General features: G+C 38.9%; 1 long non-coding RNA gene across 1 annotated transcript; it reads left to right on the forward strand.

Annotated features, from left to right (window-relative positions):
• Positions 1 to 36,776: 36,776 nt before the first annotated feature.
• Positions 36,777 to 221,347, forward strand: LOC120532131. The gene is made up of 3 exons (XR_005634212.1): positions 36,777 to 37,110; positions 165,770 to 165,817; positions 221,287 to 221,347. It is a non-coding gene; the product is annotated as an uncharacterized LOC120532131 (long non-coding RNA).
• The last annotated feature ends 67,011 nt before the right edge of the window (positions 221,348 to 288,358 follow it).

Genomic DNA, 288,358 nt, shown 5'->3' on the forward strand with positions numbered 1-288,358 from the left:
ATTTTTTGTTCTATTGCCTTTAAAAAAATATCTGGACTGCCTAAATCCACATCAGCTTCAGAGAAACTATCAATGTAATATTCTTCTTCTTTGTCGTTTAAACAACAAAGTTCAACAGATTCAGCTGTACTGCTACCTTGAACTACACCAGATTTAAAATCCACCAATGAATGTGGGCTGTGTTTGTGACTTTTATGAGACCTAAAAGAAGTGTATGATTTATATTCACAACCTTTGAACATACAGGTCACAGTCTCATTGTTTTTTAGGTGATTACCTACGTGCACAAAATAATCATGTTCTGTTGCAAGTTCACTGAAAGCACACAATTGACAGGAAAATGAAATCAATTTGCCAGATTGCTTTCCACTATTGGCATCAAAAATGAGTTCCAGGTTTTTGAAGTACCAGGACAATCAGGATAAACACATTTCAGGTGATGGCCATGCCCAAAATGACTATGCTTTAGTTTGTAATGCTTGAGGAGTTCTGATCGCCTAGATGTTTCAAAACCACAATCTTTACAATGCCACATTCCTGACAAAGAGACAGAAACATACAAACAGACAAAAAAATAAACAAAAGAGAAAACAAATGTAAATGTGAGCAGCAATGTTATAAAAGAAACCCTACAGGAGGAATTATTGTTTAAACTTCATGAATGTTGGTTTAAAAGGTACATTGAGTACCTTTCAATTTATATACATATTAAAAAAATGGCAAATGTCCATCATAAACCCCCTCTCAGTGACAGTATGTGCAAATGCCAAGGCTTTCAAGAAGTCTGGGACCTATCTGGGGGTATACAAATCGCCTTGGGTGTAAGGAAAGCAAAGAAATGCTCTGCATTGAAAAACAAATAAATTAGTGTTTCATACCAAAAAATATGGCACAATTTGCTAACCCTAATTAATAATGTATTTAGAATATTCTGACACAAATACATGTATGGAAGAATAGATACCGGCAGACACAGATGGCCTTATGACAAGTATGTAAGTTATAAGAAATAAACAAAAGTCCCTATTATTTTGGTCAAAAGGGAAACACCAAGGACATTTTAAAGCAACATGTTTCAGATTAAATCTTAACTCATTAGTGGCTATGAAAAACAGTAGTAGACTCTCAATCAATCTAACAGTCAAGAATTTAGACTGATGAACTTACCAGAGATGTATGTTGTTTCACAAGGAAATGAGTCCTGTTCCACACCAAAGTGAAAACTATTAAAACCTAAAAGATAAAATGGATTTCAGTGGCAGGGCAAGTGGATGGACTGGTAGCAAGCACCAGCTATGTTTTTGTTTGGTAATCTATAAGGTTTCTAACTATAAAATATATTTGTCTCTTTATCTAAACTTTAAGTGATTATGGCCTTCCAAACAGAAATTGCATATAATGAAAATTAAAGTAAGGTTAAAACTGCACAGTATTTGTATTTTAAACTAGAGCAGCTTTACGTTGGAGTTACACACGCGAAAATAAAATATCGTATATATTATCAAACTTTTAATAATGAAATTACAGTATTTTTAAAGGAAACGAACATGTGTGCAACAACGAATGTATTACATGATATATGTCTTCTCAATAAAGCAAAGTCTAATAAAGTAATACAAAGATTTACTCACCAAAGACAAAGTAAAGCGAAAATGGCGAATGCGTTTTAGATGGGTGCACAGGTCAAAATACGTTACTTCACGGCAGTTACAACACGCATGCGTGAGATGTCAATTATTTAAAGATAATATTAAATAAGTTAAATAAGTTTGATGAAAACGTAAAAAAAATCATTTGAAACAACCTATTACTGTTAATTAGAATCAAAAAACGCATTAAATTAATCAAATCTGCCAAATTAAATTATGTTGTATTTACTAGGGACCAAAATCATTTTTTTCAGTGTACAAAAATTGAGGAGTCCTTCATGTGCTGTGAAGTAAATTACATCCATCCCCTTTTTCCATCAAAACCTTAGTCACCAAAGATTAGAGGTGCGGGGTATGAACATTGGCCAATGTCCCACCCAATCATGTTTTTCAAAATAATATCTATAGCAAAACAGTGAATTCAGATTAATGAGATACTTTATTGATATGTTTCTGTTACTGCAGTGGATGCTGCACACTCTTTTGTGCTTTGTTTTGACATTGTCTCCAACAAAGGAGTGGCATATACTGTCCACCATGTTTGCTCTTTGCCTTATAGCCAGTATTGCTGTAATAGTCACTGGCTCCCTGTTACCCTAAACTGGGATGATTAAGTTTACCCCTTAGCACATGTAGGATTAAATGTATATGCCTATGATATCTGTTCTGTTCTTGTCACTTGCTATGCATGTACTTAATTGTTTTCTTTCATCAACTATCAATAACGACTAGTGTATGCATATGCACGATGACGCTGACTTCAGCAGGCAATATCTTTGCGAAATAATGTAATACTTCTGAGAAGTAATGGAATACTTGCAAAAAACAAAATTCTTTTGCTATGAAATAACCAATTTCTATTGTGAAATAATATAATTATTCAGACATAACACAATACTTTTGTGAAGTGACACTTCACAGTTTTTTTTGAGTGGCGGGATTAAGATGATTTGATTCATTTAAACTGTTTTATTTGAATAAATGCTTTTTTTGTTTCTCTTTCCTATGTCAATTTTAGTTTCAAATGTGTAACTTAAATACATTTATTCTTTCATGCATTTCTAACTAGGTTTTTCCATTAAAAGCCTCCAAGTAAATTGGTGACTATTCTAGCAGCACCAAGTGCAAGGCAGAAATTACCCACAATGAAATGTTAATCCATCCCACTACATAAACATCCATGTCATTGATACCAGAGTATTCAGAGGAAACCCATGCAAATGTAACAAGAACATGCAAACTTCAGACCAGGGTTCTTAGAACTGTGAGACAACAGGCCCCAGCTACTGCACCAATTATATTTACATGACAAAATAAAATACAGTTACATAAATTCACCGTCAACTCTGCATTAACCTTCAGCACCGAACATTATCACTTGTTTTCACTTTAATGTTTTTGCAGAGGCAGAATTTCACAGTGGCTGACATCTGAAACTCTTTGAGTGCTGTATTATATTTTGGCATTGAAATGATCAGGAAGAAAAAAATGTGATTCATCACAATATTTTTCAGCTGTGGCTGCAGGATGATACATTAATCCCTAAAGCCCAGGCCAGCACATGCGACAGATTATATCTTTTTGATATGGATGACATTTGTATTAGTTTCTGTCAGAAGAGGCTCATATAATATCAGCTCCTTACAAAAGGTCAAGGAGAAGATAACATGGCTGGGGTGTGCAGATGGAAGACATTACCAAAGTGATAAGATAATCACTGCACATATCAAAAACACATTTATTTTGTTTCTTTTTTAATACCAAATATGGGCAGTGTATGACGTTTGCATAATGCTGATAATGGGACTGGAAATGCATTTTGTACTGCTTACAAAAATATATATATTTGCCTATTTCACAGTTTTTCTCTCTATAAGCAAAATTACAATTGACAGGAAAAAAGAGAATAGTAATTACTTACAGAAGCAGGGAAATAAAAGTGACTATCAGAGTAGGAAATTTTTATATTAATGAAATTCTAAAGTTAAAAACACCTTGGGTAACAGTTCTGAAATACTCCTCAAAGGGCTATTTGGTAAAGCTGAGCTATTTTTCTGTGAAAATTTATGAAAATTAAGCAACCATCACAGTTAACCTCAAAACTGGTCGTATGTGGAATTCCCTAAACAAGCACCTTTGAAAACATTGTTAACTTAAGTTGCTGTTCTAATATCTTACAATATATCCTTTATAAGGTGTTAAAGTCACACGCTATCCATTCAAAAGCACTTAAATTACTTACAGTGGGTCATATGACAGGATGCCAACGTCACGTAAGTAAGTAGGGTGTGGACACTGCTAACCAGGTGCAGGATACAGAGATTTCACCTGGTCTTGTAAATGCTTCTTATATTTGCCTTTGGAAGAAAAACACCTTTTGAAATCAAGAAACATCTTTCACATCCATTATGTCCCATTGAATGACGTGACATCTTTTTGTCTAACAGGAAGCCCCACCCACTGGGTGGTACCAGTCTCTGTGTAAAAGGAAGTGTGTCACTATTGGGTTATGATGTTTTAACTCTGCCTACCTCCACATTGCTGTTTTACATCAGTCACCTGGTTTCTGTGTTGCAATGTAGACAGTGAAACCATTCACTTTTGAAAACACAGACTATAATTGTGCTCTTATTTATTTCCGCTTATTATGTAGCTTTTCCATGACTGGATGCTGCTGTTTACAACGTCTCATTCCCTGATTGGTCTCCCTTCACAGAAGAAAAACATGTCAACTTAGTGGACATACAAGAGCTGCTTTTCATGGTGCTGGTTGTGTTGCTTACCTACATGCATCTAAATTGCATTTCACACAGTTTGAATGCTGCATACATGCACAAAAGGAAAAAAATAAAATGGTCGCTATAGTTTTGTGATAAATCCTGTGGCTGGCAGCGTTTCTGCAGATGTGTATGCACAGTGTTGGTGAATGTCTACATCATATGTGTTTTTTCTTGTTTTTATGCAGAAGGAGATACTTTCTTAACAATGTGAAAATACTAGTGTGGATGGATTTGTTTAAAAATGCAGTTTTTAAAAGAAAATGTAGTAGTGAGGGTGTAGCCTGAGTCATTGCTGTTGTCTAAAGTCCTTGTGCTTGATAGATAGATAGAGATACAAAGGTAACACTTTATTTATCTCCAATGTCTGTTCTTGTGTTTCAAGAGCTCCTATTTTTGCTTTGTTTGCTGTGTGCTTTTTTCATTTTCAGTACTCCAAAATGCTTTTATTGGCAGTCAACTATGGCTGCATGATGCCTGAGTATTCTCCTGATATCTTCATTTTGACATATGTTTTTACTTTTTCTTTATTATTATTTTTAGCATTTTTGTGAAATCTTTTATGGTTTATGTTATTGATTATGCTCTGGTTTTCTTTGTTTGTATTTTATGATTCTTTAAACAGCATTGCCTTATCTAATAATCACTGTGTATTATTATTCCTGTTGATTGTATTCAGTGGTTTCTTTGCTCTCATTATCTTGAACCTAAGGGTATGGAGTTCTTTAAAACTGCTTGTACAGGTTAACCACCCTCTGAGATGTGTGACCACCAGGGGGCATTGCAGCATCCCAAACTTCAGACACAAACACACAGACACGAGTCTGAAGGAAAACAAAAGTTTTTAATCGTACGTTTATCTATTCGAAGGGCACAAGTAAGCACAAACCACCCTTCAAACTCCTTTTCAGCTCTTTCGCTCCTCCCGGCAAACTTTGTCAGCTTTGTCCTGACTCTTACTCATTGCACTGTAGCAGGGCTTCTTCTTTTATACCAAACCTGGGAGTATTTCTGGTGTTGTGTAAGTGTCCCTCAGAAGCACTTCCGAGTAAGGACGAAGCTCCTAAAAGTAGTGATTGCCGATCCCCGCAACTCCTTTATGTGGGCCCCATATAACCCAACAAAACTGCTCTACAGGACTACAGCACCCAGCATGCCCTGGGAATCCTAGACTGGGTAGGCGGCCACACAGTGTTTTGTGGAAGAAACCAGTCCAAATAAATCTTTTTCCCCTCACCTTCCATTATAATGTCCTTATAATGGCCTAGTAAGGATGCCAGTCCCGGCAAGCTGTCCATCACAAGTGTCACAGTGCTATTGGTCTCACTGCAGTGTTGGCGTTGTGAATTCTGATTCATGGGATCAACTTTAGATTTCCTGACTGTTGATCAGTTGGTTTTAGGTTTGCCTTAATGTCAAGCTATTTGTGCTCTATTTTAGATTTTACTTTATGTTTGGCATTTTTTAAAATTTTTTTCTAATACAGTAATCCCTTGCTATATCGCGCTTCGACTTTCGCGGCTTCACTCTATCGTGGATTTTATATGTAAGCATAACTAAATATATAACGCAGATTTTTCGCTGCTTCGCGGGTTCTGTGGACAATGTGTCTTTTTACTTCCTGTACATGCTTCCTCAGTTGGTTTGCCCAGTTGATTTCATGCAAGGGATGCTATTGGTGGATGACTGAGAAGCTAACCAATCAGAGCACGCAGTTAAGTTCCTGTGTGCTGAATGCAGTGTTAACCAGGAAGTCTCGTCTCGCTCATTCAGCTGGTTGTTAGTATCTGGGAAGAGTTGCATGGCTGGAAAAACAACAGTTAAGCTTTGTATGATGGATTGACAAGTGTTGAACGGTGCCCTTCCGAGATACAATGGTCAGCACAAGCCAGCGCAGTGAACTGTGCCTGATCTTCTGAACGTCCCAAACATGTTAGGTGACATGGTGGCCTACGAAAGGTGGCTGAGATCTTATGGGCAATTCCAAGGAGATTGCAGCTGTTTGTGAATGGATAACATCATACAAAAAAAACGGAAACCAGGAGACATGTGAGGAAAGGCTGAATGATGGGTGGTAAGATCTTCTTGACCTACTGTATATTGTGTGGACAAAGCAGCAGGGAGAATCAGCTGTTGTTGGTCAATAACACCAAGTGGCACCTAAAGCCCTTCTAGTGTGTCACTACATACTGTAGTTGTTACCATCTACAAATGAGAACTAGGTCTGGGCATTCAATAACATCAGGAAGATGCTAACAAAAGAACAAAATGAATAACAAACTCAAAAACCAAAAGTGAAATGCAAAATCCTCCTCACGAGAGGCAAGTGTACCTTAAAACCCGAGTCACAACTTCCAGATTTTTTTTTTTTACACCAGCATTACAAATGTAAAATGCTCTTATTTTATGCATGCAGTTACTCATTCAGTTATCGGACAAGTCATCGTGTCATTGTTGGTGAGTAACCATAATTAATTTTCTACTTACAGTACTTAGTACATGTACGTACATTTAGTGTCACTGTATACACATTTACTGTATACTATTTTTCTTGTATTGTACGTATTTATTGCTGGTGGCCCGTCTATCGTAATGGCTGTAACATGTGATATCGGAGCCACTCGATATCTTTAAAATAATATTTAGGTTTTACTGTATATAAACAGTGTGCTTATATACATAATTTCAATGAATCTTACCTAATATCTAAGAGAATACAAAGGGATTATGCTGTATAACTCTGCGGGGAATATTTATAAACAGTGTGGGAGAGTTTATAAGGGCTTGAAATATATAAAAATAACCATACAAACATATGGTTTCTACTTTGCGGATTTTCACCTATCGTGGTTTTCTCGAACACAACCCCCAGGATCGAGGAAGCATTACTGTACATATTTATATATTAAAGGAACTTTGTTTTATTTTTGGGTTGGGAGTTTTTGAAGAGTTTTCCTTTTCTCCATTTTTGTGAACATTTACAACATACTGCTGCTGCTCTCATGCAGCTACTCCCCAGTGAAATGGTATTATTTTACGGTATTACTACTGGTTTCATTGTTATTTGATCTCATTTCTTTTTAACTGTATTTTATATATAACTGTTTTTTTCCTTTCTTGTTTATTGTGTTGTAGCATTGGATGCATTTCAAGAAAAGTACTGTCATTTTTGCTTTTTGTGCCCAGTTGGAGAGGTAGTCGTAACTTCGTTGTAATTATTTTACAGTGATAATAAAAGCTTTCAATTCAATGCAATTCAATTCTGAGCGTTTATTTTTTAAGTGCTATAGAACCATTTTGGGTCAGTGTGTAGGGTGGAAAGCCTTCCTGTTGAAACTGGAATTAGTCTGCTTGGGGTGAGGCCAATCTAGTAGGCCCAGACATGGAATAAGTGTAGGTCTGTCCTGTCGTGTGAGCTTTGTTTGAGCTTCCCCTTTTTGTGCTCCTTGGTGACTGAAGCGTTCTGACCTGCTTCAGTCACCTTCATGTTTAGACTATACAGTAACTCTCTTTTCATTGTTAAGCAATATTAATAGGTTGAGAATGCTTTTACCTGAGTCTTGCTCAGGGTTGGCACAAAAACAGGTTTTACAGAGGAGCTTTGAATTTTCACAGGGGTCAATGCAATATAGAGAAAGATCTACTGTATGTTACCCTTGATTCTGATACTCTTGATACAGTATATATCTCTCTATTATAAAAGAAAACCTTGAGACGAGACTATTGCTAAGAGTTTTTTTCAAGTCCTGCACTCCTTTCAACCATTTCCAGTTAACAGCCCACGCCCACGGTCCTCTCACCTCTCATTTGTGTGAATACTTTTGTCAGACACAGTTCCTGCACCCTCAGCTCTTATAAATTTTTATGTTTGCCTCATTTTAAGTTCCCAATAACAGAAGACTTATTATGTCCAAATCTCTCTATTATAAAAGGAAATCCTGGGATGAGACTTTCACAGAGATAATTTCAACTCCCACGAGAGATAATTTCAGGTCACGCGAAATGAGACTTTTTGCCAAGAGATTTTGAGAAGGCCCGCAGTCCTCTCAAACATTTACACCCACGCCCATGGTCCAATCACTTCTCATTGGTGTGAGTGCTATTGTCAGACACAGTTCCTGCGCTCTCAGCTCCAAGTGGGCTCGGAAATAAAAGACAAAGAGTAGAAGACAGGAGCTCAGTGATGCCCTGGTCCAGATCTGGGAGAAGATCTACCAGGACACCATCCGTCATCTAATTAGGAGCATGCCCCGATGTTGTCAGGCATGCATACAAGCACATTGGGGCCATACAAACTACTGAATACGATTTTGAGTTGCTGCAATAAAATTTCGGCAAAATGAACTAGCCTGCCACATCATTTTTTCACTTAGATTTTTGGGGTGGCTTTGAATTCAGCCCTCTGTAGGTTGATAATTTTCATTTCCATCAAAAGATGTGGCATCTTTTCATTCCTAACACATTACCCAGTCCATATCAGTATAGATATCCAACATGATTTTTTCCCATTGAGATCTGATGTGCTTTCAAAATGTTCCTTTAATTTTTGAGCAGTTTATATTAATATATATCCATAAAATATCCATAAACCAAAAATCACAACATTGTGCTCAACTAAACATCTTGCAGAATTTAACAATGTTCACTGGAAATCTTCACTGGACCTCTTGTCGCTCACGTCTGTCTGGCCACATATGTTCATTGACTTCACACCTTATATTTTCTCTTGCAATGCAATGTGGGAAAAAGCTTTTTGAATGGCGTACCCACCCTCTACAAGATTCTGCTGTTAAGTCCTCACAAGCTGCTTCCATTGCGCCTAGCAAGGACATGTGGTGATTAGGCTCATTTGGTCATTAGGTCATTATCCGTACTAACCCCTACTCTCTCTTCTGCTCTTTTTTCGGTTTTCTGTGGTGGCGACCTGTGCCACCATCACCTAATCCAGGTGTCCTCAATCACAGACCTGGAGGGCCACAGTGGCTGCAGGTTTTCGTTCTAACCCGGCTGCTTAATTAGAAAGCAATTCTTGCCAATAATTTAATCTCATGGGTTGGTAGTGCTTTAATTCTGCTATGTCAGGTAATTCTCATATCCTAGATTGTCTTCCCTTTTCTAAGGATATCATCCAAATGATCTGAAGGCTAAAATGGATGAGTAATTCTCAGTCCTTCACTTTTTTCTCTTCACTTTCCTTCCAGGTATTTTATTAAACCCAATAGTGCATGATAAATACACACAAGTGTGTAAATGATAACAAGCTAAATGTAGAAACACTGGTGTCTTTTTGTGATTTGCATGCTATTGGTAATTATGAGCAATTAAAAACCAAGAATACAACTGTTTAAGACTAAAATAAGCAATAAGGGTTCAAAATCTTAATGAGCAAAACAACTAAAGTGAAGCAGAAGTGTTACTTGAGCAATAAGTGCTTCTTATTAAGCAGTTGGGTTGGAGCAAAAACCTGCAGCCACTGTGGCCCTCCAGGACCGTGATTGAGGATCCCTGACCTAATCAAAGCACCATGATGTCTCTGCATTGATGGATTAAAGGCCAGAAGTCCACGTGACCGTCACCACACAAGTCCTTCCATGGGAACCCTGAATACAATGAGGACTGATCATTTATGTTAGGTAGAGTGCCCAGAGGGGACTGGGCGGTCTCATGGTCTGGAACCCCTGCAGATTTAATTTTTTCTCCAGCTGTCTGGAGTTTTTTTGTTTTTTCTGTCCTCCCTGGCCATCGGACCTTACTTTTATTCTATGTTAATTAGTGTTCTCTTATTTTAATTCTTACTTTGTCTTTTTTTTCTCTTTTTTCATCATGTAAAGCACTTTGAGCTACATTATTTGTATGAAAATGTGCTATATAAATAAATGTGGTTGTTGTTGTAGGCTAATGCTCATATTTTCCAACCCGCGTGAGGCGTCCCTCTTCTTTATGCTGCCTCCCAAACACACCACTGCCTAGAAGAGGGCACTCGCCACAACCGTCTGGTAGAACATCTGCAGCATCTTACTGCAGATGTTGAAGGATGCCAACCCTACATTGAAAAGAACACCTTGATTGGATTCAAGAATGGAGAATGGGGGGAACACCATTTGTGTTCTTGAGTGAGCACAGAACCATTTGTGGTTGGCATTGGTTCTGTGAAAGCTGACATTGTCCCACACTGTTACATAATTTGGCAAGTATTTGCTGAACAAACCTTTCTCATTTTCTGGAATGAGATTTGTGTACATAATGTCCAGGAAGATAAGAAGTTGTTGAGTGTTGTAAGGCCCAAGAATGGCTCTATGGGTGACCACACCATTCTCTGATATGGCTGCACACATTATAATATTGCCTCCTCACTGGCCTGGGACATCAACCATTGCTTGCTGATCTATTACATTTCGGTGATGTCTTCAGCTCCTAATCAAGTTAAAACCAGCTTCATCAACAAACACAGACTTGTGAGGGATTTCACTTTCATGACTGTCTGCAACCAAGAATAAATAAAATGATTAGTGGAGATGGAAATCATATAGCTACATCAAAATATTATTGTTCCATATTCTCTATAGCAGCCACAGTATATCTTGTAGTAAAGATGAGAAATGGCATGTTAAAGTAAAGGAGCCAATGTTGTCTTGTGTAAGAAGACATAACACACACCATATGAAAACGGGATGTGGCGCCTTCTCAGTCGGCTAATGCCTTTCAGCACAGCAAGTATGATGGAGTGAAGCTTGGCTGAGACATTCCTGACCTGTCGGCCAATTCCTTGAGAAGTGATAACAGGTAGCTGATTTAAACTAACAAAAAAAACTAAAAGTTCTTCAGTAAAAATGAATTAAGAAAAGTAAAGAAAAAAGGCAGTAAAATACAGTCTGTATGTCATATTCATCACTTTTGTAGTTTAATGTTGTGGCAAATAAACACACTTGAATATCAAGAAAAACACTTGCTTTGAACTGGTAATGTTGCAAATGCAGGTTTATATAAAAGTACATTTTATCTGCACAGTACAAATTACAATTCACAAATCAACTTTATCTTGTTGAAAGTTCATACCAATCACATTCTCACTCTCAAATGAATTACAGTTACTAATATATCTAATATATTTCTTTATTCATATTAATTTTTGTCCTGATACTGGGACGCATACACCAGGAGGCATTAGTTAGTGGAATGGTGGCAGAAAAACTGAACCTCCTCTTCAACTTAAACAGACACTCTCTTATTACCAAAAGTTACAAAAAAAACAAAACACAACAAAGCTAAACATTAAAGAAATTATAATGAAGTCTAATTTTAGATGCATTGCAACCTGGGATGTCAAAACTGTCGGTCACCACAATATGTTTGTCACATTAACACACATTATAATAACGGCTCAGTAATATGAATTATTATGATTCATATCACCGAGCCCTTATTATAATTTGTTATAATTGTAATAATGCGTGTTTTGGCTTCATTTCCCTGCTTGATCAAGAGGTGTCCTCGTTTCTCAGTTTCTTTGAAATGTTTTGTACTGTACTTAAGGGTTTAGAGTTAGATAGATAGATAGATAGATAGATAGATAGATAGATAGATAGATAGATAGATAGATACTTTATTAATCCCAAGGGGAAATTCACATAATCAAGCAGCAGTATACTGATATAAAAAAACAATATTAAATTAAATAGAAATAAAAATGCATGTAAAAGCAGACAATAACTTTGAATAATGTTAGCATTTACTCCCCCGGGTGGAATTGAAGAGTCGCATAGTGTGGGGGAGATACAATCTCCTCAGTCTGTCAGTGGAGCAAGACAGTGACAAAAGTCTGTCAGTGAAGCTACTCCTCTGCCTGGAGATGACACTGTTCAGTGGATGCAGTGGATTCTTCATGATTGACAGGAGTTTGCTTAATGCCCGTCGCTCTGCCACAGATGTTAAACTGTCCAAATTTATTCCTACAATAGAGCCTGCCTTCTTAACAAGTTTGTCCAGGCGTGAGGCATCCCTCTTCTTTATGCTGCCACCCCAGCACACCACCACGTAGAAGAGGGCACTCGCCACAACCGTCTGGTAGAACATCTGCAGCATCTTACTGCAGATGTTGAAGGACACCAACCTTCTAAGAAAGTATAGTCGGCTCTGACCTTTCTTACACAGAGCATCAGTATTGGCAGTCCAGTCCAATTTGTCATCCAGCTGCACTCCCAGATATTTATAGTTTATTTATTTTATTTATATATTTATTTACTATTTTAAAGTTGCTGTAAATATATAAATGTTAACCCAAAGTTTTGCTTTATAAATCCCAATATTTGTGTGGGAAGTTGCGTACGCATATTTCAAGCCTCTTTTTGTGCACATGTAAGCTTTATAAAGGAGGCCCCAGGATTTGTACAGTGGTCAGGCCATGATGCAGTGGTTAGTGCTGCTTGAACTCACACCTTTAACATACTTCGCCTTTCTTCCCACATCCTGAAGACCTGAGTGTTGAGTCCACATTGGTGCCATGCTGGTGTGTGCTTGTTTGGACCCTGTGATAGACTGGTGCCCCATGCAGGACCAGCGGCTCCTTATAACCATGAATTGAATTAAGCAGGTATGAGAGAACGATGTTATAGATTTGTAGAGTTACTTTGAACACTTGCTGTGTAATTGGTGAGATATTTGCTGTATTGTAGGTGCGTTTCTCCTTTCTGGTACGTATATCTGTGCTTACTCAAAAATTGTACTCTTCAGTTGTTTAAATCAGGTATCATTTGATAAAAATCTGGTCAGCTCTGGAAGGTAACTTGTGAAAGTGCATGCTCTTAATCGTACATAATAAAATAAAGATTGAACTTGTCGTATCATCTCTTGGTTGACTTTTTCTCACAAAAGCTCAATTGTGTTTCTGTTAAATTTATGGTTCCTAATGTCAAGCCCTAACAACCATTGATATAAAATGTGTTTGGACTTTTTTGCAAGACATTGTGCTTTTTTTATTTTGTACTGTTTTATATTGGTAAATCAATACATTGAATTGAATTAAACTTGAATGCTACACTCCATTTATAACATTTTATGTCTGGGTTAGTTAAATGGGGGCTTTTCAGAGACTAAATTTTGCTCCTGCCTGGATGATTTAAAAGTGCCGTCCAGCTATCTTATATAGTTAAAGAAGCCGTGGGACCCTTGAAGCCCTTTCCTGTGCTCATCTTTGGTTACTCAAGGTTTAGACTTATTACATTTACTTATTTATTTCATCCCCAAATTGAAAAACAAAGCTTTCGACTTGTTAACAACCTTTGTCAAGCTTACAGCTCATTTTAAAGCCGTCTACCTTCCACTGAAACCTACACTTTGCTAACTTATGTATAATACTTTCAATCTAATTAGTTATGCAAACTATTTAAAAATAACAAATCAAAGTCACCAAAGTTATGTTCACTGCAAGGTGAAAGTGGGATTCTTTATTGCTGTTTATAAAAAGTAACAGGTTTGAATTTAGTAGTTGGCGCTGCTCTTCTAAAGTAGAATATTTAATAATAATTGACATGGCAAATATATGCCGAGGTCGACATTGTATGATGGTGCTGTATTTGTCATCTGTATTTTAAAATTGGCTTCCCATTGTTGCAAACACCCTGAGATGGAATGACAGCAATTAAAACCTACAGTAGACAGTAATTTTCTGAAGATTTCTGTTTTATTCATTGCAGGCATGCGTTCTGGCAAACGTTTGAATTGCTTGTCAGCTAACAGAGATAATTAGTCCTGGTATGTACAGCTGAAAGAGGATGAAGCCCCCTCCTAAAATGACATTTGGCAGCTACTATGTTTCTGAAAATGTGCGCTAATAAGGAGCTCTATATTTACTTGTGCCTCACTTGCTTCTTAGACACTGGCTTGTGGCTAAAGAGCGAGATCTAAAGCTACAAAGTCAAAGGCTAATCCTTGCTCCGACTCCCTGGGCGAGCCCCTGCAAGTCATTTACATTTCCATGCTTTCTAAAAGTACCAAGATAGTGGTGTTGTACTGTTAATGTCAAATACGTTGGGATGCCACGAAACGCCATGAAACGCTCTGCTTGATCAGTTTTCAAGCAGAGATGAAACATTTCCACTTAAAGTAAGGTTTTTTATTTTATTCCAATACTGCTGCCTGTCTTCCATGACCAAATGGCAAAACAAAACCACTGAAGAAGGTCAGTCACTTAGCCGCTAATACACAAGCAATGTGAGCACGTCAGCAACACAAAACCTCCTAGGAGAGAGACGCCCAGAGTAGTTCCTTTCAATTACCTGACATCTGTGCAGTTCAGTTTTTTTTCTGACAATTTCAATAGTTTCTAGGACACCACGCTTTTTACAGCACAGACTTACACAGCTTGTATCCTATTAGCAATAACTAAGAATGGACTACATGTGAACAATTTCATACAATTTCAAGAGATCCTAGGTTTTTATTATCTCCTCCAATAAGGGTTAAATGTAATCTCTGCTTTAAGCTCCATATTTAACCGTCTTTCCGATGAACAGCATATCTTAGTCATTCAGTTAGTACTGATCCATCCATCTCTCCCTTTTCTAAACTTACTCCTCCAAAGCAGAGCTGCAGGGAAACTGACGGCTATCCCAGTAAGCACCAGGTACAAGGCAGGAACTATCCCTGGACAGGCCGCCTGGCTATCACAGGGTGTGAGTGCTGACAAATGTGCAAATTAAGCAATTGAGAATGTTCATAGTCATGCTGTAGCTTTCCAGTTTTTTTGCATGAAAATAATTATGTACATGTTTGCCTTTTTTATGCATATATTTTAATAAAAATACACAGGAGGTGTAAATGATTTGGTGTTACACCATTTTACTTCATCATATGGTAATGCGGTTCGTAATCATATAGCACAAATACTAGGCATACACTATTCGATTCTGGTGCAATTTTAAGCTCCATTTGCAGTCAGTGAATGATTTTCTGAGTCGACCCAAATTCCAGCTGTTTCACGTGCAGTATGAGAGAGGCTGCGATGCCCCATTGCATTCTATGATTGGGATGTTGTATGATTAGAAGAATTTCTGTCATGTCAGATATTTCAGTCGGCTGTCTTGTAGTATGAGCAGCCTCATGTACACTCGGGAAGTGTTAGCACTGGCACTGGTGTGGGAGGTCAGTCACTACCACAGACTAGACGAGTGTCCGTGTTAGAATTGCACAAATAATGTCTCATGTTGTTTTAGTATATTTTGAGTTTTCTCTTTACACATGTCACCAGTTTGTTTTTTTTGTTTTTCATGAGAGCTGCCATTTTGGGATATCTGACCATTATGACCAGCTTCAGTGTTTTTGCTTGCTTTGATCCTTAGGGTTCTCTGTTTAGTTTTCTCACCATTGTATACTTTATTTAATGCAATCAAGGTTATTTTGATATGTTGTGTTCCAACTGAGCATAGCAATCCATATTTGTCTCCCTTTGCATACTTGAACCTGTGACTTTAATTTGGTCAGTACACACTTGTCCTTCTGCCTTTAAAGCTTCACTTCTTTCTTATGATTGCTTTTTTGTTTCATTGTTTTGTGTGTTATAAAGAAATATTTGGTATTGAAATATTTGTTATACAAAGTACTGTATATATCTTTTCCGGATTGTTCTAACCCAAGGAATTTGGTTCAAATGTTTGTTTGCTAAAAGTCTTGCTTTAAAAGATATCATTCTTTGTGCTATTCCATGCTGCCATTTTAGATTTATCTGTCGCTATAGTAATATATAGTGACATGTCTTCTCTGGGATATATAGTAATACAGTGATATGTTGTTTTCATTTTTTTCGAAACTGAGGAATTTGTTACGGACATTTGTTGCTTGCTAGAAGTCTTGATTAAAACAATATAATTTCTAAAGATTTTTTAAGATTTAACTTAGTTACAAGAAACTTTGATTTTTGGATCAGTGTTTTGAGTTTGATGACAGATCGGCTAAACCTTTGGTTATGAACTTGGCACAAATCTTTCTGTTCTCCCTCTTTTTTCTCATTAAAGAATTGCGCAATCTTGCTGAAAGACAGTACAACCTTTCCCATTCCCCAAATGTGCTCTTCTTTGTTTCTTCTCTCTCTTTGACCCTAAACCCCAACCTCACTCAGCATTTGAACTAGAATCCCGTGCCTAGTCACCATTTATTTGTTGTTTGTATGTTCTCCACATGTCAGCATTTGTTTTGTTTTGAAATGTCCTCCAGATTTAATTGCACGTCTTAAACACATACATGTAAAGTTCATTGGTTATTCTACACTCTTTAAAATCAAGGTGCCAGTATGGATCTTCAGAGCGTTGCCATAGGGGAACCATTTTTTTCCTAAAAGACTGGTCCACATGAAAGTTCCAGAAAAAAACCTTATTTATTTAGATCAGTAACAGTTTTAGAGTGAATAGCCATAAGCAGACTGTAACAGATTTGTGAAATGTCAATGGCTCATGATTTTAAAAGGACTCATGCTGCACACAGTCACACGGGCCAAGTCCAGGATTTCTTAATCTGTTAGTGTCCTGCAGCAGTGCAGCCTTCCACACTTTAAAGAGTTCAGTTTTGTCTACATATTAGGAAGTTTTTCAAAGCACAAAGAACCAAAATCATATGCAAAGAACCCGTCCCAGAATTAAATGGTGTCTTGCCAAGCAATTGTTCTACGAAGAACCACACAACCCAGTAAAGAGCCATAAAATGCCATTGAAGAGGCAGTATTTTTAGGAGTGTGCGAGGTCTGCCATTGCTAATATAACAAGAATGGTGTGCACAGCATTGATGTAACATGGCAGCCAAGGAGAGTGGACTGGAATGTGCATGCATGAACAATGACGACTTCACTGGACTAGTCCGTGGGGGTGCAAGACACCATAGGGTGAGCATGTGTACTGTGTGGCTGTTGCATTCAAAATAACTGAGTGAGTAGAGCAAAGAATCTGCATCAAATTTTGCTTTAATCTTGAACATTCATCTACAGAAACTATTCAGATGATTCAGATGGTTTTTGGGGCGATGCAATAAATGCAGCGCAAATAAAAGTGTGGCACAAACGCTTCAAAGATGCCCCCCTACAGCCCAGATTTGGTGCCATACAACTTCTGGCTCTTCCAAAAATTATAATCACCTTTGAAAAGGGAAGTGATTTCAGACTGTTGATGAGATTCAGGAAAATACGACGAGGCATCTAATGGCGATTCCAACAAAGGATTTTGCAGAGTGTTTTGAACAGTGGAAGAGATGCCAGGAGAATTGTGTGAGGTCCCAAGGTGCCTACTTTGTAGAAGACTGAGGCGTCATTGTCCTTGTACAATGTGTCTTGCATCTTGTATCTTCTTCTATAAATGTATCTATTTTTCATATTACTGGATATGGCTGGATACTTTCCGGACAGACCTTGTATACTGGCCACAGGTATTTGTGTGTCAGTGGGGCCTGTGAAGGGCTGGTGTCCCATGTAGAGTTGGATCCTGCGTTGATGGGCTCCAGCCTGCCAACATCCCACAATTAAATCTTGCAGCATTGAGAATCTTATATCATCTTTTCTAAGTTTATTCTGTTGGTCTCTTTTTAAATCATCCACTTAGTTAATTTTGTGTTAGTCAGGTTTATCCGTTCACTATTTGTCAGTACAACGTATTCTTTACAGTATATCTTTTATTATATTTAGGCTGTTCTATTTTGCAATAGTTAAAGCAGATTGTTAGGATGATATATGTTCCGTCTGTTTGCACTTGCACCTACTAATTTATGCCTAATGCCCGTAAGCTTGTTAGTACTCAGTTAATAAATCTTCCAGTGCTGAACTTTTGATCCCATTTGTAAGCTGCTGCTCAAAAATGATCTTTATTTGGTCAGAACTGCTCTTGTGAGTCACTTAAGCTGTTTGTGTTTTTACATGATGCAACAGTCTTATTAAATGAGACAGAATATATCATTTGCCCATCTTCTTCTGGCATCTCAAAACAGGATAGCTTTGTTTATTGCTAGAAATTAATTTTTGAATCTTTAACAATTTTGCTTAGTATCACTACTCAAACACCAGTGATTTTGCAGGCACATTTTATTTTGATATAGTAATGAGGTTAAGGTTTTTTTAATATATTTAATGACACAACTTTGATTTTTTTTAACAGACACATAGACTTTTCTTCTAAATGCCGAGGCAAAATCATTTCTATATTCTATCAGTTTGCTAAATAAGAGCTGCAGCTTCTAATTGCCTAAGCACACAGTCAGATTCAACATTTTGTCAAAAATTTCAAGTGCCCAAGATACTGAAAGAAAGTATTTTGCAAGCTGTGCGGCCTAAGTAATTTATTATTGAGATTTTCATCTTTCTCTGTCAAGATGTGAAGTCACTGGGCATAATCCTGATATCCAAGTTATCATCTACTGTATATAAGCAGTAATCATATCTTTTTCGTTATGTACAGGAGTAGGGGCTGTACACTCTTAAAAATAAATCTGCCAGAGGGATGCTATAGGGAAATCACTTTTGGTTCCCAAAAGACCAATCCACGCGAAGGATTAGAAAGAACTCTTTATTTATTTAGATCTGTAACTGGCCGCATACATTACATGTACTTATTAGGCGCCTCTGACTCCTTTATCTAAGGCAACTTACAACATTTATGATACAATTGGTTACTTCACTTTTTGGTTTTCCAGTTGGAGCACAGGCAGATGAAGTGACTTGCTCAGGCTCACACAGTGTCAGTAGTGGGGTTTGTGAATACAGTGAATAATCATGACTAGACGATAACAGTTTTGTGAAATACCAGTAAATCATGAACTTTAATGGACTCCTAATGCATACGTCCAGTAACATAGGCAACGTCTACCATACATTAAAGAATTTGGTTTATTTTTCTGTACACTTTTAAAGACACTGGTTCTTTAATGGCACTATTGTTATAAGATTAAGTTTAATGTCACGGTCTCTATGCACACTGGTATGTATTTATTGATACAGGCAGACCAAGTATGGTACACAGGGCCTCAGCATTTCGAATTGCCAACCAAGCATTGGATTAGATAGCCAAAGACAACTGGAGGATTGTATAGTCAGCCTAAACACTGAATAGTATATTTCTGTCTTCTGTCAGCACAAAATCTTCTTTCCTTGTTGGGAGAATGAGAACTGCAGTGTGAGCATTGTACTATTCTTGTTGGAGGTGAGGTTACGTCTTTACTGTCCTTGTATGGAGACCAGAGAAGACCAGCACGTGAAGCAGACAGTATAAAAGGCTTGGACAACAGCCAAACCCTTTGAAGCTGTTCGGACCTCCGTCCAAAAATCCTCTCAGCGTGGTAACGAAAAATGGCTGCCTACGTAGATCAAGACTCCCACCTTGATAAGTCTGTCATCAGCTTCCCATTTGTAACTGCGTAAACCGTCAGTAAATGTAAGCTAAAGTATATTTTTCTCATGTGATTCTTATACCGCCGTAATCATTATGGGAGGGATATCGCCTTTTCTGTCATATCAGTATATTGTTTAGTTACTTAATATGCCGCAATTTCAAAAGAACACATTTATTTCCGGAGAGCTAATGCCTCCAAAGGAAACAACTATGTGGTTCTTTTCTGGGTTGTGCAGTTCCTCATAGAGCCATTGCATGGTTGAGGTCTGTTTAAAATTCTGTAATTGTTATTATTTAATTTCAAGATGTTTCCCTTTTCATTGAAACAACTTGTGTCTCCTAGCATACACTCTTAAAAATAATATTTCTTTAAAGGCATTTTATTGTTCTTTACTTTGTTGTGTGGTTCCTTGTAGAACCTTCACTTGACAAAGCGCCATTTCATTCTGGGATGGGTTCTTTGCATATAAGGGTGGATCTTTGTACTGTGAAAACCTTGCTGATATTTACAAAAAACCCGAAATCTTTAAAGTATGGTAGGCTGCACAGCTGCAGGACATTATCAGATTAAGAGAACCCGGGCTAAGCCTGTGTTAATGTATGAGGAGTCCTTTTAAATCAACACCCATTGGTATTTCACAAATCTATTTGTGGTTATTTACTATATGGAGTCTGTTATAGATCTAAATAACTAAAAGTTTCATCTGGAAACTTCATGTGGTTGGGTCTTTTTGGGCCCAAAATTGATTTTCTTATCAAGAAGAAACACTTTGGCACTTTTACTTTTAAAATTTTGTATATTAGGAAGTTTTGCAAAGCATGAAAAACCAACTTAATATGCAGAGACCTCTTTACATAATGGGATGGTGCTTCATCAAGCAATGGCTGTATCATTCTTAAAGATAAAGCTGCCACAGTGGTTCTTTAGAGCGAAGCTATAGGGGAACCATTTTTGGTTCCTAAAAGACCCATCTGCATGAAGATTCTTGAAAGAACCATTTATTTAGATCTGTAACAGATTTATGAAATTCCAATGGGTCAGGATTTTCAAAGGACTTTTGCTGCATATAATAACACAGGCTAAGTTCAGGTTTTCTTAATCTGTTCATGTCTTTCTAGGTAGCCAACCATACAATAAAGTGTCAGGGATGCCAGGGGCAACGACCCGGCCGGGACGCCGTGAGGGACCGGATGTGGGTCTGCGCCCACCCTGGATCACGTGGGGGCCGCCTTCCTGGTTGCTTTGGGGGCCACGGGTTGAGGGCATGGAAGCCCTACCCTGTAAGGGCCCGTGGTTGCCGCCAGGAGGCACCCCAATGCCTTGGGGACCTGTTACCTCAGCAATTCTGCCACATCAGGAAGTGCTGGGGGGAAGAATTAAAAGGGCGCTCGGAGAGCTGCCGGGAGAACAGCCGACACTTCCGCCACGCTGGGGCGTGGCCAACGGGGGAGTGTCAGGAACCACCTGGAGCTCATCCGGGAGCATATAAAAGGGGCCATCTCCCTTCATTCAAGGCTGGAGTCGGGTGGAAGCAGGACGAGGCAGAAGAGGTGTGGAGGTGGCCTGAGAAGAAGGCATTTGTGGCCAGGACTGTGTGTTGGGGTTTGTGCACTTTATTGAACTGGGTCTGAGTGACCAAATCATTGTAAATAGTTGTAAATAAACGTGTGGTGGTTTGATAAACAACATGTCCGCCTGTCTGTGTCCGGGTTGGCTCCACAAAAGATTTCATTTTTTTTGTTTATTTCCACATATTAGGAAGTTTTTCAAAGCACAAAGAACTAACTTAATGGGTAAAGAACCCTTCCCAGAATTAAATGGTTATTTGTCAAGTAAAGGTGTTATGAGGGACCACACAACAAAGTAAAGAACCAGCAAATGCCATTAAAGAACCTGGGAGACACCAGTAGTTTGAATGAAAAGGTAAACATAGGAAACATGTTCTAAAATCAATACATCAAACTTACATGAGTTAAAGCCAGTCTTAATATATTATTTAATAACAATTACAGAATTTTGAATAGACCTACTCACCTCATAATAATAATAAAATGAGTTTTGCAAAAGAAATAAGAATTAAAGCAATACATGAGACAGAAATAGTGTCAGTGATGGTGTCACACCCCAAACCTTCCCCCTATTTTCAGACACACCCATGAGACGCTCCCTAGGCCTGCATGTGTGATCCTCAGGGTTCAAAGTACCCGCAGCTCTCCGTTTTTAACACTTACGTACTGGCAGTGCTTGGTCCATGCCGACGTGTTTTCAGGTTTAACCCCCAATCTTTGACAGAGTGTTATTATATCGTGGTACTTGAAACACCAAAGGGAAACCCCCCAGCGCGTCAATCCACTAGCCCTTCAATTGCTTAAACAGACAGTACCAGCACTTATGTAAATCCACTTCAGACGCTAGTGACATTAGCTTATAATTTTGTAAGCTGCATTATCTTATGCCTTGTTTTGATTTATTTTAGCCATAATGGTTATCATTATTTTGTCATAAAATTCAGGATGAAAGGCTGCTTATTAATTAAAGATGCATTGCTTGATTGACAGATTTTAGAATGGTGAATGTAAATGGTTCAGTGGCACTCCTAAAATTAAACATTCATTATACTGAAGTGTTTGTTTCAAAGCACACAATAAAAATCCTATCAGTCAGGTAACATCCAGAAATATTTGTAATATAAAGTATTCTTTGTCCCTCATGCACAATTCCACACTGATTTTTTTTTATTTTACGTTAAACTTCCATTCATTGATAAAACTGCACAGCAGAAACAAAATTTGTGTCTCTCAGTCTCACATTTCCTACAGTCTACCATTTTGCTGTTCTTGAGCAATGATGTCTCCTCACCATTCCTGCTGATCACATTCCAAATTGTTGCCTGTTTTAATAAAAATGTAATGAGAGAGTATCTCAATATGTCAGGCTTTCTACTTCCTTCATTAGACAAAATGAGATTAATTTCTATCTGCATTCTCTTCATGATGACGATTCCTCAAGCTATTTGAACTGTTATATATCATAAAGAAAGGCAGTTATAAACTTTTTACAAAAAGGATTTGTTTTTACTAAATATGGCATTGATCTGACATTTCAGAATATTTTACATGTACACCTAAACTATTTAAAAGGACACACGCATACCTGAGCCATGCATAACCAGTAATCTTTCCTGGCCACAAAAAACATTTCAGAATTTATTCCATTAATTATTTCAAAAATATTCTAATGACCAGCACGGTTGTATGGCTAATCTTTAATGAATACTAGCTGAAATACCCAGCATTGCCCAGGAGGAAAATAAAGTGCTCTTTTTTGTTTATTGTTTGAGAAAAATATGATGAAAAAAAACCACAACTTTAAAAATAAAAATAAATTAACAAACAATGAAGACTCACTGATGTGCTTGTCTTGCGGTCTTGTATGAATGTTATTATCCAGTCGACGCCCTGAACTGGTCAACTCAATTTAATTTGAAAAGGAACAGGGGCGCGGTGGCGCTCAAACATACAGAATGCTGGCAGTCACCTCCAGTTCGCCCTCTGGTGGTCGTTCCGAGTGTCAACTGGATGATAATATGCATACAAGAACGTAAGATCACCCCCACCCTATCCAGAAGGGGGTGGGTTACGGCTGATTTCACCCTACAGTATTTTTAATTGACCAATGAGAAACATGTGTACCAAGTTTCATGAAAATCGCTCCAGCTGTTCGGAAGTGATGCTGGAACATACAGTACATACAGTACATACATACATACATACATACATTGTATTGTATACATACATATTTTTATATATATATAGATAGACATAAATAATAGGAGACAAATAGTCCTAATTTGTAGGCCACAGAATGTGGTTTGTTGTAGCCAAATGGATTATTTAAAAAAAAGACCCCCGTGACCTTGTAGTTAGGATGTAGCGGGTTGGATAATGGATGGATGGATGAAACCAAAAAAAGATAACAGAAAGATTGCTGTTGCTGATAAAGTAACTAAAACTAAAATAAAAGGCATTATGATTTCCCTTATAAAATGCTGCAATATTCCTTGACATACACTGTCTACTTTAAATATGTTTGTTCTATCTTCTATTATTATTATATGCTTTAAAGTTATGGCTGTTTTATCTTTATTGGTGTCCATAATTTCTTTGCTAAGGCCATTGTGTTCCATATTGTATGATACTTTTCGTGGTACCACTATATTGAGTAAATTGAACATAATATTTTTTTACAGAAGATATCCTGTTGCCAGTCATATTTTATCCCACTTGCCCTTACAGTGTGTGTCTTAAAATGAGTATACTTCGGTTGCCATCAATGTTATGTTTTCAATATGTACATTTCATGACAGTGTGTGTTTGTTTGCCGTTATTGTGTTTGGAGTCAGATGGAGAGTTTTGGAGGGATTGGGGATTCCAAAATAAACACCTCTGTGAGACAAACTGAACCTGTATACTCCTGTCTTGTATGAAACAATCAAATAAATGTGATGGCCTGGAACCCTGCTTTACAGGGAAATGCATGGAAAGCAACCAAACTGACTCATCAATTACTGTAAACAGAGTCACTTCTGGCATTTATGAGATTCAAACCAGTAACCTTCTGATTGCTGGTGCAGATCCCTAGCCCCAGAGCTACCACGCCACCAGATTATAGAGGAGACTAGAGATCTCTACATAAAACACTCAGGGGCATACAGAAGGAGTGCAAACTCTGTGCCAGGCTGATTCCTGAAGCTTAGAGAGAGCAGCAACACAAACTGAAGTGAAACTCTTTGCTCTGCTCATTTCAGACTTTGAATAAAATTGTTTGGGCCTAACAGAATTTCAATTTTCAAATGAATTGCTTAAAAGCACAGTACAAAAGCAAAAACTCAGCTGCAGCCACATTTTGTTGGTTTCTAAATTTATGGATATAAAAGTCAATGTTGTATATTTAAAACTCAACAATAATAATAAACAGTATGTTTAATCTTTCAAAAGTGAACTGAGGAATATATTCTCAATTGTGTGTGTGTGTATATCTCTCTCTATATCTATATATATAAAATCCAATGTCTGTATGTCCATCAGCTTTTCATAAGAGAACTACTTAACGAATTTAGTTTGGGTTTTTTTCTATAATTTGCGACTTCTCTTATTTGTGCAAATCCGAGAGACATGCACTGGACCAAAGCGGGGCCCTTCTCACTCACGCACCAGCCTCGGGGCATACATTACCTCTGCTTAGCTAGTGAATGAGAGAACTGCTTAATGAATTTAGATCAGGTTTTTTTCTATAATTTGCTTGAATATTGATTTTGCGATTTCATCACACTAAGAATCATAGTTCGCTTGCAGGAGCGATATATTCACGCTAATTTGAGACAGAGGCTGTGGGGTTAGGGAAAGGGGGAAGTTTGACGTCAGGAGTGGGGAGCCAGGCAGGGCCCTCCTCACTGTCCTGTTTCACTACTACGCGGACAGAGCCACAGGGAATAGCTAGTGTGTGTGTATATATATATATACCTTGAGATACGAGTTTAATTAATTCCGTGACCGAGCTCGTAAGTTAAAATGCTCGTATCTCAAATTAGTTTTCCCCAATGAAATTAATTGAAATGAGATTAATTTGTGTCAGCCCCCAAAAACCCACCCCAATTTTTTGTTAAATGTTTTCAACATAAGAAAAATGTATTCACTGTATAATGAACAAATATTGTATACAAACAAAATAAAACCTAATACATAAAAGAGAATCTAAAGAAATAAACAGATGTTGGCAGAGCCAATTAGCGTAGTGTATTAATTTTGTTTTTAAATTCACTATTGCTTACCTTAATTTTCTTCTTCACTTTTTTCTTTTTTGCCACACTTTTGTCACTTTCATTCGCAAGCGTTTCAATTGAAACCTGTCTAAGGAGATTTGTTTCTTCCTCCCCTTTAGAATGTTTCTGAAATGAGTTAGGCAAGCGTCATTAAATAGCGCCGCTGCACGACCAGTTGCAACTTTTTCAGGGTGTTTCTTTTCAATAAAGTCTGAAACTTTTTCCCACATTGCCAACACTTCCTTTATCTCACTTGAAGAGATAACCTCCTCCACCTCTGGCTCCTCTGCGATACTGGTCTCCTGCAGAACCTCCATATGTTGCTGCATCTGTAGTTCTGTCAACTCCTCCGTTGTCAGTTCCTTGGAATGTGCGGCAACAAGCTCTTTGATGTCTCTCTCATCCTCCTCCAAGCTCATGGACTTTCCGAGGGACACAATCTCCTCCAGCACTTCCTGTTCAGGTCTAAATCCTTTAAAGTCCCTTTCAGCCACAGCCACAGCCACAGGCCACAGCTTTTTCTACGCAGAGGTCAAGGTCCTTTTTGTAACACCCTGCCAGGTCATATCAATAATTTTGAGGTATATGACAGTGTTGTAGTGGTCATTCCGGAACTCACGAAGAGTGAGGTTTGTGCTCTCCGTAACCTCAAAGCAGCATCATAGCATGTGTTTAGTACCTGGGGCCTGCTGCAGCAAATCTGCGTAAATGGCTTGTGCCTTCTCACAAATGATAGTCTCCGTCACAGTGTCTCCTGCGAGCTGCTTTTCTGTCAACCACAAAAACAGCAGGTTCTCCATCTTTTTGTGGACAGAGTAGTGTAGCTTTGAAATAATTTTAACTCCGTTAGCTGGAGTTATAGCCTTTATCGTGTCCTTCTGCTTCAGAATAGTACATATCGTAGAAGTAGTGCGATCATACTGCGTTGCCAAGTCTATTACTCTTACGCCTTGCTCATGTTTGTCTATTATCTCACGCTTTAATTCCATGGATATCACCTTTTCCCTTTTCTCACCACTGTTCTTTACACTCACCTACTTAGGACTCATGGTTATACGAAAAAAAAAAATAGCTAAATAACTGTACCAAAAAAAAAACCCACAAAATGAAAACTCAACACGACAGAAATGCTTCTCCGGCGAAGTAAACATGTGAACTGAATGCGCAAGACTTGTAAATCAACGCTAACTGGCTGTGGCGTCACCGAAGCTGGTTTGTATCTTGAATTTCAAGGTAAAAAAAATCAACCTAGTGACGGCTCGTATCTCAAAAAACTTGTATGTTGGGACACTCGTATCTCAAGGTACCACTATATATATATATATATATATATATATATATATATATATATATATATATATATATATATATATATATATATATATATATATATAGTCACACACGTGCGTATGGGAGGCAACTAAAGGGCTTGAGTGAAGGCAGTTCAGAGGCATGCCGGGATGTGGCAGAGTGCACTGACTCTTTTTCTCTCTTGCCTGTAGACCATTCCCGGGAGATTCCACCTGGCTCTCTTGACGTCACTTCTGGGACCGAGCCAATGGAAGCAGACCTTGCCAGCTCCGGCCCCTCTGATGTCACATCCGGGTGTGATCCAGTGATCCAATGATTGAAGACCACGTGCCCGATTCTTATGACCTCACTTCCTGTTTTCCCCTGTAAAAGCCTGCCCCTTTTCCCTTTTCCCTTAGTCTTGTTTTGGACTCAGTGGTATTCACATTAGTGCTGTTTTTGTAAGAGATAACGACTTTTGCAGCTAGGATACCAAAATATACGGGTGGCTGCCCCAAACCTTCATCTGAGTATGTCTCATCTTTGTGACAATATATATATATTGTGACAAATAGAGGGGGCTATCGTCCTCTTGAACCCTCAGACAATATTTCAGACACCAGGTAAAAGTCCAACAAGTTGACTTTTTTATTAATAACAGTGTACAAAGCACCCTCTTCTCCACAATCCTCATACAATTCTCAATAATACAAAATAAACCAATCTTCCACTCCCAGACGCGTTACCATGTTTCCACCCAGCTCAGCTCAACCGTGGGATTTCCCACAGCCCTTTAAATAGTCCTTGACCTGGAAGTGCTTCTGACCCCTCAGTCCATGTGACTATCCAGCACTTCCGGGTCAGATGAAAACTCCTTTTCTTCATCAGCCCGGAAGCACTTTATTTCTTCCAACCATGTGACCAGGATGTACTTCCAGGCGGTATGGGAAATAAAAGTCTCTGTGCCTTCCCGCAGCGTCCCCTGACGGCCCCGATGTTATCCAGCAGGGCTGTGTATTAAAACTCCAAAGTCCATGATGCCCTGCTGGAATTCGGTGCATCTCCACATTGCAGGGAGGGCTCCATCTGGCGGCTTGGGGGTCTTGGCCAGGATAAACTGCCGGCCATAGTCCACAATATATACAGTGGAACCTTGGTTCACGACCATAATACATTCCAAAACTCTAGTCATAAACCGATTTGGTCGTGAACCGAAGTAATTTCCCCCATAGGATTGAATGTAAATACAATTAATCCATTCCAGACCATACGAACTGTAAGTAAATATATTTTTTTAAAGATTTTTAAGCACAAATATAATTAATTATACCATAGAATGCACAGCGTAATAGTAAACTAAATGTATAAACATTGAATAACACTGAGAAAACCTTGAACAACAGAGAAAAATAACACTGCAAGAGTTTGTGCTATAGCGAAAAATGAACATTTGAAAAATCCGTAATTTAATAAACCACCAAGAAAAGTAACATTGCAACAATGCACGCTATGAACCGATCGCTGTAAACAAAAGTGAAGTGGAGGTAAAAATTCAATGGAAAAAAGTCTTCATTAAATACAACGAGGTTAAAACAATGCTCGAATCTGTCTCTTTAAAAACAAGCTTGGTGCATTCTTTAACTGCCTTCTCGGCCTTATGCGTCCAGCCGTCTCTCTCTATTGCTCACTCGCACGCGTGTATGTGTGTCTTTCTCTCAATCTTGTTCACACGTGCGTGTGTGTGTGTGTCTCTCTGTCGCTCGCTCGCTCACATGTGCATGTCTATGTGTGTCTCTCTCTCGTGTGTGTGTGTGTGTGTGTGTGTGTGTGTGTCTCTCTCTCTCTCTCTCGCTCGCTGCACAGGGAATGCAGAGGGAGAGACTGAACATGTGCGGAAATCATTGGCACGCACAAACCGAAAGGAAAACTGGTTTGTTCGTATACCGAGTGTGTGGTCGTGAACAGATGCAAACATTTAGCGAACTTTTTGGTCGTAAACCGATATATATATATATGGGTGGGACGGTGGTGCAGTGGGTATTGCTGCTGTCTCGCAGTTAGGAGACCTGGGTTTGCTTCCCGGGTCCTCCCTGCTTGGAGTTTGCATGTTCTCCCTGTGTCTGCGTGGGTTTCCTCTGGGTACTCCAGTTTCCTCTCACAGTCCAAACACATGCTGGTTAGGTGCATTGGCGATTTTAAATTGTCCCTAGTGTGTGCTTGGTGTGTGGGTGTGTCTGTGTGCGTGTGCCCTGCGATGGGCTGGTGCCCTGCCTGGGGTTTGTTTCCTGTCTTGCGCCCTGTGTTGGGTGGGATTGGCTCCAGCAGACCCCCGTGACCCTGTAATGAAGATATAGCGGGTTGGATAATGGATGCATTGATATATATGAAGTGAAGAATAATAACACATTTCACACACCAATTTTTTTTTCTTTCTCCATGCTTCTACCTGTTCACAATACAGGATTCAAGAAATTATGACTTTAAAGAAGGGGGTTTGGTACATAAATCATTTAAGACACTGCCTTTGTTACATTATTAATCTATTGATGTTGGTGAATTTCTGTTCTGTCATGTAATCAGTATGTATGGTAGGTAATGTGAGTGATATGGCTACTCCTAATTTTTAAACAGAGCTTCACAGTGATTTGTAGCGAAAAGTTGACACTACAAGATGAAAGCAGTCAGTCCTTTTCCTTTCTATAAATACACAGTCCCACTTTATTTCTTCTCTAGTAGCCACAGTAATTTCAATCATTCATTCATCAGTTTTCAATACTGAAGGTGTCTTGACCTCTGCAGTAATATTTAAGATATAAAAAGGACGTATTACTGTTCTTCCATCCATCCATCCATCTTTCCATCCCTCTGTTTTTATGAACTGATTATTTATTGCATGGGCTGCATTGATATGGGACTTGTAAGGGCACCCGAAGGCTTCCAGTGTTTACTGTTCAAGTCCAGGTAGTTTCTCAGCTTTGTAACATTTGATTCAATCAATTCTGGTTTCATCTTTGAAGGTAACAGATGGTTGTGCTTCCACAATTATTTAAACCTTGCTTATTCAGGAATAGGTTAATGTGTAATATGCAAACAAATTTTTTTTTAAAAAGTCTCTGTTTTTTTCATTCAAATATAATGATTATTACAGCGGTTAATAAGAAGAAAATACTTAACTATTTACCATGTGACTGTTATATATTATAAAAAAGTATAGTCTCAAGAATACATTTGCATAAAAAGTTGTACTGCAATGTCAATTATTACTGTTTTAAAAAGTTGTACAGTTCTTCTTCTTGAAGCCAAATAAAACCTGTAACTTTAATACTGACATTTGATAATACTTGCTAGGGCTTATGCTCATACCTCAAACTCTTATAAATATATTGCTTGGACAAAACAATATAACATAACAAGCTTCAACAAATCTTGCACACTTTTTTACTGTGAATATTTTTTACCCCATCAGTTATTTCAGCAGTTACAACTGTTTTCTGCTTTTTACATTATGAAATGTTAAAAGTAATAATATATCAATGTATGATTTACAGTGTAGACCTGTCAAGCGGACATAAAGAGCCTAGCAATGTGCTTCTTTCTTCCGGTCCTGAAGGCCAACATTAAAAGACACGGCTTCATCCTGCCTCTGGGGAGCATAAAAGAGGATGGCTAAAGAAGTGCTGGGGAAAGGTGGGTTTTTGACATTTTTGAACCCTTGATTTTTTAAAAATACTGCCTTAAATGAAATATATTGTCATGTGATACACTTTTAAAAACAAAGTAAAACAATGAGCATATTAGCTAACTTTAAAAACAAGCAACTTAGAGAACATAACAGCATGATTTTAACTACAGTCTTTTTCTTGCCCGTCAATATCCCAAATCAGAAATTTAAATCTATGATTGAGTAAGGATGTGTCTGTGTGTTGTAGGTGCCAAGGTGGTTGGAAAGGCATCCTGGCCAGGTTGACTGGTTGTGCCTTTCCTGGCTGGGATGCCATAGTGGATGGACAGGGGGAGTTTGTCTATCCAGAACAATTTCCTTCACAGTACAATAGATAGCAGTGCTCCTTTGGCATGAACCCAGTATGGAGTGTCCTTGGGTGCCACCAGGTGGTGCTGCAGAGAAAAGAACTCACTGTTTCGTGGGGCTTCAATGTGACTTTGCAGTGCTTCTGCCATTCAATGCTATGATAGCAGAATTACTCCCGAGTCCAACATAAAAGGAAGCGGTCCATCCTCCTCCAGTTCATTCAGAGTCGGGGGCAGAAAGTAACACTCATCTGGAAGAGTGGAAGGAGGGAAATATGACTGTAGAAGTGGGACTTTTTCATTTGTAAAAGCACTGTCTTTAATTAGCAAAAAAACCTTTATTTGACCCTGGGACTTCGCTGGTTCTGTTGGTGCCCAGCATTTGGGGCTCAGTGGCACCCCCTTCTGGTTACAGCATGCATGAGTGCTCCCTGTAAAGAACTGGCACTCTGTCCAGTGTTAGCATCCTTTGGTACGCCCTCCTTGTGACCCAAACTGTTTACAACAACAACATCTATTTATATAGCACATTTTCATACAAACAATGTAGCTCAAAGTGCTTTACAAGATGTCAAAGAGAAAGTAACAAGAAAAGAAAAACAAATAAATTTAGGTAATAATATAAAAAAAATGAATTTAAACAAACTGAAAACAGATAAATATCAAGTAGAGGAGTAGTGTCTTTTTAAACTCATATACAGTATGTGATTTTGGTGATAAGGTCACATGGCCCGGAGGACAGAAAAAAAACAAACAAAAAAACTCCAGATTGGCTAAAGAGACAAAACAAAATCTGCAGGGGTTCTAATGTCAAAAGAACTTCCAGCCCCCACTGGACATTCTACCTAACATACCAGTTTCTTAATTCATTCCTCTTTGTTTTCAGGCTTCATGAGATAGGATTGGATGCCGTTGGTTTCGTCGACAGTTGGGGCACCCACCTTCATTCTATCATCTCAGGGGGCTGCATGGTGCCTCTGAGTTTTCATGGTTAGGCAAATTAAGAAAGAAGAGATGAGCAGTATTGGCTAAAGTTGTTGCAAATGCTATAACAGCCACATTAAATTGTGGAATTACTGTTTAAAATAGAGTTAATTATTCAGTTGCTGTATAAAGGAGCTAGGAGGCCAGTTTCAAATCCCAGCCTGGCCATTGACTGACCTTTGCATATTCTCCCTATGTCCACATTGGTTTTCCTCTCAGCTGTAATGTATTACATTCTGTATGGTCCAAATTGGTCTACTAAGAGTGTGTGTGTGTGTGTGTGTGTGTGTGCACATTGTGGTTCCTTGCAGTGGAATTTTGTCCAACCCATGCTTTGTCCCCATTTTTGAACTCAGTCTTCTGGGATCAAGGCCCTTTACTGAGTAAAGCAATTTTAAAATTGGATGGATGGAAGCAAGAATACTAGCGTTTAATTGACCACATTCTTATATTTCGATACATTCTTTTTTATACAGAAAACCAGACTGATATTTTTTAATGGCCAATGAATTATTATTTATTTCATGTATACTGTTTCAGATTGATAATTTAATGTATTTTCCTTCACATCAAATATACATTTTTGCATTTATGTTTGTTCTAATGCCACAGATATGCATGGCAAGAATAAAATTCTATCTGTAAAAAAACTAATATATAACAATTAAAACCTGAACATATAAGGTAAGAAAACATTTGTACTTGAGTATCTTTAATACATAAATGGGTAAAATAATGGAAGCATTTATTAAGGAAAAGAACAAGCAACATGTGGTGCGAACTAGAGTTTTGCTGAACAGTCCACATGTGTTTACATGGTGGCAGGGGGCTGGGGGGTGTCGTTTTTATAATATGCCAGAATTCTATGAGGAAGCAACAAAAACATACAATAAGAGACATGCAAGTGATATTATTTATTTTTACTCAGAGAAGATGTTTTATATCTTGAGGAGCTAGCAATAAAACTGAAAGAACTGGGAGTTCAGGACAGAATTTGTAGATGGGTACAAAATTGGCTAAAACACAGAATGCAAAGGATGATGGCACGAGAAACCTTATCAGAATTCAGTGATATTAAAAGTTGTGTCCGTCAGAAGTCAGTGATTGGGATGCTGCTATTTTTAATATTAATAAACTCTTTAGATAGGAATATAAGCAACAAGCTGGCTGGTGGGACATCATGTAATCTACAGTATCTGTGAATCATCTGAATCATTAGAGGGACATGGACAGCATACAGGCTTGGGCAGATTTGTGGCAGATAACATTTAATGTAAGTAGGAAGTAGAAATGTTAGATATGAATACACAATGAGAGGTCTGAAGCATGAAAGTACTCCTTATGAAAAGGATTTAGGGGTCATCATTAACTTGTCCCTTTCAACATCCAGACAGAGTTCAGAAGCCATTCAGAAGACTAACAGAATGTTAAGATGTTTTAATGCCATAGTGAGGCCTCACCTGGAGTACTGCAGGCAGTTTTGGTCTCTGAGTTACAAAAAGACATAGAACCTTTCAAAAAAGTCCAGGGGAGAGCAACTAGGCTGATTCCAGGACTGCAGGGTTTGAGTTTTGAGAAAAAAAGTCAAGGAGATTAACCTTTTAAGTTTAAACGAACAGAGATTAAGAGGTGATATGACTGAAGTTTTTAAAATTATAAAAGTACAGTGGATCCAGGCTGTTACTTTAAAATGTGTTCAACAAGAACTTGAGCCAGAAACTTGTTGAGGGTACATTTCACACAAACATTATATATGTTTTTTTTTATCTTCACACAGAGAATCATAGAAACATGGAATAAGTTACCAAGTAGTATGGTAGATAGTAGAACTTTAGGGACCTTCAAAACTCAACTTAATGTTATTGTGGAGAAATCAGGTGCAGAGGATTGGTGAGCATGGAGCTAAATGGCGTGTTCTCTCCAAACATTTTCTAATGTTCTATTATTTATGTGTATAATATATAAAAATATTGTAAGAAACAAGACAGAAACAGCATAATCTGTTGGGGCACCCAAAAGCAGACCCCATATAGTTAGTGGAGAAAAAAAAAGAAAGCAAGCATTGAGAACGTCTTTTCAGATGGGAGTCTAATTGCGACTGTTTAAGATGATGGATCTTCTGGTTTTAGACATTTCCAGGAGGAACTGGCGGGTCCAGGTGGACAGACACTAGAAGTGATGTCAGTGGCATTAAAGCCATCAATCTTCCAGTCTGCAGATGGAGAAGAAAAAAGGCATTAATTACACAGCGTCAACACCTGGAGTGACAAGAAATTGGCATCACCAGAGCCCTCAAGATTCACGATTCTTTATTTGTCACATGCATAGTTATAAAGGAAAACATGCAATGAAATGCATCCTGCTCCGCTTAACAAAAAAACTGTGTAAAGCTGTCCCCTACGCACACGTGTGACTATTTACACACATTACTCCAAGGGTGGCCCTCTGCCACCTTTAAATGACATCTCTACAGCAGGAAGTGGACATCATTCAGACTCAGATAATCAGCACACCTGCTTGGAGCGAATTTATTAGCAATCACTCTTTGTGTATGTAACTATAATATGATAAAAAATACACAGAAAACAGCTTAGAGGTACAATATTTCAGCTATATAAACTTCATAAGGTGTGCGACTAAAAAGGAAAAAATGGGCTACATATGCAGTATAGGAAGAGAACAAAGCAAGAGGAAATTAAAGAAGTGAAAGCAGAGATTAGGTATGAAAAGCATGACATTAGAGAAACTGAAGGGAGAAATTAAAAAGTTAGTTTATACAGTATCTATACATATAAAGGAGATTTGGGATCCGAGAGACTGTGTTTGTGTGTTTGTGGAGGGATAGAGAGTTAAGGCGGATGGGGGAGCCACGTGATCATCTCCCCTCCCATTCACCTCATTTCATTCACTTCGTTTCGCTCCTAGCTGAGCTCCGCAGATGACGCGGTCTTGCCGTTCTTTTTCCTTAGTGTTTAGTTCTCTCTCCTTTACTGATTTACTGTTTACTAGACGCAGTACTTACTGCATAGTATTTTTTTTCCTTTAGTGTTTCTACTTAGTGTTTCTTAGTGTTTAGTAGATGCGGTGTGCCCGGCGGTGTTGCGGTTTACTGTTACTTTCTACTTCGTTTTTTGTACTTTAGTATTTAGTAGACTTTTACTTTATCTCATTTACTGTTGTTTTTTATTGTTGTTCATGACGCTGTTGCCCTTTTTTACTTTACCTTATTTAGTGTTTGGTAGACTTTTACTTTATCTCATTTACTGTTGTTCCCGGCGGTGTTGCCGTTTTTCCCGTTTCTATTTTTGATGTAGCATGTTCACGAATTAGTCATAGAGAAAATGTATATATTTTGGCTCCAGGAGGACAAACTGTTTCCCTAATAGGCATTAGCTCTTCGGAAATGTATTCATTTGAAATTGCGGCACATTAAGTAACTAAACAATATAGTAATATGACAGAAAAGGCAATATCCCTCCCATCGTGATTACGGCGGTATAAGAATCACATGAGAAAAATATACTTTAGCTTACATTTACTGACGGTTGACGCGGTTACAGACGGGAAGCATATGACAAAGACTTTTATCCTGGTGGGAATCTGGATCTATGCAGTCTGCCATTTTTCGTCTCCACGCTGAGAGGGTTTTCGGACGGAACCGACACTTGCTTCAAAGGGTTTGGCTGTTGTCCAAGCCTTTTAATACTGTCTGCTTTACTTGCTGGTCTTCTCTGGTCTCCAAACAAGGGCAGGTAGGGACCAAACTCCTCTTCCACAAATTTCAGAAATATCATAATGCTTACATGCCGGTTCTCATTCTCCCAACAAGGAAAGAAGATTTTGTACTGACAGAGGCCAGAAATACTGTACTGTGTTTAAGCTGACTATACAATCCTCCAGTTGTCTTTGGCTATCTAGTCTATGCTTGGTTGGCAATTCTAAATGCTGAGCCCCTGTGTGCCAAACTTAGCATACACATGTGAATGGAGACTTTAACAGTGTTGTTCAGGACAGTGACATAAAATATTAAAGAAAAATGTATTATAACACAAACCAAAAATGTTGTATATAAAGAAGCTCTATAAGTCGCATATAGATACATAATTATTCCAACTACAGCGACTGCAGCGCTTATATACTGTATATAAGATTCACAAAAAATTTTAAAGTGATAAAATTGGATGTGCTGTATTATAGTCTGTCAAGTGCATCAACTAATATTATATCCTACCTTAATATTCAGTACCACTGCCTCCATGATAATTTCCTTCCAGTGATATGTGTCACTGCTGTCACTTTTAGTCTGCTAAAGCTCTTCCTATTCCTATGTAGTATGATATTTCAATTTGCTATTTCAGAAGCTTACTGGACTAAGGTGCCCAGAAACTTGCTAAAAAGTCATCATCACACTGTCACGAATAATATAATAATGAATAAGTGTATACTATAGCAAGTCAAAAGAATACAGATGAAGGAAACCCCTTTTTCTGAAATGCATTTTATTTTTATTATACGTGATCCAGGGAAAAAAAGTACTTTGTAAAAATATTATACAGCTGCTTTTAAAAATAAGACAGGAAACACAATGAAAAATACAGATATTTTGCCAGACATATGATTTAGTCAGATATAATTCTAATTCAGATAAGAAAGATAAAATACAGAATGGTCACAAAAGCAATTCAATAAATATACTCTTTAAAAGCTTTTGGATCTCTTTAATCTGAAGCCCAGTGCTAATTGGCTACTACATCAATTCCTGAGGAAAGCATTAAAATCACATCTCTGCTGTTGTCCGTCTTGCCACCCCTTGCAGGGGTCCCTTTTGTACACTTCAGTATTAGTACCATTCAGTGAGAAAGGCTTGGAGGAAATACTCAAAGCAGAGAAATTGTGCTGGTCATTTATTATTGTTTTAGGAACTGGGAGGGAACTGAAGCAGCAGCACCTTGCTTTCTGACCATTTAGAGATGCTCAGGAAACAGTCATGCAGACAGGATTTGCTAAACAGACAAAGGGATTACTACAAGACACATCTTTAAAAAGAGGGAATCTCTGACTGTCAGTCCTTTTGCAGAGGAATACAATTTGGGTTTTTGCAGGTCTAACAAGGGGATATCTCATCATTTTGTATATGGCAAAGTTTCTTGCAGAGCTTTTGGGTTGCACTTTGCCAGAGAAGGGCTCGTCTCCTGTGTTTGAGGTAAGGTACTAAAGAATAAAGTGTGTGGGGGAGAACATCAAAATGGTCATGCAGAAAAAAAAATAGTTTGTGGCTGTAAAGTTAGCAATAATAATAGTGTTCAAAATAATTGTCATTTTTCTGCTTGTTTGAGAACCACTGAACTTTTTGTGTCACTTTTATTTCTGACACCTTATAATCTTTTTCACTACATGATATGTGCATTTGCAAATTCCTGTTGTTTTACGGGGGACGCTTTAGAAAGAAAGACAAATTAACAGAACAGATGTGTATGTAACATGGATGAGGAAAAGCCTGCTTTGCATTTATTTTGGCTAAATATTTGAAGTCTTGATTTTGTGATAAAATTATTATGAGCTGGCAAATAATATTTTTGAATCGGAAGAGACACAGTAGAATGTTAAAGATGATGAAATGCCTTGTGAATAAATTGCCAATGTGATTAAGCTTAGTTTGTAGGCTGCAGATATCATGTTCATATATATTACTGGAGTGTATGTAAATGCAGTCACTTCAGGAAGGGTGTTTAATGGCTTCAGTAGCATCCACAATAAACAGATGATGTTGCCAAGACAACTACTGAGGCTAAAGACTTAGGTACTCCTTGCAAATCAGGAGAACTGCATGGAAATTCTTGCTGCACTTTGAATGTGTTTGCCAAATGTGGAAAAGAGGCTGCAGATTTTTATCCAATTGAATTAAATAATATACTTGTATATGATTTGAATGTTACTTTGCAATTTTAGCTAAAATGAGAAAACAATAAAAATAGATTTGTTAAATAGAAATTAATTCATTTTATTGTTAGAGTGCCTTCAGCATACTTAAAGTACTTTACAAGTACACATTCATAGTACATATTTGATAAATGTGTTTACCAGCATTTTCGAGGTGGAGCACAGGCAGGTGATTCACTTAGGGGGAGATAGTGGCTCAGAGGTTGAAATGAATTAGCATCCTGCTGTTTTATTGTCCAGTTTTGAAGCTGATACAACAAACTGGATAGATAGATAGATAGATAGATAGATAGATAGATAGATAGATAGATAGATAGATAGATAGATAGATCAAGAAATCACCCAAGAATGTTTGCATCATCATGTGGCATGACGCAGAAGAGTGATATACTTGAAATACAAATTTCAGCTCACCTACTTCAAGATCGTGCCTGACACTTCTCTCCTGGTCACACCCTTTTGCAGCGTATTTATCAGTTATCACGCCTTCTGATGTTGTTATGCTACAACTGCATTAACCTGACACGTCAACCTGGAAAAGAATCTGTTAAGGCATTATTAATGATGGGCTTCCACTAAGTGGCTCCCTCAAATGGCTTCAGCTACACGTTGCCTGATGATTCAGATAGCAGGTTAAAATTTCAGTATCTATAACATGGGGCACACCAGGGTGACCAAAATGAACTTACTATCTGTGTTGCATATTCAGATTATGTCCTAATGTTTTGTGCTACAGTATGGTATTCATTCTGATGTGTATGTTCATATCTTTAAAACTTCAGCAGTCTTTTTATTTTACTCACTGTCTTCCTCTCAGATGTGATTTTGTTTTGTTCTCTTAAACCTGCAAATGATGAAAAATCAAATTTTGTTGATTGTGTTGTGAGCTGGTTTTGTTATTACATTTATATAATTTTATTTAGTTTTCCCTCTGGTTCTTTTTTCTTCTCTTTTGGAGCGTGAAACCTGTAGAATCTCTTTTTAAATAGCATTTCGAAATGTTGAAAATCATTCATGTCTTTTTTTTTCTATCCCATTTCGTTTTTCTTGGGTGTTTTCATTTTATGGAGTCATTAATACACAGTAGCTATGGAAAGTAATCTCAAGTGTATGGCATGTAACAGCTTTACTGCAGTGGTATATCATCTAAGATTACGGATTAAAAAAACTCCATTTGTCGTGATTTTCATAGTCTTTCCCGTGTATTTCTGTTAATAAATAAGAACAGAACATTGTAAAGGGTTGGGAACCAGGCAGGCACCCCGTTTAGCTCAAAGGCATGAAATGAAATGAAGAGGTTCAAAATAAAACAGATGCCTCACCTCGAGCTTCTCCATCGAGGAGTTCCATGTGCTTAGCAGGTGTGGGCCAAAAGGGTAGTGACTTCTGGTGCCTTCACTCTCAAAGCAGATCCCACAGGACCTCCAGGGTAATAGCAGATGTGATGTCATGACCCGTTCTGGGACTCATCTTCTGGTCTGCAGAGAAGAGAGAAGAGGTGGTTAGTGATTGCTTTCACCCTGACACTATGGTTGGTTTTCTAACCTCAACAGAGCTGACTAGACGCCCCCATATCATTTGTGTGTGACACCTGGCTAAAAGAATCTTTACTTTAATTTTTCCGTCACAATTTCTGGTTATGATTTCTACCTTTGACAAAAGATAGAATGGGATTTTGGTTTAAGAATTACACTTAGACTATGTTTCATAGTTAAGCTCAACTATGCTTCATCTTCTGGTTGTGTTATTAAATCTCTGCTTTTCTCATTGAAGCGCAGCTTGGGCTAATGGGTTTGGGTCTGTGCTGACCGCAGGGTTATGAACTGAATCGGTGACAAAGGGCAGCCCTGGCAGAGTCCAACTCTCACTGGAAATGGGTTCGACTTACTGCCGGGAATGCGCACCAAGCTCTGACATCGATCGTACAGGGACTGAACAGCCCTTATCAGGGGGTTCAGTACTCTTGGAGTACCCCCCACAGGATTCCCTTAGGGACTGGTTGGGCAAACTCTCATGCACCCTCCAGGTCCCTGCTAAGGGTGTAGAGCTGGTCCACTGTTCTGTGCCCAGGATAAAAGCCACACTGTTCCACCTGAATCCGAGGTTCGACTATCTGATGGACCCCCGAATAGACTTTTCCAGGGAGGCTGAGGAGTGTGATCCCTCTGTAGTTGGAACACACCCTCCAGTCCCCCTTATTAAAGAGGGGGACCACCACCCACGTCTGCCAATCCAGAGGCACTGTCTCTGATGTCCATGCGATGTTGCAGAGGCGTGTCCACCAAGACAGTCCTACAACATCCAAAGCCTTGAGGAACTCCAGGCGTATTTCATCCACTCCCGGGGCCCTGCCACCAAGGAGTTTTTTGACCACCTCAGTGACCTCAGTCCCAGAGATGTGGGAGCCCACCTCTGAGTCCCCAGGCTCTGCTTCCTCATTGGAAGGCATGTTAGTGGGATTGAGGAGGTCTTCGAAGTACTCCCCCCACCGACCCACAACGTCCCAAGTCAAGGTCAGCAGCGCACCATCCCCACCATATACAGTGTTGACACTGCACTGTTTCCCCCTCCTGAGACACTGGATGGTGGACCAGAATCTCCTCAAAGCCGTCCGAAAGTCGCTCTCCATGGCCTCCCCAAACTCCTCCCACACCTGAGTTTTTTGCCTCAGCAACCACTGAAGCTGCATTCCGCTTGAACTGCTGGTACCTATCAGCTGCCTCCAGAGTCCCACAGGACAAAAGGGTCCTGTGGGACTCCTTCTTCTGCTTGATGGCATCCCTCACCGTCAGTGTCCACCAACGGGTTCGAGGATTGCCGCCACGACAGCCACCGACCACCTTATGGCCACAGCTCATCCAAACTTTGGATGGTGTTTTTCTTCTCCTGGATGCGGGTCACCGGGACCCCCCTCTGCAGCCAGGCCTGGAGGTGGGGTTCGATGGCGAGCACCTGGTGGCCAGGCCTGCACCCTTGAGGCTCGGCCAGGCACATCCCGAAGAGGCAACGTGGGTCCCCCTTCCCATGGGCTCACTACCTATGGGAGGGGCCAAGGAGGTTGGGTGCAGTGTGAGTTGAGTGGTGGCTGAAGACAGGGACCTTGGCGGTCTGATCCTCGGCTACAGAAGCTGGTCTTTGGGACGTGGAATGTCACCTCTCTGAAGGGGAAGGAGCCTGAGCTAGTGTGCGAGTTCGAGAGGTTCTGGCTAGATATAGTCGGGCTCACCTTGACGCACAGCTTGGACTCTGGAACCAATCTCCTTGAGAAGGGCTAGATTCTCTACCACTCTGGAGTTGCCCCCGGTGAGAAGCGCTGAGCGGGTGTGGGCATACTTATTGTCCCCTGACTTGGAACCTGTTCATTGGGGTTTACCCCGGTGGATGAGAGGGTAGCCTCCCTCCGCCTTCAGGTGGGGAAACGGGTCCTAACTGTTGTTAGCGTGTATGCGCCGAACAGCAGTTTGGAGTACCCACCCTTTATGGAGTCCCTGGAGGGGGTGGTTGAGGGCATACCTTCTGGGGGCTCCCTCGTTCTACTGGGAGATGTCAATGATCACGTGGGCATTGACAGAAAGACCTGGAAGGGCGTGATTAGGAGGAATAACCCCGATCTGAACCCAAGCGATGTTTTGTTATTGGACTTCTGTGCTCGTCATGGATTGTCCATAACGAACACCATGTTCAAGCATTGGGGTGTCCATATGTGCACTTGGCACCAGGACACCCTAGGCCTCAGTTTGATGATCGACTTTGTGGTTGTGTCGTCAGACTTGTGGTCACATGTCTTGGACACTTGGGTGATGACAGGGGCGGAGCTGTCAACTGATCACCACCTGGTGGTGAGTAGGCTTTGATGGTGGGGGAGGATGCCGGTCAGGCCTGGTACTCCCAAACGTGTTGTGAGGGTCTGCTGGGAACGTCTGGCAGAGTTCCCTGTCAGAAGTACCTTCAACTCCCACCTTCAGCAGAACTTTGACCACGTCCCGGGGGAGGTGGGGGACATTGAGTCTGAATGGGCCTAGTTCAATGCCTCTATTGTTGAGACGACTAACCGGAGGTGTGGCCGTAAGGTGGTCAAACAGACTTCAACAGGAAAATGTTGTGACTTGCAGCATTTTCTTAGCACAATGCTGTGCTACATTCAAGCTCCAAAACTCATCACTCTGGATTTAAAGATAGCACTTTGGAGATGCCATAGTTTGTGTTATGAACAACTTTCGTGATCATAAAAGAAAAGTTGTATTGTTGTAAAAACATTTAAATTATAAATGCTTATGATTAAAGGACTGCAGTGGGCTGGCGCCTGTGGTTTTATGGGTCCACAGCTCGTGGAGAAAAGGCCATTGATTTTAAATAAATAATCACCGCACCCGAGGCGGCTTCGTGAGGGGGCGTTGTTAGCGAGCAGCGGGCAGTCGTCGATGTGGGCGTTTCTCACCGTGTGCACAGGTGAGGAACTGCCCACATTCGTGATTGCTCCCGTGGCTAATGCTGCAGCTGTGATGGCCCCTCACGTTTTAAAAAGAAGCGCAAGTCGGTTGGGGAAAAAGAGAGAATCGATCGGAGAGAAAGGAAAGGAGAGGACGGAGGTTACAGGGAGCGTGGAAGCAAGCGGTGCAGGAGAGAGACGGACACGCGAGCGTGTGGTGAGCGCGCGATCGGCGCCGTGGGCAGCTGCGAGGAAGCTGGGTGTTAGGCCGACACCCAGGTGTTTGTGTAGATGTCGCTCCCGCTGAGCGATCTGGTAGCGGGAGTGACAAGGTGAAAGCGACGAGCCGCAGAAGGCCGCGGAAAGGCAGCGGAAGTCGAGAGGCTTGGTGGTGGAATCCCCAACGTGGGCGACCTGGCCGTTGTGGGTAATCAAGTCTCGGGGACTGGGATGAGTGCCAGACCGGAGCCAGGGATCGGGAGGTCTCCAGTCTCGAGCGTGTGATGTAGGAGGGCAGCTGCAGAGAGCGTCTTGCCTGCTGCTAAGCCCGTACGGGATAAGCAGGTGAGACGCATACAGAAAATAGGCATCGGATTTGTTATTGTTTTAAAGACTGCTTCCAGGAGAAGATTTTAACCTCCGATTTTAAAGGATTGTTGTGTTTCTATTTATTGGTTTTACCCCACGTTCTTTTTATGGATTATTTATTTAATGAAGAAAGGACTGCACTATTTATTGGAACACTGTTTTTGTTGACTGTTTTAAATAAAAGCACTTTTGCACTTTTTACCTTCCCCTTGCTCAGATGCTTAATTTGCCTCCATTGACTAGCTCACTCGGCAACATTATCGACGGTGTTGGGTTCAAGGGTTCCCAACAGCAAAGGGAGTGTGGAGCCAGAACCCACATCGTCACAGCGCCCTGCCCAGGGTTTGTTTCCTACCTTGCACCCTGTGTTGACTGGGATTGGCTCCAGCAGACCCCCATGACCCTGTAGTTAGGATATAGTGGGTTGGATAATGGATGGATGGATTTTTAAAGGATAGCGTTAAAAGCTTTAGAAGCTGATTTAAATGGAAGTGGATATACTTATTTTTGTATATGGGATTGGTCGATTTTGATGACATTAAAGATGTTACCTTGGTAATTGTCTTGATAACTTAATTGAAACATTTGTTCGTAAAGCAATTGCTACTGCTAGTTATTGCTTTTCCCCACCAATTAACAGTACCACTGTTTGATTTATGCACATCAATGCACTTATATAATCATGAAAATCATATAAATTTTAATCAAAGATTGAATATGTATTCATGTTGATTAAATCATTTCAAAGAGTAGTGTTCCTTGTTGCTCATTAAATCAGCTGTAGACACGTCTAGTGAACAGTTCAGTCCAGCATCATTCTTGTCAACGTCAATTACTGGTTCCTTTTATGTTGACTACTACTGACAGTAACACTTTGAGTAATACATCTTTAATTATCTACGAGGTTGATGAAAATATAATGACTGTTAAATTTTAAAAAGTAATTACTGCAAACAACCACCAAGTAATGATTAAAGTTCAGACTTTGCATGAATACGTTGTTGGTCCTTTTACAAAGTGAAATACTATTTCTGTTACCGTATTCTACTTGGAATAAAAGCAAGTTCCTTTTCCATTGAATTGCTTAAATAGCCATTTGCTTATGGAATAAAAAGACATGCTTGTCTGGCTTTCTATAGCAATCTTGCTGAGTCATACGATGGTAAGAATGATTGGTAAATGTGGTTGTAGAGTCCTGTCGACAGGAAGGGGGAGGAGTCTAAGGTAGGGAAAGGGCGGGGTTGGAAAGGAAACAGAAAGTTATATGAGTACCTGTGCATCCTGAAACCTTTCCCTGGTATAATACTTAATTCTACTCCTGTAAGACCTGAAATGTTATATTCACTAAATATTGAGTATTGATTTATGGTGATTGTAAAAGGATACAAAAATTATAAAGAAATGAAGAGATCAAAAATTGTCCGGCAGAGCCGGAAAATAGGCTGGGGGTCAAAAAACCAAAATAAGCAAAGGAACCAGAACTCTAAACCAAAATTTTAGTCAAAATATTCACAAAACTAGATATTTGTTCCCCTAAATGATCAGACTGACTGTAGCTGCGGACCTCCAGAGCTCCATTCCACTGAGGAGGTTGTCGCTTTATGCTACACCTCAATGGTAACACCCAGTTACACTGTGGTTAAGATTAGGGTTATCTGACTCAAGTGAGAAAAACCTGCAATCCAATTGGCTGTCCAGCAGAGCTCTGAATCGCAGAACTGCGGTGGTCTGCACCTGGACTCATCTCAAACTACCACTCTAACATTGTTGGCCTGCCTTTTGTAATTTAATCTAAATTTCATTCCCACCTTATATAGGCAGATAATGATGACTCATTACAATATGACAGCCACAAAATGGTGGCCACTATAAAAATACAAAAAAACAATAATGCAAAATGAATGGCCCTGCAGAGATTCCAATGTAATACTGAAAAAATAAAGAGTACAAAAATGAATGCAAAAATGAAACAAAATTAGATCTAGAACTGCCAAAATGAAGATTCATCATGTGAGAAGTGTTCACAACTTCAATAGGTGCTACCAATAGTTGCACGAACAAAGTCTCCAAATTAATTCATATGGGGGTGAAATCTATACGAGTAGCTGAACTAAAGCTTGAGGTCTGCTTTATTTGCAAGCATCATAGTGGTTAGTGCTGGTTAGTGATGATCAAACCAATGTACAGTGTCATGAAATTGCCCCTAATGTTTACTCCTTACATGATTTCGCAGTTGTGAAAAGCAGAACTCACTGAAAGCAGATTTTGTGGATTTGTCCAAGTTGTAAGGGTTATTCTGTGGTCAAAACGGCTCCCGCTTTCTCTGACCACCCAGAGTTCTATGACTCCTTCCATGCAGCTCCATACAGTTTTATCAAAAATGCCTTCCTGTACATTCATGGGGCCAGTTCTGCCTGTCAACATTCGTTTAGGCAGGGAAGTAGCACCGTGAGTAACACCATCTGCACTCAGTTTCCCCAACTCTGGAAGTCAATACATACCCAGGCCAATGGTGCCAGCAGGTATTTACTCTCTAGCTGTGCACCCTTTCCACACTCTCAACCGTAATAAACTGCGCCATGCTTTTACATGTGGAGAAATAAGCTGCAGATGAGTTGAAAAAAATATGAACTAAAGGTGCAGATTTTACTTATTGTAAAACTCAATTTGTATTGTGATGTTTTTTTTTTGCAAAGTGAAACTCTTATGTTTCAGAATGAATTCAGTTTTGCCCATGTCATTTCTCTCATAGGCTAAGCTGATGATTCACGGCTCAAATCCTAGCCTTGTCAATATTTCGGTGGACTTTTGAATACGTATTTTCACAATACGTCTTCTGTCTTTCCACATTTCAATGACAGAGACATTAGAATAACTGATAGTATGAGTAACGGTATCTTAGGATGAACCATCGTCACATTCAAGGTTGGCTCCTAGCTCAGGTACGATAATTCCATAATAGGCCTAGGCCAAAATGTTTCAGGAAATGCATTAATGAATGGAACTTTTAATTGCAGTACTTATATTACTGGTAGTAATAAATGTTATGCCAATGTTTTTGGTAATAATAATAATAATTCTTTGCATTTATATAGCGCTTTTCTCACTACTCAAAGCGCTTAGCAGTTGCAGGTTAAGGGCCTTGCTCAAGGGCCCAACAGAGCAGAGTACCTATTGGCATTTACGGGATTCGAACCGGCAACCTTCCGATTGCCAGTGCAGATCCCTACCGTCAGAGCCACCACTCCGCCTGTAAGAAAAAATCTTCATTGGGAACAAGTCCATTTGATCCAACTCTTTTCCAAAACTGAAATCAATGTTGACCTACGCAACACAATCAAATGCAGAACGTTTACAAGAAAATGCAACAAAGTGGTTTGTTGGGTATCTAAACCTTGTCAGTAGGGTCGGATATTACTCAGTGAATAAGAAAGACAGATCTGTGTTCCCCTCACTGATTATAGGGCTCACCATAAAATGGCATAAAATATAAAAAATTCATATCTTCCACTTTTTGAGTCTGAGATTTTCTTGTAATTGGTATTTGCAAATACTTTACTATTCATAAGGGAACATCTGAAAAGTCGACAGCTCTTATAATACAGCTTAAAGGCATTATGGATATTTTCCCTGCTCCTGCTGTTTTTAATCAATTGAGAGTGATATTTTTCATGATGCCCGATGTATTCTTAGTGTTGCATATGCCGGTTAGTTATCTTTCTAATACTGAAATTCTGGCGAACCTGTTAAGTATATTTGAAAATTTATATTACATTCACATATAAATATATCAGCTAAAAGCAAAAATTCTCAGAAGGTCAACAATAATAGGAAAGTGAATATTTATATGTGTATTCGCTGTAAATTCATATGCATGTAAAAGTTTGATTTATAGTTTATTCCATTTGAGCCTGCAAAAGGTCAAAATCAGGAATTCACTCCAAAAGGAAAATTCAAATGCAGCACAGTAAAAAGAAGTGCAACTGTTTTGGTACAAATAAAGCGAACTGCACATTTTGGGAACGCAGGCAGGAACCCTGATGAACATTTTGTAGTAAAATATCACATTGAGCTGAAGTGTTTGTTTTCTAGCCATGCCATCCATTCGTGATTGTACTGAAAAGACGCACCCTTGGCATTCGCAGAGCTGTCTCAGCTAATGCTGGAAATGACTGTATGCCTGCAGGATGGCCTCTCATTCTTTCTAATTCATTTATTCTGCATTCTCTTTCTAAATATTTCTTCTAGACAGCTCACAGTAGTTCTTTAGAGATCAGAGTAGAAATTCATATGTTTCCACTCACTGAGAACATATGCTATTCATACAGTATAATCCTTTATGAAATGATTTTGATTGATAAGCAACAAGTTTAAGAAGCAATTTAAAATCTGTTCACCCATCATTACATGAAATTTATACTGTCTTCCGGTGTCTGTGAGTCCTCCTTATGTACTTTATTTGTTCTCCAAATCTCAAAGACACGAATGTTACATGAATTTTGATTTTAAGTTGAGCTGGGAAAGTGAATGTGTCTTTCTGTCCAGGGCTGCATCTTACTGCACACCCAGCAGACCTCATCTATTTATGATCTGTGATAAAATAAAGTAGAAGATGGATTAATGGTGGGGTAGATTGTCATTACATAATTTTATTGAAAGACATCCAAATGTCCTTTTTCTACTAGTTTCTCAACATTGTAATTTCTAGGTTTTTGATTTTTACAAAAAACTGTTTTTCAGTAGTCGTTCAGCGTGCTGGTCATTTCCCATGTTTCTCCTCAAAGAAATTATATTACTAATATAGCCATTGTCACTAAGTGATCTCTTCATTTCAAGCCTATACAGTATGGGAATTCGATCTAAATTATCATATGGAGTAAAAGTAAAACAAAAATATGATAAACAGTGTTTCTGATGTTATTCTTAAATTTACAAAATAATGATAAAAGAAACAGATAAAAAACACAAAGGCACAACGGAACAAACAGAAGTGGAATGTCAGGCTATGTCAATGTCAATTTATTTATATAGCACATTTAAAACAACATAGTAATGCTGTGGCCAAAGTGCTTTACAATAATAGAATAAAAGAAAAAACAAAACAATTAACATGAAAACATCAATAGAAATTAAATATATGAACATAAAATAAGATACATAATAAATAGAAATAATGTTATATAATCACAATGAGGAAACCATCAGTATTACTGAAGGTCACAGAATGCAAGTGAATAGAAATGAGTTTTTAATCTTGTTTTGAACAGTTCAATTGTAGACGACTCCTTTATGTGATGAGGTAAAGAGTTCCACAGGCGAGGCGCAGCAGCTGCAAAGGCCCTGTCCCCCTTAGTTTTACATTTGGTACGAGGGGCAGCAAGAGACAACTGACCAGAAGATCTAAGCACTCTGGATGGCTGGTGTAAAACACACAATTCAGCTAGATAGGCAGGAGCAAGCCCATGTAAAGATTTAAAAACTAGCAGCAATATTTTAAAATCAATTCGAAAACTGACAGGCAGCCAGTGTAAAGAAGCTAAAATAGGAGAAACAGATTCCTACTTTCTTGCCCCAACCAGAAAGTGAGCGGCACCATTTTGGACTAGCTGTATCCTGTGTATCAGAGATTTGTTAATCCCAGAATACAGCGAGTTGCAGTAACCGAGGCAAGAAAATAAAGGCTACCTGGTATTTAGAGTCAGAAGTTTTCTTTCTTTTTAATTTTCTTCTTTGTACAGACCAAAGTTTGTGTGTGTTTATTTATGCATTTATTTATTTAATTACCTATCTACTATTCATGAATTTATTTATTTGAAGATTTTCTGTAAAAAGCCAAATTTCCCCCTTGGGACAAATAAAGTTCTATCTATCTAAAACAATTTATTATTTACAAAATGACACACTTTTAAAAGTGAAAAAAATAATGTGTTATTTGTATTATTTTAGTTTTATAAATATTTTTCCTTCTTTGAAGGCATGGAGGGAACAGGCAGTTCAGTCCAGTATGCATTATGTAAATGGCAGAGGGAAAATGACAGCTTCAGCAGCGGGCAGCATTCTAGCAGCGGGCAGTCTGGGATTTTGTCAGGCAGGGCATGTAATGAAGTCATAAGCAATATCCTAATATCTACAGCAGCTGGACATAACCTATTTACTCAAAAAATAATCTAAGAGATTACATGTCTACTCTATGTAAGCTACTGATCTCTTAGTAAATTCAGGAAAAATCCCTCTAAACAGTTAAACAGGTTGGTGGAGTCTGTGATAAAAAGTGACACTGGTTCAATTTACTGAAACACTGATGTGAAAGATCAGCATGGGCAGGGATACAAATGATTAGATGTGCTTGTTCTTCATGATTTTATCCTCTAGAGGGCACTGCATTGGCTGCATCACAAACTGGACACACAATCCGCTTACTTTGGCCTTCTCTTTTTCCTTGAACTCCAGCAGTCTTTCCAGGACAGTCATTTACATTCATCCATTTATCCTCTGACATCTTAAAAGAGGAACTGCATGCATAAAATAAGAGCATTTTACATTTGTAATGCTGGTGTAAAAAAAAAAATCTGGAAGTTGTGACTCGGGTTTTAAGGTACACTTGCCTCTCGTGAGGAGGATTTTGCATTTCACTTTTGGTTTTTGAGTTTGTTATTCATTTTGTTCTTTTGTTAGCATCTTCCTGATGTTATTGAATGCCCAGACCTAGTTCTCATTTGTAGATGGTAACAACTACAGTATGTAGTGACACACTAGAAGGGCTTTAGGTGCCACTTGGTGTTATTGACCAACAACAGCTGATTCTCCCTGCTGCTTTGTCCACACAATGTACAGTAGGTCAAGAAGATCTTACCACCCATCATTCAGCCTTTCCTCACATGTCTCCTGGTTCCGTTTTTTTTGTATGATGTTATCCATTCACAAACAGCTGCAATCTCCTTGGAATTGCCCATAAGATCTCAGCCACCTTTCGTAGGCCACCATGTCACCTAACATGTTTGGGACATTCAGAAGATCAGGCACAGTTCACTGCGCTGGCTTGTGCTGACCATTGTATCTCGGAAGGGCACCGTTCAACACTTGTCAATCCATCATACAAAGCTTAACTGTTTGTTTTTCCAGCCATGCAACTCTTCCCAGATACTAACAACCAGCTTACAAAATTGCATTTTGGAACAATAAATCATTCCTCTGGTTTTGGGATCATTTTTCACTCATATGTCACCAGTTCTGCACACCAGTTATTGACTTTTTAAAACTGATTAAATATTAATATAAACATTTCATGCCCCAATGGTTTAGTGGAGAAGCAGGTCATAAAACTGAATGGCTTGTGTTTGGCTGTGACCAGGTCTATAAAAATAAATGTTTTCATTTCGTTGTGACTGTGCACTGTCTTGTACTATTTTGTAACAGTTTCTATTGTTAACAAATCATGAAACATACATACTCAAGTGCTACATTAGGAACAGTACTGTTCATTTATATTGTTGCAAAGATTAAATAATTTTTACCATTGTCAGGCTACAAATGATAGTTCAATTAACTTTGCCCATTGGTTATTTCAAAGACTAGCAGCAAGTGTTTTCCACATTCCTGTAAAGCATTTGCTACTTCTGTGAAAATCTAATATTAAAGGGATTTGAAGTTTCCATAAAGCGGCAAATGAAGAAGCATCCTATTTATTATAAAGAGATTATTTTTTTTTAATTTGTTCTTCATGGAAAAGCTGCACATCTTGCTTAATTAAACTCTAAGCAATTCTAAGAGACTATAAAGATTTATTATTGGAAAACATTATCTGGTGCTTGGATAAAGATAATGCAGGATGTGTATTTTGCATTAGGATAAAGCCGACTCAGACAATGGAGGTGCATATTTAATTAGCTGCAGAAAAATAAGGCTGGAAAAAAGAACATATTGTGTGGATCACATACAAAGCCCCCCTAACTATATCCCAGGTGTAATTCTGTCTGTATAGAAAATGCAAACATATCAATGTGCTGCTACATGACAGTGCACCTTGAGAGTAGGCTTAGCCTGCCAATAGTGTTTAATCGTCAAGCATTAGAACAATAGAAACCTTAGAAGAACTGTTAGAGGAGCAGGCCATTTAGACCAACAAGCTTCTCCATCCTATTTGCCATAATGCATGTCATAATTTGAAGGCCCCTAAACACTTAGACTCCACCACACACCTTGGTAATTTGTTCCATGTATCGATTTGTTTTATGGGTGAAAAAAAAACTTCCTAAAATTTGTGTTAAATCTACTCTTTTCTAGTTTCCAACCTTGTCCCCATGTCCTTGTTGCAGAATTATTTTAAAGGGAGAGTCGGATCTACTGTACTAATTCCCTTCATAATTTTAAACACTTCAATCACGTCTCCTCTTAATCTCTGCTTGCTTAAACTGAACAGGTCAGCGGAACTCTGCAAACATGAAAACAAGAAGGTTTTTAACTGCTGACTTGAATTGGGACAAATTACCATGTACAGTGGAACCTCGGGTCACGAACGTTTCGGAACACGTGCAAATCGGGTCATGACCAAAAATTTCGGCAAACTTTTGCATCTGTTCACGACCACACACTCGGGTGATGAACATGCCAGTTTCCCTTCCCTTCGTACGCACTGAAGATTTCCACACATGTTCAGTCTCTCCCTGTACATCGTTCTCGGTCAGACGTGCGTGCATGCACGGTTAGTTTTCTTGGTTGTTTATGGTTAGTTTTTGTGTAATTAAAGATTTTTCAAATTTTCATTTCTTTCCCTGTGCTTAAAACTCATTAAAAAAAAAGTGTTTACAGCGAGCGATTCATAAGGCTGTAGTGTGAACTCTTGCAATGTTAGTTTTCTCTGTTCAAGGTTTTCTCAGTGTTATTCAATGTTTTTACATTTAGTTTACTATTACACTGTGGATTCTATGGTGTAATTGACTATTTTTGTGCTTAAAAATCTGTAAAAAAATATATTTACATGCAGTTCGTACGGTCTGGAACAGATCAATTGTATTTACATACAATCCTATGGGGGAAATTAGTTCGGGTCACGACCAAATCGGGTTGCGACCAGAGTTTTGGAATGAATTACGGTCGTGACCGGAGGTTCCACTGTATAAGGAGCCTGTGACAACCAGTAAGTCAGAGCAGAAGCTAAAGAAAAATCTGAATAAATGTGTTTCCTTCATTGTAGATGTCATTCAGTGTCTTCTCCTATTTGGTGCTGACAGTGCAAAGAGAAGACGTGTAGTAGAAAGCATAACAAAAGTAAAATTTGCTTCCTTCTTGAATTCTTGAATGTCTTAGTCCTGTAATCAGCAGAGCTTCTTTCCTCTGGAATTTCTCTAGCAATGCTATGCCTTTTTTGTAATATGGAGACCAAAACTGTACTCGAGTCAGTACCCAGGTAAGGCCTCACTTGTGTGCTATATAACTTAATCATAACCTCCCTTGAGTTGTGTTCCACACCTTATGATATATAACCTAACATCCAGTTAGCCTTCTTGATCCCTTCTGCACACTGTCTTATTTAAGATAACAATAAGTCCACTGGGAATTCTAGATCCTTCTCATAAGGTGTACTTTCAAGTTTCTAGCCCCTCATTGTGCATTCACATCTAACATTTCTACTTTCTGTCTGTAACATCTTACATCTGTTTCCATTATATCTCATCTGCCCAAGTCCGTATGCTGTTCAAGTCCCTCTGTAACAATTTAACTGATTCTGCATTATCTGCCCTTCCACATAGTTTGGTATCATTTGCATACTTAACCAGCCTGTTGATTTATATTCTTGTCCAGATTGTTTATGTGTATTAAAAACAGAAGAAGCCCAAGCACAGATCGCTGAGGGACACCATTTTTAACATCTCATAATACTGAAAAAGTTCCTCTCACTGTAACCCTTTGCTTCCTGTGTTTGAGACAATTTTGTAACCCACTCACACACTGGGTCTTGAATTTGTATTTCCTTTAGTTTGTTTCACTTTCTTGTGGTACCTTGTCAAAGTTTTTCTGAAAATCAAGATAAATAATATCATACAGTAGTCACCTCTCATTGTATGCTTTTGCTGCTTCCTCATAGAATTCCAGTATATGAGTGAAACTTGACTTCCCCCATCTAAACCCATGTTGGCTAATTGGTAATACGTCTTCTAGATATATACTGCTGGATCGCTTCCTTAATAAATGCTTCCATTAATGGACCTGTAATGCATGTTAAGCTTATTGGCCTGAAGTTGCTTGGATTTTCCTGATCTCCCTTTTTATACAATGGAATAGTATTTGCTGACCTCCATATTTTGTGAATATCCCTAGTGTGCAGCGATTTTCAAAAGATATATGCCAAGGGCTTATTTCACTGTGTTCTCACAGTGCAGGTGACAAAAAAAGATCTCTGATCAATCCACTACAACACACAAGTGCTTTAAGCATAGCTAATGTGCGCTCGCAGCCTTAAGAATATTCAGGGAAAACATCCCCACCTTTTTGGGTGGACTTTTTAGTTTTCAGTCTGGCACTAGAAGCAGAGATGTTAAGATGCCAGCAGATGTGGAGATTGTACAGATCTCAAGAAGAGCAGCAAAATGACAGGCACTGGGCTTATCATTTAAGGCTACAATGCCATTCCTTCCAGCCTGCAGCTGCTTCTCCATTATTAATTTTATTATTTGCTCCATAGTGCCATCTATTTTCTTACAATCCCCTCTGGTGAAATAATTATACAGTACCTGAAATGCCCAAGGAAAACACTGTTTCATAAATCAGCACAATTAAATTCAGGTTTGGTGAAAAAGCAAAACTAATTATACAGTAAATATATACCAAAACAGACTTTATGTTTGATAAATATGAAAACAAATTGGTTGATAAAAACACCTAAACAAGGCAGGACAAAATCTAAAGACAAGATGTGAAATCAAGAAAAGAAAAATGATTCACTTTATTTGTACAAGTCTAATGGTTTATACTATGTGTAAGGGTAGGTGTTCATGATGGCTTTGAATTAGTTTTAAAATCCCTGACACAGACGTAAATAACTATGAAAGTCCATCTATAGTATTGAAAATATCTATCTATCTATCTATCTATCTATCTATCTATCTATCTATCTATCTATCTATCTATCTATCTATTATATAGTGCCTTTCCTATCTATCTATCTATCTATCTATCTATCTATCTATCTATCTATCTATCTATCTATCTATCTATTATATAGTGCCTTTCCTATCTATCTATCTATCTATCTATCTATCTATCTATCTATCTATCTATCTATCTATCTATCTATCTATCTATCTATTTTCTAAACTCATTTATGAATTAGCATACAGTTGGGGCCAAACTCGGACAATGGACACAGGACAGGAGCCAGTCTTGCTTATAATGGCAGACTCTAACAGGACACACACATGCAGTTGCACTTGTACATTGGTACATGATAATTTAAAGGTATCAATTAATCCAATAAAGATGTCCTTAGGGAGAGAGGATAGCTGATAGCTGTATGCTGTCCCTTCAGACAATAACTGTGCTGCTTTTCAAAACCTTATCACTGGAGTTGGTGGCACCAACTACTGAGAAAGCACATATTGTTCATTTTCAAAAGGCACACTCCAAAATTGTAAATTATTAAGCCTTTGCCACTTTTTTGACAAAAAAGTATAAAATAAAATGACAGTCTTATGTCAATATTAATCAGAGATACAATGATCAGACCCTCTGGTTCATCTCATCTGAGACACATTATTCAGATCTGAAAATAAAAGTCGGGAGTCAAAACGTTAGACTTATAAATAAATAAATGAAGAAAGGGAGAACCATCAAAGCTTTCGGCACTGAAATGTGCCTGAGTTGTTACAGGCAGGATTTCCCCGGCAATTCATTCAGGGGATTACAGAGAGCTTGGAAGGATTGCTTCCTGGCAGGGCTAATCTGGATCTTATCACTTCTAATATCCAGACCTAAACGAAGGACTGAAAGGAAAATGCCCTGCCTGTTTTATGGGTCACTGCAGATTTTAACAACAATTACCAGGGCCATTTCTTCCTTCAAAATTCAGCTGATTGAAGTGCTTTATGGCTAAAATAGAACAGCAATAGCACTACACTGATCCATTAAATTATGGCAATCTAATGCAAAACTTTCATTCCAAAATGCACTTCCTAGATCTCATTTTCTGCACTTTTATGGTTCTTCATTTGCTGATTTCAAAGAAGTTGGGAAGATGTGTTCTCTGTTTTCTTTGGCTGCTGCTTTGAGAATCAGAAGGCACAGTGCAAAACACGGCTCACTTCCACAGGGATTACCGAAGAGCAGCAGTGGATGACATAGTTACTGGATTTGGCACCTTTGGGAAGGTTGCTTTCTTTTAATGTTGTGCCCTGAAGAATGATACTTTGAGATATTATACTCCATCCAAGTGGGCATCTACTGTACACTTTAAACAAAAATGATATAATTTGCACACTTATATAATAAACAGGAAAAAGAAATAAAAAAAGATTTTTGATGGCAGTCACTTGAAAAATGCCAGATTTTGGCTTTACTTTTTTGCAATGGGTATTAGTATGTAGGATTGTCCAGGATATGTATGGGGGTGTGAGGACTCGACTTAAAAACCGTGTTGGGGGTAACAGACAAGATCCCAGTTAGAAAGGTCTGCCCAGGGATCTTCACAAAGTCCTTACCACATTGATCAGGTTATGGATGTGTTGAAGGCGTTTTACTGCTGACATTGTGTTGTGTAGCACAAGAAAAGAGAAAATGGAAAGGAAGGTGGAAGGAGAAGGGCTTTGGAAGATACAGGGTTGAAGATAAATAGGAAGAAGACAGAATACTGTATATGGGGCTTAAAGATTATCAGGATACAGAAGTTAGCCTGCAGGTAGAACCATTAAGAAAGTGGATACATTTAAGTATCTAGATCAGTGGTAGCCCAAGATGGAAAACTAGATGGAGAGATAACCCATAGAGTGCAGTGTGGATGGAAAGACTGGAAGAATGTATCAGGAGTATTGTGTAACCAAAGAGTGAATGTTAAAATTAAAGGTAAGATTTTTAAGACAGTGGTAAGGACAGCAATGATGTATGGAGCTGAGACTTGGGCAGTTAAGGGGGCGCAGGAGAAGAAGTTACATGTTGCAGAAATGAGAATGTTAAGATGGATGTATAGCATTACCAAAAAGGACAGAATAAGAAATGAGACAATCAGAGATGCAACAAAAGTGGGAGAGATATCTAAGAAAGTGGTATGGACACGAGGATGAGGACAAACAATAAATGGACAAAAGAGTGATGGGAGTGGAATTACAGGGGAAGAGAAAATGAGGGAGGTCAAAATGGACTTGGATGGATAAAAAGAAGATCTGAAGGGCTTGACTGGCGAGGTGGTGCAGGACCGAACTGTTTGGAGAAGGTTGATCAAGTACATCGACCCCATGTAGAAGTGGGAAAAGATGAAGAGGAAGAAAAAGATTATTATGTCATTTGTTTATCAACAATATTTTGTTTTATAAATAAAACAGATGAGAAATAATTTCAGTCAGATAATTTTGGATGGGCTGGCGCCCTGCCCGAGGTTTGTTTCCTGCCTTGCGCCCTGTGTTGGCTGGTATTCGCTCCAGCAGACCCCCGTGACCCTGTGTTGGGATATAGCGAGTTGGATAATGGATGGATGGATAATTTTGGACATTAGTAAAAAACTGATAAAAATAATATTTATTTATTAATATTTTGTATTTAAAGACCTCATGAATATCATATTTCAAATGAACCTGCAGTCTCATGACGTACAATATGCAAGGACAGTCAACCTGGCATTACTGAGCCTGTAACTTCCTTTCTAACAAATTCCTTACTCGCTGACATCTGCTCTTTGACTTGCATTGCAGTAAATAGTAGAGTGTCACAAGGAACTGAGCTTGTCCCAGATACAAGGAAAGAAGCAACCGTGAATGGAAGTCAAATCCTTTGTAGAACCCATTACTTCACACACACCCTCGTGCAACACACCATATTAATATGACAATATTAAAAATTTTCTATGTGTTATTGGACATTATACATCCATAATCAAACCTGCTTAATGGGCTGTGAACACACCTACATGTAGTTAAATGGGGTAATTTAGAATCACACCTTAACTTAACTTGAATGTCTTTTGAGCTTTCAGAGGGATTAGTTATGGGGTCATTGTCTTTTTAATTTACATAAAGTATCTAATGTGCCAGGGAGGAAGAACCGGCATCCTGGCCGGGATAAATGATTGAGTATTACTCAGCTAGGAGGCCATAATGAATGAACTGGGTGAATGGGCATACTGGGAACAATTTATTCCCCTACATGACAGGTGGCAGTGTTTCTCAGAGCTGAACCTGATTAGGATACCCGCAAGGTGGCTTGGGAGTTGGAGTCTGAAAATGGGGCCCTATTGGGGTCTGTGGGTACCGCCAAAGGGCACTGCTGGGGTAGGACTGCCTTGGTTTCTGCAGGACCCAGAAGTGCTCCAGACATCTTGAGCATGACACCAGAAGTAGTTCCTGGGTCAGATTTAAAAGAAAGTATGAGGCTTCACTTATTGGAGTCAGAGTCAGGAGGCAGCAGGCAACAACCAACACTCTAGGAGGTGGAACGAGAGGATTTTGTACTGCTGCATTTTGAATAGAGTTTGTTCCTTTATTTAAACCCAGAATTGTGCTTGGGCGTTATTGTGTCTGTGATTTGGGGTTCAGTGGCGCCCTCTTGTGGTTACACTAACAAACAGGATTAGGTAAAGCTGCATTTGACAAACATAGACAGATTGCAAAATGCAATAAAGGCAGCTAAATCCCCAAGAAAGATCTGAATAAAATGTAGTGATGAGGAAATATTCCATACCAGTAACGGCGCACTGCAAGATAACGTGCAGTAAATACACTTGACTTGAGCATTCATAGTTTTCATACTCTTTCTTTCTCTGTACATTTAGCATTCGTTTGCTCAGAGGTTGATGCGCTTGCTGTTTCCTGAGCAGCTCTTCTTTTCTCCTTCCTAGCGACCCGCTTCTTCTTTTCTTTCGTCTGCAGCTTTTCGTGTTAAAACTGATTAAGTCAGTGTTTGTGTTGCAATTACTTAGTACGTTTTCTTTAATTTTTTTCATTTAAGCTGTCACTTAAGTTTTCAATCTGCCTCAAGAATGATTTAAGATATGAAAAGGTAGGGATAGTGATGGCGAAGGTGGTAGGGAATGAGAACGGTGCCCGTATGCATGTGCCCCACGGCTGCCCTGCTGGTCACTGCCATGATTTGATTCTACAATAAGATATAAATAAAAAGATGAATAACCTTGGAGGTCAATCATCACCCCGAAAGCGGATAGTAGATGTCACTTAGTACATGGGTACCAAATTTCAGGTCAATAGGTCAAACGGTTTGCATGCTACAGGTGATTTAAAATCCTGGACTGACAAACGGACAGCCACAGTAGCGTTTTATGTATAAAGATCGGGAGTGTAGATTATTAGAGTTATCATAATATACAGTGGTGTGAAAAACTATTTACCCCCTTCCTGATTTCTTATTCTTTTGCATGTTTGTCACACAAAATGTTTCTGATCATCAAACACATTTAACCATTAGTCAAATATAACACAAGTAAACAAAAAATGCAGTTTTTAAATGATGGTTTTTATTATTTAGGGAGAAAAAAATCCAAACCTACATGGACCTGTGTGAAAAAGTAATTGCCCCCTAACCCTAATAACTGGTTGGGCCACCCTTAGCAGCAATAACTGCAATCAAGCGTTTGCGATAACTTGCAATGAGTCTTTTACAGCGCTCTGGAGGAATTTTGGCCCACTCATCTTTGCAGAATTGTTGTAATTCAGCTTTATTTGAGGGTTTTCTAGCATGAACCGCCTTTTTAAGGTCATGCCATAGCATCTGTTTTATCTTGGTAGAGTAATATATGTATTGCTCTACTTTCCCCTACTGTATTTTTAATATGTAGCCTTAGAATGCCTAATCTCACAGACTTACCACTGTTTATAAGGTATTATTTTATATAACTTATCCCCACCTTCCCTTCTATATCTATAACCTCAGGCAATTAGATGTAGTAAAAAGACAAGCAGGAGTTAAGTTAAACATAAAATATTGTATTACTGGTAATATTCATAAATAATAACAAAATGCAAAGTACATTTGAATATTGGCAACCATACAACCTGATAAAATGGTGATGTGTAATTCAGGTGGCACACAGACTTGTAGTTACTCAAAATGTCTCTAGTTAAGGCATCGTTGGTGCTCAGCTTTCAGCCACATGTCTGTTCAATATGGCTGCTGAGCTGTGCTCTTCAATGTGTTGTCTTCATCATCACAGGTTAGCAAGAGAGATGCTTCTTCCATCATATGTTGGTTAGAGAGAGAGATGCTTCTTCATCATATGTGGGTCAGTCAGATAGAATGTGGTTGAGCAAGCAGATTTATAGGCTTTCTGTCCAACTCCCTACAGCGAATAGGATATCATGGTACTTGAAGGCCTCTGAGACAAGCCAATTCCAAACAGCCATACCTCAGACCAATGGGTGAAATAGAACATCTTATCTCCTGCCCCCCCAAGACCATATATTACACTAACCTGGCTTTGTGTGGGGGATGTGGGAAAAGACTTTAGCAAAGAAATGCTCATCAAACTGGTTTAAGACACATCCCCCAAATCCTGTCGTAAAATTACAAAGAAAAGTCGTAAACATGGGGGGGATAAACAAGAATGCCTCTCACCAAGGTACCACTAAATTACATTGGTTTGCCTAAATTATAAATAAAGACATACAAAACATTTATCAAGTTATATGCAAAATCTTACATCACAACAGCATCTCAATTGGATTCAGGTCAGGACTTTGACTAGGCCACTCCAAAGTCTTCATTTTGTTTTTCTTCAGCCATTCAGCGGTGGATTTGCTGGTGTGTTTTGGGTCATTGTCCTGTTGCAGCACCCAAGATCGCTTCAGCTTGAGTTGACGAACAGATGGCCGGACATTCTCCTTCAGGGTTTTTTGGTAGACAGTAGAATTCATGGTTCCATCTATCACAGCAAGCCTTCCAAGTCCTGAAGCAGCAAAACAACCCCAGACCATCACACTACCACCACCATATTTTACTGTTGGTATGATGTTCTTTTTCTGAAATGCTGTGTACCTTTTACGCCAGATGTAACGGGACATTTGCCTTCCAAAAAGTTCAACTTTTTTCTCATCAGTCCACAAGGTATTTTCCCCAAAGTCTTGGCAATCATTGAGATGTTTCTTAGCAAAATTGAGACGAGCCCTAATGTTCTTATTGCTTAGCAGTGGTTTGCGTCTTGGAAACCTGCCATGCAGGCCGTTTTTGCCCAGTCTCTTTCTTATGGTGGAGTCGTGAACACTAACCTTAATTGAGGTAAGTGAGGCCTGCAGTTCTTTAGACGTTGTCCTGGGGTCTTTTGTGACCTCTCGGATGAGTCGTCTCTGCGCTCTTGGGGTAATTTTGGTCGGCCGGCCACTCCTGGGAAGGTTCCATGTATTTGCCATTTGTGGATAATGGCTCTCACTGTGGTTTGCTGGAGTCCCAAAGCTTTAGAAATGGCTTTATAACCTTTACCAGACTGATAGATCTCAGTTACTTCTGTTCTCATTTGTTCCTGAATTTCTTTGGATCTTGGCATGATGTCTAGCTTTTGAGGTGCTTTTGGTCTACTTCTCTGTGTCAGGCAGCTCCTATTTAAGTGATTTCTTGATTGAAACAGGTGTGGCAGTAATCAGGCCTGGGGGTGGCTATGAAAATTGAACTCCACAGTTAGGTTATTTTTTAACAAGGGGGCAATTACTTTTTCACACAGGGCCATGTAGGTTTGGATTTTTTTTCTCCCTAAATAATAAAAACCATCATTTAAAAAATGGATTTTGTGTTTACTTGTGTTATATTTGACTAATGGTTAAATGTGTTTGATGATCAGAAACATTTTGTGTGACAAACACGCAAAAGAATAAGAAATCAGCAAGGGGGCAAATAGTTTTTCACACCACTGTACATTGTTATACGGGTAGTCTGGGTTTATTTTGTGTTCTCCCTGATCTCACCAGGGATCAGTTCCTGTTGTTTATTATTAAATGCCAGTAACGGCGCATTGCACAATAACGTGCAGTGAATACACTTCACTTGACCATTCCTAGTTTTCATTCCCTTTCTCTGTACGTTTAGCATTAGTTTGCTCAGAAGTTGATGCGCTTGCTGCTTCCTGAGCAGCTCTTCTTGTCTCCACCCTAGCATACCACTGCTTCTCTTCTTTTCGTGTTAAAACCGATTAAGTTAGTTTTTGTGTTGCAATTACTTAGTACGTTTTTCTTAATTTTTCACTTAAGCTGGCACTTAAGTCTTCAGTCTGCCTCAAGAATGATTTAAGATATGAAGAGGTAGGGGAAGTGACAGAGAAGGTGGTAGGGATTGAGAACTGTGCCGATATGCATGTGCCGCATGGCCGCTCTGCTGCGCGCTGCCAAGATTTGATTCTACAATAAAATAAACTTAAAATAAAAAGAGAAATAAAAATCATCACCAAGAAAGCAGATAGTAGATATCACATAGTATATGTGTACCAAATGTCAGATCAATAGGTGAAATAGTTTGCGAGCTACAGGTGATTTAAAATCCTGGACAGACAAACAAACAGCCACGGCAGCGTATAATATAAGAAGACAATAAATTTTAAGAAATTTTTGTTAAATTCTTGTTTTCTTTAATCGTGTGATGGTGGAAGTCACAGTCTTCATATCACCAGTCATTATGTAGAAACTGCATAGTCGTCGTCCTTCATCCCTTAGTGGATAAAACAACTTTGTAATTTCTCGTACTGGTAGTTAGATTTTCTGTCAAGTAGCCCCTAGCAGTAGGATTGTTATTCTCGCTCTGACTTCATTGTGACTTCAGCGCTCAAGTAACATCTGGCACCATTTGTTCCTTTTGACCTGATTTTTTTTTTAACTCACAGTTGTGACCGTTGCTTGTTTCAGAGCATATAGGACACTGCAGTATGTCCTTAATAATAGTTTTAATAAAAACTGGTAAAGTTTGAAAAATAGGGAGTTACAATATTCAATACATTACATCATGGTGGGTCTGGAGCTAGAAAATACACCTTAGGAGAAAAAGTCCTGGTAGAATTACAGGGCAATATTCACCAGCAAATATATTTGGGTTATAGAAGGCTGGCACAGTGTGGAGTACTGTATAACATTTCTGGACTGTGCAGACACTTTTTGGAATATCATATTTATACTTTGTTTTTTTTCCAAACGTGTCACAGGCTAATTAGGCTTGTTAGCAATTCCAAATTTTACTGATGTGAGTGAGAGTGCATGAACGTGTGTTAATGTGCCCCTCCAAGAGATTGGCATCCCACCCAGAGCTGGTTCAAGTTTTGTGCTCAATGCTGTTAAGATTCACTCATCAAAAATGAGAACTAAACCGATAAAGAGCCTGCTTATTAAGCAGAAAAGCAGTGATGTGCATACCTAATTTAAAAACACTAAGGCTGCCAAATGAATGCATATAGAATAAAACATAAAGCCCCTCATTTGATTTAATCCTGTGTCATGTGGGTAATCCAGCACGGCCTGAAAGCATTGTCTCTGAACAGATTTATTACACATCAGGGGAATGAAAATCACTGAAGTGATACCTCTCAGCCAGCAGAAGATCTTTCTCATGTTTTTCACAGTACAATAGCGTGCTGTTCAATGTCTCTCATTCTTAGCTCTTACGTATGTTAACAATGTTCTGTTTACTGGCCTTTAACAAAGAAGTGCAGAAAATATTATTAAACTGATTCCTAATGCAAGGCACAATCAGCATGATAAAGCTGTTTGTGTTTATTGTAGAGAAAACGTCTCCGGCATCCCGAGTCCAGCTACTTCTGCTGGTCTAGGTGACTTTTCTTCCAGGAAAGCTAATTAAACTTTTCACGTTGCTTTCTCAAGCTGCTTAACACTTTGCATCCTTCATCTCTTTGTGAGGACGGATGAGTGACACCTCATAATTTTTCCTTGTATTGGTCCACCTGGACTACACTGAAACCTGTTTTTAGTGATAAGAATATACACACAGTAGGTGTTAGAAAAGACTGCACATAAAGTAACATAAAATAACAATGTAATAAAACATTCTTAAACTGGTATAATCCATTTTTTTTTAGATGATGCTTTTTTCAAAGTCACCTGTAAAAACCAACAGGGGGTCTATGGAAGCTCCGCACAGGCTGCTCTGAGAGGAATTTGAACCCAGAATTTTAAAATAGAATTAAGCAATCTACTTCCATTATGAATAAAGGGCATCACGTTTATTGACAACTGTTTTACAATCTCTTAAAATGGGTATTATTGCCATGTGCATTTTTATGCAAATTGGCACATAAACAGAGTGCTTACTTTGGTCTGTGCATTCATTTTAGATTAACATCTGCCAATGTTATGCGATTACAACTAAAACGGCAGTGTTAATTACCCTTAATTTATCAAAGGGCATTGGTCTGGGTTTATGCCATTAAACAAACTGTTGCAGCATGTGCGATCATTTACGCTTTTCTTGCTAAGGCATTGAAATACTTTTTTATTTGTACTCATAAATTTGGCTGATAATATAAGAAAATCTGGCTTTGCATGCCTTTGGAGACAAAATATGAAGTTCTTAGAGAAAATGCAATCAAAGATGAGCAAGATGGCAACAGGTCTGGATGAAATACCAGCAGAAGTATGGAAGAGTTCAAGAGAAGAGGGAGCAGATGTGTTGTGGGATCTAATGTGCAATATATATGAGCACGAGAGAATACCAGTGGAGTGGAGGAACAGTGTGGTTGTACCCATTTATAAGGAGAAGGGCAATATTCAGGAATGTAGAAACTATGGAGTGATATTATAGCGAGATAAAGCTGATGTCACACAGAATGAAAATTTGGGAAAGGGTTATAGAGAGAAGACCTAGGGTACCATAAGATAGGAGCAGTTTGGTTTTATTCCAGGGAGAGGAACAACGGATGCAGTCTTTGCATTGTGACAGCTCATAGAAGCATTGAGGAAAAACAAAGCAATGTGTTTATTAATTTGGAAAAGACTTATGATAGAGTGCTATGCTAAGAGGTCTGGAGGTGCATGAGAGAGAAAGGAGGACCAGAGAAGTATGTGAGGATTGTCCAAGATATGTATGAGGACTTGAGTTTAAAAGCAGTGTTGGGATAACAGACAAGATCCCAGTTACAGCAGGTCTGCACCAGGGATCTTCTTTAAGTCCTCACCTCTTTGATCAGGTTATGGATGTGTTGAGTCATGGGATCATGCAGGCATTTTGCTGATGACATTATGTTGTGTAGCACCAGAAAATAGGAAGTGGAGAAGAAGCTGGAAGAATGGAGAAGGGCTTTGGAATATAAAGGGTTGAAGATAAAAAGGCAGAAGTCAGAATATATGAAGTTTAATGATGATCAGGGTAAAGGAGTTATCTTGCAAAGAGAACTATTGAAAAGAGTAGATAAATGTAAATATCTAGGATCAGTGGTATCCCAAGATGGAAAAGTAAATGGAGAGATAACCCATAGAGTACAGTGTGGATGGAAAGATTGGAAGAAGGTATCAGGAGTGTTGTGTGATCGAAGAATTAAGGCAAAGTTTAATAGTAAGATATTTAAGCTTGTGGTAAGACCAGCAGTGATTTATGGAGCTGAAACAAGAGCAGTAAAGGGAACATAGAAGAAGTTAGATGTGGCTAAAATGAGAATGTTGAGATGGATGTGCTGAGTTACAAAAAAGGACTGACTAAGAAATTCGACTATCAGAGGTAGAGCAAAAGGAGGAGAGATACCTAGGTAAGCACAGGAAGATAGCTATGGACATGTGATGAGGAGAGACAATGAATATGTGGGTAAAAGAGTGATGGGAATGGAAGTACAGAGGAAGAGAAAGTGGGGGATGCTAAAGTGGAGGTGGATGCAGGGGTGGTCCTAGCCTGTTTAATGCCCTGGACGAACACCCGCTCTGGTGCCCCCCCGGTGCCCCCACCCCCCCAGCGTTCTAATAAACAATGAAAAAATACAGCGCAATAAAACAAACTATTGGAAATGTAATGTCTAACAGAGGCAAAATCAAATTTTACATTTATACAGCACCAAAATATTTCATTATAGTGTAAAGAATTTTCACTTCAGTACCATCTCCTGTCATCAGTTCACCAGGTCACTAACAACTACATAAACCTTTTCTCTCAGAGCTGCAGTCAGTTTATTATTTCGAGTTAACTTTCCCCGCCTACCACTCTCCACTACGCGAGTCATTTGCATTAGTAAGTTAACACACAAACATATATATCCATACAAAAAAAACACTTACTAACTCAAATCGTTTTATCAACATGTTCAAAATCTCATTGACGATATTTTACCATTTTAAAGCCTGTAATGTGCACTCCAATTAAGGCGAATTTACTAACCTGTGATAAAGGATAGAGAGAGCATGGGCATTGAGCTGGAGTCAGCTTCACACAGGACGATTTATTCCTTCGGTTTGCTGTACTCTGCTCTATGCTGCTTGCGCAAGGTGCGCCCATCTAATGATTTCTGTGATTTCTCACAACCCAGGAAAAATCAATTGTGACATAATAGGCTTGGATTGACAATATTATGAATGAAATGTGCTTTATTTGGAAGCACCCCCTCCCCTTTCGACAGGTTGTGGGTGAGACTTCAGCACAGCAGCAGCAGCAAGCAGGCGCACCGAGGGCCCTCGCGCTCACTTCCCGCATATATGGGTGTGATAGAATTTAGAAAACACATCGATGCAAATTATAAGTCTATATCATAATGTCTGGTGCTTTTGTGTTTATTTGTTTGTTTGTTTGTGGAGAGAGCAACATACAATTGTCCATGAGTGAAAACAGGTTTTGGCAGATACAGGCATATTTTTTGAATGTTTGTCCTTGTGCCTTATTAATAATCATTGCAAACACCAATCTAACAGGAAATTGTCTGCGTGTAAAAGTAACAGGCAAATTAGAATCTGATGGGATCAGGGAAATCCGGGGAATAAGGACAGTTTGTGAGGTAGCAGATGTGATAGTCTTACACTCCTCTAACAGAAAGTCTGGTGCCATTACAGAGACCTTTTGCTGGCATGAGGTTCCTGAGAAGCATGACGACTGAACCAATTTTAATTTTGAGTTTATGCGGAGGCATGCCAGTGGGAGTAAGACTATTAAGAAATTCTTCGGGGAATGCAAGTTGATCTGCAGGATCGTCTGTGATGATGGAGTCAACGCTGGTGAAAGTTACTTCATCGTTAGGGATACGTTTCAACACCTGTTTATTAAAGTGTAGTGAGTCTCCAGGCGTATTCATGTACTCAGCGTATTGTTGAGCAGACTGTATGACTATGCTTCCGTGACTAAGAACAACGGACAGCACTTCCGCGAAGTTATCCCAATTTTTGCAAATCAAGGTTGCAGCCATGTTGCGAAGTTCGAGAGCAACACTTTTGTTGATGACATTTTTCTAGAAATATCCGACTGCCAGAAACAAACAGTTACCGGAAGCAGGAATTTGCATAACATTGAATGAAGTGTTGTTTTCATGAAATACATTTGAGGCGTTGGCCATGGTAGGCAAATGAACAGTCAACATGGCTCACAGCTGTATGTGGACTGTAGCACAGACCAAAGCGAGTGAGGACGCGTTTGTTAACGTTTTGGGGGCGGGCACATGAGCAAGCAGTGCGCATGCCTCGAGAGCGATGTTGGAAGCCTGCGGAGGGTGAGAGTTGGCGGGCGGGGCCTTGTCGTGCGTTCCCCATGATGTGGGAGGAGGGTTAGAGTGAGCATTCGTGGCTCTTTCGTGCGTAACCCATGTGCAGGGCTCTGTTAGAGTTGGCGGGCGGGGCTCTGTGAGTTGGCGGTCGTGGTTCTCTGTCTTGCATGCGGTGAAAAGTTAATGTGGCTCAGAGGTGTATGTGGACTTTTGCACAGACAAAAGCGACTGAGGCAGTGTTTGGTGAGTTGTTGGGTGCGGGCACATGAGTTGGCAGTGCACATGCCTCGAGAGCGACGCTGGACGCAGTAGGATGGTTACAGTTGGTGTACATGGCTCTGTCATGTGTATCCCATGATGCGGTAGGAGGGTTAGAGTTGGCGGGCGGGGCTCTGTCGAGCGTATCCCATGGTCTTAGAGTTGGCGGGCTGGGCTCTGTGAGTTGGTGGGCGTGGCTCTCTGTCTTGCGTGCCCTTAGTGAATTATATATATAGATAAGTGCACACAACCTCAAACTCCCCCAAAAGTCCAGGCCTCACAATGCCTTTTGTCTCTCTATCTTCAGGCCGCCTCCTTTCCTCTCCTCCAAGACCTTGTTTTGTCCTCCTGACTCCAGCCGTTGAATGGAGGGAGGCGGCCCCTTTTATCTCCACCCTGATGTGCTCCAGATGCCTTCCGATTAGCTTCCCAAGGCCCTCCCCAGTGTGGTGGAAGTACCAGCTGCGCACCCGGAAGCACTCCGGGTGTCCCTGGTCTCCTTCCCCCCAGCACTTCTGGGTGTGGTAGAAATGCTGAGGCCCAGGGCTCCAAAGGCACTGGGGTACCCCCTGGTGGTGACCATGGGCCCCTATAGGGTTGAGCTTCCAATTTCAGTTCCCGTGGTCCCCAAAGCCACCAGGGCGGTCGCCCCCATGTGACCTGGGGGAGGCATAAGCCCTCCTCTGCTTCTCCAGGGCGTCCCGGCTGGGTACCACCTTCAGCCACCTGTGACACCAGATTAATGCACATATCTCTGATGGAGGAAAACCACAGTATCAAGAGGAAATCCTATGAGGACATGAGGAGAATATGAAATCACTTGTCAAGGTCCTATGATTTAGTAGGAAAAATTTAAATATTTACTGTAATTGTCTCCCCATTATTTAAATCTGCCTGGCCAATTACACAACACTGGAATTGTTCATCCATTCATTTTCAAACATGCTGTGTTCACATTGGAGTCGTGTTCACTCTTACTGTGCCAGTAGGTTCTGGCAAAAAGCAGAAACCAATCCTAGACGAGGCATTTGTCGATCAGCTGAGCACAAATGTACGCAGGGCTACTTTAGAGTCACTAAATAATGTAACACACAAAAACCAAAACAAAAAGGGGCAAGATGTACATAATAAAAAGAATAATAATACTGAAAGGAAATTAACAGAGAGTAAATCTGAAATCACAATCCAAAACCATAATAAAATAGTCAGGAAACCAAAAACAAGAAACATTACTTACAAAGAGACTCCTACTAAACTTCAGTGCAGCACTTTTGAGATCTTTTTCTCTAGGACTTAAACAGATAGAGGGTGGTCTCAACAGCGGTGACATCAGGGTGGCCCTGTGCATAAATGGAACAATATTACTAAAAATACATAATTACAATAAGCAGCACAAAATTGGAATATAAACAGTTTTAATTTCACAAATCCAAAATGTAACCCTTAAGCAAGCATAAATCCCCAACAAAACAGAGGATCAAAGGAAAGCTCTTCCAAAGGTGGAAAAAAACAAAACAAGCAAGTGTGAGCAGAAAGAGTGAAGTAGTAAACTACAGTAATGCCACAGCAGCCATCTTATAGTCGTCAAAACTTTGCTTTGTTCAGCTCCGTCTGCACTTGGCTGTCGGGACTAAAAATAATTCTTTAGCAGCGCTGCAGAATGAGAAGAAACATTTGCTGACAAAGTGGAGGTCCAGCTCTCTTTGCATTACTGCCAGCAGATATAATACTGGCAATGTACATGTCAAGAGTGTCCCCATTGATCTTATAACTGGGCTTCAAACTCATAATATCAAGGCTAGTGTTCAATATAGGAGGCTTAATGTGAAAAGAGGAGGACATCGTGCTCTCATTTGTCTTATTTTTACACTGGAGACCTTTTTCTAAAGACTTTGAAAAATGAGAAGGTAACAATTTCAGATAAATAATTCAGTGGAGCAGGATACTTCATATTCAGTGGTTGCTTTATAATACATAAGATTCGTTCATTTATTTCCCAATTTAGGTTTTCCTTTTACAGGCTGCAGGAATCTATTCCTTTAGCCCCATAAATAAGGCAAAACTTAACTGTGAGAAATTACTAATCCATCAAATGGCACATTCAGTTTCATTATTTCAATTTAGAGTCGTTAATTCAATCAACATTCACTACTTTAGAATGTAGATGAAAAAAAGAGCAGCTGGAAAAAAGGCACCAATGTTCTGAGGGACTGTGGCAAATTTACACAACAATCGGGACTTAAATCCAGATCCTTAGAACCGGGGAGCTGCTACGCTAGCTACAATACAGTTCAACTGTCATTATAAATCACTGTATATAAAAATACCTTGCATTATGAGGCCCCATCCAGAAAGATGTCTAGGCATGAAAACTTGTAAAACAGGTGCATTAGTTAAAGGAAAAGGACACAAGGGAGGGAAGGTCATGAAAGCGATGAAAGTATCAAAGGTAATTGAAGCTACACTGATGTGGGGTGGCTTTCCTGCATGCCCGTCGTTATTATCTGGGTCTTTTTGAAAATTTTTTTTTTTGACAACACAAGGTGCATGGCAAATGATCATACCAACCTGACAGTATAAATGTCAGTGCTGTGCACTTTTTGGTTGTGGATTCTGAAGACTGTGCACATGTTAATGTGTAAAAGAGTTCCAGGTTAACCAGCTTTTGCTTTTGAACTTTTGTACCTGGTTATGTGTTATAGATTTATTTAATCTACTTCTTTGTCTTCTTCTTCTTCTTCTTCCTTTTCATCTTTCCCACTTCTATGTGTGGTCAATGTGCTTGATCAATCTTCTTCAAACACTTGGTTGTGCACCTCCTTTCCAGTCAAGCCCTTTTCCTTCAGATCTTCTTTTACTTCATCCATCCATCTCCACTTTAGCCTCCCTTTCTTCTTCCCCTGTACTTCCATTCCCATTACTCTTTTCCCCATGTATTCTTTGCATATCCTCATCACATGTCCATAACACTTAAGCCTACTTTCCTGTACTTTCTTAGATATCTCTGCCACTTTTTGTACCTCTGATTGTCTCATTTCTTATTCTGTCCTTTTTTGTAATTCCAAACATCCATCTCAACATTTTCATTTCTGACACATCTAACGTTTCCTCCTGCGCCCCCTTTATTGCTCATGTCTCAGTTCCATACATTGCTGGTATTACCGCTGTCTTAAAAATATTACTTTTAAGCTTTGCCTTCATTCTTTGATCACACAATACTCCTGATACCTTCTTATCTCTGCATCTAGTTTTCCAGCTCAGGCAACCACTGATCTAAAAAGATATTTAAATGTATCCACTCTTTTCAAGATATCTCCCTGCAGACTAACTTTGGACCCCTGATCATCATTAAACTTCATATATTCTGTCTATTTTTTATGTTCAACCCTCTATATTCCAATGCCCTTGTCCATTCTTCCAACTTCCTTTCCACCTTCTCTTTTCTGGTGTTAAACAGATAGCCATCAGCCAAAAGCATGTGCAAGGGTGATTGTCCTTTTATTCCATGACTCAACACATCCATAACCAGATCAAAGAGGTAAGGATCTAAAGAAGATCCACTTCTTTGTCTACATGTTTCAAACATTGGTTATGTGGTTCTTCAACAACATGTCATCTTCCAGTCTCTTAAAACAAATAATCTCTTAGCAGGCAGTATGCCAATTTCAAAAATACCACAAACTTCCTTTCATACCTTCTCCCTCTTTCTTTCATGACACCATCCACTGAGGGTTCACCAAAACTCTACTCTTGACTCCAGACTAAATATCATCTCATCTTTATCAAGATTCAGTTGGTACAAAAAAACAATTGAACTATTTTCCCAACAGTACAAAATCAGTTGAATTTGCTAGTGTTTATTGTTACAGGATGACTTAACATATAGTGTTTCTTCAGAGCGATGCAATAGGAAAACCATTTTTGGTTCCCAAAAGGCCCATCTACGTGAAGGTTCCAGTAATAACGTTTAAATATCTAGATGCATAACAGGCTCCATACAGTAAGTAATCTTGAACAGATGGTAACAGATTTGTGAAATACCAATGGGTCATAATTTCAAAATAACGCTTGAAGTAAGCCTAAGCCCAAGTTTTCTTAATCTGTTAGCGTCCTGATAGGTTTCCTACCAAACATTACTGATTTCATTTTTTTCCGCATATTAGGAAGTTTTTCAAAGCAGAACAAACCAACATCACAGGCAAAGAACCCTTCTCAAAATGAAATAGCACTTTGTCAAGCAATAATTCTACAAGGAACCGCACAACCCAGTAAACAACCATGACATGCAATTAAAGAACCAGTATTGTTAAGAGTGCAAAAGCAGCATGTGGCATATAAATAAACACAACACAGTGCAAAATGTAGTCGAGAGAAGAGTATCAACACATGCTATGATCAGGAAAGTTTTATATTTCTGTAGAAAGAGAATGGAAAATGTGTGGTTGATTGTGATCCATAATTATGCCACCTGAGTTCCAAACCAATAACTGCAAAAAACTGAAAATCTGACTACAGAAAAGTCACAACCTGATAATTTTTGCTGGCATAAACATGACCCATGCATCCATTCTTGCAAATGCAAATGCAAGAATCCCCACTTCATCATATTCAGGGCAGAAGTAAATGTTGGGATGGGCCAGTACTGCTCACAGGGCATATGACGACAAGTACTCATTGGTTGAGTGAATGGTCAGTCCATAACAACAACAACAACAATATTTCTTTCTATAGCACATTTTCATACAAATGATGTAGCTCAAAGTGCTTTACAGGATGAAGAAAGAGAAAAAGACAAAATATAAGAATAAAATTTGGCAATACTTATTAACATAGAATAAAAGTAAGGTCCAATGGCTGGGAGGACATAAAAAACAAAACAAAAAAAACTCCAGATGGCTTAAGGAAAAAAAAACAAAATCTGCAGGGGTTCCAAGGTCACATGACCACCCAGCCCCCTCTAGGCATTCTACCTAACATAAATTATCTTAATCAGTCCTCATGGTTTTCAGGCTCCACATGGAAGAATTAGATGATGATGGTCATGTGAACCTCTGGCCTTTAGTCCATCAATGTAGGGACTGCACGGTGCCTTAATCAGGTGGTGGTGGCACAGATTGCCACCACAGAAAACCGGAAAAAGAACAGCAGAGAAAGTAGGGGTTAGTACGGATTTGGGAGTCATTAAAAATATAATAATTAAATGCATATACAGAGTATCAGGGCTAAACTAAAATGAAGCTATGAGAGAGTCATGCTAAAATAACACACTCACATCTTTGTAATCTGGGAAAAAGTCAGAACACACAGTGAAAATGCACTTGGATCCAACACAGACAGACATTAAGCCATCTGGGAATTATCTTAGACATCTGGTGGTAACCACTGCACCTTCATTTTACTACCTGCCCCAAGCGTACTGATTTAAAAAAAGAAATCTTTGTGTGTGATATTTGGATTTATTTCAGATCCCTGGTCAAGTCAACAGTACTATGAAAATGTTTAAAACAGAAAAATAAATGTTCTGTATCTATATATTGTGATGGACACCCAGGCGTCAACCTTCCCAAACCCCAACATGATCAGAGAAGCACAGTTCCAATTCCAAATAAATGAAGCTTTTATTTAAAATACCTCCAAAAGTATTACAAAAAACACAAAACTCTAGTCTCTCTTTCTCTTTCCACAATATACTCTCTCACCACCGCAATGCCCTCCTCCAGTCAAGTGTTGCCTCTCTACTACCCAGCTCCGACTCGCTTGAATAAGGGAGTGTGGACCCTTTTATTACAGACCTGGGAGTACTTCCGGTGCCAGGGTAACTGCCCGATGGAAGTACTTCCGGGTCACACACAAGTTCATTATCAGAGTAGGGAGCTTGTTTCCCTGCAACACCCTCTTGCAGCACCCCATTACCCCAGCAGGGCTGCCCTGCCAGACTACATTTCCTGGCATGCCTTGCTAGCTTCCCACTGGGTGTGGATATCCGGCACTGCTGCCATCTGGCGTGCTGGGGGAATAACAATTCCCTAGTGATATCTCTAGTTTTATAGGGGCTGCCCATCCATCTCTTCATTCCGGGTCTGCTTCCTATCCTGGCCGGGATGTCCGTCCAGCCCATGTGGCATCTCCAATAATGAAAGTCAATGTACAGTATGTTCCAGCATCACTTCCAAAAGTTGGAGCGATTTTCATGAAAACTTGGTACACATGTTTCTCATTGGTCAAATAAAAATACTTGAGGTGACTGCCAGCATTCTTTATGTTTGAGCAGCACCGCTCCCCTGTTGCTTTTGAAATTAAATTGAGTTGGCTGGTTCTGAGCATCAACTGGATGATAACATACATACAAGACCGCAAGACAAGCACATTAGTGAGTCTTCATTGTTTGTTAATTTATTTTTATTTTTAAAGTTGTGATTTTTTTTAATTATATTTTTCACAAACAATTAAAAAAAACACTTTATTTTCCTCCCGGGCAACGCTGGGTATTTCAGCTAGTAAACAATAAACAATAATATAATCATATTATGAAACACAATGTAGTAAACAGTAACATCTGCAATGAAGATCAAATTCCATTTAATGCACAAAAGAGAGAACAAAATAATCTGTAGTAAAGAAAAACGAAACAGACAAGGGATGAATCGAGGAAGAATTAAAACCATTAAAATAAATCACTGAAAAAAAATGCTGTCATTGTGGAACTTACCAACATCTGCACCTCTCATATATTTAGCAGAAATGTCTCCCTGGGAATGAGTCCTTTAACCCATATCCCCACTGTACTTTCAATGTTCCACTGGTAGAGAATGTTCTTTAAACGAATCAAGTGTTCACTTCTGGAACAAACCTCACAGTTAAATCTGAACTGCTTGCTACCTTTCTTGTCCCAAATTAGAAAACTCCTCATGCCACCTGGCTGATCAATTGACAATCTTCTGGGGATTCAGTCTCTCAGTAAACTGGTTAGGCATCCATATCATGAGCTGGGTTATCGGTCCTCTTGTATCCTCTGGAAGAATTGTAGACTTCTTTCAAGGTTACCATTTGTTACAATGACCCCTCTATTTTATGGGTAGCTGACAAAAATTTAATTCATCACAATTAAAGGACTGACAAGACCTACCATAACCTAGTGGAGCTGTGTGGCCACAGTAACATATAAAGGTGATCTACATCTGCAGTTTTATTTTGCTTTTCTCTTCCTGGATTTTGGCTGGCCCTACCCATATGTTATGCCACTTATGGTTCTGCCTGAACAATTAGCAATTCCTTGTTAGTCAGGAAATCATTACAATGGCAATAAAATAAAAAAAAACATAACTGTTAGCAGTTACATAATAATTCTCATCTGATGTAACTAATGTGACCACTGACAGAAATGGTTAGGATTCCTTACTAGAAATCCAGACCACATCACTTGGCAACTTTCAGTCTGGCTAAGCAGTGGTTGTAACTGAAGATCATGTATAATTGTTGAACTACTCAGGCCAAGGAAGTGTGCCTGCCAACCCTGTGCAGGAACCTTATTTCCATCTCTTGTACTTGTGACCTGTGATTTATTTGATCACAATGGAAAACGTATGGCTACAGGTGAGGATGGGGTTATAAATTGATCGCTAAACCAAAACTCCAACTTTGTCACTATAGACAGGTACAGCACTAGTAGTATTCCTACTGATCTCTTCTTCAGTCTTTCAAACACTTTTATTCTCATCTTGTGGCTTTTTTGTCATGAAAATTTTGGTAGGGCCACACCAACCAGGGCAAGAGACAGTCCAAAGGTATCCAAGAACTGTTGGTTGGGGCAGAGTCATTCTAAAATGATGGCCGTAAATGGAGCTCGTGCAGAGGGCGTGTTTTTGTGTGTGCGTGTGAGAAAAGCAGTGTGAGAGAGAGATGATCAAGCACTTGAAGAGCATTACTTACAAGACTCACTCATCTGCCTAAATCCATTAGCCTTTGTATATGGCTGCCATCAATTTTAAGGAAGGATCCAAAATTGGATCAGCTTAAAAAACTGGGTTAACTAAATGAAAATGATGTTGTGTCTGACCCAGAAAGAACTGTGTAAAATGGAGCTGGCAGTGTGAGTGTGGATGTCATAGACTCACAAGACGTAAGATCTTTGGAGCTGCATGTAAGGAGCCCTGATCTTAACTGTGAGTGGCTGTAGCAGGACTAGCAGATGATTGAGGAAAGAGACAGCCTCTAGTAAATATCATCTGAGGGAGTTTGAGAGAGACAATGCATTTCACAATGCATGTTTCACCAAATTCAATCAATGCGTTGCTTAAAAATGTTCTTATCTTCAAGCCTCAAGGCAGAACTGAAATGTTGCTGCATCTGTGTACACAGGAGCAAAGGTGTGCTGAGAACTCTGCAGGGTTCCAAGCACAAGAAAGTTTCACATACTCCAAAAAGTTATATTTTTCTTGGTAAGAAATACCATGGAACATATCATGGAAAATTGGACAAAAAATGATTATGACAGCTAAATTCAATTTTCTTGAAATATTTTTACAGTTTGTTAAAGTTCTGAGGTGAATTCAAATATATTTGTTCATAAGAAATACAATACTCACGAATGCTTTGAAATCACTTCACTACTTTTTGTCTGGTATTTCTTGCCTCACAGGTACAAGAAAACTCCCACATATGTATACATACCATTGGACTTCTCTTGATGTCTAGTTGATGTCGGACTTTTGATGCCTCCCCCCTACGTTTGGCCCTCTAGTCCTGAAAACTCCTCATTTTTAGTCCATTTTCTGCCACTTCCAGGTGTGTAAGAATGACATATTTTAAATATAAGCACATGGGGTATCATTTTAGACTAATTCAAGGTCAGTGATTATGAATTAGATGTTATTTTTGATTTTTGATCCTTTACTAGGGATCTAGCCCTCTGTGGACCTCTATCAGACGGTGAACAATGACAAATGTCTATTACAGTCTATAATATTGGGACTTTAAATGTTTAAATCAAAGCACACGTTATTATTTCAAATATTTGGAGCAACCATTCTTGTTTATTATGTACTTAACCGTCATGAAGTAAATCGTTACATTTCTTATGAACTCCATTAATTAGGGCAGCCTACTTTTATTTAGACTTTTTAAACAACTGTGCCATCTGCTGGGTGATGGAGGGCCAGTGGTCTACTTACCTGCCCTTAATGAGGAGACACCACTGTTCTCATCTATGAACAAAACTCCTATACAGACTTTGTGCTATGAGGACTCTTTGTGTCACCTATACCCTCTCTTCATAACTGGTACATTCATTCTTATGTTTTGCAGTCACCCTACTGTATTTTTCATTCTTTCTGGTATAAATACATGGGTGCTTGGTGGAGCTATTGCCCACCTTTTTTCCCAACAGACAGTATGCAGGACACCAGGTAAAATCACCCAGAAGTTGATTTTTAATTATTTTCTTAAATACAGTGCACCAAGCACCACACTCACCACAATTAACAAATCAATAATCACAAATACTAAATCCTCCTCTCCTCCCAGCAGCTCTGTCACACTCCCTCCCAACTCCGGCTCAGCTTGCTGGGTTTCAACCTGTCCATTAAATAGTCCTTGACCCGGAAGTGCTCCTGTTCTTCTGTCCATGTGATTTCATAGCACTTCCAGGTCAGATGAAGACTTGTGTTTTTCTTCAGCCCGGAAGTACTTCTGTTTCTCTGTCCTCGTGACTGAGGAGTACTTCCGGGCTACCGGGAAAATAGAAATCCCCACGTCTCCCTGCAGCATCCCACAATGGCGCACACGGCACCCAGCAGGGCTGTGAAGCCGAACTTCATCCTCCACGCATCTAGCGTCTTGGATGTGTCGGCTGGGATAAGCTGCCAGTCCATCACACTGGTCATTCATGGTCAATGTAATTTGGAGATTCCATTTTTACCCATGTTTTACTTCTACTGGATTCGTTCAATATTCCCTTCTCACTGTTGAAACCCTTCTTTGTTATGGGTAATACTTCTGTCAGAATTCTCCTTCTGTCCAAGAGGAAACACCTTCAACAGGAAAACCAGTGATGTTCCTTTATGACTGAATTCACCTGAGCTATCAAAAGCCATTGAAGAAAGTATGCAAGTTGGGTTTGTTTTACTTGCTCATTTATTTTTCTGTCATTCTTATTTTACTTACTTTATGTTAAACTGCTTACACCCTGTAGCATTCCAGGGCATGTTGTATTCCTCCTTCCTTCTCTTGAGGAACTTTCTTAATCCTTACATGAAGAGAGAAAGAGAGACACTTTTTAGGGCAGAACTAAATTATAATGTCATATTTATAGATCAGGTCTCTCCTCTTCACTGTGTTTAATTTGACTGAAAAGCACTCCAGTGTATACAAGGGATTGCAATTTGACTAAGCAAAGAGAACAGAACGATCAGTGAATAACAAAGATGCAGCTACAGTTCTCCACCTGAATACTGCATAAGCCTTGACCTTACTTATATATCCTATCCATTAAAATTACAAGCATGTGAGGATAAAATACAACTACGGATGGAGGCTTATGCCTTCTTTAATATTGCCAATTGTGTTGGGCAAATACAGGGACAAATGCAAGTTGAAGTGACCCTGATACCATATCTTGCAGAACCTTGAACAAGAAACCAGGGCATATACTACTATAAGTTTACTCCAAGTCCACAAAACAAGTGTAGAGAAGACTGAGAAACTCCCAGTACCCTCAAATATCTCATCAAGAACCTAGAATTGATCCAATGTTCCATGACCAGGATGGATCCTGAAGTATGTGAGGTTTGATTATCAGATTGAATCTTTCTATCAGTGTCTGAACATAAGCTTTCCTAGTGAAGTTGAGGATTATAATCCCTTGGTTCACTGACACAGGTCTCAAGCAATACTAAAGAGTTCTGTTAACCTCGACTTCTCCACAATATACAGTACAGTGATTTGTACACTGCTGCATGAATCCTTTCTACCTTCAAGGCCTTCTAAGAAGCTTTTTATCAACTGCAATAACATTTACAGTACAGTAACATACATTAGGACACACATTGACCAAAAACTTTTGTCATTAAATTTCTTAAGGAAGATGTTCACATCTGGTTTTCTCAAATCATTCCTTTCAAAAATGAATGGTTTTCCCAATCGATGTTAATGCTTCCTCTCAGTGCCGTTCTCCTTGCCTGTCCAGACTTTTCTGACATACAAGACTTTGCTTGAATTACTGTTACAGATGCTGCCCTCTTGGCCTGACAATGCCTTTCACTATGATAGTCCTTTGAGCTCTGTGAAGACAGTCTTTTTATTTTATCTGAATGAGTACAACGGTTGTTGCTATGACAGGCAACAACTACCTCTTTGCAGTTGCTTCCAGTACTAATGTCTTTAACAGTGCCATGACAAGCACAAAAAAACAGAAATAATTTAGCAGTCAGATCAGCCACTCCTTTCCTCCAAATCCTGCTTTTCAACTTTCTCTGTCATTCTGCACATGAACCTTGAAGTCTCCTGATAGAAGAGCAGAATGAGTAGGCAGTGCCTTTCGTGACACCCAACTCACTGCTTCCAAAAAGGCTAAACACTCATGCAAATAAAAGTAAGTTTGCTAGTATAAAAATACAGAACTAAAATTTCAAAGTAGACATTTGCTGAAATAAATAAAACGGAGACATGTGCATGTCTTGCTCCCCTTGATTAGGACTCACAATCCTAAGTATTAGATTGACGACTGCAGGGATTAAATAATATGGTGTCATTTACATGATATACACGAGGGTGTTATTTTATAGGAGTTTAATTGCATTATGTCAATTTTTTATCTCAATAGACTGCTCTCAAAAAAGCATCCATTTCCATTTTTACCTTATTACAAATATTTAAGTATGCTTTGTCACAAAACGAGACAAAGACAGAAAAAGGTTTGGGGCAGCCACCCATGTAATTTGGTATCCTGGCTGCAACGTCGTTTTCTTTTTCAAATACCAGCACTGAAGTGCTTACAACAGAGTCCAAAACAAGACTGTCAGAGAAGGGAAAAGGGAAGGCTTTTAAAGGGGGAGGCAGGAAGTGAGGTCATAAGGATCGGGCACGTGTTCATCTTTCATTGGTTTAGTCCCGGATGTGACATCAGGGGGGCCGGAGCTGGCAAGGTCTGTCTCCATTGGCTCGGTCCCAGAAGTGACGTCCAGAGAGACAGGTGGAACCTCCCGGGTTAGGTCTACAGGGAAGTGAGAAAGAGAGTTAGTGCGCTCTGCCACATCCCGGCATGGCTCAGAACTGCCTTCACTCGAGCCCTTTAGCTGCCTCCCATGCGGCGTGTGTGACAAGGCCCCCCCCTCAGCCCAGACCCGTCGGGTCGGGCGACCCTAACCGAGAGGTCGTGAACCCGAGAGAGCATCAGCGTTGGCATGGAGAGCACCCGGCGATGAACGGCGAAAACTTGTACGGCTGCAGGTCAAGAAACCACCGGGTGACCCGCGGATTCGACTCCTTGTGCAGGGCCATCCACTGTAGAGGTGCATGGTCCGTGACAAGGGTGAACTCACGGCCCAACAGGTAGTACCTCAGCTGAGTGATCGCCCATTTAATCGCCAGAGCCTCCCTCTCCACCGCCGCATACCTGGTCTCCGGTCCAACAGTTTCCGGCTCAGGAACATGACGGGTGTTCACACCATCGACACTTTGGCTCAGCACGGCTCCCAGGCCTGTGTCCGAAGCGTCCGTCTGGAGGATGAAAGGCAAAGAAAAGTTAGGTGCCATCAAAATAGGTGCGGACGTAAGGGCCTTCTTCAAGTCACCAAATGCAGTGTCTGTTTTGCAGTCCATACCACAATGTTCGGGCCCTCTTCTTTGTTAAATCAGTCAAGGCGCGCTTTCTCCAAAACCGGGTACAAACCGGCGGTAGTACCCGCTAACCGAAAGGCTTGGACCTGCCGCTTGGTTCATGGACGGGCCATTTCAGAATGGCATCAATTTTGGAGCACTGTGGCCTTACGGTACCCCGACCCACCAGGTAGCCTAAATATTTGGCCTCGCTTAATCCAAAGAAACATTTCTTGGGATTAATCCGGAGCCCGGCCTCACCAAGTGTCCGTAATACCGCTTGGACATGCTGTAGGTGTTCCTTCCATGTGCTGGAATAGATGACCACGTCATCTAGGTAGGCAGCACTGTATGAGTTATGAGGCCGAAGCACTTTGTCCACCAGACGCTGAAAGGTTGCTGGAGCCCGTGTAACCCAAATGGAAGGACACGATACTGCCAGTGTCCGCTAGGGGTACTAAACGCGTTTTTCCTTCGGAGTCCGTTAAAGGAACCTGCCAGTACCCTTTGTCATTTCAAGTGTGGTCAGGTATTGAGCCTGTCCAAGCCTCTCGAGGAGGTCGTCCACGCGTGGCATTGGATAGGCATCAAATTGGGAGACCTGGTTAAGCCGACGGAAGTCATTGCAGAACCTCCAACTCCCGTCAGGCTTACCGACGAGCACAATGGGGCTGGACCAGGGACTATAACTTTCCTCAATTACACCTAGTTCCAGCATGCGCTTGATCTCAAGCTCCACTTCAGCCTTTTTGCCTCGGGAAGGCGTGCAGGCGTTCTCGGACAACAACCCGGGCTCTGTCACAATGTTGTGCTCAATCAGAGAGGTCCTTCCGGGTGTTCACTGACTACCTCTCGAGCGGTCCGGATAACTGTTTCCAGCTCCTGCCGTTGCCTGGGTCTCAAGTCTGTGCCAAAGTTAAGGTCGTGTGTGTGAGCGAAGAGTGGCGGGCTGGCGGAGGAGGGATCGGGTCCCTGTCCTTCCACGGTTTCAGCAGGTTCACATGATAAACCGCTCCTTTGGCCGGCGATTGGGTTGACTCACCAAATAGTCGACCAGTCCCTTCCTCTCCTTAACTTCAGAGGGGCCCTGCCAGTGGGCAAGCAACTTAGAGTGGGAGGTAGGCACTAGGACCATGACCCGATCTCCGGGTGGAACTCCCGAAGAGGCGTGCAGCGGTTGTAGTAGCGAACCTGTGCTGCTTGAGCCTCCTCCATGTGACTTTTAAGGACAGGCCGAATCTTTCCAAATCTATCGCGTAACTGCGCGATATACTCCAGTATGTTAGTGGTGGGAAGAGCCTCTTCTTCCCAGCCTTCTTTCAAAATATCCAATATGCCCGAGGTTGTCGCCCATACAGTAGTTCAAAGGGGAGAACCCGTGGAGGCTTGTGGGACTTCCGATAGGCAAAAGGACGAGGGGGAGGAGCTGATCCCAGTTCCTTCCATCCTCGCTGACCACCTTACGCAGCATTTGCTTGAGAGTTTGATTAAACCTCTCTACTAATCCGTCGGTTTGAGGATGATACACGAGGTTTTAAATGCTTTATTTTCAGTAATCTGGCAGTCTCCTTGAACGTCTCCGAGGTGAAGGGGTCCCCTGGTCTGTCAAGACTTCTTTGGGGATCCCCACGCCAATACCCCTAGTAATTCCCTGCGATGGCTTTAGAGGTAGCTGGCGCAACGGAACAGCTTCGGGTATCGTGTAGCATAATCCACGAGGACTAAAATGTACTTGTGTCCTCGGGCTGAGGGCTCTAGAGGTCCCACCAGGTCGACCCCGATTCTGTGGAAGGGAACGTCAATCAATGGAATAGGAACAAGAGGAGCACGGTCCCTCCTAGGAATCTGTCGCAGTTGACACTCCGGGCAGGAAGCGCAAAAGCGGCGAACCTCCTCATTAATTCCTGGCCAGTAAAACCGGCTTGATCCGCTCCAGAGTTTTTTCGGTGCCCAGGTGGCCACCTAGGAGGTGGGCGTGTGCTAGCTCGCAGACCTGCCGCCGGAAGGTACGCGGCACTAGCAGCAGCCTCGTCTCCTGCCCGTCATGCATTGCTACACGGTAAAGGAGGTCATTATCTAGCACAAAGTAGGGGCCCTGTGGCATCGACTGACTAGTGCGCTGGCCATTGACAAGGACCACTGCATTTTTTACAAACTTCAGGGAGTCGTCATTCCATTGCTCCCTTTTGAAAGAAGCCGGCGTCTTTTTAAATTGAAACCGCAACACGGAGAGAGGGTCAGCGCCGACCTCAATGGGCGTGGTTTCCTCCCGCTCCGCCGCGGCGTTGGTGGATGGCGTGTCAGCCTGCGGCGGCCGGGAGTTGCCACGTCAGCCAGGGCGGCTGCTTCACTCTCTCTGCCGGCTGATTACACGGCGTGGAGGCAGCTTGAGACGGTTCATCTCCGTCCATAACGAGGCCCAACTTAACCCGGGAGTGGTATGTGTCTCACCGCTTTTAATTCAGACCAGTCCGCCCTAGTATCACCGGTGTGGAGGATCAGGAAGGATTGCCACGGTTACTTTCTGGACTGACCCTCCGTAGCTAATGACACAGCGGCGGTCCTGTACCAGCGGGTTTCCCGTGGACACAGGTTATACTGGTCTTGAATTTTAGCCATTGTCGCGGTAGCACAAAGCGGCGGGCAACAATGGAAATGTTGCTGCGGAATCGAGCAGAGCGGAAGTTTTAAACCGTTAACGATCACCACGTCTGTATGCGGGACCGTCAGCGGGTTTGTCAGAGCACACCAAGCCCTCCTCCCCTCCACCTGCATTCCTCCTCGCCTCCAAGCGGTTTGCGTGCCCGCGGCGCCGCGGACGCCGATACAAGCTCCGGGCTGTACAGGGAGGGGCTAGGTCTTGGGACGTACCCCGGCTGAGTTTGACAGAAGGGCGGTTCTGCTCTCCCAGAGTGTGAGGCCGCCCTCTGTGTTTCCAGAAGCTCTATGAGCCCTGACATGTTCAGAAACTGCGCCCCAGACCGGCTGGGTGAAGCCCTGGGGAAGTGCTTTCAGGAGCAGATAGCAAGCTACCTGCTCAATGACCTGGTAGGGCTTGTTTTCCAAGGGCCGTAGCCACTGCCATACTTTTGCCCATAAGGACCAGGCTTGTTTACTGGTCGGCCTCTCAGTGTCCAACCTCCACTTTGTTATTTTACTCACCTGCCAGTCTGGGGCACCCCTAGGTGGTAAATGGGGCTGTGGTTTCACTGGGGGGCAGGCACTCTCCCCCAAGAGAGCATACTGAGTCCCTCTCGTCTCCCCCCTCCAGGGCAGCCCAATTCGGTGAGCCCCACCCGCACACTCGCTGGCCTCTCTAGATGGCCTAGTTCTGCGTGCCGGGAGCGGAGCCCGCACCGGGTCTCGCCGAACCACGGGGCACCCTCCCGCCTGAATACTCGGCCCCGGTACGCTCCCACCTGGGTGTTTTGCAGGTCCTGTCCCCTTCTCTTCTGGGACTTCTCCATCCTGCCGACTACGCCACTGTCACAAAACGAGACAAAGACAGAAAAAGGTTTGGGGCAGCCACCCATGTAATTTGGTATCCTGGCTGCAACGTCGTTTTCTTTTTCAAATACCAGCACTGAAGTGCTTACAACAGAGTCCAAAACAAGACTGTCAGAGAAGGGAAAAGGGAAGGCTTTTAAAGGGGGAGGCAGGAAGTGAGGTCATAAGGATCGGGCACGTGTTCATCTTTCATTGGTTTAGTCCCGGATGTGACATCAGGGGGGCCGGAGCTGGCAAGGTCTGTCTCCATTGGCTCGGTCCCAGAAGTGACGTCCAGAGAGACAGGTGGAACCTCCCGGGTTAGGTCTACAGGGAAGTGAGAAAGAGAGTTAGTGCGCTCTGCCACATCCCGGCATGGCTCAGAACTGCCTTCACTCGAGCCCTTTAGCTGCCTCCCATGCGCGCGTGTGTGACAGCTTTTAAATCTGTCCCAATAAGGATTTTTTTTTTAAAACTAGTGGGGAAGCAGATGTACAATTTAAACAGAATGTTAATTTAATGGGAACTGTTACATACTGTATGCATAATAGAACTAACTATTTCACATTACAGTGAGTAATTAACCATAGTAAAAAATAGTAAAACGTAATAAATTGGAAGAATTTATATTTCATGTTGCGTTAGAGGTATTCGTTGAGTTATATGTTTTGCTCTGTTTGGCTTTGAAATTAACATGCAAATACTTTTTAAACTTACACTTTTACTGTAAAGCTTCAGTAAAAACTATATTTAGAATTAACTTTTCTTCAATATAGCACTGAATTTTGATTCCGTGTTCGGACATACATTATGACAACGCAGTGTATAACTGCCCGTGAGTGAATATCATTTCTTTCTTTCTTTTAAATAAGCCCACTTTTTGGAATGTTTGTCCCTGTGATTTGTTAATTGTCACAGCAAAAGCTATTCTAACGGGAAACTGTATTAATGTTTTAATACAAATGGCTTATCAATATCTCCTTTGGTGTCTAATGTTATCCGCAAAATATGTACTATATTACCTTTCTTGTCACCTGTTAAAATTTTACATGTCAGAATTGTTCGATCAATTTTCAATACAACTAATCTTGTCCCATTGCATAGCTCATCACTCATACATAAATTACACAATAACATTACGATACATCCTTGTTTCAACAGTAATTCAGCCGGTGGAAGACCAGACGGTGTTAACGCTTGTAAATATTCTACGGGATATTGTAAGTTGATGTTTTCATCTTCTGCACTATCACCACCAACTGCTTCAGCATATTCTATTGATACGCATTTAATCAATCGACATTTTTCACATTAATTCATTTGACTTTATCATTTCTTGCTGCTAGGATTGCTCGGGTACTCATTTCTTCTGTTGATAACCCTTCGGGATGAAATTCTTCAATAAGATTTGGACATAATAAGTCTTCTTTTATTGGAAACTTAAAGTGAGAAAAGATTTATAAGAGCTGAGAATGCAGGAAATGTGTCTGACAAAAACATTCACATGAATGAGAAGTGAGAGGACCGTGGGCGTGGGCCATTAACCGTAAATGGCTGAGAGTAGAGTGGGACTTAAAAAAATATCTTGGCAATAACAACAACAGCAATATTTATTTATATAGCATATTTTCATACAAATAATGTAGCTCAAAGTGCTTTACTTGATGAAGAAAAGAGAAATAAAAGACAAAGTAAGAATCAGAATAAGACAACACTAATTAACATAGAGGGCGGCACGGTGGCGCTGCTGCCTCGCAGTTAGGAGACCCGGGTTCGCTTCCCGGGTCCTCCCTGCGTGGAGTTTGCATGTTCTCCCGTGTCTGCGTGGGTTTCCTCCGGGCGCTCCGGTTTCCTCCCACAATCCAAAGACATGCAGGTTAGGTGGATTGGCGATTCTAAATTGGCCCTAGTGTGTGCTTGGTGTGTGGGTGTGTTTGTGTGTGTCCTGCGGTGGGTTGGCACCCTGCCCAGGATTGGTTCCTGCCTTGTGCCCTGTGTTGGCTGGGATTGGCTCCAGCAGACCCCCGTGACCCTATTCGGATTCAGCGGGTTAGAAAATGGATGGATAGATAATTAACATAGAATAAGAGTAAGGGCCGATGGCCAGGGAGGACAGAAAAAACAACAAAAAAAAAAACTCCAGATGGCTGGAGACAAAAAAACAATCTGCAGGGGTTCAAGACCACGGGAAAAATAGTCTCATCTCAAGATTTTCTTTTATAATAGAGAGATAACTCACTAATGAAGCTTCTATTAGATTTAAAGTGATTTCAAAAGTAAAAATATGGTACTATTAATAACCTTGAGTTTTTGCATCCTGCCTCCAGTAGTTCATGAGGGGTTATCAGTTCACAGTTGGGCCATTTTTTGTGTACTGTTAGGGCTTGCCCTTAAATATGTTGCATCAAAGTCGCACTTAATGAGGCTTATAAAAATAAATGCAAAGTAATATAATGTAAGCTTGTGAGCAGTGAAAGAATTGGCGCTTCTTAGAACAATTGTGAAATGACCAGTATTATACAATTCATAAGGCACATCTTTACTGGAGACCCGTTTTATTGTGGAAAGGCTTCTAGGGACCCTTCTCCTTAAAACATGACCTTATTTTCCAAATGTGCAGATTCTTTTCATTGTGGACCCACGGTTATATACAGTATCACATTTCTGTTGTTTCTCTTATTTGCCTATTCTTACACTTGCCAACCTTCAGAGATGTACAGTTCACAGTTGTAAATGCACCTGCACCCAGGACTGCGTTCCACTCATTTCTACACCTTCATCCACATAAGTTTTCTGACATAGCTTCTCTTGGGAGTGTACGTCATCCCTGATTAACCCATACTAGCTGAGAAAGGAACTTGGTTCTCAGTCCCTAGCAGTAGACTGGAGCAAACAGGCAAGCAAAGAAGCAGGCTTTTTAATCTTTAAACATTATTCAAATATATAGGGCCATAAATGAAAGCAAAATAAAGTGGGTTAATCCACACCATACGACCTGGTAATACTAGATGTTCAGACTTTTCAGGCAGCTTTCTTCTTGCATTGTCTTGCTATGTACTTAGAACAGAAACTTAGATTTGATTTCTCCTCTTCTCTTGCTTTCTTCTCCCCGATGCTAACTTCATAAAGGTAATCTCAGTATCATGTGGTCATCTTGTCTCCTAGACAAATTTGCCTCTTTAAAATGAAATTTCCTGTCTCTGAAAAGTGCTTTAAGTGCTCATAAACTAACTTACATTTCTGCCATTAGAGTTTATAGTGAGGCATTGTTGTGTAAATTAGAAAGGGGAGATTTAAGAAGCATTTCTAAGATTCTACACTTGGATTTCTGCAGAGCTTTTTACACTTTCTAATCAAACTAATTATCAAATATTCAGGTAACTGTTAAGCAAACACAAATGCATTAACAGACATTTTGCAGTAGCAAAGCAATGTAAAACGCTGTTTTAGCATAGAAAGGGAATAAAGTGTCTTTAAATTGTACAATTAATGAACATTACTGTTATGAAAGGGATTATTGTGATAATTTTTGCTGCTTTTTAAGGGCAAGTCTATATATATATAATTTACTAAGGGCACGCAAGACAGTGAGCGCAAGCAAGACACTGAGGGCACGTAAGACAGTGAGTGCAAGCAAGACAGAGCCCCGCACACCAACTCTAAAACCATAGGATACGCTCGACAGAGCCCCGTCCGCCAACTCTAACCCTCCTACCGCCTCATGGGATACACACGACAGAGCCACGCATGCCAGCTGTAACTGTCCTCCCGAGTCCAGCGTCACTCTCGAGGCATGCAACAACTCATCAAACACAGCCTCAGTCGCTTTCACATGTGCAAAAGTCCACATGCACCTCTGAGCCACGTTGGCTTTACACCACACGCAAGACAGAGAGCCACGATCACCAACTCACAGAGCCCCGCCTGCCAACTCTAACTAAGGGCAAGCAAGACAGAAAGCGCACGCAAGACAGAGAGCCACGCCTGCCAACTCACAGAGCCCCGCCCACCAACTCTAAGACCATGAGATATACACGCATTTAGTGTATAAATGGATATAAATAATTGCATGTAAACGATTCGCCAAAATCTGTTGTATGTAAACAATACTGTTTAAAACGTTATTGTTTTTTCATCAGAAAACCCAGTTTCCACGTCTACCTGTATTACTTTAAACGGCACTTTTACCACTCACAATAGGGTGGACACGCTGACTTATCGTGTCAACTGGGCAACACAGTGAATGCGGCATCTATCTATATATGTCTATGTTTTCCGTAGCCTGCTACAGGAAGGTACTCTCTCGACCACTGGCATTGGTTTCGCTCCATGCTATTTTCGTTATATTGAGACGGTGGTTTCCTAAGCCTTTGTTATACTGAATTCCTTTCTCACCGTTTTCCATTCCTATCCTTACACTGCCGTATGCTATGGCGGGCTTCAGCTAGTATCTATATATTAGACACCCTTTACATGCATTTTTGAAGTCAGAACTTTCATATGAAGCCAACTTTCATATTTGAGTTCCATATATTTCTGTGCCTTGTTTAGATTTTGTAATTTTATTTTAAACTGTTTGTTTGGTTATCACAGGTGATGCTGTTTTTTTCTTCCTGTCTCTAGAGACACTATGCGGTTGGTGACAGGATTACAGAGGTCGTAGACTGAAAACTAAATTATGCCTGGCTTAAAGTTCGTCTGATGCTGCACTCCGCTATCCAAGTTCAATTCATATGCATTTATTCTGTGATACTTATTCTTTTTGCATACTTTTGGTTATGGCTGTGTTTTTGAACATTCTGAGTATGCTTTTTTGCTAACAACTTGGTTTTGTCGCCTATACTCATTACGTATTTGACTTTTATAATGCATCCTGATCACGTCTGTTCTCCTTATCAGTGTCATTAAAGTCTCTGATCTTACTAAAAACAGAATAAATAACAAGAATAGCTCTGCTTCTTCCTCTTACAAGGCCATTCAGGGGCTGTTCCTTCCTTGCAGCCAGTGCTCCTGGGAAATGAATAAGAAGTGGACGAATGAATTGATCTGTCAAACACAGAGAATTAAGAATTAGAAAAACCAAAAAACTCTAAATTAGTCCAGACTAGTTCTCACAGAAAGAGAAATAAGTGGGAGTTCCTTATTCATCGACAATATCTGTTAGAAAGCCAGTACGAATGGAAGACATTCACTGTACCAGTTCAAAATCAATTATACCAGCCTACATTGTAGTGCATTTTAGAAGGAAGCGATTAAATAGCCAGATCAAAACCAAATATGGACCTACGGCATGACCTGTTTTTTGGTTAGTGGAACCCGTAATATGTTAACAAGCAGGTGCTGGAGGACCGTATGCCTTAGGTTATGGGAAAGGGACAGAAGTCTGGGAAAATGCTCCCAACAACCAGATGGCACCACAGAGCTCCCATATGCAGTAGACAGGGCCTTGTACCCTCTTATACAGAACAGCAGTGTTCCCTGGCACTGTACCTAAGATGGCTGGTAAAGCTATACAACCATGCCCCTGTGACAGCCCACACACACAAAGGACACACTCCATGATACTGCTGTCTTAGCACTCAGACTTCCAATTTAAAGCATTTGATTATGTTAGAAGTGTGTGACTTCAGGCAAAAATACATTCCATATATATTTTTTAATTCCTGACATAATAATAAATTTCTAAAACATTAAAACATAATCTATTCACTCATTCATTTATACTCTAACTCCACGTGCTAAATACAGAGTTGCAGGGAGTCGGATCATAACTCAGCAGAACTAAACCCAAGGCAGGAACCCTGGATGGGACAATCAAAAAAAACAGACGTACTGCATGCCATGAGTATGTAACTGTGTATAAACCATTCGCTTGGCAACAGCCACAAAGGTCGGCGTGGGTGCATTAAATAACGCTGCACTGGGCAAGACACATTTTTATTGCCCCTCAAAAATATCCTAATTAGGAATGAGTCGATGCACTTAACACACTTACTATACGTATTGCAGCATAGGCTTTATAATACAGTACTCCTGTGATACACATCCTCAGAACAATGGGCAAAATAATAAATAACTAATATTACTTTTGGAGAAAATGTGTAAAAATAAAAAAGGTTAGCCTATAATCAATAAAATACACAAAATAGGCTTTAAAAAAACAAGAAAAAGGTATAAATTCTACAATGCCGTGTTTGACCCAATATTTTTATTGAGTTTTATGATTGTGAAACTGATTGACCCTCAGTTGTTTTGTTCAACCTGCACTCTAATAAAAACTTGGTCCTGCACGCCAAAAGACACCTGCCATTTTTAACTAAACACACGTGCTGCAAACTTAAGAAACACTTAACATTGTATCTGTGACTGATGCCTAAATAACATTCCTGAAAGTAACACAATTGTACAAAATGACAATCGATATATACACAGTATGATATGTGAAAAAAAATGTGGAATATCAGTGATGTAGCTTTATAATGCACATGTGCCGTTGTCTTGCTCGGACGTTCATGGTGCAGTAAAGCAGTCCAAATTGCAGTTCTGAGATATTTGAAACTTTTAAAATTAAAATATTTCTGACAATTTTTATTGAAATTGTTCTGGTTCATGCTTAAGTTTCATTTTTTAAATTATTATTTTGTAATGTAAAAAAAAAGGAAAAACTAAAACAAACTCTTGTATAAAAAGGCCACCCCATGTGTCAGCCCTGATGAAAAAAATGATAAATGTGTACATTTACTTGGGTAGATTCAATGAATTTGAAAAATCTGAACAATCTGGCAGATACTGAATAGGCAGGATTTCCTAACTTTTGAAGGGGCCATGCGATACATCAAGAACAAAGGCTTTAATGAAGTTATCTCAGGATCCTTCTGCCATAACATAAAATGTACAAATATCACGGCATTCCATTCTGAAAAAGAAACATTAAGCAGGGTTAGGAGACACATAACCAAGCAACAAAAACCCCGGCCTTACTGCTCTACTAGATTTTCAGTAGTTTCCGTCAAGTGAGGAGCCTGTTCCTGCTTCACCATATATCTCACTGTCTCTTCCTTTTATTACCTCCTCCTAGCCTTTGGCTGTCCTTCTCACCACTTGGTAATTTGTATGCCTACCTCCTTCTTGTGTTGGTATTGCCCTACAGTAACAGGAAAATGCCATTTATTCTTCTTTCTGGAGCCATTGCATTCCAGATACACACATTTCATAAACTCCTATTCATAGCACAGCCCTTCCCATAAATGAGACATTTAGGCATTCACCGTTGGGCGATGACTATCTTATTTCCATGGCTACTTTGGCAGTCTGCACCTTGGACTCACCCAAGTCCCATCTTCATGCGCTTTTCTGTTTGAGTGGTTCACCGCATGACGAGTCCTCCAACACATTAAATGTGTGGCAAAGGGAAACTCTGAATTTTGCCTTTTTCATCGTCCTCTAGGGGACCTTTACTAATCTGAACATCATACTCCTGTTTCCTTCGTCTTTGATCAATTCTGATCATCTTGTGTGATAAATCCAGAAAATTGTACAGAGGCTTGCATGTGAAGGTCGGGTATCAGGGACAACTACATTTTAAAATGCAGAATACGTAGAAAAGGGGCAGGCCGCCGGCTGCTTCTGTGAACCTCTTATTGTTCCATGAAGGTAAACCTATTACAGAAGTGTTTAAAGAGAGAAGAATAGAATCTAAACCGGCATGATTTATCATACAGAAACTTGAACAATGGCCCGAACGGCAGCATTACTAGCACAAGGACACTCCACCAAAGAAGCCTGCACAATTCAAGGACGTTCTTTCACTTGACATGAATGTGTCAGCTCCTTTAAATGGTGAACATGGATGGCCCTTTCTGTGAATGCCATGCTATTCCCACAGTAGCTCAGTAAGTACTCCTGCTGTTTTTCTGGCATATATTTGCATATATTTACCTCACATTTTAATACAGTAGACAAAGGACAGGTTTGATTATACCTGCATTCTCAACATTTAATGTGCTTGTTAAGTGAGAAAAGAGGGTGAATTAGTGTGCATAATTTTATCAGGAATAGTAATAAACCACTCATGTAGTGCTGCAAGACCCCCTGCTGATAAAACAGCTGTACTTAGCAATGCCAGGCTTTTCTATCAGTAAAAACTCCTGTGGAATGACTATAAAATTAAATTGTATATGAACACATTTGTTGGAAACCATCCAAAAAATTGCCAATTTTATTTTTCCTCTTCAGTCTTATTATCAAGCATTCATAAACTACGACTAGCTCCAATTTTCTGATAATTATCATTCACTGCTGGCAGTAACAGCTGTCTTTTTGCGCACAGTATTGAAACCAGTTTGAAAAATAGTTTTATTTTTTGTGAAAATTTTATAAATCTGATGCAAATACAGTTTACTGAAGAAGTCAATGGCTAATTAATTCTGCTCTGACCTACAGGCACCTGTTCATTCTGCTTCCCATAGCCACTACTGAACTCTTTGTGTTTCCCTCAAGATGTTTCTGCTCTTATTCATTCTGCCAAGTATTATTGTTTATTATTTGGTAGATGCTTCAATCCATGGTGACAAAATTCAGCATACATACAGGACACTTGAGTTATGAGAAAGTGCAAAATTAACATAATCATATGAAAGCTGTTTCTCTCTTGTGGAATGAGACTTTTGTGAACTTTTGAAGCTCTCAATCTGCTGCCCAGGCAAGAAAATGGACGGTTGAACCATCTTTTTGATCTTTTTTCTAAAAATCCTAACTTGCCCATGCCTCCGATGGAAAAAATACCTACCGAGCCGCAAGCAAACAAAGGACAGTGGAATTAAAAGGAAAGTGCATTTGAAAGTGAAGCCAGGAAGCACTTCTTTATGCAAAGAGTTGTGGGACTCTAGAAAAAACTACTGAGACACATGTAGTTGAAGCAGAAACCTTGATGACCTTGTAGATATTGGGAAAGATTAGCTATTAGCTAAACAAACTGAGCTGACCGAGTGGTCTGCTCTCATTTGTCAATTTTTTTACTGTATGTTCTTATGTTCTGCTGGTTTTCAGAAGCTTCCTATACATCAACCATTTTATAAAGAACCATGGGTCTCCTTAAGTTCTGGATATCTAAAGATCATTTCCATTTTGTCAACCATCGGCTAGATGTGTTTTTGTAATTTCAATTATTTATCATCTTGTCCTATAAATAGCTGTAGTATATAGTAAGCTTCTTGGGATCAACCTTAAATTTCATTGTCAATTGCTTGCTAATTTGAGCTTGCATAAATATATTAAAAAAAATCAAAATGCAGTTAATGAGACCATGACTTCTTTTATGTCATCCTTGTTTTTCTTTTATGACATTCTTCTTGCCATCCTCTCTGACAATGGCATCCCTGGGACTGCTCTCAGATGGTTTTGAGTTCTACATTTTGGGCAAATCCTATAGCGTGTCCTGGTGAGGAGAGCTGTCAAAAGCACACCAAACATGCATTGGTGCTGGGTCCTCTACTCTTCTCTCTGTACACCACCTTGCTGGGCTCCATCATTCAATCCCATGGGTTCTCTTCTCAGTGCTATGCAGATGATGCTCATCTATACTTGTTGTTCCCTCCCGAGGACAATACGATATCAGCTAGAATCTCTGCATGTCTTACTGATATCTCAACCTGGATGAAGGACAACCATCTACAGCTCAACCTGGCTAAAACTGATGTTCTTGTGATTCTGGCCAGCCAGTCTGTTTATCTCCCCATCTCTGTACAGCTTGGCTCACTGTTACTAATACCTGCCAAGTCAGTATGCAACCTAGGAGTGGTGATTGATGAGCAGGTATTTTTTTCTGACCACATTTCTACTTTTTCTAGTTCACGCATGTTCACGCTGTACAAAATTGACAAGATCAGACCTTATTTAAAAGATTATGCAGCACAACATCTGGTCCAGGCTTTGGTCTTGTCGGGTCTGTTAGTCAGTCATCATTTAGCCACTATATCCGAACATAGGGTCAATGAGGGTCTGCTGGAGCCAGTCCCAGCCAACACAGGGTGTAAGGCAGGAACAAATCCCGGGCAGGGCGCCAGCCCACTGCAGGACACACACACACACGACAATTTAGGATTGCCAATGCACCTAACCTGCATGTGTTTGGACTGTGGGAGGAAACCAGAGCACTCGGATGAAACCCACATGGGGAGAACACGCAAACTCCATGCAGGGAGGACCCAGGAAGCGAACCCATGTCTCCTTACTGCACGGCAACAGTGCTACCACTGCGCCACTGTGCCACCCCTTGTCGGTCTGGATTACTGCAACTTGTTCCTGGCAAGAGTACCCGCATATGCTATCAAGCTGCTGCAGATGATCCAGAATGTAGCAGCCTGTCTTGTATTTAACCAGCTGAGATGGGCACATGCCACTTCAGGTCGCTACATTGGCTTTCTGTAGCAGCACGCATTAAGTTCATATCCCTGATGCTGGCCTACACAGTAGTCAACGGGTCAGCATCAGTATATGTAGACACTAGTGAAGTGCAATGCTCCTTCTCACCCACTCAGGTCTGCCAGGGAACAGTGTCTGGTGATGCCACTTCTATGAGGCTTCAAGTCTTAATCCAGACATTTTCCTATGTAGTTCCTAGTTGATGGAACAGGCTACACACCTCCATCCATAAGGCTGACTCCTTTAATGTATTTCAGAAGCAATTGAAGACCCATCTCTTCTGTGAATATCTGTCTAATTGATGTAGGAAAAAAAAATTGCTCTGTAATATTTTATTTTGTTGGATAATGTGTTTAAGTTTAATTGCTTTGGTGATTGTAATCTATGATTGTAAATGTTTGAGTTATTAAATAGTTTCACTTGTGGCATTCAACGTTTATTACCTGTCCTATTACATTTACTGAACAAACAGGCCCTAACCTAATGTTACTCGATTATTTACCTCTTTTGTGCGTCGCTTTGGATAAAAGCATCTGCTAAGCAAATAAATGTAACTGTTAATATAAATGTCTCATGACAATCATAGAAAATCAACTTACTAAAATGCAGTGGCATTTTTGGCATGAGAATATTGACGGGGCCCAATCAAAATTTTTCAATATGTGTGTAAAGAACATGTAAGGTAAAAACAGGTGGTCCTCATTGCTAAACTGTGAGGGTCGGGGTTGGAAAGGCAGACATGTCCAAAGACGCAGAGAACTCTGCAGGATCTGCTGGTCCAGCGTCTCCCCTGGCTTGCAATTCCCTGCACAAAGATGATTTTTCAAAGTAGAAGAAGCATCATTTTTCACAATAACAAATTACATTGAGCATATGATGAAGAATTGGGGAAAAATAACTGGGGGATATTATAAGCATAGGTGGCACGGTGGTGCAGTGGGTTGCGCTGCTGCTGCCTCGCAGTTAGGAGACCTGGGTTCGCTTCCCGGGTCCTCCCTGTGTGGAGTTTGCATGTTCTCCCCATGTCTGCGTGGGTTTCCTCCGGGTGCTCCGGTTTCCCCCCACAGTACAAAGACATGCAGGTTAGGTGCATTGGCAATCCGAAATTGTCCCTAGTGTGTGCTTGGTGTGTGTGTGTGTGCACACCCTGTGGTGGGCTGGCACCTTTCCCGGGGTTTGTTACCTGCCTTGCGCCCTGTGTTGGCTGGGATTGGCTCCAGCAGACCCCCGTGACTCTGTAGTTAGGATATAGCGGGTTGGATAATGGATGGATGAATGTTATAAGCATTTAAATAATATGTTAAATTACTGAGGGATGTTTATTACTTGTTTTGCACAATACTTACTGGTGCTGTGCCCCAGTGACCCTTAATATGGAAACAGCACTGCTAAATGTTCTGTGAATTAGTATAAATTATCTGTTCACTATATTTGTATGTCTGTTTAGGTAAAGCATTGTGCCATCTTAACATGCTAAGTAAGGAGTATGGCTGAACTAAAATAATCTTTAAATGAACCTACAGCACATTTTTTAGGCCTGTTCACACATGAAAATGTACCTACCACAGTCACCATGTCTGCCAGTTTTGATATTTCAAAAATGAAAACATTCCCAAATTTGTGAATTTGAGAATCTTCAAACAGAGAAAACGTTGTGTGTGACTTCACTACAGATTCATTTGAGAGAGGTCAGTTCAGCTTGTATATTTTCAATATTGTGATGCCATCTGTCATTCATCACACAGCTGCTTGTGATGGCAAAATGGATCCCCAATACAAGTTGGTCAAGTGTTACTCACACACCAGCTTATTTCTCTTCATATATGAGGTAAAGGGTGAAGGTAAAAACACTTAAAAAGAGGAAGGCATCATCAGTGCTGGGCGGCACGGTAGTGTAGTGGGTAGCGAGGTTTGTTTTTTGCTCCACCAAACCCCCATGACCCTGTAGTTAAGATAAATCGGGTTGGATAATGGACGGACGGATCATCAGTGCTTTTATATATTTTATGGATTAAGGATTCAGAGTATTCCATCAGTTTTTATAATTTAACACTTTTTTGAAAGCTCATTATTGATTTTTTGATTTTTGTGATGCCATCTTGGATCAAGAGAGGTGCTGCTAATTTGCATTGTTCACATTTCCTGTACCTATGAAAACAATCCCAGCATTGCCTAGGAGACCCAACTGGCAACGGGTTTAAAGAGTGTCCAAAATGATGCTATGGCATCCAACTTTTGGTTCCCTAAACACTTCCTGCGCCTTGTCCTTATTAGGGCTAATCATAACAAGAATGAGGCCCCGTCTAATAAGCACAATAACAGAAAATACAATGCTGGGCCTTAAAATAAAAAGGTGAGAGTCTTGACATCAGTCAGTTTGGCATGGCCTGAAAATTGTCTTTCACTGTTACTATATACTCAAGTGTTACAGCTAGAGAAATTTTCTGATGTGAGCATGGACAGTTTCTTCAAAAGATAGAAAAATATTTGGGGCACCTTTGAAGGTTTTTTCAGCACAAAAAGGAAACAAATAAAAGGAAAGTGGCGGTAATAATGAACATAAAGCAATTTCTGGCCAGGCAGGCTGCTAAGCAACTAATCACAAAAACACAGTATCACCAGTGGAAGCTCCATCCACATTGCTGAGGGGTTCCAAATGAGCTGTCATCATCCGGGTTCTGCGTGTTCTTATTGCTTCCCAACCGGTACGTAGGGGGGTTTAGTCAACATGGGGCTGATTCATCCTCTAGGAGCTGCAGGTGAAAAAAGAAGATGGTATTAGCAGCAGCAGCCCTTCTCATCACGGGGTGGCACAACTAACCCATGCATGACAATGGCAACATACTGCTTCATCTTTATGTGTGAAGTGTTCCGGGACTTATCAAAAAAGATTGCAAGTCTCAGAATTTAAAAATAGCCTGGTGTTTAAGGTTATTTTTTAATTATTTTTCCATTTTTAAATCAGTGCCATTTTGTGTGCAGGTTACTATTATACTACGCACTGATAAGCATATGACCAACATGCTGCTTGACATGTAAAGTGATGGCAGTGAAATTAATTAATACAGCCATGTGTTGAAGGACTCTTCAGCTTTGTTTTTATAAAGACCTTGCAGAAAGCTATTTCATAAGTAAAAACGTTTTGTGGGAATATTCGTGAATGAATTTGATTCTTTTAATGACTTCAAGTTTTTTTTTTTTTGTCCTATGATTTTTCTTTGCCGATCTCAGATATTTTAGGGTTTGCCACCTATGAGATCTGTCAATCAGTTCCTCTTCTCAATTTTTTTTTTTAAGATTGAGATGGTCAAGATAATTGTCTATTATGGCTGCCAGAGGTGATTAAACAAAGTTAAAAGATAGTAATTGAATGGCCGGCAGAAAATTTAATTTCAATCTTGCACTTATGTTATTATTGCGGAAGAAAATTTCTTCTGTATTCAAATAAATCATTCTCAGAGACCAGATGAAAATGCAGAATGGTATTTTATTTACACATAGATATGCACAAATGTCACAGTCCATGGTGTGAGCAATGAATAAAACAATTCATTTCCTTTTATACTTTCCTATTACCATTACCTTATCTAATACGTCACATCATCTGACTCTTAATATGCAGAATACTACCATCTTAGCCAATCAACTACAGCCACCAGTAACTTCGTATACACGTTGATTATTCTAAACATCTCTTTGTTAATAGAGGTGTCCTACAGGTTTTCCAATTGATGTTATCACCACTAAATAAGAGTTTTTCGGCTTTCTCACTAATTTGTTCTCTCTTTTTAAAGGGGTGTTTATTACTCATCTAACTTCATTTTAACCTTTATCGACTACCTTGGAGGCTCCTCATGTGCCCAAGCTTTACGCTGCATTTAGTTTACTCTTTAGTTACCTTCAGTCCATTTTCGTATGTTTTTATTAATCCATTGTTACAACTTCATTTAAGTATATGCTTACATTAATTTGTAAAAATGTTCATGTATTGATTAAAAATATTTGATTCAAATTTTATACTGTTTAACTTGTTGAGAAGAAATGAAGTTTGTTTCACACAAATCATTTGCTAAAATGTGTTATAACACACTGCCTCTGAATTGGTTTAAACTTTTTTGTAAGTAAAAGTCTATAGTTTATGTAAGCTAAAGTCTATAATTTATGTTAAAAAATGGTAAATGATACTTTCAATATTTGGATACAAGTTTAGTGTTTTAATATGTTTGTTAATGAGCTCTCAAGAGATTCACACCACTTACAAATCAACTTTACTCTCATTTCTGTTGAATTAGGTTTTAGCTGATAAAAATGCAAATGTAGTTAGCGTAATGACTATTTAAAAACACAAAAATTTGCTGATCTTGATTCTGTCAACTGAAACTTTATAACTTAACAAAACATAGCATAAACATAAGCATAATGTATTAATTATTAAGGATTATCGTTATACAGTATAATGTTGAATTGTTGATAGTGAAGAATTGTTAATAAAATGTTAAGAGCTACTACAGTATATACAAGAAGCTGTACATTTTTGTGGATCTCGTTTGTTCTTTCAGAAATTTTAACATCCTGTGTAACTATCTATATATTAATAAATGCTGGATTTTTTATCCCAGAAGGGCTCTTTTAGAACATACAAGAGAACTAAGAGGTCTTAGAATCTCAAATGTGTGTTACTGAGTACTTTTAAACTCTTAAAGAAAGACAAAGTAACGTACGTACTGATTATACTGTATACACCCATTTTTAAAGCTATTCAGAAAATTCAAGGTTGCCTACCACAGCAGCATTATATACAAGGCAGGAAACGCTCTGTACAGGTGGCCAGTTCACTGCAGGCCACACTTGTGTACACACCCTGTGGACCAATTTACAATTTGTAATCAGCCCTGTATGCACATCTTTTGAACTGTGTTAATAAAATCAGAGCACCCAGAGAAACCCCACAGATACCAATGCAGTGCAAACTCCACAAAGTCCATCACCAGTCTGAATTCTGCAGTTGTGAAGATGTACCTCAAACTACTGAGTCACTGGTCTTTCTGCTAAGATTTATGAGAATTCAGTTTTCTCGTTTACAGTTTCAAGTGCCTGGCAGGATTATCTGGCAACTCGCCTGGGAGAAAAGGGGGACACTTGCTGAGAAGGGAAGCTGGAATGAAAGGACAGCAAAGGAATTGGCATCCTGTCTGGGATGAATAGGGGAGACTCCTATTCCAGAATATGTTTATCCCCAATGCTCTAGGTGGCAGCATCCCAGGACCTCGATAACCACAGAGGCACCAGCAGGTCATGATGGGAGATGTATTGCTGTCAATCAGTCCTGCTGGGTCTCATGGCTTCCACAAGGCGGTGCTGCGGGGATTTATGATCTCTGTTTTTCGGGCCAGGTTATGCCTTGGCAGCAGAAGTACTCCCATGTTCAACATAAAAGGAAGCTGCCCAGCCTCCTCCAGTGGAGTCAAGAGTTGGGAGGAAGGAAGAAAACAACACTCACTGGAGAGAAGTGGATGGGGAGGGGAGAGAAGAAAAGAGAAGGAAGTAAGAAGAATTTGTTTGTAATTGTGATAGTGCAAACTTTTGGAAAATCTTTTATGAGGTATCTTTATAATAAAAATCTCTGCATTGAACCCAAGTCGGTATTTGTGTTGGTTGTATCCAGGGTTGGGGCTAGGTGGTGCCCCCCATCTGTCACACAGTATACACAGTATACTGCATCCATATTGGGAATATTGGCACAAGATTTAAATTAGTGAAGTCTGAAATGTCATCTGTGTGCCATCCATAGAATAATGGAGTGTAAAATTACACTTCAAGTTGCTCTTGGTTTGACTCTTGATTTGATCTTTTGTAATGTCTTGTTTTGTTCTCAGAGAGTCAAACACACTGTTTCCTTATATTTTCACTGTCTGTACTTTCAGCAGATAAAAAAAGCCTTCAACTTTAAAAATTAAATTTGAACCACTGAACATACATCACATTTTAAGAACTGGAATCCTATTGAAACTGATACCCAAATATTAATTCCTATTCAAACTATGATATATGACTATACCAGTATTAAAATAACTATTCACATTGTGTTCTCTTAATCTGTAGGAATGCAGTAGATTGGGGTGTACTTTGCTGGTATTTTCACAGCTATTCTAATATTGTTACATATTTTTAAAGAACAAAAATTAAAACCATGCACAAAATTCTGTGTCCATACTACTACCTGTATATAGTAGTTTTGTCCGTAATGTCCTTTAATTTACATTCCTCAGTTTTAGATGTTGAAAATTTTTATTAGCCTTTTCTAATACTTTCTGCACCTTGCCTAGAGGAGGAAACTGCTGAGTAAAGATAAACCTGTAAATCCTTTGCTTCTTTAATTCAGTGTCTCCTGTGTTATGATTTATTTTCTTGTTACCTGCATGTACGGCAGCAATTTCGTCTTATCTGCACTGAATATGACCTACACCTGATGAAGCTCATCTTCCGTCTGTTTTTATGTGGCTGTGTCTTAAATGCCTCGTTTTATGACATGGATTAGATTGCTTGCTCAAGCCCTTATGAGAGTAATTTATAAGGAATTTTCAAAGCCTTGTGAGTGAAAAGCAGAGTAGCAATGATTCTCCTCTGTTACTATGGAAGCAAAGTTAGTTATTTTGATGTGATTACTTGAATTAAATCATAAAAGCGAAGCCATTGTCATATTTTACAGTTGCAGGGTATAAGCCAGTCTGCAATGCCATTTAAATTTAACTCAGTGGAGAGTGAGATAATTTGGATCTGTTTAATTGTATGGTAATACTGGAAGGAAAATGGTACTTTTTGCTAAAATATCGTTAAAGAGATATTTTAAAATATCACCAAAACAGGAACGATAATTTGTGTGGCATTCAGTTTTTTCAAATGAAGATCTGCCTTCCCGCTCATTCATTGGTTAAGAGTCCTGTCTGCAATTCAGAAACTAAGTCTCTTGTCAAATGATCTCCATGTTTACTTTTCCAAAAGTGTCTCACAAAATTTTTGCATGTCGTGAACAAAAGGCCTGACAACTGATGTATATTTTACAAGGGAAAGTAGTGTGAGACTTTTTCCCCATAGACGTTTTTCACATCATCTGCTGTTGTAGCATTGGTCACCATTGGATTGTATTATATTGTAAACTTTTTCCATCTCTGTTAATTTAAAACTTTTTCTTGATCATAACTATAACACACATGTGTAGCGGTCAGAAGCCACTAAGATTCCCACCGTCGTGCGTGACGGTGATTTATTTATTTTAATCGAGGATTACCAGGGACAACCCCAGCCTTGGCACGACACACACACACTACAGAGACAACAAAGAAAACACGCTGGGAACTTAAACGATAAAAAAGTATAATGAAATTAAATTAACTAATTGAAACAACAATACCACCCCTGATCCCTTCGGCGATATTACATTTAACAAATAAACACGACAAACACGCAGTAAAGTCCATGTATGAAATGATCAGCGGTGAAGTTATGTCCAGTGATTTGTATGAAGTGAGGGAAATGGAAAAACACAGTCCTACCGGTAGTTGCGGAAGTAGGTTGACAGATGAATGTTTCAGGAGCGCTCCTTCTTCCGTGTTAGCCAATGAATCCAGACAATGTCCTCAGTAACAGTAAACAGGTAGACAAATGATATCCAGACCCCAACAAACAATACAATCCAGGACACGATGATATATGGCAGACAACGACAGGCAGTTCAACGGTTAAATACCAGCACAAAACGACCAAAACAAACTTCTTCTTCTCTTCGACCCCTGCCCTCCTTTTAAACCCCTCTGGCCACCTTTGACCCCAACAGCCCCTGCAAGGACTGCTGGGAGATGCAGTTCTAACTAATGGTAGCACTGCTACACATAGAACAGTGGAACCTCGGGTTACGACCGTAATTCGTTCCAAAACTCTGGTCATAACCCGATTTGGTCATGACACGAAGTAATTTCCCACCTAGGATTGTATGTAAATACAATTAATCCATTCCAGACCGTACAAACTGTATGTAAATATCCATGTAAATATCCATCCATTATCCAACCCGCTATATCCTAACTACAGGGTCACGGGGGTCTGCTGGAGCCAATCCCAGCCAGCACAGGGCAAGGCAGGAAACAAACCCTGGGCAGGGCGCCAGCCCACCGCAGGGCACACACACACACACACCAACCACACACTAGGGACAATTTAGGATCGCCAGTGCACCTAACCTGCATGTCTTTGGACTGTGGGAGGAAACTGGAGCACCCGGAGGAAACCCACAATAGACACGGGGAGAACATGCAAACTCTATGCAGGGAGGACCTGGGAAGTGAACCTAGGTCTCCTAACTGCGAGGGCAGCAGTGCTGCCCACTGTGCCACCGTGCCGGCCAGTAAGTAAATATATATTTTTTAAAGATTTTTAAACACAAATATAGTTAATTAAACCATAGCATAATAGTAAACTAAATGTAAAAACATTGAATAACACTGAGAAAACCTTGAACAACAGAAAACTAACACTGCAAGAGTTTGCGCTATAGTGCTATGAACCGCTCACTAAAAACACTTTTTTTTTAATGAGTTTAAAGCACAGGGAAAAAAATGAACATTTGAAAAATCCGTAATTTAATAAACCACCAAGAAAAGTAACATTGCAACAATGCACGCTACGAACCGATCGCTGTAAACAAAAGTGAATTGGAAGTTAAAATCTAATAGAAAAAAGTCTTCTTTAAATACAACGAGGTTAAAACAATGCTCGAATCTATCTCTTTACAAACAAGCCCGGTGCATTCTTTAACTGCCTTCTTTCTCTCTCTCTCTCTCGCTCAATGCACAGGGAGAGACTGAAAACGTGCGGAAATCATCGGCGCGCACAAACTGAAAGGGAAACTGGCTTGTTCGTATAACAAATGTGTGGTCGTGAACAGATGCAAAAGTTTGGTGAACTTTTTGGTCGTAACCCGATTTGTACGTGTTCATAGACGTTCATGAACCGAGGTTCCACTGTATAAGTAGTATATAAAAATATCATTTTAGGTGGATTATTTCTTTAAAGAATCAACGGTTTTGCGGAGTAATGTAATAATATGACCACTGTGCACTAAAGAAATGAACCTTGGTTTCCCATTCATTATCAACATTCCAATAATTCAGCAGACTAAATAGCTCATTATGGCTGATCTGTATAAAGCTGTAAGTTTTTACAAAACACTTTTTCAAAGGTTCTTCACAAGCAACTCTCCCCCTTCTTTATTAATTCTTTCTTGTCTTCCTTCCCTTTTTCTTCCACTTCTCCCAGGTGAGTTTTGCCTGACTAATCCCAACTCTGGCTCACCAGGGGAGGCAGAGCAGCTCCTCTTCAACCTGAACCCGGGGGTTGTTGCACTGAAATAGCACTTTTGGATCAGGCAGAACTTCCCTAGGACTGAAGGAGGTTTAGGATCACACGCTGATAGAGCGCATTGCCACACCCACCACCTGGGGAGTGTATTTTTCTGGTAGCTGTCCAAGGCGGCACCCATTTCTCTAACAGGTTCTCATCAGGACTACAATTCCCATGCAGTCTTGAAGGGTCAGAAATGGGAGCTTCATGCACAGGGGAAAGACATGTCTCTGGGTGGCTGTCTCCCACTGTCTTTCTGTTATAAAGGCCCCTGGTTGGATAAGGAATCATCATACATCTTGGGCAGGACAGCAGCCTGACCTTGCCTTCTGTGGTAATACTAATGCACAATCTTCAAACTGTGCATTTGTATGATATGCCAATTTTACTGTAAAGAAAATGCAACAGAACATAACAGACAGGTTCCCAAAGGTGAACTCTGTCATCACACACTGGCCAAACTAGGTAATTTGTTTTGGGACTATCCTACAATAGGATAATTTCAGGGAAAGTATTTATATATTTGTCAAATAGTGTTAGATTCACACTTGCTCCTGATCATCCATCCATCCATCCATCCATTATCCAACCCGCTATATCCTAACTACAGGGTCACGGGGTCTGCTGGAGCCAATTCCCGATCACCTAAAAATATTACTTGAAGAAACACTAGAATGATTTGATTATGATCTACACTTTTCATTCACTGACTTAGTGTATTTTGCTTAGCTGGATTGTAACTCACCCTCTACAATTCAAGTGGAAAGTAATGCCTTATATTATTTAAAACTAGAAAAAAGAAGGAACAGTTTAAACCTACTTCAAAATTTTTGGAAAGAATTAATGCTGTTTTTAAAATGGCTTGCTGAGCCTCTGCCTGTTTTCTATTGATGTTTTAATATACATGACAAAGTATCTGACATAGCTCTAAGAACTGGGTAGCGGTGGGGATTTACTGAAAGTGTAGACTATGAGTTAATGCATCTAAATATTCTGGAGTATTTTACTGATTGTGTTTCTCACTGACCTGTGTTTACTTATTGTAATGGGATTTTAAACACAATAAAACTCAATTAAAAAAGTAATTAAAAAAAGAAACTGGCTATCGCCTTCTACTTTAATATTATCAGTTTTGATTGTAAACAACTTAGAAAAATGGTGTCTTTTTACCAGTATTCATTTTCATGATAATTTTCTGTACTAAAAAAACATTTTTGAAGGTCATCAGTCATTCTGTTCTTTAACAATAGTTTGAGCACCTAATCAAATCCTGTTATGCTCAAGGCAGTATAAATTGCATTATTTTTGTCCATATTCATGCAGCCAGTCAATTTCCCATCTGTCATGAGAAATTAATGCACTTGGTAATAATTGGCTCTGAAATAAGCTGTGATATAAAATGCTTATTATGGAAAAACTACTTTGAAAAATTATTGAATAAGCACCAAAGTGTCACATTTATTTAATTCACTAATGTTACCAAAGCGTACAACTTGAGTGCCCCATGTTAACAAATCAATACCTAAGATTAGTGTGTAGTTTTGAGGGTGAAAAAGCAAACATTACAAATATGAAAAAAGTGCAAAGAATTTTAGTATGCATTGTGTAGTAAATAAGTGTATAAATATGTACACTAAGAAAATGATTGAATGTAGCTACTGAATTAACAAAAGGCTAAGAAGCAAAAAAAAAAAATTTGTATATACTTATACAGTATCTATAAACATAAAAGTCAATGTATGTGTGTGTATGTATGTACTGTATGTTCCAGCATCACTTCCAAACGGCTGGAGCGATTTTCATGAAACTTGGTACACATGTTTCTCATTGGTCAACTAAAAATACTGTAGGGTGAAATCAGCCATAACCCACCCCCTTCTGGGTAGGGAGGGTGGTGATCTTGCGGTCTTGTATGCAGGTTATCATCCAGTTGACACTTGGAACGACCACCAGAGGGTGAACTGGAGGTGACTGTCAGCATTCTTTATGTTTGAGCCCACCGTGGCCATGTTGCTTTTGAAATTAAATAAGAGTTTCCCGGGTTGGCATCCCAACTATTTTTGGGACTCATTCAGTCTTTGTGACTCGAGCAGACTGCAACAATGTATGCATGTATGTTATCAACTAGTTGGTGCTCAGAATGTTTCTGGTGTGCTCTGTAAAAAAATCCATAGTATTATTTGTATGTCCTTTAATGTTTATTTTTGTTAACTATATTTTCATCTTGCATTATTCTTATTGTAACAATGCTGTAGTGGTAATAGAATTAAATCAACCTAATAATAATCTATACTGTATATATAATTCACTAAGGCAAGACAACCATGGAAAGCACGCCGGAAGGGGCGTAGATTCACTAAGCCGCCGACAAGTGAGACACCAATGTCGCACGCAGGAAGGAGCCACGCCCACCAACTCCAAGACCATTGGATATGACGACAACTCACAGAGCCACACCCACCAACTCGGACGCGCGACGACACAGAAAAACCGCCGTCATTTATATTCGTCTGTCATAGAGGTCACATGCAGTTCCGACCCACGTTGACTGTTAATAGAGACATGTTTCTCGCGGAGGTGAATCGCCATATGCGGCATGTAAAACTGTTTGCGAGGGGTATCCCATGGGATCCTTAAAACGTTCCTTTACAACTGAGGTTAAAACACAATGAAGTGAGCAGTCTTTAAAAAACAAGTTTTCGGTTACGACGCACGACCGCGTGCACCATAGCAAACTGTTTTACACGCCACATACAGCAATTCGCATCCCCGACAAACATGCCTCTTCTTAGATACTCCAGCACTTTGTACACACCCCCCTCCCACCATGGTCGGGTGTCTTGGTGGATTATATATAGAAAGGCAGCCAAAACCGCACAGAGCAATGAAAAGTCTACGTGAGTCACAGGTGCATCTGGACTGTACAAAGACGACAACGACTCAAGTGACGAGTTGGAGGTGGGCACATGAGCAGGCTGTGTATACTGAACGAGAAATCAGCAGACTAGCATGACGGAGGGAGCGGAGTGGATGTCCTTCTCCTCTCCTCCCGTTCCACCCTGAGCGCTGCACGGACGATTGTGTGTTGGTTCATTCCGTGCATTGGTTAAAACCCAATGAAGGAAGCAGTCTTTAAAAACCAATAAGCCCTGTGCCTCTGTTTCATTACCGTCTCACCTGCTTCACCAATGCAGGCCCCGCAACAGGCGATCCGGCGGCGTCATTCCCATGACCCGTTCGGCAGCCAACTGGGTAACCAAAGTCTTTGGGTTCAGGGGGGAGTATGGTTACAAAGCTGAAACTTAAAGGAATTGACGGAAGGGCACCACCAGGTGTAGAGCCTTTCGCTTCATTTGACTCAACACAGGAAACCTCACCCGGCCTGGACACGGACAGGATTGACAGATTGATAGCTCTTTCTCGATTCTGTGGGTGGTGGTGCATGGCAGTTCTTAGTTGGTGGAGCGATTTGACTGGTTATTTCAGTAAAACAAAGGAGACTCCCGCCTGCTAAATAGTTACACGACCCTACAGCGGTCGGCGTCCAGATTCTTAGAGGGACAAGTGGCTTTCAGCCACGTGAGATTGAGCATTAACAGGTCTGTGATGCACTTGTATGTCCGGTACTGCACGCGCTACACTGAATGGATCAACGTGTGTCTACCCGGCGTGGGTAAGCCGTTGAATCCCATTCGTGATGGAGACCGTGGCTTCCAATTGTTCCCCACGAGAAATTCCCAGTATGTGCGGGTCATACGCTCGCACTGATTACGTCCCTGCCCTTTGTAAAGCCCCCCCTGGTCGGGTGACTTGGTGGATTATATATAGAAAAAAAGCAGCCGGAACCGCAAAGAACAATGAAAAATCAATGTGGAAACCGACTGAGGCGGTGTTTGGAAAATTAACAGTCAACGTAACTCACAGGTGCGTGTGGACTGTACATAGACGAAAGCGAGTCAGATAGAGAGTTGGGGGCGGGCATATAAGCGGGCAGTGCGTACTGAACGAGCGCCGTTCAACCCCGTCCTTCGCTTTGGAAGGAGAAAGCGTGACGCCGCTCCTCCGGTTTTCAGTCACGGACAATTGTATGTTGGTTCGTAGCGTGCATTGTTGCAATGTTACTTTTCTTGGTGGTTTATTAAATTATGGATTTTTCCAATTTTTACTTTTTCCTCTGTGCTTAAAAATCATTTTAAAAGCGGCCTGATTATGCGGCTTATGCTACGCCGTGGGTTGGCTAGTATTAATGTAATTGACATTTTTTTACGTTGTAAAAAATTTTACATGTAAAAACTTATTACTACACCACAAAACAAAAATTAATCTGTGGAAAAGCTTCACTTTTCCCATCATTTTTACACTATTTTGAACATATTCCACAATTATATTTTGATTAAAATAGGCTATCTATTATATAATATTGTAGCGACCCGTGGAGGAGTCTTTTAAGATTTCGAGCCGAACTCTGCCGTGCACCTCTCCGAAGCTGTCGGCTAGCGGCTTGCCAGCGTCATGCACGCAACTGCACCCAGCTCTTTAAGAAAGAGAACACTCGTGCCCCATACACCGCACGACTCCGAGTGTCTCGGTAGTTTGCTTAGATAACATCTTAGCAAATAAACAGCTCTGTCCTGTTGTATCTTTTTATTACAGAAGATAGTCAGAAACAAAAGCTCAACATTATTGCGCGGCCATTGCCAAGGTCAAGCACGAAGACACATTTCAATAAATTGGTACTTTTTACAAAATAAATAACCCCCGGACGGCGATAACCCAAACCCACCCAACCAATTAAATACAAACACACCATTATTTACAACACAAATGACAATACGTAAATTCCGACATACAATAAGCTTTTTATAAATTACCCATAATTTCCCCGCAAACTATTTACATAAATTACCCATGAGGCGTCACTCCGCCAGCGCTTGCTGCCGGGTTGTTACACAGCCCCCTCCTAAGAGGGTTAGTGTCCCCACAACCCTACTCATCACAGATAAAATCACGTAAATGTCCTGGCCGTCGACGGACACGCTTTGTCCTGCCGGAGGTGCCATCACTGGTGTCGGGCTCAGTCCTGTCACTGTCTGACTCGGTGCGGGGGTGGAGGTTGGAGAACCGCTTATATTTTCGAGTTGTTGTTGCTCTGGGGCCAGTGGGTGGTATGGTGCTAAACGGTCCTTGTGCAGCACCACCCGTCTGCCTCGTCCAGGCATTGGACTCGGAAAACTACCTCCGATATTTTGTCCAATATTTCTCCCGGTCCTTGCCAATGGTGGGCTAGTTTTGGGGACAATCCCCGTTTCCGTTGCGGGCAAATACCCACACTTTGTCCCTGGCTTCAGCGTCGGGCCATGAGCCCGCGAGTCATAAGCCCGTTTTTGGCGTGCTCCAGCTCCCTCCAGGGCCTCCCTGGCCAGTCGATGAACGGTGTCCAGCCGCTCTTTTAGCCGTCTAAAATAATCCATTTCGGGCCCACCAATAATCTCAGGCTCAGGGGGTGAGCCAAACACTAAATCCACCGGCGTGCGAAGTTCCCTTCCAAACATCAGCCCCGCTGGCGTGCATTGGCTCGACTCCTGCACTGCTGTCCGATATGCCCATAGGACCAAAGGCAGATGTTGGTCCCAGTCCCGCTGGTGTTGACTGGTCAGAATTGCCAGTTGAGTGGCCAGGGTGCGATTAAATCGCCGACCAATCCATCACTTTGTGGGTGAAGGGGTGGTCGGGTCTTTTCACCCCAGTCGCTGACACACCTCTCTGAACAAACGGCTCTCAAAGTTCCGCCCCTGATCGCTGTGGAGCTCGTCCGGAACTCCAAATCGAGTGAACATTTCATCCACGAGTTTTGGGCAGCTGTGGGGCACTCTGATCCGAACTGCATACGCCTCTGGCCATTTGGTAAAGTAGTCCATTGCTACCAAAGCGTAGCGATTTCCGGCTTCCGTTACAGGAAAAGGACCCAGTATGTCCACGCCAATTCTCTCCATGGGTGCCCGACCAGGTATCGTTGCAATGGCGCGAGAACGTTGACCAGGTCCTTTTGTGCAGTGCAGACGTCACAGCAGTGGGCGTGTAGCTCTGCGTCTTGCCGACACCGGGCCAATAAAACCGCTGCCGTAGTCGGCGCACTGTCTTAGCGTTCCGTAATGTCGGATCCAGCCGCTCCGTGGACCCATCGGAGGACCTCGGCGCAAAGCCTGGGGAACCAGTAGTTGTAGCCGGTCAATTCCTCCCGGTGCGTGCCACCGCCTGTAGATTACGCCATCGTGCAACTCCAAGTTGCCCAACTGAGAGTGGAGTATTTTGAGTTCAGGCCCCTGTGGCGACACGGTTTGCCAGTCGGGACGTTCTTGTGTCTCCAACCAGCCCTTTACCTTTTCTAGTGCTTGATCGTTCGCCTGTAACTGCCTCAATTGGTCAATAGTGTACGGCTCCCCTACTCCAACAGTGTCATCTATCCTTGCGGATGCGGGCGATGGCCCCAGCCCCTTTCTTCCTGTCGGCGGCAATATCGACATTCATTGCTGAGGCATGGGCGCCTGGAGAGGGCATCAGCGTTGGCATGCTGCCGTCCCGGTCGGTGCTGTATCTCAAAGTCATATTCTTGTAGAATCTCCATCCACCTTGCCACCTGGCCCTCTGGTTGCCTGAAATTCAACATCCAGGTGAGGCTAGCATGGTCAGTCCGCAGTGTGAACCTAGTGCCCAATAGGTAGGGCCCGAAAGTGCGGTGCCGCTAGGATCACTGCCAACAGTTCCCGCCGAGTGACACAGTAATTCCTCTCCGGTCGACTGAGGCTGCAGCTGTAATAAGCTATCACTCTTTCTCCAGCCTCCCCCTTCTGTGAGAGCACGGCCCCAATCCCCACATTGCTAGCGTCAGTGTCCACCACAAAAGGTTGGTTGGGGTCAGGGTGCGCCAGGACCGGCGCTGACGAGGGCATCCTTTAACTGTTGGAAGGCGGCTGTGCAATCCTCCGTCCACCCAAACTGTTGGCCCTTACTCGTTAGTCGGTGCAAAGGGCTGGCAATGGTCGCAAAGTTTTTTCGAATCTTGGTAGTAGGAGGCTAAACCCAAAAGCTCCGCAGTTCAGTGATATTGGCTGGTGGGGCCAGTTGCTCACGGCAGTCACCTTCGGGGTCTGTAGCCACCCCACTCTCGCTGATTACGTGCCCTAGAAACTGAGTCTGTCGGGCGAGAAGATTGCATTTCTCAGGGTTTAACCGCAACCCGGCGCTACTGAATGGCGGTCAGGACCTCCCTTAAATTGTGCACCGCCTGGTCAAAGTCTCTGGCATGAATCAGCAGGTCATCTAAATAGACCACACAGCGGGTTCGGGAATGTCTTTTAGGACCCGCTCCATTAGTCTTTCAAGCGTGGCGGCGCATTACAAAGTCCAAGCGGCATTACCTTAAACTGCCACAGCCCTTGTCCGATGGTGAATGCAGTTTTGGGTCGGTCCTCTGCTGCCAGTTCTACCTGCCAATATCCACTGCGCAAGTCCAAAGTGCTGAACCAACGGGATCCAGCCACATAGTCCAATGCATCATCGATGCGAGGCAATGGGTAAGAGTCTTTTCGGTGACTGCATTTAATTTACGAAAGTCCACACAAGGCGCCAACCCCGTTTTCTTCCGCACCATGACCATGGGTGCGGCCCAGGACTGTCAGAAGGCTCAATGATGTCGTTGGTTACCATCTCGCGAATCAATTCTTCGGCAGCTTGGCGTTTTGCAAGAGGCAATCTGTGGGGGCGCAACCGAATGGGGGCGGCGTGGCCAGTGTCAATGTGGTGTTTGACTAACGAGGTTCTGGTGCAGTCCTCTTCTCGAGCCGCAAAATGTCCACAAAGTCGTTCAATACTTTCTGGAGTTGCTCCTGCTGTGGCGTGCTCAGCTGTTCACCACTTCGATGGCCCAATTCTTCCACAGCAGCAACCGTCTCAGTGGATGGGTGGTCGTGTGAGGAAAACCGTTGGGGAGCACTGGTCTGAGCTGCAATACTCTCCTGGGGTCTTCTTCAGTCCCTGCATCTTCCGAACAACGGTCGGGAGCGGTGAGCCGTGGTGTCCAGGCAAATCCAAGCTAACAGCCCTTCCAGGATGATTCCAGCCCGATTGGGCGACACAGTCTCATTACCTACGCGAGGATGGCCCTGGACACATCAACACATGCTCCCCAGTGGGCCAGCAAGTCTAACCCAATTATGCATTTGTCTTTAATGTCCATGAGCCAGAATTCGTGGCTGGTCTGGCTCGTCCCTACTACTACAGTCAATAGTTTCTTTCCGGGCATTTTTGTCCGTTCACCCGTAACCGTGCGCAGTTCGATGTTAGAAGGAGTCCAGTCTTTTGGAAGAGGACCAGCTGTTTGGGCAACACTCCTCTCTGTAATAGACAAATAGTGGACCCGTGTCCACTAAGGCACTACATGGCCGTCCGTCTATAATGCAGTCTAGGTACAGTCCACCTGAAAACCCACAGCGCCCACTTTAGGGCAGTCATTGCGGAGGGATGATGATGGCTGGGCGACTGACCTCCACACCCTCAGGTTGGTCCCTTTCTACCACTCGCTCAACTGCTCTCGTTAGCCGGCTTGGGCGTGATGATTGACGTGCCGGAGACCCAAGCTGTAGTACCTCTTCAGCCCGTTCAGCCTCCCGTAGTGCCTCACTCAAATGTCTGGGCGACAGCAGACAGACGTGCTGACGGAGACGCTCTGGTGTAAGGCCCCGCAGGAAAGCATGAACACTGAGTTCTTCCCTTGCTGCTGTCGAGAAAGTAGGGTAACCTTTCCGTACATAGACCCTGATGTCAGCTGCAAATGCTCCCACACTCTCACCTTCACGCCGATGTCGGTTTGTCAGCTCCTCCCTGTTGTGTTCCGCTGAGGTTCTCTGTCCAAAGCGACGGGTGAGAGCATCGGTGAGGGCCTGAAGATCACGACACTCCTCAGGCGGCAGGTCGATGAGTACCTGAAGTGCGGGACCCTCCAAGGCAAGGGCCAAGTGTGTTGCAGCTTCCTCGCAGCTCCAACCATTGTGAAGAGCAGCCAGATCCACTTGTGCAAGGTATGGCTCTAGGGGCGTCAACCCGCTGTATCGTGGCAGCTTAGCGGGTGACCGTGTGGGAGGACCGGCCGACTGGTGATTTGGGGTGTCGTTGCGGCAGCTACAGGTTCATTCGGCCGTGCCTAGAAGATCGCAACACTGTCCGGGGAATACTGGCACCCTCAGGCCAGTTTGTCCTTATTCTCCGTGCAGTTCTGCTGATCAGGCGCTCCAACATAACGCTATTTTCCGAGATGGCACGCTCTATTTCTTCAAGACTCTGTTCCATGACGGCGTCTTCTTAACAGCCTGGTCTCCCACTTCTGACACCAATGTAGCGACCCGTGGAGGAGTCTTTTAAGATTTCGAGCGAACTCTGCCGTGCACCTCTCCGAAGCTGTCGGCTAGCGGCTTGCCAGCGTCATGCACGCAACTGCACCCAGCTCTTTAAGAAAGAGAACACTCGTGCCCCATACACCGCACGACTCCGAGTGTCTCGGTAGTTTGCTTAGATAACATCTTAGCAAATAAACAGCTCTGTCCTGTTGTATCTTTTTATTACAGAAGATAGTCAGAAACAAAAGCTCAACATTATTGCGCGGCCATTGCCAAGGTCAAGCACGAAGACACATTTCAATAAATTGGTACTTTTTACAAAATAAATAACCCCCGGACGGCGATAACCCAAACCCACCCAACCAATTAAATACAAACACACCATTATTTACAACACAAATGACAATACGTAAATTCCGACATACAATAAGCTTTTTATAAATTACCCATAATTTCCCAAAACTATTTACATAAATTACCCATGAGGCGTCACTCCGCCAGCGCTTGCTGCCGGGTTGTTACAATATATAAGATAAGTAAACAATTGTTTTTTTATCTACCGTAAACATCCTATTTTTATTTTGTGGATTCACCGGCTCTCTTTGCGATTTTTGTTTATTCATTAATGAACTAAATGTTATTTGTTTCACAACATCGTAGCTAACGTTTTGGTGTTGCAATTTTCTTGTATAAAAGAAATAGGAATTTTTGAATACGTTCATAATCAAAAAACTAATTTAATTAACTTATCAAAATCGAAGGTAAAGTATAAACAATTTATAGCTATTATATGTAGAGAAAAGCCAAGCAAAATGACACCTTTTACTGGTTAACTAAAAAGATTACAATTTGTAATCTTTTTAGTTAACCAGTAAAAGGTGTCATTTTGCTTGGCTTTTCTCTACATTCAAAATGGCTAACACGGTACAACACCCTAGTACTATAGCTATTATATTTAACTGATATTTATTTATACTGTATAGGTAAAATATTTAGCGTTTTATTGATTGTAAAAGAATTTCAATTGGAAGAGGCTAATTAAAGAGTCGGTCTCTTATATGTCAGTTATCATCCACTTGACGTTCGGAGCGTTTGGCCAATCATTGACAATTGCTGGAATCAATTTGGACACAGCCTGTTTCTCACATTATGTGGCATGTTCAAAGGTAGGAAGTCATAAGAACCTTTATATATTGGCTAAAGATCGAAAAACTAAAAACATTGTATATAACAAAGCACTTCAGCAAACAATACAAGCACATTAGTGAGTCTTCATTGTTTGTTAATTTATTTTTGTTTTTAAAGTTGCATTTTTTATTTTATATTTTTTATAACAATATATTTTTTTGCATAAAAGTTAACTTGCCTGCTTTTTAATATTGCTCCAAGTTATCTGTACAAAAGCAACACTTCATTAAAATGAGACAGAACAAGTAATAATAATAATAATAATAATAACACATTGTATTTGTATGGTAGTCCTGATAATTGTTCCTTTGCAGAACAAAGTGACTTGTATTCATACCCTTTGTTCAAAATTAGTCATCCATTTACAAACAATATGCACAGAAACAGAGTGCTCAAGAAGAAGATTGAAGATTTACAAATGAAATGCCTAGATGTCAGCTCTAGTAGCCCGAATTTCTGTACGAATAATAAATTGACATGTAAAAAGTGAAACTGAAAAAAATTCAAAAATTTGGCACAGCGTGTAGCCATAATGATGCTCCATAAACTGTGCAGATCAAGAGCTATTAATTCATTTGCACATATGTATATTATAACTATCAATTTCAAATATTAAAATCTGTTGTAAATCAAAATATTTGGGCATGACAAAACAAAAAATGTCAAATTTAAGGGTTAAGAAATAAAAAGCAGAAACCAGATTGGGAGCTATACATATCAAAGAAACATGAAAAGATTATTCATATTACAGAAATTTAACTTAACAAAATCATTTTATGATACACATTCGTATGTATAATAAGTAGGTACACCCTCTTTAAACTCTATGGTTTTGTATATAAGATATATCTAACAACAATGTTGCGCTCGCCAAGTCTTGAAAATTAGATTGATCTCACTTTGTATGGCAAACAACATATAACAGGTTTTAATTTGCCATGATGTATTCAAGAAATGCAGCAGCCATACAATAAACATGATTCAGTTGGTCGTAGAACACCTTTGCTGAAGCAATCATTGACTGTACAAGTTTATCAGTCTTAGACTTTTGAAGGAATTGTGTCCTCTTCTCCTACAATACTGTGACAGCTATCTGTGGTCATTTGTGTGTGCTGAACATCTCAACAGAACTGACATCTGTGCCCATATTTATCAAGCATCTCAAACTTATTCCTAGGAATTGCACTAAACATCTGACTAGGATTAGAATTTGTCCTACCTTAGTGTTAGGACATGAGAAGTATTTTTGACGTGTCCTACACTTACTTCAAGCAAGGAGTACGAATTCACGTCTGAGAATAATGATGTCAAAATTTAACAGCACCCGTGTCGCAAAGTTGTACTCACAATGATGTTTCATAGTTTTCTTGGAAATCATGATGTTGCTTTGTAGGAAATGTTAATGAAAGATAGGGAAAAAAAAAAAAAAAACAGATCATAACAACTATAGATTTCATAGAACATCAGAGTTTATAAGATAATAAAACAAATCCAGGTACAGCAACTTCAAAAAGCAAGGAGACAAAAAAGTGAATTTACAAACATTTAGGGACAGAGTCATTGAGTAAGAACTGTGTGGTTTAGGGCAACGACCCTGGACTTCAGGGTGTGATCCTGCGTAGGCCACATAACCTGCCTGAGCTCATTAAAAGAATATACTGTATATATTTGGAAAGGATTTAAAAATTGCCTGTTCAACTTGGATAAATGCACCAACCAAATGCCAAACATTAGACATGAAAAATTAAACAAGGAAATGGAAAAAGCACTAATGTAGTCAGGAAACTGGCTTGTGTCGGGCAACCATAGAATGCAAACCAAAACCCAATACGCCACACAAAAAGCCGAAGGAAAGTTATAACAAGAAAAGATCCCTAAAATAACTAAGAGTTTTGGCTTGTAACAATCACTAATGTTCAGTGAAAGTTTTTATTTTCTGTTTAGAATTTATCCAGTGCTTGGATAGCATATTCTGTGCGCCGCAGATTGAAATGGAGTGGTACAATGATGTGCTGTGACTGTCAACGAACACTGACGCTATAATCAATAGGGCCTTCTACCACTGAAATCATCGAAAACCCAATCTACATGGCACTGTGGTATATCACAGGACACACGTATATCACAGAACCTTCACTGAGATTTCCATAGTTGGGCTTTGGGATAGAAAAAAAGATTGGCATCGGTCCTTCTTTTTTGTGAATGAAAAATATGAACAGTAGCTCTTAAATTGGATAACATTCTAGTCAATTCTGACAGAAAATAAATCTGGAACATAAAGGAATTCCTGCATGAAACGAATATGTTATTTAAACAGAATTCATCATTTTTCAGCAGTTATGATTGCATATCTAGTAAATGTATGGAGCATAAATACCCTATTGTCCTTGCTAGAAAAGTACTTGTCTGTTACCTTTATATATTCAAAAATCATCCAGTATTACCTAATATTTTCAAAATTTCCTTAATATCTATTTTATGTGACTTTAACTAGTTAAATATACACAGCATACAAAAGGTTTACGCTATGTACCTTCAAACTTCATTTCATGCATAATGCATTTCACTTTAAGAATTGTCTTGATAGACCACATTTGACTTTATATACAGTATCCACACTTCACTTGATGTATTTTAGATTTAACATTATCTATTCTGAAATTAATTCCATAAATGTTAAAATTACTTCCATATATTCTGTTAGGCACCCCACAATATATATAAATAAATACAGTATATATGCAAACACACTTCCAGCTGAGTTTCTTTTGCATATGTAAAATGTTGAATACCCTGAGGTTTCCCTTACTTTTTACACATTTGCATCTTATGTTAGATCAATTTTTCTCTTTTACCACTTTGATCTTAAATTGACTTTTCAGAGGCAAGGATTTTATGGCAGCTAAGCAAATGTGCTGAATCTGACATCCTCTGCAGATTTTAATGTGCTTCATAATAGCTGCTTTAGGAGGCTGCTTTTTAGAGCCAAGTGCTAGGCTTTACTTTGGTGTGTTAAATTTACTTTAATCATTAAAACCGGTCAGATCAGTAGATTGAAACTAAAGTTGTAAAAAACTGCTTCAACGCACATCAATCAGCTGAATTAAAAGCAGATGCTATATAGAAGGCACAAGGAATATTAGTCTTAAAGGAAAAAGTAATTTGTTGCATGAGTGAGAATAGATTTTGTGAGAGGCTGGGAACCTTTAAAAGAAGCTGAGACCTGCCAGAATGCACTGTTAGAAATGCCCACAGGCAAGAAATGGCAAATTTAAAACCCCTCTTCTTTGTATCATGTGCAGTACCTTGGCAGGATTGTGGCACAATGAGCAAAAGCTCTTCAGACCTGATTTCAGTGAGTTTCAAAGTTCGTCCCGTGTCCTTGAAGATTTCTTGCTATATTTCACATCGAAAGAAAGGTGCCTGCTATGTTTACAATGCCAGACAAAAAGACCATTCTGATTTTAATTTTCATTCTGATCTTTTGTTTAGCTTATACACATCGCTATTTTTGTGTGATTACACAAGCAACACTCCAAAGCAAGTGAAAGGCAGCTTAGACCAGTGGTATCATGTTTACCTCAACTCTGTGTTAGCCAAGATGACACCACTGAAGTATTCTAGTTTTAAAGTTTGGTTGTGTCTGCAGGTATAATTAGTTACTGATCTTCACAGACATACCAAAAATATTTATTCATCTGAACCTCTACAGGTATTTAAGGAGAAGCCGTAGTAGTACTATGAAGTACTCCCAACTTACCACAAATAGTGAGCCCAGCAACCTTGTGCAGGAACCTCATTTTGACTGCTTGCATTCATGTTCTCATTCTATTGGTCACCACCCAATGCGTATGACCATACAGTATGTTTTAAACTGATTGTTAAATGAGAAGCTTCACCTGAGGACATAAGTCCCAGTTCACCTCCATTGTCTGGTGTGGTATGTTATCTACAAGCCTGCTGCTGCTGCGCTGATTTGTCAGTTAATTTCAATGTCCTCATACGTGACAGAAGTACTAATACTACTAACAGTTAGTCGTAAATTATTTGGGCAGCTGCTCACCCCTTATATGTAGGGAACAAGCCTCTCTTTTCTGAGAGAGAAACATGACCTTAGATTTGTAGGTGATACTTTTCACTCTGACCACATAAAACTCAACTGCACACCATCATAATCAACACTGGAAATCAAAGTCTGATAAGCTCAAGAGAACAATATCATCTGTAAACACTAGAAATTCAACCATTAAATCCTTCAAACAGATAGTGTCAAAGGCTCACTTGTGCCTTGATGTTCTGTTCAAGAAAATCATGAAGAAGAGCGAAGACAAGATGAACCCTTGTTGGAGAATAATGCCCATGCAAAACAAGATAAACTTAATGCCAAATGCAAAACACAGCTCAGTCCATCTGTCTTCCAACGTATCCAGCTCAGGGTTGCTAGGAGTGAGTACAACAGGCACACATGCATGTCTCACTCAAACACAGAGAATGAAAGGCAGCAGCACCTTTCATAAAATACCATAGCTTTTTTTTCAAGACCTCAAAGTACATGTAGGCAGGATAAGCAAACTCAAATATTTGTGCAAGGAAGAAGAGTTCATTCAGTCTTCCACAGCCTAGGTAGCATCTATTGTTCCTTAATCTGAGGTTCAGCTGTCAGATGGAATCCGTCTTCTAAAGCCTTCATACCTTGGTATGCCTGTCTCAAGGCGCTGATCCCTCCTACTACACGATACTGATGAGGTGTATTAACCAAAGCACTGCTTTAATATTCAGCGGTTTTAGTCTTTGTGGTCAGACTCACCCATACCTTCTTCCTTTTCGTTGTATAGTCAGGGTCTTCTAAGCATCCTTACGTCTTCAAGAGGGCCTCGCCTCTGGGGCACAGATCCTAGTTAAGAGAGAGATCGTCATTGATTAAGAAGTCTAGCTCCAGAGACAATATTGTGCATAGAGACTAACCCAGATATATTTATTAGGTACTTTTTAACTTAACGCACAAGCTCTGGCTCCTTTCCTGACAGAAACGTTATACTTCATGTCCCAACAGACTAGCTTTAATTGCTAAGGTCTAATATGCTTGGATCTGTCCCATTTTTTCTTATAATCTGATTGGCATTGCAGCCAACACTCACACCTTTGCCTTGTGGGTGCTAAGCCCACATGGTGACTGCAAACAGCTTTTAGTCTATCTGGACCAAATGGGTTGTTTGTTCAACAGGGCTTTGCCACTGAACACCACCCTCAGACCTGACTCAAAAAGTCCTAATGTCCCTTTTCTGGGCAAAGTCCTCATAGAATTTCTTAAAATGCTCATTAAAATTGTGTTTTTAAATAGTTTTTGTCTAGTTCCCACAACAGATCATTTTGTCAGTGTAAGCCTTTCATGATCATATATAGATAGATAGATAGATAGATAGATAGATAGATAGATAGATAGATAGATAGATAGATAGATACTTTATTATTCCAAAGGGGAACTGAACTGAACTTGTGAATTTCATATGCTAAAGCTTTGTTTCATTGTGATTTCCAGAGGAGTAAAGGAAGATTTTTTTATTTTGATGTGGATGGGATATGAAATGCCTTATTGATATTGATGGTCTTTAGAAATTGTGTTTTAGAAGCACTGAGAGATCAATAAGGCATCAGTTGTGCCTTATTGAGCCATTTAATTAGATGTGCTCCATTTCTTAATACATTTTGATAGAATACCGAGTAAACAAATATTGCTAAAGTCAATTTGAACATAAATTAAACTTGAATAAATACCTAATTAATTGCATGATTTAATTAGGCACAAAAACAAAAATATAAATTTAATGGAAAAAAGAATACTATTATTATTCTTTTTAAATGACTATTATAAAGTGTGATTATCCGAAAATCTGTAATATGCCTGTGTCTCTTCCTTTTGTTTAAATATTTTTTTTTTCCTTTTAATTTTCTTGATTTTATAGAAATATGACAGGTCATATTAAATGTGAGACATGAAAGCAACGCAGATCAGAATTTTCCATGTATTTAATGTGAGATAGATCAGGTCAGGAGATTATGAGTTCTTCATGAGTGACAAATTTTATGTTGTGTCAAATCAACTGAGACAGTCTAGACCTCAGAGCGGAAACAGAAATGTGACGAGAATGATATATGCTAGCTGTGACACTGTGTCCAAATGATAAAATAATGAAAAGCAGATCAATCTTACAAAAAGATGTCTGTCTTTACATTGCCCTCTTGTTAATATTGTAATCATTGAATGTTACTAGGCAGGTATGACTTGTATCAGTGTAACCGCTGGGGAAATTCAGTAAGTTACTGCACTTGCATCATCGTGTTTTTCAAGCTCAAGTTACCCATAAGAGTTTTAGCTCCTTGTCTATTCACATTGAAAATGATATTGTCTCCTATGTGATTATTTGCTTGGTCACATTTAACCTTAGGAATACATTTTCACAATTAAGGAAACAAATAATTTAAACCAAATGAATTCATCTTACACGTCATGTTCATTGCTGAACTTTGTTACTGTGATTGCTGTTTTTTGCAGGTGCATTGAAAACCTTCAAAAAGCTGAAAAACGAGCAGGTATTGTAACCTGAGACAATGGAAATTAAATTGTTAAATTATTACATTAAAAAGAACATTTGTGAATTCAATCAAGTTAATCACCTGTCATACTTTGAAAGGCTAAAGGCCCTTCAGTCAGTCTCCCCACTCCTTATAAAAGAAACTTTAAGTAGGTTCAAGGAGATGTTTCCAAAGCTTAAAACATTAGAACAAGAGAACACACAGAACCCTAAAAAATAACACCAGTAAATACGAACAGCTTGGTTAAAAATTGAATATATCTGATATGAGTTTTAAAGATTTTTACAGGTTACTTGAACAAATCCTATGGTCAGGTCAGGTCAGGTTGGGGAGCATGCACTGGTACTTCACCCACCACACGACGAAACAGTTTGGGATCCCAGTTTACAACCTCCCAGGCACACACACTCCAGTCCCACACTCCAGAAATGACCATCTTTTTGCCACAGCCTGGTGTTACATGGGTGTCCCCTTGGCCTGGTCCAGGCGCTCGGGTCCTCAGTAATGACGATCCTGTGAGCCAAATCACCCTCAGGGAATCAAGCCACATAGCCGTTGTGTTGTAACTGACACTCCACATGTGACTCTTGGGAATACATCTGGTGCTAGGACATGGTCCATTGGAAGCATTCCCTGGCAGCACCCACAGAATGCCACAGGGCTGCCCCACAGGGCTACAGTTCCCAGCATACCTGGCAGGTGTCCAAATGGGTACCAAAGCCCAGGGATGCTGACATTTAGCTTTTTGGGTAAGAATGAAGCCTTGACTGTTTCCCTTGGCCACTATTACGAAAACCTCCCAGCCAGGTAAGGATCCAGAACCTATCCCAACAGGGTTGCCAGCCCATGCGTGCTGTCCTTACTATATATATAAACAGTGAATGAAATACAACAAACAAAGAAAAAGGTTTGGGGATCCACCCCGTATATTAACATTAGTATCTCAAAAGATGCAATGAAAATAAAGAGTAGTCAAATGACTCAAATGAGTCTCAGTGAAAGAAAAATGTGATCCCAACCTGATTTCAAAAGAAGCTGAGAACAGAAGCCTTAAGATTGATGCACATTAGCAAGATTGACAGTTGAAAGACAGGTGGATATGAACAAGTAGCAAGCAATAACACAAAAACAAGAACAAGAGGTAAAAAAACAGCAAGTTATACTAGTTAAAAATGTAATATTCAAATTAGAAAAAAGGTAGTATAGAATTAAGGAAGATCCCAAAATGTGAAAGGCTCATTGACGGAGAAAGAGTGCAAGTTAGAAGTCGTATTAAATAATTCACATCATAAGTGAACTAGAGTCAAGGAACTGCCACATAATCAAAGTTAGCATGACATTGACAAAAGCAAACAGCACATAAATTCATAAGTCCAGTCATCCTTTTCCTTTAAACTCACTTATTCCAAGTGTAGGGCTCTGATGGTAGCTAGGGTTTATTTTCATGTCACCAGGCAGGAACCATCAGAGGACAGAACACCAGTTTATCACAAGCATTACTTACACAGAAACCCACAGCCACTCATACAGGGTCTGTTTAGGTTCCCAAAACAAACTAATTTGCAGAGGGCCCTGGAGAAAGACCCACACAGACACAAGAAAACAATGCAAACTCTACACAAAGCAGACTTGGCTGGGATGGAGACCCAGGATTATGGAGGTGTGAGGTAGCAGCACAGTCCATAGGTGGTTTTTAAGGGGGAGGTCTAAACATGATACTATGTAGACAATTTATAGTACTGAAGAAAATACATTTTGTTTTCATCAGTAGGTTTTCAGCTGTCTTTCTCATTCTTCCCTCCTCAAATTTTAATGGACAGATTTTCACAGCACAGCTGGGTCTTAGAGAATTTCCAGATAAAGGACCAACAATGTTTTCATCTTTGCAAACTATAAGCCCCCTTTCACACTGGAGTAGTCATATGTAGTACTGGTTGGATAAGAATTGGCACTTTCCAAAAAGAGGTTGTGGTCTTCTCTCAGAAGAGAGTGCTTTGTGCTTTGCAGATAAGGTGGGGGGTGAGTAGCTGCCTCAAATGGAGAAATTAAACATCTTTGGAACTTGTTCATTAGTAAAGGTAAAGGGTATTGAGAGGTCCAAATGAATAGGAAGAGCCAGGGACACTGAGCTGTCAGTGCTTGGCTAGGAGATGGTTTGGATTATTGCTAACCCTTCATGGTTGTTCCCTTGCGCTTTCTCATCTAGTTCATCTAGTACAAATGGAGACACTTCAGATAGATAGATAGATATGTAAGGCACTCTATGATAGATACACGATACTGATGAGGTGTATTAACCAAAGCACTGCTTTAATATTCAGCGGTTTTAGTCTTTGTGGTCAGACTCACCCATACCTTCTTCCTTTTCATTGTATAGTCAGGGTCTTCTAAGCATCCTTACGTCTTCAAGAGGGCCTCGCCTCTGGGGCACAGATCCTAGTTAAGAGAGAGATCGTCATTGATTAAGAAGTCTAGCTCCAGAGACAATATTGTGCATAGAGACTAACCCAGATATATTTATTAGGTACTTTTTAACTTAACGCACAAGCTCTGGCTCCTTTCCTGACAGAAACGTTATACTTCATGTCCCAACAGACTAGCTTTAATTGCTAAGGTCTAATATGCTTGGATCTGTCCCATTTTTTCTTATAATCTGATTGGCATTGCAGCCAACACTCACACCTTTGCCTTGTGGGTGCTAAGCCCACATGGTGACTGCAAACAGCTTTTAGTCTATCTGGACCAAATGGGTTGTTTGTTCAACAGGGCTTTGCCACTGAACACCACCCTCAGACCTGACTCAAAAAGTCCTAATGTCCCTTTTCTGGGCAAAGTCCTCATAGAATTTCTTAAAATGCTCATTAAAATTGTGTTTTTAAATAGTTTTTGTCTAGTTCCCACAACAGATCAGTTTGTCAGTGTAAGCCTTTCATGATCATAGATATAGATAGATAGATAGATAGATAGATAGATAGATAGATAGATAGATAGATAGATAGATAGATATGTACGGCAAATCAATGATTGATAGATAGATAAACAGACAGACAGAAATTGTACTGACCTCAAATTTAAAAGTTACGATAGCATGTACTTATAACACAAGTCAAAATACTCTTATGTCCAAGCAATTGCATGCATAAATATATCCATAATCAACTGTATTTGAAACTAACACATGAAATGAGAAAATGTTGCATAATTACCAGTAAAACTGTTATTTATTTCTGAGCATTGTGCCCATTGGACTTCTGGGATTCCACAGCGTGGTGAGATATTCCATCCTTTTAGAGGTCATTGCCTTGAAACAATGGCATGCCAAGTTTCTCTCCCCATGCTAATGTGGGTATTTCATCTCATTTTTAATCCCCACCGAATTTAATTCTTGGTTATAAAAAAATCTGAAATCTTGCAGTGCTGGCCACAACGCAGGAAACAGCCAATTCATCACACACATACACACATTCACAGTGGGGCCAATTAGGGCTGTCAGTTAACTTGTAAATCTGTGAGAAATTAGGAGAAAACTGAAGTACCTGGAGGAGCACCCTCAATGGCATGGGGAGATATGCAGCTGACACCTGGAAAACATCCAGGAATGGGGATCAAATTCAATATATTGGTTCTTTAAGGCAGCAGTGCTGTTTACTTCACCACTATGAGTTGGTGTCTTCCTCTGCTGATTCTATAACCCTAATGGTGCCTTTAGCTCTTTTGCCAGCCTTTCTTCACACATGATACATAAAATGCAATATGCTGATCAGCTTCACAGGCTTTGTTCCTGTTTTACTTCATTGCTTTTCTGAACACTTCCCAAAGTGACCAATTGTAAGTTAATATCATTCATACAGTTAATTCAATATTGTGTTTTGAGGCATTGCAATAAAAATGTTTTGCCTCAACCGCCTAGTCTAGAACATAACTATTAATTATATCTTTCTTTTACTTTGATCAATATGACTTAGAATACCTTTTGCTGGAATGCAACATGCTGTAGAATAATTGTGTGACGCACACTGCAACTTAATGAAAATGAGGGTTATTAGTAGTCAGTCCTGCCAGTCAGTGCCTGCAGTGGTACAAGTGGTGTTTTCTATCCTTTATAGTTATTTTTTTTATCTTCACAAGCAAAATAATACAATGCTGTTCAGACCAATGGCTCTAACATCATCATCCATTATGTTGTTCACTGGAGCAGCTTGCCACAATTCAATTCAAAAATAATATTTTTTCAGTGCAAATGCATATCCATACATTTTTCTGAACCAATTCCTTTCAGGAGAGGATTCCATAGCACTTGAATTTGCCCTGGCAACCCTAGAGAGAATACCTGTCAATCATTGGACACACTCTTGTACTCATCCATTTTCACGAGATCAGTTTATAATTAACGTAGCAGTCTATCTTTGTACTTCATGAGATTCCCAGTGGAAAAAGCCTGCCAACTCCACACAGAAGACATCCCAGGGTCCAAATGCCTTCTACATTGAACCTTGTCCTTTATTGTTATTGCTTTCTCTTTGAATCTTAACTGAACAGTATATTAGTTTAAATAATAATAATACAATGGTGCATGGCTGAGACATTGAGTGCTGTGTCATCATGATTACCAATATCGATATACTGTATGAAGTTGAAACATGCACAGACATCCCACTTTTTTGGAGGGCTACATGGAATGTGTTAAAGAAGAATACATATTTTACATTTTTTAACCAGAATTCAGACTTATGAGTGTGGAGGCTGTGGCATCACATTTATGTCGGAGGTTGCTTATGGATGCAAAAAATAATTAATCTTGTCATCAAATATGATAAAGTCACCTCCTGCGGTGACTTCATTCTAATCGCTCTGATTGTGAATTGAAGTGGCTTGAGTTTGTTTTCATGCTCGACTGTGTAGAATAATTCAGAATGTGCAAATATTAAGAACAAGAAATAAATTGAATTGCTTCATATAACTGAGCTTTTGCACTTAGAATAGATTAACGGACACAGGTGGAGGTACAGTATGAACCTAATGAAAAATTACACAGCAATTAAATTAGCAGTAGAATTAAAATGAAATTTCACTCCTAGCTCCCTGACTGGCCTGTAATATGTTACCTTCAGGGCCTCACTTTTGATTCCACCTTTCGCTCCTTCTTTCATGTGCTATTTGCTTCACATCACATCTTCCACCTGCCTTCTTCCTGCTTAGTTAATCAACAGAGTACAACGTGATAGGACAGCTGCATTCATTTAAGGTGAGTTCATATAATCTTAAAGAGGTCTAAATTCATACTCTTTTGCCACTGTGAAAGCTGATCAAATTGAACCAGCTACTCTTTTGATTATACATTCTAATTGTACATCTAAAATGATAATCAGCAACGTAACTCTAAACATTTTCTTTTTAGATTTTTTTAAAATGCTTTGATGGATTATTGTCTGAGACACATTGGCGTAGTAGGTAGGATTTGCTGTATTAATTTTGGTCTTTTTTCACTCCATTATATATACCATATATACTCACATTTAAGTCAGTCTTGAAACCCGAAAAATCAATCATAAAATCAGACCCGACTTATATGCCTGTTCAAAAATACGACACTTAATTTTTTTTTAACATCTTCTTGCCTGCTCCAATCTTGCATCAGTTTCTTAGACACATCGACTTTTGTTGCAGCATGCTAGTTACCAATTTCTTTCGCCACTTCAACAACGTTTAATTTAAAACCAGCTTCATGTTTTCTACTGATCGAATGCTTTATCATAGATAAGGGATGCACTTACAATAATGGTGTAGGAGGGTGTGATATACATAAAACACAAGTCAGTGCAAACGTTGCTTTGGAATAGTTTGGGTATTAGCGTGTGGTCACGTAGGCACAATACATAGAAAAAAAAGGCAGTGTGGTCGGTGGTTACTCTTTCAGGTGGGTGTTAGCATATCATCATCTCTCAGACCAATAGCATCGGTTTTCCGCATTTGACTTATATGACCGAAATTATAAAATATCAGAAATTACACAGTAAAATCATGCCCCGACTTCTCCGTGGGAGAACTTAAATGTGAGTAAATTAAAAATGAGGTGACAAAGTTGAATCTGTTTTGATGATTTTTATGCAAAAATCAATGCATATATAGAGCATTTGCAAAAAAAATCTGCACAATTTAAAGGCACACTCATCACAATATTTGTTGTCTTTTTGTTGACATTGCTTTTCAGAGCTGTAGTGTGGATTGCACAGTGATGTTGCTGTTCCAGCAGAATGTAACAAAGAGATGTAAGCTATTTGTTTAGCTTTGGCTTTATTTCAGGGAAACCCATATGCAAATTGTGTACAAAATAAGCTAATTTTCTCTAAATGAAGAAGACCTGAAAGCTTTTTCCATTTCCCTTCCTATTATTCTCCTTCTGCTCTAAGTGTATCACTCTGTGGTGTTTGTAAGCTGCTTCCCAAGAAAAATAATCTCTACCGACCCTCAATTATATTATTGGAAAGGGGGTTTAAAAGGTATACATACATGCACAGATGCTAAATAAAAGGTCAAATAAGATTTGGAGTCACATGCTTAACATGCAGGTTCGGAGTTTTTTCATTTGAAGGCCGTATTAATTCTAGCATGTACATCTGAAGCTAAATAAAATTACATTCTGCATTTCTCTTAGGAAATTCCATACCCTGACTCAGACTGAATAAAGGAGTGTGTCACAGTTCATTAATCTAAGTCACAGTTTCAGTTTTGATATAGTGCAACCTTGCACTTTACACCTTAATTCGCACCCCTAGAGAAAATGAATAGGAATCTGACTCATCAAGGACACCTCCAGAAAAGAACTGGAATAGAAAACATTTTTTTTTTCTATTTCTAGTCATGAAATGAGCATTTAAAACATGCAAGGTTTTTTATTGTAGCTTTGAGGTACTAGGGTGTTGTACCATGTTAGCCATTATGGATGTAATGAGAAGTCAAGCAAAATGACACCTTTTATTGGCTCACTGCAAAGCTTTGAAAAACTACATAACAAAACATATTATAATAATATTCATTTTCAATAAAAAGATAGTGTTGTGTTTTGTTGAAAGAAATCAAGGTGGGTGAGTCACAGTTAAACATTGTGACAGATAGGGGGCGCTATTGCCCCCTTGAACCCTTGTCCACGACTCCAGACACCAGGAAAAAGTCCAAAGGTTGACTTTATTTAAATGCAACAGTGCACAAAGCACTCTCTCCTCCACTATACTCATACAAATAACCAAATACAATAACAATAAATTCTCCACAACTTCCGGGGTGAGAAGAAGGACTTGTACCTGACCCGGAAGTGATAAAGAATCACATGGACTGGGGATTGGGAACACTTCCGGGTCAGGGAGGATAAAAGGACTGTGGGAGCTCCCAGACGGCGAGCTGAGCTGGGTGGTCGGAGGGCAATGCGTCTGGGAGCTCCCACAGTCCTTTTATCCTCCCTGACCCGGAAGTGTTCCCAATCCCCAGTCCATGTGATTCTTTATCACTTCCGGGTCAGGTACAAGTCCTTCTTCTCATCCCGGAAGCACGTCGCTCTTCCTATGATGCACTTCCGGGTTGTAGGGCACGAATGATTCTTCGGACCTCCCTGCAGCTCCCTCTTGCAGCCCCTGTGGTATCCAGCAGGGTCGTGTATAAAAACTACATAGTCCATGGTCTTCGGGGCACCTCCATCCTGCAGGGAGAGCTCTATCTGGCGGCCTGGGGGTATTGGCCGGGTTGACAAGCCGGCCAAAGACCACAACATATAACATAAAAAATTATGACTTTCATCATTACTTTTAGGCTAAGGGTAGCAAAATCCTAAAATAGGTAATCCTTTCTACTTATTTGTGCACTGCATGAAAAAATATTTGCTAGTTTGTCATTAATTGGACAATGTAAATTCCAGGGTTGACTTTGAACTTTCATAGGAAATTCTCTGTAGAACAACACTTGTCCATGTATGATTTGTAGTTCTCCACTAACAGCTGATAATGGCACACATCAGCTATTCATCACCATATACGTGGATCAGTACAATTTTGAAACCTTGTCCTGAACATGAGCTTTGACATATCCACAAACAGTGGAAGCTTTCATATTGTTGTAATTGTAAGCTGCAAGATACATGTTTCTAAAGTATAGTTTTAAAAAATTTAATTCATTCCTTTTGCAAACAATAAATGAAAGGCTGCCATGCAGTTCAAATCAAAAAAATCTGCATATGGTAACTGAAAAATGTATTTAGTGTTAAAATATTGTATGCAAGCTAAACCTTATTATTTGAACTGGAACCGCTATAAATGTAAAATGATCCACCATCTTTTTTTTCATTGTGGTTATGAGGCCATAGTAATATTTGTAATTCATTATGAACAATCCTGTGTCACACTCGTGTGCATGGGAAGCAGCTAGAGGGCTTAAATTATAGTAATACCACGCCAGACCAGAGGGTGGCGAACTGCACTAACTCTCTCTGTCCATCCTCTGCTGACTATCCTCGGGAAATCCCACTAGGTGCTGGCGCTTTTGATGATGTCACTTCTGGTACTGGCACCATCGATTACATCACTTCCTGCCATGGCCTTTAAATCCGCCATTTTGTCAAACCGAAATGGGTTCTGTTTTAGACACAACTCAACTAAAAATCAACCTTTTGCAGCCAGGGCATAATATATGAGTGGCTGCCCCAAACCTTTTTGATGTATCTGTGTCATTCTTATCACACCTGATACTGGTTTGCTTTGCTTATGTGAAATATCACAGGCAAAGCCTTGTGCAAGCAAAAGGACTTCTGCGGATGACTGAACTACGGATTCAGGATATACAGTGCATGTAACATCCTGGCCACGGAGCAGTGTGCCAACTCCTTCCAGTTCTATGACTATGCAAGGTTTAATAGAAGAATACCAATCAAGTTTAAGGCTGTGTTTGAAACTGTCACTAGCGGTCTTGAAGTAAATGTAAAACTTTGTGACTGCGATTTGGTCCATGTGTGCACCTAATGAGCGTTGTGTGTGCATTCTTTCCATTACGTTTAATTTATACAAGATATCAGACACCATCACGGATGGCACACTCTTTGTGGGGATTCCCATGGACAGAATATCTTAGTGTTGTGGCTCTTTAGAGAGTACCATCCAAAAATTAGGTGCCAAAATACAATGCTGTTCTTGTGTATGGCGATTATGACTGAATTAAAACACAGTATCTCCATATTTAAAGTACAAGAAAAGATTTGTTGCTCACGTTTGAAGAAGGTGGGTAAAAAATGCATTTAGTAGAGCGGTACAAATGGTCCTATTATCAAAAGACTGACAAGAGAATCAGTGCAATGTTGATGGTTTGTTCAGTAGATGCTACATGTGACAATACTAGTACAATTATAATGCAGAAATTTATGTTGATGAAATAGAAGTTGAGTTTTCAGACAATGCTTATGATTTACAGCAGGGCTATTCAATTACAAATTCACATGGGCCAGATTTTCAAACCAAGAAATTTAGTTGGGTCAGACATTTTCAGCAAGAAGCAGGTAATAAATTTTAAACCAACACAAATGAATGTATTGAAGAGCAAGAACTGTTTATTCATTGTTTCCATTTTAAATTTGACCACATCTGACACAGGCACATCAATCACATCTAATGACAAAGTTTTATATTCAGTAATTAATTCAGAAATAAGTTATTGTCATGTTTTGGATTAATCAACCTTTTTGTTCTCTTATAATAGTAAGGATAATATGCTGGGGTATGCAATGGGTATTCCAGTAAAAAAAAATGAACAAATTAAGCTGACCAAGACCAAGGATCTTGGCTGAATTTCACAAATTTTTAAAAATCAAACTAAATTAAAGATGCCTGCTCACGTCTTTAAGGTCACTTGAGTAATGCTGATGTTGTGGTATTTGTTTCCTCCTTGTTAAAAATTCAAGGAATCTCTGAAGGAGTCATTTAACTACTGCAGGAGCTGGCTGTTTAGTTTGAATTCCACCAACAGACACCTCTAATTACTGAACTAAATGGTGGAGTTATTAACTTGTTGTGTTAGACATTTAATTATAGGTGTCACCAAAAACATTGTTCATTTACTGTAATTATAAGAAATCTACATTATCACAAAACATAAAAAGTAACTTCAAATCATTCTAAAAAATATGTCCAACATGTTACACATCTTTATGCACTCTGTTCACTGGAGAATGTGAGATAATAACACGATAAATCTGTGATTAGTCTGTGGAACATTCTGACAAGCGCCTACACTATTTGGTCTGAAGTTGATGGACACCTGACCATTACACCTAGATGAGCCTTTTGGACATCCCATTCCAAACCCATGGGTATTAATATGGAGTTTCCATTCTGGGCAAGATTGTGTGTGTGTAGCAATGGGAATCTGTGCCCATTCAGCAAAAAGAGCTTTAGTGAGTTCAGGTACTGATGTTGGACACGAAGACTTGGTTCACAGTTGGCTTTCCAGTTCATCCCAAAGGTGTTCAGTAGAGGTCAAAGCTCTGTACAGACTACTTGAGTTCCTCCATACCAGATTCCTCAAACCAAGTCTTTATGTACCTGGCATTGTGCACGGGGGCTCAGTCATGCTGGAATGGAAAATGTCTTCCCCAGACTGTTATCACAAAACTGGAAGTGCACAGGTATATAAAATGTCTTTGTATGCTGTACTGTAGCGTTGACAGTACCCTTCATTGGAACCAAAGATCCAAACCCAAACCCTGAAAAACAACCCCAGACCATTACCCCTTCTACACCTAATTTTAGAATAGGCTCTTTGCCGTTCTGAAGTTAGCACAGTCCTGGCATGTTGTAAACCCAGACTCACCCATCAGTCTGTCAGGTAGCGAAGTGTGATTTGTCACTCCAGAGAACACATTTCAACTGCTTCAGAGACAATGGCGGCATGCTTTACACCACTCCAGCTGACACTTGGCATTGCGCATTGTGGATAGGTTTGTGTGCAGTTGCTTGGTAATATAAGATCATTATATGAAGCTCCAGTTCTTGTGCCTATATTGCTTCCAGATGCAGTTTGGATGTCTGTTGTGAGTGATGCTAGGCAGATTAGACCATTTTTACATGCTATGTGCTTTAGCACTCAGCAGGCCTGCTCTGTGAGTTTACGGTCCACCGCTTCATTTCTGAGCAGTATTTGCTCCAAGATGCTTCCACTTCTCAGTAATAGCACTTCCAGTTGACTGGGGTAGATCTAGCATAGCCTAAAGTTCACATACTGACTGGCAAAAGTGGCATCCTATGACAGTGCCATGTTTAAAGTCACTGAGCTCTTCAGTACGGCCCATTCTACTGTCAGTATTTGTTGATAAAGATTACATGGCTATGTGATGATTTTATGCCCATTTTAACAATGAGTTTGGCTGAAACATTCTATATTTGAAGTGGTGCCCACATGCTTTTGGCAATATAGTGTACCGTATGCAGTGTCATCATGTAGAACGTTTTAAACAGAAAATACAGAACAGGTGGATAGGGGTGACAATTACAATTGTCATTTTTGATAGTGTGATTGATGTAAGAATGAAAGCCCACTGCAGAGACTTTGCAAAATGTCTCATGAGCTTACATAAATCCAACACACATGCAGCATACGGCAATGTATGCTTTTTATGCCAAATCTAAAATGAAATATATGCTTTTGTAATTTAAATATAAGTTATAGATTAAAGTTGTCTGAATAATAGAATGATTTGAATTAATAAGCAACTTTAGACCAAAACAGTTTCAAATACAACATTTAAATGTACATATTTAGCCAAGGCAACTTACAACATTTATGATACAACTGGTTACTTTTTCTTTTGCTTTTCCAGTTGGAGCCCAGGCAGGTCACACAATGTCAGTAGCAGAGTTTGAACCCACAGCCTCAGGGTTTGAGGTCCAAAGCCTTAACCACGTTGCCTGTCTAAAAAATATGAAAATATATGTGACCATCTTTAAAATAATAACAAGTTTAAAGGTGAGCTAAGTAAATAGATAACAAAACAAAAATGATAACTGTAATAATTATATAAAGTCTAAACATTTATATTTGATATCTGGATGAAGTAAATCATGCAAATCAAAGTTGTGGAGAAGGTAATGGTAAAACTCTTTTAATAAATTAACCACAATCATCCATTTTCTGATTCTGTTCCTTCTGCTACAGGGTTGTGGGGAGCCAGAGCCAATTCTTGTAGCAACAGGTGCAAGGCAGGACCTAAGGGGTGACAGCTGATTACATGGCTCCCTTATTCACGCACATCCACTCTCACTTTGTGATATGGCAGTTTGAAGTCATTAATCAAACTGCCATGCATATTTTTTTATTATTGCATGTTTAGAATACACTTTTATCCAAAGTGACTTAAATTAGAAGATTTTCTTTACAATTGCAGCCTGGGCAGGTTAAGTGACATATTCAATATCACAAAGTGAGGCAGTAGGGAAAATTAAATTTTGTTATTTAAAGTCTACTGTGTTAGCCACTACTCCACAATACCTACATGTTAATTGGATGTTGGAGGAAAGCCATTCAGGTGTGAATTGAAGGTGAGTGAGCTGGAATTCAAACACAGGGCCCTGGTGCCTGTGAGACATCAGTGCTAACCAGTGAGCTATTGAGACTGCGCCCTGACAAATTTGTTTCTAATCTGTATAACTTATCTTAAAATCCTCATTGTAGCATATAAACATTACATTTCTTTGTGTTCTTTTTCACGACAGAACTCTTTTGCACTGTGCGCTTATTGGAGCTGCTCATTGCACTGCCTCGGAACCTCGGTTCATGACCATAATTTGTTCCAAAACTCTGGTTGTAAACCGATTTGGTCGTGAACTGAAGCAATTTCCACCAGAGAATTGTATGTAAATACAATTAATCCGTTCCAGACCATACAAACTGTATGTAAATATATATTTTTTTAGTTTTTAAGCAAAAATATAGTTAATTAAACCATAGAATGCACAGCGTAATAGTAAACTAAATGTAAAAACATTGAATAACACTGAAAAAACCTTGAACAACAGACAAAACTAACACTGCAATAGTCTGCGCTATAGTGCTAGGAACACTCACTAAAAACACTTTTTTTTTAAATGAGTTTTAAGCACAGGGTAAAAATGAACATTTGAAAAATCCGTAATTTAATAAACCACCAAGAAAAGTAACATTGCCACAATGCACACTATGAACCGATCGCTGTAAACAGAAATGAGAACAAAACAAGCCTTTTCTACCTTATGTGTCCAGCCCTCGCTCTCTCGCTTGCTCGCTCTCTCTTTCGTGTGTGTGTGTGTCTCTTTCGCAGGCCTGGAGCGCCTGTGTGTGTGCCTCTGTCTCGCGCGCCTGTGTGTGTGTGTGTGTGTGTGTGTGTGTGTGTGCCTCTGTCTCGCGCTTCTGTGTGTGTGTGTGTGTCTCTGTCTCGTGTGCCTGAGTGTATGTGTGTGTGTGTGTGTGTGTGCCTCTGTCTCACGCGCCTGTGTATGTGTGTGTGTGTGTGTGTGTGTGCCTCTGACTTGCGTGCTTCTCTGTGTGTGTGTCTCTCTCGTGCGCCTGTGTGTGTGTGTGTGTGTCTGTCTCTTTCGCGAGCCTGGAGCGCCTGTGTGTGTGTCACGCTCTCTCCCTCTTGCTCGCTCGCTGCACAGGAAATGCACAGGGAGAGACTGAACATGTACAAACCGAAAGGGAAACTGGCTTGTTTGTATACCGAGTGTGTGTTCGTGAACCGAGGCAAAAGTTTGGCAAACTTTTTGATCGTAAACGGATTTGTACGTGTACTGAGACGTTCGTGAACCGAGGTTCCACTGTAGTATATTTTAATTATTCCCTCTAAAAAACAAGATATGGTGATCACCAAGCACTGTTATTGGCCCTTTCCAATTTCATTTGTCACCTTGGTATCTTTCTGGCTGGGAATTTGAGGCTCAGGCATTACTTACTCTGCCACAGGTTATCATTTAGCTACACTTAATGAACTTTTACATAGATAGAAAAACCTTTGGGGATGGCCACCCCGTATACTGAAAAATGAAAATATAAATCAAAAACATCTTTTCAAGGCAGTTCAAAACAAAACTGACTAACAGGACGAGTCTGGGCTATTAATATGGTGGATAACAGGAAGAAGTGGAGTCAGGGAGGCCAGAACAGGAACTGATTTGGCAGGTAAATGGGTTCTGGGCAACAGAAGTGATATCATTAAGTGGTGCTGGAAAGGATGTCATCAGTGGGTGGGCCGGTGGTGATGTCTCTGAGAGGCACAGTCATTGGCCTCAAGAGAGGAAAGGATCAGTTCAGAGTGCCAACCCCTGGTCTGGCTGACAAATAACATTATTTGAGCCTGTAAACCGTCCCTCATTTACATGTGTATGGGAGCAGTAAATACTTTATGATGTACAGAGAAAGGAGGATCACCTTTTGACCCAGGTCAACCATGCTACAAATACTACCCTATAATACATTAAGTTAAGAATCTTATAACATTTGGTGGCGCAGTGGGTAGCGTTGCTGCCTCGCAGTTAGGTGACTTGGGTTTGCTTCCCGGATCCTCCCTGCGTGGAGTTTGCATGTTCTCCCCGTGTCTGCGTGGGTTTCCTCCGGGTACTCTGGTTTGCTACCACAGTCCAAAGACATGCAGGTTAGGTGCATTGGAGAATCTAAAATTGTCCCGTGCGTGCCCTGCCTGGGTTTTCTTTCCTGCCTTGCGCCCTGTGTTGGCTGGGATTGGCTCCAGCAGACCCCCGTGACCCTATAGTTAGGATATAGCGGGTTGGATAATGGATAATGGATGGATGGGTATTATAACGGTCAATAGATTCCAAATTATACAAGGTGAGACAGAAAAATAACCAGACTGGGCTTGGGGCTTTCCTGGAAAACCATCTGGAGGTCGGCTGAATGTGAATCATAGAACTATATCCCCTCCTACACGCGCTCTCAAACTGCTGACCAGCTAGGTATATCCTGTAAATAGCCCAGTCAGTATTTGCCCAACAATCACTACACATGTTGCCGCGATAATGTCAGGTGAAAAAAATCAAACAGCGAAACAATACCAAATTTCTAGCAAATTTTCTATTTTTCCGTAAAGCAGATTTTGACTGACTCAGACATTCCTGTCCTTGATCATCCTCCCTATTTGCCGATTTAGCTCCCTGTGATTTTTACTTGTTCTTGAAGGGAACACATTTTCCCTCAATTATTGACTTCTTATTGACAGGTTAAATATGGTGGATTATAAAGCTAGTTGACTATGCACAGTATACTGCTAGAATAAAACTGTACTAGAAGAAGAAGAAAGAAGAGGGAGAAAATCCAAAAGAAACATTTGTGAAAAGTTTATCTGAGCATTCAATGTTTCTTAGATTTAAACATAACTAAAACATCTTATAAGCAACCATAAACATCCACATCAAAAACGTTTTCTGGGATGATGTGCTGAAGACAGTCAGTTTGACACAGTCTGATTTTTCTGCCAAAGCTGAACTCTATTAAATCATTAAACTTATAAAAAAGGTTGAACGCACACAGTAGCCTACTGCTACAGCACATTTAAAATGATTTTGTGGGAGCAGCTTACTGTGTCATAAAGCAATCAATTGTACACACTATTGCATAGTCTTTAATGATATAAAAATACTCGAAGAATTCACTGGGAGAAATGTGGTCATTGTTTCAAGTTTAGAGACATTAATAAATTAGTTTAATGAATTGATATCTAATTACACTATCACTTTACAGAATTATTAAAGGCTAAATTCAGTGCAAGCAAAACCTCTTCTGTCAACAAAAATTTCCCATCATAACTTTTCGTCCCAGTCCACTGTTCATACTTTTTGTATCATTTCTTGTGTTCTGCTTTGTGCCTTTGATTCTGCTGAAATCAGAAGAAGTAGAATGGAAACCTTGAATGAAATGTTATCCTTTCACAGGATGGGTAAAGACAAGTAAAAGGGCAGTCTAGCATTGAAAATCAACTTTAAAACATGTCTTTAGTGAATGGGTCAGTAAATGAATTTTGTAAAAATTACAGAATATTGTTAAAAAAGTTGCAGTACAAGTCATACTATATTATACCCCAATTGTACAGTAAACTAGTGAAATTACATTTGGATTACTGAGTGCCATGGAGGAGAAGTTTTCCAAAATTGCTTCCCGTTTTGGCATGAGATGATACTAGATACCTGTAAATGCTTATAAATACAAAACAGACATAAAAATCATCAAGTCCATATTTAAATACTGACTTACTTACCTGGCTGACAAGAGATTGTTAGAGACAAGGGCAAAAATCAGAGTGGCAGTGATCCTACAAAATGTCTCACAGAAAAGCTGTTCGTTAACAGTGAGGTTTTCTCTTTCAGATTATAATTTACGGAGATGGTTCTGATTTCAGATTGAAGCAAACATATTCTCAGACTCGCCTAATGTACTTCAGGATTTTGGGGATGGTGTTTGATCTGCACTGGGAGGACTCACACTGGACCATTTTGGAATTGTCATTTAAGTGAATCTTCAGGAAGTGGGAGGAAATCCTAGTGTTACTAGGAGAAAACCAACCAGGATAGACATGTTCTCAGCTAGGATTTGAACAAAAGACTGTAGATCCATTAGGCAATGGTATGAACCACTGTGCCTTATATTTCAGGTTATGCCAGGGCAGATTCTAAACATTTGCAAACTGTTAATAATTAGAAATAGATGATGCCTTACTGCTAGGACTCGAGGAAGTAATTATTTCAGGAGGATTATACATAGTGGGTGCTAAATTGTGAATTTTCTTGTTTCTTTCTCTGTATCTCTTTGGTAACAACATGACACAGCAGCTGGATTAGTCCAATTACACAGCATCTCTGTGTCTCAAGCCGCTGTCTGTCTCAGTTCAGCTAGCAGCTGCCTTCTAATTCTCTCGATTCCTTTTAGGCTACAATATCAAGCTGGAAATTCACTACTCTAATATTAAGCATACAATTTCTCAAATTTTCAGTAAGGAAGCAAATACAAAGTATTAGAAGAAGAATATAATATATTCATCATATAATACATTATAAAATAAAAATCAATAGATCGATTTGTTTTGTTTCCAGTAAACCACCCATATTAGCAGCAGTCACTTATATATAAAATACTCAACTTTTACTTAAACTATGAGCAATTAAATAAAATAAATCACGCAAATACATAAATAACAATAAAGGAACCATAAAAATATATGTTTTGACATTGCAGAAAACATAGTGTAACAATCTTATATACTGTAAAATCTAATGGCTGCTAGAAAAAGGACATTCAGTAACGTTCCATGATGCGCTGTGGTAGAACGAGCCCTGTGCTGACCACAATGTCATGTAGGCTTTGTAAGAAACTGCTTGTGATACTCAGTAGTTTAACTGACAAGATGGTAATGCATCAAGTTGGTCTTCACAAGGCATGGACCCCACTTCACTTTCTGCCTAGGGGTAGTGGAGTTTCTGTCTTCCCCACATTGAAGTTCTAGCTTCTCTCTACAGTCTAAAGCATTGTACTGAATGTTACATTTTTAATTGACTTATTGTGTGGATATGACCTGTGGTAGATTATCGTACTATCAAAGCCTGGGTCACGTCTGATGCAGCCAGAACAGGCTCCAATTTCCTGAAGCCTTTTAATGGAAAGGATAATTTAGAAGATGGATGACATTTAGAACAACACATGGCCTACTTTATAAAAATGTTCCAGCATAACTTATTTTGTATATACCTGAAGGCTAGTGTTAATGTGCAGCATGTAGCATTTATCTGCAGTAGGAACACCATGCATGTATCATAGTAAATTATGTGTCATGTAAAGGGATACAGAATGGCGTAGCTGAATTAGTCAGTCAGTCAATTTCCAACATGCTATATCCTAACAAAGGGTCACGGGGGTCTGCTGGAGCCAATCCCAGCCAACACAGGGCTCAAGGCAGGAAACAAATCCCTGGGCAGGGTGCCACAATTATTTGTGATTTGTAAATTACAGTAGATTAATCATAGACAATAAAGAATACTATGTGTTGTTATTTTGTGGCCCAAAAGTTAAACTGTGAAATGGAGTTTATACAAAGAGTTGGTAAATATGCAGTCTATTAAAGGGCTGGAGTCACAAAGCATACCAAAAAACATTTTTTTTTTGTTATCTCTGGAGATAAAAAAGCTTAGATGGACTTTACATCCCAAAGAAGAGCATGTTAGGTTGATTACTATTTTAAATTGCTCCAATTATATGTGTGTTATTGGACAGGCACCCTCTCCAGAGTTAATGCTTCTTGTGCGCACAGTGTGACCCTGAAATGAGTTAAATGGCTTTGAGAAAGTTCTGTTATGTTACAAATAAGCAAGGGAAGGCATTTTTAATTCAAGTGAAACTTATGGCTATAGTGGCATATTTCAAATTTTGACTCTTCCATGGAGCTCTTCATGGCAGCCAATGACATTTTTAAAGGCTAGAATTTCTTTCTTAACTGTCCATATTAGTAGCAAATTTATGTATCTTACTAAAGAATATAGTTATACCAGCAGCACCTAGTCGAGCAGACATAAGCAAAATTTACAATAGCATTGTTAGCGCAGAACAAACACACATTGGTTACAGCAAAGAAATGTCAAATTTAGTAATGAAAGGAACGTGAGGGTGAAATATAACTGGAAATACTGTGTCTTTGAGGCAGAGATATGTAGGAACAACTTGCAATTTAGTGAATTTCCTAGAAGTGCTGCATGATAAATGAGTGTGGTATATGTTGTTGGTTGGTTGGTTGGTTGGGAGCATGCTCTGATACCACCTAAGAAAAATTCACAAAGAGCTTTTGATTGACATATATTTCAAGAAAGTTTTCTAAAATGTACTGGCGATTAACCTTTTACTTAAAATCTCAAAAGACCTCACACACAAACTCACCTTGCAAACACAGTCAGTGCAGAAAGCGTACAAGCTCATTATTAATTCAACTCATGTGCTGGAAAACTGCTCTTGGTTCTTATGAATTGCAAAAAGAGTTAACAAAAGAATGCTTTTATTATCATAACTTGTGTTAAAACTCTGCAAATGCCATTCGCAATTGTTCATCATCATCAACGACTTTATAATTATACTCTAAACAAGTGTTTTTCAGCTGGTGTGCAATCACAAGTACCCTGGTGTGCCATATAGGACTGCCTGTACGAGCAGGCAAAGGGATGAAGCAGCTGGGAAAATGCGTTCGAAGTGCTGTGTCTGCGAACGCCAACCTCCAAGCTGCTTCTTCTTTTTCTCTGATAGTCCTTTCCCTTCAGACAGTTTAATGCTTTTGTGGTTGGTAGAACCGTGGTGTGCCTTTGGATTCTTTTGGATTACAACAAGTGTGCCACCACAGAAAAATGATTGGAAAACACTGCTCTACCTACACCTTTGCTCCTGGCATGCTACAAAAGTTCTTTGTGGCTGCTATCTCACTTAAAAACTGACACCGTTCATTACTGGCCCATTTGGGTCTCTCGTAGGCACGAGACTGGCATTCCTTGGTCCCGCCTCCATCCAATCATCGGCGGGCACACAAGACACACCGGCCAATCCCGTGCCTGTCAGCGGGCGGGACATCCGTCCCGCGGCCATTTTGTCTTCCCCACTCTGGGTGCGGTGACGTGCCTCCTTACAGCTACGCAGCTGCTGTGGGTTTTCGAGCTGCAGTGGCTCTGACCTCGCAGCCTCCGCTGCTGCCGCCACCGTGCTGCCGACAGCCCTTGGACCGGCACGCTCCTGCCACCGGCGCGGATCCGGACCGTCCCTGCCTGCGGAAAACAAGGTACAGTCTACCCTGAAGGGCCGATTACTGCAGGGCAGGGCACTCACCTCGCGGATCCTGTCATGCCGAGGCCCTTGCCTCGGTTTTGCCTCCTGTGTAGCAACGCCGGTTGGGCCGCCCTTCATGACAGCACGGCTCTCGGAGCCCGCTACACTCTGGCGACGTCTGGCTCTCCTTCCCCGCACCCGGGGATGGCCATCCGCGGACTGGCGGCGGTCCCCTGGGCGAGTGCTCCCTGGCACTCCTCCGCAGACACGCCCCAGTGTGGCGGAAGTGCCGGCTGCGCACCCGGAAGCCCTCCGGGTGTCCCCTGTCTTCTTCCCCCCAGCATTTCCTGGTGTGGCGGAAGTGCTGGGCTCCAGGGTTGTTCAGGCCACAGTGCCCCACAGCCAGCGAAGACATGTCGGTCCGAGCGGCACTTCCCGAGAGAGCAGCACGTCCTCGGAGTGGGTCCTAGTATGCACCCAGGTCCATCACGGCACCCTGGGACACCCTACTTCGGTACCCCCTCCGACACCAAAGCGCCCCTCTTGTCTGCACCGCTCTCGCCTCCACTGTCCCCGCCAGCCGGGGCACCTTCCGCTCTCCGGTGGGGAGTCCTCCTGTTGGAGCGGCCTGTTTCAGGAGGGCAGGTTGCTAACGGCGTCGGTCCCAGCGCGCATTGAGGCTTCGGTCTTGTAGAAAGAGAAAAGGGAGGGCTAGAAGCACTGCCTGGGCACTCGCCCCAAGCGTCCCACCGGTCTCCGTACTGGCAGTGCTCTCCCCCTGTACCGACAGCCCGCAACTTGCCTGTTTGGCCCCTCCGCCGCAGGTTCCATGCCCGTCCGGTTGTCGTAGGTTGGACCGCTCTCACAGACGGCTCCTCCAGCCGCCCAGGGGTTTCCCTCTGCCTCCGCAGAGGACAGCCCTTCACTGGACACGCGTACCCAGTGCCACGTCCCCTCCTATCAGAGGAACCGGCACTCAGCCTTCAATCCCTCCTTCTCCTCTTGGACGCCCTGACGGTCTGGGTCTGAGCATGGTGAAAGCTCAAATCCAGCCCCGGAGTGCTCCTGCCACGGATGCGGATCGTCCCTTCCTGTGGGAAATAAGGTAAACCCGACCCCGAAGGGCCGTTTACTGCAGGGCAGGGCACTCACCTCCCAGATCCTGTCACTCCGAGGCCCCTGCCTCGGTGTGGCCTTCTGCATTGCAACGCCTGCCTGGCCGTCCTTCCAGACAGCGCGACTCTCGGAGCCCGCTGCACTCTGGCACCCGGGGAACATGGCCATTCTGTGGTCTGCTGCTGCACCAGGTCGTCCACAGAATAATTTGTTTTGTACACAGGTCCCCACCTCGACCCAGGTGGAGCATCCTGCCGGCTACGCAACTGTGAACTTGAACCCGGACACAGACAGACGGACATCGTTGTTTCACCCAACACACACGTTTATTTATAATATTTACAGTTAGTGCACTTCCCAGTGCCTCCAGCACTGTTCCCCCAATGTCCAGGGCACACAGTCTTTTAGCCTTTCTGGCCGCCTCCAGTCCTCTCTCCAGCTCCATCTCTCTTTCACCCAACTTCTGCTGCCGACTGAAGGGAGGCGGCCCCTTAAATAGGAACCCGGATGGGCTCCAGCTGCTCCCCGGCACTCCTCCGCAGAGACGCCCCAGTGTGGCGGAAGTGCCGGCTGCGCACCCGGAAGCCCTCCAGGTGTCCCCTGTCTTCTTCCCCCCAGCACTTCCTGGTGTGGCGGAAGTGCTGGGCTCCAGGGTTGTTCAGGCACTGGGGCGCCGTCTGGCGGTGGCCACGGGTCCCTACAGGGCTGGGCTTCCAAGCCCTCTACCCGTGGCCCCCAACGTAACCAGGGCAGTCACCCCCTCACGGCAGTCCTCCCTGGCCGGATGCCACAATATATATATACACAAACACACACCTACAGTACCTAGCACTGCCCATGTCTGAGGCACCAACCAAATTAGAATTAAACATAGCCTACAGTCTTCCCCTGTTCAAATGGGGTATCTGTGCAAAATTTGGTAGAGATGGGTTAAACAGTAGATTTCCATACTGGAAAAATGCAAGTGAGGAATGTAGAATAATGGCACCAATTGAATTCTGGATTATGTGGAATCATATATGTTAATTTGTGAGGTTTTTTTTTTTGCCCTGTACCCTGAACCTTCAGTGATAATGATGAGATCAAGCAGGCATTAAACAAATGAAGATGGGCTTAATGTGTGGACACATTTGCTACACAAGTGTCACAGTTTGGAACTCTGAAAACCTGGTCACTCTATAATTTACCATCAGAGTGCCACATTCACCTTTATATCCATAATGGTCAGTCACTGTAATAAAGTTTGCCTTTCACTTCTGTGTTTCCTTAAAATTTGTCTGAGCAGCTTTGCATGTCCCATTTCATAAAAATTACTATAACTAGACATGTTCAAGCAAAGGTGTCTCTTCTCCAACGGCAGCTGGCCATATCTCAGTAATAATGTTATAGTAAGTCTCTCTATTATATAAAAAAATCCTGGGACAGGACAAGACAAGACTTTTTAGCCCGGGATGAGATGTGACTTTTTCAGAAAGACACTTTCACGTCCCGTGAGACGAGACTTTGTGCCAAGAGATTTAAACACACCCGGGGCCGGAAATAAAAGACGAAGGGTAGATGACAAAGTAGAACGTCGTAAAGAGGTTCAAAAACAATGGCCTGATACACATGCAGAACAGGTTAGAGATAACAGAAGTACTAAAATTCGAAAGTCTCAAAAATATGAGCGCATTAGCGCAAACAAATGGAAATTATTACTCTGTGAAATAACGGAACAGCGAAAAGATATCAAATATATTGTTCAGATTTAAACTTTAAATCGGAGACTTGTAGATCATCTAATTCAAGTTGCTATCAGGGAAAAGTAGTGTTTCTTCCCAATGAAGAGGCGTATCTGCGAGAATTAGAAGGTTTGTTGTTTGGTGAAAGTGAAATCCAAATATGCAAGGGTTGGCGAGCAAAGCCCCTAATGTAATTATATGAAAATCTGCTGTTTTACTGTGTATTCCATTTTTTGTATGTTCATATATGCAAGTAATGTATGGTATAATTATCTTTTATCGTTGCTTTATAGATGGAAACCTGTGCAAGCTCTGTGCATAGTACTTGGGGATAAATGCTATGCAATAGTTAAGTGATTTGAATAAATAAGAAGCAACACATAGTCCTTCTACCTTAATATAGTTATATGTAGAAACATATACAACAATATAATATAGAGCTATAACGTGAAGTGTTGTGTTGGTATTTCACTATGCCCTGTTATTTTCAACCTTTTACAAATGTGATTCTTTGCACTGGATAGTCAGAGCAAATATAGAGTATGCTCTAAATCACTAAACTATTTATTCCAGTGTGCATTATCTGTATAATTTTAGTGTATCGAGTATACAGCATATGCTTCAGTTGCAAAGGCAAAGTGCCCTTTACTGTAAATGCCTTTAACTCAAACCCAGAACTGATTGACTGTTTGCAATGTTTCAGCACTTCTAGATTTATCTTTTAATATTTTTGTGAAAATGATGGGAAGGAGATCTCAATAGAGAGCTCTTTAGCAACTACAGGGTATGTTAGCTGGTGACAGGCTGGCAGGCCCATTGTCTAAAACAAACAATAACATCCTTGGCAGCAGTAATTTGTCATGTGGCCCCTTTACCATTTGCTTTGATTATTACAGGGAACATAGGCAGTCAAGCTAATTTATCTTCAGCCTCTGCACAAATTAAGTTATGTGTGGCAGCCCTGCCTCCACAGTGAAATAAAGTAGTATGGCTACACATTTTTTTTCTTCCAGTTCTTTTCTTTGGCACTTGGATCCTTGTATCTAGAATGCCCTGGAGAACTTTAGATGCGGTAGATACCCAGACAAAGAATAATGACTGCATATTTGTTCACTTTTCTGTCACTGGACCTTCAGCTCTCCTGCTGCTCATCTAATGAATTTACATGCATTATGCAGCACATGATATAAAAATCACCACCAGGTTGAAAAAGAGCTAAATATAGTGATATATTTAGGCAATCCATTCAGCTATAAAATACTTAGGAGTGTGCATGTGTGTGTCGGTTTTAAGAAGGTTAGATGTCTCCTTATCTACCTCACAGTTAGATGCACATCTATTCTTGTTTCAGAAAACATCACTCTCTTTTTAGCTTTCACACTTCTTCAGTTGTGTTTGACATTTTTTCTGCTTATTTGCCTTGGCTTTAGCTCACCTTTCTTTATCGTTTCAATGACTGCCAGCCAGTAGGGCCAATAATATGCCATTGCTTTGTTGTGTATAATAGTAGTGTGACTTTAGAATGTACACTTGTGAGATTTTATCAAAGCCAACCACTCTTAGCAACATCTAGGAAACTGCAAATGTCTTGGCTAGTGATGAGCAAACCCCGGTGAATTCTCTTCACCTCAAGGTTGGTGAAAATGGGGAATTCTTTGGGAATGTAGGTGAACTCTGCAAAATTCATTGGAGTCAGTGAGAAAGGAGAAACTGAACTACTTTAGAATGGATTATAATATTGCAATGGTCTTTTAAGCATCCCTGAGGACTACGAAAACATCTGCTAACTATCCTGGGCCAATTACTGAGGCCAAAAATGGGATCTGAGCTGTGAGGCAGCAGCTCTAACTACAATGCCACCGTGCATACCTCTGATAAAGTTATACTCCAAGTACTTTATCTCTCTTCGGGTCTCTCAAGTTCATATTATTACAACTAACTAACACCCAAAGAGTCTGTGATGCAATGGATCATCGGGGGCTATCCCTGTCACTACCTGATCTACAGTCAGGTCCATAAATATTTGGACAGTGACATACATTTGGCTCTGTACACCACCACAATGTATTTGAAATTCCACACTTGGAATCAGTTCCATACCTTTTACCTGCTTAATAGTCAATGAAATAAGGAGGAAACTGCTCCTACCTGGCTATGGAACAGCTTGTCGGTAAAACATCCATATACTTATGAGCCCCTGAAAATATGGGGACAATGTATAAAAATGTCTGTAATTCCAAAACGGTTCATACAATTTTTCTGTTAAATGCCTCAAATTAAACCTGAAAGTCTACACTTCAATTACATAATGATTGCTTCATTTCAAATCCATTATGGTGCCATGCAGAGCCAAAATTATGAAAATTGCGTCACTGTCCAAATACTTATGGACCTGACCATACATTACATAGCAAGGGGCATAACGTGCTTATACCAGATACAACGTCATGTACAATGAATCTGTGCAGAATAACAAAATATTTTCATACTACATACCTGTAATATTTCATACTATTCTCATTATGGTCAGCCAATGTACTCCTCAAATTGCAATGGATGCAAATCCAGCTAGAGTATCAATGAGATATTGACATCATGCATGTGTGTATACACCACAAATTATTCAAGCTTGCACAAAGCAGATTAAGTTGTGCCAGAAAGTGAGAGATTAACTACGCTTACAGTATACATGCATGAAGGTTCTGCACATGCTCTACAAAACTAACATTCCCATCCAACATGGTTGGCCCAGTTCTGAGATGTCACCCTTGTCTCTCACAAAACATTTTGGGACATTAGGAATAATAAAAAAAGTTACACTAAGGCAGCCGCACAGCCGCACCTGTTACTCTAGTCTGTATAAATTTGAAGAAAGTTCTCTTTCTTATGTTGGTTTATCCCAACATGGTGTTCAACATTTATCTATTAATGAAATGTCATTTATTTTCCCTTTTTTCAAATTTGTTTTGCTCACCATGCAATTTATGCCAATAAAGACATCTTCTGTGAGGGTATCTTTCCATCTTGCTCTCTGCCCCCCTCTTTGACTTTTGAAAGCAGTTGTGCCTTCTCTAGCAAGTCGTCTTTTCTCATGATTTAATCTCTGGCTGAGGTGGAGGTCTTGCGTTAATGTATTGTGAGAAATGGAAAGTCCTGCCATTGTCTGTTTCTGCCTTCAGTTCTTTTGAATCTCTTGTATTTCAATTAAATGGACCTATTCCTACTATTATTGCAACTGTTTAACCGGCCCCCTAAACCAAACAATGACTTTCTGAACGACTTTGCTGTTTTCCTTACACACTTTTCTACTGTTTCATCAAACATAATACTTCTGGGAGATTTCAATATACATATGGATAATATCAATGTCCTTATTACTAGAGACTTTACATCCTGCACTGATGTTCCCACTCATTCCAAAGGACATATCTTGGACTTGATTTGCTGTTCTGGTTACCATACTTGATTGTACTGCGGATGAACTCCCCATAACTGATCACTTTATTTCATTCAATGTTAAATTTGCACTTTCCAACACTAAGCTTTCCTGTCTCATGCCTTTCCTTAATATTAAAAATATTAAATTAGACTCTCTTTCCTCTAGTATTGATTCCCTTATGGACATTGACAATTTATCCACTCCTGAAGAACTGGTCTCACACTATAACACTGGATTTAATGGTATTCTTAACTCTGTCACTACATTAAAAACTAGATCTGTTTCTTTCTCCTTTTCTGCTCCCTGGTTCACACCTGAATTTCAGCTTTTGAAAGCCAAAGGCTAGCAACTTGAATGGTTATATAAAACAACTGGACTCTTTGTTCACAAAGAGATGTACAAAAACCATATACTTTATTACAAGGACTGTATTTCCCAAACTAAATCTAGCTATTATACTCTTTTTATTTCTTCCAATGAAGGAAGCACCAAGTCATTGTTTTCATTACTTAACAATATCACACAACCCCCAGATTCTTTACCTTCTCACCTTTATTCAACTGAATTTTGAAATTCCCTTATGTCCTTTTTTATGTCCCATCAGTCTTTCTGTACGGATTCCTCCAGAACTTCAATTTCATCCACCAACTCACTCATTTTCCTCTTTTCAGCTTCCTACTTTCTCAGAAATCTCAGATCGGGTCTGTAAGTCTAAGCCATCCACCTGTCAACTGGACCCCCTCCCTACAGTTCTAGTCAAAGCCTGCCTCCCATCTCTGGCCCCCCTTATCTCTGCTATAATCCACTCTTCTCTCACCAATTGTACTGTTCCTTCATCTTTTAAAACTGCTGCAATAACCCCAATACTGAAAAAACCTGGTGCCGATCCGACTAATTTCAGTAATTTCCGTCTTATTTCTAATCTACCCTGCATTTCCAAAATTCTTGAAAAAATAGTGGCCATTCAACTTCATTCTCATTTATCTCGAAATAATCTGTATGAACAGTTCCAATCTGGTTTTCGTCCCCTTCACAGTACAGAAACGGCACTTATAAAAATGACTAATGACCTCCTTATAGCAGCTGATTCTGGTTTAATTCCTATTCTCATCCTCCATGATCTGAGTGCAGCCTTTGACACTATTTATCACACTACTCTTCTCAATAGATTGTCTTCGATTGACATTACCCACACTCCACTAGATTGGTTCAGATTCTACCTCTCAGGCCACACTCAGTTTGTTCAGCTTAAAACTTACACATCCCAACCCACTGCTGTTACTTCAGGTGGGCTCTGTCCTGGGGCCCCTCCTTTTCATTATTTACCTCCTTCCCCTTGGTAATATCTTTCGTAAATATAACATTATCTTCCACTGTTATGCTGATGACACTCAGCTCTATCTCACTAGCAAACCTACTGCTTCCTTTCCACCCTCCTCACTTACTGGTTGCATAGCAGAAATCAAATCCTGGTTTTCTTCAAATTTTCTTAAATTAAATAGTAACAAAACTGAGGTTCTCCTCATTGGGACATAATCAACATTATCCAAAACTGATCAGTTTTCATTTGTTATTGATAATTCCTCTGTCTACCCTTCCCCACAGGTTAAGAGTCTGGGTGTCATCCTTGACAGTACTTTATCCTTTCAGTCCCACATCAATAACATCTCCTGATCTGCATATTTCCACTTGCGTAACATTAATCGTATTCGCTCCTCCCTCACTCCCCACACCACTACTATCCTTATTCATAGCCTTGTCACTTCTCATTTGGATTATTGCAGTTCCCTTTTCTTTGGTCTTTCTCGCAAATCTCTTTATATGCTTCAGCTTGTCCAGAATTCAGCTGCCCGCATCATTACTAGAACCCCCTCTATTCACCATATCACTCCCGTTTTGAAGCAGCTTCATTGGCTTCCAGTTAAGTTCCGCACTCAATTCAAAATTCTCCTACTAACTTTTAAGGCTATCTACAATCTTGCCCCTCCATGTTGCCATTCCCTCCCTTACCCTTAGATCCTCTTCCTCCATGCACTTGACTGTCCCCTTCGTCCGTCTTATCACTATGGGGAGCAGAGCATTCAGTTGCTCTTCTCCCCAGCTTTGGAACTCACTACCACCTGAGCTTAGAAATATTGAATCATTTCACTTTTCAAATCTAAACTTAAAACTCATTTGTTTAAGACTGCTTTTTCTCTTTGATTACAATTGCTCTGTCTGATTTTAACTTTTGTATTTTACTTTTGTTTATAATCTGTGTTTTGTCTATTGTTCAGTGTCCTTGAGTGTTTAGAAAGGTGCCTACAAATAAATAAAATGTATTATTATTATTGTTATTATTAAATGTAGATGATTCTGTTGTGCACTTGGCTTTAGGCAGAGCTCTAACTGCCTAGACTTTCCATCTTGCAGTCCTTGGTATACACAGTAGTCTCAAACAAGAAAAGAGTATAAAGTACAATAGTGGGGAGAGGGGAGGTCCACCCCAGGAGTTCCACAGGGCATTATAGCATCGGAGCTTGGAGTCAGGTAAGTGGTGGAAGGAAGAAAGGTCAGTATGTGTCATGTCAAAGGAAAAGGAGATAGGAAGGAGTGGTTTTGTGGTTCTTGGTGTGGAAAGGAACTAAACCCACTGCCCCATGGATTATGCAGTGACACGTCTATGTATTAGGTAGGTACAGGAAGGCATAGGTTCTCTTTATCGTGCTTCTATTCGGTCTTTTATGTCACTCATTTAATGTTACCCTCCCTTGTGCATTTGGTTTTGTTAATAAATCACCCTTTTCATTTTTACCTGGGCTTCTTTTGTGTTAGTCTGGATTCAGAATCATGAGTAACCCCATACAGGTATATCTTCTAAAAGCCTTGATCAATATCCCTAACTAGGAGACCCTGGCCATAGAACATCTCTGCGATTCTGCATCGTTCATCACATGGTACTTCATTTTGATGAAGTGGACAAAAAATACAAGTAGTTATGGAAAATGGGAGGTATAACATAGAAAGTGAATCTGCTGCCTGCTAAACTGTAATGGATAAAGCAGGCCCAGAACATGAATTGATGAATGGATATATTTAACTATGACACACAGTATAGCATTTCAAAAGATCACAGGGGGAGCACATTGCATTAGACTGAAACAAAACATTTTAGAAAAATGCCACAAAAGAAGTATAAATGGAGATAAATGAGGAGAGCTGATCTTAGAGGATTTCTAAGGGAAATAATCGTGGAATAGCCTAAAAACATTGTGAAATCTCATAATTTTGGGGCCTAATGTTCACTTGATTTAAACAAAGACTTTAGTTTAAAAACAGTATGTAAAATTCTCAATAGGGAGTAGACAGAACATGATGGTTAATGGGTGATGACTGCTAAAAGTGGGTTTATACACTTGTAAATATATAACCATCGATTACAAAGTTGTCTGTGTGTTTTTGAAGTCTTTCTCGGTTTTTATCTTGGTGTTCTGGTTTTCCTCACATACTCCAAAAAGGTGCAAATATCTGAGCAACTGATAACTCAGAATTGTTCCAGTATGACTGTGTGTGTAAAGGTGAGTATGTGCTGTGCCTTATGTTCAGTGCATTCCAGGCTCGGAAGGAATAGGTGCAATAATAAATGGATAGATTTAAAAAATATATAATGCATGCAATTAAGAACTTTTTAAGTCCAAATTTAAAAGATTGTTGCAGAATGTAATATCACTTTCAAAGACGAAACAAGAGGTCTAAGAAAGCCCAATCTCATTAATATGTAACCATGTCCCTGGCATGGATAAACCATTAGCCTGAAAATCAAAATAAAAATGTGTGTAGACCATCTTTTTGAAGTATGTTAAATTTTTACAATTTCAAGCCTTAAAACCCAGTAATAAATCAAGTACAATAATTCTATGTTTCCTGGGAAAGCAAAGAGAAGAATGACATGAACAGGTGTTTTTGTTTGAGTGCGGTTTTTAGTTACACCGCTATCTGCGTAATATAACTTTTGGGAGGCCACCAGTGTAGGTTTTACAAAAATAAACCCTGGTAGAGAAAATGTAAGGCTCTTTTCTTATATAAACATGCTACTTGAAGTCTCAGAAAAGATGTTTGAAGTTGCTTGACAGTGAATCATGTTAGGACCAGGCTGTCTAATACCTTACCAAATTTAACAATATAAACTATAGCACATTTTATACCCACAGACAATGAAGACTTGATCTGTGAGTCTCCTCCTCTTGGATGTGAAGGAGGTAAAACACATTGTAAAGAACCACCAGAGAGTAAACTTCATGACATTACACTCTTTAAAACTTACTGTATATGCAAAAAATCCTCTACGTGTATTCAAAAGTGATGTCATCAGGGTGTGAAAAGGTTAGCACGCTTCTCTTTTTTTTTTCTTGGTTTTGCCTCCTTGTCTATCCAATTAATTTGATAGGCACTGAAGCTGACATGCTAATATGCTGCATTTGGTGTTTTTGTCTAAATAACTCCTAGGCTAAATCTAGTGCAAAATAGTGTCTGAAGGACAGGCAATCTTATTAACGTAGATCAACAGCAACCAATAATTGAATTTGTGCAGTACCCACTGAGTAACAAAGCTAATAAACCAAGTTGATAGGCACAAACAGAGTTTGTTTATATACCAATGTTTCCTCTTTGGTAAATTCATTCTTACAAAATCAAATTAGAAAACTTTACTTTCTTGTTTAACATACTTATATTACCTACACCTTTTTTCAGTTAAGTTTTCAGGCAGACGTGGGAATTAAATGAGCAACTTTGAATTGTGAAGATCAGAATCTGATTCACTGGGCTGCACTGGTTGTTTCCCTAAATAGCACATCATTATGAAAAGAGTTTAAATAGAATATTAGGATAGGATATTAATTTAATATTTTACTACTGTTAACATTAGCGGTCCACTGCCCATTCTTAAAGGTCTCTAACTAGTGTAGATTGATTTCTGTTGACACTTTTGATTAGTATACACAAGCTCTTGTTGGAACACTTATGGGCATACATATCATCATATTAGTATTGTCTTAAAAAGGAGAAACAGCAGTGTCAGCATTTGCCAGACTTCATAAACATGCGGTAAGTCGTTCCCACTTGGGAGCAGTTGCTTCCAAAGCTTGTCTTGCTAATTCTTCATTTGGCTGCCAAATCATGACAGCAGTCAGCTCTCCATTAGGACCATTTTCACTGATATTTTCAAAGTTCCCTTAGATAGATAGATAGATAGATAGATAGATAGATAGATAGATAGATAGATAGATAGATAGATAGATAGATAGATAGATAGATAGCTGCGGTGCACTGGCGCCCTACCCGGGGATTATTTTCTGCCTTGCGCCCTGTGTTGGCTGGGATTGGCTCCAGCAGACCCCCGTGACCCTGTGGTTAGGATATAGCGTGTTGGATAATGGATAGATAGAGTAGCCACTTGAAATCAAGCCTAACATACGTTGGACTGATTACTAAGAGGAATAAGAGTCGGGGGAAACAGGCAGGTTTTTGAGGTCGGAAGCAGAAGTGATGAAAGCCATGGGAGTGAATGAGAGTTCTCTGGAGGTAGGACCGGATGTGCACTTGGTGGAAGAACTGGGAGTGTTTTTAGGTGTGTTTGGCTTTTAGCGATCTGCAGAAGAAGGAAGCGAGGCATTAGTACACCCTGTCAACCCTTGGTCTGGTGTTATCACACCCTTAGTCAAGCCCATCAACTGCTTTCCAAGAGCATGTGTGTGACGATAGATAGATAAATGCACACACACATTTTAGTCTGAATACACACCAGAATGACTAAAAGGAAGAAGATTTAAAAAGAAAGAAAAACTCTTACATGGCAGTCACAGTGAGACATTATTACCATTGCTATAAAGAAGCCCCCATAGCATTTCTTGACACACTTCTGCTGAGTGATTCATTGGCTAAAAGGCTTTGGTGTCAGTGTGTTAGAAAGAGGATGTGCAACATTGTTCTTAATGGCACTCCGTTTTGTTTTAATTATTTCCTTTGCTACTACCTCTAGAGGGTGCAGGTTGTGTCCTGTAAGGGATTCTGCCCTTTTTATTAGCTTGTTGATTCGAAGGCCTGTCTTGAAGTGATGTTACCAGCCCAGCACATCACAACATGGAAAATTGCACTTAGAAGCCAAAGTTGGCAAACTGTAGCTAAGGGTGATTCTGGAGCACAAAATAGCTGCTTTTTCAATTCAGGGTTTCAGCAACTGTTTGACTGACAGAGAAACAGAAGAAAGGAAACAAAATTTCCAACAGAATGATTGTGCCTAAGGGAACAAAAGGCTGACATATTGAAGGTGTTACTTAAAAAGACCTGTCCACTCCCTCTACATATCTACAGTTTCCTAAATTGTTTAAAAGTTTTCTGCCTCTCCCATATAGTTTCATTTACCAATGGTGCTTAAGTCATAACCGCTAGAGCATATACCAGCAGCATCAGGTGCAATCCAGAAATCATCCCAAGAGCATTACCAAAATATATGCCGCACTCATGCTCACACCTTTTAATATTCTTATCTTCCCCATGTTGAAAAAACACTGGAGAATGCAGAAAGAAATGTGTGCAGATATGAGGGAAACTCGCGCACTCCACACACAGTGAATGGCTTGGGATTCTAATCGACAGATCAAGATCTTTGTTGGAGTAAGGTTAATCTCTAAGCCGTCATACCACAGCACTCATAAAAACTAATCCACATTATAAGTCCTTGTCCCAAAAAGGGAGTGCATGTTAATTAAAGAGCGTTTAGTTTTTTTTTCTTTCCCCAAACCAGTATATTGAGTTGTAATGCTGAACTTTATATGTTCACTTTCCAGCAGTCACAAGGGAGAGTTGCCTCATGTTGAAAATAAAGATCTGTTCGCAGTAAAACCAATTATGGTTTTAAAGCTTGCATTTATTAACTTAAACTAAGAAGTGTTCCCATGACCCTGTAGTGGAAAATATGAGTTCAGAAAATTGATTGATGGATGTGTAGATGGATGGATAAAGAAAGTAGCGTCCCACATTAAAAAAAGGATCAAGCAGCATTCCAATTGTCTTACTCTTGTCACCACTAGGTGGCACTGGAACATAGTAAAGAGTAATATACATATAGTGAAAAAAAGTCAAAATAATGATTATAAATTAATATGAAACACGATGTGCATTAAAGTGGCCTCAAGCCTCAAAAATAATTTAGTTCTTTATCTATAATTTGGACTGAAAATCTAAGCAATGGCAATACAAATTTGCAAGCACAATACATGCTACATATTAGACCAGTTTTGCTTACTTTTGGTGTGAATAATTTTATTTTAACTGGAGCGTTACACTTTTAAACATACAGTTAATAATAATAGTAATGATTATTTGTTATTTTGTTATGATATTTTTAATTTATAGCACATCTTCCCCTTTCATTTTAATATGCAATCACGTCAGATATTGGAGATAAGTGTCACAAATTGTGTTTACTGTATAATACAGCCACATGTGTCTGGGAAATATGAAAGACACGGTTTTCAGCTTCATTCCATTTAAATATTTAGATTTTAATTTCCTGTAAAGAAAGCATTTATAGATGTATGTAGAAATTTTCAAACAACCACTAATTGAATTCATAAAAAAAACTGCATCTCTTCTGTTTCATTATGAGGCGACTTGTATATGCAGCTGATCTATCAGAAGACAGTAGGTCACCGCCAATTTGTTTTTTATTTGAAACCTTCGCTGTTTGTGCTTAGTAATTCATTAATTGCACAGCTGGAGTCCAGGGCCTAATGCCAGCCAACTGCTATGGCTCAAGTATGCAGGCAACACCTCTCCCTTCGGTAATCAGTTTCTTTAAAGCACCAAAGTGAGCCAATGTTGATGCAGGTGGTGACAAATCTGTCACGTTCTCCACAGAATTAGCAGTCTCCTGTTTTCTTTGCCACCTCCTACTGTTAAGAAGGTACTCCATTGTTTGCCTTTGCTCAGTAGCAGTTAAAACACTCAAATTTATTTCCCACCTGCTCAGTAGTTCAGATTTCTGTCCTCTGTTTGCTTCCTGCTTTTTATAGGTTTACTGAAAACTTCGCCTCTCAGTTCTGTGTTTAGTGAGACACTGAAGGAGGAGGAGACATGTTAATACCTGCACTGATTATTTAAATTGTATATCACTCAATTAGTTTCGAAATAGGACTATTCATAATATGTACTATCAAAAACATCTTTTGAAAACTGTTCTCATTTCAGTGAAAAGAAAAAAGGCCATGGATTTTCATTTACTTTAAAGCCTATTTAAACTGTATAATACTTATTATTACCCTGTGGTGTAACGAGAGAGGGTAGCACCGTGGTTTGACTCATGTGGGTTCAGTTTCTCAAACTAACCACTGTAGATGGGGGCTTCCTGCAGGTGCCCTTGTTTCCTTGTGTGCTGGCATCTCCAAACTGGCTGAGCATGAGAGTGAGAGTGTGCCCTGCAATATACACTGCCATTCCTTCCAGGGTTGAGTCCAGCACAGCTTCTAAGCTGGCTTACCGTCATACTTTAATGGAAATATACTAAAGAAGTAAGAGGACCTGAATATTGGAGTGGCTTATGTTATCTACGGTGCGCATTCTCAGACTATCCAGAGCCAAGATTAATTAAAGTCAACAAAATAAGCTTTTAAAGTTTTAATCTCATCACTCTTCGGCACTGTTATTGCATCTAAATATTTATCAGCTTTAAAGTTGGTGCTCAGTTCTGTAAATGCTGGGTATTTTAGTCGGGCCTTACTTTTTACAACAATCCATCCTTCCATTAGAATTGTACTACATTGACTTTTTACTATTGATGGCAAGTGATGTAACCTTCCAGAGAGGAGTTAAAAAGCTTACAAAAAAAATGACGACCTCGAGCCACTGAGTGGCGCAGTCAAGCTTTATTAGTTTGGGTGGTTGGAACAACATCTTAAAAGGCTTTTTATCTGGCAAGATACCAGTCACGTTCATGATACAATTCACTTTGAATAGGCCTTTTAATTTGCTTATTACTATTAGTTCTTCAAAAATTCAATAGGTCAGTAACTTAAATAGCATACTTCAAAAACTGTGTTTAAAAGGCAGAATACAACAGGCAGCTGTCAAGTCAAACGAACAGCTCTGCTTTAGCTTGATAGATAGATAGATAGATAGATAGATAGATAGATAGTCATTTATATTTTAGAGCCATTTCACTACGAAAGAAAAAATGGGGAGTGACTTTCTCGTATACTCAGATATGGAGATGGATATTTGAGGAGTAAACCGCAAGACAATGATTGTATTTTTATATTATGTACATTAAAGAACCATCAACAACAAATCAAATTAATAATATATCGAACAATTATAAAAGTAAAGTTGAATAAAAAAGTACCACTTCCGGTTAGCAGAAATAGCTCAAAAGTTGATAGAAATCTATGTTTTGTACCTAATACTTGTATGCAAAATTTGGTTGATCTAACTGAAAGCGTACTCAAGTTATCGAGTTTTCATACACACACACAGACAGACACACATACATAATTCCAAAAATGGTATTTTCGGACTCAGGGAGGTCTAAAATGTCGAGATTCATCAAAATCTCGAGGTTGAATTTTTGGACGATTACAATACCTTCCCTATACTTTGTATATAAGAAAGTAAAAATACAAAGAGAGAAACATTCCAGTTAAATGGACAGGCTATGAATCTTGGCCTACTTTAAGGAAAGGAAAAGGAAATTAGCATATTTACCATGTTTTTGACAATAAATATTACTCACTGTTCTGTACGGCCTTTCAGATGCAGTTATTGTAGCATACACACACAGATATTTATGTGCAAGTTTATCCACATTCAGAAAGGACTTCTCAGGTGCCTTCCATCAAATGAAAGGATTTTCCTTTATCAATGACATTTTCACATATGTCCTAACCTCAGCTGTTGCTTTCTCCTCTACAGTTCATGATGTTGATGGTGATTCTGTACTTTTCCCAATCAAACTCCCAAAGCAGTTTCTTCATCACTGGGCTGCAGTTCCCTCTGGGACACATCTTTGATATCTACATGTTCTTGATAAAGATTATTCATTTCTCTAATGATGTCAGTATGTATCCTACATCATTTTAACAAGCCATCATTTTTAATTAAAGGGGAAAAAGCAATTTAATGAGATTGGATAGCATGGCACTGCAAATGACCTAGAGACAATTACATTGTCAAACCTGGATGGGAGTCCAATATAATGGAAGAAAAGGAAATTGTAGTCCTATGGGGCAACCCTGTTGGGTTCTGTGGGCACTGCCAGGTGGTGCTGAAGAGGTTAATGGGCCCTACTCTTGACACGGAGGGCAGTATTTTAGAGCCAAAAGCACTCAAGGGTCCTGTATAAAGGAGACTGTTCTGCCTTATTTGGGTGGGTGAAGTCAGGTGGAAGAAAGACAATCCTGGGAGGAGTGAAGGAAGGAAGGAAGGAAGGAGAGAGAAGAGAATACTTGTGCTTATACAATTTTTGAGAAGTCTTTATGCAGTATTTGTGTAAATCAACCTTGTATTTGAACCCGGGACTTGTATCACTGTGGTTGTGTCTGGGATTTGGGATTCTGCAACACCTACTACAGGTCAAAATAGATAGATAGATTGATGGATAGAATTTTATTTGTCCCTGAGGAGGATATTTTATATTTTACAGGAGCTCAATAAATAAATAAATGTGATACGTTTTATACCAAACAACAATCCCCCGTCAAAAATATACCAGAATATCTAAAAAGGAAGAACTCTTCTGTCTTGGCTAAAGATAAAGAGTGCCATCACAGTCACAGTGAGGCATGATAAAGACACATTGCTCTTGGTATAACAGAGCCCCAGTGTCGTTTCTTGATACACTTGGCTGTAACTCCTAAATACTAGTATGTCATAGAGTGGATGTGCAGTATTATTCGTAATGTCTGTCAGTTTTGTTTTTATTGTCTCCTTCACTACTACCTCCAGCAGGTCGAGAGTGCATCCCACAACTGACAGATAGTCCTATAGTTAAGGCTTTGGCTTTGCAGAATCTAAAAAATAGTATGAAAAGCAAACAAATAGTGCAGGCATAACAAAGTAACTGTTCCATTGATGTCCCAAAATAAAAAAAAAACACTACTAGGAATGAAAACATACTAGAAAATGACTGGCTGTCTTGTTTTACAATCCAAGTTTGTAATGCATTTCAGCAGACATAGTTTAAGGGCCAAAAAAGTTTTTTTTAAAGATGTAAGTAAAAATGTTATATTCTAATATTATCAAGCTCTTTAGTGAATTTATTTCCTATATATTATTGAAGATATTTCTACCAGTCTTTGTAAATAGCCTTTTTATGTAGTAAATACATCAGTATACATTAGTCAAGACTTTTTTTAAAGTGACTGTAATGTCTTATCAATCCAACAAATATACATTATATATTTATTATGTAAGTTTATCTTTCAAGCTTGAAGTCACTGTCAGAAAAAAGAGACATACAGTATCTTATGCCTTCTGTCCTCTCTGTAGAAAATTATGAATTATAGCTTTACCAGTTGGGTTTAAAGCAGTCACGCAAATGTCATGAGATTGCATGAGACAATTACAAAGATGCTGTTCATGAAAACACACCATGGAAGTGGAGTCGTAGATCATATTTGTTTAGATTCAGCTCATTTCTCATGTAGAGTTCCCCTTGTCAGGCGGCCTCTTAAGCCATAAGCTTTTATATTTTAAGATGCACCCCTTAATCTATTATTGGTTTACAATGCCTTAAATTGAAAATTTTAGCTTTTTATGTTTTTTCTCTTTAACCTATTTAATAAAGAATTCATGTTGCAGTATTAGTTATTTTATAATAGTTTAAGCAAAGTGGATTGCTTTTTGTTTTTCCATTTATTTCTGTCACAAAGAGTATCAGGGCAGCTTTACTTTTCTTCAGATTCCCTACTTTCAAAAATTCATCCTCAGTTTCCCAGATTGTCTGATGCCAGGTTAGTACAGCCTGATGTTGGCTGTGTAGAGCAGTGAATGAATGGTTAGATCATCATCATCATCATCACAGTAACGAACAAGAATTGCACATTGTAGAATGTTCTCTGTCAAAATGCCAATCTAAAAATGCATAAAGCATGTACAGCATGGTAGTTTGTGGAGATAATACTCTTCCCTTGCAGATTGCTCATGTAATGGTGTGGGTCGTTTTCGCTCTTGTTCTAAATAGCTGTGCTGTTTTTATGCCTTTTTAAAAGGTAGCATTGATTACTATTGTAGGTAATGATTCATGTGATTTTAAGATGTCTTCTTTTTCTACATTACCATTACTGAATCTAGACGTTGCTCCTACTGTACCCTTATAAAGAAAACAAAGGTTGTAGACATGAATTTATCTATTCTAAGTTTATTCTTTGTCTACTCAAATGAAGTTTCTGTACAGTGATAAAAAGTAGATCTTGGAATCAAATGCTGTTAGCTACCCGGAAAAACGGAAAATGTAGCACAAAACAAGATGACCTGCTTTTGTGAGTATAATTTTAAGTAGATAACTCTTTTACTGTAATCGAAAAAAAAAAAGAAAAGTGAATTGAGTAGCAATCTCACTTTCTTATTGCTAAGAAAATTACCAGTTGGTTCAAGACCATTAGAGAGAGAATACATTTAGAAGCATTTCCTTGGTCTGCTCTTAGGTCTTCTTCTGGTCAGAAGTGCACAAGCTCTACTCTGAGGACTATTAAACAGACCAAAAAAGAAAAATTATTGTAGGACCTCCCTCCAAGTTTACCACCAATGGTCAGTACTTTCATAAAACCAATCCATTGCTCTAACTCTTGACTACTTTTGATTTGAAAAAGATCCCAGGGTGCTTTCAATTTTCATTTTTGAAGCACAGAGCAACATACTCTTCTTCAAAGAGGACTGCAACTTTAGATATTTGTCATCTTGCTGCAAGCTGTTCCAGTGCATAAGGCCATATGTAAATAGTGGAGATTTTATTCTCAGTTCCAGAAACTGGACATCCTCCACTCCTTGTTTGCAACGTGATACTAAGTTCATTAAAATCATTAAGAGTGGAAAAGACAAGACATACTCCTGACTGAGGTTTTGCACACTTTATAATGACATGACTTAAGGTCAGACATGCAAGTACAATTTTTGCTGTGACAATACAGGAATCAAATAAGATGAATCCATGATGTATCCATGGATCCCATTCACATTTAGCATCCTCTTTAAGATATCACAGGGCACACTGTCATAAGTTTCCTTGAAGCCATTAAACATTTTTAGACAGATTTGGGAAATTCACATTAAGTCTTAAGTATCCTCTGAAGGAGAAAGAGAAGGTGACTTTACTCCATCTCCAGGGCAGAATCAATGGTGCTTCTCCTGCATGTGGTGCTTAACTTATTAGCCAGTCTCCACTTTAGTACTCTGAAACACATTTTCCCAGGAAGGCTGAAGAGAGTGATTCCATGATTTGGAGAACCCAGCCTCTTGTCAACCTTTTTTAAAATAGAGTAACCAGTAAAGTCTTGTACAGTTCGTAACTTCCATACAGTCTGTTCATGAAAGCATCCTTTGCATAGCCAATGCTGTAACAATTTCTGAATGGATTGCATTCCTGTAGCTTTGCCATTGCAAAACCTTTCAACAACTACAGTAACCTCAGCTAAAGAAATGAACTTGATTAAATGAATTTCTTCCTTAATTGGCTGCACTGAAGAGGATGGATCTATCCATAAAGTGCTCAATCCACATCCAGTTGGAGAAATCCAGCCTAGGGGAACCCCTGCCACATTTCCTTGTGTTTTGCTACTCTATAACTCTGTGACACTTCATCAGAAGACATTTTCATGGCATCCACAAATTTCTCCCACAGATGCAGTTGTCACTTTCTTGGCCTATCTGAAATGTACAGTTAAATAAACAAACCCTTCTGCTAACATCTTTATTTATGTGGATGGCTTCTCTTTTTATCTTATAGGACTGTGACTTGATGGGGTTTGACGGGGCTGATTTAATCCATCTGAAAGTCAAGCCATATTATACTTTTAGCAAGTGGGAGGCAGACAAGGCATGCTCCTGGGACCTGCAGTCATGTAGTATGATAATAGCCAGCAACTCAGTCCAACCAATCTGCAATTCCCCCCAACACAATCAAATTCATAGGGGCAGAAATATAAAGGAGTAATTTTGTCCCTGACAAACAGAAGAAAGACTCATGTGTCTGAAAATGTGTTTTGCATTACATACTAAATTGGAATAAAAGAACAAAAATGGCAGAGATTGAAGTTGAAGTCATCTCAACTGTAAAGCCTTTGGGCAGCAGCATGTTATTGCTGTCAGAGAGTGGGATGAGCTGACCAAACTTTGGAAATGTGAAACTGTACTGGAAAGTCATCAATCAGTCGTCTAATTTAACACACCTTTCAATAGCCAGTCATGCAATCTGACATACTCAGGACACAAGATCAGCAACCTTAGTTATTAAGTTTGACATCCCAAGTTTTATCATTTTATCAGATCACCTATGACATACAGCTAACATGAAAGGTACCAACTGATCCTTTTTTTATCCTAATGGGGATAGGAAGAAATGTCAAACCAGCAATACAGCCGTTACCTGTAATCTCTTACCTGTCTCACTATCCATATTGTACCCTACATTTTCAGTCCTAGGCATCTCTAATGACTGGCTGCTTTGCTGACAGAGACTGTCTTTTATTTTCACTTTATTTCTACACAGTTTACCACCAATAGAAGACTTAAAGAGCATTTTTTGTACCTTCCAAGGAGACAGGGAATGATCACTCTTAGCACTCTGCGACACTGGTAATCAATCAGACAGAAATTAGCTTCAAAACTTTATACTTGAAAATCATGTTTACTTGCAGCCAAACCAATACCACCAAATATAAGCAATACAAAGAATTATACAACTTAGGTGAGTTCATGCAGTCTTCATACAGTCTTCATTAAGTCCCAGATAATTTCCAGACAGTCCAGTTCCTGAGTTACAGAATATTTTTTTGCTGGAGAAATGCTTTTTTTCCTCAAGTGTCCAGCAGATAATAAGCAGATAGAAAATGCCCATTTTTGTGACTGAGCCAAGAAATTTACAAAAGACAACATTTTTAAAATTTCTCAAAACACAGGAATGTTACCAAATCATTATCACACAAGTCAAGGTTGATACCCTTAGGAAACAAAAGCTTTCTCAAAGCTGCAAGCAGACTGGCTATGTAAAACATCCTCAGGTCCTACTTCACTTTCTAGCTACTATTACATCTTGCCTGAAAATGGGGCCTGAGTTGCCTCGGAAGCTTGCATATTGTAATCTTTTTAGTTTGCCAGTAAAAGGTGTTATTTTGCTTGGCTTCTCACTACATCCATAATGGCTAACACGGTACAACACCCTAGCACTAGCTACTGTATGTAAAATACTCTGAATCCTGTTTTGTCTTTCCGCTTTCTCAGACTACACCTCACTTTCTTTTAGCTTGACAAGAGCTTCAGCCTGTTACCTGTAATCTGTAAAAGGTTAAAGCAAACCCCATACACCCTCCAACTAGAAGTTGTGTGATATGACATTAATACACAGTGACACTTGGAAATGTTGTATGTCATCTGGAGTTACTGGAGTGCACTCCTGATACGGTTACTCATGGCAAATCTGTCTAAGAGTTGGGACCAAACAAAGGCCAAATTATTAATGACTTTCATAATAATCACATTAAAATCTAAAAGAACTTTGCCTAGAACAAGGATACTGGGAAGAGGTCCTGGTGCCTGGACTGGAAGTGGTGTTTACCCATTCAAAAAGGTGCCTAAAGCTACTATATGGAGACACAAGTACAGTATATAAGAGTGAATCACATGCACTTAAACGTAGAGGAAAAAACCTCAGTGACAATATAAAAAGTCAGGTCTTACTGTATATAAACACATATTTGAACTGAATTAGATTAAAATAACACTCATAAAGGCCCAGATCATTATAATACTGCCAGGTTATTAATGATAGTTCTGAGAACCCTAAAACTTATTTACTATAATTAAAAAATTGCTTAAACCAGCTGACAACTCGATATGTCCTTCTATCGAGCAGTGTACTAAATGTTTGAAGTATTTTTATAGATAACATAGAGCATAACAGTTCTATCTCCAGTGCCTCTTGCACTGATACAGTTAAAATCTATCACATCTCTCCTCTCTGTTTTGTTTCCTTGAGGTTTACTACTGTAAATGTGGAATATATTTTTTAATTTGGAGTGAGGGCTACCACCTGCATTCTTGACTCTCTCCCACTTCTATCCTTACAAATAGTTTATTTCCATCTGCCACATTATTGCTGTGACCGTTACCACCTCTCTTAATGCTCTTAATAGTCTCCCCAAACTAAAAATAGCTGCTATCACACCTGCTTGTTGTGAGCCATCTAGCCAACTATAGACCAAATCTGTGACCTTCTTGAGTGTGTTGTCTCTGCTCAATTACACAATCATCTGTCTTCATCATAATTTATTTTCAATCTGGCTTTATGAAACTGCCCTAGAGTTATGAATGACCTCCTCATTTCATGAGACTCAAGGATTATCAATACCTTAGTACTGCATGACCCAAGTGCTGACTTCTACCTCCAGCTGTAACTATGAAGTGATTTTTGGTATTTTAGCACACATTAAAAACATTACATAAATTTCAGCTTTGCAATATTGCAAGACTGTGGCCATTCTTTTACAGTCTGTTACTGAAAGGCATATTTATGCCTTCATCACTTCTAGATTATTGTAGACTATTGTAATCCATTTCTTTTTGGACTACCTGCAAAATCCTTTAAGTAGCTCCAGTACTTGGAAAACTGTGCTGCCCGTGTTCTTACTTGAACTTTATTGTATTATCATATCATTCTTGTATTGTCACATTTACACTGGCTCTCTATTCATTTGTACATTGCATTCAAAACTCTTATTTTCACATACAGTACAGAATAGCACATAGCCATGCTCCTCACTATATCTGTGACCTAGTCAAGCCATGCATACCTCCATGCCCCCTCCATTTTGTTGGCTGCTTCACTTCACAGCAGCTCCACTGAAAATGTAGAGCTATGGGAAGGGAGTGTTTTATTCTGCTCTTTTCCCTGGCTATTGAATGCCCGGCTCATAGCCATTGAAAACTGGTATTTGTGACATGGAGCATAATTCAACATATGTGGAAGGAGACAAATCCCGTGGAGAAAGTTAAAAAATACAGATGCATAGCAATGCAGAGGTGAAGCAACTGGGGGGCCCAGGCTCCCCCTCTCGGAAACCAGGCACCCTCCAAACACCTCTATTTGATTTTTGTTATCAATTGTTAATCATTTATGCCGTTCACCTCCAGCAGAAACTCCATCCCTCTCCAACCCACACTTGATATCGTTCATCAATAAATCCAGCCGCTATAAACTTCAAGACCCTAACCTGCTTACCCTTACCCCAGAATTTGCTTCTGGTCTATAAAAAGTTTTAGAATTTAAAAATGGCTTATGGTTGGCCTACCCAGTTGTTTCCAGCACATCCAGACCTCCGTTTTGCAATTTCTGGCTTTGTTGCTGTGACAATGTCATTGAAACGAGATCAAAGGGTGGTCTCTATACTATTCCAGGTCCTGTGTATCATATAGTTGAAGTTTGTTCTGATGGACAAGAAGTTCACTGCAATATGTCTTTGATATCCAAAGAGGAAAACTTTTTTGTTTGTGTGTATACTGTACATTGAACATTTATTCGGAGTATTCTGCCCTTTTAAAAGTCATTAGATTCAGTTTTCAAGAGAGTATCATCTTCTGCAGGGGTCTTCAAGTTCTGCCTTGGGGAACTGCAGTGGTTGCAGGCTTTTGCTTTAACCAATTTCAGCTATCAGTTAATAATGAGATTAAAAAGACTAAGGATCCACTTCTGCAGTTAACTTGGTCCCATTTAAACCTGTACATTTGTACCATGAAGTATCCATGCTAATAAAATATTTAGAACTAAATGAAAAAGAAAAGGAAATACCAAGAAGTACAAATCCATTCTGGTCCACAAAACATAAGAATGATGTTCTCAGAAAAGGAACATCTTTAATGTGTTAACACGTTTAATCTTAGTAGAATGAAAGCAGTAAGAAGCCATATAATTAAATGCAGCCCCTGTGGCCCTCCAGGACAACTAAGCTACTAAGTCTGCAGTCCTGCTGGGAGACTCCACAACTCGCATAGAGAACGACAGAGGTGAGAGAGTGGTTAATTGTTATGGGATTATGTGCTAATCATATATTATTCACTATACTGTATTTCATCACAAGGATGTGCATAGAGGTACCTAGAGTTGAAGTACCTTGGGTGAAAGATCAATGATTGGTTTTATAGCTGTGTCATTTGATCTGGAACTGTTCCCTCTATTTAGATAAAGAAAGGTGCTGAGATGTCATCTGATCACCACTTATTGGTGAGTGGTGGTGTATATATGATGAAACTTGAATTCCAAAGTAATCAGAGGAAACTCTTGGGGACTTGGGGCTGGTATAAGCAAACAGATATATACAAATGTAAACCATCTTTAGTAGATTACCGTTTACAGTAGAGTCATATTTTGTGTTCCATAATTCAGATCAGGTAGAAGGAATTTTGCAAAGTAGATGAATACATTTATTTTTCAAGGCAAAATTCATTCAAAGGGATTCATTACTCAGTCAATGATTTTCTAGATGATTGTTACTGTATTTGTTCCATGGGATTTCTTTTTATAGACATAAAATAAAACACATTGATTTTGAAAGTTAAAACTAGAAACTAGATTATAAAATCTCTTCTTCACAAGCCTACCTAGGAAGCCTAATTTCTTATTTTCACATTATCCTTTTCCTTTTCAGAAATGCTATTTGATTCCATAATCTTTAAAGACTTTCCTAATCAGTCCTAGGCATTGATTCACACGTTTTCTATCCTTCAATAGATTTTTCATTATTCCTAGAAACACCAGAGCTCAATTTGAATTTGTCTAGCGTAGATATCATTTTCTTATCCATGAACAATTCACTGTTTTTCAATGAATAAATGACAATATCTAGGTTAAGCTGCTTATTGCTAATGCTCCAGTGATACTGATATAATATAAATATAAGTTGTATTGCATAATGATTGAAGATCAAATAAAGAGAATATTCTTATAATAGCTGTAACAGTGTAATAGAATTTTGAGAAAGATAGATAGATAGATAGATAGATAGATAGATAGATAGATAGATAGATAGATAGATAGATAGATAGATAGATAGATAGATCGATCTAAGGAAAGATTACAGTGTAAGAGCAAGAGATAATGAAAATGCTTAAAACAACCTTTTAAAATCCATTATGAACAGAATGATCTTCTTCAGTCTTAATCTTTTCTTTTACATTTGTGTTTTGAATGCCATGGTGATGACTGTCCCTTTTTTCTACTTTGCAGTCCAGAAGTCAGCCTCACATTGGCTTGAAGCGCACACCCAAACAAAGGGTAAGCTGTCCATTTTGCTTATACACAAAATTATTTTACATTGATTAATGGGCATCACAAAATCTCAGCACTCTAGTGGGTTTATATTGTGAGAGCAGCATAGATAAGTATTCAGGAGAAAACAAAATTTACAGCAAGTTAGTTCAATATTTTTTTTGTTCTTTATTTCACCTTATACAATTTCTTGTATTAGGAATTTGTTAGTCTTCGCATACCCCTTGGGGTCAGAGTGCAGGGTCAGCCATTGTACAGCACCCCTGGAACAATTGCAGGTTAAGGGCCTTGCTCAAGGGCCCAGCAGATTAGGACCTCTTGTGGCAGTGATGGGGATTTGAACCGGCAACCTTCGGGATACCAGCACAGATCCTTAGCCTCAGAGCCACCACTCCACCTATAATATATATAATATAAAGGAAGAAAGTATACTCAAGCTATTTGGGAAAAGGTAGTAGTGTAATTATTACATGTTATCTACATTTGATCAAATCTGGGATATGCTGGCATCCATTCTACGCCTTGTCTCTGCTTTGTGCACAGTTTATCAATAATGGCCTCCCACAACCAAGAACTGGATTTGTGAATGTTATGTTATTTTTTTAACCTGTTTGAAATCTGTTAAAACGCTAAACTATTAGAAATTTGTAACAAAGGCATGGTAGGATATTTTCCCATCATTGCAGGAGAAATGAGATCAGATTCACACATGAGAGGAAGGAAGACACCTTAACTAGGAGTGTGATATTCAAAGTATCGATATCTGCCTGGAACTATTTTACCACCAGTGATAGAGACGATAAAAATATCTAAGATTCAGTGGAAGGTGATGGCTTGATAAGAGCTGGGTATCCTAAAAGCTAAAACAGAGGCTAGTACAGAGTTTTCAAAGACGCCAGTTAGACTGTTTAAGCATAATAAACAAATAACTATTCTCCTTTTACTTGTGGTCATCACAGACAATTCAAGAATCATCCAGAGGCCATTTTAAAGGAGTCTGATGTGGCAGAAGTTGACAGGTTAACTGGGGGTCATGGATCCTCTTACAAGTGATGGTTTCAGGAATAGAAAGGAAGCAGACAAATATGTGACATCCCTGACTTCTTCTACAACCCTCTCTGATGACTCAGTTTGCTTAGTGCTGGTGGGCTTCAGTGAATAATGTAGTAATAATCACAAAAGTAAGCATCTACAGTATGATGCCAGACCGTTTTCTTTAACAAAATATACAACTAATGATTAAAAGAAAATGCCTGAGGTGTGATGTACTTTTAGTTGGGACACTGAAGATGCGGCTTTACATTTCCTTTAAACTAAAAGAAGCAATCAGCAAATTGTGTGCCGGCTGGATTCCTAGATTCAGCCTGTTTTTGCAGCTGGATGAAGCCGACGTAGTGAGCCTTTCTTTTGTGAGGTTTGTGTTCTGTTTCAATCCTGTAACAAGACTTTTCCTTTCTCTTGAGTTTGTCTCCTTAACTCTGGGGAGAATGGTTCTGTTTTGATTTTAAAAGAGTTCAAGTCATTTTAACCAGTCTGAACTGGCTTTTAAAGAAAATCTGAAAAAATGGCCTTAGCCACATTTGATTTTTTTATATTTTGCTATGACATTAGTTCATGGTTAGTCCAGATGTGCAGCTGTGTTTTGGCAGGAATAATTATAGCCCCCGATCCTATGGTAATAATTTGTGGTATGTTTGGAAAACATTAAGATAAAAAAGAAGATGCCTTATAGTAAATTCTAAATGATCAGACCTCACTGTGAGATACTGTAAACAGATTATATGCTGAAGTCATTTTGAGGCTAGCTCCGGTCTGAAACAGGTGCAGCCATTTAAATATAATATAAAAAGTCTGTGAAAAAATCTAATAAAGATATTAAATAAAAAAAATCTAACTCATGTCATTGCTCACTAAAAATAATGAATAAAACATGCACCCCTCATTTTAAGAACTGTACTTTTTGAATTTATGCAACTCTTTTGCCAAACTATTGATATTTCATCTTTCTCGGCTAACCAAACAAACGTATTACAGAATCCACTTACCGGCTTCGGTGAAGGTTCTGTAATGTCTAACTACAATTATCTAGCCATTTACGACCTTAGCGCATCAAAAGATTTTATAGCCAATCAGTATTAGAAATCTGTTACTGTTCTTACTGACTACATCGGGCTGAAGCCGCAGGTAATTTAGGCGTTGATGGAACCAATTGAGGAGAACATCATTAGTTTTAAAGCTCGATTGTTTTTTTAATTATTTGAGGCATCCAACAGAGATGCTATGCAGTGGTTGCTACCTGCACCGCAGCTTGATTTCTGTCCTGTTCACAGTTTATGGAATATACATATTCGCTCAATATCCATGTGGGGTTTTTCACAGGAATTCACATTTTCTCCAAACATATAAAAATGTGTTAGGTTAACATATACAGCATTTTGGGAGGGTTGCTTATATTAAAGAAGAAAAATATATACCGAGAACGGTATCAGTCATAAAAAAAACAACAAAAATATTATGTCTGAACTGGCCTAGGTGTGTATATGTCCATGAGTGTGATTTTTAATGGACTGTCATTCTGCTATCCTCTTTTTTTCTTGTTTGCTTCAGATCTTGTAGATCTGAAGGACTCTTTTATTATTACTTTTATATTTTTTCACAGTTCATTTTGACTACGTGCACATTTACATTATTTTCTTATGTGTTGCCAACTTACTAGAAACACTTTTGCTGACACTTTGGGGTCAGTTCCTGCAAGGCAATTGATGACAAAATCCAAACTAGTTTATGAAGGACTGGGGTCAGTGTTGTAACTTGCCTGAACCTTAAAACAAAAAAAGAAAGAATTGGTTCATTCTTAAAAGAGATAAACTCAAATTACCACCTACAAGTATTTTTGACTTTGACTTTTGGATTCACCCCGTGGCACAAACTGCCTGACTCCTGACTATTTTTTTCTGTTTCGGTTCAATGTTACATCTCGCTAACCTCTGCAAATCCAACTACTTTCCAAAGAATATATGTGATTTTAATACAATTCATTTGCAGGGGTCACACCTCGTATTCGTTGCTAACTGCATTAAAGATTCATTGAAATTTGGTTGAATTTTTGAAGAGTCAAACACAGTAGCAAACTTCTACATTTGAAGGAGAAAACATGGAATTTCTTCCTCATTTTAAGTGTCTTGAACAAGGTAGCTTCATGGTGAGACTTGTGAACAGTACTGCCAGATCCAATATCTCCAAAATATTTGCAAAGAACAAGCAGCAATATTCCAGGATGTTACAAATTCCATTTTTGTCATTTACTAGTGGAAATTACACAATCTTGTCCAGCCATCTGCCAGTGATTCTGCTAACACGACACTTAGAAGGCCGGCTTTTAAATCTGTTCTAATCCGAACACTTTGTGTGAAATGCCAATGGGACATGACATGTTTTATGGGAGGTTATGGAAATGTGACAGAATTTACATCTGAGATGTTCAGATATGGTTTGAGATTTTGTAGATGAACAGGTGAAGGTTTGATTTAACTCGAGATATAAGATACAAAGTACAGAGTATGGTTGACTTTGACTACAAGGTTGTTGAAAGGAAGACAACAGGATACATTGGCATATATTACATTAAGAGTAGCTTAGTACAGTTTTCAAAAAACAAGTCCAGGAGTTTTAAAATTTTAGAAAGAGGCTCTGGAGTCATTTGGTGAAATAAAAGTCCAAATCAGTGTATAAAGTAAATTGGTATGATTAAAATGCTAGATGTAAAAGTGTTCAAGCTCTACTATGCTTATATTCATAGATTCATCTATGAGGTATTTTACTTTATTTGAAACCTTAATGAGCCAGCAGATGTCACTGTGCCAGCAGATATCCAACTGTACACTCTGTTGATTTACACAGTCACCTGTCTAGCTTGCCAAAGTAACAATCAAAGCTATGTCTTAATGGACAAATGAGTAAACCAACTTTTGTTGGTTTTGCAAGGCAAAACAAGTGCTTTAATCTGATAACACTTAGGCTATATTTATTCAGCTTTCAGGAGTTCTAAAGACAGGTGAACTTATTCTGCACATACAATAATATCTCTTTTGTGATTAGCAGTTGATTAATGAAATACTAGTTAACTTGACAGGATAGAAGTGAGGCTGATCTCTGAAAGTGTCTGTACTTTAGTACACTTAAATATACAGAAGATCAGTGATGTTTAGAACACAGATACATTGACCTTTAGTGATCATTAGGTCTTTGGTGTTATGGTATTCTAGGAGAAACCCAGTACCAATATAACTGCAGTGCCACCTTTAGCACCCGTTCACACTATGCAAAATTTCCACCAGTTTTTGTTTGTAGCCTTTGTTACAAACTCTTACAGAGCTATGGACAGTCCAGTGCACACTCGTCACTGCCAGACATACTGTATAGTGTGACATCCCCTACCAACTCCATAAAAGCACTCGACTGTGTAACAAGTCATGATAAAATCAAACCCTTTTGCAAATTGTAGGTACAAGCTCCTGTGTGACTGAGAGCTGAGAACAAATTTCTTTCAGTGTATACATTTGCAACAAATGTTATGTATTTAAGAACTCATCACCTGTGTTAAGTTATCAGGTCAATTAGATTATCTAGCGTTTATCTTTGTGACTTTTCTCTGTCACTTAGGACAATTCATTTGTCCTGTTTATTGCATCCAATTCTGTGTAATTTAGGTTTCTCTGTTGATGTTAAACTTTTCTCTCTGTTTAGAATTTGTCTTTCATGTTTTTGTAAGTTTATTTTTCATAGTTTTTATGGTTGAAGAATCTTTAGCCTTGTGATTTGGAGTCTCAAACATAACTAACTTATATATAAATGTCTACGTGTGTCTGTCTGTCTGGCCTGGAATTGTGAGGCTACAGCAGGATGCTGAAAGGAAGCAACTCTGTCACCAAAGTGAAACCGCTGACAAAAAAGAAACTCACTTAGCTGCTAATACACAAGCGAGGCGAGCACATCGGCAAAACAAAACCTCTGAGGAGAAAGAAACTCACTTAGCTGCTGATAGACAACAGAGGCGAGCACATCAGCAACCGAAACCTCAGAGGAAAGAGAACCTTGCTTAGCTGCTAATGCACAACCAATGCGATTGATTAATTGATGTGCCAGAATCCATGATTTCTAGGAGCCTGGGCTTTTTACAGCATGGGCTTACACAGCTAGTATATACTGTATATATTGACAGGGATGCCAGTGGCCATGACCCGGCCGGGACGTCATGAGGGACCGGATGTGAGTCTGTGCCCACCCTGGACCATGTGGGGGTTGCCTTCCAGGTTGCTTTGGGGGCCACGGGTACAGGGCATGGAAGCTCCACCCTGTAGGGGCCCGTGGTCACCGCCAGGAGGCGCCCCAATGCCTTGGGGACCTGTTACCCCAGCACTTCCGCCACACCAGGAAGTGCTGGGGAAGATTTAGGACGGCGCCCGGAGAGCAGCCGGGAGGACAGCCGGCACTTCTGCCACACTGGGGCGTGGCCAGAGGAGGAATGCCGGGAACACCTGGTGCTCATCCGGGAACCATATAAAAGGGGCCGTCTCCATTCATTCGAGGCTGGAGTCGGGAGGTGGAAGGATGAAGCTCAGGAGAGCTGTGGAGGCGGCCCGAAGAAAAGGCATTGTGGCCAGGACTGTGTGTGATTGGGGTAATTGTGCACGTGACTGGGGTCTGAGTGACCAATGGACTGGAGTCTTTATGACCAGTATTGTAAATAGTCTGTGCAAATAAACGTGTGTTTTAACAACATGTCCGCCTGTCTGTGTCCGGGCCGGGTTCACAATATATACCACTAATGGCACACTGCACGATAACGTGCAGTGAATACACTTGACTTGAGCATTCATAATTTTCATACTCTTCCTCTGTACGTTTAGCATTCATTTGCTCAGAGGTTGATGCGCTTACTGCTTCCTCAGCAGGTCTTCTTTTCTTCACCCTAGGGGCCCACTTCTTCTCTTTTGTCGACATCTTTTTGTGTTAAAACTGATTAAGGCAGTGTTTGTGTTGCAATTACTTTGTATGTTTTCCTTAATTTTTCACTTAAGCTGACACTTAAGTCTTCAATCTGCTTCAAGAATGATTTAATATATGAAGAGGTAGGGGAAGTGATGGCGAAGGTGGTAGCGATGAGAACGTCGCCCGTAGCTGCTGGCTGCTGCTGAGAGTTCATTCTACAATAAAATAAAATAAGAATAATTGGCAGCAAAAACTGGTCATTAATTAAGAAAAGGGTTAGAATGAAAACCTGCAGCATCTTTCAGTTAAGGAGCAAAATCATTTGTGAGGAGGTTAGGCTAGGTCTCCTTAAGGGGCTCCCATTGTTATTGGACTTATAAGTTTTATGTTGCACTTACAGTACTGGATCTTCAAGGCAGTCTCTCAGGTTCTTATTAATTTGGCACAGTATGTACTAGACTTCTGCTAATTCTGTCCAAGTTCATTGCTGAATGATCAGCTATTTGCCATCTGTCAGCTAGGAGCTCTTGTGACTTTTTGTCTGCCCACTGTCTTAATTCTTCCTATTAGACAATCAGGAATTCTGGCAGGGTTGTCTAATCAGTGGTTTGGGAAGCATGAGCTGTTTTGCCCATTTTGCTTCTCTCTTTCTCTCTGTTATACTGGTGCCATATTGTTCACCCAGTGCATATACAGGGAGCACAGCTCCTTAGTAGCCCCTTTACTCCCACACTAGGAAATGTAGGATCTCTTTTGCTGTGTGTCTCTTTCTCTGTCTTGGAGGTATTTTGTAGCTCTTCTAACTGTTCTGTGCCATTCTTGTGGTGCCATTGACCATAATCAGGTCTGGTTCTTTCTATAAAAGGAAGGGAATTGATACTGAAGAGAAACTATGCAGATTGTAGGTATTTTTAAAATGTGACTTGGAAGAGAACAGTCAAATATAGCAGTGTTCGTTTAACAGAATATGTAAATGGCCAGAGACCAGAACAACAGGGTAAGTTTGACTTGAATTCAATTAAGATATATTGAAAGATGAGGAATGTGTGGTTACTGACTATCCCTAATTCCAAGTAATTATATTAAAGTGTTTATTGAAAAATTGCTAAACAACCAACACATTGTTAGAACTGGAAAGAAACTAAACAAAACATAAACAAAAAGATTAAAGAGTTAACTAAGAATGTTTTCAAATTGGACAAAAATCATTCAATAAGCAAATAATCCAGAAGTTCAAAAACTCAAAACCCTTAGCAGTATATCTAAAAAGAGGGAATAACCGTATTCCAAGAACAAAAAAAGATTGACTTAAAACGATAGGGATAATACAGGGAAACATGTCAGAAGTCAACCTTTTACACTGTCATGTCATAATATTCATGGTCATGGACTCTTAGGCCGAGTTTATACTTCACGCGACGCGACACATACAGCAGGTGCTTCTGCTATGCAAGCGTTGTACTGTTTATACTTGCGTGTGTAGTTTAGTTTATTAAAACAAACTGAAGACAGTAAAGACCACATGTCAGTCCCTTAAATATGATGGCCACCCACACTATCTTTATCATGACCCATGATGTAAAGCGTGACATTAATGCAACCGAAAAAGGCATTTCCTTTGTAGATTTCTGATCTGAAAATATGCATTGGAAGCTATAATAACGTACCTAGTCATTTTCTGGAAAGTGCACACATTTATAATTTTTCAGTTGTATTTCCTTTGTTTGGTTCAGTAACAGTTACAATCGTATGCGTGTTTCACCTGCTTCAGCTGCATTCCTTACTATGCCACCCACTGACAAATCTCAATTTGTATTCAGTGGCATATATAGTAAAATCACTCAAAAAGTATTCTTTCCTTTCATACATTCATACATACATAATAATGTCATGTTTCTGACTTTACTTGTCACATCCTTCCAGGAGAAATTAATTACAAGACAAAGTATTTTGCAGCCAGGCGTGTTTATTTAACAGCCTGTGTTCTGCCATTAAATACTCGCCAATAACACACTTCTGATATGGCTTACACAGACAGCAAATTTCTGCTTTTAGGAGATTTTTACCTTAATTTGTTTTGTATTCTGTTTATTCTTGGATGATCTCTGGATGAATACTAATTTAGTGTACTCACATGGATTTAAACATGAAGGCATCTCATTTTATTTGCTGAATTTCAGTCTTAGATTTGGAGAACATAGTTAAAGCTAGGTAAGCTTTTATTATTTTATAACTAATTCTGCCTTCAATTTTCAAAATAAGAAGGGTTTAACTGAAACAATGTCTAGGCTAGTGACAGCATGCTAACTATGATAGCAGAAGTCAAAACACAAGCCAAAGCTGAAGGGTGATTGTAATAAGAGAGTCTGTCAAAAGGGTATTTACAAAAAACAAACAAAATTATGATTAATGAAGACTGCCAATGCACAAAGCAGCCCAAAACTCCTAGTGCAGCTTTTGGATGTAACTGGAGAAATTTCCACATGGACATAGACAGAATATGAAAACTCAACATAGACAGTGTTTGAGGAAAAATTTGTTTTTGTCAAGGACTCACACCACCACGATCAATCCCAGCATACATTGTGTACTATAGTAACTGCTGGTGGTCTGTCGAAACCTGTGATGTCTCGATTACAAAGGCCCTGAAAAGAAGTTTCTTTTACAGCTGGAGTTAATGTTTATTCCAGGCAGTGCCTGTTACCAATACAAAGTGGAATATGTCCTGGTGAGAGCAGCTCAGCTCTCTCTCACACTCGGGTCCCACTACTTTGCACAGCTCTGCCAGTAAGCTCCACTTATTTACAACGCAAATCCTGCTGGCTGCTCCTAGTTGTCTGTCCTGATGTCACACAAAGATCCATCCCAGGTCTCACATTCTTCACTGCGGTAACTGCCAACTATCCTGACTCTAAGAGACACTAAAAAGAAAATGAAAATAACCAGGACAATCATAAGTCAAACAAAAGGATAAAGGTGAAAACCAGGAAGCAATGAGATCTATCATCAAAGTCGAAATACGATCAAAAACAATAGCGTGGATTCAAAAAATTGGTAGAACATTACTAATGTCCTTTTATTGCAGCGAAACATTCATCCATCCATTATCCAACCCACTATTTCCTAACTACAGGGTCATGGGGGTCTGCTGGAGCCAATCCCAGCGAACACAGGGTGCAAGGCAGGGCGCCAGCCCACCGCAGTACAGCGAAACAAAGTTTATCAAATCAAGCTTGAATACTCTAGAAATGACTGAAGTGACCTCTGTATCATTACAAAATTGACCTTACAAATGAAAAAAGATGTCCATGGAGATAGCAGAAACAGAAACCTAACATAGCTACCTAAATGGGAAACAAAATGGTGTTGCGAGAAGATAATAATAATTCTTTACATTTATAAACTAAACTTTTCTCACTACTTAAAGCGCTCTCCAAACAGGGAGGACCGGGGAAGTGAACCCACAATCTCCTTACTGCAAAACAGTGGCACTACTACTGCACCACCTGTGTGGAGATGGGATGAAATATCAACTTTCTCAGAACAGGTTCTAGACAAAATTAAACCCTGAAGCCTTAAAACATACAATCATATACAGAATATAATCCTTATACAAATTGAGAGGAACTGCACAGGAATTTGCACAAAAAATGATAAAAGTTGGCGATCATAACACCAGCAGTTAGCCATGGATCCATGACATCTGAATTACAAGCCGCTTCTTTACAGCGTAAGCTAATAAATTCTTTGCTCACGCACACAGGGACTGCCTGTAAGCACTGCAAAGCGTAGAGATTCCTGGTTATGTCAGTTGAGCTTTCTTTCACTCTGACCCCACCATTCTGCTCTACTACAGTGCTATGCCACTATGTATATACAGTATATAGCACATTAAGAAGGTATTACAGAATAAAAAGAAAAAAGTGGACAAGAGAATTAAAGAAATCTTTGTGCATATTTAGACAGGATTGAATTATAACCTATTTTGAAGACGGTAAGTGTGCCTCTATGATAATACTGGAAACAATGAGACAGGCTCATGTAATTGATTTCTGAGTTGAGTGTTTTGATGTGTGAACTGCTGCCAGATCTCTTAAACGCTCAGCAGGAGATGGTGCAATTGCAATCAGACTGTGCAGCCTATGATGGCTTTTCGGTTTCTTCATCTCTCTGGTTTGTCACTTGTTTTTACAATTGACTAAAAAATGTATCGTCCCGCATGGAACATTTAACCCCCACCCCAAACCCAACTGTATAACGAATAGTAAATCTTTAATATAACACTCTCAGATCCAAATCAAAGTTGCAGCAGCCGTAGCAGCCAGCAGTATCTAGCACAAGTCAGATGGTGTGTCCATCATTGAGCAAACTCATACACACCCACACACACACCCACGCATACACACACACACTGACACAGCAACAATTTAGTGCTGCAAGGTATGAAGGTGTGGGAGAAAAACCCATGCAGATACAAGGAGAACTTGAAACTCTACACAGACAATGTTCAGGCACACGATTCAAACACAAAATGCTGGATTAATAAAGCAGCAGGACTAACCACTCTGCTGCTCTGTGAATCTATTAAATTAATTAAACAGTTAGAAATTATTCATTATTTTAAGCAAGAGTTGATGTGATGCATGTTCAGCCGTAATACACAGCGTGATGTTGCTTTTAGTGGTTTAAAGCAGGGGTCCCCAACTCCGGTCATGGAGGACCACAGTGCCTGCAGGGTTTCATTCTAACCCTTTTCTTAATGAGTGACCTGTTTTTGCTGCTAATTAACTTCTTTTGAATTCATTTTAATTGACCTGCTGTTGAAGACTCAGACCCCTTAATTGTTTCTTTTTCCTTAATTAGCTGCCTAACAATAATGAGATACAAAATGAGCCAAAACATGACCAGCAAACTGTGTCCATCACACAATATCTGAAAATAAAGAAAGGTGAAGGTCTCGGGTCCACAAAACATTTTAACAGAGCTCTTAGAAAAGAGAAAACCAATAATTTTGGAAATGTCTGGTATTGCACAATAACAGCATCAACAAGCCATGGAATTAAAGAACGAGTTTAATTAACAACAAGACTCCGTGCCTAAGTAAGCAACTGGTTGGAGTGAAATTTGTTGGAGTTTGAGGCCCTGACTTATTTGGTTTTCTGTTGGTTCACTCATTTCACATTTCATTTCTGTTTGGAAGCCATTTAAGGAAAGAAATGAAGCAATTCAGAGGAACGATGAAGAAATTCAGGGGGACAAATCTTTAAAAAGCAAGTCAATTAAAATTAATTCAAAAAAGAAGTTAATTCGGAGCAAAAACAGGTCACTAATTAAGAAAAGGGTTAGAATGAAAATCTGCAGCCAATGTGGTCCTTGGGGTCCCCAGAAGTACCAGAATGGTAATATCAATGAGCTGCAGGGGGTTTTAAGTCTGTTGTTGTTTTCCCCCTAATATTAAGAACTAACATCAAAGGATATGCAGTGTAGCAAAAAGCACTTGCCTGTCATCAACCAGTCTGGGTGGGAGTGGGTGGTTCCATCCATCCATCCATCCATCCATTACCCAACCTGCTATGTCCTAACTACAGGGTCACGGGGGTCTGCTGGAGCCAATCCCAGCCAACACAGGCTGCAAGGCAGGAAACAAACCCCAGGCGGGGCGCCAGCCCACCGCAGGTTTGGGTTCCTTTGTATGCTATTACCATTTATTGATATATTCTGTTGTTTTGTTTTTACTTAACAAAATGTTGATCACAAAAGGACGGCAGACAAGGACAGCAGTGTGCCCATTTCTTACTCAAGTAGAATTGTTTAATATTCATTAAACTACTCGATGACATAAAAAATACTTTGACTCGCCGAGTTCACAAATTGTATAATTGCATGATGATACCTTTTCATCCGTTCATCCATCCATTTATTTTTTATCAATAAACTTTTAGGGTCACAAAGCAGCAAACAACCCTGGATGAAGTGCCAGTCCACCACATGTTCTCTCATACTGAGCCAGCTTATAGCTGCTGTTCATTCTAAACTGTGCATTTTTGGGATTTGATGGGCAAAATTATTGTCTTGAGGAAAAAAATATTCAGATTCAGGTACAACCTGGCAACTTTACATGTACAGTAATTACCAGGTGGTATGCAAAGTCAGTCTTCTGGAGCTGTGAGGGAGCAGCGCTATGTACTGTGCCCCCAGGAATGACATTTACATTTTGTGAAACTGGTAAATGCATATAAAGAATTTTATTATTAATATTCATCCATCTCTTACATTCTGTTTCTTTATTCTTACATGTGCATTTTTTTACATGTCTATTTTAATCATTTGCATTTTGGCCCTGTATTCTGACAGATAATAGAAATTGCACTGTATTTGTTTATGTGACATTTACCAGCTTTAAGGACTGTTATTTCGCATTCTCACGATGACCTTTTCAACTCTCATCCACCTGCCTGTCACGTGCAGTTCACATGCCTGCTTGAGGACTGACACACAGCACTTTCAGTAAGAGCTCGCAATGATGTGTACTGTGGATAAGATGGGATGGAAAGCTGAGTAAATTAGTTTCTAGGGGATTCTGGAAAGCAGCAGAGCATAATGTTCATAGTTCCATGGATGATTAAAGTGAGCTGGAGTTGGTGATCAGTATGGGCAGCCACTGTTACCTGCTACCCACTGCACACTTGTCATCCTTACCTGTCAAATCTGTTCTGTGCCATCCCTATTAGTTCAGCTTTTGTTTGCAATTTATAAGGTGAGCATTACACTTGTTATTTGCATTCATTCTCCACTAATAATAAAACAAATAAAATTAAAAAGTTAATTAAAGAGGTGTGTAAATTGAGTACAAAAAGCAAAGATTGAAATGCATTGCACCAAACATATGCTATTTGACAGGCCCAGTGTTTCTCAGGCTTTAATACAGAGGAGTACATTACTCAATTACACTCAGAAAGTTTGCCTGGGGTGGTTTAAAGGTGCAAGGGCTGCTGCTGCTTCCTAATGGATCCATCATCCTGGGTTTAAAATACTCCACCTAAAAATGCTACTTTTTTAAAATGTTACTTACCCCATGCAGTTTGTAATGATGACCGAGAAATATTTTTAATCTCATGTTTTCATGCAGAACGGAGTCTACTGTAACCAGGTTTATGCTTTAATGAAAGCAGGTGGTGACCAATGCTGGACAATCAAATCATTTATGAAAAAAAATCTCACGTTACTCTCGTTACCTAATCCATGTCCAGTCATCCAGTTCGTGTACTGAAAATGTGTAATTGCATACGTTTTTTCCAAAACAGCGTTAAATCAGTTTCTCCTGTAAAATGAAAGTAGCCCAAAACCTGGAAGCCTTTTCACACAGGTCCTTTTATGCTTTTGAATTAAAGGCTCACCATACATCCAATACAATGGTCAAGAGTCATGTCTTCAGTTAATTTTGTGTCAGTTACTGGATGATTTGACGTGGATTATGCGACACGAGTACCGTGAGATTTTTTCATGGACATTTTGAAATACTGTAACATTGAATGGCAATCACTACCAAACCTTTGGGGTTATATTACAAAATAATTAAATTTTTGGGTGGAGTATTCCTTTAAGCTCTACTATTAATCCCTGTCTGTTTACTTGTGTCCAAGTGTTTTTTTTTCCTTCTAATATTGAGTTCTTTAAGATATGGGGAGAAAAAAACATTTAAACCACCCCACAATTCTTTATATAGATTTTCACATTTTGGATTTGCTAAATCTCCCACAAAAGAAATTTTACTGTCAGTTTTTCCAAATTGTATGCAAATTAAAACTTGCCTGTTTTACACATCACTAATGCCCAGTCCATTGCAAGGTGTGTCACTGCCATAAAAACTCAGTCAGGACAACACTTACACTCACAGCTAGTGGTTATACCTGTGGTGACAGTAGTTGGGATGCAAACCCGGGGCATCTAAGTTAGAAGAAAGAGCTTACCCTGCTGGGTAATGACAGATCCCCAAAACTCACTCCATCGCCATCCTTGAGTGATCCTAGATGAGCCCCTAGCACCACCACTGAGGAATGAGCGTAGAGAGACATCCTGTCATATTCAGCTACACTTCTACCCTGAGCGTTATGTGCAAGCCAGTGTTTCCTCTCTCGCTTATACTTAAATTACTTTTTTTATGTCCATTTTCTTTATTTGTGATTCTTTGATTATTATTGTTTATGTTAATATTGTTACTTACTTTTATTATGTGCCTAATTATGCATTTTTGTCAATTTTGATTACCACATATGTTTGCATATAAGTTGGGTCTTGAAACCCGAAAAATCGATCATAAAATCATACCCCGACTTATACGCCCGTTCAAAAATATGACATTCAATTTTTTTTTTTTGTACGTCTTCTTGTTTCATCCAATCTCATATCAGTTTCTCAAACACATCAAATTTTGTTGCAGCAGTGCAGTTACTAATTTTGAATTTAAAACTAGCTTCATATTTTCTTATGATCGAACACTCCATCATAGATAAGGGGTGCTCTTATGATAAAGGTGTATGAGGGTGTGAGATACAAAAGACATAAAACAGTGCAAACGTTTCTTCGGAATAGTTTGGGTATTACCGTGTGGTCATTTAGACACAATACATAGTGGTTAGTGCTCAGTGGTTACTCTCTCAGGTGAGTGTTAGCATATCATAATCTCTTGGACCAATGGTCTGAGTTTTCTGCATTTGATTTCTACAACAAACATTATAAAATACCAGAAATTATACGGTAAAATCAAGCCCTGACTTAACCGCGGGAGAACTTATCTGTGAGTATATGCCGTATTTCGTTTCTATGTGTAAAAGTATGTTTTCATTGCCCCTTGTAATTTTGTGGGGAGTTCAACAAGAGGCAGGGAGAACCTGTCAATCTCCATTGAGGGACTGCTCCCAATCCTATAAAGGCTCATGGGAATTGCAGTCCCACTGCGGTATGATTGTATGTTTGGTGATTGGTGAGTGTTTCTGTCTTGCTCTTGCTTTTTCTTTACTTCTACTGAATTTTTCACCTTCTTGCTCTGTTTTTGAATACTCTTTTCAGATTGTGAACTTCACATTGGGAACTTTTTTAACCAGAGGCAACTTCTTTTTTGCTCTTTTGAACATGTTGCTGTTTTTTACTTTTTTGTTTGTTGACTTTTTTAATGATTCCTTGTGGGACTTTCCTCTGCTCCAGCTAGAGTTACACGGTTCTCCCCTTGGTGAGATGTTTCCAAGAGGGTGAAACTATTTGCTCTTTTTAAACTTTAAGGCCTGTTTCCTTTTTGGAAAGGCCCTTGAGCCTCCCATTTCCTAGGTCAGGCTTGCCTTGATAAGACCTGCTCTGTGGGCTTTTTAGGGGCCTCACCCCTTTGATAGAAAAAAGGCAAAATTAGATCCTGGGGTTTTAGTCAATTTTCACCCAATTTCCCAATTGCCATTTCTGGCTAAAATATTAGAAAAAAATATTTATAATCAATTGGTTGATCACCTTAACTCCAATAATTTATTTGAGATCTAGCAATCTGGCTTTAGGCATTATCATGGTGTTGAGACTGCCCTCCTTAAAGTATTCAATGACATCCCTATTATTACTGACTCAGGTGGAGCTGCAGTCCTTGTCCTCCTGGACCTGACTGCTGCCTTTGACACTATTGACCACAAGATATTGCTGTTGTGGATTGAACATCTTGTTGGGCTTAAAGGGGCTGCTCTTAACTGGTTCAGGTCATATTGAACTGGTGGACACTTTTCAGTGACTTTAAATTCCAAATTTTTGTCTACTGCTCCTCTTAAACGTGGTGTTCCTCAGGGATCCATTTTGGGCACTATTGTATTCTCTATATATCTTCACCCTATTGGAGCTAATTTTAGGAAATGTAACATTTCTTTTCACTGCTATGCTGATGATACACAGGTTTATATTCCCATCTGCAACTCTGCAATAAATCAACTGCACAACTGTCTTTTTGAACTAAGATCCTGGATGGCTAATAATTTTCTTGATCTAAATCAAAATAAAATGGAGGTGCTTATAGTGGGTCCACCAGCTAAAGCCCAAATTGGTCTTGGACTTCTCGGCTCTTTCTCTGTCTTTTGCAAACCTTAAATCCGCAATCTAGGTGTTATCTTTGACAGTAACCTCTCTTTTGAGAAACAGATTAATTCTGTAGTCAAGAGTTGCTTTTTCCAGCTTCGTCTATTAGGTAAGATCAGACCTTTTTTTATCTTCTAGGGATCTTGAGAAAGCTATTCATGCTTTTATCTTTTCTCGCTTTGATTACTGCAACTCGCTGTATTCTGGGATTAGCAATCCCTGATACGCAGGTTAGAGTTGGTCCAGAATGCTGCCGCTCGCTTTCTGGTTGGGGCAAGAAAGTCTGACTTTGTTTCTCCAATATTAGCTTCTTTACACTGGCTGCCTGTCAGTTTTTCTTTAATTCTATTATTGTAAAGCACTTTGGCCACACCATTCTGATGTTGTTTTAAATGTGCTATATAAATAAAGTTGACATTGACATTGATATTTTGTGGAGCCAGAAATTCATTACCACTGAGATGGGGACAACAGTGGAGATCACGCTTAACACCATGGGATTAAAAGAAGCTCTGCTCCGCCATTTTCATTACCACTGAGATGGGGACAACAGTGGAGATCACGCTTAACACCATGGGATAACAAGAAGCTCTGCTCTGCCAGCTGAGCTAAATAGAGATCTGGTTGAGAAGGTCTGTTTGTAATCCAAATGTCTTGAGTTTTCATCCAGCTGCAGCCATTTCCTATAGGATAGCAGCTGAGTGAAATTAATTCCTCAACAGAGACAAATGGTGCCAGTATTTACTCAGGGGACAGACAGGTGCAACCAGAGAGGTGAGCATGGTGAGGCTGAGAGAAAAGACGAGGCTGTTACAGAAGGACTTGGATAGCATACAGGCTTGGGCAGCTTTGTGGCAGATGAAATTTAATGTCAGTAAATGTAAAGTATTACACATAGGAAATAAAAATATTAGGTTTGAATACACAATGGGCGGTCGGAAAATCGAGAGTACGCCTTATGAGAAGGATTTAGGACTCTAAGCTATCAACTTCCCAACAGTGTTTAGAAGCCATTAAGAAGGCTAACAGAGTGTTAGGTTATATAGCACGATCTGTGGAGTACAAGTCCAAGGAGGTTATTCTCAACCTTTATAATGCACTGGTGAGGCCTCATCTTGAGTACTGTGTGCAGTTTTGGTCTCCAGGCTACAAAAAGGACATAGCAGCACTAGAAAAGGTCCAGAGAAGAGCGACTAGGCTGATTCCAGGTCTACAGGGGTTGAATTATGAGGAAAGATTAAAAGAGCTGAGCCTTTACTGTTTAAGCAAAAGAAGATTAAGAGGTTACATGATTGAAGTGTTTAAAATTATGAAGGGAATTAGTACAGTGGATCAAGACTTGTATTTTAAAATGAGTTCATCAAGAACACGGAGACACAGTTGGAAACTTGTTAAGGGTAAATTTTGCACAAACATTAGGAAGTTTTTCTTTACACGAAGAACGATAGACACTTGGAATAAGCTACCAAGTAGTGTGGTAGACAGTAAGATGTTAGGGACTTTCAAAACTCGACTTGATGTTTTCTTGGAGGAAACAAGTGGATAGGACTGGAGAGCTTTGTTGGGCTGAATGGCCTGTTCTCGTCCAGAGTGTTCTAATGTTTTGTAAGATGCTTGATTGGCCTCTGGCTGATAGAGATGTCCATTTAGCTAACCTGGCTGAGTAGACCCACATGTAGTCAAAAGGTTCTCAGTGAGCATCTCAGAATGGAACAGTAGCTGTGAGTGGGAGAGTCATCATGAGAGACACAGGGTCCACCCACACAGCTAATTTAGAACCTAACTGGCACCTCTTTAGAGATATGGTAGAAAAACTGGAACCCCAGAGTGCATTCTCACAAACGCACACACACAGATAGAATAGGAAGCCTCTACTTAACAACAGGGCATAGCTTTTAAACCCATGACTCTGAAGTTACAAGGGAGTAGTGCTAATCACCGTACTGCTGGTGAGCATTAAATCAATTGTACTAATTTGTAAAGACAAATAGCATTTACAACCTGCAGAAGAAAGAGCAACACCTGCACATCACACCACATCTGGTTTGCTTTATGCAGGAAACAAATGGCCTCTGATACCCAGAGAACTCACTTTCAGTCTAAGCCTCCTATATTGTAGTATTCAGTGACAGTATAGCATTTCACCCAAGTCAGCACAGGCCATTACTATCTCTGTATTACTGCCAGCAGTTTTGAGATGGAATAAAATGTGACGTTTCTGTGTCAGTATGGTTAATTTACACAATTCAAATAGTCTCCTCAGTTCAAACACGCTGCTTAGCTGTCCAGACTGATATGTGTGAAAGGAGTATAAGCTTTATAAGTAGAAAAGCCTCCCTTGCATGCTGACGACTGACCTTTCACCTTCATTTCATGAAATGTTTTTGTTCAGCAGTTTCCATGGATGCAGCGTTTTATTCCATCATTCTTTCACACTTTGCTGAGAGTCATTAATGCACATCAGCAGCAAAACCTGGCTTTTTTTTTTTAATTTGAAACGATTGTTTACTGGCTCATAGTATCTTTAAAGAATGAGAGTGATGTCAATAGTGTATGATCAGTGAAAATGAATTAAATGAAATTAGTTTAACTATATTTTCTATGAGTACATGAAGAGAGAAGAATACAGCAGGCAATAAAACATTAAAAATTTTTTGACAACAAATATAGTACAGGCTTTTTGTTTATTGTGTTATGAGTAACAACAGAGACATTCCAATGCAGTTATAACCATTTATGGTCCTTTAAAGGTGGCATTTCATATAACAGCTTTGAATGGGCATATCAGGCGGGGGTCACTCGCCACTTCTTCATTATAGTGGGGGCACCTCCTATTACGCTAGTGATCACTTAACCCTTCCTCCTCTACAGCTGCACCATTTTACAAATTACACTGTCGTAAAGAGTCTATACTTCTAAAGAACTTCATCTCTTAAACTGCCTATGCTTCAGAGTGAAACTTTGGAAATTGTTCAGAAGCATCTCCTTTATTTCTGATGAATACTATCTTATTTCTGGTCTAAATATTATTTTTTTTGCTTCAACTGCGATACATTTTTCCTGTTGTCTCCTAATCTTCTCTTAAAAATTTCATGGACTCCCTTTTATTTACTGAGCCATGAATTGCCATTCAGTCAACAATTTTTTTTTTCTTTTGCCATTTTTTAATCTTGACTATGTCAAAAGGTTAGATACACTTAAGGTCTGTAATTTGATGCGAAAACAAAAGTGCTGCTCATCAGTACACATTGCTGTTTTCTTTGGTCAAATAGTTCAGGAAGAGTGATGTTTTTGCCACAGCAATTCCTTGCATACAAACACTTTATGACCGTAACACCAGGACACATTTCTACTGATTATATAGTGTGGCAGAATGTTGTGCCAGCAAATCAACGTGTGATAAGTTTATGAAAAAATGCCTTCTTAGCCTTGTCATAGAGCTTGCTGAGAACGGTTTCATGAAAAATATCGATTGACTCTCAGATTGAATGCTGTGGGCAGATTGCACATGCATGTGATGCTTGAAAGAGATTTATTGAGCAAGATTTTATGATCCTGCTTTTGTGTAAGTGTGAGAGAGAGTCACTATTGATTCTCAGTTTCACTTATATCTGATTTAGAAAAAAATCCAATTACAGGAAACTAATATTACTTTTATGAGGATATAATTTTAAACTTCATGTAATGGCAGGTGTAATTTTCTCTAACCATATGTCCACACAAACATTATATCCAGTTGATCTTATTAACCTGTGCACCGATGCACTCAATAAAAGGACAAGAACATGTGAAATGTTTACAATAATAAAGTACTTTCCTTAATTTTTCACAATAACACATTTTCAATTTATTCATTAATGCAATTATTAGGACATTAAAACAATTTTGATGAGAACAGTTCATTTAGCCCAACAAATCTTACTGGTCATAATTACCTAAGGACAAAGATAAAAGACAAACAAATGGGAGATCGATTGATTGGAAGTAAATGCTAGTATTTACAAAGTGTAATAATAAATAAATGTGCAGCTTTTGTATGTATTGATTACCAGAACTGGAAAAAGTCATTTAATAAAAAAAAGTTTTTGTTTATGAAGTTATCAAAATATTAGCCAAAAACAGAAACAAAAATAATTTTAGTAATCAAGTCTTGAGTGTTACATCATGCGATGTTAATGTTGTAACCACAAACAGCATGTACAGTAAGTCCCCTACATATAAACGAGTTCCTTTCCAAAAGCAAATTTGCAAATCCAGCTTTTTTGTAAGTCCAACAAAGTTAGCCGAGGCACCCAATGAACACAATGCAATCCCCAATCCTCAACTCCTAGAGAAAACACGTATGATAACAGCGAGGGATTTGCACTTCACCTAGTGCCAGACACGCAAACTAACTGACACGCTGCTATGAAATTTGAAGTTACGCTACAATTTTTAATTTTTCACTTATTAAATAATATTTAATTTATTGGATATGCACGTGTGTAGGCACGGTGGCGCAGTGGGTAGCGCTGCTGCCTTGTAGTAAGGAGACTTGGGTTCTTTTCCCGGGTCCTCCCTGCGTGCAGTTTGCATGTTCTCCCCGTGTCTGCGTGGGTTTCCTCCGAGTGCTCCGGTTTCCTCCCACAGTCCAAAGACATGCAGGTTAAGTGCATTGGCAATTCTAAATTGTCCCTGGTGTGTGTGCGTGTGTGTGTGTGTGCCCTGCGGTGGGCTGGCGACCTGCCCGGGGTTTGTTTTCTGCCTTGCAACCTGTGTTGGCTGGGATTGGCTCCGGCAGACCCCCGTGACCCTGTAGTTAGGATATAACAGGTTGGATAATGGATGGATGGATGGATATGCATGTTCGCATCTTTGAAAGTTCATAACTTAAAGGTTCGTATATAGGGGACTTGCTGTATTCAATAGACATTAAACTACAATATAAACCATTAAATGAAGTCACCATTAACTTCCTCTGTTGCACATATTAAAAATGCACCTGATATCTACAGTAGATTATAAATGACTTGCATATACGGTGTTAATGGATGGTCAGGGCAAATTCCAGAAAGTACAGGCAGTACTATTAACTTTATTGCTGTTATTTCCATTGAAAGGCAAAGCCCCATTCATGGACAATAGAAATGCAAATCAACATGTATAATGGAAATTGTTACACTCACGAGTTATGCTGACAAAAAGCTAAATATTACAGGTGAACTACAATGTTTCACTTAAAATCTTATTCCAGTTTGCCTGCTTATGCATCATTAGATATTAAACATATAGGTAAAAAACACAAAACATCTCATAGTTTAACAGACTGAGGTACTCTGATTAAACCAGAAGAAAAAAATAATTAACTTGTAATTAGACAGCAATTTCTTTTAAAATAGAGTATCTACTATGTATTGTGAAGTTCAAGGGTTAACTGCACTAACATCAATATTACATAATAATTAATTAATTAATTACATTTATATATTGCTTTTCTATCCCACTTAAAGCACTTTACATAGACAGTGGGGAATCCCTTCAACCACCACCAGTGTGTCGTAGCCACCTGGATGATACGATGGCGACCATTCTTGTGCCAGTATGCTCACCACACATTAGCTATTAGGTGGTGAAGGGGTAAGAGAGACAGTTAGCCGCTAATAGACAGGAGATGATTAGGTGGCCAGAATGACCAGAGGCCTCATGTATAACGCCGTGTGTAGAACTCGCACTATAACATGGCGTAAGCACAAAAGCCGAAATGTACTTACGCACAGAAAAATCCAGATGCAGGAATCTGTGCGTATTCTAACTTCTATGTTCTTCCTCTACATAAATCCCAATCAGCATGAAAAGTAACGCTCGTGCACGCGCTTTATGTAACGCCCCAACTCCTCCTAGAATTACGCCTCTTTGAATATGCAAATCAATATAAATTGCCCTTAAGCGCAGCCTTCTGTGAAAAGACAATGGGAAAGGCACAAGGGAAAATATAAGAATTTCAGCGAATACCAAGTGGAGGCAAAGGAAAAACATACTATTTGTTTAATTAAACCGTGGTATAATCAACAAAAGGAAGTTGATCGAGTGACATAGCGTGTTGGAGAAACTTGAAAGCTCATGTTCACAAAATCGCACAGTGCTGGAAATAAAAAAGAAATCACATATCAAAGTCGCTGTGAAAAGGTGAGTTGTAGCCCACTGTCTTAGTGTCATATGAAAGCTTATTAGGGTACAGAGAAAAAAAAAGGCAAACAGTGGGGAAAAAGCACAACTTCAATCTCGAAATTTCCACTTTAATCACGTAGTTTATTTTGTCATTAAAGTAGAACATCATAAACTTCATCTTAAAATTGTTTAATTAACCACTTTCTCAAATCACATTGTAATTAAAGTATAGCACGTTAAATGCTTTGTTTTGTATGTGATCTTCTATGTGCTCTATGTGTGTGAATCACTACTTGCTTCTTAAACTGGCTTTCTTCCTCCGACAGGACACAGAATTCATTACATTCGTGATATTACAGCTCTCTAAATAACTAAAATACTGAGATGTATACGTGATATTATTTTCATGATGATAGTTAAAGCATGTTATTAAACATGGGTTTCACGGTGCAGTGATTGTGTGCGACCTTCGATGAAATTATTTATTGCAACAGTACTCATGGGCGGCTCTATGTCCAATAGAGAAAGTCCAATGTCAATATGGTATCTTATGCACGGTGGATAGCCACATTCGTTGCGGACACTGCATAGCCACCTCGCGCTTATGACACAAGGGTTTAACTTCTGTCGAAATTTGCCGCTGCATTTTTAGCTGTGTCGTTATTTTCTCTTTCTGTTTTATATTCAATACTAGCAGAATACCCACGCTTCGCAGCGGAGAAGTAGTGTGTTAAAGAAGGTACGAAAACATGACTGACATGATTGTTAATGTAATTGTTTTGTCATTGATATGAGTGTTGTTCTCATATCTATCTATCTATCTATCTATCTATCTATCTATCTATATCTATATCTATATATATATATATATATATATATATATATATATATATATATATATATATATAGCAAAATACCAGCTTGGCAGCGAGAAGTAGTGTGTTAAAGAAGGAAAGAGAAAGAAAAGGAAACATTTTGAAAATAACGTAACATGATTGTCAATGTAATTGTTTTGTCACTGTTATGAGTGTCGCTGTGATATATATATATAGCAAAATAGCCGTGCTTATAGCGATGTCATGTGTTAAAGAAGTTATGAAAAGAAAAGGAAACATTTAAAAATAATGTAACATGATTGTCAAAGTAATTGTTTTGTGTATTTGGTGGCAGCGTCACGAAGTTGTTTTCGTAGCTGCATCAGAAAATGTACGACGACGTCTGACACGCCTCCTTTTTACTGTTTTCTCACAGCTTGGATTGCTGCTGTCATATATATACACACACACACACACACACACACACATACATACATACATACATACATACATATATATATATATATATATACACATACATATCTTCATATCTACATATCTATATACATATCTACATATACACACATATATATATATATATATATATATACCTATCTACATCATATATACACACACATACATACATACACACACACAAATTATATATATATATATATATATGTGTGTATGTATGTATGTATGTATGTGTGTGTGTGTGTGTGTGTGTGTATATATATATATATATATATATATATATATATATATATATATATATATATATATAATCTAGATAGGGGTGTGTGTGTGTGTATATATATATATATATACACATACATACATATATATATACATACATATACTTGTGTGTATGTTTGTATGTGTCTATATGTGTGTGTATAGCTTTGGTCACTGAGTGCAAGGGAAAAATAATAAAATATAGTCTATAAGTTATTAAACAGTAAAACATTAACGTTTTAAGAAGTACAGGTACATTGAGCACTACTGGAGTGGTTGGGGTAAACTACATTTTAAAGACTGTGTAACACAACAGGTAAGTAACTAACAGCAGCTAAAATGTATATGGATCATCTCTCGGTAGTAGATCCCTTTTAAAAGGCGCTACACAACTGCTGTGGTATAGAAATTACATTTTCTATGTGAACGTTCAAATTTGTGCCTCTGGTAATGTGCCTTACCGGCAATTAAAGAAAATTAGTTTTGTGTCCTCTGCAGTGTTAAGAGAGAAAGGCTTTGGTTTGGGATAAAAGGAAAAAGGTGTAAAGAAAGGAAAGTTGCCTTTTTCTTTTATATAGTATAGAGAGATGTGTTCGCTGACGTTATGATGCCTTTTGGGGACAGTGCGGTGGGTCTTGTGTAGACTGGTGAGACGTCCCCGCCATTAATCGGCTGTGATGGCACTGTCAGTCCTCCACTCGTATGCGTGTCTTCATAATCCGAGCTTAGGACCTCATAATCGTATACGTGCAAAAGAAAGTGTGAATCGCCTTAATATTATTTTGCCGTGGTGTAGAAAAGGGGTCCCGTGTTTGCACTTGTCTGGGCTATAGCGCAGGGGGAGGATGAAAAAAATTAAAAGTGCTCACTTTGACTTAAGGCAGAAGCGCAGTCAGCGTCTCAAAGGCCGGCACAGCTATGCACGCGCTGGCTGCTCGACTTTTGCTGGGCAGGAGACCCCTTTTGTACACACGTTCATGATATCAAAAGTCTCAGCGCTCTTTGGAGGTAATTCATATATTATATATATATAGCAAAATACCCGCTACCGAGCGGAGAAGTAGTGTGTTAAAGAAGTAATGAAAAGAAAAGGAAACATTTTAATAATAACGTAACATGATTGACATTGTCATGAGTGTTGCTGTCATATATATGCCTGCCTAAATAAGTCACCTAGCTTGCTCTTACTTTTTACCGCTCATTTAATCATGGCTAGTGGCGGAAAAATTATAAAATGGAAGGAGGATGGCTTTACCAAAACAATTATTGATGGCGAATCGATTATTCATAAAGCTTGAATTGGTGATTTGTTTTTCTGTGTTAACCTCATATTTTTTCATACTTCTTCTCAAACTAAGGTGGTGCGAGGGTAAAATGAATCGGGATGCGCTGATCAATGTAATCGGTGTACCAGGAAATCATGCATTGACAAAGCTCCCTTTGCTTGTAATGCAAAGTGTGATTAAATGCATTATTTTTAACGCGTTATGGAGCACATGCATCGAAGCTTCTCAGCTGTGCTTGTGCTAAGAAAAGGAAAGATTTTAAAAATAACGTAACACGATTGTCAATGTGACCTTTTGTAAGTAGTGCCTGGAGGATTCAGTGTGGAGAAACTCTAGAGACAGCGTGTGTATTAACTTGTGGATTTTTCTGTGAGTATTTGGTGGCAGTCTGACGAAGTTGCTTCGGAAGACGGCGTTAGCCGCGGAGCTCAGCTCAGAGCGAAATGAAATGAATGGGAGGGAGATGATGACGTCACTCCCCCACCCGCCTTAACTGTCAATCCCCCACAAACACAGTCTCTCAGAATTTGCATAAGCACACCCCTTCACCTACAATTTTAACTTAGTTACAAAGTGATCAAAACTCTCGCTTATATCCTACGTCCTCTCATTAAACTTGTATCCCGCATTACCTGTGGGCATGTGAAACGCCAGCGGTAGCCTGTCTATGAACTTAATTTAAAGTTTAGGTTTACACCTTGCTTTCTTTCCGAGGTAGCAGCACTCATGAATATGGTAGTATATGTCACTCGCTCGCTTCTTATTGTTTCGCTGCCTTCTCAATTATATAATGCATGTTTTCTTATGCGCTTTTTGGAGGTCTTCCTGGTTTTCTACGTACTGCGTTGACAGTCAGTTCACGTGATTACGTGAGAGGCGTGATGATGTCACATGAAACTCCGCCCCCCACGTCTTTCCAGCTCAACTCCATTACAGTTAATGGAGAAAAATACCTTCCAGTTATGACCATTAGGCGTAGAATTTCGAAATGAAACCTGCCCAACTTTTGTAAGTAAGCTGTAAGGAATGAGCCTGCCAAATTTCAGCCTTCTACCTACACGGGAAGTTGGAGAATTAGTGATGAGTCAGTGAGTGAGTGAGTGAGTGAGTGAGTGAGTGAGTGAGTGAGTGAGTGAGTGAGTGAGGGCTTTGCCTTTTATTAGTATAGATATATTGGCATGGCCGCCACTGCAGTCCTTGCTTTTCTTTCTCCAAGTAACCGATCCCCACACAATCAGCTCTCTAATAGAAATTAAGCCATCTGTAAGCTTAGAGCAACGATTCTTCAAAATGTTTAAGGAACATTGAAATATCTTCGTAGTACATGTTTAATTATTCTGTCCTTCACGCCAGTCCCAGTGAAGAATATAGATTATTTAAATTAAGTTAAAGTTTTATCTGTATAATATAATAAATATATTTTGCTGCATTTCATCTTAAAAATGATATTGTCATCATATGTAAATACGCGCTTTATAAAGTGGCTCAGGTTGTGCGATATTATAACTGTAGTGCAAGTTTACAGTCAGGCAATTGTACTTATAAGTACTAACAGTTCTACAAGGAGCAATTGATTGAGTGCATTTAAAGTTCTTGGGATGAAACTGTTTCTGAACCGCGAGGTCTGTACAGGAAAGGCTATGAAACGTTTTGCCGTGGCTGAGACAGCGTGTTCTTGAAGTTGTATACTGATAATTCTCTTGCTGCTGTGATTCACACTCAGATACAGTGATATAAATACTCCGAGTGGTGCAGTGAGAGTAATATGGAAAAAGATGATCCGCTGTGGCAACTCCTAACGGGAACAGCTGTAAGAAGAAGAAGGTGCAGTGAGAGTAACAACGCTAAAGCAGTTATGGTATTTGGAATACTATGGCTATTCCCTGGACCATTATATTGTTACAAGTTAATTACAATCAGATGCATTACACTAATAAACAATATGCGGTTAGTTTCAGTGTATTTATAAAGCCAGGAAAATAAAGAGTAACCACACAGGAACAGTAGCATTGCTTTGACGCTGGGTGCCGCCGGTCTGCAAAACCGAACGGAGAACTTGCGTACGACAAGGTATGCGGTACCAGGGAAAAGTGCGTGGCTTTATGCCAAGTGTAGGTTTTATACATCACGATTTGAACGTGGAAAAGTTCTTACGCAACATTTCTGTGCATACGCACCGTTTATACATGAGGCCCCAGGTGGTGGTGGACAATTTAGCCAGGATTTCGAGAAACACCCTACTCCCTTCAAAGGATGTCCAGCGAATTTTTATGGTCCTAGAGAGTCAGATCCTTGGTTTTATATTTCATTTCAAGGGTGGCACCATCTTTCTTTTATGGCACAGTGTCCCTGTCACTGCACTGGGGCATTGGGATCCACACACAGATGATAGGATCAGTGCCCCTTGATGGCCTCATTAACATCTCTTCCAACTGTAACCAAAGCTTTCCCTAGCTGGTCTCCATCTCTAAGTTCTGGTTGGGCCCAAACTGCTTAGCTTTAGGTGGATTACCTGCTAGAGAAGGACTTAAACAAAGTCACATAAACCATATTATAGATGACGACAGTTTTCATAAAGCAGCAATCATTTCCTTAGATGAAATGTGGTCTAATCAAAATAATGTCATAAACACTTTTAATTAAACTGCATTAACTTTCCTTGCAAAACAAGATATGAGGCAAACTACACATTTTTATGCGAAACTGGAAGAACTGACTCGTGCGTGAGGAGTATTGTGTTATACAGAAGACACCATTTCTAAATCTGAAAGGGTAAACAGATGTACAGTAAAATACAATTCATAGAAAAATACTGCATTTGAAATGGAAGTGTTGCATTTAATAAAAGAAACAAAACAGAGTAATAATGAAAAAGTTAAAATATCACATGTTATTTAAAATATTTAAAAATAAAATACAAATAATGTAAAATAAAGACATCAACAAAATTAAAAATAAAATAAAAGACTTTTTACAATGAATAGAAAGAACAGACACAAATGCCTTTGCATTATAGTTATACACACAAAAGTTCAAGACACTTTTTATAAACTATATCAGATACTCAAAATAAAACATACCTTTCTATGCTTTTCAGGGGGCTACTGTACCATCATTCTTCAATAAAAATTGTTTCTTATTGAAAAATCCCAATTTTCCACCTCTTCATCAGTCAAATATATTTGCAAATCATGATCATCCCTGTACTTTTATTCCGACCTTCCTGAACAATGTCGATAGTTGTTTAATAGATAGAATCCCCCCAGCATGTCTCGAGTCTGCCCATGATTTTTTTCCAAGTGGGCTGTGCTATGTACACATCTGTACTTGGTGTCTAGGGGACAATCTAACCACATTTCTAAACTACATGAAGTGGCTCCTCTTGATATGAGTAAGCAGCAGTTCTGCTCTGAGGTTCTCATATGTTTCCAAGCTTTTTCATTCTGTCACTGTGAGTGAGTCCAGCAGCACTGCACAGAAACCTCATTTTGGCCACTTGTACTCAAAATCTCATTTTTTTAAATTAATATCAAGGGCTATTGGCAAGGATTCGGATGTAGACTGACAAGTAAATTGCCAGCTTCATCTGTGGATTTAGTTCCCACTTTAAAACCATCATCCTGCATGGATTAATTGTCCAATCTCATGATCACCTTAACTGTTATATACCCTGTGGCGCTTGTGGGACAGCTGCTCACTCCTGTTAGCAGAGAACATGACACTCTTTTCAAGGAATGCACCATGATCTTGGATTTGGAAGTACTGTTCCTCATTCCAGCTGTACTCCATTCAGCTACAACCTGTTCCAGTGTGCACCGGGGATTACAGTTTGATGAGATCAAGAGGACACCATCCTCTGCAAATAACCAATTGGCAGCCCTTACGTTCCAAAACTAGATATTCTCTGCATTTCTGCTATATCTTGATATCCTGACCATAAAAATCATGAACATAACACAATACAAGGCACACATGTCCTGAGCACCTGAACAATGAACAATCTGTAATTTGACCTTCATGGATGTTCTAACTAAATCTAAGAGGATGATGAGATACTAGAACCCAATCCTGGAGCCAGACTTGAGAATGATATTTGCTGGTGACTGAGTGACCAGTGTAGCCCAGTTGGGTTCAGTCCCAAAAGATGCTTGGAGCTGCCATGTTGGCTCACCACTAACAAGTCATAGGATGTTGGTGACAGGCAAGAATCAAATCATACTTAACCTGGGTAAGGAGAAAATGCATGCTAAATGAATAGCAGAGTTTTACAATAAACACATTTTTTCTCTATTTCACAAATTTCACAAATAAATTAAAAAATACAGCAGTACAGTAATTTTTAATAAATGCCAATAATAGTATAGAAGAAAGAAAGTTGGCACTACTGTACACATGTGCTTTTTTAATGTTCTCAAACATGAAGTCGCTGTGCTATCAGATTACAACTTTATGCAAGTTATTCTCACTTTGTAAATTTAAATGCACCACTAACATTTACCGTTCCAAATTATTAGGAATGAACCTTCTTCAAACAACCGGGAAAGCCAGTGAAGAACACTGAACCAATTTTCATATTCATGAAATCAGCTTGAGCTGGCTTGGCTGCTTTTTGACACGGTGCATTATCATACTGGAAATAGCCATTGGAAGATGGGTAAATTGTGGCAATGAAGGAATGCATATGGTCAGCAACAATAGTCAGACAGGCCATGGCATTCAAGTGAAGACTGATTGGTATTGACCAGTCGAAAGTCTGCCAAAAAAAATACAACACCACCACCAGCCTGCACTGTTCATATGAGGCAAGTCAGGTACATATTGGATTGATGCTGTTGATGTCGAATTCTGACCCAACTATCTGTGAACCGAAATCGAAATCATCTGACCAGGCTAATTTTCTAGTTTTCAACAGTACAGTCTTGGTGGAACTCGCTTGGTCTTCTGCTGTCGTAGCTTGTCTGCCTCAAGGTTCAGCGTGCTGTCCATTCTGAGATGTGTTTCTACTCACCACAGTTGTACAGAGTACTGGTCTGAGTTACTGTAGCCATTCTGTCAACTTGAACCAGTCTGGCCATTCTCCTCTGACCTCTCTCATCCACAAAGCACGTCCAACTGCAGAACTGGATATTTTTTTTTGTTTTTCACACCATTCTAGAGACTGTTGTGCATGAAAATCCAGAGAAATTAACAGTTCTCCAAATACTCAAACCAGCCCATCTGGCATCAACAATCATGTCACCGTCTAAATCACTGAGATCACATATTTGATATCTGATGTGAACATTAACTGATGCTCTTGACCTGTATCTACATTATTTTTTTTTGCATCATACTGCTGCCACATGATTGGCTGATTACATTATTGTGTGGATGAGCAGATGATAGGTGTTTCTAATAATCTGCTCATTGAGTATAGTTCCTTCAGTGATGGCAAGTGAGTATTCTGAAGTGGCTTTCAATGGTTAAAAAAATAATTACAGTGCCAGATATTTCTTCTCCTGATTTAGTGATTTTTGTTACTACTAGGTCTGAACTTCAGCCCCATGAACCCGAATGGATAAAGTGAATTTGAAAGGGACAGATGAATGAATAGAATCACTTCTATCATTTCTGTGTGCTGTGCAGTTTTGTAGGAACTATGCAGCAGTTCACTAAAAGGAGACAAATGTACATTTTTGTCTTACTTATTTCAGAGTCTTTTTATCTGTGCAGGATTTTTTAACATACTGTACTCTGATTTGATATCAGTTCTTAAAGCCATAAAATTAAATAAGGTCTGAGACTGGCAAGGATTGGTTTCTAATTAAGCAATGGGATTGGAATGAAAACCTGCAGCTGCTGCGGCCCTCCAGGACTGGCATTGCCCGCCCTTTCTTTAAAGAATGCCACACTGTTGTAGGGCTCACTTACTCATACGACCACATTGTGCAAAAATGGAATTGCAAAGCTAACATAACACATGTCTTTGGGAATATTGGAGGAAAACATATACAGACACAGGAAAAATGTGGAAACTACACAGAGACAACAGCCAGACATGGGATTGGAATACGGAACATTTGCCTGTTATCTCTCATGCAGCAGTGCTAACCATTCCGCCACCATGCAGTCTTTACCAGTCTTTACCAGTTGAAATATTCAAATGCAGTTCCGAAACTGAATCTCTGTATCTATCATTCTGTCCTGCCTGTACAGTCATTGTTGATGTTTATAAGTAGTGGGTTGTTAATGTAAAGTACAATCTTGTAAATAGTGATCAATATCTTTTTGTTTTTCAAGTCTAATATCATGTATGAATTGTACAATCAGCGTTTACCTTCCAAATGTACTTTTAATCAGAGCACCCCAGGGAACACACTAGTTTCTGTAGGTGAGACAAGAAGAAAGAGGTAAAAGGTATACTCAATATTAAGTATACATTTCCTGATCTTTTTTATTTAAAAATTATTACAGTGACAAAACCTGAAATTGATTTCTGTATGAAAGATGGCACCTTTTGCAAGTCAGCATCCTTTAATGCTTCTCAGGGGCATTGGTTTGGAATTTCTTGTCTGGAGGGGAGATAGCCTCTACTTCACTGATTCCTTTACGGATGGACTCCCGTTTAATTACTGACCAGAAACAGATGCACAGTCTGCTTAGTGTCAGAGCTCTTATGAGCCTTTAGTGTAGCTATATTATCAAAATTCTTATAATCATAAATCTAGGACTTTGCTAAATTACAAAATAGTCAAATTTTCAATCAACTTTCAGCTTGCATTTATCTTGGCATTTATGTATTATGATGACTGGATCTTTGTACATATGGTGTCCCTTCTTATTAAAATAAATGAACTGATTGCTTATTATTTGCATGATGGTAAGTATGAGACAGCATTGTCAATCTGTGAAGCAAAAATCAATTGGAATTTTTAGTGGATTTAATATTATCAGTTTAAACTGGGTTAAGCTGCTTTTATATGCTTACATGTACCATAAATTTCAATGTGAATGCACAAAAAATAGAGATGAATTCTCAGGCTTAATGTACTTGTAAGAGCCAGCTGTGTAGTCTTTTTTCATTTTCATTCAACAGCCGCCAGATTAATGATAAATGTAACTACTGGAGAAGAATGTAAATAATCTTCCATAACTGACCTCCACAAACAGTATATGTGTATACTGTTTATATATATATATATATATATATATATATATATATATATATATATATATAGCACATGTGCGATTAGGAGGGAGCTGAGTGGACCAAGTAAAGGTAATTACCCACCAGGCTAGGGGATGGTGGGGTGCACTAAATCTACCTCTGTTAACTCTGCAGACCAATTACGTTAAAACCTGCCTGTTTAAACATCAACGATGTCACTTCAGGTTCTGGCACACAGAAAGACGTCACTTCCAGTTCAGTCTTTAGATGACATCACTTCCGGGTTCAGCTGATAAAGCCGTCATCTTTTCCATTAACCATCAGTCCAGTCTAGCACTCAACATATGCACATCTAAGCCAATTTCAAAGCCCTTTTTGCAGCCAGGGACAATATACAGGTGGCTGCCCCAAACCATTCCAGTGAGTTGAGACTCACTCCGTTACAATATATATACCGTATATACTCACGGATAAGTTGGGACTTGATTTTACCACATAATTTCCGGTATTTTATAATGTCGGTCATATGAGTCGAATGTGGAAAACTCACACTATTGGTACAAGGGATTATGATATGCTAACGCCCACCTGAAAGAGTAACCACGGAGGACAATGCTTTTTTTTCTGTGTGGTTGTGTGCTCCTAACCTCTCTCTCTCTCTCGTTCTCTGTTGTGCCTGAATAGCCAAACTATTCTGAAACATTTGCACTGATTTGTATCTTTTGTATCTCACAATCTCATACACCTTTATCGTAAGAGCATCCCTTATCTACGATGGAGTGTTCGATCAGAAGAAAATATGAAGCTGGTTTTAAAGTAAACATTGTTGAAGTAGCGAAAGAAATTGGTAACTGTGCTGCTGCAACAAAATTCGATGTGTCTGAGAAACTGATGCGCGATTGTAGGTGGCAAGAAGATGTAAAAAAAAATAATTTAAATGCCGCATTTTAGAGTGGGTGTATAAGTCGGGGTCTGATTTTTATGATCGATTTTTTGGGTTTCAAGACTCGACTTATATGAGAGCATATACAGTATATATATACATATATATATACAGTATATATACTGTATATAACAAAGTATAAAGTATAAACTAGTGTACATATTTAAATTAGCTTAAGTTATTTATGTTGAGTACTATACAGTATATGAAATGTAACCATGAGGGGGTGCCAGAGAGCCCCAAACCACAGGCACATTAATGCACCACACATCGACAGGATAAAATAAAGGATTTTTATTTCTTTCCCAAGTACCTCCCCAACTATCCATCCATCCATTAACCAATCCGCTATATTCTAACACAGGGTCACGTGGGTCTGCTGGAGCCGATCCCAGCCAACACAGGACACAAGGCAGGAATAAATCCCGGGCAGGGCGCCAGTCCACCGCAAGGCACACACACCCACACACCAAGCACACACTAGGGACAATTTAGGATCGGCAATGCACCTAACCTGCATGTCTGGACTGTGGGAGGAAACCAGAGCACCCTAAGGAAACTCACGCAGACAAGGGAGAACATGCAAACTCCACACAGGGAGGACCTGGGAGGCGAACCAGGGTCTACTAACTGCGAGGCAGCAGCGCTACCACTGCGCCACTGTGCCGCCCCCCCTCCAATTATCCTTCCAATAATAAGCAAAAAAATATAATTACAAACACAATAAACCAATGAATCTTCCTTCTTCCGTCCTCCAGTTGAGTGTTGCCCACTTCCTCCTGACTCTTACTCCAAGAACTATGGAAGTGGAAGTACTTCCGGTAATGTTACATGGCCAGTTGGAAGCACTTCTAGGCTACAACAAAGCCAGGGAGATCTCCAATGGCAGCACTTTCTACCGTCCCCAAGGGAACCCTACAGGGCCGCACTTCCAGACTAGGACCCTAGATGAGGGACACTTCCACCTAGAATGGTGGGGGTTGAATTGCTCCCCTGCTGGTTCCTGACATTTTTGGGAATCCCAATAAGGATTAGAATCATAAGGCATCCCGACCAGGTTTTGTCCCCATATGTTCCATCCTTCTGTTATGGCATCCCGGGCCGGGTAAGGAATTTGCCTCCATCCTGAGCAGGACACCCAGTCGTCCTCAGGGGTATTTAAAGTAGTTAAAGGAGAGCTTCCTGCTGGTTTCTCTTCACATATATAATGCCAAATCACAGAATATATTAAAACAGTCTAATTAAGCAAGCAAATCAATTGAGGAAAGGATTGACACAAAGAATACTGAAAATCTGTCAAATACTGTCAAAAAAGAAACTTACAAAGTGAAACACAAAACCCTAGCTGCCGCAGACGGCCTATGCCTCAGTAAATTCTTCTTTGGCATTCTGGGTGAATCAGGCAATGCAGGATTATATAACAGAATATAATGGCTACACTAGCATGAATATTTTGAGGTGCTGCTTTAAGGTGTGCTGCCAATTACACAACTGACTAGAGAAGTAACTTAATTATTTTTGTGTCTCTTCATTTATTTAAATGTCGGCCTTGGTGGATTTCCAAGTTGGCGTTTGCTGTATTTAATTTTTGCCTGTTCTCCTTCTCACTGTATGTTTAGGACATCTGTAGACCTGCTTGATCAAGATGCATGAATAATTTCCTTCAACAGCTATTGCTTGATTTCACAAAAGTGTGTTATTTTTATCAAAAAAGCAGAAACAGTGTTTAAATGGACTCTTTTTATGAAAGTTCTATTAAGCAGTGTTTATAGTAATTTCTTATTCCTGACAATAGGGATGTTTTTAACCACCATTGACGTCAGATCTCTTTACTTGCCTACCTGATAAAGGTGATGTTTTATTTATACAATATCATTAGAATCTATATATATAATTCACTAAGGCAAGACGACCATGGAAAGCACGCCGGAAGGGCGTGGATTCACTAAGCCGCCGACAAGTGAGACACCTATGGCGCACACAGGAAGGAGCCACGCCCACCAACTCCAAGACCATTGGATACGACAACAACTCGCAGGGCCACGCCCACCAAATTGGACGCGACGACACAGAAAAAATGGCGTCATTTATGTTCGTCTGTCGTAGAGGCCACATGCAGTGCAGGTCAGGTTAATGTCATGTACCTCCGAGCTACGTTGACTGTTAATAGAGGCAGGTTTCTCGCGGAAGTGAATCGCCATATACAGCGTGTGAAACTGTTTGCGAGGGGTATCCCATGGGATCCTTAAAACATTCCTTTACAACTCAGGTTAAAACACAATGAAGTGACCAGTCTTTAAAAAACGAGTTTTCGGTTACGACACACAACCGCATGCAGCATAGCAAAGTGTTGTACACGCTACATACAGCAATTCGCATCGGCGACAAACATGCGTCTTCTTAGATGCTCCTGCACTTTGTACACACCCCCCTCCCACCTCGCTACGCCGCACGGACGATTGTGTGTTGGTTCGTTCTGTGCATTGTTAAAATGTTGCTTTTCTTGCTGATTTATTACGTTACCGATTTTTCAAATGTTACATTTTCTCCCTGTGCTTAAAAATTATTAAAAAACCGGCCTGATTATGCAGCGTATGGTACGCCGCGGGTTGGCTAGTCTGCTTTAATTAGCAATTACAAATTTCTTTTTTGCCTAGATGATAAAACTCCAGTTTTAATTATAGTCTTTTTATTGTCTGTCATATGCCATCCATCCATCTAATATCTAAACCCACTTATTTAGAGCAGAGTCATGGGGTAGCTGAAGCCTATCCCAACAAACATTAGACACAATGTAGGAACAATCCCACGACAGTGTGCCACTCTATCGCAGGATGAACATACCCAGGGTCCAATTTAGCATTGTCAGTCCACCTAAAGTGCATGTGTTTGGACTGTGGGAAGACAATATGCAAACTCCAAGCAGGGAGCACACAGAACTTGAACTACGGTCTTCCTGTTGGCAAGGCAGAAACACTATTGCTGTGCCACTGTGCTACCCTCTGCCATAGTCTTCAGAGGATCTCTGCTGGATATATCTGGAAGACAGTTTGCTTCACCTGTAGACTGAATAAGATAGTATCAATGCTTTGAGCGTGTAGGGGACAATAGAACCTGGCCATATATGCAATGAGCAAGAAGGTAGAAAATATGGGAAACACTTCAGTTTAGGTACTGCAATAATGCATCTATTACTTATTTACTCTTATGTAAGAAGACCTTAACAAAGGCTTCTTTGGGTTTTAATGACACTCACAAGCATCTGTGTAATATGGCCTCCTAAAACAATGCCACTTTGGAATGGTCAGAAGTGTCTCAAGTAAGTCTTATTTCTTTTGATATTATTGACTTCAATATATGGCCTGTGATTCATTCATATAAATAAGTAATTTTACCAGCATATCATATTTTTACCACATTACTGATTCTTTGTATTTGTCATTAGCACCAAAAGAAGTCTTGTTACATAACAGTAAATGAGTAATGGATGCAGTACCTAAACTTGTGTTAAAAAAATATATTTAGGCCTTTTGCTTTCTACAATGAAACAGACAGAAAACTACAACTTTATCACTCATTTTTGTTTCTCTTGGTAAGAGTCATGATAGCAATCCAACAATCTTTATTTCTTTCTAGGTTTTGCCATATGGTTCTATGGCAGGTGAAAGATATAATCCCTTGAATATGTTCTTGGTTGCCTGCTCAGTCAGACCTACCTTCTAAATATACAATCAGAGGTGCCTAAGAGTTTCATAATTACTTGTTTAACAGGCGACATTCAGAAGAATTATGACTACACTGTGGGATCCTTCTACATTACCAAAATGTGTACTCTAATACAGAAACGGTGCCCCAAAAGCAAACACATTTCATAACTTAAATATTTTGCAGTAATTACCCAAAGCTCATGACCATCAATAAAGATACAGAAGTGTACTGGTCTGCAATTCAAGGGCTTTGTCCTAAGATGTATCTGTTGTTTCATCATACATTGCTGTTTTAATGTCCACACATCCACTGGGAAACGACACAATAGGCTCATCTTGGACCATAGTAACCTTTACTTGAGTCAGCTACTCCACTCTCCTGTGTAGACACAAGTTAGTATTTTCCAGGACAGGACCATGACACTGTAGCTGTTGGTGGTTCTTTTTCTAACATCAGTACACTTGACCATTTACCATCTCAGTACGCAGTAATGATCTTTCTCAGTTCTCCAAAGCACATCTGGTTCACTGTTTTATAAAAAGGGCAAAAGCTACAGAAGGGAAAAACAACTGATGCAAGTGAAGCCAGTCTGCTTATTGACTGGAGACTCCTTTCTAGTATTTTGCTAAAGGATATCAATAACTAGATGAAATACTGTTTCTGTTTTTAAAAGTAGCAACCACCACCCCAGTTGTTATCTTGCATGAATTGTTTAAAAGTAAGCGAAAGAAGCACATGCGCACTGAAGCGTAAAAGGAGAAAGATGAGGCAGAGGTCTAAGTAAATCCATGCCATTCCAACCTGTTGGCAGGACCTGATTAAACTCTGAATTCAAAAGCTTCTGGAACTCTGACCCTTTGATTTCACCCCTTAAAAAATGTTCAGTCTTTGGTCTTTTTATTTGATACGCCACAATAAAAATGTATCCTCCAAAAAAAATAAATGAAAAAATAAATGTAAAGCTACAGTTTTGTATTTCATTAACCAAAATAATAGGAAGAGATGTTTTGTATTTGTCAATACTGCAAGACAAGCTGATCCTATTATCTTCACTTGTGTTTTGTGTACATCCATTTAACAACAACAACATTTATTTATATAGCACATTTTTATATAAAAAAAGTAGCTCAAAGTGCTTTACGTAATGAAGAATAGAAAAATAAAAGACACAGTAAGAAAATAAAGTAAGTCAACATTAATTAACATAGAATAAGAGTAATGTCCAATGGCCGGGGTGGACAGAAAAAACAAAAGAAAACTCCAGACGGCTGGAGAAAAAAATCAAATCTGTAGGGATTCCAGACCATTAGACTGCCCAGTCCCCTCTGGGCACAGTGGGGACACTTAACAAAGTCCATCAACTTTAAACCAAGTACCACATTTAACAATTAAGAGAAATAATCAATAAATGTGAAAGTCTGTTAAATCATTTGGTTGTTTTTTAGCCCTTCTTTGTGTTGACAATACAAACCCCCACAAGGAGTTCCCTCTTTGTTATCCTTGTCTCTAAAGTCATTTCTTGTTATTTATTTTGCTGTCTTTCACATATTCTTTTGTCATTCATGCTTCTTCTTTTTGGCATTTTCTGAGTCTTAAAATGAATACTTTTTGTGTAGTTATTTTTATGCATTTTAATGTAGCCTGTGTTCTTTCTCCCTTGTGTGATGAGTCTAAGGGGACAGGGCCCTCTGATGCCGCAGCTCTATTTAGGGCCGCTGAAGCTTCAGTTCTTTTTTGAGGCTTAGCTTTCCTGCTAATGTTGTTTGCCTCTCCTAGGATTTTGTTCTTTGGATTATTATTGATTTTGACTTTGTTTCTTCTGGTTTTGTTCTTTTGGCTCTGTTTTCAGATTACAGAATTGTTTTTGTTGTTTTTAAGATTTTCCTTTAAGGCAATTTTCTTTAACCATATCCCCAATCTTGAATGGCTCAGTCAATTAGTTATCAGTCTTTACACAGTTGCATGATTGAAACATCGTGCCTTGGCCATCCCTCAGTGACATCTGTTCAACAAACCCATAAAATGGTAGCATTCATATGAAAACAATCTGGCATTGTACTAGCTGCAAAATGCAACACAAATAAAAATTTAAGTTGTGGAACACTAAATCTAGAAATAAGAAAAAGAACAGGATAATTCTCTTCTCCATATAACAAAACCTACAATCCCAAAGAAAAAAATTATTCAAAGAGAAATACAATGCATACCATACTAGTGCTCTGTTTAAGGTTAATTTCTTCTCTCATACCTAATGTTACTCTCATGACCCCATGTTGGAATAAGTGGGTTTTAAAAATGAATTAATTAATATTTATGTACTGTATGTGAAGGCAAAATATTTATTCCATCTTTAAGGAAACCTGACACAATTTCTCATTCAGCACGATTTGTCAAATTTAAATCTATTTTAGTGCTTGGTACTTTATTATGTATTTTCATTTTCTTTCCAACACAAGCTTGAGTATTCACAATGTGAAGCAGTTATTCTTTTGACAAGGATGCCAATAACTTATCAACATGACTTTTTGTCAGATAAGTCAATGTGACTTATTGACTCAGATGACGCAAGTTCCTCAGACCCTTAATTCCCTCAGTAGGTGACTCTGCTCAGCCACAGATATCGAGAGGTTATTGACATTCAGCAAACAGCAGTTAGAAACACACTGTCCTCTACAACTGCTCTTTTAGTATGTTAGCTCTTTGTATTGCATAATATTACACTTCATTGTTGTGTGGTATTTGTGTTCTGATTACATGTGTCCTTAAAATCCAGGAGTCAGCATACTTGTGTGCCATTTAGGTAAACTATTACTGCATAGTTAGTACTTAACAATGGCCAGCCTTTGGTGAATCACTGTACTCTGAAATATATAGCATGAATTTTATTTATTGAAAAAAATACAATTGAATTTATATCCTGAATGAAAGCAAAATATTAGATCTTTGTAATGTATTTTGTAAGACAGCAAAGACAAGATTTGTGCTCAAATTAAAATCGAGCAAAGGGACCTAGGGAGTAAAATACCTGAGAGCAAGAACTGATCAACCTTCACTGCATGCTGTGTTGATTCTGAGTTAAAAGGTGATGGTCATGGCTGTTTGGAGTAAATAGCGCAAAGAAGCTGACTGTCTGATTCAAAACTGAATCGTGTCTGACTCAAACTCAGAAGCAACAGATTTTTATGATGATGTAAATGAAGGTTGTTATTGGGTTATATGGTGCCTATAAAAGTATTTGGCCCTTGGATGTTTTTATATTTTATTGCTGTATAATATTGAATCATACTGGATGTAATTTGGGTTTTTCAACACTGATCAAAACAAAAAGTCTATCTAATGTCAAAGTGAAAACAGATCTCTCCAAATCATCTAAATTAAACATCAAGTGTAAAATAATTAATTGTATAAATATTCACCCTTTTAAGGATGATACCATCTAAATCATTGTTTCTCAAACTCGGTCCTGAGGGACTCACTATGGCTGCAGGTTTTTGTTCCAGTCAGATTCATAATCAATGACACCTGATAGCTCTGAGCTCATTTAATTAGCTGATATTTTTTTATTCTTATTCTACATCCAGAAAAGCACAGCAGCACGATTTTTACATGTATAAGACATTTAAAAATATTTCTGCTTTTGCTATAGACTTAAATGTTTAACTCTTTTTTGATTTCATTATACTTTGCCCTTTCTCTGTGCAGTTTTTCCCCTTCGTTGTATCTTATTAATGACAATTAAAAATGAGCACAGCAGACACCCAGTCAAACAACACTGAAAGGCGGCAACACTTTACATCAGACCCACTAATTAGTAAATAATGGATTAATTAAACAATTAGAACACCTGGAAAAGTAGAAAGAAAATCAAGATGAAAATATTGTGAAAAAGAAAAAAAAAATACATTATTCCCATATAACTACTTGGTACATTTTAATATATTTTTTTTTGCCAAACTTAGTTTTCTAATTTCTATATTGTTCCCAAAACAGAGAATTTGGGAAATAATACATCACTTAATTAGCCTAGGAGTCCAATTAAAAACAGAAACTGGTTGGAACAAAAACCTGCAGCCACAGTGGGTCCTCAGGATCGAGTTTGGGAAGCACTGACCTAAATCATCATTAGTGCAGTCAATGTGTTTTAGAAGTCACACAGTTAGTTAACGGCAATCACCTTTCAATTGACTGCAGCATAAATGCACCTGTATCTGGAAGATCCAACTTGTGGTAAGTCAGTATGGTGGCATAACCTACACAATAAACACAAAAGAACACTGCAAACGACTCTGTGAAATTATGTTAAAAAAGCACAAGTGAGAGGATGGATAGTCACTGAATATCCGTTGGAGTCCAGTTATCTCTCTATTATGTAAAAAAATCCTGGGATGAGTGAAAGTGAAAGACTTTTTTCAAGAGATTTTTTCAAGTCCCGTGAGATGAGACTTTGGCCATGAGATTTTTTTAAGTCACACCCTCCTTTCAACCATATTCAACCACGCACACAGTACTCTGTAATAATGTTGTTAGACTTAAGTGCAGCGTTTGACACCATTGACCATTCTATTTTACTGCACAGGCTAGAAAATGATGTTGGACTTGCAGGTACCGTGCTCGTTTGGTTTAGTTGTTATTTATCAAATCGATTACAATATGTACAGAAATGTGCTGACAGTACTCCATCATTATACACAGAAGTGAAATATGGTGTCCCGCAGGGCTCAATACTGGGACCTTTACTATTCTCAATTTACATGCTTCCACTGGGATCTATCATTAGGAAACATAATGTTAATTTTCACTTGTATGCAGATGACACCCAGTTATACCTTCATTTACTGTAGATCAAATGAAGTTTCTCCGAAGTTGTCTTTATTTAGTTGTGTTAGTGAATTAAAGGAGTGGATGGGTAAGAACTACTTGTCTTTAAATACAAATAAAACAGAGATGTTAATTGTTGGAGGGAATGACGTTGATCACAACAATTATCTGTCATCATTTAACTTAGTTGGAATCACCATTAATTTTACTGAATCAACCCGCAATCTAGGAGTTATCTTTGACTCTAGCATGTCATTTAAAGCGCATATTACGAAGTTGTCCAAATCGTGTTTCTTCCATCTTAAAAATGTTGGGAAATTAAGGAGCTTTCTAAATAAACAGGATTCTGAAAAATAAATTTATGTGTTTATTTCTAGTAGGATTGACTACTGCAATGCAGTGTTCACTGGATGTTCAAACTGTTCTTTACACAGCCTCCAGTTAATCCAAAATGCTGCTGCAAGAATTATTACAAGAACAAGAAAATAAGAACACATAACTCCAGTTCTTAAATCCTTACACTGGCTCCCGGTTAAGTTTAGGGCAGATTTCAAAATCCTCCTTTTAACGTATAAAGCATTAAATGGCCAAGGTCTGGCTTACTTGTCTGAACTTACAAACCAGAGCGTACATTAAGATCTCAAGATGCCGGTCTGCTTATGATTCCAAAGATTAATAAAATAACAGTGGGAGGTTGAGCTTTTAGTTACAGGGCCCCTAAACTGTGGAATGGTCTGCCTGCTACTATAAGAGATGCCCCTTCGGTCTCAGCTTTTAAATCCCGGCTGAAGACTCATTACTTCAGTTTAGCATATCCTGACTAGAGCTGCTGATTAACTGTACAGACTGCATCTCTGTTGTTAGTCATTAACACTAAAACATAAGTAACATGATAGTTATAATTGGATACTAACCCTCACCTATTCTGTTTCTCTTCTCGGTACTCAAATGTGGCACTTGGTGCCATGGCCCACCTGCCAAGTTGTTTTGCCTGCCTAAGGTAAAGTCATCCCTGATGGAGGATTGCAGGAATTGTGGGAAAGAGGGGTCCTTTAATCGGATTAGCGCTATTTCAGCTGTGGAATGGCCAAATGGGGGAGGCAGCTTGATGGCTGAAGTCTCCAGGATCCTAAAGAAATCCAAATCATATTATGTGATATCATCTACTGTTAAATTCTACTCCGTACTTCTGAAATTTTTATTTTTATACTGTATTGAGGATTTATTCTGTTCTGTGTATTGTACTGTATTGTATTGACTCCCTTCTTTTTGACACCCACTGCATGCCAGGCCTACCTGGAAAGGGGTCTCTCTTTGAACTGCCTTTCCCAAGGCTTCTTCCATTTTTTCCCTACAAGGTTTTTTTTGGGGAGTCAAGGCTGGGGGGCTGTCAAGAGGCAGGGCCTGTTAAAGCCTATTGTGGCACTTCTTGTGTGATTTGGGCTATACAAAAAATAAATTGTAAATTGTACTCTCACCTCTCATTCGGGTAAATGCTTTTGTTAGACACAGTTCCTGCACTTTTAGCTCATATAAATTTTAACACTTTCCTCACTTTAAGTTCCCAATTAAAGAAGACGTATTATGTCCAAATCTTATTGAAGAATTTCATCACGAAGAGTTATCAACAGAAACAATGAGTACACGAGCAATCCTAGCACAGAAAAATGATGAATTCAAATGAATTAATGCCAAAAATGACAATCAGTTACACTGCAAATTGGTTAAATGCGTATCAATAGACTATGCTGAAACAGTTGATGGTGATCGTGCGGAAGATGAAAACATTAACTTACAATATCCTGAAGAATATCTACAATCGTTAACACCGTCGGGTCTTCCACTGCATGAATTACTGTTGAAAGAAGGATGTACCAAGAAAGGTAATGTAGTATATCTGCCACGGATAATATTAGTCAACAAAGGAGATCTTGATATGCCATTCGTATTAAAACGTTAACAGTTTCTGTTAGAATAGCTTTTGCAAAGACAATTAACAAATCTCAGAGCCAAACATTCGAAAAAGTTGTTTTATTTAATAGAGAGAAAAAAATGAAATTCACTCACGGGCAGTTATATGTTGCGTTGTCACGATGAAAGTCCAAACCCAGAATCAAAATTCAATGCAATATTGGCGAAAATTTTATTTAAAAAATTGTTTTTACTGAAGTTTTACAGTAAAAGTGTAAGTTAAAAAAGTATATGCATACTAATTTCAAAGCCAAACATAATGAAATTGTATTACACAGCGAATAACACTAACACAACATGAAACATAATTTACTTTCAAATTATTACGTTTTGCTATTTTTTAATATGGTTAATTACTCACTGTAATGTAAAATAGTTAGTTCTATTATGCATATGTAACAATTCCCGTGAAAATAACAATTTAGTTTAAATTGTACATCCGCATCCCCATAAGCGAGTGGCAGAACTGCAAAGTGGCTAGCGCGTAACGCAGGCCCAGGGGTTGGCGAGCGAGGAAAGCAAAGCCCCCTAGTCAATCATGAAGAAATGGAAAGAGTATGGCACCACTGTAAATCTGTTGTAAATCTCAGAAAAACTGAGAGACTGCGCAAGAAGAACAGCAATAGATAATAATAATAATAATAATAATAATAATAATAATAATAATAATAATACAATTTATTTATTGAGAACTGCTGTGAGAACTCTGAAGGAGTTACAAGCTACAGAGGATGAGATTGGAGAGACTGTGCAGACAGTAACTGTTGGCCAGGTGCTTTAGCAGTCACAGCTTTATGGGAGAGTGGCAAAGAGAAAACCGCTGTTAAAAAATACATAAAATAGCATTGGAAGATTATTTAAAGCATCACACCACCTGTCATTTCTTGTCACATTTAAAGGCATAATCATATCGTCTCCTTCATAACTTGTTTTTGGCTTTGTTGGATGGATGCTTACCTTGTAATTTTCAAACAGTATTTTAGCAGTTCATCTTTATACCTACAGAAAATGGGAGTAAAGTGTGCTGAGTTATCCTTTAAGTAATGATCTTTCTGGGTTTTTATTTTTTGTATGGTTATTCAAGATGGCAGGAGACACTCTTATACTCTTGTCCTTTACCTTTTCCGTATACTTTGTTGAATTGACTACAACTTAAAAATAATGGAATGGCAGTCTTTATTATTTCAACTCTTGTAACCTCTATTAGGAATCCCTCTGAATCACCAGTAAAGGGCAAGATGTTTACTTGAATAAGTCATGTAATATAGAGCAGATGACTTAGCATTACAGTTGACAGATTTCTAATCAACACCTCTGCACATTCTCCTTAAAGACATTTTGGAAGAATGATCAGTGCGAGGAGTCATTTAATTTATTCTTTAATCATGACAAAGGTGACAGAGAAGCAGAGAAAACCTAAACACACTTGTAATCTCATGTTTTATGATTAACATGAGAGTTACTGAAGAGTTTAAAATCTCAAAGAAAGAAACTTTTGGCTGTCAGTATGTACTTATTTTGTGGACTAGAGATTTATTTGCAAGTTGGATATAAACAGCAATGATATAAAAAAAATGTGTTACTTGCCAGCAACAAGCCATCCACGCCTATATCTAAAAATATGTATTTATTTCCTGAAAAGTAAAAGCAAACAAATGTATTTGGTATTCACTGCAGTGCTCTGGGTAAAATGTCAATGTTATATAAACTTCTTATCTAACTCTTTCTGTGGTGCTTTTCAGCAGCCTTATTCCAGACTTACCTAGAATGTTTTTTGTTTTTGTTTTCATGAGTTAAATGAATAAAAAGAGGGTGAATGCATACCTCTGCTGAGAAGTCATTCCCCTTCCTAGCCCCCATCCTTCCTAAGACGACACGACTGGGATGAGAATACAATTTGCGGGAATTAGAAGCTGTAGGTTCTACTGCTCAGCTAAACAGAAAAATCCATTTATGCAGCATGCTGGGAACTTGTGATGGAGTCTACCATGCAAAGATGGAGCTTCTCTCTCATCTTTGGGGTGTGCGCACTGCTGGTTATATTGGATATGAAATATGAAATATGGAGTTTGTTATTTATAATGTCCTTTTTATGAACAATACAAGCGTATTTTATTTGGAATTGTTGACTTTTTTGAATCAAGGCAAACACTGAAATTAAAGATTACTGACTAAACCACATTTCTGTCAGATGAAGTGTAGCAGCAGATGGACTGGATGGAAGAAGTTAGCTCTCTGATGCTATCCATTTCTTTCTTTTTCTATCTGTAACACATTGAATCCTCATCATTTGAACTGCCAGTCTATTTACTTACCTTCTCAATTTGAAGATGTCATCTTGGCTGCAGTGAAATTCACTTTGAAACATGCAGTCCAATGAAGAAGATTTTTGCGTAGAGATGGCAGCTTCTGAAAAAAAGCCTGCATGGCACCTTAGGGATATGCTCTGTTAAAGCATGAAATCATTTGTATTTGAACAGTTCCATACCGTGTGTGACTCTATGCCGCAAAATGTCAAGTCTGGCTTGGTTTTGTCAAGCAGGGAGTGATGGAGATTAAGGAGGAGCAAATGATACTTTTGAAAGTTAATGAACTCCTCGAGCCAGCACGACAAGCAGAATCAATCACTAAAGAGACATTTAGAGTCCCTGACTAAAAAAATATCCCAGCAAGAAACTGAGGAGAGGACTGAGAACACTGCTATTGAATATTGGAATAAACTTTAGTCAGCTGTTATTCCTCTTCCTTGCAAAGCCTCTCTCAGCTGACTGAGAGATGCTACAGGATTTACTCTTCTTGTCAGAACTGATCTCAAGTTAAGCCCTTAAAATTAGGAGTCCTTAATTATTAAGACTGTTAAACTGCTTTCCGAAAGGCTTGCAAAATCCCCCACTTGTCCAATGAAGTTTAGTGTTTGGTTTTCTCCAGACTTCAGTCAACCACAGCCCAAGCCAGGAAAGCGTTGATAAATTGAGCCCATGTTGCTGGGCTGTAACCGTTTCTCTGTAATCCTGCTCATGCTAAGTTTACTTGTGCTTGAGGAACAATGATCATCAATGATACTGAAACATGCTATTCGGGTCTGAGGAGGGTCGCAGAAGGCTCAGCTGAATCAAGTAGTTAGTAAGAGCTGGCTATCCCGTTAATGCACATATTCTAGTTTGTTATTAGGGTATCTGTTCTGTTTGATATCCCAGTACTTCACATATTCTGGGTTGTTATTAGGGTCTCTTTTTTACTTGATATGTTTTACTGATAGGTCCTGCTGAATAATTAAAGTTCAGAAAAGGTGGAGTGACTATTCTTCTCGGATTATTTAAGTGGGTTTTGCTTCTTTACAGCTGAAACTAGTGGCAGAGAAGTCATGGTCTGTTCTCTATTCTCCCCTATCCTCATTTTCAGTTGTTTTGACCAGATTTTGAATTGGGAATTGATATGAAGTTCTTCTTTGTATGGATGCAAATTTAAAGACAGCAAAGAGAGAATATACACTTAAATACTGATAGTAAAGTCAAACGCAACAATTACTAAGCAATGTCACAAAAATATTCACAAGCATAGCACACATTAACTAAACAAGTAAATTGTTCAATGAACTTAATTTACAAACAGTTCCATGTCTTTAGTTTTAGTTTCCAGAAAAAATGCATTGAAAGGGAAAGTCTGAAACATATGATTTGTATCTAAAGATGGTCAGTCTTGAGTAGGATGAAGAAGGCTACTCAAACAGTGCATCTGGGATTGCACATTTTTTTAGCCAGTGAAGAAATAATCCAAAAACAACAACAACAACATTTATTTATATAGCACATTTTCATACAAAAAATGTCGCTCAAAGTGCTTTACATAATGAAGAATAGAAAGATAAATAGACACAGTAAGAAAATAAAATAACTCAACATCAATTAACATAGAATAAGAGTAAGGTCTGATGGCCAGGGTGGACAGAAAAAACAAACAAAAAAAAAACTCCAGACGGCTGGAGAAAAAAATAAAATCTGCAAGGATTCCAGACCATGAGACCGCCCAGTCCCCTCTGGGCATTCTACCTCACATAAATGAAACAGTCCTCTTTGGATTTTGGGTTCTCACGGAAGGACTTGATGATGATGGTCACGTAGACATCTGGCTTTTAGTCCATCAATGTTGGAGCATCATGATGCTTTGAGAAGGTGGTGCTGGCGCAGGCCGCCACCACAAAGAAACTGGAAAAAGAAGCAGAAGAGAGAGTAGGGGTTAATAAGGAATTTAGAGCCACCATGAATAGTTATTATAATGAATTGAACATACAGGATTAAATTAAAGTGAGGTTATCAAAAAGCCATGTTAAAGTGATGTGTTTTCAGCAGTGTTTTAAAGTGCTCCACTGTATTAGCCTGGCGAATTCCTATTGGCAGGCTATTCCAGATTTTAGGTGCATAGCAGCAGAAGGCCGCCTCACCACTTCTTTTAAGTTTTGTTCTTGGAATTCTAAGGAGACACTCATTTGAAGATCTAAGGTTACGATTTGGAATATAAGGTGTCAGACATTCCGATATATAAGATGGGGCGAGATTATTTAAGGCTTTATAAACCATAAGCAGAATTTTAATGTCAATTCTGAATGACACAGGTAACCAGTGTAGTGACATGAAAACTGGAGAGATGTGCTCGGATTTTCTTTTCCTAGTTAGGATTCTAGCAGCTGCATTCTACACTCGTTGCAAGTGATTTATGTCTTTTTTGGGTAGTCCTGAGAGGAGTGCGTTACAGTAATCTAGTCGACTGAAAACAAAAGCGTGAATTAATTTCTCAGCATCTTTCAATGATATAAGAGGTCTAACTTTTGCTGTGTTAGAAAGGCCTATGCATTTTGGGACTGGCTGTCCCTTTTTCAGGGTCAAGTAGTGTGGTTTTACAGACTGATGAAAAAACATATATTAACAGAAAAAAAAAGAAAAATTTACAAAATAAATAAATAGTCATAGAAATGTATACACCAGCGAAAGGCAACCTTTTTTCGAGTTGCGGCACACTAAGTCCAAAAATTTTCTTTCGCAGCGCACCTGAGGGACTGCCCATAAATAAAGTCGTGACGACACAATCTATGGACAATCGCCAATAAAAACAGTTAATTTTATAAGTTTGAAAGACATTTTATTAATAAAGGAATCAAAGAATAAATCTTAAATTTAATTAATGTGAACGTTGAGATTGTTTTTCAGCACATATGAGACTGATGCGAGGATCAATTTTCGAAAGACAGACACGCATTTCCTTGTCGATCATTTGAAGTCTCTCGCGTTTCTTAGACTTAATTTCCGTAAGTGTTCCGTTATCTGTTTTTCCAACATAAATTTTTTTTTTAAACTGTCGCACCGGTTGCCCGACAATGGTATACACAGTTGAATAATAGTAATAACAAATTTTTTTTGCAATCATTGTTGCCATTTATTTGTACCCTTTTTGCAGAGAATTAAAAAGAATATTAAGTACTGGTAACCAAATCTTAATGGACTGTATAAACATGTATAAATAGTTAAGACAGTTCAGGACCAATGATACATAAGAGTCAGGAAAAAAAAAGCAAAACAAAGAAAAGGGATTACCTCGCGTAATATACCAAAATATCCAGACAGGATATGCAGTGGCCAACATCATCGGAGCACAATGACCTTCAGTTGGTTTTTTGCCTGTTTAAAGATAGAAAGCTAATTCATTGTTCTCATTAAGACCAAGGGGTGATAATATACTACATTTAAAAATCCATGCTGCGTCAATCTGTAATACCGGTAAACAGATATCAAAGTTTCCAACCACAAAGGGAGGGAGTAACACTGAATATTTAAAGTTTAAAGTGGCATTAGTTAATGGGTGGAAAGGTGTGAAACTATTATAAGAGAGAGGGAAGAAGAGAAAGTGATGGATGAAATTGTAATCTAAAGAAAAAAGACGAATGTGATATTAAAACAATGACACGTATAAAACTTAGAACAGAGAATCCAGTCCAAAACATAGAGAAACTAACAAAATAAATGGATAACAACAGAACAAAAATAAGCTGAAAAATGAAAGAATTCTGGCAATATTAACACAAAGGTGAAGACTCTCACAGGTGGTAATTCTTGTACGTGTTAGTCAGAATACTTTTATAATTTGTTTAAAGAAGTGAAACCAGTAATTAACAATAACACGCAATGCCCACTGTTTACGCAGTCTGATGTTGAAGCCACAATGTGGAGGATGAAAAGGGATAAAGCACTCGGGCCAGCTGGCATAGAACCCATAGAAATGATTCAGTTGCTGTACGATTTTGGGATTTAAAACTTATCATAAGTGCTGAATGAAATATATGGTAGCAGGGAAACACCTGAGGCAATGAGTAAGTCAGAGTGAAAAAGCAGAACAATTAAAGGTGAGCTAGATGGCAGTTTGATGAGCCGAAGTCCTGCTATGAGTCATCATGATGAGAGCCAAGGAAAAGCATGAAACCAGAGATCACGCACGAGCAGTGTCACCTCATCAAAGAAAGCTGAATATCAAATACAATTTTCCTCTTTAGAAGAGCCTGTAAGAGCATCAAAGAGGTTCAAAAAACCCTCTGCCTCATTGATGCTTCAGCACTTAGATGTTGATTGGAAAGGTAGCAGAATCATGAGAGATTTCTACTGGGAACAAAGACCAGGAATAAGACAGGAAAACGAGACAAGCAACTTCATCCACATTAGAAGGGGAATCAAATAAAACTGTGTTTTCTTGCACGACCTATCAAATCTTTATAAGAAAGATATTCTATACAAAATTAGCTGTATCCCAGACATGGTGGTTTGAGGATACAATCTGATCAATATGCAGTACACAGTACAATACACAGATGTCACAGTGTTGATGACAATATTTAAAAAGAAACCAAGAAATACTAAAGACATGAAAGAACATGCAAAGGAAATCAAACATGTAGACAGAAAGAAAAAGAAAATATGAAAATTTGAGCTAAACACAAGCTATGAGAGAAGTAGGCAAGTAGGGAAGTTCAATTAGTTAGGGAGCAGAATAACATCTTATGTTTAGGTGAATGTTAAAAATGGAAGAGGTTTTGGGATTGCAAAGTGCACATATTAACAAAATAATAAGAAATAATGTAATTCTCATATGGTGGCGCAGTGGTAGCGCTGTTGCCTCGCAGTTGGGAGACCCGGGTCCGCTTCCCAGGTCCTTCCTGCGTGGAGTTTGCATGTTCTCCCCGTGTCTGCGTGGGTTCCCTCCGGGTGCTCAGGGTTCCTCCCACAGTCCAAAGATATGCAGGTCAGGTGGATTGGTGATCCTAAATTGACTCTAGTGTGTGCTTGGGTGTGTGTGTGTGCCCTGCGGTGGGCTGGCACCCTGCCCAGGGTTTGTTTCCTGCCTTGTGCCCCCTTGACCCCATAGTTAGAATATAGCATGTTGGAGGATGGATGGATAATTCTCATGGTTATGAGACTCAGAGTGGTGTGGTGCTCGGATTATTTAACAGATACACACGGAAGTCAATACTGGACAATACATGTAAAAAAAAATCAGGAAAACATTAAAGCTGGGGTCTTCAATTACGGTCCTGGCTGCAGGATTTCATTCCAACCAGTTTCGCAATTACTTTATATACTTACGTATAAGTCTTGATTATAAAATCAGACCCGACTTATACATCCGTTCAAAAATGCGACACTTACATTTTTTTTTTTTACATCTTCTTGCCTCCTCTAATCTCGCATTAGTTTCTCAGACACATCAAATTTTGTTGCAGCAGCGCAGTTACCAATTTCTTTTGCCACTTCAATGACTTTTAATTTAAAACCAGCTTCATATTTTCTTCTCATTGAAGGCTCCATCATAAATAAGGGATGCTCTTACAATAAAGGTGTATGAGGGTGTGAGAAATAAAAAACACAAAACAGTGCAAACGTCACTTTGTAATAGTTCAGGTATTACTTTCTGGTCTTGTAGGCACAATACATAGAAAAAAAAGTCAGTGTGCTCTGTGGTTACTCTCTCAGGTGGGTGTTAGCATATCATAATCTCTTGGACCAATAGTGTGAGTTTTCCGCATTCGACTTATACGACAGACATTATAAAATACTGGAAGTTATACGGTGAAATCATGCCCCAACTTATCCGCGAGAGAACTTAAACGCAAGTATATACGGTAGAAGCCAGGCCTAGCAGATAATAAGAACTTGGTATGTAATTACAGTATAAGGCTTTTTAGTGTTTTCATACTTCCAAGACAAATCTTTTATCACATTATAGATTTTTCATTTTCTGAGAACATTATCCATATATTTTGTTATCTGGAACAGCTATATAACTCTTAGTCGTTCCCTTCTCTCTTATTAACTTCAAAACATTTTGCTGACACATACTTCATGATGCATATACACAAGTTTAAACGGAAGCATGTTAGCTGGCTGTGGTGGGCTGGCGCCCTGCCTGGGGTTAGTTTCCTACCTTGCGCCCTGTGTTGGCTGGGATTGGCTCCAGCAGACCCCCGTGACCCTGTGGTTAGGATATAGCGGGTTGGATAATGGATGTACGGATGTTAGCTGGAGAGCTAGTGGTTCCTTTGTCATTTGCACCTAATTATTAACTCATGGCTGAACAATTAAAAGTGATATAGATGATTCAGTGTTCTGAATTGGAACATGCAAGTTAACTAAAACTAAGTCCAAAAAACATTTTGCTAGAGTAGTAAGTAAATGGGTTCTAATTAACAAATTGGGTAACCTGAGAAATGCAGCCAATGCTGCCCTACAGGATGTAACTGAGTAGCCCTGACTTAAAGCCTGAAGGACTACGTTTTTGAGAAGATATATCATGGAAAAATGGGATAACAGATATGAAGAAGTGCTAAAGTAAGAAGAGAACTGATGTCAGTATTCAGTAATGCAACCAGGGCTTCTGAGGCATGTATTAACGAAAGAGAAGATTGAATATCTTGTAGTGGCAGGAGAAACTAATGGAAGGCAAAGTCACAGTCGTCAGAGCATGAAATTCAAAAGTTAAATCAATGAACAGAGAGTCAAAAGTTTTGAAGCACTAGTGAGTATGGAGACAGATAGAACACTAATATCCACCTAAGCCATATGACACTGCCCATGATAATGATGACATTTATACATATATGGTCCTGATGACAGAGCGTGTAAATATTGCCTGTGATAGACAGGTGGCCTCCTGTTTAAAGAGTTGCTTTGCCACTAAAGCTGATAGGACAACCACCACTCTGAGTAGAAAATAGTGTTCTTGAAAACGATTAATGCAATAAGAGGCCATAAGTTACTTTTAATACTGTAATTTGTAAATATTATTCCAAAATGATTATATTCATTAATTTTATGAACCATCCCTTGACAGATGGCAGTCTATTGTTTGGCATTCGCACATTCGAATTCTCTTCTAGTAATCAAATTAAGAAACAAAATTAACAGAACAAACATGTCTTTAGGGCATGGAAGGAAAATTAAAGTACCTAGAGAAACACTTGCAGACATTACAAGAACCGCACAGACAGTGACCAGCCATGGAGCTGAATGGACCAGAGAGGCAGCAAAACTGACCACTGAGTCACTGGGCTGCCCAAAGCTTATTTCAAATAAGTGCAAGAATATTGGAAGGAGAATCGTTACTAAAATAGCAGAGATTAATGACTACAGACTTCTTATTTCACTAGCATGAAGCAATTAAGAAGAAGAGAAAAATTATACAAATAAAAAAAAAATATATGTGTACTTCTCTTGATTTTAGTTATATACTGATAGAAACATGGATTGTATAATGGGCATGTGTTACAGCATATGTGTAAAAAATATACAGAAATATAAAGTTTTGATTAATATTTTTGTAAATGCTGCATATATGGAATGTACATATGCAATTAATGTGTGATTATGTCAATTTCTTTTGTTATATTATGTAAGTAAATTGGACAATTATAAAGCAAGCAGCAATATACATTCCATTGGTGTATTTCATTGTTATAATAATATAATGATATACATGGCAGAAAATGTTATCAAAATGATGGTTAAAAAAACTAAAAAAGTTGTGGTTGCAGCACTTATGCACAATGTTCTAATCAGAAATAAACTGCCATCCTCCCATCCATTAAAAACCCTACTTAATCAAGTTTTGAGCTGAAGTGGATGGGATCCTATCCCAGAAGCACTGGTACTTGTTCTGGTCACAGCTAACACCCACCTACACACCCATGCTCACTCACATGGAACCATTTTAAAACCTAACAAGCATGTCTTTGGGATGTAAGAGGAAAAGAAGTAATTTGCACTCACAAGGAGAAAGTGAAAACTGCAGCCAGAATGGTGCCAGGCTGTGATTCAAGTCTAGGAAGTAATGGGAAACACTTGGTCACTATGCTTAAGTAGATGAAATTAAAAAATGTACATACTGTATAGGTGGCGTGGTGGCGCAGTGGTAGCGCTGCTGCCTCGCAGTAAGGAGACCTGGGTTCGCGTCCCGGATCCTCCCTGTGTGGAGTTTGCATGTTCTCCCCGTGTCTGCGTGAGTTTCCTCTGGGTGCTCTGGTTTCCTCCCACAGTCCAAAGACATGCAGGTTAGGTGCATTGGCGATCCTAAATTGTGCTTGGTGTGTGTGTCCTGCGGTGGGCTGGTGCCCTGCCTGAATTTGTTCCTGTGCTGGCTAGGATTGGCTCCAACAGACCCCTGTGATCCTGTGTTAGGATATAGCGGATTGTATAATGACTGACTGCATACATTAAGTCCATCCATCCATTATTCAGGGCACAAGGCAGGAAACAAACCCTGGACAGGGCGCCAGCCCACCCCAGTATATATTAAATTATTATTTAAAATAATAAATTGCATTAATAAGTGAAAGCTCGTTTGTTCCAATACTGTTTAGAAGCAAGAAGGTAAGTAATTAGGGTTAGGGTTAGGGTTAGGGTTAGACAGTGATAATTACTGTTGCTGAAGAAGCAGCGTTTGTACGTAACGGGTTAATCATTTTACTGAGTGTTTAATTGGCTTTGTTCATTTCCCTAAGGTGCTTGTTGTAAATCTTTTGTGGTAACTTATTGAAGACGAATTTGCTATTAGGCTGTTTTATTTAAAGGCCCCGTTGGAGCAGACAGAAAGTAGAAAGTCAAAGTTACACTAAACAAGTGCCTGTCATAGCCTGAGTTGTTGTCATAATGTGACATGAAGTAAAAGTGATAAATAAAAAATTCAGAACTGGTGAAAAACAGTTTTTAACATACACTACTTTAATGATTTGGCAAGACTGAGGTTCTACAATGCTTGTTTCGTCAAGCCATTATGTTTGCTGATAATTCATGCCATTAACCTTTTATGGAGTAACCGCGTTCGTCATAAAAATGAACTGCTTGTTTAAGACATGCATATCATTTTTAATGTTGTCCTGTTTAAGCTTACCTTATGGTCTTCAGTAGCCTCCTATGTTCTTTGCTTTATTTAGTGTTTAATGTTGATCAGTGGGCTTTCACTCAAAAATGTATGCAGGGTCACATCATACACAGAGTATGAAAGATGCAAAACATAATATTCCATACAACAACTTAATCCAGTTTGGGGTGCATGGAGCTTATCCCAATAGCGCTATTCACAAAGCACGAACTTGTACTGGGCAGGCTGTTAGTTCATTGTAAGATCCATACAAACATATCCACACTGGGCAAATTAAAAGTCCCTCTGTGATGTTTACTGGTGTACAGCTACTGTGGACAATCAGTATACAGAAGTTAAGCAAACTGAAAGCAAAAGAAAGTAAATAACACATATTTTACCTTGTGTCTCACCAGCCCACAATCTTTGGAACATTGACAAATGAAAAACATTCGCTGGATCGAAAAAGGGTGAGTAAATTGCTTAGTTTTTCTGACATTCTTTAGATGTTCAAAATTTGGACCCACTTTGACTTCTCATTCATATTAGAAAGTCTGTTAAGTAATTGTGTTTGAAATTAAAACAGGCATTAGGTTTGAATTTTGACATATTACTGCTTAAACATATGCAGCATTAATAAAGCAGCTTTTGAGACATGAAATTGGTTCATACAAACTTGTGATGTCATTTTTTGGTTTGAATGTTAGGGGCAGCAGTGTCCGGAGGGTAAAGAATGTGGCTTTTTGTATTCCAAATATTTTGTATATAATGTATATATAAAGGACAAATCTGTGTTAAATAAACAAATTACTATGGAAATATTTCAATATTTCTATGAACCTGCTGGTTTTTGATTTATTACATTTTTGCAGGCTGCATTAAATGTTACAAGTTTGGAATTTAACAAAAAGCAGGATTTGACAATTGTGAACATATACGGTAAAGTATAAGGCTGATAGTTCACAGTATTGTTCTTGGTGTGTTTATATGCAGTACATCGTTCTCAATAGCATAAAATATAAAGCTGAAGTATATAATGAATGAAGAAAACATGGAAAATACATCAGTGTGGCACTGAAATGAGTGTTGCTATCGTGCTGCAACAGTGCTGTAAAATCTGGCAACAAAACAGAAAATATTTAAGTTATCTTTCCAGGAGTCTGCCAACAATATATCTCTTACCTGCAAGACTTCTTTCTTAGACAGTAAACAGCTGTCTCTCCGTATTGCTACCATCACAATATTTTGTTTTTCAATAACACAATGGCTGTTTTCACATATATTCATATACCACACATCTGAATTTGTCAATTACGCCAAATCATGTTTTACTAGTTTTCTTTTTTGTTAATATTTAATGATGCAAAACCCTCATTGAGTGATATTGTAATACTTCAGACAAGATACTGTCAACTTACAGTATATATGACATGTACAGTATATTAAATCGGCATGAAGATTAAGTGCTAAAGTATAACACTTACTGTACCTATAACTTGGTTTGCACATTACTGCACTCCCCAATATCTGTATTTCCATTCAAGACATGTTTGAAAATGTATTTTATGTTGAAATGACACTACAATGCATTTTTCAAAGGCTGTTGAAATCATTATATTGGTAGTGTTAAGTTAATTCAAAAGGCTGGCACAAGACACATTTTTGAACTAGGAGTTATGATCATACAACCCCAGTCATTAAGTCACGGCACTGGATTCCAGTTTAGTTCGAGGCTGATTTTAAAGTCATCCTTATAACATAGTAGAACCCCATATTTCATGTTTCCATTTTTAGCATTTTCCTGTATTTAATGTTTGTTGGTGACAAAAATGCTCTTGTTTCAGACTTTGATTCAAAGGTGACTCTATTATGATTTTTTCTTTTGATTAATTGTCCAAATAAAGTTTGCTAATGATCAGAAATCTGATATGGGTTGTGAAATGAATAACCTTGACACACGCAAAAAGGTTTGGGGCAGCCACCCATATATTGTCCCTGGCTTTTTGTACAGCACTCATGTGCACTGTTTTGAGTTCTCCACTGAACTGACTGGTGGAGGAAAGATGGCAGCTTTATAAGCCTAAAGGCGGAAGTGATATCATCTGACCGGGACCGGAATTGCTTTCAGTCTGGAGGCCGAAACCGGAAGTGACTTCAGCCCGGGGGGAGGAGCTTAAGGATTAGACTGATGGAACTGGAAGTGACTTCAGTCTGGGGAGGAGAACTAGAAGTGACGTCAGTCTGAGGCCCGGAACTGGAAGTGTCGTTGAATCAGGCAGGTTTTCCCACATTTGGTCTGTAGAGATAAGAGAGGTAGGTTTAGTGCATGGCCTGGCAGGTAATTACCTCCACTTGGCCCACTCAGCTCACTCCTAGTCGCACGTGTGTGACAGGGTGTATACCGATATTTATCCTGTTTTTCTGTCTAGAAAGAACCAGAAAGCATGTAGAGAATGTATGAGACCAGAAGATGAACCACGGTCAAAAAATGAAGTTCTAATCCAGAGATCCATTCAATATAGCACCTTCATCTGAACAGAAACAAAATTTGTTGTCAGTGCAGTACAAGTGGAACAAAGAAACGCAGTCACTGACTCTCAGGTTTTATCTGAAATCTCAGATGACCTGAAAGTGCATTTCGTTGACCCTTATACCATTGCACTAGTAAGTTACAGGTTACAACATGCAAGACCACAACCCTTAACAATTGACCACCTCCATCAATACGACAAAGTCACAGAATGTTGGCACCTGTGAAAAACAAAATAACACCTGAAAAGACATAACAATAATTTAATTACTTTAAAACTAACTAACTGACGCTCTTGGATTTAAAACACCTGGAAATGTTATACAACATTTGTGTAGAACCTCAAGGAGACAAAGAAAAACATTAATACAAAAACTAATCATAACTCTGGGTGAATACCACATGTTCAAAATTAATTAAAATAATTTTCTCAGACAGATTCTGCCTAATAGACAGATGTTGGTTGCTGCACCATTTCACATCATTTCAGTGCAGAATGCCTCTGAATTTGTCAGCTTGTGTTGGAAAGGAAGAGGAACAGAAAAAGTTAAATTGAAGCTGTTCCTTTGAGTGAGTGCAGACTTGACAGAGGAGCCAAGACTGCCAGTAGTGAGCTACTGAGGTGCCTACAAAAGTAGAGTAAGTCCTTTCCTTGGCTACAATAGTAGATGCTCTATCTGTAATACATCTGAGAAATGAAGACACAACGATATGAAATTATGGAATGAAAAGCTACATAATTTGCATACCATCTCTATTTCATCTCATATTATTTCTTGCTCTAAAGCAAATTTGGAAGATTCGTATACTTATTTTAATTTTAAATCAGATTGTATCCTCCCATCCATTCATTGCAAAACCCAGTCAATCCAGAACAAGAATTCAATTTTACTATAAATTAACAGGCATATGCTTTAAAAAGCAGCTAGTAAAAAAAAATTAAGTAATACATGTACTGTACTATTATAGTTACTACTGCAATAATAACTACTACTAATGCTACATCTACTACTAACAATAATAATAATAATAACAATATTAATGATACTCATCTCCTTATGAACTTGTAAATACAGTAGTTTTGAAAGTGGGCTTTGACTTTGACAGTAAATAGAAAATCAAGAATGTCTATCAGGACTGAAGGATACTGAGGTCATTTTTAGCGATTAGAAAAACACATTTTTTGTGCAGTACTAAGACTAAATGTTAAGGTGATCAAAAAGAGAAACAACAAAGCCAACAATCAGCCAAGACTCAGCTAGTAGGATAACCTTTACAGCATTCTGTCTGAAAAGCACGGATACATATTTTATTAGATTACGTACTGCATTATTTAACAAATGGCATATAAGGAAACTTCTAAATTTAAATATAGAGTCTGGGCAATTTAAGATAAGCTCATTTGTCAGGAAATTGCTTACTTTGGAAAAATATCTGTTGAAAAATTTCCAGATATCACCTTTCACTTCATTATCTTGAAGTAATCAGGGTAAAAGCTGCACAAAGTTTTTTTTTGTTTCCAATAATGACAGACATCTAGCAGGTGACTTCATCTTTTCAACATACATATGGTAAAAAGGCCCCTTAAGTACAACGGAAATAGGTTATCATGAGGTTAATGACTCACCATTGAATATCAAACCACACATTTCGAAACGATGTACCTCTGACATTAGGGAGAAGCCCCCTGTGTAACTGTAACTTTGCTGGTTAGATGTCAAATTATTTCCAAATGTACCTTCATGCCCTGATGTAACTACCAGATGCCAATTATTCAAAAAAAGATTTCTCTGTATATAATGCACTCTTTGAACTGTTTCCTTGCTCTGTTTTCTTCTAAAGGCAATATGTGCTTCAAGGTTTACTGCTGCAATTCTAATAACTCCAATCTTACAGTAAGAGACATCTATCTGGCTGTCAGCTCCATGATACAGATTACTACTTAGGGAATGACATTGATTTTCTTTTCTCAATAATATTAAGCTTCAAAGAGGTTTAAAATTAATAAAATGTTCACTCCATAACTCAAGGTACCTTCTCCACATTGTATTATATACAACACTCCACTCTGATGAACAGTATTTACATCTAATATATGACTCTGCTCATTATATACTGTTGGTTCACACTTCAAAGTTTGCTTGCAACATCAAGTATTTAACATATAGTCCATTATTTTGCATGCCATGATAGACTGGCTGGCAACTCTACATTGGTAAGGTGCATATGTTAGTATACACTGGAATAAACTAACTTCTCAAGCAGGGTTTGTTCCTTCCTTTTCACCTAGTGCTGACAGGACAAGTTTTAGATGGGGTTGGAGAAAGCCAATTAAGAATAAAAAAAAAAAAAGAGTGGTCTCCCCTTGACTTTCTTGTATACTCAGATATGGGGATGGATATTTGAGGAGTAAACCGTAAGACAATGATTATATTTTTACCAGTAACGGTACACTGCACGATAACGTCTTTTACACAACACCATTTTGGGCTTGATTATATACAATAGAAATGATTACTGAAGAGTCTTATATAATAAACAGGCTTTTATTATTCACAGCACACAGAAACATACGCATGTCAAAGTATCAAATATTTAACCAACCCACAAGACTTGCTCATGAGCAGTAGAGATCTATCTAAGTACGGTAGCCCAGAAAGGTCAAATGTGCACTGTGTCTATATGTGTTGTACATCCACTTTCTCAGGCTAGCCCATAGAGATAGAATGGCAAAATAACATTTGATTAGGTATCTAAACATTCCTAAGGTTTTAGACTTGCAAAATAATTTTGTTTAATAAACTACCAGCAAATAAGTATTTGCAAAACTGCAAACCAATTTTTTTCAGGCTAACCTAACACAGAATTATATACAGGGTGGTCCAGGTCTAAGTATGCAATTATGAAAAGGTGAATACATCACACCCACTGTTTGACTGACAACCATCTCCCTGCCATTTTGGAATGCAGGGCAGGTGTTGTCGTCTATCAGCAACAAAAAGAATGTTTTGTAAATTCTCTATGTAATAAACTTAATAAGTCATAGCGTAATGAAAATTGCATAATTAGATCTGGACCACCCTATACAATTCTATTTTGAGGTAACAATAACACATGACCAGTCTCAGTTTAGCATACTCAAACCATGTACTTAGAATTCAGTTTTACAAAATGCCCTGAGGGTGTGATATATGGGCCATCACTTGTGTGAGTAGGAGTAGGTGACTGCATTTGAGCTGGTGATAACGTGGTGAGTGCTGGTTCATCATTCTTAAATTGGGCAGGGTTACTTTCCTTCATAGGGGTGCCTGGGAGTTGATCAGCATTGTTGAGTTGCTCTGGCAGACACTCGGACACTGGAAGTGAGAGCCTGCGGTTTCTCCTGTATACATTTCTTTCTGATTCGATAAGATCTTGAATCTATACATATGTTTTTCACTGTGCCAATGCGATCATGTCCTTGTGGGGTCTGCATTCACACCACTTGACCTTGACAGAGAGGATATAGTGGGCTGGTTGATTTATCAAAGCTGCATTTTTGAGATTGTCTCTTTAGCAATAACCTATTTCTGACATGCTGTGCGTTTTGTGGAGCGGGTTCTAGCAGTTTTTTTGTGACTGGGAGCATGGTCCATGTCTGCCTGGAAAATAGTCGAGTTTTGAATCGAGAGGGATATTCCTGAGGTTCACAAGGTTGAGATAAATGTCAGTTCCATCACATTTTTTGAGTTTTTCAATAGTTGCTTAGAACTGTGGACTACTCTTTCAGCTCATCCATTACTCAGGACTCAGGAGTGCTATTAAATCTTATCTATTAAAGATTATTTAAATCTTTAAAATGTTAGCTTGTGAATTGTCTGGCATTTTCCAAGATTAGAATATGTGGTGATCCATGAAACGAAAAACATCTTTTGAACTTGGTGATGACTTTTGCAGAGGTTATATTGTCAACTGAATCAATCTCAAACCATCCTGAGCATGAGTTCACTGTTACCTTATGATACTGATAGCTCCATTCAAAGATGTCAGTTGTTACCATTGACAATGACAGGTCTGGCATTAGATTTAACTGCTGGGGTTCTTTCTGTTGATGAGACCTTCTGCTATTGCAGGTTTGGCAATTGGCAATTTCGTGCTCAATGTATTTGGAAATAGTGGGCCAGAATATTATACCTCTGGCCTTGTAAGTTGACTCTGCACCACAATGACCTCTGTGTAGGATGTTTATGTATTCCTTCTGCAATGAGTATGGGATAATGGCCTTTAAGCCTTTCATGATTACTCCATCATCGATTGTGAGTTTGTCTCTGAAAACGTAAGAAAGGTTGGATTTCTTTGTTTAGTGTAGTAGGTCCCATCCATAGAATATCAGGAAAACCAAGCAGGAGTTGAACCTTGTTGTGTACAAAGTAAAACTACAATTTATAAAATTGTCCAGTTCGATGACCTGGTAGAGTGACACGCTCAATAGTGTCAATTACATTGCCACCATAAGCAGTCGGTTTGGTGTTTCTTGTACAGTTCAGGCATTCTCCATGTCCCACATTTTTGAAAAGATCATATAATAAGACATTACATTTTGTACCAGTGTTGACTTTCAGTTCAACAAGCTTGCCATTTATGCCAACAGCAGTAAATATCTCTTGTTTCTTGCTTGTCTCTGTATTTACCAAAGTTCGTCATTTTGTCCAACATCACCCTGTCAACATAAAATGATTCTTCATTGTTACTTGAAGTTTGATCTGGTTTTAGATAATTAACTGATTTTCTTTGTTTTTGTTTAGGTTTTGTCGTATGGATCTGCAGCATTTTTTAAAGTAATTTTTTACATACATTACATTGCTGTCCAAATGCATGGCAACTGTCTCTTTTAGCTTTATGGGTGTTCATGGTTGCCACCACAATTATTACAATTGGTTATATATTGAAAGTCATTGATGTCTAATAAAGGTCTCTGATTGGGTTCGTTTATTCATGCTCCTTTGAATTTATGCTTTAAGCTGTTACTATTTGAAGATGGTTGTTGTGATGCAGTTAGCGTTTTGGTTTGCTGTTCTGTCAGCTTGTGAATTTAGCCAGTAGATATAAACTTTGGGAGGAAAGGCCATTGGCCTTGCCTGGACAGGATGCCTACAAAGTGGAAGGACAGGACGAGACAGCTAACACAGGGCTTTGTCTCCTCTATTATGCTAGATGGCAGTGATCCAGGCTCAGATCCCTGCATTGGTGCCCAAAAGGCATGCTAGTTATTGTAGTCCCAGGGAACAGCCTTTTTATCCTGTGGGGCTTTCTGGCATGGGATTTCTAAATTTTTTTATTTTTGATAAATTTGCAAAAACCTCAAGTAAACTTTTTTCACTGTTGTCATTATGGGGTGTTGTGTGTAGAATTCTGAGGAAAAAAATGAATTTAATCCATTTTGGAATAAGGCTGTAACATAACAAAATGTGGAAAAAGTGTTGCGCTGTGAATACTTTATGGATGCACTGTACATATGTCTGGATGCACTGTACATATAAGATAATAATCCATTATTTAATCCATTTTCTTTCCTATAACTAAAAATATTTTTATAATACCTCCTACTATTTGATTTCAGGCTCAGTTTTCTTTAATAAAGTAAGAGTAGAAACAATGATGCAGATATTCGCAACACAATCAGAGAAACCCACTGCTAATGTTAATCCACACTGATGATTATTCTCAGTCGGCATTTGAGAAGCGTAGTTTATAGAAAATTCTTGAGTTGATGCCATAAAACCCAATGTCAAGAAAAAGATACTACATAACCTCGTATGTTTTAATAATTAATGTAGTATGTGCTGCATAAGCATAATGATTCTGATGTCTATGCAATTTTCAATGTGGTGATTTGATAAAAAGTACTTCAAAAGAAAAACCAATCATTAATTAAATAATCAGCATGTAATACAATCAAAAGTGCACAATTTTTTATATGCAGTGTTCGGGGAATTTTTCTCTCAAATCCTGCTGTGAGTTTATTTCTTTTTTTTCATACACTAAAAATATCCAGACACTAAATTTATTCCGTTACCGACTAAGATAAAGGTCAATGTTGCATTTCTCTAATAATAAAAGATAATCGTATATACAGTACATGGTTCTGGCTGTATAGTGTCCAGCGGTGGGTTGGCACCCTGCCCAGGATTGGTTCCTGCCTTGCGCCCTGTGTTGGCTGGGATTGGCTCCAGCAGACCCCCGTGACCCTGTATTCGGATTCAACAGGTTGGAAAATGGATGGATGGATGAAATTTTGTATTCTGCAATCATTATGTGTAAATCTAAAATTGTCCTTGGAAATTATTAAATGAGTTACAAGAGAATTACTAAAGTACACTGGTAAGATTTTTTCCAAACAGAAATGTCAAATTGCTATTTAATGGCTTTAGCAATATACAAGATTCAAGATTGATCCGTAAAACAAAGCATTTTTTACCTTTGTCTTTTTAAACTTCCATTTGGTGTTGCCCCTATAATAAGGCACTTTAGTGTTATGCTCATTTGTCAGATTTAATGCATTTTTGTCTTAACCACCGGTGCCTAAATGCAGTTCAATTTATTATTTCACAATACATTTGCATTCATAAACCCAGATAACTACTTCTGATTCAGCATCTAATTACCTCTGTAAATTAAAGAATAGCAATTTACTTAGATACAAAGAAATAAAATTGCATGATTAAATACAACTGATGAGTTTAATTTTAAGATTAACTTTATCTTATATATAAATGTCTACGCGTGGAAGTGTGTGTGTCAGTCTGTCCGGCATGGAAGTGCGAGGCTGCAGCATGAAGCTCAAAGAAAGCGATTCTGTTGCCAAACTGAAACCGGCAAGAAAAGAGAAACTCGCTTAGGCGCTAATACACAAGCGAGGCAAGCACATTGGCAAAACGAAACCTCCGAGGAAAGAGAACCTCGCTTAGTTGCTGATAGACAATGGAGACGAGCATGTCAGCAAAAAGAAACCGCCAAGGAAGGAGAACCTCACTTAGCCTCTAATGCACAAACGATGCGATTGATTGGTCAAAGTGCCAGAATCCATGGTTTCTAGGAGCCTGGGCTTTTTACAGCAATATTTATGTAACATTTAATACCTGGTCTATTTGTTCATATTATAACAGAGATGGAGCAATGACCCCAAAGTTAGATGGATTATTATGATTTCTGTTCACAGTACCTCTGGTCACAGACCCAGTGCACATGAATCCTAAGAAAAATTGCCAGTTACTGTATTTGGAGTTCACAGTTTCTCCCTTATCTGTATGACTTTTTCTCCTGTCCTTCAATTTGCTCCCCAATAGACTAAAGCTACAGACCTCCAGAGCTCCTCTTTGATGAGAAGCCAATCAAATTGCAGACTTTGGATGATTTTTAGCAGACTAAATAATGTTATGCAACATACCCAGTCATTGGAAAAATTCTCAACATGCCCATTTTCAGAGTTCCTCATGCTTAGTTATTATAAAACATCTTTGCGCTATATTAAAGATTAGACCTGTGGGATATAGATGATTATCAAATAGGCATGGTTCGTAGTGTGCACGTCATGAAGTAGAACGATATCTCAACTATCAAGACTGTTGTGCAGTGCTGTTGGGTGTAGGCAGGGCCTTCTCAGAGTTTTTGCTGTTTTAATCATATGGCATAATTGTGCAATGCCATTGCCTGTTCAGTGGAGCTGCAGAATTGCAGAACTTCGAACGTCTGCAGCTAGACCCTTCTCTTCCCCCATATCCCAAAGTATGAGTGAATGTGAATGCATACGTTAGTGTGCCTTGCATCCACGGCTGATTCTTGCCTCGTGCCAGATGCTCCTGGAGTTGGCTGTCATGTGGAATAAGCAAATGTCGAAAACAGGTGGATAAATGGATTCTTTAGTTGAAGACACAAGAATAGTGAAGCAGCATAGACAGCTAAAGTTCTCTTCTACTGATTATGGTTACAATTTGCTTTTTTCTTAGATTTGTATTTATTTTTTCCAATTTGATAGCATTCTGTATCAAATAAATATTGTTTGGTAAAGTTGTACTTTGTAACATGTATTTTAGTCTGTGTCTTTGTACAAATATATATGGAGAAGTCAATCTACGTCTAATTCTGCCACCTGCACTAGTCAAATAGGAATATCAATGGAAGGCGCAATAGAAGGAGTCAGTAATAACCTGAAAGCACCGCCATGAAGCATCCACAAGAGTATCTAGTATGCTATCTAAAGTCAAACCTTGGTTTTGCTTTAGTAGATATGAGCTAGTAATTACAAACTGGAACCAAAATGATAAAATTGGCATTTTTGATATGCTTTATCCTCACTGCTTTTCTGTGATAAGGGGTTTAGTATGAATATAAAATATTTTCAAAGTGATTCTCTTCATACCACTGTATAAGATTTGCAATGCTTTAAAAAGGTGCAACAAGGTTAATTTTGATTGTTGTTGCTGGGTCCTTTTAATTAAAGGTTTGTGCTTTGACGTTCAGCTCTGTCATTAACCTTGTGTGTAACCTTGGAAACTCTCTGCACTCGTGACCTTTAGCTTAAAAAATAAGAATGCTAAGATGCTGCTGGAAGTGCTTTAGCACTCGTGGCAGTGGTTCTTTGAATTATCTCTATAATAAGGCTTATGAAAAAAAAAAAATACCCCACTTTATAAATGCAAAGCCCTATTTGGAAATGTGCTGATGTTGAAATCATTCAGAAAGATATTTACTTTCATTGCAAGTGAGACATTTAAGCATTATTTCACTTGAATATGCAGTACGTGAAAGGGATGCAATAAAATCGGCGAACTAGACTGCTGACAAGCAAACAACTGAGAGCCTTTTTAACATCTGACAAACCGATTTCCCCAGAGAGGCATTCAAGCAGCAATGCAAGGTCATGTAGACAAGTAGCAGGATAAACTGAGAACAGGAGAATTGTGTTCCCTATGGCCTTGGAAATCTACTGAAGTAATGAGCAGCTTTAACATATTGCTTACTACATTTTTTCAGTGTCTGGTATTGTTGGGATAGGCTGCAGCTTCCTGAGGCTGTATATTGGTTAAGTTGGCTCAAGACCTTGATAGGTGGAATTTTAATAATCTACAATGTATAAAATCTAAAGGTTTTTTTATTCAGAGTGGAAATGCTATAAATTGTGCATTAAATTTGGCAAATGCCTAATTCTGAAAAAACTTTGTAAAACCATATTAATAGCCTAAATAGTTATTAGTTATTAGCTGCTGGAATCAGCCCACAGCCCATGGTCCACTAGCTAGAAATAAGTAGTTCAGAGCTGCCATTTAACCTAACAGGCTCAAATTGTGGAAAGAAAATCAGAGTTTCTGGAGAAAAACAAACAATGTAGTTACTCAACATCCACACATACCATGAGCAGACATAGAAATCAGACACAAGGCGCTGGGTCATTAAGGCACCAACACTGTGCCCCTCCTATATGAACACTGCAGCGTAAAGTAAATTTCATTTACTGAGCAAGAGAATAGTGTAGAGTGGAGGTCATGATGTTAATTTAAACCAGAATGTTAAGCTATTTCCTGGTAAATAATTACATTCATATATCAAACCAATCCCAAAGATAATGATGCAAAGGTATATTTTCTAGGCTTTCTTATCTAATAGGTAGGATTTAATGAACAGAAAATCTTATTTCTTAATGGCTTTTTCACCAGATAAGCAAGCGGGTCCAGCAAAGAGCAAGCAGTAGGTCAATAGTTTTCTAGATTACTTTATTTTACTTTGAAACGCTAAACTACTAAGCTGTAAGGCACTTAGTTTGGCCATCCATTAATCCATATAATGTTTTGCATTTTGAGCATACCTAGTTTAAATTGTTTGCTAACCATGAACTGCAGCTGGTATCATTCACTCATGTTTTAGTTTTATTCAGAATGGCTTTACATCCAGGACTGGTTACTTCTGTGTTCCCCATGCCACATAGTCTTGGTGACTCTGTTTTGGATAGACTTGTAGAAAAACTATATGGGTAAGTATTGTTGTGTTTGAAAATGTGCCTGATGCTTGTGGAATAGCTCCTGCCTCCATTAGACTCTGAACTAGGTGAGCAAATAAGAAAATGAATGGATGGAAGGAAAACATATTTAGAATGTTCTTGCAAGCCTGAATTTGACAGAAACAGTTTGAAAATGAAAGGATAGATCATTTAAAGCTTTACTTTGGAAACAAGACAAACGGGTAATGGATACTTTTTGTTTTGTTTGGATATTATTGGTCAATGAATTTACATTCATAGCAATTTGGCTTTCTATGAAAACTGAAGCACAGTATTGGTGAAAGAGGCTCAATATAATTAACTTGGGATCAGTGAAACAGAGAAGTTTTGATTTGCATTCAGGTTTGCTAAACTGACACTAAAATTCATTTGGTAGATGATTTTACAACTGTGAAATGCTAAGCTCACTAAAGAGCTTTTTGGATTATTAAAAGCTTTTTTTGGATGGATAACAAAGACCATTGCTTCCAAAAGCCTCGTTCACACTTCTGTGTTTGCATTTGTTCTTATCCATACCACAGTAGCAAAGCAGCATGACTGTGAAGGAATGAGGTTCCTTTTTTTTAATGTGACATGCTAATGTTTCCTGCCTTGTGCCCTGTGTTGGCTGGGATTGGCTCCAGCAGACCCCCGTGACCCTGTAGTTAGGATATAACGGGTTGGATAATGGATGGATGGATGGATGGATGCTACTTATTTTTCATACAAAGACACTCCAAAACACCCAATCCTGCAGATTACTGTGTTTTAATCAGGAAAACTCAGCACACATATAGTCATTGCTGCTAATATCCCATCTCGTTATCTAGCAAATGCTTTTCCACAGTTGAGGATATGCACACTTCCAGTCATTTTTTTTCACTAGAGACTTTTTTAAAATACTAAATGACAGCCAGATGCACATGGAATTAATGCATGAAAATGCATCCAAGTAGGAGCTAAATGCCTTTCTTCTTGTGCAAATTGTATGAATTTCAATGTAGGTGATTTTTGTCACGATATATTTTTTTTTTGAGAAGTGAAACAATGGGTTTCACTGTGAAGTCAATTTCATGCATATTGTTTCACGTATCACTGCATATAACACACAAGATAGCTAAAACTTAAGTATTTAACAAAATCCAAATAACAATATTTTCTCACATAAAAAGTAATAATTGGAAATAAAAGTTTAAGGAACCCTACTAGATACCTTTAACAAATTATATGAACTAAAGAGAAGAAAACACTCTCCACTCTTTCTGATTTAAATTATTTGATATACCTATGGGAATGAAATAGTACTCATCATTCATTTCTGTAGTCCGTTAGACCCCATTACCTGCTGTGAGAGCTTGTCACAACTGTTTTGAGCTGTTGTGAGTGAAGACATTCAATTTCCATCTAATTTTTACTTTTTTATTACTATTTTACTTCTATGCAGACTTTACAATTCCCCATACCTTCTGCCTGTTTTTTTTTTCAAAGAATAATAATTATTCTGGCATCACCTGAGGCTTGTTTGAGCTGGTCTGACTGTTTTATTTAAGCAGACGTCTGACTCTGAACTAACACCCCTTTGTTGAATCAAACCCTTTTGTTTCGAGACTGTTGAACTTTGCCATATTCTGCTTTACATCAAAATGATCATTATTTTCAGGCCATAGACTTCCTCCTCCTCCTCCCACTCCTCCTACGGTAACTCTAGTTTTTTGTCTGATCTATGTTTCGACCTTCTGTCTATGTGCTTCCTGGCATTAATTCTGAGCAAAGTGCATTACTATCCCTTTCCTGTAATATTAGTTTTAAAAACCTGCAAAGTGGAGGAGTGAAGCATAATTCAGAACCTAATCCTGGATGATCTGCTACTTTATCACAGGACTCACTCAAATTTACACTCACGATATTTAGATGAGGCTAACAGGTGGCTTTAGAATGTAAAAGGAAAGTAGAGTACCCAGAGAAAAAGAGAATATAGGAAAAAGAAAAATTATAAACTGTGATGAAGTTTGGTGGTAGATCGGCACACCCAGAAGACCACCAAGGAGGCACATTGTGCCTTGATTTAACGCAGTAAACCTATCCTTGAAGTAGGCTGTAACTCCAACATGGATTCATTTGTGACTGAGCTCCCAAATCACTTGGGTTGAGAGCAGCGTCCCACTTGCTGCACAAACACTAGTTTAGAACCCCCAGTGGCTTCTGGTGTCCCTGCACCCCTGAGACTTCTATTGCCTTTAATAGGCTGGTTCTCCAGGGCATCTCCAGTGCTTTCTTTGTTAGAGGGACTGGCCTCACATTTTCAGGCTCACTACTAAGTGTACAGGTCGCTGGGACAGTGTTACATTATTCCACTCTGACCATTTCTGTCTCACACTAAACTCATGCCATTCATTGCCTGTGCCTATTTGTAATGATTTTATGGTTTTGTAGTCTTCATTTTTGCACTGCGTGATAATGTGCAGTGAATACCCTTGACTTGAGCATTCCTAGTTTTCCTCCTCTTTCTCTTTACGCATTCATTTGCTCAGAGGTTGATGCGCTTGCTACTTTCTGAGCAGCTCTTCTTTTTTCCACCCTAGCGGCCCGCTTCCTCTCTTCTTTCGTTGGCATCTTTTCGCATTAAAACTGATTAAGTCAGTGTTTGTGTTGCAATTACTTAGTACGTTTTCCTTAATTTTTCACATAAGCTGGCACTTGAGGCAGATTGAAGACTTAAGAATGATTTAAGATATGAAGAGGTAGGGGAAGTAACAGTGAAGGTGGTAGCGATGAGAACGGTGCCTGTACACATGCGCCACACGGCCACCCTGGTGGCCACTGCTGAAAGTTGATTCTACAATAAAATATAAAGAGCAAAACTTTGGAGGTCAATAATCACCCCAAAAGCGAATAGTAGATGGCACATAGTATATGTGTACCAAATTTCAGGTCAATAGTTCAAACGGTTTGAGAGCTACAGGTGATTTAAAAACCTGGACAGATAAACGGACAGCCATGGTAGCGTATTATATAAGAAGATAATTCAGTATTTTCATTATGCTATCATATTTGATCATCAGGTTAATTGTTTTGAGATGCCACCATTTTATGTGGGTTTTGGGTTGGTTGGGTTTTTGTTGTCTTTATGTGGTTTGTTGCTAAGATGTGATATCAAAAACCAGCACATTGTTTTGTTATTTCAGAAATAGTGTTTAAGATTGCACCTGGTGTTGAAAATGTCGAATTCCTAATCAAACAAACCTTTCATGATGTAGGTAGTGATGCTTACTACCGAATCAGGGTAGCAACATTTTGACAAAATTAACTTTGATTTTTGTTTAATATCAGGGTTTTGGTTCATTTGACGTCTTGGTTTTGACCTCAGCCTGTTAACTCTGATTTTGCTATTTTTGGCCTTAATTTCCTGGTCATTATTTTCAATCCACCATGTCTCTTTGGGCAGCGCACTATTGTCCTACCACAGCTCGATGCATACACTAGTGTTTGCTGAACTCCTTTTGCTCTCAGTGTGTATTCCTCTTTTCTGTCTTGCCTCAGGCCATATGTTGCCAGTCAGAAAATGCTCACAAGGGGACATTGAGCTAGACAGTACACAATTTGAAAAAGGATCCAAAGGTCATAATGGACTCCCCAATATTTATAACAAGGCAACATTCAGAATTAAAATGTAATTTTGATTTGGAATTTCATGTCTAGGCATTTAGATCACAACAGGTATGCTTAAGATATCTAAAGCTTTTGTGTGGCACTGTCAGGACTACTGTGCACATTTTTGGTTTCTGTATTACCAGATTGACTTAACAGCTGTAGAGAAATTTCTGTGAAGAGCTATCAGATTGATTCTAGAAACAGTCAGTTTAAGGACTTGATCACCAAGGCCATGAAGACTAAGGCCCTGATTACACATGACATGAACATGCATTCTTTACTTGTAGTGTATCTGGATATAAATTAGCTGGATTACATTTACAAATGGCATTCAAATGAGCCTCCGTTATCCGATGTGTGTCCAGACAGACAGCTGATGTCATGTTCAGATTTCAGATCAGCTTTCGCCAATGTAGTGGTCAAGTGCTACTCAATTGTAATAGGATCATCAAAAATGTATTATAATGAGTGCCTAAAAGTAAGTAGAATAGATAATTCTGATAAAGAAAAGTAACTTCTTCATTACATTTTTCCTTTTTCAATTATTATTCTGATAATGGGCTGCAGTGCAGAAATAAATTTGCTTAACAGTGTAGGTATAACAGATCAGAATTATTATTATATAGATGATGTAGTTACTCCTGGGCAGTGGGAATATTTTTGTATTTTTTATAATATATTATTTTGTTTCTAATCATTATATATACATATTATGGGGTGCCAAACAGGCAAATACATTGTTTATCTGAATATATAAAGTCAGCGCTGGAATATATAAAGTCAAATCTTGTATATATAAAGTCAGCTCTGGAATATATAAAGTCAAATCTTGAATATATAAAGTCAGCGTTGGAATATACAAAGTCAGCGCTGGAATATCCATCCATTTCCCAACCCGTTGAATCCGACCACAGGGTCATGGGGGTCTGCTGGAGCCAATCCCAGGCAACACAGAGCGCAAGGCAGGAAACAAACCCCGGGCAGGGCGCCAGCCCACCGTAGACCCATGTATATGCATCATGGAATACACTCGGCGCAAGACAGGAACCAATCCTGGGCAGGGCACATGTGTCATTTTCAAAACATTATCCAAACAGTGTTTTTTTAATTTATTTTTCTGAATAAGTTTTTGTTAACTTATTTCAGTTTTTTTAGTTTACTAAAAATGTGCCTGAGTCGCTGACTTTATATATTCAAGTTTTGACTTTATATTTTCCAGCGTTGACTTTATATATTCAAATTTTGACTTTAAATATTCCAACGCTGACTTTATATACTCAAGTTTTGACTTTATATATTCAGAAAAAAGTTTGGACTTTATATATACCGACGCTGACTTTATATATTCAAGTTTTGACTTTATACATTCTGACGCCGACTTCAGAAAATCAATGTATTTGCCTGTTTGGCACCCCATAATATATATATATATATAAATAAATTTTGGTACTACTTTCATATTTTTCAATGTGTGTAACATTAAAACACAGTTTAAAGAAAACCGTATGGGACAGCTTCATTATGCTGTATGAGTCGATGAGATTTATCATTTTTATAATACAATAAGGCAAACTGTTATTTTAATTTTAAAAATAATATGCAATGCTGCAGATTTTCTAGACTTTTAATGAAGTCATAAAATATTTTAGATGTTCACTGGTACTGCATAAAGAGGAACTCCTATATGGGTGATCAATTCTGCTTTAAATGGAAACTGAGATTACATCACAAAGATCAGTAACAAGTGTTCTAAGGAATTTTCTAAAGCCAGTGATTTGTGCTTCATAATTTTAAAGTATTATCTATTTCCAATGAGATTACCCGGAAGTCTGAGTGTCTTTGTCTAATTGGCAAACATAAAGAACTGTGACACCAGGCGTAAGGTTCTTGAAATGCAAAACATAAAAAAATGAATCACAAAAGAAACAATTAAAATCAACAAAAGAAGCAATTAACAAGCTTCTGGGGGGTTCATAAGTTAGATGCATTAGAGAAAGCTGGTGTTTTTTCTCCAAAGAAAAGCATCCATCTGCCAACTGGCATATTGCCTGTTTAATTACTTTGCTGCAGTTAATAATGATGCAGAACGCTTTACAGGCAGGCCATTTCTCATCTATCAGAAGGCATTGAAAGAGTTACATTAGCATTATTGTTTTTACCCTTTGGAGCTTAAATTAATTAAAATGATCTGTTCTCACTCTTGATTGGTGCCATTAGTTATGGACATGAGTGAAATGATTCAAAAGTGTTCTGCCTTTAGATTTAATTACTCAGAAATTACAGTTTGTTACTGCACTTTATCATTAGCCTACTCGTCAATACATTGAGCCAGACAGTCAACAGTTAAGATCTCTGATTTTGCCATAGTGCTCACCCAGTTAATTTATGCTAATATAATCTTTAGTTCACCTTATTGTACCATTTGAAACAAATCATTGGCATTAGTTATTTAAAAAAAGCATTATTTTTCTGATTGTGTCTAAAAAATACATACTAACATGAGATCCAACAGAAACAAAGGCAGAGGAACTTTTCATATGAGGAAAATATGAATTTGAAATGTTTAGTGTGTTTTGACATGACTGTACACGGATAAGTAGTGTACATATGTGCTGGATGACGTAGCAGTCTACACAGTGAGGAAAGCCATCAAAAATGAAGCATCCCATTTGCATCCACTGTTGTTGACTATGCTACTGAATATAGATACTATAACAGCATCATTCTATTTTTGAGAGTAATGGTAACCAATATATAACAGGAAGATGTACAGGTTCTCAAAATGGGCACTCTGCTTAGTAATCTACTGAGGTGCTGTGAGGTGGTTGCAGTATCCATGCTGTTCAGAAAGTTTTTCATTTTAGTAATTCACCTTTGTACTCTTCTTACACATGATATTGTGAAATGTTTCAGCTGTGGATTTCTTTGAAAAAATGAACTCCCCTTAAAGATACTATTTACCCTCATGCACCAGACCTGTCCCTAATCTCGTTTATAACACATTTAATAAGGAAGAGACATTTCAGGCAAGGTAATTATACTCACTAAGGATGGCACTGGAGATTGGTGACATGTTGCAAGTTGATTAGTACATAGATAGATACAACTAAGTATTCAACTGTACTCTGCACACATCACAATAATGATATATAATCTAGAGCTTTAATTTGACTTAGTTTGAGAAAGTGTGTTCTTTGTTAACTAAGGAAACATCCTGGATTGGTTTCTGACTTGTATGCATTTCTTCTTTGGTAACACTGCAACCTGGTGTTAAACAATGGGTTCAGAGTATATAGGGTGTCACAAAAAGCAGACTCAAGAGTCATAAAAAAGCTTTGGGGCGGCCACCCATATAATATTCCCTGGCTGCAAATGGTTAAATTGCTAGCACTGATGTGCTCAGTACAGAGTCTAAAAGAGAACTGACTAGCTTAGTCAAATATGGCGACTTTAAAGGCCAGAAAAGGAAGTGAAGTCATCATGGGCAGAAGAGGAAGGGTCCTCTTCTATAAGTATAGACCAGGACGTGACATCATCAAAAGGGCTTGGGTTCTTCACAGGAAGTGAGGTCATCCAAGGGTCCGGAACCGGAAGTGACATCACTAGGGCCAGGCAGAATTACCTGTCAACTGTCTGCAGGAAAGTGAGAAAAAAGGTCAGTGCACTCTGCCACCCCCTGGTCTGGCGTGGAATTACTGTCATTTAGACCCAGAAATAAAAGGATTGTGTTAAAAAATGCTTTAGTTGCCTCACATTTTTATGCAATCGTTTTGTTTACCCCACTGAATTAAAGCTGAAAGTCTGCACTTCAACTGCATCTGAGTTGTTTCATTTAAAATTCATTGTGGTAATGTACAGAACCAAAATTAGAAAAAAGTTGTCTCTGTTCAAATATTTATGGACCGAACTGTATGTATAATAAAAGCAAAGAATTTCAAATCCATGGATATCTTATTTTATCTTTTGCACAGTGTAATAGACTGTGTTCCTCCATGCAGTTAGGTTTTGACAGAACAGCAATACAGTATATTGAAAATAATATTAGGGTGCTCTGTCAGATGATGATGGAAGGATTCTGTCTCATCCAGACATTTTGTAAGATGTGCTGTACCTTCAAATATTATATTTAAGACGTATTTATAAATGTATGAGAGTATGTATATTTAATGTGGATAAACAAAATTAATTTATCATGAGTTTGTAAATCAACTGTAAATTTACAATAATAAAGAATCATTAAAGAGATAATACCATATTTCAATAAAATTTCCTTAGTTGTGATATTAAAATCTTCTTCTGTAACTTTTTTTATGACATATTCTCCCTTTGTTTAATGTGGATCATTGTCTTAGTATTCCAATTAATATTTATAAAATATGTTTAAAGGCAGGATATGAGCCTTGTTCTTTTTCACGGTATGCTATAATAGGTCGAATGCTCTACATTCAAACTTGTGGCCTCAGGGCTGGCTCTTTAGTTAGTTGACAACACTAGTGAGCCCCTTGTTAATCATTCATAATGTGAAGGCATAAACTGAACTGTCTGCATAGTCTAAGGCAACCCTGGAAACGATTTAGTGCTTGTATTAATGCAACGTTCTTATTGCCTAGGCAATGTGAAGAAGCAAATAAAGAGGCAAATACAACTTTAAACAAATATATATGTATATGCCTTTTTTTATGCCGCATTCAAAATACATATGACTGCTCTAAAAGCTGTTCAGATAAGAGCAACGGAAGTGTATTCCTAAACTCAAGACATCTGTATGGACACCTCGTTCAGGTCTTTAAAATTCTCAAAGGCATCAATAAAGCTGATCCAGCTGAATTCTTTTAGTTATATAGAGAGCTTTATTCCTGAGGACAGTGTTGGAAATGAAGGGGAAGTGTATTTAGGACAGAAGCCAGAAAGCACTTTCTCACACAAAGGGTGAATCTAAAACAAACTACTGAGTCACATAGCTGAAACAGAACCCTTGACAACTTTTTAAAAAGTATCTGTTTTTTTGATTTTGATTTTGGAGCATTTTAGCTGCTAGGTAACCAAACATGTACAGAGGACTAAGTCAGTGGCCCTGAGTTTCAGTCCCGGTGGGGCCTAATGTAGCTGCAGGTTTTCGTGTTAACCAGCTACAAAATCAGTGAATCATTTCATATCCATTTGATCTCATTGTTTAATTAGCAGGTTCGTTTTTCTCCTCTTACTCTGCATTCAGAAAAGCAGAAATTTAGAACTGTTTTTGTTTTAGCCATGGCTTTTAAATGCTTAGCTCTCTTTTCCCATTTTTTTTTTTTCTGTGGCATTTGTTTCCTAATGACAATTAATGGTGAGTAGAGTAAAAGACATTAAATGTTGAAAGGCTGAAGCTACTGTACTTACATGACATACTCATTAGTGTATCCTGTAATATATTATGAATTAAATAACCAGTACACCAGGAGAACTGGAATGAAAATGATGAAGGTAAAAATCATAAACGGCAAGATAAAAAACACCAAATTATACCCATGAGACATGAATAAATGCTTCTTTCATTCCAATAAAAAATCAGCAAACTCCATTTCATAACTTCTGGACTGACACCAAAACACAGAAACTGGGAAATAACAACTGAAGACATGAATCCATTTAAAAACAGAAATAGCTGGGATGAAAACCTGCAGCCACGGAGGACCCATGGGATAGAACTTGAGGGCCAGTGGATGAAATGTTCTACTCTTACAAATTTACATTGCTAGCCATGTGGGAAAACCACATTACTGTTATATTGGTCTGAAACTTTCAGGATAGATTATGGTAAAATGTAAAAATGATTGCACGCGCAGGGCACATGCAAATAATGTGTGCAAGTTATGACTTTCCCACTATAGGTATGAGAGAAACCTCACTGAGTAGCTGCTGACAGTTAGTGTACTCCTTTGGACCAAACACACCCTGGCAAAGAGAATGACAGCCATATGTCCGTCTTCAAGACTTTGAACAAGGGAGAATTGTGGGAATGTGGATTATCCTTTGGGACATTAGCACTCATTTTGAGTAGAATGCAAGTACAATTACAAGCAAATGGTGTCACTGGGTTAGAGGAGGGTAAGACCCACTGAAGTGAGGGGCCTGTAGCACCCTGACACACAAAACAATGGTAGGCCAGATACTGTATTTCATGCACATAGCAGTAATGAACCAAACAGCCACATCACAGACCCTAGCCCACCGTTTGGGGCCTGCCAACATCTCTTGGTGTCCACATGCACTGTTTGATGCCATTGGCAGAAGCCAATCTGCGTATGGAGGCACCATGGTGCAAGACCCCTGGAAGCATGCAATTTGTATTGCCCTATTGGCACAACACCAGATGTAATGGTGTGGGTTGTTATTGTGTTCCCCTCGAATTCTCATCTCATACACATTGTTGGCACCTTGACCAGCTACAGTTACATCACAGAGGTGTTGGAGACTGAGATGGCACAAGATCTGCAGAAATTTCTTGGGTCCATATTCCAACAGGACAATGCTCGACCACATGTGACATTAAAAATATACTTCTTCCTTAGCCCTCACGTTCACTGCATTTGTCCTCCATTGGGCATGTTGGGAACATGGTGGAACAATGATTCTTGTGCCAGAGACTACCAGTAGTTACCATGGATAAAGTTTGGGCATGTGTAATGGCTACTTAGCATGCTATTCCACAAACACACATCCAGCATCTCTTCCCACCCATGCCAGACTGCATAGAAGTTGTTAATTCTTCTTGCCGTGGATACACCAAATACTGATTATGTGTGCTCTGCACGTGTAACTGTACTTCTAATCTGCCATATGCTTTGATCTCATATCTTTCTCAATTTTGATGTACTGTAGTATATGATTATTAACTATTATTATTATTAAGTTTTTCAGGAAGGACAATGGAGAGTATACTACTCTGAAATATATTCCTTTTACGACTTTGTCCCCTTTCAGATTTTGATGAGATAATGTTTTTTGACCATTACAAATGGGGTGTGACTTAGATCTCCCCCGATTCTGGATTTTCAAAAATATATCTTTTTAGATAAAATGAGATTTTATATTCATGGTTCCATTTGCATTTTGTGAATTAAAAATTGGTTGGGTTAATGGATTCTGTGGCCATTCTGTGGTTTTGACTTGTGAACTGCAGTGATATGACCACCACTATCCTGTTATTGAGCACGGCTGGTGTATAACTTATTAAGCCATGTGATTTAGTTTGAAAAATGTGTCAGCCATGTAAGATACCATTACTTAACCTTCTAGCAGTTGTTCTAATCCAAGCTCAAGAATGTATTCTTCTCACAGTAGCACTGCTAATGGTCTGTATATCCCAAAATGGAAACCAGCAGCTTTATGTGATATCTGATCCAGTATTTGTTAATCTTGGTCACTTTGCTTGAAAGATATCTCTGCAAGTGTACACTTATCACTGATTAAGTTTCTAATTTGCTGTGATCCTCAATTCATCCAGACAGAGCTTTAGGGAATATAAACGTCTGCCCTATGAGCAGCTCAGATATGCTGACGAGAAGCAAAGAGCAGTGTTTGTGTTAAAATAAATTCAGAAATTGTAAGACAATATTGAGAGTTTGCTTTCTTGTACCTGTATCCTTCACTTGTAGGTATGACCAGTCTCTTGTTTATTTGTTAATATTTTATTATGGATTTTGACACAATCATTCATTTGTTAAATTAGAAACAATTTGGATTAATAGGATTTTAGGATTTCTAGGATAGAATTAGGATTTTGAAGTGGATACAAAACAGTGAATAGTGAGATCACGTGAAAGGAAAAAATGTAAAGTACAAGACAGTAGTTCAATATAGCATGTGTCACACATTCGCACAACAGCCATAGCAAGGTTTGTTGGCAGCCATCCATATATTATTTTCCTGGCTGCAAAATTGCAAACAAGTGATAGCACTGATGTGCACAAACCAGAGTCCAAAACAGAACTGAGGGGATAGAGGAAAGGTGGAGGCTTTTAAAAGTCAGTATAGAAAGTGACATCAAAGGGGCTAGGATTGGAAGGGTCTTCAACCATAGGCTCGGGTCCGGAAATGACATCAAAGGGGCCGGAACCGGAAAGGTCTTCATCCTTAGGTTCGGAACCAGAGGTGACGTCAACAGGGCCAGGCGGAATTTTCCGTGAACGGTCTGCAGAAAAGCGAGAAAAAGAATCAGTGCACTCTGCCACATCCCGGTATGATTTGGAATTGGCCTTATTCAAGACCTTTAGCTGCCTCCCATGCGCACGTGTGTGACACATGAAAGAGACTAAACAACTAGCATCATCTTATGGGTAATGTAATCAGTCAGTATTCATTTCTCACGACAGTGTTAACAACCTAAAAGTAATTTGAGTCAAAGGAAATGTTAGTGCTGTTGCCTTGCAGCTCAATGAGACTTGATTTTAATTTCTGATCTGGTTGCATTTTATTAAGAATTTGCAAGTGCTTCCTCTGTCTATGTGGACTCCTTTTGAATAGTCCAAAAAGCAATAATTAAAGGAGACGTTTGTATCTGTGAAGCTGAAGTGTTGACCATTTTGACATTGTGAATGTGACAGGGTGAATGTCAATATTAGTAAAATGATCATACATTATAAAAATATACTGTATCATATTACAAAAAAGAGAAATTCAGAAGCAGTTCATATAGATAGAGTATGGAAAAAGTCAGATTCACATGAGCAAAGATCCCCTGCCAGATTAGTGCTTCTGATTTGAATTCATAGCAGAGCTGTTAACCATAAATCGACAGTTAATTGTAAGGCTTTTTGGATTCCATAATTGTCCAGAGAGACATGATCAGCAGTAAAACAGGTATCCCATAGCAACTGAAACCTGGGTCTATGCGGTATAAATTGCTGCTTGTTTATTATTTAGCAGAATCCTTTTCACCTGATGTGGACTATTTGTGTAATAATGTAATGGAGTAAAATTATAGCAGGCTTTAGCCTTATTATTACTATTCTTACTGTATATATATATATATATATATACAGGTATATATATACAGTATATATATATATATATATATATATATATATATATATATATATATATAGTCACAAGAATGAGACATGGACAGATAAAGGTTTGGGGCAGCCACCCGTGTAATGTGGTATCCTGGCTGCAAAAGTCGTTTCAGCAAAATAATCAGCAGAAGTGCATACAACTGAGTCCACAACAAGACTGAGGAAAAAGGGGAAAGGGGCAGGTTTTAAAGGGGAAGACAGGAAGTAAGGTCATATGGATCAAGCACGTGGTCTTCCACCATTGGATCATAGCCGGACGTGACATCAGAGGGATTGGAGCTGGTGTGGTCGACTTCCATTGGCTCGGTCCCGGAAGTGATGTCAGGAGAGCCAGGTGGAATCCCCCGGGAATGGTCTACAGGCAAGAGAGAAAAGAGTCAGTGCACTCTGCCACACCCGGCATGCCTCTGAACTGCCTTCACTCAAGCCCTTTAGCTGCCTCCCATGCGCACGTGTGTGACAATATATATATATATATATATATATATATATATGTTGTGAGAGGCGGCCGGCAGTTTATCCCGGCCAACACCCCAAGGCCACTAGATGGAGTCCTCCCTGCAACATGGAGGTGTCCCAAATTCCAGCAGGGCATCATGGACAATGGAATTTGGCTTCACACAGCCCTGCTGGATACCGTGGGGGCTGCCAGGGGACGCTGCAGGGAGGCACAGGGATTTATATTTTCCTTATAGCCTGGAAGTACTCCCCAGTCACGGGGATGGAAGAAATAAAGTACTTTCGGGCTGAAGAAAAAGAAGAGTTTTCATCTGACCCGGAAGTGCTATGGAATCACAGGGACTGAAGGACAGAAGCACTTCCGGGTCAAGCAATATAAAAAGGACTGTGGGAAACCCAGGAGACTGAGCCGGAGTTGGAAGGAAGTGTGACGGAGCTGCTGGGAGGAGAGGAGGATTGATTATTGAATATTATTATGATTTATTGTTTATTATTGAGTATTGTGGAGGTGGAGGTGCTTTGTGCACAGTATTGAAGAGATTAAAATTTATTTCTTATACTTTTACCTGGTGTCTGGGCGTGTTGTCTGCAGGTTTGGAGGAGCAACATCGTCCTCTAGTGCCACAAAGTATATATATTGTGGCGGACGGCCAGGGTCCATACCCGGCCCGAACGCCCCATCGTTATATGTTCAGGGGGAGCAGCCATGGACTGTGCAATACCTCCTCCTGGACTCTAGATGGCCGCCCCCCTGGGTTGGAGTGCTGCCTCGGTATCCTGCAGGGCTCCATGGGAATTGGAGCTGAGTGCAGCCCTGTTGGGTCCCGCAGGCGCCGCCAGGAGGTGCTGCAGCTGGGACTACTGAGCCTGTATGGGCAGCGTATTTGCCACACCTGGAAGTGCAGCCGGAACTCGGCAATCTACCACCTGGAGCACTTCCGGGTGGACTATAAAAGGGCCCAGAAACCACCACTCAATGGCCAGAGTTGGAAGGAGGAGGACAAAGTTTGACGGAGGACTGGTGGTGGCAGGAAGGAATTGTGTGGTGGTGTTTTTGGTATTTTGGGACTGTGTTGTGCCTGTGGGGGTCACGGGGAAGACGTGCCCAATAGGTGAAGAAAAATAAAACTTTCTTTGGTTTTATACATGCCTCCGGTGTGAGTCTGTGTCGGGTCAGACATCTATATAGCTCCTTTTACAATATATATATATATATATATATATATTTTACTGTTTAGTCTAATGACGGCATAAATTGAGTTGTTCTGACTTCTGCAATCAGATGGACTGCCCAAGACGGAGTCTCTCCCGTTTGAGATGGATTCTTGGAGGAAGAGGCGGGTCCAGGTGGTTGGACCCCATAAGTGATGCCATGAGAGCAGCAGTATGAATTTTCCTTTCTACAGAGGGAGGAGAAGGGAGACTGTTATTAACCAGCAGCACTGGTGGACAACTACAATTACGTAAGCCCTTAAGCTGTTCCCCAAGCGCATGTGTGGCACAATATATTTTCTATTGTATATATTCATATTCTATGGCACATCAGTTGAAAAGCACTTGTGCAGAGTATGATCATCAAGTTGTTGAAGGTGATCAACAGTTGTGGATAGCATATATGGAATTGTATTACAAGTTTTAATTTATTCCCAATTAAAAATTGCTAATTCTTTAAAGGCATTTAGGAAGGCATTCAAATTCAGGTTGTAATTGCTCAAGTAGTATTTTATTAAAAGATCAGGTTTAAAGTCATTGTTTCCCAACCTTAATATATATATATATATAGCTTCATCACAACTGTCAACAACAAAATCATAGTAATTTCAAGAACATTAGCAAATACAAAAAGATTAAAAATAATAGGAAGATTGTAAACGGCATCATTTAATTCTGGTTATGTGTCAAGGGGCATGCAGTGTTTACTGTGTCTCACTTAGCCCTCTGTCTGTTTTTTGTCATGAGCAATGTTCTCCAGAATCAAGTCATTAAAACTGACGCCAAATTGTTCCAGTGAATGTACTTTCCTATCTCAGGAGTAAAATAAACAATCCTGATGTTTTTGGCTGCCTAATCATAAAATGACACACACACATAACAGGCAACCAATGCATACTTGGAGCTGCACAAGCAGGAAGTCCTCTTACACTGATGGTGTCTGTTTATGAAACCTTGTATGAACAAAAAAAAATCTACATATGCAACATTTGGAATAGTTTCCATTATGGTAAGAATGTCAGTATCTTCCATTTACTAGTGAACCCACTTAAAGTAGAGGTGTGGTGATAAACACCTATCCCAGAAATACTGGAAATAAGGAAAGGAAAGAAACAAACTTGGAAATGGCATCAGTCTATCAGAGTGCACACACACACATGTTTCATTTAGTGTCACCAACTAACCTAAAACACACACATATAGCAGTACAGGGGTTATGGGGAATGGGAACCTGTTATAGCAGCAAAGGAGAAACCAATGCCAAAGCGAATATCCATCTATCATAAAGCATACCCATGAACATATGCACTCTGTGCCAGTTTACATTAATGTTGATAATGTGAATATAAAGATGATTTCTTTATTTCCTTGTCAGGAATGACTAAAATTCTATTAACCTGTTATAGCAGATTCCATTTTCCCCAAGACAGTTCAGCAGCTGCTGATGGCTGCAAACAGTGGGAAGAGATGCATGCTGTGGGGGTGTTTCAAGGTTAACATCCAAACCTGTCATTCTCCAGGGGACACTCTTGGCTGTGGTAGCTAATGGGAATTATGAGCAGTAAAAACTATAATGTTAGGAGATGTAGGAAATTCTCACTGGTGTGTAATTCAATGCCAGTGGCCAACCTCCACTGCATTATATTCTATAATTCTACTTTAGCTAAGTGGTGACACAATTATCTACAATAGCTTTGCTTAGGTGGCACATTTAGATGTTTACACGTGTCTCCATTTATCATTTTGTTAGCAACGTGTTTATTATCTTTGAGCTGGTGGATGCATTTCTAATTAAATAATAGGTTGATTGATGTATGTCTTTATTGAGACAGGTTTGGCAAAAAGCTATCAAAGGGTAACAGCGTCATCCTACAGTATTTTACAGCTTGCATTAGCAGAGTCGAGTTTCATGCATAATTTATGTTGCAGGCTTTACTATGTCTTTCTAAACCTTCTTTATTATTACTATAGTTTCATAGGAGACATAGAAACCTGTAGACAAAACTCATTTTGGACTTTTAGCTGCAATTGCAATCTTGACTGCATGGGCGTAAATTACCTTGTAAATTAAGACCTTCATCATCACCGTTTGTTTTAATGGCAGGGGTGACACATTGGCACAATGGCAGCGTCCCAGGTGAATCCTGCATGGAGTTTGCATGTTCTCCCGTCAACCACATGGTTTTTCCCTGGTTTCCTCCCACATGCCAAAGACATTCAGATAAGGTGAATCGCCCCTGCTACTTTTCTCTAGTGTGTGCGTGTGTTCATCCTGTGATGGACTGGCACCCTGTCCTAGGGTTGTTCCTGCCTTGCACACGATGCTTGCTAAGATAGGTTCCAGCATTGCCGTGAGCTTGAAAGTGGATGGATGGTTTAATGGCAGCATTGTTGCTACTGCTGCTGTCACAGTTCATTGGTAAATCTCACCATCCAATTTATTCACACTCTTTAACAAAAGCTGTTTAAAATCATCTTTGACTCCCTGGAGAAGGAGAAGTATTTGTGGTATTAAATCAACCTCAGTGACAAAAGTTTGAAAGTGTTATGCAGAATCGTAATTATTTAACAGGCAAGGGTGGAATGATTCTTAGTTCAACTTGCTTAACTAATTAATTAACTAAATTAAAACTTATAGTCAAATAAAGTTAAAGCTTAGGCTCTTAAAATTATTTTTATTTATGTCTCTATTGTAGTCTTTGTTTTTTTATTGAAACGTTTAAACAAGAAAAACATCTGTCCCCAGTCCTTATATAATACTAGCTGTCCCCCGCGGCTTCGCCCGCGTAAAAGTGAAACAGAACAACAAGGAGGGCCCTGCCTGGCTCCCTACTCCTGACATCACACTTACCCCTGCCCTTGGCCCGCAGCCTCTATCTCAGATTAGCGCGAATATTTCAAGAGAACTATACTTCTTAGTGCGATGAAAGAAGTCACAAAATCAACTGGAATGTTCAAGCAAATTCTAGATAAAAGCCCGATATAAATCTGTTAAGTAGTTCTCTCATTCTCTAGCTAAGCGGATGTAAGATACGCTCTGAGGCTGGTGCGTGAGTGATGAGGGCCCCTCCCCTCTCCCATTGGCCAGCTGCGTCTCTCTCGGATTCGTGCAAATAAATTGGTACCGTAAGCAAATTATGCTACATAGCGCAATGAGAGAGGTCGCAAAATCAACTGCAATGTTCAAGCAAATTATTGAAGAAAACCCGATCTAAATCCGTTAAGTAGTTCTCTCGTGAAAAGTGGGCAGACCGATGTTGGATTTTATATATATATAGAGAAGTATATCATGAAAGCAGAACAAAAGCCGATGAGACTGCACATATACCTGTTTCCTTTCATATAGGAAATATTTGCAAGTTCTTAGTTGCAAATTAATGCTTTGGCTAGATTTCTTGCATTTTCTTTTTGTCATTTTTAACATTGCTGTTTTTGTGGTAACTGTCCTAATAAGTTAGATGTGTAGCTTTATACTAATTGGAAAAGTTATTCATGAATGAAAGTTTGTCATCATACATCATTTGAGACCGTCCTTTTTGGAGTATATGTGTGGGTATTTATCTTTTTGTTGTATTATTGTTATCTGTTCTGAGGATACCTGCAAGGAAGAATGTCACTGTACTATGAACACCATGACAATAAACTTGAACATTTAGTAAATGTGACCCCGCTGACTATTGTACATAATTGCACACCAAATCCCTAATATAAATCGATCTAATTTAATTACATTGCACAGCTTTCCAACATCTTATTATTCCAGTTCAGGACCATCGAAACTAGAACCAAAATACTCAGGGTAACTGTTCTGGTATGGTAATCATATGGTATGATACCAAATACATGTATATAATCTAATTTACAGGGAGAAGGAGTGTCTGGATGGCAAAAGGTTGTTAGGGACAGAGTAAATCCAAGATGTCCCAGAGCCCATGTAAAACCATCATAGAGAAAGCCCTACTAACAGGAAATGCGTGTACACAAACAACAATAGGACAATAGACTCTGTCATCCATGGCCCGCCAAATCTGTTGAGACAGTGAAAGTAGTAAACTAGGAAAGAACATATGGTGTTCTCCCAGAACCCAAAAGAACAGGACAGGATCCCAGCTAATGCAAGAGACCCCTGACCCTCTGACTAGAGGGTTTGATAAAGTGGGTTGGCAAAAAGTCACATGATGTCCTGTCCAACATTTAGCAGCTATTTGTCACAGTTTGGGAAGGCTGGGGCACATTTAAAAGGAGAGGGCGGAATGCCAATACTCTCGTACTTCAATCAATGACTGGTATGAGTGGAACCATATGGCCCCCTTTAAAATAAGCAGTTAGGTAGCATCTTGAGATACACTATGCTTATGGGCTGTTGAGGTCTTTATGATGCAGGAAGAGTGAGGACAGTTGGAAGGAGCCTCATCATGGCATCTTTGTAGCTAAAAAGGGCTCAGCCTAAAGTGACTCTATGTGTTGTGTTACAACGACATGAAGCTAGAAATCAATAGAGCTGAAATGAAAATTGAGTTAAAGATGTACAGGAGGGAATATGAGATTCAAAAAAGTGGCACTAAATTCTTACATAACTATAAAATTAAATAAAAAACCTAAGAACTGAAAACGCTGCATGCAGTGGTATAGGAAATGATATGCTTCTTCTCATGTCTTCAGGGTTTGTGTTTGATGGTGGGAGTGTTAATTGGCTACACAGTGTTATAGCATATGTGAAAGTGGAAATTTCAGTGCAGTGTTTTGATGAATGTAGGACCTTCCTGTATACTGATCCTATACAGCCCACATTTTTAGATAGAAATCCAGTGAAGTATTAATCCTAAAGATTGTTTCTGGGTCAAAAAGTTTGGATAACATAGCACAATTTATCTAAAAATGTCTAAATGGAAATCAATCATGCAAAACATATCTTTGGGGGAATGATATATAATGTATGGATACAGTAAATGTATTCATCATGCGAGTACCTTTCTTGGTATATGCTTTATTTAGGCAGGGAGCGGTGTAAAGTTTCTAAAATACTGTATATAATTCATGTTCAAAACAAGCCCAAGACAATCTGTGAGTATAATTACTTTAAGTTAAAGTATAATTAAAAAAGTATAAAGTATAACAAAACAATAAAGCAATGTGTGCCTTTTTCATTAATAACATACTTGAAATTTCATTCAGATCTTTATATGTTATGCAATCAAAAGCAGACAAAAAACCCTGGGAAAGGAATATAAGAGAGACGTGCACTTGTGCCAAATGGAAGCCTCACCATTTCCGTCTTGCTTTAAACATTTTCCCAAAGTTAAAACAAAAATAAAGCCAACAATGGAATCAGACAGCTTATTATTGTTATTATAGAGGGAAAATGTAAGAATTTAGTTTTTCAAGTTGTTTTCCCTAGTGAAGCAGGCAAATTTACTGTTCTAAGACAAAAAGTATACTTTTTAAGTAGCATTTTTCTTCTTTTACATTGCATTTAAAGTAAAATCACAGATATAAATATTTCATTATTTCTTCATTTGAAGCACTGTCAGGTTAAGGGGCTTATTCAGGATTTCATGGTGAGCCAAAGGTGGGTATTAAAGTCGGAGCTTACAATTTACATTCCTCACCTCCTAGACCAAAATGTATGCCCTTTGATTAGTCATTGCTTATTTTAAAGAGGTTTTCAGTAAGGGGTGGCACGGTGGTGCAGTGGGTAGCGCTGCTGCCTCGTAGTTAGAAGACCCGGGTTCGCTTCCCAGGTCCTCCCTGCATGGAGTTTGCATGTTCTCCCCGTGTCTGTGTGGGTTTCCTCCCACAGTCCAAAGACATGCAGGTTAGGTGCATTGGCGATCCTAAAACTTGTCCCTAGTGTGGGCGTGTGCCCTGTGGTGGGCTGGCACCCTGCCTGGGGTTAATTTCTTACTTTGCACCCTGTGTTGGCTGGGATTTGCTCCAGCAGACCCCCCGTGACCCTGTAGTTAGGATATAGTGGGTTGGATAATGAATGGATGGATAGTTTTACATGAGTTACTCTTGCTGCCACTTTAAAGATGAACTGTTACAAAGGCCTTTAGATTCTGAAGTTACATTTGACAATGATGAAGATGCATATTTATTTCATACGATGACATGGCTCTGAAGAGAAATATGCAAATAACACATACACTAGCATTTAGCATAATACATTTAAAATACAATGCAACCATCATTGAACTTTCCAGTTTTTTTCATCTGGAGAGGACCTTGAGAAACAACCATATGAAATGGGTTTCCTTAATTAAGTTGATTTATTCATTTTTTTTCTTTACCACAATAGAGAGCTGTGAAGCTGGAGCCCCTTCCAATAGCATTATGTTGTCTATTTGGTTTTCCTTAAATAAGCTGATTGATACACTCATTTTCAGAACTACAATGGAAAGCGTCTGTACCAGCAGCAGTGGACACAAGGTGGGAACCAAAACTGAATGAGAAGCAAGTTCATCACAAAACACTTCCTTCCTAACATGCATAGGATCAATTTACAGTTGCAAATCAACCTAATGTGCCCAGTTTTTTGGTGCAACTGAATTGTTCAGAGTTTGGTCATGAGGACTCTGGGAGATCATCCAAACTCTACTGGAATTTGAATCTAAAACATGTAAAGTATGACACAGAAGGGAACTTAATGCATTCTCTGCCAGTTTTGAGGCCAAAGGTCCTAACGCTAGCATCTACTTTAGCCTGCTAACGGAGTGTTGTGACGTATGAAAGGCGCTGCAGTGGGTCAACATCAGGAAATGCCAGGGCCAGACTGCATCTGCGGGTGCCTGCTGCACTGCTGTGCTAACCGCTTCCGCCATAAATGAACTTTTCAAATTTTTCACTCCTTTAAATAAAGAACTGAGGTCAAGTATCCCTCCAAAAATGAAGAGGTATAACAGAAAATATATACATAATTCAATAAACTCTTCATATTCAGTTACAAATTGAATATTGCTGTCTAACCAGATCCAGAGACTATCCTGGTAGCACTGACCATAGGGTGGAAACGGGGTCTATCTCACTGTCTGATATTAATTTGAGGTACCATTCTAATGGTTTTATTGTGTTTTTAATGCCTGCAATGTAAAAGACATGATGCAAATGGCTAACAATCTAGAAAACTGTTCTGTAAATTATTGAGGAGTAGCTTGTCCACACATGATAGAGAATTCAAGTGCACATAATCCTGCTTAATTGTCTGCACACTAATAATACTATCACAATCATTTGTGCCAAACTGAAAGGATATCCAAACTCCTATGCACAGGGTTATGACAAAGAATTATTAATCATCCAGCAACACCTTCATGTGACCCATAAGCTGTGATAAATAATTAAGGTGTCTCTTTTAAAAGTCAGGGCACATAGGCAATCACTCAAGCATGTTAAATTTTATTTTCCATTAAACACGCTCACCGATGCTCCTTTATCCTCGGCAATTAAATTAATAATAAAAATGAGTTGGCACTGCCACAATAGCTTTTATAATTACCATTGTCTTCTTTTACAGCACATTTGTGCAAAAGTAAATAGTAGTTAAAGATCCACAGCATTAAAGCAAAGCGGAAAATTGTCTATACAAGCATTAATTTTGTAAATGCAGTGTTTTTCAAAAGCTAATGAAGTCATATTTACTTTTAATTCTTCATTATGATAACCCAATCTGTTTATGTATCTATGTATCCTCTGAGTCTGCTTTGTCCATTTCAAGGTTTTGTTGAGATCAGACATATGGCATAAATCAGCACTGCATCACTCATGCCAGGCCAGATTGGACTTAACAATTATGTGAACCTCCAGTATGTTAAAGCAACTTGGAGTGCCTTAACCCTGACTGAAACAGTCACAGAGCATCCATGTATATGCTAGATAAGCACAAGCCATTGCTTTATTACACAGGGGTACAGAATAGTCATGATTCTACATACAGTAAATCTTTTTTCACATATACTCCTTTAATTTATACACATGTTAGAGTTGTCGTGGCAAAAAAATCATCATCAGTAGGCTTTTTACCTAAAAATAAAGGCTATTAGGACTCGAGATAGACAGACAGAGTTTTAAGGCTTTATTGCAATAAATCAACCACACGGACTCAACCCATTTCGGCCGAATGAGATTGAGCAACGATCATTACAGCAATTGAAGTTTTTATAACAATTTCTTATCATTTTACCTCATTCAATTAGCTCATTCTGCACCTGGTTTTACTGTCCATTATTCCTCTTGGTGTCTGTTCGGCTTATTTTGATTGGTCTAAGACTGGGTGGATGACTTCCTCTCACCATCTTTGGGCTTTTCTATGTAATTTCCGATCTTTTCTGACCTCGCTTGAATAAGCTCTCTTGCCCATTTTCTCTGACTCCCTTTTACTCCTGTTCGGCCAAATCTTGAGTTTCCATGGGAACCCTTATTATCTCCTTACTTTTCCTATCACTGGCCCCCTTATGGAATCTGTTATCTTTCTATGCTGTTCCCATTTTCTCTAACTGGCCAAGGCTTCAATTCCACATATGGGTTTCCTCTCATCATTTTCTCTCTTAAGCCTTCCAAACTTTTTATAATAGTGACCTGAAGCTTAAGCTTTAATTAAAAAGAAGTATAGTATGTGCTTTCATTTAATCATTGCTTGGCATGCTTGATTTGTCTTAATTTCTACACTAAAGTTAATTGCTAATATATTCTTATAGTATTTTTGCTAATGCCTGAATTTACTAAGATTTTCTCTTCATGCATTAGGTCAGCGTGACCCTGCTTACAGCAAAAGCCTTCTGTTGCCTTTCTGCTGATTCATCAACCCAGCTGGTTTTCGATGCGCCTTTCAGAGCCATCTTTATCGCTTCCTAGCCTTGAATCACAGGTGTTCTCAAACTCTTATCCTGTCCAAAGCTGGTTTTAAATTTTACTGTAAGCTTAAGAAATAATGCAATATAACTGATTTTTTAGTTAACTATTTGCTTGACCTATATTATTTGCTTAACATTCTAATTTATGCTTAATCTAATGCTTTAGAAGCTTTTAATTACTTTTTATGGCTCTTCATGTTAATTTGCTATCCTCTCATGCTAATAAAAAATTTTCCTTCTACAGAGTATGCTAAGTGCTGTTCATACTAGTATTTAACATTATTTTCATTATACTTACTGTAGCTGTCAGTTCATCACTTTGGGAATACTGAATCCAAAATGTGTTTTTCTATCACTACAGTTTTCTGGAAAACAAAGCACCTACTGATTATTTTTTAAAGATTGTTTTGTTGAGAACCCTGTCATCTGAGGCAAGAATGGTTTTAGGTAGGGATACCCATATAATAAGATATATTTTACTTGAGCAGACAAGCTAAAAGCTGAGTTGCCAGGCACTTTTGTCCTTCTAGTAAACCTCAGTTTAGACACTCACCCTCACATTCTCCTTTTGGAGTGCCTCCTGCCTCTTCTCATCTCATCTCATCTCATCTCTTCCCTTCTCATCTCTTCACGTCTCTTCTCTTCTCGTCTCTTCTCTTCTCTTCCATGATGATGTTCCTCTCCCAGGTATTTTTTTTTTTTTATAAAATTTAAGTTTACCCCTTAAGCAGAAAGAGCCCTCAATGTTTGTTTAGTCCCTACAGTTCACTTTCACAGTTGATCCTGCCTCTTCATAATAGAAACCAGTCAGACACAAGTGCCGAGGAGGGGTATAAAATCTTCAGACTTGTCAGAGGTCAAGCAAAATGACACCTTTTATTGGCTAACTAAAAACATTATAATATTCAAGCTTTCAAGGGAACTCCGGCCCCTTCTTCAGGCAAAATTGCCTATTTAAGATGGTGGTAGAGTGACTTCCTCATAAACGTTTGTGAATATACTCCCGAAAACAGTAATGATTGGCAGCAGTCAAAATTCTTACAAGTTGTTTTGACTTTGTTTGTGGTTTACGTATTGGGCTTTGGTTTTCTCCTGTTTCACTTGGTTACTCATCTGACCCGTTTAAGAATCTTTTTTTCAATCCCTGTTCCTAACTACGCCATTTTTGGTTTGCCATTATAATATCCTGTGTGGCAGCACACTTTTTGCCCATACTCAGCATGCTCAGGATGCAAAAACTTTTATGACTGTGCATTACTTAAATGATATGTCAACAGCTGTGTGCCCATGTGTTTCGGTATGGTCACTTGAGAAAGGATCACCCAATGGGTTTGAAATTTTATAGGCAAGTTGCACTTGTTAGTCTTAAGAGATGATTAAGTTTCAAACAGTGATTGATGAAACAGGTAAGTTTCAATTTGCATACAGTTTTGCAACCCTGACACTGAAATTTGTTTTGTAGACAATTGTGTAATTGTCTAATATAATACTCACTAGAAGGATTTCTTAGAAGGTTGTAAGATATTTTCTGGGATGGAAAACAAAGAATACTGCTCCCTAAAGTTTGATCACACTTCTGTGTTTATTTTTTCCTTTTCTGCAACTGCATAATTCATGTAATCTGTCACACACTAGTAAATTCAGTTCTATTGATGACTCTTGTTCACATCACTGCGGAGGAGCACATTCTTCATGTTTTCTACACAATAACACTCAAAAACATGCATTGTCATACACATTACTGTGCTTTCTCCATGGGAAAATATCACTACATGCACCCCACCCTGCTGTTACGTAGCACGGGCCCTTTCCTGTTACTTGACTCCTGCAGAATAGGATGATGATATGAAACTTTGTGAAGCTTCAGGTTTCTTTTCTGTCTTCAATGTATCTTTAGGATTGTGATTGTTAACATTGTCATCATAATTGGTAATGTTGGGATTATATTAACAGAAAACAAAATGTCTAAATGTGGCAGAAAATGTATCAATAATTGTTTTTTGTTTTACTAGAATTCTTTATTTAAATACTAAATAAATACAGGCAGACAAAATTATTCCAGACAGGACTAAACAACCTTCATCTTGTGTCAATGGCTCATGTTTCCAAATGTAACTTCACATACTTTTTTTGCAAAGCGAAACACCGGATTTTATTGCAAAGTAAATTTTGCATGAATTGTTTCTCTTATTACGATTATGTTTTGATCTTTTAAAGTTTAGCATTTTAAAGTTGATGCCAACAACTGGTAAACCAGTTTGGCATACATGTTTAGGACTTGAAAAAATATTTTTTTGCAAATTATGAGAATTCACAGTTTGAACTTTGACCTTTAAAACTGCAAACTGTGCTAAATTATGAAGAATATCTGTCTTTATTGAATTTCCAGGACATCTTTTTTGTGTCAGGTACTTTTTAACATTTTAATACAGTTGGTTTTGAACACCTTCAGTTTATGAGCCCTAACAGCATCCCAGCTGCATAACACCTTACATGAAACAACAACAACATAAAGAATATGTAAAATTTTTACAGCGTTCAAATTTAGGCTAAAAAATTAAGCCCAGATTTCTGATATATGTAGTTACATAGAATATTATTTTTCATATTAAGATTTAACTGTAAAATGGACTAAAAAAGGACCACTATACTAAAGTGATACTGCACATATTTTGGTAAATTCATACTGCACACTGCATCCATTTTGAAAATATGGAGAAAGTCATGTGCTGACCACATCAGAATTTTCTCATCTTTTTTCTTCACCCTCAAGCTTTAAACAGTTCCTAAATCACAAATGATGTATAAATAATACTGTAAATTAAATGTCTTGCACTCATCTTGATTCTTACTCATGCTAAAGGAGTGATCAAAAGACACTTTTTATTACAATAACTTCTTGGACAAAATGAATTTGATTAATAGGCAGATTTGATTGTACCAATAAAACATGCAATGAATTTTATCTTAAAACAGGAGCCGTATGACCTTGAAGCTGATGTGCAAACTACATTAAATAGTTCTACTCTAGCAACTTGACATCTCTGATTGGATGTAAAATCTCCATAAAATAACAAAATAAGGCAACTGGGTTTAGTTTATTTTCTATGAGATTTTTTTAAACTGCTCATGACATGTGGTGTCTGCTTAGCTAGCCCTGTAAAATGCTCTGTATCCTTCCCTCACCTTTACTGTACAAGCCTTTGTCAATAAAGGAAATAAGGTCACTCAGATAAATGCAAATTGCCCTGAGTTGTTTAGGAGTGAGAGACTCTTTTTGACTTTATCTTGACTTTTTATTACTTAGCGAAGTCAAACAGTGTGGCCGAAGTAGCCTAGTGTGATTAAGACTCATACAGCATATGGTACAAGGCTACCTGGTAAGATTTTGGCTGTAGCAGAAATCAACAGCATTGCATAACCAGCTCTCCACCAACTGTTTGTGAGTAACATCCCAATATGTTCAATTACTATTTTATTTGCTTTCATTTATTCTTATCTTCTAATAAGTTGTACTGCAAACCAGGTGCTTTCTGGGACGTTATAGCATGCAACCTGCATTCTGGTGTTCACTTTCTGTCCTTGCATTATCAAAGTGTCACAAGTGCCTAGTGTTAATTCAACTGTGATTATTTTATGACTAAATGAGATGAAGATGCCACAATATGTCAGAGTTATGGACTGATGAACACAAATGCCAAACTGCTTGAATCAATTCAGGCAATAAGTTTTTCCAAGGTCATTCATAAATAATATATCCTGACCGTACTGCTGTTACGCACGAACAAAACTTTCACATATTGTCAGTATTCAGTACTACTGTAAATTACTGATTCAACTGAACACCCTGTCATGCTTCCCACACTGGTTGTTAGAAAAATTTCAGCCAGGTGAATTGGCCTTTTTTATATTCTTCAGTGGATACAGTGCTATAAAAAAGTTTTACCCCTTGCACGTTTTTACATTTTATTATGCAACTTTGAATCATGGTGAATTTAACGCAGAGAAAGACTATTTAATGTCAAAATGAAAACATATTTTTATAGAGTGGTCTAAATTAATTACAAAATTAAAACATAAAATAAATGGTCTTATAATAGTCACTTCCTTTAATATGACCTAAATCATAACTGGTGCAGCCAATTGGGTTTGACACATAATTATGGTAGTTAGAGATCACCTCTCTTTAGTTCATGGCATTTCAATTAACTGCAACATAAATGCATGTAATCTTAAAGGTCCATCTTGTGGCGAGTTAGCATACCCAATTAATATATATATATATATATATATATATATATATATATATATATATATATATATATATATATATATATATACTGCATTCAGCATATAATAATAATAATAATAATAATAAACATTTCAAGCAAGAAAATATCCAGATCACAGAATATCCCTTGGAGTCCAGTTAAATCAATCCTGAAGAAATGGAAAGAGCACAACACATCTGTAAATCTGCTAAAGCTCACCGTTCACAAAAGCTGAGTGATTGTGTAAGAAGAAGACTAGTGACAGAGGCCACCAAGAGACCTATGAGAACTCTGAAGGAGTTACAAGCTACGTTAGTTAAGACTGGAGAGACAGGTGCTGCCCAGGTGCTTCACCAGTCACAGCTTTGGGAGACTTGCAAAGAGAAATCCACTGTTAAAAAATGGCACATCATAACTTGGCAAAAGGCACATGGGAAACAGAATTCAGCTGGAATAAGGTCCAAATTGAGCATTCGGTTTTTAGACTAAAAGCCAATTTTCACATGATCAAAAAACACACCATCCCCACTGTGAAGCATGGGGGTAGGCTTGTGAGGGTGGAGGGCAAAATGATTGCAGCAAAAGTAAATGAAATCCTGGAGGAAAACTGATGCAGTCTGTAGGAAATAATCCTGCACCTGGGGAGAAGATTTGATTTCCAACAAGACAACATCCCAAAGCATAAAGCCAAAGCTGCACACCAACAAAAAAGCAAAGTTAATGTTCTGAAATGGCCGCATCAGAGTCCAGATCTCAATTCTGTTTGTGGCTAGACTTGAAATAGGCATTCACTAATGATCTTCAAACAACCTGACAGAGCTTGAGCAATTTTTGCAAAGAAGAAGAATGGGGGAAAATGGCAGTGTCCAGATGTGCAAACCTCTGCACACAGACTCGGTCGTCAATGCTGCTAAAGGTGCATCTACAAAATGCTGTCTTGAGGAAAGTGAATACCCAGCAGGGGTCCCAATACTGTCATTGATAATGACCGTGTGACTTGAGCTCCTTGCTTTAACAATTTTTATTTTGTTATATTTAACCCATAATCAAGTGCCTCTATAGAGATTTATTTGGTCTAAATCAGCTCTGTTTCCCATTCATTCTCATTGTATGCCTGCCAATTCTTTTCACAATATCCCTATTGCTTCTTATTTTAGTTATCTAGGATTAAATGCACTGTATTGTTTGTTCCACCATCAGCTGCATTTTTTGTTATTTTTCTCTGAGTCTGAAGATGTCCTATGGTATCTTTCATTTTTACTTAGAAAGCAGGTTATACACATTTATTTATATCACAAGGAGCATAAAAAGAAGTATATCATTACAAGCCAACATTTCTTCTCTGTTATTTTTCTGGCTACTGAATTTGATGTGGATGTGTTATAGGACAGATGGAAGTCCACATTATTGGAAGATTATGGAGGTGGAGGTGCAAACATTATGGTGTGGATTTTATCAGGATGGGGAACTTACAAGTTGGCAGAGGACTGGGCAATTTAGAGACAGGTGTAGTATAAAATTTGGGTGGCAGGTGCTCCTGTTTCTTTCCACATCTTTAGGTCAAGTTTTAGGAAGAATAAGGGGATGTGGATGACTTAACTTTTCAGGCACAGTAGAAATTGGAAAGCTGGCATCAGATTGGGCAGCATGATGGAAAGGGTATTATACATTTTAGCCTGGATTTGTCTTATGGGTCTGGTACTGGACAGGCCAAGTTGTGCATTGACACTATGATGAGGACCACAAGAGCATTTGGAATGACCAGATAGATAGAAAGATAGATATGAAAGGCACTATATAATGGATAAGAGCTGCTTCAGTTTATCCTCCCAAAAACTGGAACCCCACCCAATTTTTTTTCACCAGCTGCCACTGGTCTAGAGGATCATTTCAAATAGGGTAGTTTGATCAGAAACAAGAATTATTTCTAATGAATAAGGGAAAAAATATTTGAAAGAGGAGTATTCTCACCTCTAGAGTTAATTGTATCCACCGATTATCTGCACATGGGAGAAGTTAAATCTGCTGTCATCACAAGACTAGTTTCTGCCATGGTCTTCTGGGAGGTCTTGCTGCTGTTAAGATGATCAGAATATTATGTTTTAATTTTTTATGTATCATGTCTACTCTCTACATTAAATTAATAATGCCTAGTTTTTGGAGGAGTAGAAAGCATAATTCAATTAGTCGCTCCAGATGGTTTATATCTCTTCTTGATCTGCTGTAATATCACTGGTTCTTTACTGTGTGTCTGCTACATAATTGCCATACGTCTTCAGTTCCCCCAACCCTCAAAATAAACAGGCTACTTAATTTCCAAAGATGCATTAAAATCACACACTGAAAGAAATAAAATTCAATTGAAAACCATTAGAAACAACAGAGTCTTTAGCGAAGGTAACAGAAGACACAGCCAACTGTGCACAAAGACTTAACCCAGCATAAACCCAATGTCAGACCACCCTATAAAGGGAGTGCTTCTCCTGTATTCCATCTCATCACATGACTAGTGTTCAACGAATGCTGCTAAACAACATAAATAGTGGAATAGAGTATGTTAAGGCGGACAGAGATTCAGTTCAGAAACATACCTGATACTGCTATACTAATGAAAAATTTCAAAGACCCTCTCCTAATCTTAATGAGCCTTTTTCTCATAATGAAGCTAACATCATATCTAATTTATGCCATTCATAGCTGCCACACCATAGATGGATTTGTACTAAATCAGCATTTATTTGACGATGATGTTGTTCTTGTACGTTATAGACATTCATTGTGGTTACTCCAAAAAGTCTGATTGTTCAGCAAAATGTTTTCATATCTGTGAAGGATGTGCATTTTACAAGTTTTGCAGTTTTCCGTCACCTTCATCCCACATCCAACCAAATGTAAGAAACTATGGAGTGTGCTGAGGTTTAAGGCAGCCCTCTCACACCTAAACATCTATAGATCCCACTCAATTGCTTTGTTAATCATTTCATCCCAAGTACACAATGTTTCCTATAAATGTTTTAAAGATTAAATTATATTATTTTTTTCCAGGCTGGACAAAAATATACCAAAATATTTCTTGTTGCTCTACATGCCACAATTATTCAATTTTTAGTTTAAATTTAGTGTAGTTTTCTATAGTGGCCTTCACTGAATGCACTCATAGTGCTATAACATGCTCACATGTAAAATGCAATAAGAAACTTTACAAATTACTAATTACATCATGTATAAACATAAATAAACAAATTTGTTTAAGCACACAGTAAAACAAACAGTTCCAAAGCAATAAACATGAATGGATCCTAACAATATATATCCATTAAAAGTATTGGAGGATATGAAAACAAAAACTCCAATTATAAGTATACACGGTTTCATGTTGCTCTTAGATTAAAAGGAAACAGTCACTTTTTCTGTCTGTAAATGTGAAAACTAGTCTTTCTTGCAGGTACGGTGAATGAATCTCTGTATGAAGCGCTGCAGTCGTTTCCATATAAAACGCCACAAAACAGCAGACCATTGATGTCACTGGTCTAGTATTGAGCTGGTGGAAGAGCTCAGATCCCAAGAATCAACGTTTGAGTTCTTCCACCAGCTCAATACTAGACCAGGGGTGTCACCAATCCACTCTTCTCTGGTGATTTATACAAAAAACACTACTTCATATAAAACCTGATTTTTTTAAAAGCTTGTCCATGAAAGAGTACTGTACATTATTAACATATTGATAAAAACATGACTGTTCCCTATAAGTTTACTCTTGTAAATAACATCTGACCCACTGTACAATATCTGTTCTAAACTTGGAATGTGGAACTTTTTCATGTATGTTTAAAATTGCTTTCCAACACTTTCGTTTTCAACTACTTTTTTTACCTATTTGGGATCTCACTTCTGAATGATTTCATACCCTTATTAACCGTGACCCCTTCTGCTTGGTGGCTCTTCTACAGTTGCCTAAAAGTTTTTCTTTTGCAAAATTCCAGTTATGATGTTACAGGCTTACAAGGATATTCTTTCAAGTGTTTACACTCTGTTACTGACAAACATTATTTCATTAACACTTAGTCGTCCTGAAATATTCTGCATTTAGGAAAAAATAATGTTCATACTAACATAGGTTTATGGAGTTTTTGGCAGCAGGTACATCATTTATACATTTCTTTATCTGCCTCACATGCTTATCCAACTCACAACTGGACTGACTCCATCTGATCCCACTGCTTTTCCTGTGTGTAACGTCCACAGTTGTCTCCTTACTTGGTGTTCAGTTATGGACAGCCCGGACTGATGGTCAGAGGTGAATGCATCACTGGTCATTACGTTTGTTGTGGTAGGATTTGTTGATGTAGTTGGGATAGTGTTGGGAGACTGCTCATTGGAAGAAGGTAGCAGTGGGAGGAAAACATCTACTAAAAAATTGGTTCAGGGCATTAGCTTTGTTTACATTCCCATGTAGCACCTGAGCCATGAATTGCTTGAGACAGCTAATTATTCCAATCCTTTTCAGACATCTTTCATAGTATTCTGAGTGAGTTTGGTCTCTAATATGCGGTGCTGTAAGAGCAGGGCGTGACTCTTGAGTGACCTCAGTAGCGTAGCAGAGGAGTCCTCGATGTGTAGGAAAACTCACAGAGACAGTCACCCCAGTTTGTGGACTATGTGCTAATTCTGCAGCGAACATACAACGTTGAGCCACACCAACCACTTCTGTTCATTTCTATATCTCCCCTCACTAATTGCTACTCCTTCCTTTTTTAAATAAATCAATAAGCTTTACTAATACTTTCTCTAACATGAACTACTTCTTACATTTATAAGCTTCCTTTCCTTATCTCAGCTTTTTCTTTAGCACACTCTTTGTGTCATTCACATCCTCTTCGTCACCAGATTTGAATTCTGGTATGCATGATTTGAATGTTAGTAGAGGAGAGGACGAAGGCAAAACTGAGTGCCATTATGGACACTGTAATTCGTCCTCTCTATAACACACTGCCATTATGTACATTCAGCAAACAAATTATTCAGCAGAAGTGTGTCAATAAGTGCTGCTGAGGTTCTTTAATGCCAATAACAATATGCGTTTATAAAGGTTCTCCGTAACTGCTCTCTTATCTTTAGCCAAGTCAGAAGTTTTTTTTTTCTTTTTTGTAATTCTTGTGTGGTTGAGAGGTAGTTGCTGTTTGTTTTCGATACTTTCTAGTTATACTTTCTTACTATTTCTTGAGCTTCTGTAAAACGTTAAATTTATCCCTAGTGACAAATAAACATCTATCTATCTATCTATCTATCTATCTATCTATCTATCTATCTATCTATCTATCTATCTATCTATCTATCTATCTATCTATCTATCTATCTATCTATCTATCTATCTATCTATCTATCTATCCATCCATGTTTATTTATTTGTTTGTTTGTTTATTAACACTTCTTCCTACCATGTCTAGTGCCTTAGGTTTGGATGCCAGCCACTTCACCTACTGTGTGACATCTTCATGTGCTCCTGCTTCTGCTCAGGCTTTTTCTCTGTATGCTCCTAATTTTTTTCTCACAACTCAAAGACATTTATATTAGGTTGATTGGTGACTAAACTAGCCTGGTGTTACTGATTGTGCATTTACAAATATTAATACTACTTTATACCAACCATAATATGCCTGTGCAATGACTCACTGTGACTGTAACTGCCAAGTCAAAAGTTTTCTTTCTTTTTAGGAATTCTGGTGTGTATTCAGACCATATCATGTGTCTGTGTGTGTATTTATGTATCTATTTCTTAATTTAAAGAACTTCAGTAAAAATTTCCCTGTGGGGACATAAATAAAGTTCTGTATAATTGTGCCATGGACTGGCATTCTGCCTGAGGATGGTTTTCTGCCTTATAACCATTGTTGCTGAGATCTGGCCTAGCAGATGAGGATGGACGTTTGCCGATTATCTTCAATTTGTTGTTATTTAGCAGTCTTAATAATCTAAATTGTTCTTTCTTCTGTCCTATTCTGTTCTTTCTTTAATTGCTCTTTTTTGCTCTTCTCCTTATATTTATTCCTTCACTCTAAAGTTGTGAAATGTTACAGTTACAAATAAAAGAAAAAAATGTACACAGAAAGTCTAGGCAAGTAATTTATCGTGGAAAGCTGCAAAGTATGCAATTACATTTTAATGGACTCTCCTCAGGATTTATAGTCTCTTCTGCAATTTATAAGCCTCATATCACAGTTTTACTTCACAGTTCCCAACAATTATGTGCTCAGAAATGCTTGAGATAACTTGTTAAGAGATAATACAGTATGATAATTTGATATCAGTCTGCAATATTGTTTTTCATGCTGCCTCCAAACCACAATGTAGAAAATTACTTTGTGAATGTTGACTAAATAACATGAAAAGAGCCATCATTATTAGATATGTCCATTAGTAAATGAAAGAGAAATCAGTAGAGAATCAGCATTTTAGAAAAATAAAAGATTCTGTATACCCAAGTACATATTTCTACTGAAATGCCAATTAAAGCTACTTAGAGTCTTTTTTGCACCCCCATCACCACATGGGGGGATTTGGTTTGAACTGTTCCACATGGTTTGTCTTTGAAGCTTTATTATCCTCTAGATTTCAGATGTATCATGTTCTGTTTTCTCATTTAGTTTAGTGTCTAGGTGGTCAGCATTTACTATAAAAGCAAATGTGTGCAGAAAGTGTTACAATATATATTTTTCTTTTCTCAGAAAAACAAAATCACATTTTTTTGATTTACATTGCTTTAGAGCTACTCTTGTCCCACAGTTAAGAAGTAAGCATTGGTTACAGTCCTCTAACTGTGAGCTAAACCTGAAGGATTACAACTATTAACAAAATGCACCCAGTGATTTGAATTCCATCAGCCTGTACTTCTCATTTTAAAATTGTTTTGTTCAGTGATGGATTGACACTTCGGTTAGGATTGTCACTTTCTTGTCTCTTTTGCTGATAAGTTGTGATAAGTAAAACACAGAAGTTTTGAATTGCATGCAGTTTTGCAAAACTTGCACTCATTTTCGCTTTTCTGTCGATTTCACAATTGCAAAATAAGACACTCACTAAAGAGTTTTTGGAGGGTGTTAAAGTTTTTTGGGGTAGAAAACAAAAAACTTTGTTCATACTTCCATGTTTACCCGTGCTTTTTCCATAGCTGCTTAATGCAGTACTATCAATTCTCTTCATGCTTCTTTTTCACATTATTGCAGACGTGCCGAACATTTTTTAAAAATGTGACATGCTGCATATTTTTCCCAGTAAGACATACCAAAACGCACCATCGTACCTATTCACATGAAGACTCTCTCCACAGAAAGCTGCTTGCTTTCCTCAAGCCATTACCTACCAACCACTTTTGACTCCTGTCATTTGACGGTTGTCTCCAGTGGATCTTTAAGATTGAGATCACCAATCTGACTGTCACACTAATTGGCAAAGTCAGAGTCCTCTTACTAGTATAAAACACAGCACATGTCTGATTGCTCAACCAAATGTCTACACAAAACAGGAACTAAGTATGATAATTTTTATCTTCCTCTAGTGATCTATATTCAAATATTAAATAACAGGCAGATATATTTGGAATTAATACATGAAAACACTTTCAGACAGGAAACAAACACCTTCTTTCTTCAGTCAATGGCATGGATTTTGCAGGAAGTGAAACACAACTTTTTTAACACAGCGAAAAACAATGAGCTTCGCTGCAATTTGTCTACTGCGTGTGTTGTTTCACTCATCCGTCTTGCTCATACTGTATGGTGCCTCGTTATATGTGGTGCCAGTTTATGTTTACTTATGTAGAGCCTTTAAAAATTCACTTCTTTAAAATGTGTTATGTATTGAATGATCTTATATTTGCCTTGTTACTTTGAATTGCACCTGACAATATGGACATGGAAAATTGATAGGTAGATGGACACTTTGAATCACTGCTTTCTTTTCAAAATGATTTTTGGTAATGTGCTTACCGTAGTTATGGTGTTATGGAGTTTTCAAGAGTTTGCTGAACTGGAATTAATAATGACATTATGTGACTTCCATGAACATTAATTGTATTTGTTTACAGAAAAGAACAGGAGGAATTTGCATTTGTGAAACAGTAAGATTATGATTTTCTTTTCTTGTTTTTTATTCAATTAAGCATAGTTGTTTTCCCTTTTATTTTAACTGTCAGTGAGACACACTGTCAAAGAGTTTCCCAGTGTCACTATACACCAGGGGTACTTAACTTCGGTTCTTGAGGTCAGCAGGGTTTTACTTTAACCAAATTTTTAATGAGTCAGGTCATGTGGTTTAATTGTCACACTATCTATACACCAAATTGCAGCATACAGTGCCAAGAAATAATGTTCCCCTGGAGCTCAGTGCAGCATATACATAGTAAATAAAAGACAAGTGCAAGACAAGTAAAAAACTATACTATACTAAAATAGATAAATAAATAATAAGGCAGATTAATATATAGTAGTAATTTGAAATAGATAGTAATAAGTAAATAATACAACAACTAGCAGTACAAGTCAACAGTAGTAACGTGTAAGAAATGTGCTGCATATAAATAAACTACTAGAAGAAGATCTGGGGGCAGGGGGGCATCTCTGAGTTCAGAGTCCAGACAGCTAAGGGGTAGAAGCTGTTGCAGAACCTGGCAGAACTTGTTCTGATGTTACAGTACCTTCTGCATGATAGAAGTTGAATAAAGACACCACGAGAGGAGTGGGAGCTGTCCTCCACAATGCTGTGAGCTTTGCTGATGCAACACTTTATAAAGAAGGAGGTCAGAAATATCCCAATGATCTTTTCTGCTGTGTGCACTATCTATTGTAGGACATTATGGTCAGAGACACTGCAGTTCCCAAACCAGACAGTGGTGCAGCTAGTTAGAATGCTCTTGATGGGACCCCCATAGAATGCAGAATTAGAACCCATTTATTTACTACATGTATTTTGGAGCTTAGTTTTAGCTAACTTTAGCTAAATTTTAGTTTTAAACATCTCCATTAAGGTTTTAAATTTTCTGAACCAGCCATCAGTTAATAATTAGGTGCAAATGACAAAGGAACCCGAAGCTCTCTAGCTAACCTGCTTCCATTTAAACCCATGTATATCCATCCATCCATTATCCAACCTGCTATATTCTTATTACAGGGTCACGAAGGTCTGCTGGAGCGAATCCCAGCCAACACAGAGCGCAAGGCAGGAAACAAACCCCGGGCAGGGCGCCAGCCCACCGTAGACCCATGTATATACATCATGGAATATCTGTGTTAATACAATGTTAGAAAATAAAGGAGAGAGAAGGGAAAGATAAAGAGGTACAAATCTGTTTCTGGACCACAAAAAATATAGATAATGTTCTCAGAAAATGAAAAAATCTAACATGTGATAACATTTTTTTTGAAAGAATGAAAGCACTAACAAGTCATATAATTAAATAACACGATTCATTACCTGCTTGGCCTTGGCCTGGTTGGAATGAAAACCTGCACTCACTGCAGACCTACAGGACTGGAGTGGAGTACCCGTGCTATACACCAATCAGCCACAATATCAAATCCACCTGTCTAATATTGTGTAGGTGTCTCCCATGCCACCAGAACAACCATGACCCATCGAGACATGAACTCCACAAGACTTCTGAAGGTGTCCTGTGGTATCTAGCACCAATCCATTAGGTATCAGATCCTTTTAATCCTGTAAATTGCAAGGTGGGGCCTCCATGGATTGGACTTGTTTTTCCAGCACATCCCAGACATGCTTGATTGGATTAAGGTTTGTGGAATTTGGAGGCCAAGTCAACAACATGAACTATTTATCATGTTCTTCCAACAATTCTTGAACAGTTTTTGTAGTGAGGCAGGGCGCATTATCCTGCTGAAAGAGGCCACTTCCATTTTGGGTACTATTGTCATGAAGGAGTTTAAGTGGTCTGCAACAATATTTATGTACAGTAGGTGTTACTTGTCAAGGTAAAATCCACATGAATTCCAAGACTCAAGGTTTCCCAGCAGACTATTGCCCATCATTCTACCATCTTCCCATAGTGCATTATGCTGCCATCGCCAGGTAAACAACTCACACACACTTGGCCGTCCACATGATCTAAAAGAAAAAGTCACTCATCAGACCAGGCCACCTTCTTCTATTGCTCCATGGTCCAGTCCTGCCGCTCATGTGCCCATTGTAGGTGGATATGTGTCAGAGTCCACACTGTCACTGGTCTTCAGCTATACAGCCCCATACACAGAAAGCTGCAAAGCACTGTGTGTTCTGATACCTCTTACCTAATTTTGTGCTATATTAGCAGTTCCTCCTCACATGTGCATCAGTGAGCCTTTGGCACCCATGACCCTGTTGCCGGTTCCACAGTTGTTCTTCCTTAGACCCCTATTGGTAGGTACTAACCTCTGCATATTGGGAACACTTGCAAGATCTGCCAATTTTGGTGATGCTCTGACCCAGCCATCTAACCATCACATTTTGTCCCCTGCCAAAACTGCTCACATCCATACACTTGCCCATTTTTCCTGCTTCTAACACATCACCGTCAAGAACTGAGTGTCCACTTGCTGCCTAATATGTCTCACCCCTTGACAGATGCCATTGTAATGAGATAATGAATGTTATTCACTTCACCTGTCAGTGGTTTTAATGTAGTGTTTGATTGGTGTATAACAGCATTAAACAGAGTGTATGTCACTAAATGGAAGGAATGTTGTTTTGTTTTGTTGCTTTGTTTACCCATATAGTAATCTTTAGTTGTTTAGAGGTTTCAAATAAGTGAAAACTGGGTTTTCATCCACTTTTTCTTCTTATTAGCCAATTTATTGACATTACAAACAACGGAATACTGATAGCATTTAAGACTGAACCTAGGAATCACTTCTACACTACCGAGTCATGTGGGTGAAGCAGAAAGCTTTTTAAAAAAGCACCTGGAATGAGACAATGTAGCTATTAGGTAACCATTTAAGCTAGATGGATTGAAAGGTCATATCCTAGTCAAATTTCTTATATCATTTTTTCACATTTTTGCTTCATTAAATCCCAGGACATGCTGTAAAGCTTATAGAACATTTGGTAACAGGTTGGCCGTGTGTGTCCTACTCGGCATGTTAACATTGTGAACCATGCCAAGTGAATGGTAAAGGAAGTGAAGAATTTATAATATTCACCCTGCAGGTAATTAATGATTTCTGCTTTTGACTGATCTTTGTTTTAATTAGCTGGCCTTGTTCAGAGCTCCTTCTCCAATTAGGATTATGTGATTTGTATCATTTGTCATAAATTTTAATAAACAGGATGCCCATTCTTCATTTTTTCCTGTTGAATTTGCTCCCTTTGTTATATATAAACAGAGGCACCTTAAAAAAAAGTGCAGGCACGGATAAAAAAGAATACTTAAGAGAAGTAGCTATTTTAAGAAAACTTTCAAACTTCTATGAACATTAACAAACACCACCTTAAAAACAACTCCTGCAATTAGTTTGATTGTAGAATTATTTTAATGCAGAGATACAAAGCTCTTTAAATTATATAGAACCCAAATGCCTAAGGCAAACAGCAACCTAAAGGAGGTTCTAAAGCAAAAATGTATATTTTCAAAATGAATAAAAGAGGAAAAAAAATACTAATGTTGTAAATTTGTGGGCCACTACCACGTTATCACAGTTAGCACTGAATATTCATAGCATACCAACAGACTCGGTCAAATCCTTGCCAGTTCAGTTAAGATTACCAAATTAGAAGGTAACCGTAAAAGAAAAAAGCTGGGAGACAGCTTCATATTCTCAGATTCTATAGTTCTGAAGCGCTTTGGTGAGGTTATTGTTATTTTCCACTTGATATTTATTTTTATTGTTGTTTCTTTTTTAAGGGTTGGTAGTGTTTTTACACCTGCAGCACTTTTCTGGTCCATTCTCAGAGCAGGTGCACATGTGCTCTGGCTCATGATATCACTTCAGCCATTTTATAAAAGGAAAAAAAAGCTTGTATATGTAGCTCTCCTGCGGTGGGCTGGCACCCTGCCCAGGGTTTGTTTCCTGTTTTGCGCCCTGTGTTGGCTGGGATTGGCCCCAGCAGACTCCCACGACCCTCTAGTTAGGATATAGCGGGTTGGATAATGGATGGATGGATACTGTGACACCGCACGAGTATCATACCTTTGTTAGTTGTATCATGGGTTATTCTCATCTATCTTATATTATGCAGGGGTGCAGAATTATTCCAGGTAGAAAAGGGGGCGCGCAAAATACGAAAGTTTGAGAACCGCAGGCTTATAACACATTTTGACAAAAATGGCAAGGTGGCATTTGTCGCAAATAAATTACACTTTTACTCATTTAAGACAAAATATTAATATGGAGAAATGTGTGTTTTTAATAACCCATACAAGAAATGTCCATTCAATGGATGCAAAGGCTATAAATTTATTTAACCAAACTCAATATCATACCAACGGTGTGAAAATCAGCACTACTATAAAAACAGGCTCATCTATGCTCTTTTTGCAAATAAGAGAAACAGACTGCGGTGGGCTGGCGCCCTGCCCAGGGTTTGTTTCCTGCCTTGTGCCCTCTGTTGGCTGGAATTGGCTCCAGCAGACCCCTGTGACCCTGTAGTTAGGATATAGCGGGTTGGACGATGGATGGATGGATGGATGGATGTAGCTCTCCTGAACTTCATAAAAACAACATTTTTTGCACACCAAACAAAAAAGTTTGGATTAGATCTGAGTGAATTTTACCCTTTGGATCATGACACAAGATTTTGAGTTCAAATGCTCCAATTTCTGCCTGGCATTTGACCAATCTATATATATAAAGCCAAATACCACTGACTCACTCTTCATGAAATCTCCTGAACCATGAGGACTCGGGACTTGAAATTTGGAAAGTAGGTTACCCAAGGCCCATAGGTGCTCGCTAAGAAATGATTTGAAAAATTTCGTGGTCCAAGCGCTAAATTTCTTATAGTTTTTTAGACCCATTTGTATGTCTGTCTGCTTTTCACGAGAGAACTACTTAATGGATTTAGATCGGGTTTTTTTCTATAAAAATCTCGCTAAGTATCATAGTTCGTTTGTGGTACCAATTTATTAGCACAAATCCGAGAGAGACTAATTGGGTTGCAGGGAGGGGGGCGGGGCCTTCGTCAATTACGTGTCTGCCTAGGGGCGTAACCTTAACTCCGCTTAGTTAGCAAACGAGAGAACTACTTAACTGATTTAGATCTTTTTTTTTTCTATAATTTGCTTAAACATTCTGGTTGATTTTTCAACTTCTCTCATTGCACTAAGAATCATAGTTCGTTTGCAGAAGCGATATATTTGCGCTAATCCGAGAGGGATGGGGAAGAGTGACATCAGGAGTAGAGAGCTGGGCGGGGCCCTCCTCGCTGTCCTGTTTCACTACTATGAGGGTGAAGCCATGGGGGATGGCTTGTCAAATATGAAATTAAGATTTCTTTAACTCTTAAATAAACACTGCCAAGTTAGATTGTATACATGATTTTTATGGACACATCTATCTGAGCTTGTCATACAGTAGTCCACTTAAAGCCAGCATTCAGCAAACACTTGATTTTTTAGACAGAAAAGTATTGTTTAATTAATTGAGACATCTAATTAACACCCAAGGAGTCTATGCACATATAAACATATTGTTTATGTTTTTTTACCCCTTTCTTTGCCTGTGCCCATCTATCTGTCTATCCATTACATGAAATTTGCTCTTTCTGTTCAGAACAATAATTCACTAAAGGTGAAGACAGACACAGTTAGCCCTCAAGGACACTGGAGTGGTGTCTGTAATTATAGCCTCATCTTCAACACGTGTTTGGGCATTTGAACTTGGAAGACGGGGGACTGCACACAAAATCTCTCATTTAAAAAGCAAGAAACAAGAGCTTTGAGGCTGTGCTGCCTTCTATAAACAGCATCCTTCTGTTTTTGTATGTCTGATCTCATTTTAAACCTCATGAAATGATTCTTCTGTACTTCCAGTTATCAGCGTGGGAGTGAAACTTTGCTGTTCAAAGTCATTAGTAATTAGTGGGCATCAGTTTCCCACCTAGTCAAAGGAAATGTTATCTGGTATAGAACAAAGAAGGTCAGGCCACAGTTCAGTGAGGCAGGACAGCAATAGGCGTGGACATGTCGTAATTCACTAAGAAAAGGGAAGAAAACTTTTACGATTTAAGGAGTTTCTGCGGTGAAACCTTGGTGGGCCCTTTTTTCAAGTAGGAGAGTATTTTAAAGCCATTCATCTCTTTCACTGTCCTTTCATGTTAACCTCAGGGACCAGGCATGCAACAATTCAAGCACCGTGAATCACAGACTTACTTGACATTATGCTGAGACATTTTCGACAGTTTCTGAAGCATTTGACCTTAAATTAGTCATTCAAAAGTTTAAATAAAATACTGGTTTGTTCGATAAGTCTGTGAATGTTAGAGACTTTTGTGGTTTTGGAGTTGCAGTGCAACAATGGTATAATTGGTCATGGAAGGATAAGAGAAGGATTTAAACTTGACTGAAGACATATGTAATCTGATTTGAGCTTGCACTTTAAATTTAGGACATTCACCTTTACTATGAAAAGACAAATAGCATTGCTTTCTATCTATCTATCTATCTATCTATCTATCTATCTATCTATCTATCTATCTATCTATCTATCTATCTATCTATCTATCTATCTATCTATCTATCTATCTATCTATGGGTACAATTGGATACAGTCCTAAGAAGAAATAAGTAAAGAAATAAGTAAAGACATATGCCATTTATTTGATACAGGGCATTAATTTTCTAATACAGAACATTCCAGCTTTTATCATATTATGGTAATAATAGTGTTAAATGACAATTATAAAATTGCAACCTAGCATGTACAGTATATCCTATTGCTAAAGCAGGATACAGGATAGAGGAAATGAAAATGTAGCATGCAATTGAACCAGAATCTCTTTTTTAGTATTTTCAAGTTAAATTCTTTGACCGTGAATTTGGCTTCGAAATTCTGGTAAACCCGTTATAAAATGTGTCTTTGAGGTTCATTTTTAATACTTATGGACTTGTCAGATTTTACCAGAAGTGACTGAGTAACTCTGTTTTTAGCATATGGTTTGAAGTAAAAATTTTGCCAGTGCCCAAGCCTCGCCCAGCCTAGCCCTAAACATAAACAAATACAGGGTTCATTCGGGGCACTGAGTACAGCTGTTATGTGTAAGCCTGGCTTTCTCCCGGCTTAAGTTTAAATTAATTTTTTATGTTTTTTTCTTCCATTTTTAATTCTTTGATTATTGTTGTTTATGCTATAATTGTTATTAACATTTATTCTTTACATAATTATATATTTTATGTATAATATAAAATAATTATATTTTTTATTTTATTTATATGTATTTTTGGCATCTTTGCTCTGCTTAAGAATTTTGATTTCTGTTTAGCATGTTGGGGCTTAGTTACTGTGGGTTGCTTTTTAGGCAGCTCCTTTTTGCCTTGTTTGGCTCTATTGAGCTTTAGTTCTGTATTTTCCCATTTTTTGCAATAAACATTTAATTTACAAAAGATTCTTTGTTTGGACTTTCATCCCCAGAGGAGGTATACAATCATTCTTCCTGAGGTGGGGTTGGAAATCTATTTTGTTAACATTACTTGCATTTTTGAACTTTTGAAGCCAAAGTCCATATACATTATATATATATATATATATATATATATATATATATATATATATATATATATATATATATATATATATATATATATATATACTGTATATATATACTGTATATATATATATATATTTATACTGTATATATACTCAAAAAAGTATTTTAATTTGTACGTGGAAAATGAGGCATTATATGAGCTGTAAAGCAAGGTCCTTTTGAATGTAAATGAGACAAACTAAGAAAACTAATTTATGTAAATGACATTTGAATAAGATGATTAGTAATCTGGATGCTGCTCATTCGCTTGCTCACAGTCTTTCTATCACAATGGTTAAAGGTATTAGAGCTGTTTTGTTGAAAGTTATTAATCCAGCCGGTCTTTGGACCTTTCTCCAAACCAAGCCCCCCAACAGCTGGAGAGACAAGAATTACACCACAGACAAGAATCTCACTCATGTTTTTGTTGTCCAGGAGAGTCTTGTTTGATTGTTGATGTGCTGCCTTCACAGCTTATTGTTTCAAGAAGTTAAATCTGTATTTGAGGTGAAGTTTAGTGCCTTTTTCTCAAACATGTTTTGTTCTTCCCTGACTGTTTTGAAGTATATGTGGGTATACTTTGGGTTAACACTGGGGTGTGAGGTATAAGAACCAGTTTTTCAGGTGTCAGGGATGCCAGGGGCAACGACCCGGCCGGGACGCCTTGAGGGACCAGAAGAGGGTCAATGCCCACCCTGGATCATGTGGGGGCTGCCTTCCTGGTTGCTTTGGGAGCCACGGGTAGAGGGCTTGGAAGCCCAACCCTGTAGGGACCCGTGGTCACCGCGGGGGAGCCCCAATGCCTTGGGGACCCTGGACCTCAGCACTTCCGCCACACCAGGAAGTACTGAGGGGAAGAAGAAAAGGGACACCCGGAGAGCTTCCGGGAGAACAGGACGAGGCAGGAGAAGAGAGAGAGAGAGAGAGAGAGAGAGAGAGAGAGAGAGAGAGAGAGAGGAGGCGGCCCGAAGGAGAAGGCATTGTGTGTTGGCCAGGACTTTGGGGTTTGTATGGCACTGTGAACTTGTACATAATTGTGTAAATAAACGTGTGGTGGTGATTTGCAACATGTCCGCCTGTCTGTGTCCGGGCCGCGTCCACACAGGAAACGTGCTCTCTGCTAAATATTTAAAAAAGAGAGATAGAGATGCACTTCCATATGTACTTGGTGAAGACACATATTTCTTTTGGCTTCCATGCATCGATGGAAACTCTGGCAGGATCAGATAATATTCACATTGCCACTAACTGCTGATATACCTTACTAGCGAAGGCTCTCCTGATATACTGCATTTTGTCCTACCTGTATATCAGGCTGTGCCTGCCTCCATTGCCCTACCAGTCATGTTGGTTAAATAGCTCTTCTAAAATCTGGTGCATTATTTCTCCCATATTCTTACAAATCTTTAGCAGCGAGAACAGCTATTTACTTTATCGTTTAAGTTTAAATTAGTTTGAATAACTGAGTTATTACTTGTGAGCCTTTGCTGAAAGTGCCATCAAAGGCAATGCTGAAGGATTCCTGATAATCATGTTTTTTAATTAAGGCATTTCGATAGTTTTATCTATTTTTGATTTTTTTTTGTGGCAGGCATTATATCGAATGTATATTGTTTCTAAGCATTATTGGCCATATTGGCCATATATATATAGTTATATAGATATATCTACTCAAAATATATATAAAATCCCAAGCCTAAAAGTGCAACGATTTTGTGCAATGATTTTACTGTATGTGATATTTTTATGTCACTTTTTTGTCATGCTTTAAATTGGGCTTATTTTAATACCTAATATATATATATGTTTTGTATCATTCTTTGCAGAATTTATCGAACTTTAATGTGATATTGGTAGATTTTCAGATTCTTATTTCTTTTTTAAATTATAAACTAAAAAATATCAAAAACTCACGTCCAGCGAGATGAGACTTAACCAAGAGTGCCAAGAGATTTAACCACGGCCAGGGCTGAAAATAAAAGACAAAGAGTAGGACAGCTGCTGTACAGGCTTTTAAATGTTCGAAGCGCTGAATAAGTACGGCATTGCAGCAGCAGCAAGCTAGCAGCTGATCGAGAAAAGAGGAGGTTAAAAAAAAACTATTTTCCATTGTATCACTGTTTAAGAGGGGTTTCGGAGGAACGTCTGTGTCTCCTTAGGGTGCGTTCAGCCCCCCTTTTCACAATGTGAGCGGCAGACATGGTCGCAACTGGGGGTTGGGGGTGCCAGGGGGGTCTTGTCCCCCTAGTTTATATATATATATATATATATATATATATATATATATATGCTGTATATATATATATATATATATATATATATACTAATAAAAAGCAAAGCCCTCACTGACTGACTGACTGACTGACTGACTGACTTGTCACTAATTCTCCAACTTCCCGTGTAGGTAGAAGGCTGAAATTTGGCAGGCTCATTCCTTACAGCTTACTTACAAAAGTTAAGCAGGTTTCATTTCGAAATTCTACGCGTAACGGTCATAACGGTTGAGAACGTCCGCCATGTTGAACTTTCTTATTTATGGCCCCATCTTCACGAAATTTAGTAGGTGGCTTCCCTGCGCTAACCGAAACCGATGTACGTACTTATTTCGGTGGTATGATGCCACTGTCGGCCGCCATATTGAACTTTCCAACGCTCTTTGTTACTTATGGGCCCATCTTCAAGAAATTTGGTACATGGGTTCCCAACACTAACTGAATCCTACTTACGTACATATATACGTCCATAGCCTGCAGCTCGGTCACCGTGTGAGGCAGCGTTGGGTCCCCCATCCCAACACCTCCCATGTTGTTGGCTGCCTGCCTATATAAGGCCGTCTGTCGCTCCGGTCTCTAGCACTTTGAGTACTGGGAAAAGCACTATATAAATGTAATGAATTATTATTATTATTATTATTATTATTCCCTTCCTTGCTTCGTCACAGGATTCATGTCTCCCTGCTGATAACTGCAGCCTTTTTATTTAATCCACGGCTTCTCCGCTGTTTTATTGTTCATTTATTACAATTATAGTTATTGTGTAGGTATTTTAGACTTACTTAACATTGTTCAGGTACCCATTTCCTTTATCATTCCAACCGTACCCCCATTAACATGTCTATCAAAGTGATCATCATCGATCAAAGAACTGTCACTTACCAAGTGGTTTCCATGCCTGGAGATGGCACCTACCTTTTCCATTCTCTTTGTTACATATTGCACGGCCATATCAGGCTCACTCTTGATATCCGGAGGAACATTGTGTCTTATGTATTGAATGACTGGGACAGGTTCAAGGTGTGGACTGATGACGGTACAGGAGATAATTATACTACACAGGAGCACTATGAGAGTGAAATGCTTAACCCTTCACCTATGGTTCTGCATGTGAGTTGATGGCTGCCGCTGAATTGTTCAGTTGTCGCTTTCAAGTGTACCGAAATGGCCAAATATTTTACACCTTTGGACAATCGCCAATGCCTCTTAAACATCTTAGATTCACAGGTGACGATTTCAGTAATGGACACTTTGATGTTTATGAATGTTTAAACTCTCAAATGCTGAATGCAAAGTTATCGATGAAACCAGTTGTATGCTTACAACGCTTGACAGATGCCGAATGTCTCTTCAACACAAGTCCTACAAATACTGTCGTAATTGAAACAAACCATGAAACTCAAACCGATTATGACAGCAGCAATCCAAGCTGTGAGATTTGAGGCAAGATTGCTTTTCACATGGCCAACTGTACATTGCATGCTCAAAAGTAAGCTCAGCGCACAGCTTGGACATATTACAACCGGAGGGCCGAACTCACAACGTGGTATACAAATAGATCCTTAACAAATAATTATTGGCATATTTTCCCTCAGTTTAAAAAGGTTTACTTTTCTTCTTAATAAAAATTTTAAGGCAGTACTTCGCCGCTGCGAAGCGCTGGTATTTTGCTAGTACAGTGGAACCTCGGTATACGTCCTTAATTCATTCCAGACCCTTTGACTTATACCAAACAGGACGTATACCAAACTAATTTTTCCCATAAGAAATAATGGGAAAATGATTAATCCGTTCCCATGAAAAAAAATCCTATTGTTATTGGCATATTATACATTGATGGGGTTGTATAAAATAATTTAAACACTGCTTAATACTAAAATACATAAATACAAAAGCAATTAGATGAAATAAATGAAAATTTTACCTCACTTTATTTTTTAATAACATCTTTGTTTTTCACAATCGTAGATACTGTCGTTCTCGGCAAACGGTATGCAACAGCCATGTCCCAGATACGCATGCCACCTTCATACTTTTCAACAATCAATTCAAATTTACATGAAAAAAACACAAAATCACATTGTGACGATGCGGGTTTGCTGTATGCTCCCATCTGCTGTCGGGGAGCCCTTGAACCCTACACCATTGGTAATGTGCCTCACTGCTAACCTCATCGGTAACAACAAAGCAAGGGGATGGTGAAAAAGTGCAAAGTGCTTTTATTAAAACAATTAACAAAACAAGGTGTTCAAATTAAAGTGCAGTCTCCAAAGTTCCAATAAACAATCCATTAAATCAGAAGTGAAACGTGGAGGTTAAAAACAATAGAAAACAGTCTTCTTAAAGACAACAAAGTTAAAATAGAGCAGGAAGCATTCTTTTAAAAAAAACACAAGAAGAAGCCTGGTGCCTTTTTACCTGGCGGCCCCCCTGCTTCCCAACAGGGGAGTCACCCTACTTGCAGCTGACGTTAACTCTGCCTACTTCAGCTACTTCGCTCGCTCTCTCCCTCTCTCTCGCTCTCTCTCTCTCTCTCACTCAACCTCCCATCCGTTGTTTCTTTTTCCTCCCCTTCTAGCTGACTCGCGCTTCTGTTTATCAAGATAAGCAGCCCCAGGAATAATCATAAATGCGGATGGCCCCTCACAAGTGCACTTTGTTGAGAAACGCCCACATTGTGAATCGCCCTGACAACCTTCAGCCACATAACCACCACGCCTCCTCACCAAGCTGCGAGCGCGGTGATTATTTATTTTAAAGGTGGACTTTGACAGGAGCTGTGGACCTGCTATACCACACGCGTGAAAGTTCACAGAGAGTTATAGTGCGGGTTGTTCACTGAATGCTAGCAACTGGCACTAACGCTCGTGGGCAGTCGTGGCTTGTCTCGAGAGAGGTAAATAAGGTTAGCACGCGAGTCGTATTCCAAACAAAGGTCGTATACCAAGAAAAATTTTTAAAGTCCAAACAGGACGTATACCAAGTTGGACTTATTCCAAAGCAGGCGTATACCGAGGTACCACTGTATATATATATATATATATATATATATATATATATATATATATATATATATATAAAATATTTTTTGTAAATATTACATATATTACAGGTGTTTGTATATATTTAATTCAATTCAATTTAATTTTATCATCCCAAGAGGGAAATTTGGTTTCTCAGAAGGTTTTACAGTGACACCACAATGTAAGATTAAACACACATCAACATAGAAGACCGTCATCAGACATAAACTTAGTACAAATAACTATATTTAGCAGTGAGCATAATACCCATGGTATAACATCAGATCAAACATATTAGACATAAATGTATTATATGTATTATTTGTTTCCGTTATTAAAGGCAACTGTGATCAAGAATTTTGCCTTCTTTTTTGAAATATGGCAATAAAGCAACTAAATGCTGTATGTTTGAATTTATAACATTCTCTCCTTGTAGGTTGGGTTCTAGTTTAACTGACTACTCTAAACTCTCCCAATTCAACGTAATGGATAAATCGATATACATACTTTTATTGTCAATAGATATACAGTACTAAATTTGGATTTAAAGCTGACAGAACCAAGATTAATTTCATTATGGCATTTCTGTCATATCTGCCCGTTCTTTAAAAAAATACAATATACTATATATATATTGTCACAAGAATGAGACATACTCAGATAAAGGTTTGGGGCAGCCACCCGTATAATCTGGTTTCCTGTCTGCAAAATCGTTTTGTTGAAATACAGAGCACTGAAGTGCATACAACCGAGTCCAAAACAAGACTGAGGGAAAAGGGGAAAAGGGCAGGCTTTTAAAGGGGAAGACAGGAAGTGAGGTCATAAGGATCGGGCATGTGTTCATCGCTCATTGGACCAGGCCCGGACGTGACATCAGGGGGGCCGGAGCTGGTAAGGTCTGTTTCCATTGGTTCGGTCCCGGAAGTGACGTCAAGAGAGCCAGATGGAGTCTCCCAGGAATGGTCTACAGGGGAGTGAGAAAAAGAGTCAGTGCACTCTGCCACATCCCGGCATGCCTCCGAACTGCCTTCATTTAAGCCCTTTAGCTGCCTCCCATGCGCATGTGTGTCACAATATACAAAGTATATATATGTATATATATATATATATATACATACCCATACATCTTACCATATTATCAGATTACCTAATATGAAAGGTAACAACTCTTATGTTCTTTCCTAAATGAGGAATAGGAATAGGTGTCAAAACCAGATATGTACCAGTCAATACCTATAACCTCTTATCTGTAGCACTGTACCCCTCTCTATAGCACTGGGGCTGTCTTTACTTTCAATCCTTTACTTTAGCACAGTTTACCACCGTTTGAGTGCTTCCTCTTATTCCTCTAAAGGGCCACATTTAGACAAGAATGACAGCTTAGCTCTCAGCTTGCTAGCTTCAGTCTAAGAGAGTCAAGGCTTTAAGCATTTCTTAAAAATGATATTTATCTAACCAATTAACAGCAAGTATATGGTAATACAGAGAATCATACAACCTGGGTATTTTAAGAAGTAGTAGTGACACGATGCAGACAACCATTCCGTGCCTAGATGGCTTCTTTTCTTGCTGATTATGTGTGTGTGTTCTCAAGCAAAACAAAGATGTAGCAAGAGAGACATTGTGTTCTTTTGACAGTTTTTAAAAGCAGCAGAGGGAGAAATAATGTGGATCCTCTGCAAAGTGCCATCTTTTCAAAGCATTATCAGCTCTCCCCATTTTTGTTACAAAATGAGCAAACACAAAAAAAATCTGGCATACTGATTATGTTGACATTAATTTTGCACTTTCTCACAACACAGGAAAATGTTTCCAACATTGTTATCAAAACCTCAAGGCTAATTCTACGAGATTTAAAGCTAAATAAACAAAAACTGTAAAAGAACACTAGATTGCTGCTTTGTGCACTGCACTCTTGTTCAGTCTGACAAAGAGTTTGAATAGTTTAAGGTGTCTTCTATACATTTACATACCTATGTTACCACTTCTAAGGTGGACACTGGCTCCAACCTACTAATAACTATTACTGTATAAGTTATTTGTCGCTCACAAAAGCACAGATTTACCCCATAGCTCCTTCTAGCTGGTTTTAAAGGCTGTGCCTACATTGTACCTTTGACTGTTTGTACTTGTTGCTTTCTAAAGGGCAAAATAACTCTTGCCAGCTCTACCTGTTTTTCTTGTACCTTGTAGAGCAGTCATGAAATAACAAACAACTTGTTCCAAACGGATAATGTGAATTAAAAAAAAACATTTAATGACAGTTTTAAATTCTACACCAGTAGCATCATAATTAAAGTGACAGTATATTGTTTAATTAGGGTTGTTAAGGAATAATGAGATATGAGACAGACATAATGTACTTAATATTCTGTTGTGTTTGTTCTTCTCTCCTAGTGATTCAAATTTAAACTTACTGAAATCTTATTACACCCTGCCCAGGAGGCTACTATTGCTCTGCAAAGTGATGTGGTGATTGCTCCAATGTCTCCTAACATATTATCACATTTGCTCTTTATTTTAAATGTATTATTTGTTTTCATGTAATATCAGTACTCATCATATTTAATAATCATATTAACTCGCTATCTTCAACTTCATGACCCTCAGACGTTTCTAGTTTTTCATAGTTACTGTATTTCTGAGTGTAGAAACATGCTGGAAAAACCGGCAGAGGGAATAAAACAACTAAACCAATTCAAAACAGCACATTGTATTAAACTAAAAATCTACACAGATAAATTGAAATGAATTACAACTCTTTGGTACTCCTGAGTTTAAAATTGATCCATGTTTTGTTAAGCATACTTAATTTAAATCAAGAATGTGGAGAGCTGGAGTCTTGGGCACTAGGCAAGAAACAACCCCGAATGGGACTCATTCAATCCCAGCAAACACACACTTACACCAATGATCATTCAGAAAGGACAATTCAGAGTGTTTAATCAAACTAACATGTGGAAGAAAACCAAAAGCAAACATAGAGAAAACATGCAAACTGTATACCAGGGTGACTGGCCTGAAAAACAAGACTCTTCTCCAAGAGCTGGAAGCCAAGAGCAAAACACTCATCTGTTTTCATTTTTATTCAATACTGCTTTCTCTTTCTGTTTTCAAACCTCTCTGCCTAAGAACCCAAATTTCACTTCCTGCTCTCAAATTCAGTATTTGCATTTCCTCCTTGTTTTGTCCTTCAGCTATGATTTTGCATCCAAAATGAAAAGGTCAGTTTATCAAGTAGTATAAATGTCTTGAAATAATCAGCTCAAAAAAACTTAACCTTGATACTTTGTGTCAGATGCTCTTCTTTAAAATCAAGACATTTTGCACAGTAATATCTATTACATTTTTAAGTGATATCAGATTAAAAATAATGCAATGTAGGTGCCGATAACAGTTTATCAACTTTAGTTATTAAATTTCTGTTGCTTTGCCAGTTTACTTTTATTTTGTCTTACAATTTCTATCTTTCCAATCTCAATTTGTTTGCTTTCAAGAATCCTGATAACACAATGAAATCACATTTCCAAGAAATGTTTAAGCATACTGTAAAATACATTGTTCTATGGTGGTCCAGGTGTATCCAGATTGCTCCAGCCGTAAAACATTTATGCCGTTATGTCTTTCTCTGCACTCAATCATGTAATATAATAAAGTACAATACAATACAATACAGTTTATTTTTGTATAGCCCAAAATCACACAGGAAGTGCCGCAATGGGCTTTAACAGGCCCTGCCTTTTGACAGCCCCCCAGCCTTGACTCTCTGAGAAGACAAGGAAAAACTCCCAATAAAAACCTTGTAGGGAAAAATGGAAGAAACCTCGGAAAGGCAGTTCAAAGAGAGACCCCTTTCCAGGTAGGTTGGGCGTGCAGTGGGTGTCAAAAGTAGGGGGTCAATACAATACAATACACAGAACAGAACAATTCCTTAAGACAGCATAATAATAAAAATTTTAGAAGTACGGTTTAACAGTAGATGATATGACATAATTAGGTTTGGATGTTTTTAGAGTCCTGGAGACCTCATCCATCTAGCTGCCTCCCCATTTGGCCATGCCACGGCTGAAACGTTGCTCCGATGAAAGGACCCCTCTTTCCCATGATTCCTGTGATCCTCCATCAGGGATGACTTTACCATAGGCAGGCAAACAACTTGGCAGGTGGGCCGTGGCACCAATGGCCACATTTGGGTACCGAGAAAAGAAACAGAATAGGTGAGGGTTAGTATTCAAATATAATTATCATGTTACTTATGTTATAGTGCTAATGACTAACAACAGAGATGCAGTATGTACAGTTAATCAGCAGCTCTAGTCAGGATATGCTAAACTGAAGTAGTGAGTCTTCAGCCGGGATTTAAAGGCTGAGACTGAAGGGGCATCTCTTATGGAAGCAGGAAGACCTTTCCACAGTTTAGGGGCCCTGTAACTAAAAGCTCGACCTCCCACTGTTATTTTATTAATCCTTGGACTCCTAAGCAGACCGGCATCTTGAGATCTTACAATAAAGATCTTACAATAAAGTATTATCTTACAATAAAGTTGCCTTAACTATGCTTTTGATAATCAGCTTCTGAGGCAGGCAAGCCATTTAAAGTAATTTTCTTATTAATCTCAAAAATACCAACAAGAAATTCAATGAGATATTTATGCTCATGCCTTTCTGCATTACTTGTTGCATTTTGATTTACATCATGAATATATAAGTTTCTATTTCTGTCCATATTGTATACACATTATAGACATCTATAGACAACCCTAACCCTAACCCTTTTCCCATTGCTTTTATTAGCTGTTGCTTTAATTAGAGCCAATTTCATTAATAACTTTATAAATACAACATTGAAATCATATTTGAATCAGCTCCTTTTCATTTAATTAAGATATATATATGTCACTTTAATATAACTTTCATAGTTGTTTAATGAATAATATTTTTGCATGATATAACACATCCCTAGCTTATTACTTCAAGACACATACAGTACATAGTGTACTTTTTACTATTTGGGTATTATCTATGAGGTGTGCCTGTGAGACACTTCAATATACCGGTGGTAGTTCTCAGTACCATTTCTCTGTAGTTTAAGTATTTGTGAAACAAATCAGATTAAACATTTCACATACTGTAAGTGTTATGAAAATATTAACATTTTAAATTGAGACAAAAGGACATGCAATTCACTTGCCAATGTTGAGTAGATGTAAATGGGGATATATCGATGGTTCAATACTCACAGCTGTGCAGTTCTCTTCTGCAGGTCTTTCATTACCTTTTTATTTTTGGCTATTACATCAAAGCTTTTCTCTGATATATTTAAGCCCCTTGGATCTGCTGCTGTAACTTTTGCATGGCCTTTTACGAGATCATAACCTTAAGAGAAGCTCAATGGGTCACAGCCATCCTGTTATTCATTACAGACCATTTATGAAAGTCTATACCTTGAAGAGGCTTGCAAGACCTTGTATATACTGTAGAAGGCTCAAAAAGGAAGAATGTTATATCCAAAGAGTGTTTGGACTTCAGATGAAGAATCCTATTTATTTGTTTGAAAAATGAGCAAAATAAACAAGAAACAATCAATGATTCGATAAGGTTGTCAAGTGCACTCTGCCTCCCTTCAGAGCTGGTTCCAAACTGAATAACAACTTCCAGGTTTGTAGAGGTTTATATGACATCTGACCAAAAGGAGCAGAGCTATTTGGTGGAAGTGGAACTGGGTCACTGGTGCTCTCTGCAATAAGCCACTGAGCTGGAATGGGCAGTTAGGAACAGCGCCCCCTCTCATTCGGGGGTAGAAGTGTTATGGTCAGTGGAGCCTTTAAGATGTCCGCTATCTACATGTGCGTGACACCACCTTGTCATGGATGCCATCTTTCAGAGGAAGAGGTTTCTGTGAAGAACTCAATAATATCTTTGTTTTTCTTTTTATTTCCTTTTTTCCTGTGTATTCATTGTTTATAGTGTTTGCTGTTTTTCTGCGGGTGCCACGATTTTATACAAAGCTAATAGTTTAGTGAAGTTTTAATAGTCACGTGATGGGATGGTTTTAGAGCCACTGTTATCCAAGGTGGTTGCTTGGTTGACAAGGTGTCTGAACGTTGGATAATAATAAACCGACTGGTTTAAAGCCAACAAAAGAACATTTATACATGTTGATTTTTTAACTTTTATTGCTGGATAACATCTTGATTTCCCTTGATTTCTGTGCTTCAAACGCTGCTTGTTAATTGACAATCTGTTTGAATATCTTTTTAAAGGCAGTGGTAGTTTGTTTCTGTGAACTTCATTTTCAAGTCAGCCTAGATCTGTCTTATCCTAACCTTACCTGTTGTGAATTTATGTTTTTGGTTAGGAAATCATTTTTATCTGTTTTAACATTCATTTACTGTAATTTAATGTTATTTATTTTACTGT

Source organism: Polypterus senegalus, chromosome 7 (genome assembly GCF_016835505.1).
Source record: "Polypterus senegalus isolate Bchr_013 chromosome 7, ASM1683550v1, whole genome shotgun sequence".
NCBI lineage: Eukaryota > Metazoa > Chordata > Cladistia > Polypteriformes > Polypteridae > Polypterus > Polypterus senegalus.